Genomic DNA, 288358 nt, shown 5'->3' on the forward strand with positions numbered 1-288358 from the left:
CAGCTTTTTGCATGCTGTCTGCTCTTTGTGTCCATTCGCTGTACGTTCTTCTGGGTCCGTATTTATTTATTTTTATTTCCCCTCCCCACCTTGTGGCTTGCTTGCTGTCTACTCTCTGTGTCCCTTTGCTGCGGACTCTTCTGTGTTCTCGCTTGTCTCCCTTCTTTTTGTTGGGTCACCTTGCTGAGTCGGCTCTCGGCGGCGTCTGCGGGCCAGGCGGCGCTCTGCAGCATGCGGGCGAGCCTGCCTTCACAAGGAGGCCCTGGGACGCGAACCCAGGGCCTCCCATATGTCAGATGGGAGCACAACTGATTGAGCCACAGCCGCTTCCCGGAACTGGATTTTAATGAGATACTCTTGAGGAGCAGGGCCTCTACCGAGTCACTATTGTGTCCATCAGGGCTCTGAGCTGCAGGCAATAGATGCTGACTCTGGCTCATTAAGCAGAAAAAAGTTTATTAAAAGACTAATAGGGCTAAACACATAAAGCCTCCTTTCTCTCCAGTTGTTTGTACATCTAAGTCTCCCTTCCGTCAATCTCAGACTGTGAGGGGTCCAAGCATTTGTGTTTTCTAACTCCCACTTTGGGGAGGTCCACTCCTAATGTCAGAAGTTTCCCCAGGCATAGTCAGAAATTTCCCCAAACAGAAATTTCATGTATTTGGGCCATCCTGAAAACACAATAAGTATGCATGGCAGTGGCTCCAAAATACAATGATGATGATTGGTTAGGATTGTGTTCAACTCATGTAACAGAAACCCAACTAGAGTAGCCTAATCAAAAGAGGTGTTTATTCTGCTCACATTGCGAAGAGTCCAGGGATGGGAAGTCCAGGGTTGGTGAAGCTACTCAAGGAACAACTCTCCTTCCTCCTTCCAGCTCCACCATTCTTAGAATGGGATTGTCAACCTCATGCTTTCAAAAAGGCTGCTCAACCTCTACACATTGTGTTGGCATTCCAGGCAGGAAGAAGGGGGAAGAACAAAGGATAAAAGGCCCATGTTGGTTGAGTCTTATTTCAATCATGTTAACAATAGCTTTCCCAAAAGTCCCATCCAATGAACTTCCATTTATACTTTTTTGGCAAGAATGGGATTACAAGGTGCATTCATTTCCTTCAGCTGTCGTAACAAAATGCTACAAATCGAGTGGCTTAAAGCAACAGAAATGTATATCCTCCCCGTTCTAGAGGTGAGGAGTCCAAAATCGAGGTGTCAGCAGATCCGTGTGCCCTCCGGAGGTTCTGGGGAAGAACCCCTCCTCGCCTCTTCTGGCTTCCACTGGCGGCCGGCCGTCTTTGGCATTCTTTGGCTTGTGGTGGCCCCACAGCAGTTGTGCCTCTGTCCTCATGGGGCCTTCTCCCCTGGGTGTGTCCACGTGTCCTCTCCTCTCCTTACAAGGACACCGGTCACATTGGACTTAGGGGCCACCCCTGTCCAATACAACCTCATCTTAACCAATGACATTTGCAAAGACCCTATTTCCAAATCCAGTTCCATCCTGAATTTGGGGAGGATTCTGTTTAATCCAGTATACATGGGAACATAAAGAGAAGGGCATTTTAACACGAGGCCACCCCAAATGAAATGAGAATTTCATTACTACAGAAAAAGCAGAATACTGATATTGGTCGGGCTGGCCTGGAAGTGTTTGCCACAGCAGCTCAGACATTGTTACAGCTCAAAACTCCTTCACAGCTTCGCACTGTCCACACCAGCCCTATCCAGTAGAAACATAATACAAACCATCAATGCGAACTACAGGTTACTTTCCAAAATTCTGGTAGCTGCATTTTTTAAAAAGCAAAAAACAAACAGGGGAAGTCAATTGTAATATTTTATTTAATGCAATATATCTGAGATTGTATCCTTTCGACATGTAATCAATGTTAAAAAATATTAATGAGATACTTGAATTTTTTATCATACTAAGTCTTCATAATCCAGGGTGTATTATGTTACACTTACAACCCATCTTAATTCAGACGAGATCTGTTCAAACACTCAAGAGTCACACGTGACTGGAAGCTTCCAGTTTGGAGAGTGACAGCCTGTACATTAGGAAACAGGCTCTTAGGTGGGCCTTTAAGGCTGTACAGGGATATCGGACTGTCACATGATGGGGATGCACTAGCCATGCTTGGTGGGCATAGGCAGGGACCCTAAGGGTCTTGTAAGACCCTTGACAGTCACACAATGCCCAGGACAGTCCCCAAGATGAAGAGTTGTCCTGCCCCAATGCCAAGGGGTCCCATTGAGAAGAACCACCGCTTTAATATGCGCCAAGTGCTTAGAACAGGGCCTTGCTCATACGGTACACTCAAAGCAAATTTACTGTGATCATTATTATTAGGCAATGAAGCCCAGACTTTCTCTCCTGGCATATAAAACCCTCCATAAGCCGATCGCAGCCTCCTATTACCAAGAAACCACATGCACGTTTACATGTATGCACACATGTGTATATACACATATATGTAATCTGTATATGAGGGTAGTTGCTATCTCTACTATGTATATAATGCATGTGTGTGGGTATAAAATGTTCCAGATTCTCCATAGATCTTAGTTCATAGGTTCTCAAATCTACCTTGAGAATAGGAGAGTAAGTAGTATTTGTCCATTTGCACAGATGAGAAAACTATGGCCAGAAAACAAGGCAGCTTAAGGTCACAGAGCTAGGGAGGGCAGAGCCCTGACTTCCTGTCTTCAATCCACTTCCCTGGCGATTGTTCATAAATCCGGAGCCACAGCAATACCAAGGCTCCAGGACCATGGCTGCAGCCAGGCCACCGGCCGTTCCCAAGGGCTGGCCAAGCTATTCCCTGGGTGACCCCAGAAGAGCCACTCTCCCTGCCCGGAGCCTGAGGCTCACCACACAGTCTCACGCCTGTCCTAGAAATGCGCTGGGAGCAGGCGACAAAGAGAAACATCCCAGCGCAATTGCAGCCTCAACAATGACAACTGATGATGCACAATAGCAGGATCTGGCCTGTAATCAGCTTCAAGCTATACTTAGCTATTTAAGCGGCCATTCTGCTCGCGGCAGAGTGTGCGGGAGAGGCACACAGCTCTCAACTTCAGCTCCTTGCTCATCATTGCAGCGCACCATGCGGAAAAAGGACCCCTTTGTGACAGCACCGCAAATTACAGCCCAGGCAATCTGGAGTCTCAGCTAGAGCGGATTCTTCTCTCTCCTAAAAGAAAAATCTGTTTTAAGCTTAATTATAGTCTGTCATTACCCGCAATCTTGTAATGATCCAAAGTCCCTGGCAAAATGATAATAATAATAAAAAAGAGAGAGAGAGGGGGAATCAATTCAAATATGAATTGAAAAGACACAGACAAATGCAGGGAAGGGACGTGCCGGTGGCATTCTTCAGAAACAATTGTGAAGTGAGGATCAAAGCTTTAGAATGGTAAATAGTTATTCTGGCTGGATTGTCAATCTACCAGGCTCAATGGTTCAGTGTTAACTTTACCTACTTTCTGAATCTCACTTTAATCTTATTGCTCTGAAACTCACCTTGTAAAATGTAGGAGCAGCTCCCAAGATAAACTGATGCCCAAAATCGAATGACCTAGATTTAATAAGACAATGCTTCTCAGTTCCCAAGAGGGTTCATGGAACAGACTAAAAGTGCTCATTTATTGCTTTTGGCATGTTAGCAAGAAGATGCTGAGGTTTATCAGGAGACACCTTTTAAATCATTTTCTTTGTCGGTTTCCGTGGATAGGAGTGCAGTTCTTTTTCAGGTACAGCCGACCCCTGGGAGCTCCCTCTTGTGGTCATATCAGGAATGGAGATTTTTCTCTTTTCTCACGGCCCTACTCCCCAAAAGCAAAACTGAGGAGTTGATTGATCCAAGCTGGGGTATTTGATGTTAGAGAGGTAGGTCTCAGGGCAGTCTCAGAAGTCACGCTAGATCATCCTGGAGCCCAAGTGTCCTCCTGAATCCACGTGGCTTCCTAAAATATGAATGCCAGGAGAAATGTCTTCCTTTCTCTTCCTCTTTTTTTTTTTTTTTTGGTACCGGGACCGGGGATTGAACCCATATGTGGGAAGTTGGCGCTCAACCACTGAGCTACATCCACTCCCTTAACTTCCTTTTTAGTTGTTTCCCATGTGTTGCTTTATGAGAATTCCTGAGTCATCAAAGAAACCCTTTAAACCTTTTTTTTGCTTCCGCAGTGAGATTCTCAGAATGAATTCAGTTTTCTGGAATAAACACCGATGGATTAGGAGAGGCATTTGATTCAGAACATGGAGCTGAATGTGTTTAGAAGAGTTGAATGGACTCTCCAGTCAGGTCCCGGGAAGGGGCCCTGGCTTACAAAGAGGACTTGGTCGCCAGCCTATGTGGCTCCTCTTTTTCTTACCGTGAGCTCAGATTTCAGGAAGGAAATGATGGCTTGACTTACCCATCAAGTCTTGTTTCCTGATTTTAAACCACAGGGAGTCCTCCTAGTTTTCAGAACAAGGTTTGGAAAAAAATATGTTCGGAATCGTTATGTTGTAAATTACAGAAAACTTTATTCCAAATGATTTAAGCAGTATATGGGATTTATAAACTCAGGTAAATGAGAACTCTTGTAGGCTTCAGGTAAAGCTTGATCCAGCAGATCAAAAACTATCACCAAGGACTCCACTTCTCTCCCTCTCCCCTGTCTGCCTTCTAAAATGTAGTAGACACTGTTTATGTCCTGCCCGTTACCAGAGCATTAACATCCCAGGATTGACGCTCAACTACTGAGGAATAAAAGTTCGTGAATAATTATCCCAGCTTATGAGGTGTGTTCTACACCATTTCTCGAAGTGTCCCTGAGGAAACGAGCCCCCTTTGCCCACAGTGGTCTAATTCGCCCACCCTTTATTGGCTTCCATCCTTTCCCTGTCTCAATTCCCTATTCTCACTCTGCCTCCTGGAATTCCCTCCAGGGAAACTGTTAGCACCCAAATCCTTGTCCCAAGGTCCCTTTGGGGGAGAACCCAGGCCAAGCACAAAGTGCTCTGCTTTATTGCACAGCAGACCACAGCTGTCACTGTCAAGAAATCCTTACGACATGCCCAGGTCAGAGACGCCAGGGGCCCTCCCTTCTGGATGTGGGGCATTTCCTGGAGACAACCCAGCTGATAAAAGTAGATCGGGGGGAAGCAGCTGTGGCTCAATTGATTGGGCTCCCGTCTACCATATGGGAGGCGCTGGGTTCGCGTCCCAGGACCTCCTTGTGAAGGCAGGCTCGCCCGCGCCGTGCGGAGAGCTGGAGCAGCAAGCTGACACAACAAAAGGGAGACAAGCGGACACAGAAGAACATGCAGCGAACGGACACAGAGAGCAGACAGCAAAAACAAGCCGCGAGGGAGGGGGGAATAAATAAATAAATAATAAATCTTAAAAAAAAAAAGTAGATCAGAGTCTGTGGCTAAATTGTCAGCATTTTGATTCAGTGAACAGCACACAGGGTGCTGAGGCGGGCAGTGAATGGGGGAGGCGTGATGGGGAAAGGGAAGACAGGCTGTTTCATTCACAGGGAAAATGAGAAACAATGACCAACGGAGTCGGGGGCCACATGCAGTCTTGCCTTTCTTTCTGCTCGCTGTGAGGTTTTCCTGATTTTCCTCTCCGCTGTGGACTTCACTGAATTCCCACACCAATAGCAGACCGCCTGCCACATTTACACTAGTGCTGCCCGGTAGAAACATTGCGTGAAGCACAAATGCAAACCACACAATTTTAAAACTTCTAGAATCTACACCAAAAAAGAAATGGATGAAATTCATTTTAATAATATATCTTATTTAACCCAATATATCCCAAATACCATCCTTTCAATAGGTAATCAATGTAAAAATTACGAATGTGATAGTGACATTTTTTACATTAACGTTTGAAATCCATCACGTCGCAATTTGGACTGGCCACGTTCTAAGTGCTCACTAGCTGCATGTGGCTAAGGTTTGCAATGTTGGGCAGCACAGATAGAGAACATAACTTGTGTTTTAGTTTGCTAAGCTGCTCAAGCAGATACCATAAAACGGGGTGTCTTTTAAAAGTGGAAATCTATTAGCTTACAAGCTCCCAGTTTCAAGGCTGAGAAAAATGTCAAAATCGAGCCATCGTCAGGTGATGCTTTCTCACCTAAAGGAGTGGCTCCCAGCGATCCTGGACTCCTCTGTCACATGGTAAAGCAGATGGCGGTGCTTACTGGGCTCTCCCTTTTCTTTGGGGTTTCGTTGCCTCCAGCTTCTGGCTCCCCCAGCCATCTCTCTCTCTCTCTCTCTCTCTCTCTCTCTCTCTCTCTCACTCTCTCTCTCTCCCCCATTCCATTTATAAAGGAGTCCAGCAAGAGGATTAAGACACACCCTGAAGGAGGTGGATCAAATCTTAACTGAGGTTAAGATCCTACTTACAATGGACCGATACACCCAGGAATGGGTTAACTTTAAGGACATACTTTTCTAGGATCCACACAGGTTCAAACCATCACATCTTGTTACTATGTTGGCATTGGGATTTGGGGTGCCAGAATTCTTTCACATGCACATTACCATTTGGTCATCCTACCTAGGAAACCAAGCCATGTACTATAATCATTAGAATGTTGATAATACCTTGGGTATCATGAGGGGGAATTAAGCTCATTCCCCCTTACCCCCACCTTGGGACAGAAGGGCTGGGACTTCAGCTGTGTGCCTTCTACCACACCACACATATTTGTCTGGCTTCATAACCTTTTTTTTTTTTTTTAATCCTCCTCAATACCAAGTAGTTGCTAAATAGGTTTGTTGATAAAGATTGTATTAAGGGGTTGTTTGGCCACAAATGACAGATACTTACTCTAAACTGGCTTAAACAAGGAAGAGAGAGAGAGAGAGGGAGACAGAGAGAAATTATTAGTTTATGAAATGAATGTATTGGTTTCAGGAATGGCTGGATCAAGCTGTAAAATGGATGTCATTTTGATACTTGGCTCTTCTCTTGTCGTTTCTTAGTAAGGTTTTTATGTAGGATCTCCCTACAAGATGGCACAGGTCAGCGTCCTGCCAGCTTGATATCCTTTTAGGGGATCAAGAAAACCTCTTTCTCAATAATTTCAGCAAAAGTCCTGGGGAGGTCTTTCATTAGTCTGATTTGTGCTCATGCCCATCCCCGAACCCGTAACTGTACATCAGGACTTATTAGTATGTCTGCCTCAGGAGCCATGAGAGCATGACAGCATGTAGGGGTTCCCCAAAGATCACAGGGAATAAGGGGTCAGCAGAAGCCACATGGCTATTGCCATGTCTCTCTTTGGAGCTAAGGAATGAGGAACGAGTTTTTCTGGCCAGGTCCCTCATTTGACTCACACCTAGAAAGGAGTAACTGGGATGTGCACAGTCTGTGCTCTGGGATGGTCCAGGGAAACGCCTCTAGTAGAGATAATTTGTTTGCTAATCTCCCCCTGGCTCCAGGGCTGCTGTGCATTCCCCAGAACACGTGATGACACTTCTGGTGACATCCTGTGGACCGGACACTTCCAGCTCAGGCCAGACGATGGCACAGTTTGGGGAACTTTGTGATACCTGCCCCGACCCACTCATTTCCCCCTGCCCCTGCCCTTTCTTAGATTCACAAGTCCACCCTCCCCTCACCCCACGCAGGCTCAGGTCCAGGGCTAAACTGGACCTAAGGAAGAAGCTAACCACTGCCTGCCCCACCCGGGAGCCTGCAAGGTGCTTCCCACATTGCCTTCCCCGGCAAATGGCCTGGGGGTGACTATAAGGGGCCCGGATGTATTCACCTGGTTCCCTTTGACAACAAGGTCATCTAAAACAGAATTCAACTGATTTAGGACAAAAGGTAATTTATTGGCTCAAATAACTGAAAAAATCCAAGACAGGCACAGCTGAACATATGAGTCTCAAAAGATTGTCCCCAGATCTCCTCCCCGCTCCTCCTGGTGCTCTTCCCTTCCGTTCTTTTTTTCCGTTTCCTTCTCCTCCTTCTCTCCTTCCACCCCTTTTCCCTTATCCCTCTTTCCCTCTCTCTCTCCATTTCCTGGCCTGCTCGCCTCCGAGTTGCCTGTCGGTGAGCCGAGCCCAGATCATGAAGGCCGAGGTGAGCAGAGCAAGCAACTTGATTCTTTTTTTTTTTTAAATGCAAGGGAAAGCTACCAGAGATTTCTAAGCCGGGGAGCGAGCTCATCAGAGTCGCATTTATAAGGCCTCCCTACTGAGTGCTTGAGGTCTCGGCTTTGAAGCCCCTCGCGGGTCTCAGCTGAGCAAACGGAAGTGGAGAGCCCAAGAAACTCGGAAGCACCTTGTGCCGGTTTTGAGGGAGACCCCAGACGCAGAGCCCCTCAGAATAAGGGGGCCCCGACTCCCACAGTGTTGGACCCTCTGAGGCTATGCAGTTGAATACGGGATGATGTGATCCATTCGTATATTCTCTCAACAGACAAAAATTGAGCACCTATTGTGTACAGGCCTTGGCGTGAGGGGTGTAGAGATGACTGTGAGAGACGAAACTTGAAGTCTGCTGAGGAGGGAAAAGGAGAATCACACGGGCTGAGTGCTTCCTAAGCGCTGGGGAATTATTTCATGAAATCCTCAGGACAGGTCAGCCAGGAAGACTCAGAAAGTTCCAGGTACTTGCTCTGGGTGCCACAGCAGAGCTGGGAAGTCACGTCCGGTCTGCTCCCTCTCTAAAGTGGTTATTCTCCTCTCTAGACGCACAGATTTGCCATTTGAAAAGACTGCATCTCCTGGAAGAGTTGATGGCGCTTCGCTGTGAGCGCTCCCTCCGTGGAATGCCAGGGATTTTCATCCCTGTGCGCTCTGGGTTGCGTGGGTGTACGCCCCGTGAAGGGGGCGCCATGGAGCGGATGACGTCCCCAGGCTCTGCCAGGCCGGTGAGGCTCACACCACAGATGGCTTCTGTGCAGGAAGAGGAACCGGCACCGGCAGGTCACCTTCGGGAGCAAACTGTCAAAAGTCGTTGTGCCTGAGGCCGACCTAGTTTGACAGTGGGCGGCACACAGCCTCTCTCCTTCTCTGGATTTGTTCCAGGCATTTGTTTATTTGCAAACCACTCTGTCTGCGGCTAAAAATACTCCTCCAAAGCACTGGCGCAACTGACCGTGACTTTCCTGAAACAGCCCAGTGCACAACCACTGAAAGGCTCCCCCTCGGGCCTCCCGGGCTCAGCCACCACAAGGCAGACCGTGTAAATCCATTCCTTAAAGCAGGCTGCCCCAGTCGCTGCTCTAACCTACGAAGGAATCCCTCCCTGGGGTACTTGCTGATTAAGGAGAGCTTCTCAGTCTGGCTTGTTGTAGCGTATTACATCGACCTCTTCAGTTGCAACACAGAAAACTCAATTCAAACCAGGTTAATCATGCATGCACACACACACGAAGAGATGTTTTGTCTTAATAAATATAAATTCCAGGGGTAGTTTCAGGTACAGCAGGATCCGGGTGTTCAATGGATCACCAGAAGCTGATCTTGTTCTCCTCAACTTTCAGTTCTGATTTCCTTTGGGTCGACTTCCCTTTCCAATAGGTTTCCCCCTCACAGTGTCAAGATGGCTGCCAGTAGCCTCAGGCTTCCATACTCACAGATCTGAGTTCACCAGAAGAGAGCTGCTTTTCCTTGAAGTTTTTTTTGTGTGTGCAGGTTTATTGATGAATAATTGACATACAATAAACTGTGTGTATTTAAAGTGTGCAATTCGATATATTTTGATATACTATACACCCATGAAACTATCCTCACAATCAAGATGGTGAACATATCCATCACTCCCAAAGGTTTCCTTGTGTTCCTTGTCATCCTCCTCTCTTCCCCCCACTTGCCACCCATCCCCAAGTAACTACTCTGCTTTCTGTCTCTATAGACTAGGTTATCATTTCTAGAGTTTCATATAAATGATTTTATATAAATACAGTATGTACTCTTTTGCAGGAGGGATTGGGGTCTAAATGACTTTGCATTTAATTTGGTCTTGTTTTTCTAATTCTTAAGGTAGAAACTGAGATCATATATTTGAGACCTTTCTCATTATCTGTTATAGGTGCCCAGTGCTATAGTTTTTTCCTAAGTACTGTTCTAAGGGTGTCTCACAAATTCTGATATGTTGTGTTTTCATTTTCATTCAGTCCAAAATACTTTCTTTCTAATATACTTTTTAATTTCTTCATTGACCGATCAGTTATTTAGAAGTATATTTTAATTTCAAATAGTCAAAAATTTCCCAGAGATATTTCTGTTACTGATTTCAAATTTCATTCCACTGTGGTCAGATTGCACAAATTGTATGACTTGAACCTTTTCTTAGTATTTGTTGGCATTACAAATACACATGTAACTTATCACATTCTACTGATAAAGATGTTTAACCACTTCAAGTGAAGTATAGAAACCTTGCTTCCTTTTAGGTCCCTTTATCCTCTCCACTTTAAAAATAAAATTATCTTAAGTATTTTCTCTACATATGTTGTGTACTACATATGAGGTGATAATTTTTGCTTCAACTACCCAGTATGATTTAAGAAACTAATTAGAAATAGTAAACTCTACTATATTTACCCCCTATTTTTATCCATTCCAATATTCTTTTCTTTCTAAAGTGCCAACTTTTCTTCTATCATCTTTTCTGTTTAGAGTACTTCCTTTAGCCATTCTTTAGGAATAGATTTGCTAACAATAAATTCCTTTGTCTGATAATGTCTTAATTTCCCCTTCATCCCTTAAGAATATTTTTACCAAATATAGAATTTATAGTACTTGAAAAACTTGCTGCTTCCTTCTGGTGTCTGTGACTTCAGATGAGATATCTGCTCTAATTTGAATTGATGTTACCCTATTAGTAATATGTCTTTTCTCTCTGGCTGCTTTCAAGATTTTTTCTTAGTTTTCAGAAGCTTATTTATGAAGTGTTTTGGTATGGATTTCTTTAGGTTTATCTTTTTTGGGGTTTGCTCAGCTTCTTGAATATGTAGGTTTGTCTATTTTGCCAAATTTGGAGTTTACAGCCATTATTTCTTTGAATATTTTCAGTCCCACCCTCTCTCTCTTCTCCTTCTGGGACTTTGATGATATGAATGTTAGCCCTTTTGTTATTGTCCCACAGACCTCTGAAGCTCTATTCATTTATATTCAGTCTATTTTCTCTTGATTGTTCAGATTAGGTATATACTGTTGATCTGACCTCAAGTTTATGGATTCTATTCTCTGCCATCTCCACTCTCCTATTGAACTCATCCAGCAAGCTTTTTATTTAGGTCATTGTATATTTCAGTTCTATAATTTCCAACATTCCTTTTAAAAATAACATTTCTTTGCTGAAATTTTCTATTTTTCCACTTTGAGTTTTTTGGGTTTTTTTTTTGTGTGTGTGTGTGTGTTTTTAGTGATTTTTGAAGCATTTTCAGGAGGGCTACTTTAAAATCCCTGTCAAATAATTCCCACATTGCATTCATCTCTGTGTTGTCATCTGTTGGTTTCTTTTCTTATTCACATTGTGATTTTTTTGTTTCTTGGTGTAGCAGTTTAATATTATTGATGAATTCCAAAAAGAAATATTGGATTATGTTTGTAAACTGGTCTTTCACTCTGGGCATATTAGATTGTATTGGCTTGTGCCAGTAGAGCATTGAGTCCCTGCCCCTTGGTGGGTGGGGACTCACTGATAAAAGACATGGCAAAGGATAGAGTTGGAAGATTTTTAATGTTGAGTTTTGATGTTGGAGTTTGATGCTGAAGTCTTAAACTGGAGCCCTGGGAAGTAAGCACACAGGAAAGAGAAGCAAGAGAAGCAAGCTGGGAAGAGAGGAGCCCTGACAGACATTGGCAACCATCTTTCTCCAACATGCGAAAAAAGACTTTGGTGAGGAAAGTAACTTATGCTTTATGGCCTGGTATCTGTAAGCTCCTACCCCAAGTGAATACCCTTTATAAAAGTCAACAGATTTCTGGTATTTTGCATTAGTACCCCTTTCACTGACTAATACACTTGGTTTGAGTGTTTTTTAAAAAATAGTACTGGACATTTTGAATATTATATTATGGGACTCTGGATCCTACTTAATCTTCTTTTAGTAGGCTGTGCTCCTATTGAGCACAATGACTGATCCTGCTGACACCAACTACCCTGCAGTCTCTGAGTGGGAGGGTAAACTCACCTCCTTGTTGGACCACCACTGACACCAGAATGGGAAGGGGAATATGGATGCCAACTAGCCCTATCTCCCACCATCTCATTTTTCCATGTTGATCCCAGGTGGGAGTGGAGGCTCAGCTTCCTATTGGGCCCTATTGACACTGGAAGAAGGGGTGTGAAGCCTTGTGATGACTAATTCCACCTCAAGCTGCCTCATTAAGTCTCACTCCTGGGTAGGGGTGGAGGCTTAGCTCAACCACTGGACCCTGCTGCCACTACCTTGTTCAGGGGATCAGACAACCATCTGCTTCCACCAGCTAGGGAATGGAAGGTCAACTGCCCACTCTGGTCTGCTGACGTTATCCTGGCAGAGTAATCAGGCCCCTGTTACCTACTTCCACCAAGCAAGGGATAGAATATTAGCCAATGCTTGGTTCTGTTGCCACCATCTGGCAGAAGAATTGGAATGAATTTCTTGCTTTCATGGGATGGGGTAGAAGAGCAACTCCTTCCTCAGCCTGCTGAAACCACAAATGTGCACTCGTGTGTGTGTGTGTGTGTGTGTGTGTGTGTGTATGTGTATGGTTTTTCCAGTGTTGCTTGCATTAAGTAAGGAATATGTTACCAAAAAGGTTGTCTGGTATTAGGCGACCCTTTCCCAATCTTTTGAATATGAAAACAAGATTTCTTGGACCTTGTCTTATCTTGTCTTTTGGTGGTTCTGGGTTAGAAGTTTCTGGAGTACCCTGTCCAGAATATATGGAAAGCAATAAGGAAACCCAGGGAACTCACCACCATGTCAATCCTCAAGTTCTGGGCTCCCTCTTCTTCTTTCCACCTTTCAATCTTCCTATTGACTTAAATAAAATTGATCGGGACTTCTTTTTATGGTAAAGAATATGGTCTATCTTGACATATGTTCTATACTCCCTTGAAAAGAAGGCATATTCTGTTATTTTTTGTGGAATGTTCTATATGGGCTGACCAACATCTCAATTTTTCCATGATTTTCCTGGTTTTAGCATGGAAAGTCTCACATCCTGAGAAACCTCTTACTCCTGTGCAAACTGGGACAGTTGTTTCCCTAATTCTATAAATGTCAATAAGGCCAAATAGGTTGGCACTTTTCTTCAAGTCTACCATATCCTTGCTGATTTTCTGTCTACTTGTTCCATTAATTATTGAAGCAGGAATATTGAAATCTCCAACTATAATTGTGAATCATCTGTTTCTCCTTACAGTTCTATTAATTTTTGTTTTATGTATTTTGAAGCTCTTTATAGGGTCATAAATATTTAGAATTATGTCTCCTTTATTAATTAACCTTTTTATCATTATGAATTGACTTTCTTTATCCCTAGTAATATTCCTTATGCTAAAATATACTCTATCTGATATTAATTTAACCAATCCAGCTTTCTTTTGATCAGTATTAGCATGATATACTTTTACTTCACTTTAAATTTATGTGTCTTTATATTTAAAGTGAATTTATTATAAGAAGAATATTTATCTTGCTTTTTAATCTAATCTATCTATGCTTTTAATTGTGGTATTTAGCATATTTGCATTTAATGTAATTATTGGTATGCTGTTAGTTTTCTGCCTTCTTTTTAACTGATTATTTTTTATTATTCCACTTTAATCTTCTTTCTTGCCTTATTATCTATAACTTTATGTTTGATATATACAGATTCCTCTAGGGGTTATAGTATGCATCTTTAACTTACATAGCCTAACTTCAAGTGGTGTTATACAACTTTAGGTATAGTAAAAATTATTACAGTAGTATACTTCCATTTCTTCCCTCCTGCCTACATGCTATTGTTACATATCTATGTAACATATTATAACCCACAAACTATATTGTTTTAATATTGTTTAAATAATGATCTATTAGAGAGATGTAAATAATAAGAAAATCATATACATTTGACCATTTCTGGTGCTCTTCCTTTGTGTAGAACCATATTTCGACTGGTAGGATTTTCCTTTCACCCAAAGTACTTCTTTTAACATTTCTTGTATTGTGCATCTGATAGTGATGACTTCTTACAGCTTTTGAGTGCCTGAAAACATGTCCATTTCACTTTTGTTTTTGAAAGATATTTTCACTCAGTATATAATTCTAGTTTTTTATTTTATCAGTACTTTAAAGATGTTGTTCCACTGTCTTTTCACTCGCATTTTTATGACAAGAAATCTGTTGTCATCTTCACACTTGCTTCAGTGTGGATAACATGTTTTTTTCTCTAGCTGCTTTTAGGATGTTCTCTCTAATGCCATTTTTATCATTCTCATTACATGTCTTGATGTAGTTTTCTTTATGTTTCTTGTGCTTAGGGTTCATTGGGCTCTTTAGATCTGTGGGTTTATAGTTTTCCTCATTTTTGGAAAATTTGGACCATTCCTTATTCAAATAGATTTTCCATCATTCCTCCTCCTCTCCTTTGTGACCTCCAACTAGTCTGGCAACCAAACAAAGATAGTCAAACATTGTAAGCAGTAAGATAACACAATCCATAATGAAGAGAATAATTAATCAAGGGAAATCAACCCAGAACTGACAGAGACGTTAGAATTAGCAGACAACAGTTGTTCCCCACTTCACTGATGTTCTTTTCATGTCTTTAAATTCTTTCTTTTTCTGTGTGTTTCATTTTGGTAGTGTCTAGTGCTATGTCTTCAAGTTTACTATGTTTTTTGTACTGCAACATCTTATCTGTTACTAATCCCATTCAGTTTATTTTTTTATTTGCAGAAATTGTAGGTTTAGTGTCTAGAAGTTAGATTTGAGTCATTTTTATATCTCCCAACATATGAAGTGCAGCTATAATAACTGCTTTACTGTCCTTCTCTGTTTTCAGATCTAGATGGCATGATACGTGGTTGAAACAGTAAGTCCCAAGGTCATGCGCCTATTACTTTTCTTGTGAAGTGGATCCTTGATCTAGAGAAATGTAATACAGGATCCTGATGTTAGTAACCAGACACTTTGTGAGCATTTTGATAGTGGTGCTAGCTGAGATAATGTAGGCAAGGAAAGCAAACCTATATCCAGATTACATGTCAATCCTGGTCAGTATGAAACATTGCTCTTTCCAAGTTGAGAAGCTTCTGACAATCAGTTTCCCTCAAAGGAGCTGGTTGGACGCCTAATCAACAGAGAACTAATCATTGATCACTGTTGATGACAAATAAGGTATTCAGCAGCATTAGTATCTAGATCAATTTTGGTGAGAGAATTCTGATGCTCTTGGGTCCATGAGGTGCTTCTATATTTGCCTCTATGGTTACTCCACTCAAGAACCCATTGCACAAAACTGAGATGACCAAGGACAGACTTTTGTTAATACCTTTTGGCTGAGTTATACTGCCCACTTCATTGTTTAATATCTCTTATTCAGTCAATGCTTTCTGGTGAGCACATCTCCTTTTCAAAGTACTTTATGTCCACCCACAAGCCTCTCCCTTACACTTTCTTATTTTCACTCTTTCAATCTTGCTTTTCCCAATCATCTAAGCTAGAATTTGGCTAACTTTTTCTGCAATGGGCAAGATAGCAAATATTTTAGGCTTTGTAGGCCATACAGTCTTTATTGCAACCACTGAACTCTGCCATCATAGTGGGAACACAACCATAAACAAATAAGTAAATGAATGGGTGTGGCTGTGTTCCAATAAAACTTGATTTACAAAAACAAGCATCGGCTGGATTTGGCCCACAGGACATAGTTTGTCAACACATAATGTAAGTCATTTACCATTTTCTATGAGTATTCCTTTGACTCAAGCTCTTCTCTTTCCACACAAGAAGGATGACCAGATGCATTGCCCAAAGTTCTGCCCAATGGAAAGATTCTCTCACCACTGTCTTTCAGGATCCCCCAAGCAGGCCTATACTATGGCAGTGGTCCATTTTAGGCCTGCATCCAGACATCAAGCTGATATATCAGTGGACTGAGCTTGAGTTTTCCTCCTCTTTCAGATAGTAATAGGGAACCCCATATGAGGCTGTAGATGCAGTCCTCTGAGGTAGAGGAGTCAGTGAAACATTGGTGGGTGAAATGGGTGAAGTGGGTGAAGTTTAATTGTGCCCTCTGGTCCTTGTGTCTGATCATAGCAAAACCATGTCTCTCTTGCAATGGATTGTCCTGGACTTTGATGGTCGTATTACATTGTGGGCTTGATAGCTCTTGACTTAAGACAGGCAGTTTCAGCCACAAAGTCACTTGATATTCTGGGTCCAGTGTTCAGTTTTTACTGGAGCCCAGTTACATATGAGGAGCTGCATTTTGAATGACATACAATTCTCTACTTTAGATTTCATGGTCTTATTCCAGGACTCTAGAGTTTTGTGCTATAACTGTACTAGTCATAGGCTGGCCAGAGGTTCCATACAGTATCTTTCTCTCCCATAGACAGCTCTGGTACCATGGAATTTCTCAGTCACAAGCTCAAACAGCCGGGCTGCTTATCTTATCCTGTCTCTACTATAGAACCATTTCATACTCTGGTTCCCACTCCAAGTTGATGTCCTCCAGGTCACCTGATAAAATGCATTTGTACCAGTTTTCTCAAGTGTGGAATATGCTACCTCCCATACCCAAAGAGACCTACCAAACTCTGTGCCCCATCTTAGTGGTTGGAAGTCCCAGGTATGATAACTTTTTTTTTTTTTAACCTTTGTATGGAATGTCTTGGCATGCCTCAGACTACTGAATCTCTATAAATTTTTTCAATGTGGCAAGCCCCTGTTCTTTGTAGAGTTGATATCCCATCCTCTAGAGTACATGTGTCTTACTGTGGCATCTATAATACTTCTTGCTCACTAGGTCCAAATCTAGATCAATGCATCATTCTTTAGGATGACCAAATAGTTCAAGTGTCTTCAGATTATATTACATCAGAAACAGGATAGCTTTAGGGCAAATTTTTACAGATTACAACTGTGACTATGTACTATTATTCACCTCATGCAAATGAAAACTGCTTCTGATTCTCCTTTTCAATGGATATGATAAGGGAAAAAAAAACCCTCATTTTATCATATTAAGAGCCTCATATCATGTCCTTAAGGTTGTGTTAATTTGCTCTAGTAGAGATACCAAATAGAGCACTTTATCTAAAATTAGGGCTATTACTTGGTTAAGTTTATGGCAGTGGTAGTCCATTGTCATCCACCATGCTCTATCTGATTATACACACACACACACACACAAAATACACATACATAAAATATGTATATTTTTAATATCTTGGTGGAGATGAGAGGGATGCTTTTGCTTATTAACTCTGCACATCAAGAAATACTGAGGGCTCTGTAGGAAGCGGACTTGGCCCAGTGGTTAGGGTGTCCGCCTACCACATGGGAGGTCCGTGGTTCAAACCCCGCGCCTCCTTGACCCGTGTGGAGCTGGCCCATGTGCAGTGCTGATGCGCACAAGGAGTGCCGTGCCATGCAGAGTGTCCCCCGCGTAGGAGAGCCCCAAGTTCCCCCACGCACAAGGAGTGCACCCCGTAAGGAGAGTCTCCCAACGTGAAAGAAAGTGCAGCCTGCCTAAGAATGGTGCCACCCACACAGAGCATTGACGCAGCAAAATGACGCAACAAAAAGAAACACAGATTCCCGTGCTGCTGACAACAACAGAAGTGGACAAAGAAGAAGATGCAGCAAATAGACACAGAGAACAGACAACCGGGGTGGGCGGGGTGGGTGGGGTGGGGGTGAAGGGCAGAGAAATAAATAAATAAATAAATACATCTTTAAAAAAAAAAAAAGAAATACGGAGGGCTCTGTCAATTGCTAAGTATATCCATCCACATTATACATCTGGAAGCCAGAGACCAATGGGTACTTTTATGGACCTTGTAGACTCACTATGAAATAGACCTGTCTCTACTTTATTCTACTCTATTCTGCTATACTTTACACACAGAGGGCTATGATGTTGCTTTCTGACTCTGGGTAGCAATGTCAATTTAGACCTTATATCCAATAGTCATGGAAAGATCTGGGTCTTTCCCTTTTCCCAGTGTATGGTTATCAGAATGAATGGCCATAGATCCCTGTGAGGAAGGTGACACATGCTCTGGTGTTGCAGAAGTTATCTTTATGAGGGTTTGGCTTCACCTCCAGTCAGTGGAGTCTGGGTCTGAGAATTAGTTCAGGTCTGGAAAATGGGCAAAGAATCATGACTTTCTTTTAAGGAAGCTGACCTCAGTCTTCTGCTCATTCATCCTGATCACCTTTTTTTTTTTTTTTTGCATATATTAAGTAGCACCCTTGTTGGCTACCAATCTCTTGTGCCTTTAAAACCACCATGCTCTATGAACCAGAAGGTTGTGGTGAAGGCAAGAAGTCCTTGGGGTAAAGTGTATGTGGGGTGTGTGCTGGGGAGCACCGAGGTAACAAATCATTAAAATAATTTACATTAATAGCTTGGATTTGCCTTGGTCTGATTCATTTCTCCCAGGATGGCAAAGTAGTAAATTTAGAACTTCAGGCTGGAGAAGAAAGTCAGAAGGCTATCAGCCTTTGGACAAAAGAGGACTGTCTTAGAAGTCACTTTGAAAGTCTTTACATATGTTAATCGAGGGTCACCAAGGGGGTGAGTTGAGACCATCATGCCTGGGGCAAATTCAGAGAAATCCTTGTTATGAGGTCAGATGAGATTAACTAGGTTTTTTGTCATCTCACAAAATCCACTGAAGCTTTGGTTTTCTACTTCAGCACAGGGAGAAATATTCGACATGATCCAATTAATTTGGCAGAAGATACATGAAATCCTTGAGGTTTACAGTTTTGCTTCTCAATATTCTAACAACTGTGTCCCTTTTTTTTTCTTCCTTCAAAACCACCTCTAGCCTCTAATCTAAGCTTCTTGCCATCTTCTTTGGTGAAGATTAAAGCAAAGATTGTTTCCTTGTGTGTGTGTGTGTGTGGTTGCTGTTTAACTGAAGTCCCTAGAAGAATTTTATCTTAATTTTTGAAAAGGCTACCTTCAAATGTAACCTAGGCATGGCACTCCTCTTCTTTTTCTTTTCACCAGGGAAATTTAGTTTTACTATCTCTTGTGCTTAGGTGTCATCTTGGGTATTGCTGAGCCATGGAAACTTCCAGGGCTGACAATAACCTGGGACAACTCCTTATTGTAATTCAGGCAGTGGGAGAGGAAGTTGAAGCATGGCGCATCCTTCAGCCTCAACTCCATTGTAGACCCCAAACCAGATGCTAGAGAAGCCGTTTTCATTCCATTTCCACTATCACCCACTTGGAAATCCTCCCCAGGTCAAATCACAGCATATGGCAATTGGAAGTGGAGGGAGGTTGTGTCATTGAGGAACTGAGCACTTTACTGGAGGGTCAGGTGGTTCTCCTAGAGCAGCACAGTGGTATCAGCCACAGTGATTATTGATAGTTGCTGCAACAGACAATTCTCAGCGTCTTAACACAGAGGAGCTCAGTTCTTGCTCATACATAGATCAACGCAGAGGTGCTTAGTCGGGGCGCTCTCTTCCAGGTGCTGATTTCTGTGCCCTAGGCCTTAGGGACCAGGAGATTTCCACTGAATCCAGCATCCAGCTAGCAGATTAGTGGAGACAGATGGAGGATTACAAGAGACGTTTGACGAGACAGGTCTAGAAATTGTGTACCTTGCTTCTGCCTGTATTTCATTGGAGACTCTAGGCTCACGCCCCCACTTAGATGCAAAGGTCCTGGGAGATGGTCTTTCCTATGTACCTAGCAGGGGAATGAAAGGGCTTGATAAACCAATAGAGCTGTCTCTGCCACAATATCATAGGAGAACGGGACTTAGGACTTTATCTGATATAAGCAATGCCTTGCATCACACCAGGGAAATAGAGCCTAACAGACTTGGCCTCTGGACAAGGGTGTCTGTGTGTATGAATTTCTTTCCCAACTTATCTCTCCTGTGACTCTATACTCCCTTTCTCTTTCTTCAAAAATCCACCTTTTCCAAGCTCCTCATCGTGTGCCCCATTCCTTTTTCAAAGGAAACACCACATCTCCTGGGCAAAATCCTGATGCCAATAGCCATGCTTAAGTACCAGACTTTTCAGTTGTCAAGAGGGAGGGAGAAAGCTCTGGTCCTGAGAATCAGAGAGGGCAAGAGGTCCCAGTCTCTGCTTATTGTATATTCTAGCAAGAGCAACAGCTCATTTCCTCTCCAATAACTTAAATAGCACATACACCTCTAAAATCAAGGGTCAATAGAGTCTAATCATAGTTGAGGAAAGCATATTCCTTCCTTCTGACTGCTTTCTGAACCAGGAATACAATATACATATCAATACATTCAGTTTGAATGGTGCTTAGATTTTCAGTGGCCTTAAAATCCCCTAGATTCTTTCTGATCCTCAAATTCTCCCCTAATAGATCCCCTACAAAAATATGTTGACGGTTCTAGCTTAGATATTTTAAGATCCTTCCAGGCTGGACTCCTATGTTTATAGAAGGTCTGTGGTACATAGATGACATATTTTGTAATGTAATATTCTACATACCTTAAAGGTCAACCATTACAATTACCGACAACTAACATAGGTGGAGGGACCAACTTCTACTCCAGGACTGCCATGGCCTTGCCCTAAACATCCAGTAAGCTCTAAATCAAGCACTCCTTACCTGGATGACTCTGGACAAGTGGCTTCACCTTTCCGGGTCTCAGTTTTGCTGAAGAAGTTGGGTTTTACGGCTCTAAACCACAATTCCATGAAATGATGCTAAATGCAATATCAGAGTATCTGACACATAGTAAGTACTCAATAAGTCTTCACTATATAAATGCATTTATATAGTCCCCATGCAGTTTCCTGGGTAAGCTGAATAGTGAACATTTGTAAACTCCTTCAGCAGGAAATTGTAAGTAAGACTCAATGAGTTGGGGCACATATAGACAGAGAAGACAGGAGATAGCACCTGATGTTCCATGTGTCAGATGTTAAGGCTTTTCCTTGAAAAGTGACATATCAAATCATTCCCATATTTTTCACTCTATGTTACTAGGATTTTCATCAGTTCCATAGTTAAGTATATTTGAGACATATGGGATAAAGGTAGACAGAATTCCACAATGCAGGACTACTCAGAATCTTTGGTATATTAATGTATAATATGAATCTTCAAGAGGAAGTCATGGTTGTGCAGTATCTCCTAAACATATTGTCTTAGTTTGGGTGTCTTGAAGACAGACCCTGAGGAAGGTGTTTATTTGCAAGATGGGCTCAGGAAGTACTAGGCAGGAATGAGGAAGTAAGAAAGGGAAGGGGACTAAAGCTATACACAATATGTTCATGATGGGTTACCAGTGTGGACAGTTGGGACTCAACCTTGTGGGGACCTTCAGAGAGACTGTGTAGAACACACTTCAGAAGGGTCCTTCTAGAAGACAAAGATGTTGGGTTATTTCTCCACCAATTTCCATCTCTCTTGGGTTGAAGATCACTCATGGGGGGGCATCTCTTTCAAATTTCAGGCCTGCCCTGTGCCAGGGATGAGGTGGGGACACATTTCTGCATCCAGAATCACAAGGATCACACTTTGGGAAATGCTGCCTTATTCTACTCTTTCCATTAGATTCAGGCCCTTTGCCTATCCTTCTGTAGACTCACAGATGGAGCCTTCATGCCTCAAAGTTATTCTTCTGTCGAGCCCCTTTTGCAGATCTCCAGTGACATGGCTGTCTCAAGACAGAACTTCTCGGGGAGTGGATGTGGCTCAAGCGCCTGCTTCCCACATGGGAGGTCCGGGGTTCAGTCCCAGGTTCCTCCTAAAACAACAAAAACTGGCAACAAGCAAACAAATGGGGGGAAAAAACCACACAAATAACAACTCAGGAGAGCCAATGTGCTCAGCAGTTGAAGGCCAGCTTCCCACATACGAGGTCCTGGGTTTAGTCCCCAGTCCTGGTACCTCAAAAAAACAAACAACGAAGCACACACGCAAAACAACTTCTCAAAGTCCAGCCTTTTTATGAAAAGAAAGTTATTAAACTTCGCCTATTTCTGAACCAAGGTGGCTCCGAACAGCACTACAGGTGAATGTAACCATATATGCCCCACGATGCTTTCAGGAGCGTGGCATTGGGAACCCCCAAAAACCAAACAGAGAAAAATCGTTTGGGTCATCAGGGATCTGCGCTTCTGCATCTGAAGTGATGAGAAAGAGGAGGGTCTGAGAAAGGAACGGTCTAACTGACTGAAGAGATAAAGCAAAGGGAGAATGGAGAAAGGAAAGGCTTGCCCTTCATGGTAGCTCCTTGTCCTCTAGGACAGGAGAGTCTACATCTGTATACAGCATTTGCCCTCTGCAGAGCTTCGTATGATGCATCCGCAGTGTGGGCTTTTGGGAAGGCTTAGATTATTAAGATGCAAATTAATAATAATAATTCCTGGCCTTTAAATTGCACCTCTTCCTGAAAGGCCTCAAAGAGCTTTACTATTTACTGTTCCTCACAAAACACTGCTTTCTCCACTAACACTGTGAGGTATAAACAGCCACAAAACAGATATAAAAAGAAAACATTTTACATACAGTCACTATCGCAGGTGCATTTCGGATGGGAAATGTATTTTAGTCGGATAAATTGTTATCAGCTAGGCTTTCCCTTCTTTTCTCTTTTTTTAAGCCACCATAAAAACCCAGAGTAAGTTACCATGAAAAGCTATAATAATGCTAATTTTGTTCCCATTTCCTGGCTTTTTCCACTAGACTTGAGGCTCTTTAATATGACTTTAAAATTTTTTTCCATTAATAATACCCTTTCTTTTGGGATCTGCTCTTTTGAAGTGGTTTTATTATTGCCCGCTATGACTGATTGCAGCATATTTGCTGTTTAAAATCAGCTCCTAATGCATGAAAGCATATTCCCAAGGGCCAGGCTGTCCACCCTGAAATTTAAAAGCATCCACAAATGAGTGGGGACGCGTCATTCAGAAGGGAAACATTTGGGGCAGCTTGCCCTGAATCCTCCCTGGGAACAGGTGGATCTGGGCCACGGGGGCGCATTTAAATGAAGAGGTGTGTGTTTGGTCTTGTGCCGGAGTCCTTCGACAGCAGAGGAAGAAGTGGTACCTGCACACGATCATCACCCACCAGGGGCAGCAGTTTCTCGCACACCCCTGCCCATGGATTCCTCGCCTCTCACCCGGCATGAGAACGGCCGCCTTTTCCCCAGAAGGGGTCATCTGCAGTACAGGGGGCAACTCCAAAGGCACACAGATGCTGAGCTGGGGGTGTCGAGGAAACTGAATCCTTGAATGATGGATTTGAGGAACATGGGGCCATCCAGCCTAAAAGTGAGAACGGTGTCAACTCTTGTGGCAATTTGACCAGGTCCTGCACATCAGAGGCTCTGAAGGACAGTTACGTGTGCCTAAAATTGGGAAACAGGTTTTCTTATTAAACACTGAGTGCTTGATGTAGAAAAGTCTGCTTACTGAATAAATGAATGAACAAGTAAATGAAATACAATGGAATGATTCACAGGAAGCCCCATGACAACCTGAAGAGGTTAGCACTCTTTTTATAGGTGGGAAAATTAAGGACTGGGGAGGGTAAGCCCTTGCCAAGAACACAGGGTGAAGAGCTAGATTCAAATCTCTGTTTTACTCCAGAGCCTGGGATTCTCCACTTTACTTTCCAACCTTGTGCTCATTCCCCCCAGGTACACTTCCACCTCCGAATCCACTGGGCCCCCAGTCAATGAAGATTGTGAAGGGACACAGTGGCATAAGGACCAGCATTGCCATAGCACACCTTCTGCGTCAGGCACTGTCCCAGGTGCTCTCCACACATTAATTACATCTTCAGCGCTCTTGTGCGGCTGGGCTAGAATCCGCCTTTTACAGATGAGGAGACCAAGGACAAATAATCACATCTCAGCAAGTGGGGAGACCTGGCTTTGGGCCCAGGTAGTCCAGCTGCAGCGCTCATGCTTACAGCCTTGTGCTGTCGGCTATGATGAAGGCCCCTTGCACGTGCCCTCTGCCCCTCTTAGGCTGATGGACATCAGGGATGCCCCTGCCTCTTCCCACCAGGATGGACAACCTCACCTCTGTCTTCCCCAGGTGGGGAGGAAGTGCTGCAGACGAATGACCAGAGGTCAAGATGGTACCTCTAGCCAGACATGCCTGGCAGAACCTGGCTCTTCAATGCTTGGCAACACGCATTTGCTCTGTCTCCCATCCTTCTGTTCACAACCATCCCTGCTGCCTCCTCTCTAAACCTGTAGGTCCCTAAACAACTACCCCCCAAGGCCCAGAGTCCTAGGAATCCACATGCTAATCCTTGACAGCATCCCTGCACTTTTCTTCTGTCTATTGCCCTCTTCCATCCTGTGGTCCTAAGTCCACAGTTGGTCATTCTTGTGGGGAGGTGGTGCCCCCTTCCACCTCAGGGTCTGACAGAGCCAGAGCCCCTTTCGTGGCCTCAGCACAGCAGGAGATGAGCCCTGTCTGCAGGGTCTCTCTTCTAGGGCGCTGCGCTTTAGTAGTTGGCTTGTGGAATGTTTGTGAGCTACTTGAGGCCAGGAATCATACCTTATTTATCCCCTAAGCCCAGGGCCCGGCACAGAGTCTGGCTCACTATGGGTGCCCTATTGATGTCAGTTGGATGAGTGAATGAATGACTGTAGGAGCTGGATATATTTTAATTACCTCGGATGAGGGAAGGCTCCCACCACTCTACAGGTGATGGTGGAAGGAAACAGCTGAAAAGTTTCTTTCACCACAAGAAAAGGCCCCCCTTAGACATGTGGAGGTGGGGTACATGTGGCCAGAGTGCCTGCCTGGCTGTCATCAGAGCCGCTCTTCTCTTACCTGCTGTTGGGATTGAATCTTGTCCCCACTGAAAACATGGTCAAATCTTAATTCGTGTTCCAGGGGATGTGAACCCATTTGTAAAGAGGACCTTCTGAGTTCTTCTTTTTAATTAAAGCATGGCCCAACAGTGACTGGAGGCCTTGCAAAGAGGAAATTCGAGCACAGTCCAAGAAAGTTAGAGGAGGACACCAAAGAGAGAGAGGCCATGCTGTTGCCAGGATGCTACAGACTCCGGGAGAAAGCAGGGCCCTCCCGACACCTTGGTTTTGGACTTCTAGCCTTCAAAACCATGAGGCAATAAATGCCTGTTGTATAAACCAACCCACTGGGTGGGATTCATCATGGCAGATCTGGTGAACTACGACACCTGTTTTACTGGGAAGTTTCTGAGTGTTTCTGAGGGCTCCAGCAGAAAACAGATGTCCCATTGCAATGGGGAAATTGAGGAGAATTTAAAGAAGAGGTTATTTATGGTGGTGTGGGCAGGATTAAAGGAGAACATCCGGGATGATGACATTCTCAGGACTAGCAATAGCCGCTGCTACCCAAATCTGAAGGAGCAGGATTGGGGGAAATTTCTTGGGGTGGGGGAGAGAGAAAGAAAGAGAAAGAGAGGTGTAGCTGAGGGAGAGGGAAACCAAGCAGGCAGGAATACACCACTGCCAGCCAGTGGCCTGGCAGGAAGAGAGCAGGATAATAAACACCCTTTTCTCTCTCTCCTCCCATCCTTCCATCTCCGGTTGGCACTTCCCGTTGGCTGAACCCGAGTGGCCAGTGAGCAAGGCAGTCTGATGACATACTTCTCAGCATCCCGGAGCACAGGGCAGGTGAGCATAGTGGGAGTGTGGATCTGGAGGGGCAAACAGGATATCCAGCACAGTAAGGTTCATTATTTGACAAACAGGTTCCTACAAGTGAAAAAAAAATTAAACATTCACTCTGTTCCAACCCCCTCATTTCACAAGTGAGGAAATTGAGGTCGAAAATAGGGAATTCAATTGTGCGCAACTGCAAACTTAGAACCCTAGGCATAGGTTGGCCAATCCCCAATTTGTCCTCAAGTATATCCTTCTAACTTTTTCTGGTGGGCGGACTTGAGAGTCATATGCTTTTCTAAGCATAGGTGTTTGCAATCACTTGCTGATTTTTCGTGAAAGGTCTCTTAAATCACCCACCACAACCCACTGCCCCACCACTCCGAGGCCCCTGAATTTACAGTTCCAGTTAAAGGCACGTCCATGCAGGGGGAGGGATCTAATGGTTCTCCCTGTGCCGTCAAGCCTCTAAATTGATTTGGCATCGAAGCCGCTGTTATATTTTATACTGAGTCTTCTGAATCAGTTCATTGAATTTTAGCTGTAGCTATATAAAATCCTCTCCAGTGAAATTATTTGGCCCTATTGCGGATGGCTTCGCCATGATCCATCAATGCCACTAACTATCAGCAATAAAAGGTTTTTTTCCCCCTTCTTCTCCTTTCATTGTAATGAATTTTCTAAACTCGGCTTGAACCTTGGAAGGCACTTGACTGGATTTTTAATTTTTAAAAGGTAGCATTTTGTGTTTTTACACAAAACCCGCAGGACGGGTGGTGGTGAATTTTGTGGGTCTCCTGTATTGTTGCTGGGGAGCCCCAGGCAAGCCTTCGTGGGAGGGAAGGCTGGGCTTAGGAAGAGCTGGCAGGAGTGCAGTTTCACTCAGACACCTGTGATTAAGAGCAGGTCAGGCGGGAGCTATGAAAACCAGGCTGGGATTATTTCAGTGGGTTAGTGAATTGATAAAGGAGAAGCAGTAGACATAATTTATCCAAGACTGCAAAAATACATATTATTGTCCTGCACCGGCACCCAATTTCCAAGTCAGGGAGGTAACGACTGAAGATGACTTGGGACAAGCATTACAAAGTGGCTTAGACAGAGGAAGTAGATGACATTACAAAGACGAAACAATTCTGGTTCAAAGAGGAAGAGCCGAGTGTACAGGAATACTTAGACACCACAAATAGCAGGGTATTAAAAACCAAAGTCTTAAACTCTGAGTGCATCTAAAATTAATATAAATGAGATTTTTGAGGCAAATCTGAAGGGCAATAATGAAGTTGGTATTAAGATTAACTTGTCCAATAGGATGGCAGAGAAGAAGCTCCATATTCACCAGTACTATGGTCTCCTCGGCCAGTTATTTAACACATGTGTTCCCTTCTCAAAGGAAAGCCCTATAGCTAATCAGCATTTTATCCTCTTACTTGGTATACATCAGATAAGCCTTTTAACCAGCAGACAGTCAGGCAAAATGATGAAATTTAGAGATCCCTCTGCCTTTGGGTCAATATTTGCATTACTTTTGCAATTAGGAAAAATTAAGATATTTTAATTGAAAAAAGGTTACGTATTTTGAATGATAGAAAGTTTGAAGTGAAAAATAAGTTCTTATTCCTCTTCAAGCATTGATCACTTCAAGGATACAAATGAAGATAGAAGGTACTCTCTATTACTTTTGGTTCTTTGGTTGCAAGCAACAGAAACTGACTAATTTAACAAAAAGGGATCTATTAGAGGATATTGGGGGCTAACAGACCTTCCAGGAGGCTGAACAGCCCAGTTTGAAGATGGACAGGATTAAAGTCTTATCTAGAGAGATATTCTCAATAGCCAAAGGAAAAATAAATAATATTCTCTTTTAATATTTCTGCACTTGGATTCCTCAGTAGCTCTTTTTCCTTCAAAAGCTCCTTTTCAATCAGGTACACATTCTCTGATCACCTCCTGCAATCTTTCCAGCTCTTTCCCTCTATCATTCTAGTTCCAACCAAAGCCTTCAGTACCACTCACCCTGCAAACACTTTGCTGTCAATTACCTACCTGTGTGTCTACCTCCATTCTTACCCAAGGTGCATCCCTGTAAGTATTCTCTTGTAGAAATTCTTTGGAGACATTTTAGTAGTCCAGATCACAAGCTCAGAGTCAGACCACCAAGTTCAAATCCTGACTCTCTCACTAGCTGTGTGCTTTTTCTTCATCCATAAAATGGCAAAAATAATAGTATCTATCTCATAGGGTTGTTATAAAGATTAAGTGGGTTAATATTTGTAAGAACCTTAGAATAGTGTCTGACACATAGAGGCCATCTTGTAAGTGTGTGTTAAATAAACTTTTTTAAAAAATATTTAAACATTTTTGGAGGAAAAAAAAGCATCTTCTTTTCTCCCTTTTGCAAACCTGAATAGACCCAAATTTCCACTTACTCTGCATATTCGCCTTTGCAGGTGTCCTGGTTTGTCTTTTGTGGACCCTAGAAAATTATGTTCTTAAGCTAACCATTCCTGTGCTTTAAGTGTAGATGGGGCCTGTTGATTAGATTCAGTTAAGGGACTTTAATTAGATACTTTTGATTAGATCGCTTTAGGGTCCTTTGATTGGACTGTGTCAGTGAGGTGTGACCCAGGTTGGGTCTCCATTCTTTCACTGGGAAAAGAGAACTGAAAGCAGAAACGCAGAGACAGGAGGTCACCATTTCGATCCTGCCATGTGAGAGAAAGGATTGCCTGCAGTTGCAGAAAGACAAAAAGGCCCTGAGAGGCTAGGCCCATGGAGAAGTTCAAAGGTAAAGAGATGAACTTGATTGTTCACAGCTGAGTCCAGGGAGAACGTGGCCTGGAGGAGAAGGCAGAGACACAGACCAAGTGTCACCATTTTGCATTGCCATGTGGCAGGAACCCAGGATCCCACCAGCAGTCAACCTTTGGTGAGAAGGCATCTCTGATGATGCCTTGATGTGGACATTGTCACAGCTTCAGAACTAAGCATTTTCCCTAATACATCCCCCATTACAAAAGGCAATCCATTTCTGGTATTTTTGCCTCAGCAGCCTTAGCAAACCAAAGCAGCAGGTTTCATGGCTAGAGAAGAAACATACACCCATGTTTTATTTTAAATTAAGAAATTTATGACCATATACCTCATGTGGCCCCAGAATCCTACCCTATTCTTTAATCAATAAATTCTTCCATTCTATTTTTAAGCATTCTCCTCTCTCCATAAATCTACAGTATCCCTTCACACTACTTGGCTGATGACCTTGTTTCTCTTTTCACTGAGAAACCAATATAGCTAGAGACGTTGACCAAGCCATTTGTATTGCATCTACCTACAGTTTTCCTGTTTAATGCAAACAATTCCTTTTGGGTCTAGTACCCATCCCCTCTCATCTCCTCAAATTCTTAGCCTCTGCAAGTATTTAATCCCTCCCCTATACATACATTCCCATCAATGTACAAACATGATATAATATTGTCCATCTTAAAAAAAAAAAAAGTAAAATTAGTCACACTCCTTTAGTTACTGACTCATTTCTCTCCTGCCCTTTTCAAACAAGAGTCTTTGAAAGAGTTGTTTACATTAGCTTCCTCTACTTTTGCCTCATTTCTTCTTTCCTTACTACTCCACTGAGATGGTCCTTGTCAAAGTTACCCAATGAGCAAATCTCAGTCCTCATCTTAACCAACATCAGCAACTTGGGTGAGCAGTGCATTTTTCTTGAAGCACTTTCTCTTTTGGCCTCCAAAACATCATTCTCGTTCTTATTTTTTCTCCTCTTTCACTAGCCACCTCTTTTCTCTCTCTTTTGCTGTCCTTCTTCCTCTTTCTGACCTCTAAAAAGTTAAGAGTCCCAAGTCCCATTCAATTTCATGGTTTTAAATATCAGCTATACATTGATGATTCCCAAAATATGTATCTTCAGTTCCTCCTCTCCCCTGAACTCTAGACTCCTATGTCTACTGTTTAACTAAAATCTGTATTTTGGATATCTAATAGTCATTTTGGTCTTAAAATAGCTAAAATGTAACTTTCTGTTTCCATCATTCTTCATCCCAAACCTATCCCTCTTATGTCTTTTCCATTTTAGCAAATGGTACCATGATTTACATACTTGCTCAAGTCAAAAACCTTGAAATTAGACTCTCACTTCTGCATCTACTGTATCAGCAAGTCCTCCTGACTCTAACTTCAAAAGACATCCAGAATCTGCAAAATGCTTGCACCTCCATTGCTACTACCCTAGCCAAACCACCAACATTTCTCCTTCTACCTATACTTCTTCTTCCCTCTAAATCATTCTCCACACAGTAGCCAGTGTGAGTCTTCTGATGGCTAAGCCATTTCATGTTACTGTTCTGTGAGAGCTTCTCATCACATTTGGAATGAAATATAAAGTCCTACCCATGATGCGCAGGAGCCCTGATGATCTGACCCCAGGATCTCTCTGTCTTCATCAACTTCCTATTCATCCCATTGCTCATTTTGCTGTATCCACATTGACCTTTCTATTCACTCTCAAATATACTACATGTATCCAGTCTCAAGGTCTTTGTCCTCAAGCTTATCTGTCTAAAATGCCCCCACCCCATCTTTGCCATGGCTCAATCCCTCACTTGATTCAAATCTCTGTTAAATGTCTTTTCCTCATGCAATCATATCTATTCAAAGCCTATCTCTTCCACCCACCGTGCTCTGTGGTAGTTTCCCATGATGACTGCCATCAATTCCTCCCTCCCACCGGAAGGTGCAAGCTATTTCCTCATCCTAGAATCTGGCTGGTCTTTGACCTGCTTTGATAATAGAATGCAGCAGAAGTGGCACTGTGCCAGTTCTGGCCTAGCATTTAGGAGGCCTGGCAGCTTCCATGTTTGTTTCTCTGAGGAAACTTGCAGCCATGATGTAAAGAAGATCAAGCTAGGCTATGTGTGATACTGTGGAGAGGACGTGTGGAAGAGTACCATGGCACCAAACATGGAGAATTCTTGGGCCTATCAATCTGGTTCAAGCTGACTGATGCAACATGGAGAAAAACAAACAAACAAAAAACCAATCAACTGGCCCCTCCCCAAATCTCTGACCCAAGAATCTGAAAAAATAATAAGTCATCATTTTAAACCACTAAATTTTGGGATAGTTTATTACATAGCAAAAGATAGCTAAAATACTTTCTATCTCCTCACACATTTTTTTTCTTCAGAACAATGATCTCAATAAGAGATTACACAGTTATTAGCTTATGTGCCTACTGTTTATTATCTGCCTGTCCTTCTAGAATATAAACTCTGTGAGAACTTTGTCTTGTTCACCACCATATTCCTAGTGCTTGGAACAATGTCCAGCCTATTTTGGGACTCAATAAATATTTGTTGAATGAATTAATGAACCAAGAGCCCAACTGATACATGAGCCTACTCTTCTACAAACTTCATATCCATCTTCATGGCAATATCTTCCTTTAAATCTCAATATCCAATTACATTTGCCTTTTAAGCCAAAGACCTCTATCAGGTTACTGGGTAAACAAATCCAGAAAATGTGTTGGATCAAGAACTGCCATGCATTTTCAAATTTACTAGGGCATTATTACCAACCACGGTATAGCACAGAGAAATCCTTCGGGTAGGTTAATGACAAAGTACCACTTAGTCCCCTATTTTCTCAGGATAGACTTCTAGTGCCACCCAGCCCCTCCCATTTAAATACATATAAGTCCCTACTTTTAGGATAGAACATCCAAGCAGGGGCTGATAGTTCCTTATTAATTCCTGAGATCCCACTAATTTTTCCATCAGGGCAACATGAGAACAGCCTCCTCTGTGTTAGTCATAGAAGATCATTTTCTAGTATTTTTCCTCCCTGACTCACTGGCCCTCACCAGGCATAAGACATTGGACACTGCCACATTGGGGAATGCCTTTCTCTGAAATAGGTTTACTGTGATTTCCTTCATGCCTGGTTGGAGCACAGAGTCATAATTAGCAAAAGGCTCCTCTCCAAGATCATTGCTCCAGCGGTTCCAAATTGGTTCACACTCTCCCATTTCTCTCTAAATGAAGAGGACCTTTGCCTTTCTGGTTGTAGACATGTGAGATTGATCGCCGGGTCCCCGACATTTCTCTCTGACTAACCATTTCCCTGGCATTTTCAGGTATTCTGCTCTATACACTTCATTTTGGGAGCGACATTGCTGGGTTGTAATTTAATTTTTCCAAATTTAGCCGGTAGAAGGCTCAGGGCCAAAAGAAGGGGATTACGGCTTACTAGGAATCAACATTTAAGCAAAGGAACATCCTCTCTGGGGGTCTGGATTTGTTTACAGAGTTTGGGGACTCAAAAGAAGATGAAATAGATTCAGCAGCCACAAGTCCCTATTTCAATTTAACAGTCTTTTAAGCACAAAATCAAACACAATATAAACAAAGTAGCTCTAGTCTTTCCTGAGTGTCTTAACCTAACTTCTGCCACCTTTTGTCTTATCTCCTAGATGTCCCCAAAGACCCCATTTCATCTTCTGTGAGGGTAGGTGGCTTTTAAGGAGAAACATCTGCATCTCCTAAAATGCTTCCTGATACTACAGGAGCCATCTGGCAATGAAGAAACTAAAATTACTAAAACACCCGAGTTGTTGAAAATCCTGATTAGAAAAGTACTATTTGTGTGCACAATACCTTTCAGAAATCTATCAGGTGCCTAAAACTAGACTTGGTGTTATGGTTAGTAAAGAATGAATCAAGTTTAAATCATACTTTTTGGCTAATAAGGAAGTTAAAAAGACAGGCGACAATATAGTGTAGTAGCTCAGAGCCTGCACTGTGGAATTAAACTGTTAGAATCCTGGCTTTGCATAAGAATACTTTGCCTCAATTTCCTCATCTGTAAGTTGGAGACGATAAGAGTAGCTACCTAATAGGGTTATTATGAAGATTTAATGGGTTATTAAATATAAACTGAAGAGTGCTTGCCATAATAAGTGATTTCTTTTTTTTTTTTAAGATTTATTTATTTATTTGTTTGTTTGTTTATTTATTTATTTCTCTCCCCTCTCCCTCCCGCCCTGCCCCAGTTGTCTGTTCTCTGTGTCTATTTGCTAGGTCTTCTTCTTTGTTTGCTTCTGTTGTTGTCAGCAGCACAGGAATCTGTGTTTCTTTTTGTTGCGTCATCTTGTTGTGTCAGCTCTCCGTGTGTGCAGCGCCATTCTTGGGCAGGCTGCACTTTCTTTCGCGCTGGGCGGCTCTCCTTAGAGGGCACACTCCTTGTGCGTGGGGCTTCCCTACACGGGGGACACCCCTGCGTGGCACGGCACTCCTTGCGCGCATCAGTACCCCGCATGGACCAGCTCCACACGGGTCAAGGAGGCCCAGGGTTTGAACCGCAGACCTCCCATGTGGTAGACGGATGCCCTAACTACTGAGCCAAGTCTGCTTCCCCATAATAAGTGATTTCTATTTTTATATCTATAGAAATAATCACCATGAAATGTGTGAAATAACTATTACAAGGATGGAGAACATTAGAGCTGTTGGAATTCAGAAGCAGGAGACACTGTAGTTGGAGGGACCCAGGGAGGCTTCCTGGGAGAAGCATGAGTGGCAGAGAAAATGATGCTTAGTAAATACATTTGCTTCCTTCTACCTCCCTGCTCCTTTGCAGTTAGAATCATGTGTTTCTTCTAGCCAATGGGTTGTGGTGAAAGTGCTGTGCTATCCTTTATGTGATTCTTTGGTTTCTTCTCTCCTCCTATAATGAAAGAGAAGGCCACCCATCTCAGATGTCACAGCCATCAGTCTTGGTCCCTGCATGTCCATGTGGATCACAAAAACCCCTCCCAAACACACACATATGACCCTCACAATGGACGTGCAGCATGGGAAACAAAGAGACCTTGTGTAAAGCCACTGGAGTTTAGGCTTAATTTGTATCTGTAGTGCAACCTCATCTGTCCGACCAGGGCTAAATGTATATATTGCACATATATTTGATGGTGGTGGTAGAACGATCTAAGCAAAGGCAGGGAAGCAGGATGAAGTATAGAATATTGGACAAATATTTGATTGGAAAGAAAAACGGGGATCAGATAATGGAGGGTCTTAAATTCCAGACTGAAGAGTTTAGCCTTTATTGTGTAGGGCAACAGGGGCCCACTAAGTTTGTGTTTCCTGGAACAATTACACCAAGCACATAACGTAAGCAAGAGCTCTTTGAAAAATCAAGAGGTTTTCATAAAGTCCAATTGTTTTCGGGGTAACTGCTAGATCCAGAGGGTTCCTCCCTTCCCCAATGTAGCTCAGAAAATAAGAAGTGTGTTTTATAAGTTAATGCCAAGGGAAGTGGACTTTTATGACCTCCAAGATGGAAATCCATCATGATTCCTCACCCATCTCCACAGACTAGAGTACCAGGAACATTCTCTTCTAAGCTTGCTGTCGAGACTGGAACAACGTCGCAGCATGACAGTTCCAGGAAGAACAACCAAAAACTTTTCACACTCCCCTTCTTCGAGTGGGGACATTTGCTGAGCAAAAGCATTTCTGGAAATGGGAATGGTTTTAAATACCTCCACAATCAAACTTAAAACTTAAAAGGGGATATATTTGTGCCTAAAGTGGAAAAAAATCAGTTGTGTGAGAATATCAAGAATCATGATTTTTGCACTTTTCCCAGGAATGCTAAACCTACCTACTATATTAGTTAAGGTAACCCTAACTGCTGTAATAAGTAACCCCCAAACTGAGTAATGGCTAAAACATGGTAGGCATTTATTTATTTCTCATGTGAAATCCCTAAATGGTGTTTCAGATTAGTAGGTGGCTTCCCTTCAAGTGATGATTTAAGGATCCAGGCTCTCCCCTTCTTGTGGCTTTGTCATCTTCCATGTGTGCCTTCCAAGGTCACTGTGTTTATCTATATCACAGTGTCAGAAAGAGGAGGAGAATAGAGGTTCATGAATGGAGTTTAATGGGCCAGGCCTGAAAGTGGTAAGCTTCTCTTCTGATCATATTCTATTGGCAGCAACTCAATTATATGTTCTCCTCCAAAATGCTAATCAGGCAGGTAAATGCCATGTAGCTGCACATCTAGGAAAGTGAGGAAGTATGTTTAGAGAACAAAATTATTAGACTCTGCCACACTTATTAAACAGACTCCAGAAGTTTACTAATTTGTTCTTTCAATACATATTTATTGAGCACCTACTCTGTTCAAAGCATAAATTTGGTGGCTGGAGGGTAGGGGAGGCAAAGAAGAATGAGTCAGAGTCTATTCTCAAGAAGTTTGTAATTCAGTAGGGGTAAAAAAACTATATATATGAGGCAGAAAATGGCAAGGGTCCCAAGAATGGATCAGATAAGATTGTTTGGAATTTCAGAGGAGGAGACAGATGGAGAATTCTGTGAGGGGAGAGGGGTGTTCCAGGCAAAACATGAGCAGAGGCATGGAGGAAAAAAAAATCAAGGAGACTTTATGGCAGAAAGTCAGAGGTCCAATTGAATGAGAAAGAAGGGTGTAAGAAGAGAAGGCAGTTTAGTTGGAGAAGTTTGTTGGGATCTAAAGCCCTTAAACTCTCACTAATCACATATGATGTGCATTTCTGAGGGAGGCTATTCAATCACCTATCTCCACGGTTTCTATTTTTTCCCATCTATTTTTCATTAAGCAGGTACCCTGCTCTCTTTCCACTTCAAATAATTATAAAGATGATTATGGAAATTATAATGGTGATGGTGCTAATGATTAGGAGGCAGAAGAGATTTTGTAAAATTTCCTAGTCTACCCAGAAATCTTTCTGTCTTACTTTGAAAAGAATACCTGAAACCATCATTCATGAGCAGCCATGGGTTGATTTCTGCTCTCTGGAAACCCACATGAGAAAAAGTGCAGTATTTGTCCTTCAATGCCTGGCTCGCTTCACTCAACATAAGGTACTCAAGATTCATCTATGTTATCTCATGTGCTAGTTCTGTATTCCTTCTGACAGCTGAGTAGTATTCCGTTGTATGTATATACCACATTTTGTTTATCCATTCATCTGTTGATGGCATTTGGGTTGATTCCAACTTTGGGCAATAGTGAATAATGCCGCTATGAGCATTGGCTGTGCATATAAATACTACATGACCTCTCTGATATGAATTAAGCAAATCAAGCTATCTCAGAGAGCTAGAGACTTGATGATAGGCTTACAGGAAATTGGGGGGGGGGGAAGGTTGTGAGCTGATGCCTACATGGGTGACATCTATGATAAAGTGGAGGTAAGTAGCTGTGCAGTGAAGGGATAAGACGGGGGCATAAGGACACTATTGGGTGGGGCCTTTGTAGGCTTGAGGGGGTATAGGGTTGGGAGAATGGGTCAGATGGTCCATGGAATTGGGGGTAGGGTTTGGGGGGAGCAGGTAAATATGGTAGATTGTCAGGTATGCCGTTGAAAGTATAATGTTGAGAAAACACTTTAGAAAATATAATAAAGAAAGGTTACTTGTTTAAGGTGTTTGACAGGGTCATTGGGCACAGGATGCACCTGGGGCAGGCTTCTAGGAGTGTGTGAGTGAGTGCTCATCTTGTCATAGTGTGTTATATCCTTGGGTAGAGACCCATACAATGAGCGGGAAGGTGTTGTACCCCCATCCTGGGGAAGCCTGATGTTCTCAAACAGAGGAGAGGGTGTCTCTCTAAAGCATGGGTGACTCCCAATTGGGGAGGACAGTCTAGTGTGTCAAGCTCTCAGCATTGTTGCAAGTATCTATGAATCTGGTTCGTAGTGTGAACCAAGGAGTGAAGCTTGGCTGTCACTGTGGGCACTGAGGGGAGGAGGAGAGAGGAATAGAAGAGATGGAAGAGGGGGTAATTAGGGGGCAATGGAACTGTTCTACAAGATTGTGCGACAATGGACATAGGCCATGTTAAATTCCACCAAAAATTTACAAAAGTGTATTGTCTAAAATGTAAACTGTAAAACATAATGTAACTAAAAATTTAGAAAAGTATTCAGTCTAAAATATAAACCATAATGTAAACCATAATGGAACCATGGCTAGTAGCTATGTTTCAATATCTGTACATCAGCTAAAGCAAATATAATAGAAACAGGTAAAAAGATTGCTGGGGAAGGGGGAAAAGGGTTTGATGTTGGGTATATGGGAGTCCCCTATTTTGTATATGTGACTTGATTGTGATCTAAAACTTTTTTGAAGACAAATTAAAAATAAAAAAAAAAAGGATGTAGACACTAAGGAAGGTATGGTAGAGATTGCCTTGCAACTGTACATGCAGGGCAATACCTATTACAGTGATGAAAGGCAAAATGTCAAAAACAAAGATTTATGATGTTTTCATTTTTTACTATCCCAATTTATTGTTTACTTTATTATAGTTTTTCTAAATTAGTATGTATTCTATTTCTATCTTTAAACCTATCATTACTATTTCATTTTCCTACTAATAGAATTTGGCAATATATTAAGCTTTATTTTTGAGAAGTTTTGGATCACAGAGGGGTTCAACTATAGCAGGAGAGGAGCACTGGTGTGGGTGTCATTGATGGGGGACACATGGTTGGAAGGAAGTTCTCCAGGGCATGTATATAGGGTATGTAAAAATGTTCAGATATTTGTTGGGTATTGTCATAGTAGGTAGAGTTACACACGAGAACTGAGGGAGTGCTGAGTTCCCATCCAGGGGAGCTCTGTCACATTCCCCAAGGGAACGGCAACAAATCCCCCAATACAAGGGCAAAGACCAGTGAAGAAGAATGGTCCATTGATGGGCCCTTGATACTGATGACTATGCTTATGAGCCTGTGTGCTTGAAATTTCAACTAGGCCTAGAGCTGCAGGGTGCCTACGGGTTACCTCCTGAGAGCCTCCATGTTGCTCAAATGTGGCCACTCTCTAAGCCAAACTCAGCATGTAAATGCACTACCTTCCCCCCAGCATGGGACATGACTCCTGGGGATGAGCCTGCCAGGGGCCAAGGAATTACTACCAATCATCAGCTGGTGCTGCAACTAGAAAGAGACCTTGAATAAAAGGGGGAAATAGTAAAGACAAATGAGTTTATATGGCTCAGAGACTTCAAAATGAGTCAGGAGGTCATCAGAAGGGTTGCACTTACACATTTCTCAGCAGGATCCCTGAGACAGCCAAAGTAGAAACAATACCAGGTACTGGTGTTCCTGAGGGCTATGGAGACACATCAGTCCTACAGTCATGGCAAATGACTCTGGAGTTCAGTACCTTGCCAGTGGGCCCTACTTTGAAATTTGTGCTCCTGAAGTGTGATGGAGTTGGACTCAGATGGGACCTTTTTACACATGCCTCTTCTGTTACTTTTACTGAACCTGTGGTTGGTCCTGAGGTTGGTGTATGCTCAGGAGACTTGAATCTCTGGATTGTCCATGTGCCAGCTGGGCCCTGAGCCTCAACAGAGTTGTAACACTTAGTCTCTGGTTCATTGGACTTACCCAGGACAGCTAACAGGGAAATGAAGATGGTCAATCACCACACCAGGGAGCCAAGAGTGCCTACAGCTGCAAGCAGGAGAATTGCATCCATCAGCCATGTGGAATCTAAGCCCCCTCTTGATTTAGAGGTAGAGTGGACATCACCATCCCAGGGTCCACAGGGTAGAGGAATAAAATATGAATTAGAGTGGACTTACTGGTATTCTACTATAGAACTATTGTGACTCTAGCAACGGAAGAAATTGATCATTGATGTGGAGACAGTGGCCATGGTAGTTGCTGAGGGCAGGGAGAGGGAAGAAGAGATGTGATGTGGGGGCATTTTTGAGACTTGGAGTTGTCCTGAATGCTATTGCAGGGACAGATGCAGGACATTATATATCCTGCCATAACCCACTGAATGGACTGGGGGAGAGTGTAAACTATAATGTAAACTGTAATGCATGCGGTATAGCAGTGCTACAAAATGTATTCACCAAATGCAATGAATGTGTCACAATGATGAAAGAGGTTGTTGATGTGGAGAGAGGGGGTAGGATGGGGTATGGAGTATATGGGGACCTCTTATATTTTTTAATTATCTTTAAAAAAAGATAATTAAAATTTTCTTAAAAAAAGAATGAAAAAAAAAGTGCAGCACATCATGGACTGCTTTTGAGACTCTGCAGAGCAGTGTTGCTTGACCATCAGTTAAGAGAACACAAATGTCACAAAGCAATACATTTAGGTTAGCTCTAAATAGGACCAAAAATCTTCACCTCATCATAGAACTGAAAACCAGAGACTGGTTTCATCACTCCCTGCCTTTCAAAAAAGGACCAATGGATAAGAGCTAGAGAATCACGTTAATAAGTGTACTGACTTTTCATTTAAATCAGGCAAACAGGTCAACTAAATGCATGACACTGTAGCAAACTGGCAGATGAAGTTGTACAATCATACAGGATCATTTAAGCTGAGAATTTATGTCATCTAAAATGAAATGTCTGTTGCCCAAGGCTGTTACCAGGAGTACAACCTTGATCTTGTTGTTCTTTGCCTTCCTTACTGATATGGATTGAATTTTGTCCCCTAAAAGATGTTCAAGGTCCATGAATGTGACAGTATTTGGAAATCGGACCTTTGATGTGTTATTGGTTAAGATGAGGCCAAACTGGGTTAGGATGGTTTCTAGTCCAATATGACTGGTGTCCTTACATGGAGAGGAAATTTAGACACAGTTGGGGTGGGGTTGGGGCATGAGACGGAGGCAGAGATGGAGCTATGCCACGAGCCAAGGAACATCATGGATGGTCTGCAAGCCACTACCAGAACCTTCCATACTTCAAATTGTAAATACAATTTGCTCCATCTTATAGATCAGGAGAATGAGACTCAGGAGTCAAATAATATGCTGAAGTTCATCTAGAGTTTAAGTGTTCTACAAGTCACAACTTGTTTATCTCTGCCAAATCAGGCTGGGAAAAGTAGGAGCTAAAGATGTAAGCAGGGATAACACCTAAATACCCCAAGGCATCCACAATTCCATAAATTGGAAATACCTAAAATTGGGTATGGAAAATAATGGGGGAAAGCCTAATCTTCCATCAACCAACCTGTATGGATTTATCAGACCCATATCACTCTGACTCCAGAGTTCTAAATATTTAAGAACCAACAGTTAACCTGGTCATTGGCATAAAATGATATATGAATGCTTGCCATGTAATTCCTGAAGCTCCAGAGAAAATGCAATCAAGTCTTCTACTGTATCACAACCGAAATGGCATTGACTACAAATGCTTAATGTTAGATAAGGAACCTACAGACTCAGGTTGTGGTAGGCTGCAGAGTCTTCTCCTGCCCCCAAAAGGTCCACATCCTAATATCTAGAACCTAAGACTATTACTTTGTATGGCAAAAACTTTCCAGATGCTATTAAGTTAAGGATCTTGAGATGGGGAGATATCCTAGAGTATCCCAGTGGACCTAAATCCAATCACTAGCATCCTTATAAGAGGGAGGCAGAGGACAATTACAGACAGAAAAGAAAGAATGTGATGTCATGATGGAAGCAACGAGAGATTTGAACATGTTACACTGCTGGTTTTAAAGATGGAGGAAGGTACCATTCAAGGGATGCCAGGAAAGCAGCTCTAGAAGCCAGAAAAGGCAAGTTTCTCCCCCAAGAAACTTTAGAGGTAATAAGGCCTTGCTGACATCTTGACTTTAGCCTGGAGAAAATGACTTTTGACTTCTCAAATGGCAAGAGAATAAATGTGTGTTGTGTTAAGCCACCAAGTTTGTGGTAATTTTTATAGCAGCAGTGGGAAGCTAATACAAAGGTCAAAGGATTCTAGTCACCCAAGAAACTACCTTTTATTCATTCACTTAATAAATAATTATTGAGATGTCATGTGCCACATGTTTCTAAGCACTGAAGATACAGCAGCGGACAAATAGACAAAAATATCTGCCCTCATGGGGCATACTCTAGTGGAGGAGGCAGACATTATACAAAATAAATAAGAATGATGTTAAATGTTAGAAAGTAATAATTCTATGGAGAAAAACGAAGTGGTGAAGAGAAATACAGAGGACCGGCGGTTTTGAAATAGGTGGTCACAGAAGGCTTCATGGAGATAGTGGAGATTGAGCCAAGATTTGAAGAAGTTGAAGGAGCCACTGAGATGACTATCTGAGTATAGAACATTTAAGGCAGAGGGAGCAAATAATAACCAAGGCCTGAGCCTGGCCAGTGTGGTTGGAGCAGTGAAAGCAAGAATAAGAATAGGAACAGCTGAGGCGAGAGATCTTGATCACCCAGGAATGGTCTGGTTTTCATACTGGCAGTGTTAAGTGGTCAACAAGGTCATTAGGGAAGCGAGAGAAATAAATTACGCTGTGTCCTTCATTTCCACACACCATTCCCTCCGTTGGAATTCATAAGCATCTTTCAAAACCAGCTTGTGCACCTACAGTGGTTTGAAGCTATACATACCCCAGAAAAACATGTTCTGAAATCTAGTCCATTCCTGTAGATGTGGACCCACTGTACGTAGGCCCTTTTGACGAAGCTACTTCAGTTAAGGTATGAGCCACCTCAATCAGGATGGGACATAATCTTATTACTGGATGAAATTCAGGCACACAGAGAAGCAAGAAGCTGAAACAGAATGCACAAGAGAAGGAAGAGACCAAGAGGCATCTCCATGCACCTTGCCATGTGAAAAAGAGCCAAGGATCACTAGCAGCCAGCCAGTGATGCCACAGGTTTTGTGAGAATATATTAACTATGTAAGCACCCTGATAGTCTCATAATATCTTTTAAATATATTTACAAGGAGAGAACAACCATTTGGAAAAGAAAGTGCCTTTATTTTTAAAAATTTTATTTATTTCTCCCCTCCTCCCTTGCTGTTTGCACTCTCTGCTTTCTGTGTCCATTCGCTGTGTGTTCTGTGTCTGCTTGTATCCTCTTTAGGCAGCAATGGGAACAGATCCTGAGAACTTCCAAAGTGGGAGAGAGGTGCTCAATTGCTTGTACCACCTCAGCTCCCTGGTCTGCTGCGTCTCGTATTGTCTCTCCTCCGTTTCTCTTTTTGTTGTGTCATCTTGCTGCATCAGCCCTCCACGTGGGCCAGTGCTCCATGTGGGCCAGCTCTCCACTTGGGCCAGCTCACTGCACAGGCCAGCTTGCCTTCACCAGGAGGCCCTGGACATTGAACCTGGCCCTCCCTTATGGTAGACGGGAGCCCAATCGCTTCAGCCACATCCATGTCCCACCATCCTTTCCTTAAAAAAAAAAAATTAACTTTTGAACTGATACAATCATAAATAGAACTTAAATATTTCCTACAAAATGAATTGAAAACTTAAATGTCTATGGTGGCTAGACAGGTCACATAATGAGTAAGGTGGACCAGGATATGCCCACTTCTGTCTGTCTTTAGACACATAGCATTCTCATCTACACTTTGCTTTCAATTATCAATGGATATACTGACCTGAAGAAACAGTTCGCTTTTGTGAGAAAACCAACAGGAGCAGCCTAAAGAAAAATGGCAATTCATGATGCCTTGATTTGGATGTTTGCCTGGCCTCAAAACTGTGAGCCATTTAAATTCTTGTTTAATTTGAATCATTGCATGGTATTTGCTTGGGAAACCTAGAAACTAAAACAGACTTTGGTACCAGGAGAGTGGGGTGCTGCCATTGTAAATACCAAACATAAATAAATAAATAAAAGGAAAAAAGGGAAAATAGTTTTGGAACTTGGTAATGGATAAAAGTTGGAAGAATTGTGAGATACTTGCAAGAAAAACCCTAGATTGCTTTGAAGAGACTGTTGGTAGAAATATGGAGCTAAAGGTATCTCCAATGAGCCCCTAGATGGAAATGATGAGTGTGTTGTTAGAAACTGGGGGAAAGGTGCTCCTTGCTTTAAAGTGGCAGACATCTTGGCAAAATCGAGTCCTGATGTCAGATGGAAGACAGAACTTGAAAGCGATGAATTTGGCTATTTAGCGGAGGAGTTTTCCAAGCTGAGGTCTGGATTAAAGAAACTTCCCAGGCCAAGACAGTGTGCGTGGAGAGGATGAATCTGCCCTAGTGCTTGGAGAGGGTGGAGCCTTCACCCCAGTATTTGGGGAGAGCATAACCACTAGGCAAGTGCTGCTGTTTCATCAGGCCTGGAGGACAAAACATCACTCTATAGATGACTCTCAGACCTTGAGATCTATTGGAGTATGCTTGGCTGGGTTATGCTATTGTTTGGTACCTGTGACCCATTCTCCTTTCAATTTCTCCCTTCTGGAATGCAAATATTTATCCTATGCTTGTCCCTGCAGTGTATATTTGAAATAGATAACCTGTTCTCTAAGTTTCACAGATCCACAAAAGGAGGGGCATTGTGTCCCAGGACAGACCACAACCAAAACCGATTTTGATGAGACTTTGAACTAAGTATTATTTCTGAAATGACTTAAGGCTTTTGGGATATTGTGATGGAATGAAAGTATTTTGCACATAGAAAGAACATGTCTTTGGGGGTCCAGAGGGTGGAGTGTGGTGGTTTGAAGCTGGATATAGCTCAGAAAATCATGTTCTTAAATTTAATCCTTCCTGTAGGTGTGAACCCATTGTAAGCAGGACCTTTTGAAGAGGCTACTTCAGTTGTGGTGCAACCATCTCAATCAGGATGGGTCTTAAACCCTGTTTCTAGAGTCCTTTACAAGTGGAATGAAATTCAGACACACAGGGAAAAAACCACAGGAAGCAAGAAGCTGAAATGGAAAGAAGGAAGAGACCATGAGACACCTCCATGTGCCTTCTCATGTGACAGAGAAACCAAGGGTCATTGGCAGCCAGTCCTAGAATGCCACAGTGTTCAGGCAGAAAGCATTGGCTTGATGATGCCTTAATTTGGACAATTTCCTGGTCTCAAAATTGTGAGCCAATAAATTCCCACTTTTTAACCCCATCCATTTCATGGTATTTACTCAAGCAGCCTCAGAATCTAAAACAGCCCTCTTCCAATTCTCCCCTCCTCTTATCTTCCCCTCCACGAGCTCCTCCTTCCTGGGTTCCTGCTCCATCCACACAGTACTGATCTTGACCTCTTTTATGCCACCAGGATCTTGTGCAAATATCTCTAGAAAAGTATCTAGTGTGTTGCTTTGTACACACTTAGCACTCCAGGATGTTTCCCTTCCTTGTCTCTTAAAATTCTTAACACAACTTTAGGAATTTTCACTGCAAATCAAACAGGAATTGAGTTTTAGGGAAGACCTAGTTTATGTACAAAGACATAAAGATGTAATAGAATCCTTTCAAAGAACTCTCTTGCTAACACTAAATCGTAGGGAACAATGCATTGCCTGACATTTTCAGATTCCCAGACCAGAGATAGAATATGATAGAAGGGAGAACAGGGGTGAGCAATTTTATAAGGGTTCTTTGGTCCCATCCTTCTTGCAGACTATAGCTTTGTTCATGGTGCAAAAGGAAGGAGTCCCTTAGAGTAGAATAGATTACATGGATGTGCGTGGGTGTGGATGCTCTAACTTTTTTCTAAGCTCAACGTTAGAACATATACCTCTCATTCAAGGGATCTAAAGAAATTTAAAGGACTCCAGAGTGATACATAAAAGTGTGTGTATGACTGTGAGAGTGTGCATATGTGTGACTGTGTGTGTGTATGTGTGTGTGCTTACAAGGGAGAGAGAGAGAAAAAGAGGAAGAGAGAGAGCACTTGAATGCATGTATGTTGGAATGGGAGGATGGATCAAGTTAGCATAAGGAAGCTTAATAGGCATTTGACTGCTTGGCCAAATATAGAAGCTGTTTCTAGAGAATGACATCATTATATGGGAAGGGGGTTGTTTGTAAGTGGAACACTTCAGTCTAGCGGAAGGTTTCAGCACCTGCTTTAATCAACCATACAACTACTTTTATGAAGATTTACACTTATAGAAGTTTGAGTAGTTTTCTCAAGTTCCTTTCCTTTGCTTATAGTTTGGAATTTTTCCATGTTTTTGGACGCAAATAAATGCAGCTGTTTGCTCCGCAAGAGCTGTGGAAAACATATTTATGCTGCATTTGTAATATAAAGAATGTTCAATTGAGATGGAATTTGGCTCCTTGCCTTATGTTTCAACTTTTCTCTTTAATAGCATAAGGTCCTTCATTCATACAAATGATGCTATTGAATCATCAGCATGGTATAGAGAAAGAATAGGAGTCTGGGCATGAAAACACCTGAGCTTCTGTTTTGCTTTGTCAGTAATGACCTTCTTAGATGTGGCAGATTGTATTTTTTTAAGATGGCTTCAAAAATATCTCCCATCTCACAACTCCTTTACAATGTGACCTTGACACTTTCCCTTTGAGAGGAGGAGTCTATGTCCACTCCTCTCAAATCCAAAGGGGGCTGCAACTTGCTCATAACCATTGGAATGCTGTGGAAGTGGCCATGCGTGACTTCTGGAGCTCGGTTATAAGAGACAATGCAGCTTCTGCCTTGTTCACTGGAACGCTCCCACTTTGAACCCTGCTGCCATGTTAGAAGTTCAACCACCTTGAGGCCACCATGCTGTGAGGAAGCTAAGCCACACGGCATGGCCTCGTGTAGGCATTCCAGTCAGCAGCCCTAGCCTTCAAGTTTTTTCAGCCCAAATGTCCACTTGAAGAAGCCCTCAGATAACCTAAACTCCCAATCACGGAGTTACTCTCAATCTTCAAGGATTTCCAGCTGTCCGGGACCAGGGAAAAGAAGTTATTCCCACTATGACCTTTCTGAATGCCTGACCACAGAACCTATGAAAAGAAAATGGTCATTATTTTATGCTACTAAGTTTAGCAGGAATAGAAATTTTTAGTGGATGGACTATGGTAACAAAAAACTAAAACATGTGGCATTAGTTGTGGGACCCAGTGGCATGTAGTGGAAGCTCTTGCGGGGGCTGTTAGGACAAGCTGGAAGATCCCCAAGGAGGGTATTGATGGGGGATTTAAGAAAACTGAGGTACAGATTATCAGAAGCCAAGGAAAAGGAGATCCTTTTAAGGTAAGTGGAAGAAAGTTCAACAAGACTAATTCCTGTGATAAAGTATAGAATAGAAAACATGCCTATTAAACTTGATGTAGCTAAGGAGACTTCCAGGCCAAGTACTGAAGGATGCTGCCTGACTTCTTCTAGTTGGTGATAAGGTGATTGAGGAGGTAGATAAACTAAAAAGCAAAATATTCAGTTTCAAGCATAACTTGGAGAATATGTAAAAGTCACAGAAGTCTTTCAACCAGGTAAAGGTTGCCAAATTAAAAAGTAGTTTCTGGACCAAGATCAAATTCAGGACGGGGCTGTAAGATCCTTTGTTTAGCCCTCAGAAAGATCTAAAATATAGCATCATAGATATCTTCAGGCAGATAAAGGATCTTCTGTGGACCTTTAGGGTGTACATTACAGATTCTCTTCATTAAACTAGAAAGCTTCTATGAATCGTAAAGGTATTGTCCCATAATAGCTGCACTGAGTGCCCAGGAAAAGAAGGTTCTGACTCAAAGAGATTTGTGAGCATGTTTTTTGTCTAAGAGAGGGGGTTATAAATTGATACATAGTAAAAACAAAAACTTTAAAAGGAATTATCTTAGCTTTGACTTCAAGGAAAAGAGAGAATATAAAATGCAAGAGGCTTTTTGGAACTGACGAACTTACTCAGTTGCAACACAGGCTATTTCTTATGGAAAAGAAAGGATAATTCTGAGAACAGAACCAAGAACCACCAAGAAAAACTCCCAGACGGTATGACTGAATCCTAATCAAGGAACCGGCAAGATATGCCCATATTTCAGTATTGTCATGGACCAATGATCACTCATGGTCTTCTGTTTTCCCTTTTAGAACAGGTGCATCTATAGTAGTTATGCTTGCCTTTCCTACCAGTGAATGCTGTTTGTATATGGGACATATAACTCATCTCTTTAAGGCACAGGTTACAGATCAAGAGGAATGTATTTAAAAGAGTTGGACTAAAAAACCTGCACCTAAGAAACCACATCCACACTTGGACAATGAGATCCTGACTTCAAACTGATGCAGGAATAGGATGAGACTCTGGTGTTTTAGGAGAGAGGGGATTGCATTTTGTATATGGGGCAGGTACTGTGACCAGAGGGTGGACTGACTGTGGCAGATTGTATTTTCCAAAGATAACTGCAGCAAATTCTCTTATCTTCCTGGCTCCTCTATAATGTAAACTTGACACTCTTCCCATCAAGAGTGAACAAGTTTTTCACACACTTGTCACCAATAAGATGTGGTAGAAATGATGCTGAAAGACTTCTGAGGCTAGATCATAAAAAGCAATATAGTTTCTACCTCCCTAGCTAGAATAGTCATGTTTCCAATCCAAAGGCACTATGTCAGAAATTCGCTAATCTGTGGCTGCCATGCTGTGAGGAAGGAAATCTTCAGAGAGGCCACGTGTAGTCCTCTCTGTAGTTAACAGTCCTAGTCTTTGAATCCTCCCAGACAAGGTGTGATAGAACAAGCCTTCTTATAATTCCAGCTTCCAGCCACTGAATCACCCCCCCTCCCCCTTTAAATCTTTCCTGTTGACAATCCATGCATCATGGAATAGAGCAAGCATTCTCTACTGTACTTTCCTGGAATTCCTGAACATAGAATCTGTGAACATAATAAAATGTTTTATGTCACTGAGTTTGGGATGGTCTGTTATGCAGCAATTGTCATTGCAGCCCTGTACCTCATTTTGTTTTCACATTTGTAAGATAGTTCATTCTAAGTGACTGTCAAGGTCCCTTTGAAAATCGGATGCTGTCACATTACAGCTTACAAGTCATTGGATCAGACTGCTGGCTGCTCCTCCCCACTCCAAAGGTGTTTTCTGTTTTCTGGGTACATGACCATCAGGCAGAGAGTACATTTCCCAGTCTCCTTTGCAGTCGGGTGTGGTCATATGACTAATATCTCACTAATGGAACATGAGTGCAAGTGACATATAGCACGTCCCTCTCACTTCCCAAAAGAAAATTGTTTACCCTTGTAGCAGTTTGGTATTATTGATGAATTCCAAAAAGAAATATTGGATTATGTTTGTAATCTGATCTGTACCTGGGCAAGATTGAGTTATGATTAGGGCATTGAGTCCCTACCCACCAAGGGGTGGGGACTCACAGATAAAAGGCATGGCAAAGAATAAAGTTGAGGGTTGTCTGATGTTGGAGTTTGTTTTTTTTTAAAGATTATTTTTTTATTTATTTCTCTCCCCTTCCCCACTGCTCCCCCAATTGTCTGCTCTCTGTGTCCATTCACTGTGTGTTCTTCTGTGTCCGCTTGTATTCTTGTCAGCAGCACCTGGAATCTGCATCTTGTTTTGTTTCATCGTCTTGCTGCGTTAGCTCTCCATGTGTGTGGTGCCATTCCTGGGCACGCTGCACTTTTTGCACGCTGGGCAGCTCTCCTTACAGGGCACACTCCTTGTGTGGGGGGCTCCTCTATGCAAAGACACCCTTGCGTGGCATGGCGCTCCTTGCACGCATCAGCACTGTGCGTGGGCCAGCTCATCACACAGGGCAGGAGGCCCTGGGTTTGAACCTTGGACCTTCCATGTGGTAGGCGCATGCCCTATCCATTGGGCCAAATCTGCTTCCCTAATGTTGGAGTTTTGATGTTGGAGTTTGATGCTAAAGACTTAAGCTGGAGCCCTGGGAAGTCAGCACACAGAGGAAAGAGAAGCCAGCACTAGGAAGGAAGCAACCTTGAAGCCAGAGAAAAGCAAGCCTCAGGAACATAGGAACCCAGGAAGCCTGAACCCTTGCAGATGTTGGCATCCATCTTGCTCCAAATAGACTTTGATGAGGGAAGTAACTTATGCTTCATGACCTGGTGTCTGTAAGCTCCTACCCCAAATAAATACCCTTTATAAAAACCAACCAATTCTAGTATTTTGTATCAGCATCCCTTTGGCTGACTAATACAACCCTGGACTTCTTTGCCTTTCTATGAGCTGAAACATACTAAGCTTCAAATGTGCATTTGAGGTGAAGAAGGGACCATAATATGTAAGGACCCTAGGACTCTGAATAACAAGATGCCCTGCCCATGTGTTACGTGAGGTAGAAATTAAATTCTTTCTTATTCAAGCCATTGTGTACTTGAGGCTTTTTGGTAAACCACAGTTTACATTTAATCCTAACTAATATACTCTTGAAAGACTTCCAATGCACATGTGATAAATTTCAACTTCCTTAAAATGGCAAAGGCTCTGCTCCTCTCTCCAGCCCTGTCTCCTGTCTATTTCCTATTTTATGTGTTCTGGTTACACTATCCTTCATTATATTTTCTGAATGAATAAAGACCACTTTCCTTTTGTCTCAGCCTCAGTGACACTCCATATCAGCCCATCCTCCTGCTTAGCTAACTCTCACAAATCCTTTAGGTCCTGCTTTAAATGACACTTAGAGTCCTTATTATATGCTCTCATAGCAAGCCTGCCTGTATTTTTCCTGCACAGCACTTATCACCCTGGTAATTAAATAGTTATTTGCATAATTGTTTGATGGCTGCTTCCTCACTATAGTGTGAACATCCTGAGGTCAAGGTCCACATCCTCCTTGTTTCCTGCTCTGCTCCCAGTGCCTAAACAGTACCTGGCACACAGTAGGCTCTCGAAAAGTACTTGTTGAATGTTACTGAATGAACGTGTAAGATCGTTGGCTAAGGTTTTCAGTTTACACTTGTGGCCATTGAATTAAGTAGAATATTAACCTGCCCATTTGAGTATCAAGCGGTGACCTTGGCTTCCTGGTTATTTTGCTCATGAGTCAGCTGAGCTCACCCCACCAGGCTGTGGCCCTTCTGAGTTTGTTTCCTTTAGGCTATCTTGAGTGTCATCAGGGACACTTCTGATAATAGAATCTCTCTCTTTAAAAAATTGGTTTATGGATGAAAAAGTCCAAAGGATGTGGGATGCTGAGCTTAGCAGAATCTGTATGTAAATTGGTATTTTGCTGGTGATCAATCTTGTGCTAAAAATGGAAAATCAATAAAAAAAGAAAATCTAAGGGGAAAAATAAGTTGTAGACATTTTTGGTCCAATGAGTTTCCAAGTCCGAGGACACTGCATCTGAGACCAAGGTTACTGTCGTTTCCAGAGGAGTGTGCAGGAAACTGGACTATCACATACTCAGAATATAGCAGAAGCTACCAGTGATAAAAAAAGTTCTGAAGGCAATGCCTTCCTATCTCACTCACTGGTGAAGCCCTTTGTTGGATCTACTTCCAACTAAAAGGGGAGTTATCATATGTGAATAGTAGTTTCAGGCTCTCTAAAACTGCAGTCCATTGAACTGCTGATGAGATAAGAGCTGAACTCATATTGGCCAGTGATTGTAGAAACCGCAACAAACTTAAGGACATTGAAGAAGGAAGAAATAGAATAAAAATGAATCAAAACTGCCCACATCACAGCCTTCAACTGGATACCAAAATGGGTAGGCACAAGAGAAAGATATGATTGCATTGGGAAGGACAAATGTTGCTGAGTCAGCGCCAATTTAAAGCCACTTCTGACTGAAGCAAGGGTAAAGGGACACTTGCGGATGACCGAGCATTCTTGGAGGAGAAAGTGGAGGTATGCAATGTGAAATGTATCCAGATAATTTATCCAGATAAATTCCCAACTAACTTTGCTAAACAGAGATGAAATGAAGTTTCACAGAAGGAAAAGAACACAGCGCATTAGTGGGGTTCATGGATTTTGGAGACAGGTAGACTTGAGTTTAGTTTTGTATCCACCCCTTACTTAAATAACTTTGGTAAAGTCATTTAAAATGATCTAAAAACCTCATCTTCCTTTTCTTCTAGTGGGGATAATCAAGAGTGATTAAAAATATTCCACAGGCATATTGTCTATGGCAGAAGCTGCAGTCCCAGCTATGGCCACAAGAGGGAGACACCAGGAGCACAAATTCTTAGAGACCCATTCCAGTCTTGGAAAGCTAGAGGACACAGAGCATTTACCTGAGGGAGGGTCTATTTACCGCTTTAGGAATTGGCCAATTCTGGCCAGCAACACATGGGGATAGGAGCTATGGTCAGGTCAGAGGGTCATACCCTGGCAGTGCTCATCTGGGTCGTCTTTGGTCTTGGGCATTTGATGGGGGAGAGGTATGAGGATAAGGGATTAATTCAAATGATACAGGGCAGCTGGTATTAACTGTATGAAGTATTTTAATATTTCAACATCCAGAAGGACCAACCTGGCATTTACTTGCTGATTACTTGCTGGGATAATTTTGTGATGATGAAATGAGGTAACACATGCTGAGTGCTTAGCCAAGTACCTGGCACACGGTAAGTGCTCAATAAATGGTTTTAGATTATTATTGAGAATAATGGTATTTGAGTTCAACAAACAATTATTAAGCACCTACTTTGGGCCAGGAGCTGCACTCGACGCTGGGGATACAGAAATGAATATGCCACAACCCGTGCCCTCAGGGAGTTTATTTTTAGCAGAGTTAAAAACTTTTCTTTTCCTTCCCAGCCTTTCAGAATGAAAGGAAATGGAGGGTCTTCCAGAGTTTTGGTCTTTGTTGTTGGGGGGAGCTGGTTCTGCCTTCCTTTCCCTACTGGATGTGCTTAAGACATTTCTCATTCGAGCACTGCTTTAGGGACTCTCTTAGGTCATGGTTTGGCTTAAGTGATCCTTAACCAGAATGCTGCTCCTCATGAACATCTGCTGCCACGTCATCTACCACCATGTGAGAGAGCAAGGGTGTGGGAAACAGAACTCTAGGCTCCAGCCACAGCTCTGTCTGTAAGAAGTTCTGTGACCTCCAGCAGACGGCTTTATCACTCTGGGATTGGGTTTCTTCTTTTGTACAATAAGGGGTTGACATCTCCAAGAGGTCTCCCACTCCTAATGGGCTCTGGAACCATAATCTTTCTTGCCTGATATTTCTACCTTCACCATCATTTTGTAAGAGGGTCCCACACAAACGTAAACTTCTCCTTTAATTTCATAGCAACACAGACCTGAAAATCATCTAGTCCAATCTGCTCACTGTAGAGATGAGGACTCTAAGATACAGGGAGGCTAAGGGGCCTCTGTGTCCACATTCATTGCTCCAAATCCACTGCTCCCTTTCAGAGGTTTCATCCACTCACTACTTCCTTCACCTTGGCAAGGGGTCCTTATTTCCTCTTTTTCAAATGTTCTGGGACATGGTGAGTAAACTTGCCTACCACATGTTTTCCTTGTCTTTGTAGTCTTTGATCTTGCCCTCTTAGCCTTCCTTATGGACCTAATTTTCATGGTTTGTTCTCAATTACTGAAGAGGTTGGCTGTGTGTCACATCTTGCTGGAGAACCTACTTCTGGAACCTGTCTCCAGCTTTCTGCAGTGTTGAGCTACTTGGAAACACGGATACTAGACTTAAAGAGCCTTGAGGGCAGGGGACACAGTCTTAACTTGGTGTCACCGCACTGCCTAGCTCAGCGCATAGAAGCTCAGTAAATGCTTGTTAAGTAAATAAATGTCCCTGTATGTTAAAGGAGACGCTCTGGCTCATGGGAACAAATGGGCTTAATAAAAGGCAACCACTGTGTCTTACATGGACATATATGTTTAGTATGCGGGCAAACAAGGGGCATATGCCCTCTTTCCCCAAAGGTAAGCTACTGGCTGCCATAGCAGGGAATATGTAAAAGCTTGCAAATATCCTCATTGACAGTCTCTATTTAGGAATCTTGCTCACCTGCTGTTCATTTGCAGAACAAAGAGAAACTTGCCCCTTGGTGACCAAAGGAGATAACAGTATTAGAATAGGTGCCACCTGGGAATTACTATTTCTGCCCCACGGATGGAATACAAGTGGCCAGATCGCTCCCACCTTTTGAAAAAGTTGTCCAAATATGCCCAGCAACTGTGACTCTGGGCTGCAGACCAACTTCTCTATGTCTGCCCCAAGACCAAGTAAAGTTGAACCACAGCAACTTGGGGCTCCACAGCTGTTTGGACTTTGAAAGCCCAAGGTGGGATCCAGTCACGAAGATTGTCGTGAACAGGAATGAAGGTACAGCAAAAACTCTTCGGCTGGGCTTTGTAGCCTGCTGTCCTGAATCTCCTGTCTCGGTGAAATCTAAGGAAAAGAGTATGGCCTGGTCCAGAGATGGGCCTCCCAAACTGTGAAAGGGTTTTCTGTGCTGTCAAGGTCACAGCCATGCCGGAAAGGCTCTGCTAAGGACCGGGAGAGGCACATCATTAGATAAATGCCATGACCTGGTATGAGGGGAAAGATGAAAAGCAACATCCAGGGCGCTGGAGGACAGCCTAATGGACAATAAATATTTTACCAGCTCTGGCCATTTGTATGGAATGTCACCTTCTCACCCTCTCCATCAAATGGTTGGCTTTGTTTGTTCCCCTCCCTCCCCAGGCCCCATTATTCTTCCATAGCGTGGAAGGAAAAAACAGCATTACTGTCACTTTATTAACGGATTCTGCGCACACAGTAGGTCCTAAATAATGTTAATTGTCTTCTTTTTTCCCCCCTTTCTATTGAAATAAGTCTGCGCATCTCTGCTGGATAAAAATTGCCCCCCCCCCCCCCCCCCCCCCGCCAAGAGAGAAATTAGACAGGAGGCCAAGGTAGGTGATCCTATCTGAGACGTTCATCAAACTTTTCTATTTTAAAAATAAGCCTTCTAGAGCGACAGGGTCAGTCCCTCTCCTGGCCTGCAGGAGAGGCCGGTGGCCCGGAAGTCAGGCGTTTCTATTTTCAGCTCCCCCAGCCCAGAGAGCCTAACCTCTGCCTCCCCGAAGGCCACGCAGCCAACCCGCCGGCAGCACGGGGCCTGCAGCTCCTCTGCATTTCCATTTCCATAAATTTACATCAAATTTGTGCTGAATCATATCCCCCCCACGCAGAAGAAATGAAATACATTATCAATAAGTACAATAAATTTGAATAATCGGAAAGCCTGTGACTTTCCCACGTCTCTTTTTCTAATTAACTCTTTCCACGGGCCCCATCTCGCTCCGCTTCCACCACCCAAGCTCCCGCTGGATTTCTGCGCACCCACCCGCCCTGCCCAACGTTGGTCCGCTCTTCTCCCGCGGTTCTTCCGCCACCCCACACCACCCCCCCCCCATCAGGTGCTCCAGGCCCTGCCTCTCCCCCTGTGCCTCTTTTCCTTCCACTCCAACTCCAGCTCGCTTCGCCGCGCATTCTCCTCTCCTCCTGACACCTCCGGCCCCCGTTATCAGCCCAAGGCCTTGCCCCCTCTTGCTCCCGCCCGCCCCCCACCTCCACCCACCCCGTGCCTCCCCGCAATGCCAATCACGCGCCGGCCACACCCGGAGCGGCCTGCGCCCGCTCGGGCTGGCAATGGCGCGGCCCTGGCCTGCGCGGCCGTCCTCAGCCCCGCTCAGGCACTTGGAGCGCCGCGGCGGCGGGTCAGCGGGGAGTGGAACTTCCCTCTGCCCCCCTGCTGCCCGGGCTGATTGGCAGCCGGCGGGGCTAGAGGGGAGCCGCGCGGTGCTGATTGTTTGCTGCTGGGCGGGGTGGGCCGCGGAGCTCAGGGGCCTGGGAGACGCAGGGTGCTCTGTGTCCCGGATCCGGCCAGGATCCCGCGTGGGCCTGTGTGCTGGCTGGCTGCGGAAAATGATGGAGGTGGTCCTCCCTGGGACTAAGAGGGAGGCTTATCTTGCACAAAATTGCGGCCCAGGGACCTCAGGCCTGGCTGCAGTGCACTCTGGGACCTGTAGTCCCCTGAGCCCAAGCACCAAGGAAGCCGTTTAGCAGCCAGGCCCAGGGGGCTCCTGACTGACTTGTCAAAATAGCCCTGTGTTGACGCGTCCAAGAATCGTGGGCCTTGGCGAGCATAAAGCTGATTTAAAAGAAAAAAAAACAAACAACCATGATAAACCATGGCCATCGTGGACCATTTCCTTCCCGGCCGCATCTGTCTGAGGTTCTTAATTCAGGTAGGAGAAAAGCGACTGAGGGAAGGAGTGGCCGTGATTATTGCTCCACCTGCGAAGCAGAGAAAATCTTGCCTGAAGATTTGCTTGCCTTTCATGAGAACTCTGACGTTTTCGCGTGGGCAGCCAGAATTTGGACTGTCTGGAGAGGGTGTAGCCAAAGCTTTAAGGCTTTCCTATGTGTCTGGGACCACTGGGATGTGGCTAAAGTCATCTTGCAAGTCAGGAGAGAAGCCATAAGAGAGAATTCAATTTCTAACAGAAAGTTCAAGTTGTCCTTTCTTTCCCAACATCTCGGGAGATTTTTTTTTTCTTTCCCTCCAATCTGGTACCTGAATTCAATTTCTTAGATTAAGCTGTTTTGCAGTTTCCATGTCTAAAACCCTCTCAAACTTTTAGAAGTGACAAGCACCACTCAAAGCATCCGAGCACTTTCTTCGAACATCCCATGTGCATATAAATAAATAAATAAAACAGGCCCTGGGGCTGTGAATACGTATGGAAAAATTGGACCCCTAGGGATGATTTTTCAGACAGCTAAGAGGAAGTAAAATGAGAGGCTAAAGCTAACATTCCAATACTGACTGCCAGGGTGGCAAATTTAAGACAAGGGCACCTAGTTTTAAATTAGGCCTGTGCAAATGGATATTGGATGGAATGTTAATGTACTGTTTTTATCAGAGGTAAAGATAGTGGGTGAGCATTTTAATTTTTCCTTTGAAAAAAAGTTAACCACAACATAATTAGCTTTGTTTTTTTCAGCCTGGGTTGCTGTTGATGAGGTATCTAGAGGCCTTCTGGTATAGGAGCCTAAAAGCTTAAACTGCATTTAATTATTATTATTACTCAATGTCAGGCTACACAAATGAAAAGAGATAAAAAAGAATCGCTTGCAGCAACATTGCCGTGGTTTGTGATTTCATCATATCTCACAAGCTAAGCAGGTTCAGGCTGGGACTTGGGGCATGAAACCTCTAAGGCAAACCCAGACAACCAGAGATGCCGTTTCAAGTGAGCTGGAAGTTTCTCTCCTTTCTGGGGAGGGTAGAGGCTTGCCACTCTTTGATTTTCCTCCCCAGTTTTATTTTTCAGGGTTTTAGTAACTGGCTGAATTGCTTCAGGACATGAAAGCAAATAAGGGAAATGGAGTCACACAGACAGTTGTCCTAAAGAGATATGGTCTCTAATATGAAGATTTTCTTTCGCTTCCAGCAGCTGCCTGAAATATCTAAGTGTGGGCTCCAAAAAGGCAGTAGTACTGCAAGCCTCAGCTAAACGCCGGGCCTTGGAAAGGGCGGACTGCTTTCCCACCTGAATGCCAGCTGAAAGCAAGGTACAGACCAGGGGGCAGTGGAGGGCAGATGGACCAAGTTTTGCCCACCCTTCCTACAATCTATTTCATTGATGGGTCAGAGTGAAGCCAGATGGTTTGCCAGAGGGCCATATATTGGCAGACGGTACCTTGCTTTTGAGGCGTGAGACATCAGGCTGCTAGGAACAAGTGCTTGGCGCTGAGTTAACCCTGGATGTCCAGCTCTGAGATGACCTTCTTTCCACCTCCTTGGATTAAAAAAAGAATGAATTAGATCACCTGGCTTAATCAGAAGACCAGGAGCCTGCCTTTGCTGCTTTCTAGTCCCTTCTTTCTTGTTGCCTAGAGAATTCGTTTGCCAGTCCTTGTTGGTAAGCTCCTCCATGGCAGAGACCATGGTCTGCAATGTTCTTGAACTTTCCAGGATGGGTACACTATTTCATACAACAGGCACGAGATAAATGTGCTGGCCGATAGACTGATTCCCTCTCACAGCCCCTGGCCTGCCAGAGACTATTGAAGAATCTTCTTGAAATGAGGACCTAACAGGCTGTTTCTTTTTTTTCTTCCTCCCCCTCCTGGCTGCTTTTTGCTTGCTGTCTGCTCTCCGTGTCCATTTGCTGTGCGTTTTTCTGTGTCTGTATTTATTTATTCCCCCCCTTGCGGCTTGCTTGCCGTCTGCTCTGTCTCCATTTGCTGCGCGCTCTTCTGTGTTTTTTGCTTGTCTCCCTTTTTGTTGAATCACCTTGCTGAGCTGGCTGTCCACGGTGCTTGCGGGCCGGGGGCACTCCGCCATGCCTGGGCTGGGGGCTCTCCGTGGCGTGCGGGCAAGCCTGCCTTCACAAGGAGGCCTGGGACTCGAACCCAGGGCCTCGCATATCGTAGACGGGAACCCAAATGATGAAGCCACAGCCGCTTCCCAGTCTGTTTCTTTTTTAAGGGTTGCCAGGGAGGATATAGGCTACCTGAGCCTTTCACTAACAGTATACCATCTATATCAATTAACTTGTTGATACATAGCAAACCACCGCAAAGGGCAGTGGCTTAAAACAAGAGCGTTTATCTTAGCCCGTCATTCTGTGGGTCAGCAATTGAGGCAGGTGCTCAGCTGGGTAGTTCCTCTGTGGAGCTCACTCATGCATCTGTGGTCAGCTGGCGGTTGATGGCTTCGCTCACAGGCGGGTGGTGGGTGGCTGTGGGGATGTGGGACCTCTATCATTCAGCAAGTGAAACTGGGCTTGATCCTCTGGCGGTGAGCAGCAAGCAAAGATAGGCCCCAGCTTATGCGTGCTTCCCCATCCTCTTTTTGCAACACATTTGCAAACATTGCATTGGCCAGAGCAAGCCACGTGGCTGAGCCCAAAGTCGAAGTTACAGGCTAAGGCTGGAGTGTGGATGTGGACCTGGCAGGTGGAATTATCACTGATGTTTGCCATCAGTCTCCCAAGCCAAAAACAAAAAAAGGCTGAGAGCTTGTTTGGAGGTGCTAGCAGGGGAGTACAACTATTTGTATACCCTTGACTGAAGAACGGTCGTCCTCTGGCAGGCAAGGTCGTCCTCTTCAACCCAGGGCCCAGCTTCAGGAGGGATGCACATGGTAGTTGCTGAGGGCAGGGAGAGGGAAGAAGGGATGTGATGTGGGGGCATTTTGGGGACTTGGGAGTTGTCCTAAATGATATTGTAGGGGCAGATGCTGGACATTATATATCCTGCCATAACCCACTGAATGGACTGGGGAAGAGTGTGAACTACAATGTAAACTATAATCCATGTGGTGCAGCAGTGCTCCAAAATGTATTCACTAAAAGCAAGGAATGTGCCACACTGATGAAAGAAGTGGTTGATGTGGGAGGAGTGGGGTGGGGTGAGGGGTATATGGGAACCTCTTATATTTTTTAATGTAACATTATTTGTGACCTATGAATCTTTAAAAAAAAAAAGACAATTAAAAAATAATTTAAAAATGCAAAAAAAAAAAAAAGAAAAGGCTGAGAAGTGAGTTCAGTACTTCCAACTCCCAGGTATCCGTGAGGCTGGAGATGGCCTCTTGGATCCAGAAGTCCTAAGGTGAGTCTCCAATTTCTCCACTTTTCAGGCCTCAGTTTTCTCATCGGATAAGTGGAGATTAAATCCATCTCAGAATGTTGTTGCCAGGATCAACAAGGGGCTAAAAATAATATATGTTGGCTGAGATGCTTCCTTGACATGAACAAGTGTTTGCAACTTCTCATCCTACCTGGCTCCCCTCCCCCAGCAGGTGGGAAAGGCTTACTACTGGTGGTGGTGCACGAGAGGAGTTTAGACGGCACCAGAACACCACTCCACATTCCCTCTGATCATCCTTCAGTCCTTCCTCTTAGGAGAAAGTCTTGCTTTGATGCCAGTGTGTCTGGACACTTGCTAAGCATGAGGGTCAGAGCGTTTGGCCCTGTTTAGAATTCAGTAGTGTTAATATTCACATTTTTTAAAAAATTAAAGATGACAACGGATGCTTTAAAAGATGAACTATAAGTAAAAAGTCGCTCTATGAACAATGTCAAGTATATGGTAATATATTCACTTGGCACTGTATGGAACGCTCATTAGTGAAAAAAGCCCAACTCCCTGCCCTGGTGCAGCTTCCATTCTAGCGGTGGGGGGTCGTGACAGAGGTCAGGGAATGGCTGGATCGGGGGACTCGCCCGGGGTCCTCTGAGCCTGGTTGGGGGGGAAGGTCCCGGCCGCCCTCCCGGACCAGGCCCGGCGCGGCGCCGGGGGCGGAGGCCAGGGGTCCGGGGCCGCGCCGGGCGGCCGCTGCGGACGCGGGGCTGGACGCGGGGCTGGGGGCGGGCCCGGTGCGGCCGGGGTTGCGGCCGGGCTGTGGCGGCGGCCCCGGGCGGCCCGGCCCCTCCTCCCCTTCCTGCCGGGGCTGACGTGGAGTTACCAGCGCGGGCGGCCGCAGGAGGCGCCGGGCCCTCTCGGGGCCGCGCGGGGCCGGGGTGGCAGCGGCGGCGGCGCGGCGGGAGGAGGAGGAGGAGGAGGAGGAGGGCGTCCATGCAGCCGGCCCGCGCTTGGAGGAGGAGGCCATGAACGGCGACCGGACCGAGAGCGACTGGCAGGGGCTGGTGAGCGAGGTGAGGCCGAGGCGCCGGCCGGGCGGCAGGGGCCAGCCCAAGCGACCGCCACACCCGAGCGCGCGCCTCCTGCGCCCCCCGCGCGGCCGTGCGGGGAAGGGGCGCACGGGGGACACACACCGCGCGGCCGCGGCGCGCTTCCGCGGTGCAGCCCAGCAGGTGCGCGGTTCCTCCCGCACTTTCGGATCTACCCGGGCGCCACTTTCTTCCACGCCATCTGGTGCCATCCTTTGGGGAGGGGCCTCCCCTCCGGGCAGGATGTGGCCTTGGATTGGAGGGAGAAGCCGGGGGATCCGGGAGACGGCGCCGTGCCCCACCTGCCTTCCTGGTCACCACTGTTTTGGAGCCAAGCGATTGGACGCCTGGTGCTGAACAAAGGTGGTGCCGTGGAGGAAAATCCGGGCCCTCGGGTAACTCCGCGCCAGGTGCATTTACCTGCACCTGTGGTTTGGGTGGGAGAGTTCGCAGGCCGCCTAGGCTCTTCGTTCATACTTTTTCAGTTCGATCAACACATGCTTCCCGCCCGCCTGGTGCGGGTAAGGTGGCGGGCCACTTATGGAAGCAGTGAATCCCAGGTGCAGAGCTGATTGGGCTTGTGGAAGCGGAGAAAACCATGTCCCCCCAACTGTTTTTTTCATAAACACACCCCGGGGGTTTGCCTTCAGACTCCTATACCTCTCCTTCCGTTCACCCTAAGCGTTGGTTGTTTTGGGAGCGGGTGCCGGGCCTCTCCAGGTCAGACCCGTGTGCTCGTGTCTCCTTCTCATCAGTAAATACGTGCCTTGCCTTCCCACGCTTAGTGCCGACCGTTGCCTGTGTTAACTGGCCGTGCTGACCTTCTCCGTGAGATTCTCCCTTGCCTCCCGCCCTTCCTTACCTGGAACCATCCACCACGGTCTTGCGCAAGGCCAGCTTGGGGCTGCTTTTCCTTAACTCCTGTGAAGGCAACGTGGGGTGTCTTGGTTGGTTCTTTCCCTTCCCTTTTCCGGCGTTAGAAGGAAAACTCTGGCCTGTCTTTCTCGATCGTTGTTTTCCAAACTCCAGGTCAGTCTGAGAATATCTGGTCTGTGCAAGGCCTTGCGTTTCTGAAGAATTGCGTGTTAGAGCTGCTGTCCTGGTTTGGTTTGCTTAGCTTTGGTCTAGAAGCTGAAATCCCTCTTAACTGTACAGTATTATGAGAAATTGTACTGCAGCCTCTCCCTGCCTCCTCTCAACCTCAGGCTTTATGTCAAGGGACAGGTCTCCTGTGGGAACTTGACTCTGGGCCCATCAAGGCTCATCCTCAGTTGTCAAGGAGGCAGGAGGTGGTTCTTTCTACACCTAGCGATCCAGGCTGGGTCCTGAAAAGGCACTGGGTACGTATTGAATGCCTACTGGGAGACAGAACTCTTGCTAGGAGCTTGTGATGCAGTGGCTATCGAAGTAGACAACCCCTCCCCTCAAAGAAGCCCCGGAGCTTCAGCATAGTTTGGGAGGAGAGTCACTCAGTAAATAGTAAGAGAGCGCTAAAGATGGGATGTAATCAGGTGCTAAATTACATGAGCTGTTGCTCACGTTGGGCTTGTGCTTGCCTCCATCTTGGACCGAGCTCACTGCACTAACGTCGGCCTCTCCACGAGACTGTATATTGACTCTCTATCCCCAGCACTGAATCTCGTACGCAGTGGGTGCTCCGTAAAAGCTTGTTGGACGAATGAATGGATCCTGCCTACTCCAGCTGAGTTTCTTTATGGTAGTGCCTTCTTGCCTTCCACAACATTCAGAAAACAGGATGGAGGAATAGAGTAGGGATTAGAGTAGACTTACTGGTACTCCGCTATGGAACTATTGTGATTAGTAATGGAAGAAGTTGTGACATTGATGCGGAGAAAGTGGCCACGGTAGCTGCTGAGGGTAGAGAGAGGGAAGAAGAGATAGGATGTGGGGGCATTTTCAGGACTTGGAGTTGTCCTGCGTGGTACTGCAGGGACATGCTAGAAATTGTATGTCCTGCCATGGCCCACTGGGTAGACTGGGGGAGAGTGTAAACTACAATGTAAACCCCTATCCATGTGGTGCAGCAGGGTCCAGAATGTAATCACCAAATGTAATGAATGTGCCACAATGATGAAAGAGGTTGTTGATGTAGGAGAAGTGGGGTGAGGGGGGTGTGGGGTATATGGGGACCTCTTATATTTTTTGAATGTAACATTTAAAAAATAGAGGGAAAAAGAATGCCTAGAATGTGGAAGCACACAGCTAGGAAATATGGGAGTGAGAAAATGAATCCAGCTTGCTTCCCACGTTCATAACAACCAGTGGCTGTTTCCTGAGCATTCCCTCTGTGTTCAGCGTTTTCCGTAGCCTCACTTCTCACAATGGCATAAGGAGGAATGATCTCGTATTTTTACACGTAAGGAAACCGTGGCTCAGACAGGCTAAGGACTGCTCAGGGCCTCACAGCTGGTAAGTGCAGAGGCAGGATTTGAACCCTGGTCTGTCTGACTCCAGAGCTCACCTGGGATGACCAGGCCACCCTTTGTATTTTAACCATCAGTTCATCTGTCTGTATCTTCCACTAGACGGCAGGTTGCCCCAGGGAGCAGAGGTCTCTTATTCATCTTTGAATCCCCAGTGACCAGGCCAGTGTTTCTCGGGTGGTGACCTACAGATCATCTCCACTAGAATCTCACTGGGAGCCTGCGAAAAATGCAAACTCCTGGGCTGCTCCTTAACCTGCTGAATGAAAGGGGCTGGGGATGTAGCTCCCAGATCTGCTTTTCCACAAGCCAGTCTCCCCAGGTAGAGCCTCTGCCCACTTACGTTTGGCCGGCAGGGGTTCCGTGGAAATGGCATGGAGAAATCGACTGGTACCCAGACAAGTTGGATTCTGGGGAGAGTGTGGTCCATGGCTGGTGGTACTACAAAGTGATTTGGGAACCCAGTATTTAGGGAAGGAGTGACGGGACATCAGACCTGGGCCAAAGGGGCTTTTCAGGAGGCTTCCATCTGTTTTCTCAAAAGCCCCATTTCCACCTCCCTACTTGGAACCTCACTCCATTGCACTTCCTGCCCAGAGCCCTGTGCTCTCTTTCAATCAGTTTGCTTCCTTGTCTTGCCTCTAGGAAGCAATCTTCATTTAAAATGAGCCTACAGAGATCAGTTTTATTTTCCTATTTTTAGTGCAACAAGCTGCAATCACAGCCTTCTCGCAGGCCCTGAAGTCAACACGGCCATGCCTGTGAAGGGAGCACGGCCTGTGCTTGGTTTGGGAAATTAAATGTCTGGGGAGGGGCAGGTGTTACTCTTCTCACCACCTCAGGTGAGCTTTCAAAATCAGGGGGAAATCTTGAAATGGGGCCGGGCAGACAATCAAGAGCTTTTTATATCCAAGAGAAAATACCTGGTCACCCCTCAGCCTACCTCCCGTAGGATAAACTATGCCTGATTCCATTTCACTATTTGAATTTTGATTAATTAATTAGATAGCAATCAAGCTAGTATTCACTGAGCAGGTTGTGTGCAGTGGCCATGAGATGGAGAGAAGACAAGCTGGGGCTTCAACCCAAAGTAGGGTCACACCCTACTGGAGAGTCCAGCCCTGTGCTTACAGTTAAGAGCTTTGAGCCTTGATTGCTGACTCAGACCCTGAATATATTAAGAAACCTGGGGATGAGTCCTGGTTCTACTTCTTTCTTGGTACAAATGATAAGAAACCCAACATACTTAAGCTTAGAGGGAATTTATTGGCTGGCATCCCTAGTAATTCCAAGATGGGGCTGGCTTTGGGCACAGCTGGATTCAGCGTTCAGATGGATGGTTTCTCTCCATCTTCGGGTCTGTTGCCTGCCTGGCTTCATTCTCAGTCTCCCATCTGCTCAGGTTCAAGCCCAGAGCGGAAGGCAGAGACACTTGCCCAGCAGACCCCATAAAAGTCCCAGGAGTCACTCCACTTGAACCCACTTTGATCACTCACCTGCCCGGAAGAAATTGCTCAGGAGTGCCGTGATCTGGGTGCTTTAGGCCTGGAATTGGGCACAAGCCCTGCCCAGGCCACCTGGACTGAAAGTGGTAATCCCCCCAATAAAGTTTGGTGGCCATTTGCCAGAGGGAGAGGAATGGATGCTGAGGGCGTCCCTGCACATGCAACCTCTGTCATCTTTAAAGACAGGTGCCATAATTTTGAGGATTGAATGAAATAATGCTTGTAAGTGCATAGCCCTCTGCCTGGCAAATAGTAAATGTTTAGCAAACCCTAGTGCAGCGAGAATGAACCGGGAGTCTCATCAGGTGTGCCAGAAATGAAACCTTTCTGTTTTGCCATAACCCCCTAATTTTGATTATGAGCCCCTATTGGGAGGGTGGCAGAGCAGGAGTATGGTTGGAGACATGCTTCTCCCGGTCTTTGGCCTTGTGTTCCTTTCCCGGGGACCAGTGGCTGGGGTGTTGGGGTGGGGTGCATGCTATTTTCATTTAGCCACTCTCTCCTCATTTCAGTTATCTGGTCACTGCTGTCACTTGTGTGCCTCCCTCATTACCCCCTTCTGGCCATCTGTTCCATATCCATGCTACTTTCTGGTTACAGAAGAACATTGTCCTGCCCTTTCACTGTTCTGGGCAGAGGGGCTTTGCCCAAAGTGGGTACAAGGCCGCATTCTGCTGTGCCTGCATCACTCTAAGGCTGTAGGAAACTTTGGGACGTTATTGTGCACTTGTCTCCTTAGATGCACCACACTAGCAGATGAGGTTCAGAGAATTTCAGATTTCTTTTTTTTTCTTTTTTAATTTCCTAAGAAAGAAGGGTATGTTTGTTAGTATAAAGTCTAGGCCATTGTAATGAAGATATTCCAAAACATAGTGGTTTAAGTAAGATAGACGGCAATGGGGCATGAGGGAACTTTATGGAGTGATGAACATATACTGTGTCTTGATTTTCATGATGGTTACACAAAAAGGGTGAATTATCTCTATGGAAATTACACCTTTATAAATGTGATTTTTAAAAAAACAGAAATAGAAATGGATATTCAAGACAGCCTTTGCTACAGAGAGCTTTGCCCCTTTGCTTTCAAATTCCTTAACTTAATAGGTTTCCATCAGAATTAACCAGGCCCTCCCACTTAGCTCTGCCTACCCCCACTTACCCTTGCTCCAGTCTGTCCATGTCAGGCTGATTGGCCAAGCTCAGTTCCTTCTTAGAAACTCACTGGTATCCAAGCCCTCTTCCACTGCACTCGGATTCTGCCCTTTCCTCAACCTTGGAGATCTTGTCTAGTCTTTAGAGGGTTGGTGGGGGAAGGAGCACTGGAGAGACTCTCCTATGCCCTGATCCCCTTAAAGACCAGACTTTCCAAGCTCAAAAGGCATCATTTTGCTAACAGTGTTCTCTTCTGTTTTTCCTTCCCTGGCTTCTTCACAGGGGGAGGGGCCCGTGGGAGAAATAGGGTAGGCATTACTGAAAATGGAGGTGAGTAGATGGGGCATCAATTAATATTTCAAAATGTTATCCTTTCCCATTAACTGTTTTATGAAATGAGACTGCAGTGTGCAGTGGTGAACAGTGAGTGTTAGATGGGCATGAGTGGCAGTTGGTGAGACTTGGAGGAGTGGGAAAAAGCTTCCTGGAAGAAGTGGGACTTGAGTTGGGTCCCTCCCACTGAAGCTGACACAGGAGACCTTGGCAGGAGGAAGGTGTGAGCAGTAAGGAAACTCTCCAGGCAAGGGTGGAAATTAGTGGTCGGGGTATAGCGGAAATTGAGGGTGGATAGCCAGGGTAGAGATAGCAAAGGACTTCAAAAGGCGACAGAAGGACGTGCCTTCACGGCACCTGGTAATAGAGAGGCACCAAATGCTTTTTCAGCTGGAGTAAAATTTGATGAAAGTATATGCGCTGAATTTATTTCCACCAAGCTCAACAATCAATGAACCTCTATTGTTCACAGCCAGGATAGAAAGACAAATTCAATACTAGGGAAAGACAAGTTAGGATGAGCTGTTAGGATCTAGCCTTTTCTGCCACCATTAACGTCGCAGTTACTCCCATTGTACTTAGATCATACACTTTCCACATGGTTTCCTTAACTAACTTTAGGTTTATCTACTGGACAGGTACCTTGAACTCCTTGAGAATAGGGGTTGTGTCTTATTAATTTGTAATCTTGATACTTAGCGCTGTACCTTACCCTTGTGGGTACTCAGTAAATGCAGAATATATGACTGTTTGGATGTTTGAATGAATGAATGAAGTGATAAGGGGATATATCAGTGGGAATAAAGAAAAGGAGATGCACAAGAAAAGCATTCTAAAGGAAGTCCCCCACAGGACTTCACAGCCATCTGGATTGGGAAGATGGAATAGAATGAACCCAAGATGGCCCCTTGATAGGTGGTTATGACAGGAAGTTGAGGGGTGAGCAAGTCTGGTGAGAAAAGTACAAGTTCCATTTAGAACTCCGCATTGTTCAGAGTTTTCTGGGAGTACTTGAACTCTTGCAAGGCAAGTTTAGTGCTTACTGGGAATATTTTTGATGAGCAGCTATCTTCAGAGGGGCAGGCTAATTTCAGAGTAAGTTTATTAAAATTAGTGTGTGGGGGAAAGTGAGCACAACTGCTATTTTTAACTAATAGGATTCGTGTTCTCTACTGTACAGGGAAATTCGCATATGTGCTTCTAAAATTGACAGTTTCTACTCTTATGTTTAAAAAAATTAATTTAGTGACTTTCACATTGAGTAAAATACATTGGCTGAATATTAGAAGAGGACTTTGGCTACTCCCTGAATGAAAATGACCAGCGTGAATGGCATTTTTTTCTCCCGCTGCCTAGTTGGCCACCACCAAAATCAAACTGGGGCTTTGGGAACCTCATAGCAGAGAATTTTGCTTAGTTGAGAGTCTCTATCCCTCTGGCCTATTAGACAAGATGGCGCCAGTGGCAAGGAGATACCTGGTCTCTACAGAGCATGGACCTTTGGTGGATTTTTATTTTGAAATCCTCCCATTTTCATTTCACCTCGTCTAGTCTATTCTAAGTTTCCATGAGTTTACTCTATTGCTACGAACAATCTAATTCACTCAGGAAATCATACCTTTTTCAAGTCAGTCTACCCTGTCTACAACTATCCCATTAAGCCACTAAAAACAAACACTTTTAACAAGTTCCCATTACTTAAGAAACCTTCAATGGCTACCCATTACCTGGCATTCAAAGCCCTCTTCAAGCTGGCCTTGATCTGTCTCTTTAACCTTAATTATCATTGCTTCCCTCATATATATCCAACTGGTCTGTTATGCATTCTGGCCTCCATCTTCTGCTCACACTCTGATTTCATCTGGTGGGCCCTCCATTTATTCCGAGGACAAAGACTTTACCAGTCCTTCAAGTTGGAGTAGAAAGCCACATCCCTTAAAAAATCATCCCAGACCACCCGAGCTTGAGTTGTCTCTGTTTGGCATAGCTTAGGTTCGGTATGGCTCACTTAGCACTTACATGCTGCTTGAGAAAGGGAGGGGCTTTCTCTGTGTGTGGATCTTGACTTCTACATGGGTTAGTGAGTACCATGGGTAGGACTCTTCTAGGGCAGGAGGCAAGGATTCTGGAGTGATGAGACTTCATGCATGGCTCCAGAGGATCAGGCCTGGCAGAGGGCATTGATAGAGCATTTCAGAACATACTGAGTTCTGGACCACTTGGAGGGCCTTGGCTTTGGTTTTGCATCCTCACTTATGGAAAGAGACTCATGGACGTACCTGTCCACTTATAGCTTTACTCATGGCAGACACAAAAGTGGAGGCTAGTGATGTCATGGTTATCCATCGATGGACATTAGGGTGGATCCTACCAGGTTGGCTGGTTGGTATGAAGAAGGGTGAAGGACAGTCGAGGTATGTTTCAAAGTGACAGGGTACATAGCAGGGGAGAAGATCAGCATTCAGTGTACCAGAGGCATCTTGAGCGCCTATTGTATGCAAGACCTTATGCACGAGACAGTGTCCTTCAAGGAGTTTACAGTCTAGTGGTGACAGAGAATGGGGATAAGGCAACTGCATGGTGATGTGCATTGTGATAAAAACTCTGCAGACCAAGGAGCAGTTCATTTGGATTGGGGGATTCAGGAAGGTTCTGGATGGAGATGGTAGCTGGGCCAAGATGGTTGGGCAGGATTTTAGCAAGTAGATATGTAAAGGAAGGGTGTTCTAGGCAGAGATGGAATGGAGACAGCAAAGATGCAGAGGTGGCAAAATGTAGGACTTGTTTGGGAAATCTCAGATTGCCTGGTGTCTGTTGACACATAGTAGAACATCGGTTGCGGTTTGTCAGTGCAGATCTCGAATGCCCTATTAGCTGTATAGAGAGTACTAGGGTTCCGTTCTAGACATGTGACATGCAGCATGACTGTACCCTCTGAGCAGGGGAGGAAAAGTTGTCTAGATGTGTCAGGAAGGTAAACGTTCTGCTGGGAATATATGGAAAGGGCTGGATGGGGATGAGGAGCCTACCTGTGCCTGTGCCTCTGCCCCCTTTCACTTCATCCCACTCGATTCTGCTTTCTAGCCTTTCTTTGCTGCTAAAAATGCTCTTGCCAAGGCCACCCCCAAGAGCATCCTCTACTTGCCAAACCAGTGGTCTTTCCTCAGGCCTTGATCTACTTGATATCTGGTTGTGCAGCCTCCAATATCCCGCTCTTCCCTCCCTACATGTTCATCTTCTGAATCGTCCCCCCCATGTGGCTGCTGGACATGTTCCCCAGTCACTTCACACAAAGTGTCCTGAACCGAACTCATTCTCTCTCTGCCTCTGCTCTTCCCACTTCCCATCCCTCTTTTCTTCCCATCTCAGTCAATGGCATCATTATGGAGTCTTCCTGATCCTTCTTCCCAGCATTCCTCCTCCTCCCAGTCTAATTGTTCTTTGAGATCAATAGATTCTACTCATATAAATCCTTAAATAAAGGCTCTACATCACCATTACGACTACCCCACCAGGGACTAGGATCTTATCCATTCTCCCCAGAATATATACAACATCCTCTAGGTTTGACTTCCCTTCATACTGCTCATAGAGGTATGCCGAGCACTGAAATGATCTTTCCTCTCCTTTGCTGGAGCAGTTTGATATGGTTATGAATTCCAAAAATAGATATTGGATTATATTTGTAATCTGCTCTCTACCTGGGTGTGACTGAGTTATGATTAGGGCTTAATTGGGCCACATCATGAGGGTGTTGAGTCCCTGTCACTCGCAGATAAAAGGCATGGCAAAAGACAGAGTGGGAGGGTTTTTGATGTTGGAGTTTTTTTTTTTTTTTTTAAAGATTTATTTATTTATTTAATTTCCCCCCCTCCCCTGGTTGTCTGTTCTTGGTGTCTGTTTGCTGCGTCTTGTTTCTTTGTCTGCTTCTGTTGTCAGCGGCTCGGGAAGTGTGGGCGGTGCCATTCCTGGGCAGGCTGCTTCTTTCTTTTCACGCTGGGCGGCTTTCCTCACGGGCGCACTCCTTGCACGTGGGGCTCCCCCACGCGGGGGACACCCTTGCGTGGCAGGGCACTCCTTGCGCGCATCAGCACTGCACATGGCCAGCTCCACACGGGTCAAGGAGGCCCGGGGTTTGAACCACGGACCTCCCATATGGTAGACGGATGCCCTAACCACTGGGCCAAAGTCCGTTTCCCAATGTTGGAGTTTTGATACTGGAGTTTGATGCTAAAACTTTAAGCTGGAGCCCCAGGAAGTAAGCACACAGAGGAAAGAGAAGCAAGACCCAGAAAGAGAGGAACCCTGAACCCAGAGAGAAGCAAGACCCTGGAAGGGAGGAACCCAGGAAGCCTGAACCCTCGCAGACATTGGCTCCAACATGTGAAAATAGACTTTGGTGAGGGAAGTAACTTATGCTTTATGGCCTGGTATCTGTAAACTCCTACCCCAAATAAATACCCTTTGTAAAAACCAACAAATTTCTGGTATTTTGCCTCAGCACCCCTTTGGCTGACTAATATAGAATTGATCTTTCCTCTCCTTTGCTTAAAGCTCTCTGATGGCTTTCCAGGGCCTGTAGAGTGATGTCCAGCTCTACCAGTTGGCCTGTAAGGGCCTTGCTCCCTCCTGATTTCCAGGAACCTGCTTGTTCCCCTTATGGCCACCATTTCCAATAGAAACCCTGGCTGTTACCAGATCCCTCTACACTCTGAGGCGTCTCTAAGGCTTTGCCCATGTCCATAGGTTGTCCACTCATACTTTAAAACCCAGCTCAAATATCATGCTCCCCTCTTAGGTTTCCTATTTGTTTTGGGCCTCAAGAGTTTGGAAAAGAGGTAGTGTGGGAGACTGTTGGCAGGGTAAGATGACAGGGTGATGGGGTTCCTGAAGATGGGGGACCCTCAGAGAGGTGAATGGTCAGTAATGTCTAGCATAATGCCCAGTACATGATAGATACTTAGATACTTGGGAGGAAGGAAGGGAGGGGGGGAGGAAGGGAGAAAAAAAGAGAAAGAAGGAAAGACAGTTTACCTGGCCATTTCCACCATTCTCCTTGAAGCTGGCCTTGTTCGCCTGCTGGCGTGGCCCCCTTCCAACCTTTCCCCAGATTGACGGTGGCTCTGGAGCTGGGAGTGAGAGCCACATGGTCCCAGCATGTGCCTAGGTCCTGGCTAACTTCCTGGCTCAGGCTACAGTGGGTTACATAAGTTATCAAGCTCTGCCACTGGGTAGCTTGGGCAAATCTCCTGGCCTCTTCAAGACCTTGTTTGCACTGGACTTTATACAATGAGGATAATAATACCTGCTTTGTGTTTCTCGGTTAAGATGAAGATAAAATGAGATGATATATGTGAAAGTGTGTTTGAAAGTCCTCAATGCACTGTGGATAATTGTAAAGGCTCAGGAGGTGTTCATATCTGTGCCTGGGCTTTGGGAAAACCCCTCTGCAGGACTTCAAAGATGCTTCTGCGGAGGGAGGTGATGTGTCAGCTACCAGCTGTCAACATGACCGCCATTGAACATTCATATTGATGGGGCGCAGATTGATGTACCTGCTTGCTCTGCCATCTGCACACCTCATGATCAAGGCAATATCGGAGGCGGCTCCCTTTCTCCAGCCAGTTCCAATTTGCTTTTTAATTTGCTCCACGCTGGTGAGTGCTGCCAGGGTCAATCTGTAACCTTTTCTTCTTTCCAGCAGTCTCCAGCTTTGCCAGCCCTCCCATCGTGTTTGCAGGCTACTCAATCAATATCCAGACTACTTCCATTTCCACGGTCTCTTCTGAGCACCCCTTATTGTTAACCTGCCGACTTTGAACCCTTCTTACTGTCGCCCAGTCTGGTCTCTAACCTGAATTGTTCTGCTCTTCCTTGTTCTTACATCACTCTGGTCTCCAGAGCCATCTACTGACTACCTGACTTTTTTTATTGCTTGAGGTTTCCAATAAGCCCTCACTCTTACTGAATTCAGCACTTAGTTTCTTGAAGCAAGTGCTGTATATTTTCCTAACAGGAAACTCCTTCCAGGATTCTTTTAGGCACCTCTACCTAAGCCTTCCCACCTCCTGTGTCCCTTCCAACTTTCCACGTCCATCCAGTACTGCTTGATGAAGTACCTGGAAGCAAATCTCTGTTCCTGACCCTTCCTTGCTCAGAGACCTCCATGGCTTCCCTTGTGTCTTACTTTGGCCCAAACTCCGTTGTCACAGAAGACCTTTCTTACTTTCATCTGAACCAAACTTGCCTTATTTTGCATTTCTCCCTTTCATGAGTCCTTTGCTCTGGGCAAGTTGAACCACTCCTGCTCCTGTCTTATAGAGAATGGGTGGTGAAAAGGCGATTGCCCGATGATGTGCACGTGATAAGAACTCTGCAGAGTATCCAAGCCATCCATGCACAGGGTCTTTGCTCAGGCTGTGCCCTTTGCCCAGAAATCTTGTGCCCCTACCTCTCTTTCTTTCTCTTTCCAGGTTTAGTCATGACCACTTTTCCCCCAATCAAAGCTTTTTCCCTCTGCAACCCCAGAGCAGCTGGACGTACCTCTGACAACGCATCTCCCTTGCTGCCTAATGTTAAATTGAAACATATGGAACATTCTACGCATGCTTGGAGTTTTTTCACAGCAGGAGTGGGCCGATCCATCTCTCAATTTCCCACCATGCCCAGTAGGAAGTCCTGCATGTAGTAAGTAGTGAACAAATCTGAAAAAGATGACAGACATCATACTTGAATCGAAGAACTGCTGAATTAAAACAAGGTCATCCTCATATCCATTTTTATCTCACAAGCCTTCCAACTTTCAAAATATAGATTGTGATCCTTTAAAGGTAGAGTCTTAGTTTGCCAAAGGGCTGCCAATATGAAGTACCAGAAATGGGTTGGCTTTTATGATGGGAATTTTATATGGGGTACAGTTTCAAGGCTGTGAAATGTCTAAATCGAGGCAGCATCAGAGACACTTTCTCACCAAAGTCAGCTTCTATGGATTCTGGCATCCTGCCATGTGGCGGTCAGGCAAGATGGCGGGTCTGCTGGCCTCTCTCTCCACTTTCTTCTTGAATTCAGCTGTGGCTGGTCAGTCATCTCTCCCTCAGCCTTGCTCCTTGAGGTCAGCTGTGGATGAACCTGGAGTCCTTTCTCTTTCACATGGCCTGATCAAATATACCAACTTCCTTTCTCTGTGTGTGCCTCTGTGCCACCGTTTATATCAGACTGAGCAAAAGAGTGGAGTCCCAAGCTGGCCCATGCCTCACTGACGCAGTCCAATCAGAGGCCCTGAAGTGATCTTAATAAGTAATCTAATCAAAGGCCCCTCAACCGCATTTAATGCATTCAAAGGGTTCCACACTCACAGGAATGGATTAGTTCAAGAACAATATCTTTTTCTGGGATTCACAAAATTTCACTGTCACAGGTAGTAAGTCAGATCACCTTTAAGTAAGCTGAGGGACTTAGGAACTTAAAATAAAAGCCAATTCCTTCTTTTCCTTCCTTCCTCCCAAACTGGTATTTTATTGTATCAGATATATTGCTTGAAAAAGTCAGGTAGAAGTTGCAGCTGGGCAACCATTTGGTTCTAAAAAGCTACTTTCTATTGCGGGATCTGACCTGTATTATTATGTGTCTGAACATGCACTGGGTTTTTGCTCTTCTCCTGACTAGAATTTAAACTTGCTCCAAAGGTTATTTGCCCTCCATAGTTGACTCCTATGGGGGAAAAATTGTACAATATCTTTGGTCCCTATGAAAATCTTCTCATCATGAGAAATCATAATAAAAATAATTCCTTACATTTGTCTTCCTTCAGCTGATATTTAAGAGTATTTACTCTATCCCAGGCAGTCTGCTAGAAGTTGGGATCCAACAGAACATTGTCTCTTAGGAGTTCATAGAGCATTTCCCTCCACCTTCCCTTCCCTAGTCCTCATACCACCTATTGGTGGTTATCTCCGCATTGCAGAGAAGAAGAATCAAATTCAGGTCACTTGGCAAGAAGTGAGCATGTAGAGCTAGGTCTTTTAACTTCAAGGGAGATGGTTTCCCACTGGACCACAGGGGCATGCTTGGATTGTTGGTTTGGGCCTTCTGCACACCCACTTCCAAACAACAGAGGCAATGCTCATGTACTGGAAGATTCCTTTCTTTTCCTTTTCTGCTTCTTGCTCACCTTGGTTCAAACCCAGGAACTTGAGCTACAAAAAAGCCTTTTGGGAAATGGATTCCAGATTCCTGTCCAGACTTCAGGGTAGTTAGAAATTGAGCAAGGAGGTGGCAGGAGACCTGAGCGTGTGACCCTATCTTGAAGGGATGGTCAGGTACCCCATTTGCAGTTGTTAAAGGCTGAAGGTGGGGTGTGGCAGGTGACCCACCTGTTCAGGCAGAGGCTCCAGGCAAGTGAGAGAAACTAAGAAGGGCTGGTATTCCTGTCCCCACTGCACCCCATCCTGCTGCACCCCATCACCCTAATTTTGTTTAGGCAGCTGCCAGCCTGTCCTTAATGGCCTGAGTCTGTGCATGGAGAAATGTTTGAGAAGAATCATGAGTGCAGAGGCTGTTATCTGTAGAGGATACTGCCTTGGGTAGTAAGGGATTTTAACCTTAAGTATTTGAGTAAGACACATTCACTGCCTCTGCCTGCCCCCTTCAAATTTAGAAAATACAGGTAAGTTTAATAGAAAAAAGTCATCTATTCCCCAGAGCTGACTGCTGTTAGCATTTTAGTATGCAATGTTCCAGATATCTCTGATGCCTTTATTTGTGGAAAAGCATTTTATATTGTGTCCTGGTTCACTTTTTATTTGTTTTGGCTAATATACATATGGTGAATGCACACATGTAAAGTGTAACCCTCGAGGCCACCCAACCCAAGATATGGAGCATTCCCAGGCCCCCAGACATGTCCGTGTGCTCTTTCCCAGGTAACACTCCTCCCCGCAGAAGTACCCACCATTGTTACAACTTCTGTCACTGTATCCTGTGTCTATAACTTGTTCTCTTTCTTACTTAATAAGTGGTGAACAGCTTCCATGTCGCTAACTCATCACCCTTGTCATCATCATCAACATTGCTCAGAATAGCAGCATAGGATTCTATGGTACTGAAAAACCTCACGTTTGTTGGACTTTGAGCCTATATCTTAGAGATATTTATGATATTGTTCCCTGTGATCAGAAAACTCAGATGTCGAACTTCAGGATTCTATAAGTGACCTTGAGTTTTTCCTGTGGCTTCTTTTTTTGATTTGAAAAAATTAATTTTTATTAATATTAGAGAAGTTGTAGGTTTAAGAGAAAAAGCATGCAGAAAATACTGAGTTCTAATATAATCCCCCTGCAAACACGCATTTTCCCTATTATTAACACTTTGCATTAAGGTGGTACCTTTGTTACAATTGCTGAAAAAATATTATTATAATGATATTACTAACAATAGTATATAGTTAAACATGGACTATAAAATTAAAAAAAATTATTCTAGTAATATATATATATACAATCTAAAATTTCCCTTTTTATCCATATGCAGATACATAATAAAGTGGTATTAATTATATTCACAATGTTGTGCCATCACCACCATCCATTACCAAAACTTTTCCGTCACCCCAAACAGAAACTCTGTACAAGAATTAACTCCACATCCCCTACCCCACCCTGGCCCCTGGTAAACTGTGTTCTAGTTTCTGACTCTATGAATTTGCTTATTCTCATTATTTCCTATCAGTGATATCATGCAATATTTGTCCTTTTATGTCTGGCGTATTTTACTCGACATAGTGTCTTATTGTTGCATATCCACATTTTGTGTATATCCACATTTTGTTTATTCATCTGTTGATGGAAATTTAGATAAGTTTTGGCAATTGTGAACAATGCTGCTGTGAATATCAGTTTGCAAATATCTGTCCCAGTCCCTGCTTTCAGTTCTGGATATAAATCTAGTAGTGGGATTGTCAGATAATTTGGTAATTTTATATTTAGCTACTTGAGGTACTGCCAAACTGGCTTCCACAGTGGCTGTGCCATTTTACATTTCCAGGAGCAATGAATGAGTGTTCCTATTTCTCTACATCCTCTTCAATACTTGTAATTTTCTGGATTTTTTTTTTTCCAGTAGTGGCCATTCTACTGGGTGTAAAGTGGTATCACATTGTGGCTTTGATTTACCTTTCCCTAATGGCTAATGATGTTGAGCATTTTTTCATGATTAACATGATCATGATCATTGTATATCTTTTTTGAAGAAATGTCTATTTAATTTGCCCTTTTTTAAATTGGGTTATTTGTCTTTAGTTGTTGAGTTGTAAGATTTCTATATATATTCTGGATATTAAATCCTTATTGGATAGGCAGTTTCCAAATATTTTCTCCCATTCTGTAGTTTTCTCTTTACTTTCATGATGAAGCCCTTTGAAATGCAAAAGTTTTTAATTATGAAGTCCCATTTATATATTATTTCCTTTGTTACTCATTCTTTTGTTATAAAGTATAAGAAGCCCCATTGCTTAATACAAGGTCCTAAAGATGGTTCTCCATGTTTTCTTTTAGGAGTTTTATAATCTGGTTCTTATAATTTAGGTCTTTGATCCACTTTAAGTTAATTTTTATATATGTGTGAGGTAGGAGTCCACCTTTGGACATTTGGACATTTGCATTTAGACATCCAGTTTTCCCAGCACCATCTGTTGGAGAGACTACTCTTTCCCCATTGAATGGATGTGGTATACTTGTCAAAAATCAATTGGTAGTAGATGTGAGGATTTATTTTTGAACCCTTAATTTGATTTCATTGATCTATATGTTGTTCCTTGTGCCAGTACCATGTTGTTTTGATTGGTGTAGCTTTGTAGTGTATTTTTAAATCCTGAAGTGTGAATCCTCTAACATGTTTCTTTTTTTTTCCAAGATGGTTTCAGTTATTTAGGGACTCTTACCCTTTCAAATAAATGCAGCTTTTTCATTTCTGCAAAGAGGCTGTTGGAATTTTGATTTGGATTGCATTGAATCTGTAAATCTCTGTGGATAGGCTTGACATCTTAATAATATTTTGTCTTCCAATCAAGAACATGAAATGTCCTTGCATTTCTTTTGTTTTTCTTTGATTACTTTTAGCAATATTTTGTAGTTTTCCCTTTACATGTCCTTTACATCCTTGGTTAAATTTTTTCCTAGATATTTGACTCTCTCAGGTGCTATTGTAAATGGAAATTTTTTTCTTGATTTCCTTTTCAGATTGCTCTTTACTAGTATATGGAAACATGGCTGATTTTTGTACCATTTTGTTGAATTTATTTATAAGCTCTAGTAGCTTTGCTTCGGATTTTTCAGGATTTTCTGCATATGGGATCATGTCATCTACAAATAGAGAGAGCGTTACTTCTTCCTTTTGAATTTGTGTGACTTTTTTTCTTGAAGTTGCATGTACCACAAAACAACGTATTCTTAAATGTAATCCATTCCTGTGGGTGTACACCCATTGTAAGTAGGACCTTTTGATGAGGTTACTTCGGTTAAGGTGTGACCCACCTTATTCAGGCTGGGTCTTAATTCTATTACTGGAATCTTTTTTTTTTTTTTTAATATATTTTTATTACAGAAGTTGTGAAATTACAAAACAGTCATGCACATGTGTGGAATTTTCATACACCACCACTTCACCAACACACCACACAGTTGTGGACCATTTGTTACAGGTTATAAGATAATATCATCAGACCACCTCTAAATGTGATCCACAGCATACATTTGGCATATTTTTTCCATACCCACCTGTTATTAACACAGTACATTTTTGGCAGTGATGCAAGAATATTATAGTATTGCTATTAACTATAGTCCATAGGTTATGTTAATTATATTTTTCCCATGCTTGTCCACCTGGAGTCTTTTATAAGCAGAAAGAAATTCAGCCAGTGTGAGAGAAAGCCTTAGAAGGAATAGCCAGGAACCAAACATCATGGGAATCAGGAAGAGAAGGGAATGACCAGGAGACACCAAGTGCCTTGCCATGTGACAAACTAGGACCAAGGATCACTGGCAGCCAGTGCCAAAATGATGTAGTCTTCAGAAAGAAAGCATCCCCTTGATGGTGCCTTGATTTGCACGTTCTCTTGGCCTCAAAATCATGAATAAATAAATCCCCATTGTTTAAATGGAACCATTGCATGCTATTTGCTTGAGCAGCCCAAGATACCAAAACACTGATTCAGTTTCTCTACTTGTTATTGTTCTGTTGAGATCTTTTATTTCTTCTTGAGTCAGTGTAGATAGTGTGTGTTTCTAGGAATTTGTCTGAGTTATCTAATTTGTTGGCATGCAGTTGTTCATAGTATCTTTTCATCATCCTTTTTGTTTCAGGCAGATCAGAAACAATGCTCCTCTTTTCATTTCTGATTGTAGTTATTTGAATCCTTTCTCATTTTTTCTTGCGTCAATCTAGCTGAGGATTTGTCAAGTTTATTGATCTTTCCAAAGAATGAATTTTGGTTTTCTTTATTTTCTCTTTAAAAAAAAAATTGCTACATCATTTATCTTCATTCTGTTGTCTTCCTTCTGCTCATTTTGGGTTTAGTTTCCTGCTCTTTTTCTACATCTTCCAGTAGGGAGGTTTAGTTTCAGATATGAGATCTTTCTTCATTTTAATATTATCATTGTACAGTTATAAATTTTCCTCTCAGCACTGCCCTTGCTGCATCCCATAAGTTTTGTTGTGCTGTGTTTTTGTTTGCATTTGATTTGCTGATTTCCCTTGTTATTTTTTCTTTGACCCATTGTTTTTTAAATTTTGTATTGTTTAATATCTGCATATTTGTGAATTTTCCATTTCTCCCTTTATTATTGGTTTCTAGCTTCATTCCATTGTGGTTTGAGAAGATATATTGTATACTTTCAATATTTTTAAATTTATTGAGACTTGTTTTATGGTCTAACATATGGTTATCCTTGAGAATAACCCATGTCACTAGAGAAAAAGGTGTATTCTCTGCTTTTGGGAGAAGTGTTCTATATATGTCTGATAAGTATAGTTATTTTTATAGTCTTGTTCAAATCTTCTTTTTCCTTGTTGGTCTTCTGTCTAGATGTCCTATCTATTTTTGAAAATTGTGTTATTAAAACCTTCTACTGTTAAAGTAGAACTGTCTGTTTCTTCCTTCATATCTGTCAATATTTGCTTCATTTATTTTGGGGCTTTTAGGTGCATATATATTTACAATGATGTCTTCTTGTTGAATTAACCTCTTTATTAATGTTTAGTCATCTCCATTGTCACTTATAACAGTTTTTTAATTAAAGCCTATTTTTTTCTAACAGTGAACCCCACTATCTTTGGTTTGCTATTTTTTGGTCTATCTTTTCACTTTCAATCTACTTGTGTTTTTGAATTTAAGGTGAGTCTTATAAATAGCATATATTTAAGATGTGCTTTTTAAACCATTCTGCCAATCTCTGCCTTTTGACTGGAGAGTTTAATCCATTTATATTTAAAGTAACTACTAATAATACAGATCTTTCATCTGCAATTTGGTCTTTGTACATCTTATACCTTTTTTGCTCTTCAATTCTTCTCTTAATACCTTTTCATATTTATTTGATTTTTTGTAGTGTACCATCTTGATTCCCTTTTCATTTCCTTCTGTATATATATTTTAGATATTTTCTTTGTGTTTCCCATGAGCTTAAATTTAATGTCACTTATATGTAACAATCACTTTTGATTTGCTATCAATTAACATACACAAACACAGTGCCTATAATCCTCCATTTCCCTACATTTTTGTTGTAGTTGTTACAAATGATATGTTTAAACACTGTGTATATCCAACACTATAGATTTATCATTATTTTTTATGTATTTGTACTTTAGAATCTGTAAAAAGCAAAAAGTAGAATTACACACCAAAAATACAATAAAATAATTCTGACTTTTATAATTACCCATATGGTTACCTTTACTAGAGGCCTTTACTTTTCAAAAATTTACTGAAGTTTATCACTCATACATAAACATACATAAATAATAAGTGTATAGTTAGTTGTGAACTTACAAAACAAACATATAACTTCATACAGGACTCTCATTCCTCACCCTACCACCAATACCTTGCCTTGTTTAAACATTTTTAACTAATGATTAAAGAGTCTTGTCAAAATATTTCTACTAAACAAAATATTTTCCCCCAACCCACCCTATTATTATTATCTTTATATCATATTTATATATGAACATACATATACATTAAGTATATAGTAAAAGTTGTGAACTTACAAAGCAAACATGCATAACATCATATAGGGGTCCCATACATGAACCCTCCACCAACACCTTGCATTGTTGTGAGTTGCTCGTTATAAGTTATGAAAGAATATTGTCAAAATCTTACTAGTAACTATAGTCCTTATCTTACATTTGGTGTATTTTCCCCCAGCCCACTCTATTATTATTTTAAAATATATTTTTATGAAAGAAGTTATAAACTTATAAAACAATCATGCACATGTACAGAATTCCCAAACAACACCCCTCTATCAACACACCACACTGTGGTGGAACATTTGTTACAGATAACTTAGCATCATTGGATTGTTATCATGTCCATAGTGTACATTTGGCACACATTTTCCTTACTCTTCCCATTATCAACACAGTACATCTTTGGCATAGATGCAAGAATATTATATTATTATTGCTAACCACAGTCCACTTGTATTTTTCCCATGCTTCTCCATGTTTCCACCACCCTGCAGTAGTGATGCACATTTGCTCTAGCTAACAGAGGATATTCTTGCATCTGTACACATACCATCAGCCAGTATTCTCATCCACCTCTTGATTTACCATGCTTTTCAGTTCCTAGATTATTTTCTAGCATTCTATCAATTGGCATTTACATATCTAGACTACTATTTTCAGCCACATACACATTTATAGACTAGCTGTTGCTCACTGTGTGTTACCAGCCACTCTATACATTTCCATACTTTTACAGAAAAGCAAATTAAAACTTCTACATACATTAAACATCAGTAGTCTATCTCAGTCCTTCACTTATCTCCTTTAAGATTCTACCACCTACCACCAGGTCTTGAAGATATTTTCCTACAATTTCTTCTAGAAGCTTTAAGGTTCTTGCTTTCATTTTTAGGCTTTTGATCCATTTTGAGTTAATTTTTGGATAGGGTGTGAGATGGGGGGTCCTCTTTCCTTCTTTTGGGTATAGATATCCAGTTCTCTTAGCACCATTTGTTGAATGGACTCTTCTGCCCGAACTGTGTGGTTTGACAGGCTAGTCCAGAATCACTTGACCATACATGTGAGAGTCTGTTTCTGAACCATCACAGTCTATGTGTCTGTCTTTATGCCAGTACCATGCTTTTTTTCTTTTCTTTTTTTTTTTTTTTTTACCACTATATCTAGGTAACGTGATTTAAAGTCTGGAGATGAGATTTTGCTTTTCCTTTTTAAATGTTTCTGGCTATTCAGGACCCCTTACCTTCCAAATAAATTTGATAATCGTGTTTTCAATTTTTAAAAAATGCTGGTGGAATTTTTATCGGAATTGCATTGAATCTGTATATCAATTTGAGTAGAATTGACATCTTAATGATATTTAGTCTTCTAATCCATGAGCATGGAATGTTCTTCCAGTTATTTAGGGTTTTTTTGATTTATTTTGTCGTTGAATTAAAGTTTTCTGAATACAGATGCTTTACATCATTGGATAAGTTTATTCCTATTTGAGTTTTATCTGTCATGTTTTATTTTCACCACTCTTTTGACATTTTTCATTACTTTTATTGATATAATCTTCATTTCTAGACTCTCTTCCAGGCCACTCTCTCCTGTCTTTTATTTTTAGGCTCTAGCACACCCTTTAGTATTTCCTGAAAATCTAGTGTCTTGGTTAGAAATTCTCTCAGTTTCTGTTTATCTGTGAATATTCTAACTTGCCCTCTTTTTTGAAAGACAGTCTTGCCAGATATAAGATTCTTGGCTGGAAGTATTTCTCTTCTAGTATCTTAAATATACCATACCACGGTCTTCTTGCCTCCATGGTTTCTGTTGAGTAATCAGCACTTTATCTTATTGGGTCTCCCTTATATGATATGCATTGCTTTTCTCTTGCTGTTCTCAGAATTCTCTCTTTGTCTTTGGCATTTGCCATTCTGATTAGTTTGTGTCTTGGAGTTAGTCTATTTGGATTTTTTCAAATGGGAGTATGTTGTACTTCTTGGACATGGATATTTATGTCCTTTAGTAGGGTTGGGGAATTTTCTACCATTATTTCTTCAAATATTCCTTCTGCCCCTTTTCCCTTCTTCTCTTCTTCTGGGACACCCATGACATGTATGCTTGCACATCTTTTGCTGTCATTTAGTTCAGTTTTTTCCTTTCTTTTCTTCATCTCTTCTTCTGTGTGTTCACTTTCAGAGGCCATTTCTTCAAGCTCACCAATCCTTTCTTCTGCTTCCTCAAATCTGCTATTATATGATTCCAATGTTTTAAAATTTAATTTCTTGTACCTTTCATTCCCATAAGATCTGCAGTTTTTCTATGTATGCTTTCAAATTCTTCTTTGTGCTCATCTGATGTCTTCTTAATATCCTTAATCTCTTTAGCCATCTCATTGAATTTATTAAGGAGATTTGTTTGAACATCTATGATTAGTTGTCTCAATTCCTTTATGTCATCTGGAGGCTTATCTTGTTCCTTTAACTGGGCTATATCTTCTTGTTTCTTGGTGTGGATAGTAATTTTTGGTTGGTGTCTTTGCATCTGGCTTACTAGAGTATTTATTCTGGGTGCAGTTTTTCTCTTTAGTTTAGGGCTTCCTGCCCTTTCTCCCTTGCTGGTTGTGTAGTAGGAGCCAAGCATGTAGTTGGTGCTATAAGCTGTGGAGGCTCAAGCTGCCCTCATTGCCCCAGGGACTGATGAAGCTTCTCCCAACTTTCTCCTTTGCCAGGGGTAGGGACAGAGTCACAGCTGTGTGGAATAATCCAAGTTGTGCAGGCTTAGACTGTAGTTGCTCAGAGAGACTGATGAAGCTTCATGCGCCTTTCTCGTCTGTTTGGGGCAGGGATGGAGCTGCAGGTGTGGGCAGCAATCTATGAAGAGCAGGTCCAAGATGACTGCAACTGCCCTGTTAGGCTTCCGATTATTCAGTCTGTGCCAGCCAAATGTACCTGCAGTTACCTGGATAGACTGGTGCAGGGTCCTCTAGCCTCCTCCCTGCCAGAGGGGGGGCTGAAACCTAGGCTAGAGCTGCCGGCTAATCTGGGTGAAAGAAACTGCTTCCTACCAGCACTGTGATTTTTGGTCAGCCTGACTTCCCCTCAGGCTGGGGTGGAGTCAAAATGGCAGCCACTGGCCTCTTTCTGACATGGACAGGTTCAAACTTTACCTGTTCTTAGGGTTATACTTTAGCCAGCTGAATTTAGTAATCAGTAGCTGAAATTGGTGGCCAGAAGTCTCTTCCTCCCCTGTTTTTGGGAAATGGAGCCTCAAATTCCAGCTACAGAGTAGTTCCTGGGGTGGCTTGTGCTGCACAGTAGGATACTTACTGACCTCCCTGGCTTTGCCAGTAATTTCCCGAGAGGCTGGTGCAGATCCCCCCAGCTTCCTCCCTGCCGGAGGTGGGGCTAGGGCTTAGGCTAGAGCTGCAATCTGACCTGGATGGAAAAAAGCTGTTCCCTACCAGTGCTGTGATTATCAATCCACCCTGCTTCCCCTTGTGCCAGGTGTGGAGTTAAGATGGTGGCCACCAGCCTCTTTCTGACTTGGGCAGATTCAAACTTTAGCTGTTCTTAGGATTATACTTTAGCCCGCCACATTTACTCATCAGTAACAGAAGATGTTGCCCTATTGTCCCTTCCTCCCCATTTTTGAGAAGTGGAGCTTGCAATTCCAGGTGCAGAACAGCTCCTAAGGCAGCTGGTGCCTCCAGTGGAGGATGGGCACTGGCCTCTGTGCTTTACTTATGAGTCTTCTCTGCAGATGGGATGTCTCCTTCCATTCCTTCAAGGATGTAGCAGGATGCTTTTCTGGTTTCCTGGAGCCCCCTTACAGGTGCTTCAGCTAGCTGCAGATAGCTCTTGGTATTTACTAACTGCACTGTAGCAGGAGCTGACTCTAGGAGCTCCTTACTCCATCTTGTTCTAGAGGCCTTTATTTTTTAATGCTTCTTCAGTCCACTGGCTAGTGCCCTTTCCTTCAGTCAGAAGAAATCTCTTTAGCAGTGCTAGTGGGGTAGGTCTAGTGGTGACAACTCCCTCAGTTTTTGTTTATCTGATAATGCTCTAATCTCTCCCTCCTTTTTTTTTATTCTCCCCCCCCCCCGTCACGCTTGCAGCTTTTTGTGTGCTGTCTGCTCTCTGTATCCATTCACTGTATGTTCTTCTGTGTCTGTATTTATTTATTTCCCCTCCTCCCTTGCGGCTTGCTTGCTGTCTGCTCTCTGTGTCCATTTGCTGCAGACTCCTCTGTGTTCTCACTTGTCTCCCTTCTTTTTGTTGAGTCACCTTGCTGAGTTGACTCTCTGTGAATGTCTTTGGGCTGGGTGGTGCTCTGCAGTGTGCAGGGAAGCCTGCCTTCACAAGGAGACCCTGGGACGTGAACTGAGGGCTTCCCATATGGTAGATGGGAGCTCATCTGATTGAGCCACAGCTGCTTCCCTCTCCCTCCTCTTTAAAGGACACTCTCACTGGAAATAAAATTCTTGGTTGGCAGTTGTTTTCTTTAAACACTTTAAATATTTTTCTCCACCTTCTTGCCTCCATGATTTCTGAGGAGAAATTGGCATTTAGTCTTATTGAGGCTTGCTTATACATAACACATTGCTTCTCTTGTGGCTTTCAGAACATTCTCCTTATCCTTGGCAGTCAGTATTTTTACTGTTATGTATCTGGACATGGTTCTCTTTGAGTTTTTCCTATGTGTTTCACTGAACTTCTTAAATGTGTATATTCATGTCTTTTGTTAAACTTGGGAAGTTTTCTGCGGTTACTTCTTTGAGTATTCCTTCTGTCCCTTTCTCTCTCCTCCTCTTCTGGTGGTGTCGTAATGTGTATATTGGTATACTTGATGGTATCCCACAGGACTCTGAGGCTCTATTCATTTTTAAATATTCTTTTTCTTTGTGCTCCTCAGCCTGAATTATTTTAATTGCCTTGTCTTTTACTGATTCTTTCTCCTGCCAGCTCCAATGTATTCTTGAAACTCTCTAGGGAATTTTTCATTCCACCTATCTTGGTCTTCAGTGCCAGTATTTGTTTGATTCCCCTAAAATTTTTTTCTCTTTTTTTATTGAGATTCTCATATTGTTAATTCATCGTTTTCCCTATATCTTAAATTCTTTCTGTCTTTACCTTTATCTCCTTGAGAATCTCTGAAGATCATTTTTTAGTCTTTTTCCAGTATGTCCAAAGTCTAGTCGCCTAGACTAGACTTTGTTGATGGTTTCTGAATTTTTATCTTGTTCCTTTGGATGAACCACTATATCCTGTTTCTTTGTTTGTCTTGAAATCTTTTGTTGCAAGATTACTGCATATTTTACTATTTCAATGTGCTATCTCTGGGATTTGATCCCTAAACTCTCTGTTCCTTAAGTTTGTATCAGCTGGTGATAGGACAGATTTACTTGAGTGCCAGGAACTAACAAACCAACACACACCAATCACCTTTTACAGTCTTAGCAAATTGGCTTTGCATTGACTTAGGCACATCTTTAGAGTTTAACCCTCCTATCAAGAAGATCAACCCAATGTCAAAATGAAGGGCACAGTCCTGTCTTTTCTGAGCCCTGTCTTGTCCTGGGCTTGTGTTTGCTCATGGCCTTAGGAGTTCCCCTCTTTGCGGAAATTGGAATACCTTCTTTACTCTTTATAAAATAGATGTTACCCACATCTTAAGGCTAGTAATTCTTTGCCCCAGGCCACTTTGCTTAATTGTTTTTTACACTGCTTTAGCTGTCAACGACTTCTGCCTGCAGGGCAAGGTCTGGAACCGCTAACTGAGTCAGGTCTGAATTTCCTGGTTCATTCTTTCAGGCTGGTCCCTAACAGATTAACAGTGACACATAGGCACCCCGGTATGCACATATGGGTGATTTTTCTTTTCTTGGTTAAATAGATAAAGTGTTGTTTATATGCATTAGACCAAGCAAACCCCTTAGGTTTTTAACAGTTTTCAAAATTAAATCACAGGACAGCTGAACAACAAATGGGGAGGTTCTGATGAGGCATTATTTTGACATTTTGGTCTCAGAAGGTGTTTCCCCAGTATCCAATGTCTTCAAAAACTGGAGAAGGACAGCAGCTTCTTGTATCCTACTGAATTCAATACAGAATACCTGTACTTCTATAAACAAGTCCTGCACATTAATTATTTTGTTACAGATTAGGGAGTGGAGAAGAACACACATGAGACTCACCAAATGATTCTGCATATATTTATCCTTAATTTATTCACAAGTAGAGATACAATTTGATCTCCATTTTACATGGAGGAAGGACCAGCAAGAGTGCCATAAGCATCTCCTGTCATTTTTAAAGGGGTGTTTTCTTGATTCATTACTTGCCCAGGGTAGTAGTTAGGCTATTTTGTCGACTTGGCCAGGTAATTGTGCCCAGTTGTTTGGTCAAGCAAGCCCTGGACTAATTGTAATACAAGGACATTTATGGACTTTAGTCACCAGTGAGTTTACTGCATAGATGGCTGATTACATCTACATCAATCAGGGAGATTGCCATCAGCAATGAGACTTTATCCAATCAGTTGAATGCCTTAAAAGGGGAAGTGATTTCAGCATTCAGACAGAATTTCCCAGCTCTTCTTGGGACAGCCAGCATCTCCCGGAAACTCATCAAGGACCTTCACTGGACTTTCATCGGAGCCCCTGGTTGCAGCCTGCCTGCGAACCTGGACTTGTGCATCCCCACAGTCAAGTGAGAGACTCTTATAAAATCACATACTATTGACAGATAATCTCCTATTGATTCTGTTTCCCTAGAGAACCCTGACTAATATACCCAATTACTGCAACCCATTTACTATTTTCAGGCATTTTGAGGGAGATGGCACTGTCAGGTTTGCTAGCTGTTTGAAGAATCTGTGCACCATCTTGATCGAGCACACCCTTCTGTGGTTTCTTAAAAGCTTGTTTGTGGCTTGCTTAGTTTGTGTGAATGCATATGTATTATGCTGAACATTGTAATAACCACTCCCGTCTGTATGTTTTAAAGGTGTCTCACATCCTAGCATGTGGCATAAATGTGTTTACAGAAGAATAAATTCAAGGGTGCTAGTTCATCCCATTCCTCTAATTTTTTTTTTTAAGATTTATTTTTAATTTATTTCTCTCCCCTTCCCCGCTTGCCCCCCCCCCAGTTGTCTGCTCTTTGTGTCTATTTGCTCTGTGTTCTTCTGTGTCCATGGCACCCGGAATCTGTGTCTCATTTTCTTGCATCAGCTCTCCATGTGTGCGGTGCCATTCCTGGGCAGGCTGCACTTTTTTTGCACTGGGCGGCTCTCCTTATGGGATGCACTCCTTGCACGTGGGGCTCCCCTATGTGGGGGACAACCCTGCGTGGCAAGGCACTCCTTGCATGCATCAGCACTTCGCAATGGCCAGCTCATCACATGGGTCAGGAGGCCCTGGGTTTGAACCCTGGACCTCCCATGTAGTAGGCAGACGACCTATCCATTGGGCCGAATCTGCTTCCCTCAACTTCTTTTTAAAAACTTATTTTTAAAAAAATGGGGGGAACTTCATTGGACAATTTAAACACTTGGTTTTAGAGAGCAGTTCTTTTAAGATGACATTGGGGAGCAAGAAAAATAAAATAGCTCTTTTGATTACTGGAGTTATTTTTGAAGATACTGACTAGGGGGAGAAAAACTCAACACATCTCCCAGAAACACTCGCCTCCCCAGTTGTGCCCAGTTATGCCTTGATTATACAGGCATTAACCCTGCACATTTAGGAACCTTCCCCTTTTTCATCCTCTCCTGCTTTAGCTTTTGATTGTTTTACTCCCACTATTCCCATGACTGCTACTCTGATTGCTACTACTACTCTTATTATCATCATTATTAGTAATGGAATAAAGCTATGCTTATATTAAATTTGCATTTATTGAGCACTTGCTGCATGTCAGCCATAACCTGAAGTCTGTTTCATATATTACTGACTTCAGGCACATATTTGAGGGAAAGAGGGAACATTTGATGGGGCAGTTTTTATGTGCCAAGCACTATGTGCTGGGTGCTTTATATATGGAATTTCATGTATTCCCCTTGATAGCTTGGGGAAGCAGCCAGAGTTACTGTTATTTTACAGCTGGGCAATACAGCTAAGAGATATTAAATACATGAAGGAATATGCTAGGAATGCAAGAGTTGGCACTTGAACCCATTTTTTTCTGATTCTAAAGCCTGTGTTTTTTTCTGCTCTCCCATTTAACTTCACCGAATGAATGAATGAATGAATGAACGAACGAACGAACGAAAGAAAGAAAAGAAAGGAAAGAGCAAACAAAATGAAGCCTGATACATTGTTGTACTCAGTTTTATGAAGTATATATTTTGAAGTTTGGAACCAGAGGGAAATTTTCCTTCATTTAAAATTATATATAGGACTTACATATTTTTGTGTCTTGGATGTTCATTATCAGCTGTCAATGGCAACATAGTGTTCTATTTTGAGCTCCATGATGAATCCTGCAATATAGGCTCTCAGATTTTTTCAATATCAGTTGTTATGGCACATTGATGTATCGCTTAGGATTAGTTTAAATGTAATACCAAAAATATAGTGATTTAAATAAGATGGCATGCTATTTCTCTCTCATATAGAGTAAATCTGGAGGTACTCAGGTTAGAGCTGGTATGCTGGCTCACCGTTTATCAGGGACCCTGGTGCCTTCTATTTCTCTGGTGCACCATTCCAAGAGTGAGGCTTTCTACTTTGTGGACCAATATGTTGCAGGAAGGAGAAAGACATGTAGCGCGTGCCCTGCCCTTTAAGGAAACTGCTTAGAAGCCCCGTGTAACACTTCTGCTTCCATCTGATTGGCTAGTCCTTTGTATGTAATAGAGGATCCCAGCAGTGCCGACCTCATAGGGCCTCACTGTGAGGATTTAATGAGCTCACCTCTGCAGGGCCCTCAGAACCTGCCCCGCACACAGTAAGTGGGAGAGGAATGCCTGCCACCCTTATTCTGGCTGATGCTTCCGTGACTGCGTCTGGGCGCTGGGCTTATCAGGCTTGGTAAGTCTTTTCCAAAGTTTTGTTTTACTTACTTTGTCTTTGAACTCTCCCACTCACTGCAGAGAGTGGCAAGTCCTGATGATGTTGTTGAAAATGATGATTATGGGGAAGTGGATGTGGCTCAAGTGACTGGGTTCCATATGGGAGGACCCAGGTTCAGTCTCTGGGGACTCCTGGTAAAACAACAACAACAAAAATGTGCCCATGAGGCGAGCCAGTGCTTGTGTGGTGAGCTGAGTGCCTGTGTGGCAAGCCGAGTGCCTGCACAAGTGAATCACGCAGCAAGATGATGACACAACAGAAGAGAGACGAAGGGGAGAGTCAAGGCGAAGTGCAACAGAAACTGAGGTGGTGCAAGTGACAGGGAACCTCTCTCTCCATCAGCGCTCCCCAGGATTGAGTCCCTGTGAATCCTAGAGGAGAAAAATGAGAGGAGAAGACAAAAGGAGAAAAATATATAGAAGATCACACAGTGAATGGACACAGACAGCAAAATGATGATTTTGGAGGATAATGATTAAGATAACCTCTCGGTAGATGCCAGCAATGGCCAGGTACTGGGCTAAATACCACGTTTTCATTACCTCATGTAATCCTCCTACAAACCCTGAGAAGTAGGTCCTGTCAAGGACCCCATTTTACAGTGAAGGGTCTTAGGCTCAGCAAGAGATGGATTAACTTGCTTCAGATCATTTGGCTAAAATTGGTGGGGCAGGGATTGGTATCAAGGTGAGTCTGAAATGGGTGGGGCAGGGATTGGTATCAAGGTGAGTCGGACCCCATGTCCAGGGTCTTACTGGTGATACCCACTGCCCTCCCTGTCCTTTTTGGTCTCTCTGCCTCTGAAATTTCATCACCTTTTGGAGTGATCAGCCTGGTCGTATATTTTGCCGTCTGTTTCGATGCTGCTATCTTGGTGATCCTGATTAGCGTTGAATTTTCTGAACTGGAAGGGAAATGTCTGAACTTGACATTCCCTGCATTAGTGATGCCTACATGCAGGTCTCTAAAAGAATTTTTTTATTCAAAATGTCAGAATGGCTGCATATATAGAAGAGTAAGCTAGAACTACCCATTTTATTGTCACTTAAATGCTTTCCTGATCAATGGTGATGACGGAGGTCATGGTGGTGGTGGTGGACGTACTGACCATCCAAGAAAGTAAGTTTGGCTTGCGGTCCATTGGTGTTTTGTAGCCCACGAGGATTTTTCCATCTTCCCTGAAAAGCATAATTAATTCAGGTCACCCTTGGGAGCCTTTTGCAAACATAATCACGCACTCGCACAGCTATTAGTCAGAGAAACAGAGCTGGACAGAGTCCTTGCCTTAAGGACTCGTTGCAATTTAGTTTGTTCTCTGAAAACTCTGGGGATTTGAATCACCAGGATCGCACCCTCACCTGTGTTCCTGAATGAATCTCCACGAAACTTTTTGCTGTGGGGCTGAGTTCTGACAGTTTGAGGAACTCACTCATCAGTAATGCCTGGAGTTGATGGAGAGGAAATAAGAAGAGGGAAGATAAAGTACTGAAGCAAATTAACGGTGCTCAGAAAAATAGGAGCAAAGCGGGGAGAGAGGAAGAAAACAGTTCCAGCCCCAGGCTTTGGCTGGGGAGACCTTCATCTCAGAGGCAGAAATGCAAGGCCCAAGTGGCCCTTTAGCAGTGACTACGCGGTTCTCATCCAGAGAATGATCACGATTGGTTGTGATCTTGGCAGATGGCGGTGAGGGCCCTGTTTACTTGGATAATTAAAACAGTTTTGGATTTGCATGGCTGATTTCAAGATCTCTAGTCTGCAGATGGCTGCCTTTGGGGGCAGACTGGGAGGGAACACCTCCTTGCTTGAGAGTGTCTGCACCTGACTCAAGTGTTGGAGAGGTGGAAGCTGGGGAGTACTGCCATAAACGCTCCATCTCAAGTCAAATCTCCGTCTTGAGCACCCTGGCTTTCTTATGAGACCATGCATCCCAGCAGGGAAATAATATTTTTCGGAAAGGCAAGATCCACTGGCAAACGTAGGCATGGAGATTGTTTTATTTTTTTGAATTGGGGGCAGGCACAGTTCTTTTGATTACTGTGATAATGAATAGGATTGGAGTCTTTAGAATCTAAGAGTACTTTCTATTTACCTGTCTTATAATAATAGAACCCTTTCTGCTCTCCTTTGAGGAAGAGGGGTTACTGAGGCAGAAAAGATGTGGAACAGTCCTGGGTTCAGTTCCCACCTTTGCCACTTAAAAGCAGCAGTTCTTCACATCTTGGAGCCTCGGTTTCCTCATCTGTTAAAAGGGAGTAGTGACATCTACCCTTGGGGGCTGTGATGAAGTCTTAATGACATGTGTATGTGAAATGCTGAGTCATTTGGGAGCTTGGGAACCCAGTAGGCTCTGAAATGATGCGTTCTTTTCATATCATCGTTTATAGAAGAGGAAACCGAAGTGCGGAGCAGAAAAGTGGCTTCTCACAGTCTCAGTGGTAGGTGACGGCAGCGAAGCCCACATCCTTTCACGCTACATCCCTGGTACCATGTTGCTTCTATTAATGATGCCTTCGCTTCTGTATCTCCTGAACTCCCTTTTGTTAGAGGACAGTCCAGCAATCGATTCTGGTTTTAAAAATGCAGGACTCTGAATACCTCATCCATAAAATGAAAACGCTACCACATGGGGCTTGGAGGCAGGTTGGGAAGTTAGGAGCCGATAGGGGGTGCTGTGGTTCATCAGTAGCGGGGGTTTTTAGGACATCTTTTTGGGACAAGGGGAAGATGAGCCGTAGCAGTTTTACAGCTCTTGAAGTCAGTCTGATCAAAATGGTGTACAGGCTTTGGTGGCTTGTTGCTTCCAGCCCAGCAGAAAAGCCCTCTGCAGGCGGATGGCATTGTTACCATAGAATGAAGGGACCAGGTCATCTGTCATTTCGTTTTGCACCGGACTGTTCTGCATCATCATACGTAAGTGCAGTGCGGGAGGTTGGTGACGGGCTGCCCCAGGCCCCTGGCCACCAGGATGGAAGAGGGAGACCCTCAAGGGCATGGGTTATGTCAGTGCCCCATCTTGAACCCATGATCTCTGAAACAGAACAGAACTGCACAGCTCACCATCAAGATCTCGGCCTCTGGCAAGGTCAGCTCCGCCTAGCACTGGAGAGACAGCGGATTCACCCTAGATAAGCCGTGGTTTTAAAAAGGAAATGCTGTCTTCAGCAAATGAGGGCCCCGACCCCACAGATGTTGGACTAGAAGGAAAGCTATCCTCTCTCTTCCTCATCTTTATAGGCCTGCAAAGAACAGGGTGGGAGAATGTAGAGACTGAGAGGATGGGGGAAGGAGGAGAGGAGAAGTAACAGGAGTAAAAGGATTGAAATAGATATTGAGCCGAACCTTCGTTATTCAAAACTTTAGTTAACCAAGACTGTCAGTGAATTTCACATACCCCCCAGCTACTGTAGTTCACATTATAAACTCTTCCAATTACCTGAAATCTCACTTAACTTAAATTTCATCACATCCCCTGGGGCATTCAAATAATCAAAGTTTGCCTGTCTAAAGTAATACCGGAGAGGGGGATACGCGAGGGTGAGTCTGAGAAAGATGGTTCATAAAAAAAAAGTCATCTTAGAGAATGGCATTAGAATCATTAAGCCACCAACTTGAAATTGCCGAAATGTTATCTAAAACTTACAGAAGCGAGCCGAGATTTTAAAAGGCGCTGTGGAAAATGCTAAGGAGGTTGTACAGTTGGAGAATGGGGTGTGGATGGGGACAGTTGGCACCGAAGCCGTGTAGGGAGCTGACGTTGTGTGGCTGGGAGTGCTGCAGCTGAGAGGATTTCATTGAAATGAACATCAATGTGTGGGTAGCTCCACAGAGTGTTTTATTCTGTTGGATGCCCAAAAATTAGGGCCTGGAGAGGTTAAGTATATGCGTATATCCAATTGACAGTCTCGTATGCCTGTCTAGAGTTGGCAAGTCTGGTGGACCTCTAAGCATGAAGGTGCTAAATAGTATATGTCCATGAAATGGTTGGCAAGTGCTCATTTTTAAAAACTTTTTATTGCAGTGATAAATCTACAGCTCAAAATTTCCCATTTTAACCACTTTCAAAGGTAATTCAGTAGTACTAATGACATTCATAATATTGTGCTACCATTACCAGTATCTCTCATCTCAACTTTTTCATTCCTTCAAGCAGAAACTCTGTACCCTTTAAGCAATAGCTCTTTTCCCACTGCATTCCCCTGGCCCTTGGTAATCTATAAACTATCTTTCTCTATGAAGTTTGCTTTTTCTAGATACTTCATATAAGTGAGGTCATACAATATTTGTACTTTTATGTCTGGCTTATTTCACTCAACATGACATTGTCAAGGTTCATTCATGTTGCAGCATTTATCAGAACTTCATTCCTTTTCACAGCTGAGTAATATTCCACTGAGTGTTTTGTTTATCCATTAACCTGTTGATGGACACTTGTGTTGCTTTCCTCTTTTGGCTTTTGTGACTAATGCTGCTGTAAATATTGATATACAAATATCTGTTTGAGTCCCTGCTTTCAGTCCTTTGGGGTGTATACCAAGAAGTGGAATTGTCAGGTCATATGATATTCTATTTCCAACTTTCTAAGAAACTGGAAAAATTGATTTCCTTAGGCTGCACCATTGTACAGTGCTGCCAGAGACACGTAAGGGTCCCTGTATCGCCACATCTTCACTAACACTTCACTTCTCTCTTCTCTCTCCTGTCTCCCCTTTTTCTTTTCAATAGTAGCCATCCTAGTTGGGTGTGAGATGGTATCTCATTGTGCCCGTGATTTGCATTTCCCTGGTGACCACCCTTTTCATGTGCTTATTAGCTATGTGTGTATCTTCTTTGGAGGAATGCCTACTCAAGTCCTTTGTCCATTCTTAAATTGTATTGTTTGTCTTTTTGCTGTTGAATTTTAGCTCTTCAGTATTCTGGATCTTAAACTCATCACATATACAGGAGGTGCTATTTTATGAAGATAGGAATGAGGCTAAAACACTGAATGCCATTTTGATATTTCTACAGGAGTTACCTTAAGCCCTTTTCATACACTTCGAGTTTATGTAGCTGGATATGTATTTTGTCTAAATGTGATGCTAAAAATGGGATTTGGAGATTCAGTCGTAATAATAGATTGACGGCTTTCGCACTGGCAAAAAATTATTTAGCTTAGTCAGAACTGAAGTTCATTTATTTCTCTTTTTTTTTTGAGTGCTTAGTGTAGGCCAGGAGCTATGTTCAGCTCTGGAGAGGCAAAGATGAATAAGAGGCCTCGTTCTGTGGGGGAGGAGGACAGGTGGGCAGGTGACTGCTGTTCTGGTCAAGATGTACCCAGAATGCTGTTGGCCACGGAGGAGTGAGCCCTTCTCTGCCTGGGGGTGGGGGGTATGGAGTGGCAGAACCTTCACAGACGGACTTGTTAACTAGGTCCAGGACAGGACAAGAAAAGAGACTGGCAGGGAACGGTGAGCGTGGGTTAGTTGTAGGTAGTTTAACAAGATCATAGAGGGCAGGAAAAGGAGCTGCTGAAGATCAAGTCAGAGAGGTGGGTTGTGGCCAGACATTGAAGGGCTCTTGTTTGCCAATCTCGTTAACATCAGAGGTTTTTTTAAGGAAGAGTGGTAGGACCTGGTTTATGTTTTTTAAAGGAACTGATGCCTGGACTAGACAGGCAAGGAGACAAGAGGAGATTGTCGTGATGGTCCTTTCAAGAGATCATAAGGGCAGAGCAGAGCAGAAGTCTGGGAACAGAGGCGATGGATTATTTGAGGCTGGGAAGGGATATTGATTGTTAAATGCTATTTACCAGAAACTGCTTTTTGGATAGGGAAAGGAGGGTATTACTAGAGGGGGGTGGAGGGTAGTTTGGAAGGGAAGGGCAGTAACTGAGTAGAAAATACAAAGTGACTGGGCAGAAAGTACCCCTAAAGAAAAGAATGAGTCTACAGTGGAAAAGTTTCTAGATTGTTCCTGAACCTGAACCCTTCAGCCATGTGTGTTTATCAAAATGCTAAAATGACTTTCTGACTTAGCAGGGCATGTGCTTGCTAATGAGAGCTAGCCTGATCCCATCAGTAAAGATCCCCAAGGTCCATGAGTCATTGTTTGACTTGAGAGGGTCACTGGACGGAGAGGTAGCCCCGGCTCCCAGGCTCCCAGCTGCCTTCATCTCTGTGGCTGTTATCTGGTTGTAAAGCCATCCAAATAGTAATGTAGTATGTCAAATAGTCATTTAATTATTATGATCTTCCTTGTAGCAATTATGATTTGCTTTAGTGCAGATAACAGTAAATGGGTAGATAAAAGCTACTCGGTGGTGAAAACTGCAGGTTTGGGTCCTTAAGACGATGAGTACCAGTCTACCTTCCTTGTGTTTGCGTGTGGATGTGAGTTAGCATTGACAACTGAGTTATGTGCTGAGTTATTTTTGAGAGGATAATAAAAATATTTCCTCATATCTAGTGTACATGCCAGAATGGGGCACATTTTACCAAGTTCCTTCATTCATGTTTTCATGTTTCACTGATTACCTTGGTGTATTTTTTTTTTTTTTCTTTTTAGGTGTCAGGGCCAGGGGTTCAACTTGGGATCTTGTAGTGGGAAGCTGGTGGTCAGTGACTGGGCCACATTGACTCGCCTGTGTTGGTTTTTTCCTATTTTGCTTGTTGTTTGTTTTTGTTATTAGGAGGCACTGGGAATGGAACCTGGGACCTTCCAAGTGGGAAGCAGGTGCTCAACCACTTGAGCCACATCTGCTCCCCTGCATGACTGCTCTTGATGGATTCCCTTACCCATTCTTTTTTGGCTAGAAATGAAAGAAGAGTTAAGAGTCGGAAGCGAAATGGACCCACGTTCCATAGGAAATCAGGTCAAATTTGGTGAGCACAATCCTGGTCACTGAGGCCAGTGATTTCCACACAATTAGGAGTAATATTGTGTAGACAAGAGGGATTCAGGGTTGTGCCAATATTCTGAGAAGGCATTAGGTATATTAAAGTATTTCAAGTCTTCCTTCTTCTCCCGAAAATTAAAATTTAAAAAAGTTTTAGTCCACATTTTCAAGTGTGGATTGGCTCCCTGAGTTGTTTTTTTCATTTGTTTCCTTGTTGTTTTTGTTTGTTTTGTTTTGTTTTTAGGAGGCACCGGGGACCGAACCCTGGACCTCCTATGTGTGAAGCAGGTGCTCAACTGCTTGAGCCACATCCACTCCCTTGTATTTTTTTTCCCTTTCGCCGATTAGTGTTCCTAACTACGTCATTGAGAATGTTCCGTTAGCCACTGCTGCACTGTATATATGTTTCTATGAATGATTAATAGAGGCTTAGAATTTGATTAAAATAAGAAGGATTGTTGTTAAATAACCACCATTTCCTTTTGAACCTTCATTCACGAGCCTCAAGAAGGGAAACCTTAGCAAAGTTGAAAACTAAACTCAATGGAACGGCTCTCGCCTGATAAGTTAGTATGGTAGAGTAGTTGTTATTTTCTTACTTCCCAGCCTTCATTTCTTTCCCTCAACAGCACCCCAATTTGGGGGGTGTATTAGTCAGCCAAAGGGGTGCTGATGTAAAGTGTGAGAAATCTGGTGGCTTTTATAGAGGGTATTTATTTGGGGTAAAAGCTTACAAATACAAGGCCTAAAGAGTCCAACTCAAGGCTGATTTCTCACCAAAGTCAGTTGCCATGTGTGGAAGCAAGATGGTCATTGATGTCTGCTGGTCTTTCCTCTGTAGGCTATCAGGCAAATGGCTCCTCTCTTCCTGGGGCTTTTGCTATTTGAGACTTCTCCTTTCTGTCACATGACAAAGTCCTCTCCTCTGGCATCTATGGAGCTCTCTCGCTCTCTTCTTGTGTGTCTTCAGAGTGTCTATTTATATAGCCAAAGTGGGTGGAGACTCAACCTGAGCTAGCCTTTCTGATGTAGCCCAATTGGAAGCCCTAAATTGATTTTATCAAGCAGACTTAATCAGAGGCCCCACACTGAATGCATACCATCAAAAGCATCACACCCAGAATAACAGACCTGTTTACAAACATAATCCTTATCTCTTTGGGACTCATAAGTAATCTCAAACTGCCACGGGGGGGGGGGGGGGGGGGGGGGTATTATCATTGGTACAGTTTCCACAGCAAAGGGCAATTCATGATCTGCTTTAGGCCAATTGAACAAAGAGACTAGAACCTGAGGAAGTTCAGCCTGGCCCCTCCTTTCCCACGTGAGACCTTGCTGGCTCTGCCTCCAGCCTCCAGAGTTGCCTTGCTGTCCCCTGCTTCTATGTCTAGTTTTCTGTCCTCCTGCCAGTTCTGTGAGGGCCAATATCCTCCCAATAAATCCCTCTGTTAAAGTGCCAGTTACTGTTGCTTACAATCAAAGAACCCTAAATGAGAATATGTAGGCAACAGTTTGGTTCTGCTGCTTATTACTTTTGCGATGGAGAGCAAATTGACCTCTTTGAGCTTAGGTGTCCTCATCTCAAAAATGGGGCTAATCTTATATAGCCTATTTCATACGGCAGGCTGTATGTGGATTAAATATGATGTCTAACGGTAGAGTGCTTGGCACAGTGTCTGCAAAGTAATGTTCACTTTGACAGTGGCTGCTGCTGTTACTGTTTTAATGGAATAAAACTTTCCCTTTTCCCCTTTTCCCTAATTATTATAGCGAATGCCATTATTGTTATTCCTAACAGTGCCTGACACATAGTAGACAGTCAGTAAATGCTGGTTTCTTTTGTCCTTTCCCTCTCCTGAAAACAAACCCAAATCCTCCTTTCCTGAGATGAGAGTGAATATCACTGGTCCCTACTCTGCACGTGAACTTGACAATCAGAATTATGCCTTGATTGCTGAATGAGAACTGGGGTATAAGGAGAAAAAAGTGTGTGTCCCTGGACCCCTTCTCAGTAACTAAAAAAGATGTTTTCCTCTGATTTCTCCCACTTGGCTCAGCCCTTTAGAGTGTGTTTGTGCAGCCACATAATCCACATGCCCACTTATGTGGTTCTGATATACCAGCTGCCGTGGCTGAGGCGAAGACCACATGTGCATCTGGTTGCCTGGGTAGCACCTTATCGAACAACATTGCATTAGACAAGGTGATGACAGTCACATTAAGAAACTGCAAAGCCAATGTATCTCTTGTAGGCCTGGCAGATCAGATCAGGCCACATGTTCCAAAGGGGTGTCTGCAAAGTGGGTCCCGAACCACAACCATCCTCCCCTTCCCCTGTGAGCTTGTTGACAAATTCTACCCAAGCTTGTTTAGTCCAATATAATTGACACCACCCAGTGTCAGGGTGAAATTTTTTTCCTAAGAGGATTCTTATATCACTGCCCTATACAGGGACTCTTGAGCTCTTGAAGAGCTCTAAGAAAGAAAGAAGAAAAAAATCTGAACTCCTCAGCACCATTTCAAAGCCCTTTCTGACCTGGCCACCATCTACTTTCCAGCATTTTCTCACACAGCTTTTATTGCCACCCTTACCTGCGGCCAACCCAAGGTGTCCCTGACTGTGCCAACAGTTTCTTCTGGCATCTCTCCTTAGTGCTTTGCTATGGCTGTTTCTTCTACCTGGAGTATAATTTTCTTAGACATCTGTACCTTTTACAACTTCTTCTGTCCCTCTTTCAGTTTGCTAAATGCTGCCAATGCAATATACAGAAATGGGTTGGTTTTACAATAGGGATTTATTAGGTGAAAAACTTATAGTTCTGAGGCTGTGGAAGTGTCCAATTCAAGGAATCATCAAGTGATGCTGTCACACCAAGTTGCAGCTATGGGCAATCAGGCATGTAGCAGTTTGATATGGTTATGAATTCCAAAAATAGATATTGGATTATGTTTGTAATCTGGTCTCTACCTGGGAGTGATTGAGTTATGATTAGGGCTTTGACTGGGCCACATCATTAGGACGTTGAGTCCCCGCCCCTTGGTGGGTGGGGACTCACAGATAAAAGGCGTGGCAAAAGACAGAGTTGAGGGTTTCTAATGTTGGAGTTTGATGCTGAAGTCTTAAGCTGGAGCCCCAGGAAGTAGGCACACAGAGGAAAGAGAAGCAAGCCCCAGGAAGAGCGGACCTGAGCCAGGAGAACACAGAGGAATAGAGACAGCTCCTTGGAAATAGCAGAAACCCCAGGGAGAGAAACAGAGCTGTTCACCTGATAGTCTACAGCTGAGCTTGTGGAGAGAGGCAAAGTCTAGAGAGGCTCATAGTCTACAACTGACCTTGTGGAGAAAACAGAGAAGCTGAGCCCAGAGGAACCCAGGAAGCCTGAACCCTCACAGACATTGGCAGCCATCTTGCTCTAACATGTGAAAATACTTTGGTGAGGGAAGTAACCTATGCCTTATGGCCTGGTATCTGTAGGCTCCTACCCCAAATAAATACCCTTCATAAAAACTAACCAATGTCTGGTATTTTGCATCAGCACTGCTCTGACTGACTAATACAAGGCACACAGTGGCATCATCTAAAGATGCTTTCTCTCTGACCTTAGCTCTGGATGATCAGGCAAGTGTTGGCTCATCTCTCCTGGCTTCTCATTGTCTCAGTGGGTTTTTTCCTGTGTTTGTGGTTTTATTCCTCCCTTTATAAAGGACTCAGTAAGGGGACTAAGACCTACCCTGGGCTATGCCCTAGTGGACAGTCTACTTAAATGGCCCTTAACTGATCTAATCAAAGGTTCACAATAGGTCATATTTAATAAATAATTTTGGGGGTCCACATAAAAGACCACTATAGTCCCCAAATAATATGAATCCCTCTACCTGTTCTTTGGGAACGATTTCAAATTTCCCGTATTCTACTAAATCTTCGAGTACCTTCTTGCTAAGGTGTGATCACTCTTTCTCTCCTCATGATAAAAATAGTAGTAACGATAATGAATACGTATGCAGTATTTACTGTTTTAAATGTTCTCTACATACTTTTAAAATTCTCACATCAACCCTACGAGGTGTACCATAATTGTCCCTGTTTAACAGATTGGGAAACTGAGTCACAGGGACTAGGTAATTGACAGAAAGCTAGTGAGTGGCAAGACCAAGATTCAAACTCAGGCATACTGGCTCTTGCTGCCATGCTCATAACCATACTCCAAACTGCTTTTCTCTGTGTTCTAGGAACTTTGCTTGTTTCTTATTTTCTAGCTTTTGACACACTGTAGTTAGCAACTATTAGTGAAATGATAGTTAGGCTAGTTATCTATTATTATCCTCTATTATTAGTATTAGTGTTATTAGTGAAATGCCAGGGGCCATTCTAAGTTTAAAGACTTTTGTCGTTTTTGTCTCTAGCGATGAATAGGCATGCTAATGTGGTAGAGTGGAGAGGGAGCTAAACTTGAAGTGAGACTGATCCTCGGTTCAGGTGCTAGCTCAGGGTCCTACTAGCCGGCCTTGGATAAGTCACTTCACCTTTCTGAGCCTCAGTTTCTTCATCTGTAGAAAATGAAGGACCTGGCTTTGATGATTCCTGAGGTCTCCTTTAGCTCTAACACTGTGACTTGGGAAGTCAAATGGGGATAATGCCACATTGTGTCACAAGGTGTGATGAAGCAGTGAGGAGATCATGTAAGAAGTTTTTTCATTCACTCTCTTGGACCAGCTATATCCCAGGCATTGTTCCCTGTGCTGGGGTTGGAGAATGATCAAAGGAAAGTCCTTGCTACGGTAGAGGGGCAGGTGCTTAAAATAGAGCTTTAAATAACTATATAATTCCAGGTCAAGTAGTGATAAGTGCTACAAAGTGAAGTAAGACAGGATAAGGGGATTGGGATTCAGGGTGGTGGCAGACAGGGACAAGCTTCCTGAGAGGGAGAAATTAGAGTAGGAGTTTGGATAAAGCCAGGGAACAAGCCAGGAAATAAGCCACACAATCCAAGCAAGCGAAGGGCAGAGCAAAGGCCCTGAGGTGGGAATAGGCTTGATGTGGTCAAGGACGAGCAGGCAGGCCTGTGAGGGTGGAGAAGAGTGAGCAAGGGGGAGAGGAAGGACTTTGGATTTTGTTTTAAGTGTTACAAGAAGCCATGGAGGTTTTGAGCCAGTGCTCGTCATAATCTGTTTTCATCTTTAAAAGCATCATTCTCATTACTATGTGGAAAATAGATTGTAGGCAGCAAGAGACAGAGTCCAAGGAAGAGTTGGTACTGGCTTGAATAAGAGTGATAGTGGTGATGGTGGGTGACAAGTATTTGCATTCAAAGTCTTGTAAAGCGGTGTCTGTTGATGGTTGGGAGAGGAAGGAAGAGATACGGTGTGGGGGTATTTTCAGCATTTGGAGTTGCCCTGGGTGGTGCTGCAGGGATGGATGCTGGACGTTGTGTGTACTGTCGTGGCCCACTGGGTGGACTAGGGGAGAGTGTGGACTACAATGTGGACCACTGTCCATGTGCTGCAGTGGTTCTCCAGAATGTATTTGCTGGGTGCAGTGGATGTGCCACAATAATGGAAGAGTTGGTTGATGTGGGAGGGGTGGCATAGGTGGGGTGGGGGGTATATGGGGACCTCATATTTTTTTAATGTAACATTTAAAAGAAAATAAAGAAGAAGAAAAAAATCACCAATAATCTAACCACCTCCTCCCCCCCCAAAAAAAGTCTTGTGAAGGTAAATCCCGTGGGATTTGCTGATGGATTAAATGAATGCCAGGAGAAGAGGCAAGGATGATGCCCTGGTTGTGGCTGATACATGGCTTGTGCCAGCCATTTACTGAGAAGTTAGGGGTGGCACAGGTTTGGGGGGATATCAAGTGTTCTCTCGAAGATGCCCATCAGACCATCAGGAGGTGTTGAGTACATCGTTGGATATTGGAGCAAGAAGTTCAGGTCCGAGTCTGAGCTGGTGACATCAATTTGGGTGGAGTCGGCATAGAGATGGCATTGAAAGCCCCTGGACCGAATGAGATCATGGGGGTGGGGGGAGGTATGTGCCTAGTGAAGAGGAGAGGGTCAGGCCCAACTCCTATGTGTACAAATACTATTTGAACAATAAAGCATCATGTGCCACAATTCAGCTGGTGAAGACACTGGTGTGATAAACTGCCTGTCAGCTGACACTTGCTGTCTTAGTTTGCCTCTGCTGCTGTAGTAAGTACTACAGACTAGTTAGCTTAGCAACAGAAACTTTTTGTCTCAGTTCTGGAGGATGGAAGACCAAAATCAAGGTGTCGGCAAGGCCATGGCTCTTCTTAAAGGGGAGACTCAGTTCCATGCCTCTCCCCTGGCTTCTGCTGGGTGGCCGGCTAGGCCTGGTGTTCCTTGGCTGGGGGCAGCATCCCTTAGGCTCTACCTCCACCACTTGGCTGACTCTTTCTCTCTGTCTTTCTGTGTCCAAACTTCCCCTTCTTAGAAGGACACCGGTCATATGGAGTTAGGACCCACCCCTAACCATTTTGGCCTCATCTTAACTAATGAAATCCTCCAAGATCCTCCTTCCAAGGTCACGTTCACAGGACTGGAGCTTAGGACTTGAACATGCCATTTCAATCCAGAGCAGTTGGTTTGCCAGAATTCTTGGTTCCTTGGCATTGGCTGGTCACTGAGCAGTCTATGGGAGGCTTCTTGCACCGGGAGGGTTGGCAATTTCCTGAGGAGTAGGATTTAAAAGGTCCCAGGAGGGCCGCTTGCCTTCCAAACGGGGCCTCAAAATACCATGAATTAAAATGTGTTCCTTTGCGTTCCAAAATTATCTCTAGGAGCAGCTTGTTAAAAATACAATTTTACCCGAGAGCTAACACCTTGAACTGTTAATAATTTATTAGGTGCCAACATCGAATAGTGAAAAGAGACTGGCATTTGGTAGCTATAAGTCTGGATTGAGCAGACAGTTTTTAGTTCTGTGACCCTAGGGAAGTCACTTACCTTCTCTGGACCTCAGTGGTTTGTCCATAAAATGGGAAAAATAATTCTCATCTCACTTGTCCTATAGTATTAACTATCAAATGAGCGCATGTCTGTCAAAGTGTTTTGTTAGCTTCAAAGTGGTATAAAAACAATCCCTTTTAGTAAAAAAAAAGTTTACAAAGCCTTTCAGCATTTCATTCCAAGCTCACAGTAACCTCAGTGAGGTGTACAGAGCAGTTATTAATTGGAGTTGTGCCTCGATCCCAGAGAAGTAGATAATCATTTCCATTGCATAATGGCCTTTATTCTGGTGCCTTTTACACCTACTCATCTCTCAAAACTCATCTCAAGCATCATCCCCTCTGTGAAGCTTTCCCTCCCTGCCCAACACCCACCCCCAGCCTCACCCTTGCCTCTTTTGAAGCCTTTCAGTAAATATTTGTTGAATGAACGAATAAATATGCAGGGTGTCATTATAGAATAGTATTTTTCAAACCTTTTGAATGGCAGTCCACGACCAAGGTGTGAAAATATGTATGTGTGTATGTTCATATACATGTATAAAAAGAAAAGTTTCGTGAGACAATACTTATTACTCTTTCTGCATGGCATGCACTTAGATATTTTCTATTTTACTGTTTTGTTTTAAAAGAAAATGAAGCTTGCAATTCAATTAATTTCTTGATGCAGAAGAATGTATCATGACCCACACTTTGGAAAATACTGTTACAGAATATGCTGGCAGTCAGAAAACGTTTTCTTTGCAACTGGGCAGCTTACTTATCGGTGAGCTTTGTCTCAGCTACAGCATTTGGTTCTAAAGATAAAGCAATAAGGAGGACCTGGGAAGGGGCACATAAAGATTATGTTGGCTTGAGGGCTTATTACATTTAACATTCTTTTAGTTTTTCTTATGCTGCATGGAGGAAGTAGAAATTTGGTAAATGATTAGTTCACCAGACAGTTACTTTTTGAGAAAGGTTTGATTTTAGTTACACGTGTCAGCAAGACTATATAGATAAGAATTTGCAAGGTTGACTTTGAAACAAAATTCAGGTTCAGCGTCTAAAATCTTGGGACCTAGATATGTTTTGGAGTTCAGGAGCTTTGGGGATTTGAAAGGAAACATGATAACAACACCATATGTTATGTATTATTCTCAGCAGAGTATCGGGCAGAATCTCGTAATCAAACACATTGCTTTTTCTTCAACAAATGTATGAGTATTTCACATTAAGAGGGATAAAGACCATAAAAAACCTCACATCATCTTGGACCTCGTGGAAGTGAAAACATTTTCAGTTTTCAAAATCTGGGGGGTTCATATAAACCCGTAAGGTATAGTGGAAAGAATTTTTTTAAAAAATTACGTATCATGTTTTTCCTTTCCAAAATCAGGAGCATTGATCTGTTTAGGAGAATAATGCCTGGCTCAGTGCCTGGCACATAGAAAGCACCCAGAAAATATTTGTTGAGTGAATGATTGGAGATATACTACATCTTACAGAAGACTCGTGTTGTCATCAAAAACTCTAGGGCTATTTTATTTTTGACAAAATAGCCCTAGAGTTCTTTTCTGAGATCCTTTGGTTTTATCTCATTTCTTCTAAGTAGCTAGAAAGCTTATTGTTTCCTCTTGGCTCTCTCACAAGGAGCAGAAGGGAGGAATACTTGTGGATACTTTAATATTTTCCTTTTTCCTTCAAGTCTTGAAACTCAAGAAAGAAGAGGTTGGCCCACTAGTTTTAGAGGGAGGTGGGTGAAGGAATAAAGGTTTTGACCCTTTTGTTCTCGGTCCGGAAGAGTAGCCAAATTCAAAACTCCCTTTGTGTGTGCTAGGAACACTCAGCAGCTGTAGGAGCTAGCTCCGTGAATCTTTTTCACAGTATGTTTAGGTTGTCAGGAATTGGGGTTCCCCAGGCTTGGCTCCACAAAAGTCTGGATTCACATTCTGCCTCTGCCAATCCTAAACTCTTTCAATTAAGCCTCATGTCTTCATAATACAAAGTACATGATAATAGCACAGTTACCGCATTAAGTTGTTAGGAGCATTGAAAGTGAAATTGTACATTTAAAGCATTTATCACAAAACTTGTGTTTTTTCTGTGTGTGAATAATAATAATAGCAACAATAATATTAATCCTCTTCATCATTGCGGAGACTTGGCAAACGCACAGACCAGTGGCAAGTATAATCTCTACCAGACTCCACCCTCACAGTTTATATGGGCTAAGTTATGCTTCAGTAACAAACAGCCTTTAAATCTAAGTAGCTGAACATCAAAAATGTTTATTTCCAGATCACACACATTTTCTGTAGAGCCACATGACTCCCCAGGGCAGTTATCCTCTGTGCTGGCTCTGTCCTCCTTTCTTATGGCACCTCCATAGTAACACATGCTTCCACAATTGTTGCAGCAGCAGAAGAGAAAACCTAGGATTCATACCTTTGACTCTTAGGTGCTTCCACCATGGAAGCGTCCCATGTCCCCTCTTATTTTGTTGGATAAAGCAAGTGACATGGCGCTGCCTTACTCCAAAGCAGTGGGGAAGAACAGTCCCACCCTGTGCCTGGAAGGAAAGTAGAACTAGAAATACTGGAGGAAGGCACTACTGTCTATCACATAAACATTTACCCTTTCTGCCATCTGTTAGAAATTGCTGTTGCAAACACAGCTTCAGCCCTACATCCTTTCCAACTAGGCTCTAGAACTGCTGCAGCATGGATGATCTGGAAGTCATTGAGCTGGCTCAGTCCTAGACAAGGCAGGGGAGCCAGTTCTGGGTGCTTGAAGTGGACTGGTGTCTCTCACCCCCAGTGTTTTCCCCTGCACTCTCCACACCCTCCCCCCAATGACATCAGATGGGGGTGTTAAACTCATGAATTCTTCAAGTTGAAGGGCACCCTGGTGTTGCTGGATTTCCTCTAGGTTCTTGGCTATGTTACGTAAAAACATCTGAGAACATGCTGGTTTAGTTAGGCCAGTAGTTTATTAAGGAAATGAGAGACTAGAAATGGGTGAAAATAAATGATTATGGGTCCTAGGTATGCTTGTGGTCCAGGCAGAAAGAGGAAAAGGGTTGATTTAGTCTCTGTACTTGCTTTTTAAACCATTAATTATTCCTCATACTTGCTAATGATTGGGGGAGGGATCCCAGTTGTTTGTTGTTTTGATTGATTATGCCACCCATCAATTCCCCCGGGGAACCCAATGATAACATCCCTTGAGACTATCTGGGGCTTTTCCTTGATACCAGATGATCAAGGAAACTTCTCACAGGTTTTTCTAGCAGCTTTCTGGTGGGGGGATGTCCTTTCTCTCCGAAGATTTCCAGGTGGGATTCCATGGCCATATATTTCATGGCCATGGTTTTCTGCCAGGTTCCAGATTCATATCCCCATTCCCTAAACTAGTTTGCTTCAACTCCCCCCTCAGAAGGTTTATACCCTTATTCTTAAGGGGATGCTGAAGGACGAAGTAATTACTTCCTGCTGGTTAGGGGCAGTAGGCCTTACCTGACAAGGTGTAAAACCCTCTTGCTACTCTATCACAGTTAGGGGAAGATGAAACTGGCACTGTGGGTGGAGCTGGATGAAACCCCTGTGTGGCTAACAAGGTATTGATTCTGGAAGAAATAAATTGCCTTAGAATCTTGAAGATATATGGTCCCACTAAAAGGATCACAAGTGTAGGAAAGGCCAGGTACCTCTAAAGGTTGCACCCTTCTGAAGTTGGTCGGTTTTATTTTGCAGGTTTTGAATGCTGTTTAGGACTATTTCAGAGTGATTTACATAAAGACAGCATTCCTCTTTAAGGAACAGACATGTTCCTCCCTGTGCTGTCATTAGCATGTTAAGTGCCCTGCAATTTTGCAGCACCAAAGCTGCCAGAAAGTCCGTTGCATCTTAGAGCTTCTAAGGCATGGCTAATTTATTCTATGCTGTTGGTTAACTCTCGGGAGAGATTGTAATAGATAATGGGGTTTGGTGTAAATTGCCAATCCCAGGCTTCCGTGGTGGTGGTTATGCCTAAAACAGCTAAGGGGGATAAGAAGAGGCATTGCCCTTTTAGTTATTGTACAGGAAGAAACTACAGGAATTGAAAGCATAAGATTTCTTAAGGGGTGTCTGGCTTGCCCTCCCCCTAGCAACAGCTGGCTTTGGCACAGATACTACGTAGCTTTGTCTCTTGAGGTATTTCAGGCTGTCCAATGACTGGCACTGTACGTCCCATCAGGTGCTGATGGTGAGCTGGCACTTCTTGGCAGCTGGCTTCACGCCGGGTAAGTGCACCCAGCTGACAATCCCTTTCACTTTCACAGCTGTGAGAGTGATCAGAACCACAGAATAAAGTCCTTTTTGTTTCGGCTGTAATTGAGAGTGAGGCCTGATCTCCTGCCAGGTTTTGATGGAACCTGGTTTCCAGGTCCTGGTTGAGGAAAGGTTGGCCATAGACCGTCTTGAAAGGGCTAAGCTGAAGTGGATCCTAGCCACCTCATTTGCTGTTTCCCTTCTGGTGGAAAGATGCTTAGCCCTGGCAGGATGGCATGTAGGTCTGCAAGTCCTCCCATGGCATGAGTGGGACAGGTTCTGGAATAAGGGCTAGGAGGGAGACCTGGGTTAAGCACGTCTTTTACCTGGTGTGGGGTGAAGACTGTGAGAGGTTGCCCCCAAGTTAATTTGGTGGCTTGCTCATCTAAAAGGGCTGTTGTCCACTTTGCTCTCAGGCAAGGTGGCCATTCTTGTGCTTTGTTATCCAGAGGTTGGGAGAAATAAGCTACTGGCCAAGATAGAACTTTTAAACCATGGACCAGAGACCTTTGACATCTTCCTCCTTGAGGGCATACTGCTTTATATGATGGTAGGGCTGGTTGGTATTATAAGCAGTGGAAACTGGAGGAACCCTTCCCGATATCCCGGTTTCCCCAATAATCAGTATTTAGTACTGTTGATTTCCTGGGGAATAGACACTGAATTCCTTATCCAGAAGCATAGCCTTACAGAGTTCCACATTCTTGCTTGAGGCTGGACTATAGGCACCTTAGAGGTTTTATTCATCCTTACCGGTTGGATGCATGACCCCAGAGTACGAAGTAAATCCTATCTCAGTAAGGAGGTGGGGCATTCAGGGACAATTAAAAATTGATGGCTTATGATTAGGTCTCCTATTTGGCAGAGGAGAGGCTCATTAAAGGATGTAGTTTTAGATTTACTGTCAATACCCACTACCAACAGATTTTGGGGGGAGGGAGGTTTGGAGTGACAGGTCAGAACTGAATAGGTGGCTCCTGTATCATTTAAAAACCAATCTGGCAGTGGACTTGGCCCAGTGGTTAGGTCGTCAGTCTACCACATGGGAGGTCTGTGGTTCAAACCCCAGGCCTCCTTGACCTGTGTGGAGCTGGCCCACGTGCAGTGCTGATGCATGCAAGTAGTGCCATGCCACGCAGGGGTGTCCCCCCATGTAGGGGAGCCCCATGCGCAAGGAGTGTGCCCCGTAAGGAGAGCCGCCCAGCGCGAAAGTGCAGCCTGCCCAGGAATGGTGCCGCACACACGGAGAGCTGACACAAGATGATGCAACAAAAAGAAACACAGATTCCCATGCTGCTGACAACAACAGAAGTGGACAAAGAAGACGCAGCAAATAGACACAGAGAACAGACAACCGGGGTGGGGGGGAAGGGGAGAGAAATAAATAAATAAATCTTGAAAACAAACAAACAAACCAATCTCTTTACCTGCCACGTCAAAGGTCACCTGGGGCTTCTCTTGTTGGAACTATGGAGTCATCCAAGGGCCACTTTTTGCCCTGAGCCCTCTCAGTCCTTCCTGGTGGCTGTTGCCATAAGGGCCCTGGGCTGTGCTGTGCCCTCCCTTTGGGATTTGGTGCAATTCTAAGACCAGTGGTCCGTTTTCCCGCATCGGGGGCAGGAACCAGGGGGCTCCCTATGAGGTTGCAGTGGTTTGGGGCAGTCTTCCTTCCAGTGGCCAAGCTCTCCACAGTTGAAGCAGGATCTTGATGCTTTGGAACCTGAGCTGGGGTGACCCTGAGGTGGCAGGCCGCCACCTATGGCGACTGCGGCAAGGAGAGCCTTTTTCCTGTCTCTCCTTACTTTCTACTCCTTGATGGCCTCATCACAGTTGTTGAAGACAGAAAAAGCTGCTTCTAAAGGAGAAAATTGCTGTTTTTTATATTGAGCTAAATCTGCCAGGGAGAAAGGAACATAGATTCTAATTGCTTCCGCGCCTTTATTCGCTGCTTCCTTTGTTGGGTAGTGGCCTTTCTTGGGTCCCTTGGTAGGGTGGGAAGGTGCTCTGCTCCTAGAGACTCCCACTGAAGTAGCAACGGGCATCTGAAGTGGGGGTGCTTTCACCTCCCGAGCATAACACAACCTGCAAAACCATTTAAACGCGTGTCCTGATATAGCGCCTTAAAGTGTTAGACAGATGGATTCTCTGACTGCTTCCTTTCCCTTTTACACAGGAGGTCTGACTGCAAAATAGGGTCATAATTTAGAGTGCTGTGAACAGGCCATTTTTGCCCATTTTCAAGGCTCTACTGCAGTTTGCAGATGATGATCAGTTTCTCCTCCTTCAGCCCTTTGGTGGGCAGAGTCCACTCCAGTGGTGAGTCTGCTGGTATCCTAGAGGCCGTGCCCATTATCCTAAGAGAAAAGAAACACTTTTATGAACCAAGCAACTAAAACAATATTAGCCAAGCAACCAACACAATTTTAACCACGCAACTAAAACAATTTCATTAGTCCGCTGACATGACATCCCAAGTCCAATGAAAACTGTACCCTTTAAACCACAGTGCTCAAGGCACTCAAGTCTCGGGAGACCTTTGGAGTTCTGCTCTCCGAACCAAAGTGCTTGAGGCACTCAAGTCTTGGGGACATTTGGAGTTACTGCTCTGATTCCCGCCATCCCCAGAATCACAGAGCCCTTGCCGCTGGGCGTTTCCAGGGCTGAACTAGGTCTTGGGAGAAGCCTGAACCCGAAATTCAGACCCAAGCACCAGGCTGAATTCGTGGGAGATGTTGGGAGCAGTGGTAACCCAACTGAAACCCCCAGAACAGGCGAGTTTTCTTGGGAAAAGGGCTGGCTTTCCCCCTTGCCCCCATTCTTACAGAGGTCTTAAGAAGCAGCCTTACTTTACTGCCGCACCTAGGAGTTTCCCAGCTAAACCAGACATTAAGGGCCCATCAAGAGATCGGAGATCAATTGTTCCAGCTCGCAGGCCTCAGGACCCTGAAGCAATAACCTCCCTCTGTGGGTGGGACCAAAACTTGACTAGCAAATGCGTTTTCAGTTTCCGAAACATTCTAAAGTGTTTTACAAACTCAGATGAGAAATTCAGTAGGAGGAAGATTAAATGTGAAGTTGAGGTGAATTACGAATGCAAGTCCTGGTCCGTGACCCCCTGGAAAAGGGAACACGGGCTGCCCGATGGCACCCACGTCAGCCCCCGCCTGCTGCCACTTTCCCACCCTGTCTCAGAGCAGGGAGCCCAGTGTGGTCGGTAGGAAGGTGGGCCCAGGTATGGACTTCTGGGGGTGGGGGTGGCATGTGCAAGCCTCTGAAGCTTTCTGCCATCACTGCCGCTAGGGGGAAGGGTGGTGGGAGAAGGCAGGGGCAGCCAGCGCTGGGACCTGGGGCTAGCTGCTAAAAAAGCCAAGCTCGGCATAGGCATGCCACATCCAGGCTGAAAAAATGTAGCTCTGCTGTGCCCGAAGCTCCGCCCAGGACCCTCTATATCCCGCACTGTGCCTCCCCCCACCCCAACTCCTGACCAGCGTCAGGTACAACAAGCCTGGGTACGCAGGGCAGACTCAGAGGGGTCCCATGCCTCATCCCCCACTCTTGGCTCGGGATTATGTCTGTGGGGACCCATAGGGGAACCCATTTAAAATGAATCACCGGAAGAAGGCATTAAACTCGCTGTAATCCATAGTTGGACCCTTCACCAGTCTTCACAGGGATTGAGGAAGATTACCTGCTTCTCCTGGCTGGCTCACTCGTATGTGTTGCTGGATTTCCTCTAGGTTCTTAGCTCTTGCATAAAAACATTTGAGAACATGCTGGTGTAGTTAGGCCAGTAGTTTATTAAGGAAATCAGGAAGAGAGTAGGAATGGGAGCAAATAACAGATTATGGGTCCCAAGTGTACTTGCGGGTTGGCCCGGCAGAGGGAGGATAAAGGGCTGATTTAAATTCTGCGTTTGCTTTTTAAACCATTAATTATTCCTCCCACTTGCTAATGTTTGGGGAAGGGGTCCCAGTTTGCTGTTTTGATTGATTACCCCTCCCAGCAATTTCCTGGGGTATGGGGACTCAGTGATAAAGCCCCTTGAAACTATCTGGGGCCTTTCCTTAATCCCAGATGGTCAAGAAAAATTGTGACAGGTTCTTCCAGCAGCTTTCTGGGGGTGTGTGTGTCTTTCTCAGAGGATTTCCAGGTGGAATTCCATGGTCACATGTCTCATGGCCGTGGTTTTCTGCCAGGTCCCAGATTCATCTTCTCATTTTCTCAGCTAGCATGCTTTTCTGGGAACCCTCCTCATTTTCCTGGGGAGGAAACTGAGGCCCAGGGAGTATTAGTTTTGTGCCTCATGTTTTGTGGCTTTCCCAAAATCATAACCATTCATGGTTAGCCCATTGCTAGCCCTATGTCTGGATGGAGACTTTCGGACTGATTACTGGCTTTCTACTGCCTCCCTCCTCCATCACCTACGCTAATGTATTTGCCTTTGGGAGCCTAAATGCCCCAAGCAAAGTTCCATTCTCTTTTTGGTCTCTTCGAAGGCTGCAGCCCCCAGCATTTCAGTTGATTAAGCTTTGCTGGTTGTTCAGCACTGCTAAGGAGGCTCTTCAGGACTTTTTTTTTTTCCTTCCAGTTTTTTATTTCCAGTTGGAGCCATAGAAGATATGGGGCATTTAAAAAAGCTACACTATCACCATTTTTTAAAAAGATTTATTTTATTTATTTCTCTCTCTGTGTCCATTCACTGTGTGTTCTTCTGCATCCGCTTGCATTATCAGGTGGCACTGGGAAACTGCGTCTCTTTTTATTGTGTCATCTTGCTGTGTCAGCTCTCTGTGTGCGGTGCCATTCCTGGGTGGGCTGCGCTTTTTGCATGTGAGATGGCTCTCCTTGTGGGGCGCACTCCTTGCATTTGGGGCATCCCTCCACAGGGGTGCCCCTGTGTGGCACAGCATTCCTTTCGTGCGACAGCATTGTGCGTGGGCCAGCTCATCACTGGTTTGCTTGGGGTTCCATGTCGTTGCTTCAAAGACCATGCTGCCAGGCTGGGATGGGGCTCCCGGGAAGGTCTAACGTGACTTTCCCGCCCTACCTTCAATCAGAGTAGCTCTACTGTGAGCCATTTTATAAATGAGGCTTTGGACTAAGTCTTGCTCAAAAGAAAGAGCGTTCCACTGACAAAAAAAAAAAAAAGAATAAAATTTTTGAAAATCACTGCTCTAGACTGGAGTAGGCAGAAGAAAGCGCAATCCAGCTGTGACCTTCTAAAGGCCACCCTTTCCTTGGTGTGACTTCATTTTCCACACAATGCATTTGCTCTTACCCTTTGATGGAGCTGAACAATGTCCTGTTCTCCGGGCGTCCTTCAGGGGAAGCAAACTGCAGAGATTCTGCTCCTGCAAAGGTCACCGGGTCTAAGCACCTTAGACATGGAGGAAAGGGAGGCTGGACCTGCCCTCCACAGTTTCCACTGGGCCCCTGTCTGGGGAGGGAAACGGCTCCTTTCCTGGGTCCTAACAGGTTGCATTCATGGTCAGGAAACGTCGTCTTGCCCCTTTGTCAGGGCCTGGTTAGTGGTGGCCTTTACCTGTTCCCCTCCCGTAGACGAGGTGTTACATCTAATCTTGCCTATTTCAGTTTACAATAACTCCACACAATTGGGCTTTTCCTTTCCCAAGTCAGAAGATACCGAGTATCTTTGGGCCTGCAGGTTTGAGTCTGATAAATTAAGCGGACAAAGGTTGCCGGTCTTTGTGCCCCTGATACTAACGGCACTGGCAGCCGAGGCAGCTGATTACGGAAAAGAACGCAAAGAGCAACGGCAGAGCCATTAAATTGTGCGTAAATGGTATTTTTCCCTGTGAAATCTCAATACCTCCCTTAGGACATTGCAGCTTAGGTTTTTGAGCCGCTCTTCTCTGATATTTACTCATTGGGGATTTTACTCTTGAGAAATCACTGTGGCGACAGAACCCTCTTGCCTCCGTGAAGACGATGTCAGCGTCTCAAAATCCAGGACGTTTTAAGGCAGGATTCCAACCTCATTACTGCCAGGAATAAAATTCACCCAAGGTGGAAGTGTCCTCTCTTAGAACGCAAATCTGTCTCAGATGGCTTTTCTTTCCCCTTTGTTTTTGAAGCTAGGCAATTACTTTTTTAGAAAAAAAATGTGAGAATGTACAAAACTCCTTTTTTCCCCCCTTTCATTTATTTGAAATTGAACTTAACAAAGTCAGTTCTGAGCAAGCACTATATATGAGTAATGTTTTTTTGTCCATAATGGTATTGGGAGTGCTGATTCTCTCTCTGCTTTGTGTGAGCGTTTGTAATGACAAAGTACTCTTGTCACGGTGTATAATGAAACTATAAATTGTTTTCATGAATGCTCTGAATTTGGTCTTTTACGGGGCAAATTCAAAAGGTATTTAGTGCCACGTTTCACATATGTGAATAACATCACACCATGTGATATATCCAGTAAGAGTAAAGTCGAGAGTCCCCAACCAGGCTTATGCTGGTTTGGGTGGTGAGTGATCATCAGGTGAGGGTGGTTTAGGGATGGGGAGTCGGGAAGAGGAAGGATGAAGGAATCCCAAAACTCTGAGGCCCAAGTTCCAGCCAGATGCATCTGGTTATTTGTGGAGGGTTGAAAGTGTGGCTAAAATACCTTATAAAATTTGTCGGAAGGTGAGATACAGGAGCTGCAACTGGATTAACAGAAGTTGTATATATCATGGCAGAGTTGGTGAACAAATTCTCAAGTGAGAGAATGAGTTACATGGGTAGGTGCAATCTAGTTTAGTTATTTATAGTTCCATTAAATTATGTTAATGCTATTTTAAAATTTTGTTCCTGATTATAAAAGCATATGGGTTTATTCTAGAAAATTTGGAAAACACAAAAAGCACAAAGAAGAAAATAAACAACAACACATGCAACCAATAACAGTGATATTTTTACAAAAACCTGTTTTATATATATTATTTTGTAAAATTTTGCACATTTTATCTGGATATATAAATCTTTTTTAAATGAAATGAGGTCTGGCTATATATTATTTATGAATATATGTATGTATATATGTATGAGTGTGTGTATAGGTATATATTCTAATATTCTGCTTATTTACTTGTATTAAATTATTTAACCTGTCCCAGTTTGTCAAAATGCATGAATGCCCCAGGTTTTGACTTTGTCATGTGGGTGGTGTGTGCCAAACACTGTAGCAGCCTTTATGTACATTATGTCACTCACTGACAAATGTCTCTGGGTATGTAATCTCTACAAAAGTCTACAAAGAATGAATCCAGTGGAAGCCTGTTAACGTTTTTGACCAGTCACTTGAATTTGCTTTGCAGTACCTTGTGTGTAAAAGGAAGCTGGAGAGTAAAAAGGAAGCACTGCTGATCCTTTCCAAGGAGCTAGACACGTGCCAGCAGGAAAGAGACCAGTACAAACTCATGGCCAATCAGCTCCGAGAGCGCCACCAGTCCCTAAAGAAGAAATACCGAGAGCTGATCGTATGTATTACTTAACAGTGATTTTTCTTTTTCCCTCATTCAGATGTAAAGAGGGTATTTTAAAATGCTGTCTCTCAAAAAAAAAAAAAAAAAGATTACGGTTCGTATAGCTCAGAAGTAGAAAAATTAAGTTGTGAAAGTCACGACCCCCATTTCTTCCGTAACCCAGTCCCGCTGGCTTCTCACTGCTTTCTCTGCATATATGAACATACACACGGTTCCATGTGCTTGTACATGGCTACTTATTTTTTGGTTTATTTATATAGAGAGTATGTTTTAAAAGGATTCGTATTATTATGGTAGCCATTAGCCACATGTAGCTACTTAGATTCAATTTAAAATTAATTAAAATGAAGTAAAATTAATGCAGTATTCAGTTCCTCAGTCTTACTTGTCACATTTCATGGGCTGCTAGCCATAGGTGGTTGGTGGCCACTATCCTGAACAACAGACACATGTGACATTTCCATGTTTGCAGAGTTCTCTTGGGCAGCGTTATAGAAGCTCTTTTCACTCAGTGCTTTAAGTTGAATATCTTTCCAGGACAGACATGCAGATCTAATTCATTCTTTTACACAGCTGTGTAGTAATCCATGGTATGGCTATTTCCATAATTTTTTAAACCTTTCCCATAGCATTGGGCATTTAGATTTTTCTCTAGGTTTTCATATAAGATTTTTAAGGATGCACGTTATACTGAAATGAAGACTACCAACTGTATAGTTCTATTTTGCACCCTTGCTTCTCTTTTTTCTCATTGATGCAATCTTTTTTTTAAGTCCTGGCAGGAGTGCCAATATTTAACCTTCTGTGCTGAGATCATTTGAACTCTCTGGGAACAGTATTAGATTCTTCATTTTAAAATGTTACCTTTTATATGAACAGCATCAGATGAAAGATTACTCATTTAGTGAGCCTTTACTCATTCACCTGAGATATTTGTGTGCTCACATAGCAGGAAAGCAAGAGGAATTAAATGCTTTTAAGACAAAATGTCTACTAGGACTGGAAACTCTTGGTTAATTTTCTTTCATTTTGTGGCAAAACCTAAGTTGGCCCACTCTTGCCCCCCAATTCTCCTGCCCACAAAGAAAATTCAAGCATGTGTGTGTGTGTGTGTGTATATGTTTGTGCATGCGTGTCAATGTGTGTGTCAGGGTGAATAATAGTCCCACTTTGCTCATGGCCAAGGAAATTCAGGGCACAGGACATTTAGTGCTAAAACCAGGAAAATCCTGACTCAACTGGGAGCATTGGTTGCCTATGTGTGTTTGTGTGTCTCTTTGTCTGTCCATCACTATTCTTTTGGATCTAACTATTTCAGTTTAGGCTCTGCTCAGAAATAATTTTGATAAATCCAGTTTTGTTCCAGTTCACATAATTTTAGAACATATAGAGGTTTGGTCCTAATTAGAACTGGTTCCCTAGAGGTTTTCCCAAATAACTCTGGTTTAGTTTATAAATTTTTAAAGTATTTGTGCTTGGCTCAGCAGATTACTGGTTGCATGGTGGCAGAAGGTGGGGGAGGCCTAAAATTAGGTTCATAGTTTGGTTCATTTCCTTGACTCTAAGAAAATCTCTTTTTTGAGACAGTAAAATGTAATATTTGCTTCTTTGTAGGATGGTGATCCATCACTTCCCCCTGAAAAGAGGAAACAGGTAAGAGTTATGCCTAATCTTTGATTGTGCTCAGATTGCCACTATCAATGCCTCAAACATTGGGAGGATAGGGAGCTTCAAAATGGACAGAGAAGAGCTTTTTGATTTCTCAGCATCCTTTGCATTTCTGGGCAGGCATTGGGGGTGGTAGAGTGACACTGATTACAAAGAGGTTTCAGGAATCTGATGAAAGAAACTCGGTCAAGTCCAACAGGGTGGAAAAGGGTGCACATGTTGATTGCATTCCACTCTCTTGTTGGGAATCCTGGAAAATCTGAGAATTCAGGGATTGTGGCTCTAGCATTTTCGCTCATTATTTGGGTAGGTAGGTAAATGTCACTATTCCGACATTTAGGTTCTGCTGCTTCAGACTTTCAAAAGCTATTTTACCATCAAAACTCATCAACCCTCTGTCTTAGTTTGCCAGGGCTGCTATAACAAAGTATCACACGCTAGTTGGCTTAACCAACAGGAGTTTATTGTCTTACAGTTTTGGAGCCTAGAAATCCAAAATCAAGGTATCGACCGGGTCGTGCTTTCCCTGAAGTCTGTAGCATTCTGGTGATGGCTAGTTAGCAATCCATAACTCAGTCTCGGCCTTGGTCATCTTTTTCTCCATCTGTCTCCTTCCCTGCATCTGATTTCCTCTGCTGATAAAACCTCCAGTTATATTGGATATATAGAACCCTGATTCAGTCTGGCTCTCATGTCTTAAAGGATCCCATTTACAAATGAGTTCACACCCCAAGCACTAGTGTTAAGACTTGAACCTGTCTTTGTGGGGGATAGGATTCGATTGATATCACCTTCCTTTTGACTATTTTTTTCTCTCCTTGATGATAGCCAGCACCATTTATTGAATAATACATCCCCCCACTCCCGCCACTGATTTTAGAGGGTCAAATTCTTATCTACACATGGATCTGTTTCAGGAATTTTGTTCTGTTCCCTTGAGCTTCCTGTGTAGTCCTGTGGCTGTACCACATGATTGCAATGACTTTTGCTGTGTAGTGCTTTTAATAGCACTTGGTTCTAGTCTTTGGCCCTTAACCTTTCTTTGGCAGATTTTTAAAATTTGTTATTCTAGAAAAATTATTAGAAACATTTTATCAAATCCTCCTCTGATCCCACTGAAAAAAAACTCCTATTGCTATTTTTTATTACAATTTTGTTAAATTTATATGTTAATTTGGGGGCAGTTGGTATTTTTATAACATTACTTCCAGGAATACTGTAAGTTAAATTTCTTTTAATCCAGGTACCAAAAAAGAAAAAAACACATTTCTAAGAGTATCTGTCTTAGAACTTTCCTTAACTTTACAACTGTTCTACACTGTTATGCCCCCAAATTTTAGCTTTTTGGGGGGCTTGAAGGGAACCGGGATTATGATGGTGCTACTGCTGTGTGTTCTGTTATGGGAGAACCTCTGCACCTGAGCACCTGGTGGATGCAAATGAGGACACAGGAATTGTGTGGTCTTTTCACAGCTGTAAAGGTGAAACCAGCATCCTGTTTCTGTCCATTGATGATCTATACCTGGCACCACATAAGCTACTTGACTTTAACACCTTCAGATTTCTGAGGCTAGTGAACAATGTGCCCAAACACCAACAGCAGAACCAAAACCCAAAACAATGACGACAAAACTTTCACTCTTAAATAGCAACTCAGTCCTACATTTACCCAGACAGTGCTGGTCCCTTAATAATTTATTTTATGTCACTGTGGATTGCTCTGAAATTAAACTATGCCATAAAACTAATTGGTGTTTTTTTTTAACAACAAAATTACATAGGAAATTATCATTAATGTTTTAACATTGGGTTCCTTAATCTTGAATTGCTAGGTGTTTTGTTTTTGTTGTTTTGGTGACTATAAGCAGTTATCTTTCCTGCGATTTCAAAACGTGTTAGTATTCATGAAGGAGTTTTACAGTTTTAAGTGAATTCACGTTCCGTGACTTTATAATAAAAAATTTACATTGACTGAGGAGAATCTGATGAATTCTAGTAAGCCTGCGCTGATGCATTCTTATGGTTCTAAAAATACAAGTTCAATGTCCTAAACATTGGCTTTGTAGCTTTTAATAGGGCATTTAGTTTCCGTCCTGTAAGGATTTAGTATGGTGGTTGTGAGCCTGAGCTCTGCAGCCTTCATGCCTCGGTTGAAATCACTGACTGGCTGCATGTGCTAGGATGCACTGGAGGGCAAGTGACAGAAATTCTAAACTGCTTAAAGGGTAAAGGAATTGAATACAGGCAAACTTCAGAGATATTGTGGGTTCGGTCCAGGCCACTGCAATAAAGTAAATCACATGAATTTCTTGGTTTTCCATGCCATGTAAAAGTTATGTTTATACTGTACTGTAGTCTGTTAAGTGTGCTGTAGCTTTTTGTCTAAAAATAATGTATATACCTTAATTTAAAAATAACCATATTGCTAAAAAAATGTTAACCATCATCTGAACTTGCAGTGAGTCATAATCTTTTTGCTGGTGGAGGGTCTTGCCTTGTTGGTGGCTGACTGATCCGGGTGGTGGTTGCTGAAGGTTGGGGTGGTTGTAGCAGTTTCTTAAAATAAGACAACAATGAAATCTGCCGCATTACTTGACTCTTCCTTTCAAAGGACATTTCTCTGTAGTATGCAATCATGTTTGAAAGCATTTTATCCACAATAGAATGTCTTTCAGAATGATAGTCTATCCTCTCAAACCCTGCCACTGCTTTATCAACTAAGTTGATATAATACTATTCTAAATCCTTTGTTGTTATTTCGACAATGTTCACAGCATCTTCACCGGTAGTAGATTCCATCTGAAGAAAGCCCTTTCTTTGCTCATCCATAAGAAGCAATTCCTCATCCATTCACATTTTATCATGAGATTGAAGAACTCAGTCACATCTCCAGGCTCCACTTCTAATTCTAGTTATCTTACTATTTCTATAGAGAAATAGTAAGAGAACTGTAGTTTTTTCCTCCGCTGAAGTCTTGAACTCCTCAAAGATATGCACAAGGGTTGGAATTATCTTTTTTTAAACTGTTAATATTTTGACCACTTCCCATGAATCACAAATGTTCTTAATGGCATCTAGAATGATGAATCCTTTCCAGAAGGTTTACAATTTACTTTGCCCAGATCCACCAGAGGAATCAGTAGCAGTGGCAGCCTTATGAAATGTATTTCTTCAATAATAAGACTTGATAGTCAACATGACTCCTTTGATCCATGGGCTACAGAATGGATGTTGCGTTAGCTCTTTGGTAACCAGGTGCATTGTCCATAAGTAGTAATATTCTGAAAGGAATCTTTTTTTCCTGATCAGTAGACCTCAACATTGGGCTTAAATATCCAATAAACCATGTTGTAAACAGAAGTGTTGTTATACTTGCTTTATTGTTACATTTATAGAGCCCAGGAAGAGGTGATTTAGAATAATTTTTAAGGGACCTAGGATTTTTGGAATCGTAAATGAGAGTTGGCTTCAACTTAAAGTCACCAGCTGCGTTAGCCCCTGACAAGAGAGTCAGTCTAATTTTGAAGCTTTGAAGCCTGGCATTGACTTCTCCTCCGAGCTCGGAAAGTTCTAGATGACATCTTCTTCCAGTGGAAGGCTGTTTTGTCTACATTGAATATATTCCATGCAGATTTTGAGATGTACCTATTTTAAAAAACTCTTCATTGCTTATCTAGATTTAAATTTAACTGAGCATCCTATATTTTATCTGGAAATTCTACTATGTGCCAATTTTAATGTCAGCTTCCTCTCAATTTTAGCATCGGCTTCCTGCCAAGGCTGGTTCCCCTGTGTATGCAGGATAGCTGCCAGGGCCATCAAGACTATCTGCTGCTTTGTTCATGTTTGATAGGACAGAGGCAGGCACCCTAGCGATGGAGTAAGTCCTTCCCTCCAGTCTGATTGGACCAGTGTAGAGTGTGTTCCCAGGCCTGTTCTAATCGCATTCCCCAGGGGAGTGTGAAAGAGCTATAGGGGTGTCAGCCATGGTCCACCAAGCTCATTGTGTGGCGTAGGCAGGTTTCTTGGAATATCTGTGCCTCAGCTTTCTCATGCATGAAATGGGGATAAACATGGTGCTCACTTCATGGTGTGGCTGTGGAGAATGAACGAGCTTATTGAATAGCACCCTCAGCACAGTATCCACAAAGGTTCATCATCCTCTCCTTCTCCTCGTTGTTGCTTTTTGGAACAATTTGTTGTTAGCACCTTGATTCTGCCCATCACAGTTCTTGACTGTGGAGGACCCACCGCCCTCGTGAGAACTTTTGGGTTACACCTGGCAGCTTGAAGGAGCTTGAACAGAGAGGAGGCTCCTGGCTCGTGGAATTTCAGAAGGGTTGGCTGGGCATCACCAAGGGAGGCAGAGGTAGAGCGGGCCAACGAGCGGTGGCAGAGGAGATCCCCAACTAGGACTCTGCTCTGGTCTTGTTACCGGATTTTATCTAGGTTCTTGGCTATGCTGCAGAATGAATTTCAAGAGCACCCCGGGAGGGTGTTCTTTAGGTCAGTAATTTATTCAGGTAGAGAGGGAAGAGAAATGGGAGAAAACAACAGCAGGGGTCCCAGGTAGAGAGGAAGGGGATGAAAATGAATAAAGAGGGCTGATTTACAGACTACAATTCCCCATGGTAGATTATAAATCCCCAGGTTTACTTGCGTGGCCACATGGCAGAGGAAAAATGGTGAGAGTGGTACACAGAGGGCAGGGAGCAGGTCCAGAGGCAGGAGAGCAGGGCGAGAACAAGCTCAAGCCTTGTGGTTTGCTTTTAAACTTAATTATTCCACCCCTTTGCTAATGGCAGGGGAGGGCTTCTAGCTGTTTGCTGTTTTGATTGGTTACCCCACCCGTCAATCCCTTAGTGAGGACTCAATGATAAAGTCCCTAAGGAACATCTGGGGCTTTTCTTTGCATCCAGAAGAAGTCTTTGTTCTAGATAGCAGGGTCCAGGGGGTGGGGGTTTCTGATGTCCACATGGACTCTCTGCCAGGTTCCAGATACATCTATTAAGTCCCTCTCTTACTAGCCTGCTTCAGTCTCAGCGCTCTCTGAGCCCGTCGTCATCTCTTTCCCGGGACCCGCCTCCTCCACACGGTGGGACACACGGCTGCTGACTGCACCAGGACCACAGGCCCCACGGCTGTGGCTGCTAGGAAAAGGCTGCTCCTGAGCCTCAGGGGAGAGCCTGGGGTCCATTGCACGGTCAGTCGGTCTTGGCCATCTGATCGATACAAGGCAGCTGAGTTCCGTTCACCATGTGAAGTGGCATGGGGGGTGTCCCAGGAAGAGGAAGGGCTGCTGGGTGGACTTTGCCTTAACCATCTGTTCTACGTGGCTTCTTAAACAGTCTTGGGATAACTAATCCTACCGGCAGCCAGCGGGATTGAGTACTGGGTGTCAGGTGCTGGGTTGCACTGGGGATGATCTCATTTCATTCTCACACCACCAGGAGAGGGAGATCCTGTGGTTATTATTGTCACCATCTTACAAATGGGGAAATTGAGGCATACGGTAGTTAAGGAAAGTGCCTGAGGGAAATAATGTAATGACTAATTAATTGGTGATGGAACCCAAATTTGAGCCCCAGCCAACTCAGCGTTGGTGCTCGCAGCCACTGTGACTCGATTAGTACTTATTGAATCCCCGATGAGTGCCTGGCACTAACCAACACAGTGGGGAAGCAGGGGTGAAAAAAAACAGATAAAAATCCCTGAGCTTATGGAACTTGCATGGCATCTAGGGTGATTGTACATTCACTCTTTCCCAGGGCAGTCTCTGTTTATACCATGTGTCCTGCCATAATTTTTGTTAGTGCCCCCTTCACTCTTCAAGGTATCTTGGTTTGGATAATAAAGAATATGGTCACCCTAATTCTAGTATGAATGCTCTGATCAGACAATAAATAAAATATTTAAAATATGCACTATTAGGGGGTATAGAAGAACCCTTCTACACTTTCTGTACACGTTTTTTGGTAAACCTAAAATTACTCTGAAAATAGTCTTAAAAATTAAATATGTGTGTAGTATGTTAAATGGTCATCAGCACTGTGAAAAGTAAAATACAGCACAACGTGAGGGAGCGAATTCTGTCTTCATAATGAATGAAACATGCCTTTATAAATTTTGAAGGAAAATAGCTCCAGTATTTGTAGAAAAGAAGACTCTTACTTCTTGAAAATATTTGTAGCCTTAGTCTGTCTGTCTGTCTCTATTTACTTTTTAAGCATGTGATTTTATTTTAGGTAGAGGGTATTAAAATGTCCTCTTCACTAGCTCAGTGTTGGGGAGAGAACATACAGTATTAGATTGTACAGTGCTGGCTACAATGAGACTGTCCATTTAGCCAGAAGCAGACAGTGTTGGCATATACGTGCAAATATGGGAAGGGGGAAGCACAATTATTTTCTAAATATTTTCATCAGCAGGAATTGGGTAGGAATATCCACTCTGACCTAGTGTCTGTTACTCCAAAGGTGAAACTGAATGAAGTATTTACCCCTTCAGTTGCAAAGCAAAGGCACCTTGTGTAAGTGGAAGGCAGTGGAACAATAGCCAGCTGCCAAGGTAACAGATGTGACAAGGAGGTCACAGATCTACATGTTAGAAAAAGAGGTGCCGCTGCTCTAAGCACCTTGCTGCTCATCAGACTTGAAGCTGCGGCTTCTGTTTTTTCACTCAGAAAGGGAAATTTCCATGATCTCTCCTTATTGGGCTCCTCCCCTGTTCATTTCTTGACTCAGAGGGAGAGATTTCTATGATCACTCTGTTGGACTTTGCCTTGTGTCAGTTCCCTTTCTCTGGGCCAGTGGTTTCTAAACTCTTGTAAATCACAGACACCTTGGAGAAGGCAATGAAAGCCGTGGACCTTTTCCACACAGAAATGGTGCTTATAATTTCATAGATTCACATACCCTGGTAGCCCACCCATGGATCCTTGGGGTTCCATGGGCTGCATTTCTGAGCTGCCACTTGAAATGTATTGAGGGTTCTTTTCGAATATAGGGAGAAAACAATTGCACATCCTTAGCTTTTCTGTGGCACTGCATTTAAGTATGCATGGAATCTCCTAACAATCTTCCTCACGTGGCAGGCATGACTTTCATTAAGTTGTCAGGCAGGATTGTGGTTGGCAGTAGATGGTAAGAGCTTGGATTCTGGATCCAGTTGCATGCATTGTAATCTTAACTGTTCTACTTGCTGGCTGGGTTGTCTTGAGCAAGCTGTGTAACCTTTCTGAGACTCAGTTTCTTCGCCACATTGGGTGTCAGATTAGGAAGTATTCATCAAGTTCCTGGGAGGAATTGGTGTGACAGTGCTTGTGGGCTCTTTGCCTGGTATTGGTGAGTGCTGAAGAAATGCTGGTTAGTTTTGTTTTTTTTTAAAGATTTATTTATTTATTTCTCTCCCCTTCCCCCGCCCCCACCCCGGTTGTCTGTTCTCCGTGTCTATTTGCTGTGTCTTCTTTGTCTGCTTCTGTTGTTGTCAGAGGCATGGGAATCTGTGTTTCCTTTTTGTTGCGTCATCTTGTTGTGTCAGCTCTCCGTGTGTGCAGCACCATTCCTGGGCAGGCTGCACTTTCTTTCGTGCTGGGTGTCTCTCCTTATGGGGCGCACTCCTTACATGTGGGGCTCCCCTATGTGGGGGACACCCCTGCGTGGCACGGCACTCCTTGCGCACATCAGCTCTGCGCATGGGCCAGCTCCACACGGGTCAAGGAGGCCCAGGGTTTGAACCGAGGACCTCCCATGTGATAGACGGACGCCCTAACCACTGGCTAGTTTTTACTTCACTTCTGCCACGTCTGAGGTCACGCAGCTGGCTAATAGAGCAGGGCTAGAATCCAGATCGGCTGGCTGGTAGTTCAGTATTATCCTTGGACTGTCTGAGTGGAGAGCAACCGCAGCCAACGGTCAGTCCAGCCTGCTCTGGAAGCCCAGAGATCAAGTGCCTTGTTTGGAGCACTCTGCCTAGGAGTTGCAGAGAGCTGGAAACTGAACTTGATATTTCCACCTTGTAATCCAGTGTTCTTTCCTGTTGCAGCTGATATCTGGCCATAATTCTTTCCCTGCTCTTTTTTCCTTCTCCTCCAAGGACAGACAGGAACTTTTATGTTTGTGGTTCTAGAAATATAGCTGTCGACTAGGCTTTCCTTTGGTACTTAGAAATCCTTTTAAAACAACTCAATTTTCAATGGCAAATCATCCGCTAAAGAAGCTGTGAAGAAGTCGTGACAATAGTAACTACATTAACCGTTTCTCATGGGAGATGGAAATGAAAGTTCTTCTTGATACTCCAGGCAGAACTGTACACAGCACACCCCTTTGCACACTGCAGTGAGAGGTCATCCAAAGATCTCCAACAACCCTGTCAATATTTTTCTTTTGCTAAACAAGCAGTTCCTCCAACAGGAGACCGAGGGGAATTTAAATTATCTTGGGTTAATCTTTTGATAAGATGGGATTCTTTGGGGTCTCGGCTGCTCATTTCCCATGCAAGCTCTTCCTTGAATAAAAAAATCAAGCATATCTTTAAGAGCTTCTCCTTTTCCTGTTTTGATTTAAAGCAGACCACGGGAGATATTCATCCTAGTCCAGGAGGGAATTTTTTCTTTCTTGCCTCTAAAATGTGAGGGCTTATTTAGACAGTGACATGCGCGAAGACTGCAACATCAGAGGAATGAGAGCCTCAGTGGCCCTTTGTGGGATGTGCAGGGGAGCCTTTGGCTTCGGAAGAAAAGTTCTTTTTGGTCTGTCTTGGTCCCTCCCTTGTGACTGCAAATTAGAGCAACTTTTGTATATGTGTCTTGGTTTGATGTCCAAAACCTAAAACTTCCTTCAAAGATCTTTGAGTGCTTTGAGATGTTTCTTTCATAATACTTTGAACGGTATTACTTTGTTACACCAGGGAAACTGGGAAGAAATCCAGGGTCCAGCCAGTCGGAGCCCACACAAATCCTAACGGCAGCTTCATGCCGAGGACCCGTGCACCTTCCCTTTGAAATCTTACAGCAATTTTTTGCGAGGAAGTGGGGGCCTCTCCCAGTTTATAGATGGAGAAATTCGGCCTGGCCGAGTCTAAAGAACTTGGAAGCTATTAGCAGAGCCCCTCAGCGGCAAATGTGGAATCGTAATGGCCGAGATTCTTTATTAAGATCATAATAGGCAAACATATTTAAATAGCAGCCACCCTAACCTATTAAGAGTATTTGCCTGGGGGGGGGGGGGGATCTGGAAATGCTTTCATTCGCAAGTGTGTGTTTTGAGATTACCAGGTGGGAGTAGGCTGCGGATGGCTCCTTGCACAGCCAAAAAATATGTATAAAGTAAGCTCTTGGGTGGTGGTTTTTTGTAAATAAGGGAAGCTGTTGCTGTAGCAGAGGTCATCACTTTAGCAGTTGCTATGAATAGGGGGCCCTTGCTAAGCAAAGCAAGTTTCACTCTGTTACTATCAACACAGGAGTTACCATCAGACCAAAGCAGCCGAGTAGAAACTGCAATTAAATTTGCTATCAATCACACCTCTCAAGTATACTTGATGTTTCATCAAACTTTTTTTTTCTTCACATATTCTTGCTTAATCTAGTACTTTTCCTTATTGAAGGTATAGTCTTAAGGGGCTCAGACTATCAATATTTTAATACCATGTAGTTAAGCAGCATTTCCTAAGTCTGGCTAATTTTCTCTTTCCTCTTCTTGAGGAAGTAACTGTCCCTCGCTCTATTTTTTCCCCTCTCAGATTTGAGTTCCATTTCTGGTTTATATGTATGCATTTTGGAAGGTATGTGAGAGGGCTTTCTGGTACTTAGTTTTACATTACTTTTATTATGGATAACTTTTCCATAGTTCGGTTACTGAAATGATGCATGTCTAGTAAATTGCAAAAATTCTGGAATTTACAATGTCACACCTTCTCTCTCCTGCTCACTTGTCTGAATTATTTAAAGAGTTGGTGAAAGTACATGGTCTGTCCTTCTCACTCCAGTTCCTAATGTCTGGGAAGGTTCGTCTTAAACTTTTTCTTAGTCACTTCCTATGTTCTGTTTTTATCCCTCTTTCCACTTCTTAGATCATCTGAAAGATTTAGGGCTCGTTCTTACAACTAATGTCCTGAAAGCTCTTTCTTGCAAACCAGTGTTGATTGCTTGATAATTGAAAACTGGAGTCCTTAACAGGGATTGTTATTGCCTAGTAGGAGATATAATTTACTTTTTAAAGACTCTATCAGTTCTTGTAAGGTTAAAAAAAAATCGTTGCATCTGTAATGCAAATTGTTTGAAATATTTTGAGGCATGTATAGGGGACTTGAAACATCCTGACAGAGACAAAGAGCTGGAGTTCACTTGGAAACTGGTGGTGAGTCAAAGGTGGAAGGACAGAGTCTCCACCCATGTGACTATGGCGCAGTAGCCTCCGTGCTAACTTCTGCAAAGGGTGGGGAAGAGGTTGGGGTGAGACAAGCACTGCTGTCCCAACTCCCTGGTCCCTGCCTTCACCACGGCTGTCCCGATTTGTAGCCATCATCCGTTGGGCGGAGAGAATTTCCAGGAGCATCGCAGTTGCCACATCGTTTGCTGGCCTTGGTAAACCGCTTCTGTTTGGGGCTTGGAATGGGGGTTGAGTTGTTCCTTGGCAAAGGAAGGCATGTCTGAATGGAGAACTGTAATAGTCTCTTGGCCTCGATCTCCAGGCTATGCTGTCATCCAGTCCCTCTTCCCTCCTTTCCACACCCCTATTTTAATAGATAAACTCCTAGCTGGAAAGAGGGACTCTCTTCCACTCTTTTCAGCATTCCGCTGTTTATTTCCAGAGCTAAAATGTCAACCGTTAATGTCGGCCCTGGCTAGATCTGAATATTTAAGAGGTTTCTTTTGTTAAATCTTTTCATATTTTGCTATTTATGCTACCCCCTGCCCCAAAGATTCAGAGGAAATAATCTTTGGGTTTTGTCTTCTTTCCCTGTGAAATCCTTTCCAGTGTTAGATGGTGCCACTTTTTCCCTGACATTTCCTTTACACAGGACTGCTGTTCGAGACGATGGTCACAGAGTCCTTTTCAATAACACCGAGACAAACGCTCTGCAAAGCTGATAAATTATAAGCAGGCGCGCGTTGGCTTGATGGATTGTTATAGTGAATGTGTGTGAGTCATGGGTGTTATTTTTGGTCAAAAGAATTGTGTGAACTTTCCTCCTCTATTTTGAGGGCTTTGAAATGTGCTACTTATTTTTATTTTATTTTATTTTAATATTTTTGCTCTTTCAGGTGTATGCCAAGGAGTTAGGCACCGTATCAGAAGAGTCATTTTCTAGTTTTCAAAGTTATTATTCTAGAGTTGAGGAGGTGGAAGGACTGAATAGAAAAGAATTGTGTATTGACAAGTAATCCAGTCTGTGAAATGTAAAAAGACGATTTCAGCGACCGGCTTTAAAGCAGTGGCCTCTCTCCCACCCCTACCCTGTCCCTGGGGGTCCGTTTTAAAGCTGGGGTGGATTTACTGTAAAAAGTTTTACTCCTTGGAGGCAATATGATTTTATTTGACCATTGTTTTGTGGCTAATGTAGCAATGGCTGGCTTTCTTTGGGGAGATTTCTTTTCAGCCTGGCTACAGAGTAATAATGTTTGATCTCAGACTGCTGGGTCTCAGAATCGCAGTTTCCAAAGGAGCCTTGCCCTCCTCTGCCTCTGGATCATTGGGAAGTGTCACTAAGCTCAGTGTTATTCAAAGTGCCACCCAAGAACCCATGCCAGGGTCTGCAACAAGAAAAGCCCAGTAATCAAGAGTAAGTGTTCAGAACCTTTGTCACAATTTGACAGCACCATTTTATGCCTTTTGAATCAAATAATAAATACCTACGGTTTTACCTTCCTGCCTTTTAAAATTCATTTTGCTAGTAATTCAATTTTATTGTAGTCTACCAAATTATCCATCTGTGAAGGATGAGGAGCGGCTGACCTCTCACCACTGAAAGATGGAGGTGGACTGGTTTGGCTACTGCCGTTACGCTGGTCAGTGAACGGTTGGTCAATCAATGTCAAGGTCCTCACACGGACTTGAAGTGCTCCAGCCGTTACTGATTCAAAAGGACAAAGTTAGGAAAGTGGAGGTGTTTGTTTTTGGTTTTTGTTGTGCTTACAGATTTCTTCCTGAGCATCTCTTCCAATATCGAGGAGCAAGCTCCTGTAAAGGTGAATTCTGCAGTGACTCCTGCAGATGGGGATGCTGAGATTTGCCTGAGCATGTGCAGGTGGCAGAGGGGTCTGGGAAGGCAGCTTTTAGCCAGGCAAGGCAAGCACAGGGCTGCACCACCTTCCCTTCCTCTGGGCCAACCGCTCCGGCCTGGTGGGCTGTCCCTCCATCTGTTAGAGAGGGATTAAGCTGCCACGGGAGGGGAGCAATGAGCTAATGTCTGAGAAATGTTCTAGAGTTCCGACTCATGATACCTGTGCTAAAGGGGCAGGGAGGGGCAGAGCAGGAAAAAGAAAATCAAGAATTGAATCATCTCCTAATTTCACTGCAGCTGGGCCAACTTGTTCTCGTGGCTTTCCACTGCTCCCAGGGAAGTTTTGAGATGTAGGCAAGAGATCTCTCTTTCCTACCCTGGAAAACTTTCCCCCAGATATCCACAAGGCTTACTCTCTCATTTTCTCAGGTCTTCGATCAAATGTAACCTCAGCGAGGCCTTCTGTGACCATTTTCCCTGGCATGCTCCATCCCCTTTGCCTGCTTCATTTTTCTCCATGGTACTTACCTAACATGCTGAGTCATCATTTATTTTATTGTCTGTTCCCTCCCCACCCCTACCCCCACTATAATATAAGTCTTAACTGGGCAGGGTTTTTTTGTTTATTGTTCACTGCTGTATCTCCAGACTCTAAAACAGTGCCTGGCCCATGGTAGGTGCTCAGTCAATAACTATCTGTTGTATAAGTGAATGAATGAGTAAAGAGTAGTAAAGGGCCAGGATCCCAGAGGAGCCACTTGTATGTCATGGATGTTTGCAAGGAGGCATTTCACCATATTGACACAACTCTGCCCATTGAGTCACTGGAAAGGCAGTGACTTTGCAGGAAAGGGGCACAGTCCAGAGAGGTAACCAGCACCTACCATCTTGTCAAGCACTGTGGTAAGCATGCTGATCAATATTTAAGTATCAAACCACCATTTGAAGTATTTACTGTAGCCCCACTGATAAGTGGCACAACTGGGATCCAGCTTAGTCTGATTCCACTGAAGGAAATTCCAAAAGCAGTCAACTCATCACCATTTCACTTGCGTTTCTTTGCTTCTCTGACTACAGAATGGAAATTAATTATCCTTATCCATCAACAAACTTTTATCTGATGAGATCAGAAACCTGGGAAAATTGGTATCTATTATAACACATGAGGTTTGCAAATATGGGGCTGAAAATTAGAGTTACTGAGTAATTTTCACAAATAAATGAGTATAAGTCAGGGCCTGATTAAATTCAGCCAGTGGGTTTGAGTGCTTCTTCTGTGCAAGACCCCATGCCAGTGTCGGTACTTGTTTTCAGTATTCTAGATCTCTCCCTCAACTGAGACATAACTTCCAGACTCAGCTCATTGTCTTTCATTTGAAAAATATTTGTGGAGCATCTACTAAGTACTTGAGATAGGTCAGTAGATCAAGTTCCTTGCCCTTCATAGACCTTATATTTGTGTGGGGGTGAGGATGGGGGTGGAGTGGAGATTAGTTTGCTAGAAACTGCTGGGAGCAGTATACCAAAAATAGGTTGCCTTTTATAATGGGTACTTATTAGGTTAAAAGCTTATAGTTCTGAGGCCATGAAAGTGTCCAAATCAAGACATCATCAAGAGATGCTGTCTCACCAAATTGCAGCTGTGAGCAATCAGACACATGGCTGTCTCATCTAAAGCAGGGGTTCTTAACAAGGGGTCAATGAGCTTGAAATGAAATTTTAAAAAAACACGTTATTCTTGTGGGGACGTGTTGGTGTGGGTGCGATGTATTTATTAACGAATACGCAGTATAGTTTGGACATAGTAAGGGGTCTGTGGTTTTTTCACCTGACTGGCAAAGGGGTCCGTGGAACAAAAAAGGTTAAGAACCCCTGCTCTAAAGATACTTTCACTCTGAGCTCAGCTGTGGGTGATCAGGTACATGGCAGGTTATAGTAGTGGCTCTGCCAGTCTCTGCCTTCTCCAGGCTTGCTTTCTCCCTGAGCTCAGCCATGGGCGAGTAGGCATTTGATTCATCTCTCCCCTCTCCTCTAGGCCTTGTCTCTTTCAGCCTCTTTCCATGTCTCTGTGCTTCGCTGATTTTAGCTTCCAACCTCTAGGACCTCTTCCTCAGCCTCTCTGGGTTTCTCTGTCTCTGCAGCTTTTTTCTGTGTCTGAGCCTTTTATTCTTCCCTTTTCCCAGGAAAAGGATTAAGACATACCCCAGGTCATTCCCTACTGAAGTGATCTAATCAAAAGGAAGGTCCCTTAAGTGAATATAATCAAAAGGTCCCACCTGCAATAGATTTACCTGCACAGGAATGGATTAGCTCTAAGGACATGGTCTTCTGGAGTCCACCCAACTTCAAACTGCCCTAGGAGGAGACAGGAAATTAACAATAAACCATGAAGTAAATTATATAATATATTAAAAGATGGCAAATGCTAAGGAAGAAAGCAAAGGTAGAGTATGGAAAGGGGTTGGGAATTTGGGGTGGGGTAGGTGGGTTGCAGTATTAAATAGTGTTCCAGATGGACCCTGGTGAGAAGGTGACCCTTGAGCAAAGACCTGAAGGAGGAGAGGGGGTGAGCCAAGAGGCTTTCTGGAGGGAGAACATTTTGGGCAGAGACAACATTGCCAAGGTGTTGGGATGGGATCATACCTGTCACATACTGGGAATGGCAAGGAGGTGAGCACTGAGGGCAGAGGGCTGAGGACAGGAAAAGCAGAGGAGTGGAGCTGAGGTCCTAGAGGAGCAGGAAGCCAGGGCATGCAGGGTATGGCCAAACTTTGTAGGAACTTTGGCTTTTACCCTGAATGAAGTGGGGAGCCACCGCAAGGTTTTGAGCAGAGGCATGGGGTGATCTAATTTGCTTTTTTACAAGATCTCGCTAGCTACTCTGTGGAAGTTGGATTGTAGTGGAGTGAGAGTAGGAGCAACAAGACCAGTTAGCATGCTAAGAAAGTAATCCAGGTGTACTCATGAAGGTGACTTGAGCCAGGTGTGAGTGTGGCGTTGGTGCATGCTGGGACTCCAACAGGATATCCCAATGGGTAGGATATGGGAGATGAGGAAAGTGATGACTTATGGATGATTCCAAGGTTTAGTTTTGTACCTTTTAAGTATCTAACAGAACTGAGTATCACCCAGAAATAGTAGGAGGTTTTGGAAATGTAGTCATTACTCTTGGGCTAGTCCCTTACCATATCTGGATTTGGTTTTCTTTGGCTGTACAATGAAGGGAATCCACAAGGTAATCTCTGAAATTCCTTGTGTGACTATTTCTGAGTGATTTCTTCCCGGGAGCTTTGTCCTCATTACTTGCTTGTGTCTTTTCCTCCTTCCTTTATTTTTTCACCATGAGTTTTTAAAACATGTGCTGGTACACAGACACAGTTGGGAGCAGCCTAAATGGATGCGGAGGAAGTAGAAAACAAAATTTCTGCCTTTAAGTAGCTTGCAGGCTTCTTGCTAATGTAATATGAGAACATGATAAATAATCTGAGAGTTAAAGCAAGTTTCAGTTAGCAAAATATAAATGGTACCGTAGAAGAAGGAGCTGTGAGGAGCAGGGTTAAGTTAAAGGTTTGGTTGGCTGGAAAGCATGTGGCTATTGGGGAAGAGCTGGGAATTCCAGGGTCAGGGAACTGGAGAAGCAGACCTCAAGCCATGGGAGGAATGTCAACGGTGCCAGCTTGCTGGGGGGGAAGGGGCAATGAGGCTGTGAGGCGATGCTGGGTGGAGAGGGGGAGACTTACAGAGGACCGTGCACGTGGGCCAGAAGGGTCTGGGCGTGAGCTGGGGCAAGCCTTAAGGAAGGGACAGTGTCATGAAGATGGATCCACAAGGATTTTCCTGACTGTTTGGTACTTTGTGCACAAGCGCGGGGAAATGAGGAGGTAGGAAAGCCAGCTCAGGAGCCTGTCACTTCTACATCCCGAATTCTGACCAGTACCTTCTCTGCTGGCCTCCTGGAATTGTGATCCACATCCTGGCTCTGAGGTAGCAAAAAACAGCTCATAAAGCAAGCTATATTTGGGAAGAAAAACAAACTAAAATGAGAATAAGGAACTTTCCCAGTATTGTTGGTCCAAATTTTAGAATCGAACTCTGTCCACTTTCAAGATTTTTAGTAATGAGCTCTTAAAAAAAAAAAAGTCAAATACAATGAACTCCGTTACTTGTCTGAGTGCCCTCTGTGAGTCATTCCAAAAACAAAAGAACATTCCTACATGGAGGTTCATGGCCAACTTCATTTTCCTCTTTGCAGTGTGTAGCATTGTTTGCACACTTGCGATTCATATATGCGTTTGCTCGAATGGATTTTGTGTGCCTCCCCTAGGCTTGGACACTGAAGCCCAGCATTTATCCACTCCTCCATTTCTGATTATTTTTTATGTATCAATATTTTCAGGCCAATCTTGCACAACTATTGAGAGAGTCTCAGGACAGAAATAAACACCTGGGAGAAGAAATTAAAGAACTTCAGCAAAGGCTTGGAGAGGTCCAGGGCGACAATAAGGTAACTGTGAATATTTAAAGGGAAAAGCTCTGCTGTGTAATTGTGTGCCAGAAGTTTAAGCTTAACACATCAGAAAAACGTGGTGCAGCATTTGCTGAAAAATTCGTCGATTTTTAGATTTGCAATGTTAATGCACAGTTTCGCGTTTCTTTTCTTTATTGCATTCCCTTTGTGTGTGTGTACACGTGTGTGTTTCTGGATTGCTCTAAAATATATTGTCATAACCCATTGTAAAAGTTTCATTGTGTTCAGCTTGGTGGTGAATAACATTGTGGTTGAGGGCAAAATAAAACCCAAATGCTATACTTTCCTCCTTCTATACAAATAATGGATTTGTGGCTCAGATGATTTGGAATTATTCACATTCGGTTTTGAATTTTAAGTAGTCAGCCTACTAATTATGTTCACATAACCAATTTATTTTATTGCTAAATTTGGCAATTTGTATGGAACATTGCTCAAAATCCACTGCTTGGTATTAATCAAACTCCCCTGTTGGCAACGTTAATTATAAAATATGAACTCATAATCTCCAAACTAAATGTGTGCACTCTCACTCTGAGCTGAAGCTATGAACAAAAGTACAATTGAGAAAGGGAGGAACAGCTCCTGAAGTTTAATTCTATAGCCCCAAATAATTTCCTTTTCTGCCAAGAGATACTCATTTTCGACTCCTTGCCCCAGGCAGCTTTTAAAACAGAGATGGCCTTGGTGTTTGACTCAAGAAAACCCTGTGTGGTGGGGGGTGGGTCTTTCCAGAGTAATGTCTTCTAGATGTTACCAAATTCCTTAACAAATGATGGTGAGCTCCACTGTTGCTGGGAGGTGGTTGGTTATTGGAAGGCACCATTTTGAAAGATGCTCACTCATGTTTAAAAAATGCACAGAAGTGTCTGGGCATCCCGAGAAGAACTCTGTAACAAAAGGCCAGAACGGGCTCTTTTGTTACTGGCCCTTAACAGGCCCCACTAGAGAGCATGTGTTTAGCTGGGAAACCTTCCTTATGTGCCCTCTTCTCTCTTTACTTCCTCTGCCCCCTTCCCTTTTTTTTTTAACCTCTTGAATTCAACATAAATTTGAAAAATTGGGCTTTGCTATTCCCGGTCATGAAATAGGGGATAGGAGAGACAGCCCAGGAAAGGTTCTAATTAACACCGGACAAGTTAATCAGGCCTCTGGTGTGGTTTTATGCATCATTAAGAGGATTTAGGCCTGGCTAACCTAGGTGTTTGGTCAATAATTAAAGGCCAGAGTTTCTTAGTCCCTTCCCCAAGTGACTAGCAGCAGGGGAAGATTTTCTAGGGAATAAAATGAAATGTGTGCAGCAGTAAACCCACAAAATATTGCAGATATTTTGCAGATGTGATTTTTGGAATCACTGATGTTTTTTCCCCTTATTTTATGTCTTTTTTTTTCTTCCCCCTGGACTAGCCCATCCCCACCCACCTATCCCACCCCACTTCCCTAAATATGCTTCTGCCTCACCTTTTGACCACTTTTAATTTTTTTGCCTTTTTGGCTGGTATGCAACAGGCATGAGGTATTTTAGGAATTTACGTTTGCAATTGGTATTTCAAGGAAAGAAAAAGGGGAGAGTGTGTGTGTGTGTGTGTGAACACTGCATAGGTTGGGGCTCCTTTTGCATTGTCACAGTCTGAACTTCATGATTTGCTTGCGCTATGGGTCTTTATTCCAGGAGCTGGACACATTTATCAAACTTTGTTTTCTCACCCAAGGTTTAGAATTGAGTGATTTATATTCATGGTCTGTGAAGCCATTTGCCTGCCAAAAGGTACAAGGAGGATGTTATAATGTTCACCCGGCCAGTATCGCAGGATCCGCCTTCTCTCCCTCGAACAGACTAAGCGCAATGAGCCCCAGAGATTCCATCTACTCTCATTTGCATCTACAGTTATAGGGCTGGTTTATTTTCAGCCCTCTGTGAGTCACGGTCATCCCTCCACCCCCACCCTAATCCTCAGCATTAAGGCCAGATTACTCATTCGATAATGACACCAGGCACCTTTAGAAACTCAGAGGCCCCTGTGAAAATGTGACTGTGACTGTGCGGGAGGGAATGGGTTAACCCTTTGTCTCTTTGATGTTTCGTGTCACTGGCACTTACTGCTCCATCCCTTTCATTGCCCTCCAAAACCAGTCCCACCTCCTTGCCATGACGTGTCAGGCCCTATGTGATCTGGCCCCAAAGAGTTTCTCCATCTGCCTCTCTTGCTGCTAGTCCCCTCCTTTTCCAGTCCTCCAGTGCTAATTTCAGCTTGCTGTGCTGTCCTGCCTCGTGTCCCAGGGCCTTTGCATGTGCTAGCTCCTTTGTCTAGGACACTCCTTCCCTTTACCTCACCCGCTTATCTTTCACGTTGTAGGTCAAAATGTTAATTTATTCAGAAGCCTTCTTCAGCTCTTAGAGAAAGGTACTAAAATTTGCACACCCACCATGCCCTGCTCTTCCTCTTCATGGTAATCGCACTTGTGTGATGTTACCGAGCCCCCACCCTGTTACCACGGAAGCTCTGTGGGTGAAGAATCCCTCTGGTGGACTGCTGTATCCCTAGGAATTAACGTTGTTAGTTCCTCGTACCTAGGCATGATTTCATGCAGCTCTGGTGAAGGAATGGAATGGAATAGCGAATGACTGAATGAATAAACTGAATGAGTGAGAGCGAAAGAGTTCAAGGAAGAGGAAGAGAAAAAGAAAAAAAGAAAAAGCGCCTGAGAAAACCAGCAGACTGCCTGCCATACTGGTAGCAGCCGTCTTGATGGGGTGGAAGTGGCTGAGGAATTAGGAGAAAGATGCTAGAAAGGCAGACTGTCCTATGAGGAAAAAGAACACCCGAGGCGTCGGCCCGTGGAAGAGCCCGTCAGGAGAGAGCAGAGCGTCCAGTGCCGGGCCTTGGCCGACACGGTGTACCGGTGCTGCTCCTTGGCTGGTTCGGGCCCGTTCAAGTCAAGCATACTTAGTAACTATAGTTGTCGGATAAACTCCTAACTCCGATTCCAAACAGAAGGTCTGATGGCATCATGTTATGAGTGATTGTTAAAATGAATGACTTTCATCTCCAAGTTGCCATTTTAACGGACGACGCTGGTCCGTATTTTGGGAAGCCCAGATTCTAGATGTTAAGTCCGTTTAAGAAACAAGACGGTAGGAAATGACTTGCCTTGGATATTTTAGGGTAGACTCATTTTTCCATTTGTTCAGCTAGAGCCTTGTAACCCTACGTGTCATAAAGCATTTCCCAACAGCCTCCTGAAAGATTTGTTGCCACCCTGACTCCCCAGCAGTTCGGCACCCTTTCTGGGGCTGGGGCTGGGGTTCTGGGGACAGGGTGAGGGCCGGGTGTTGGGGAGCTGCTGTGACCAGTCACCACCTGCCACCTCTCTGTCCTGTTCCCAGGAATTTTTCGGGGCTCCCAGATGGACACAAGTCCAAACCGAAGGAGAGGTGTGGCCAAGGGAGCCTCCTGGGCCCCTCCCCTTCCTTGACAGCTCCAGCTCCTAAAGGTTAATGAGCAAATGGAAGGCTCAGGAAGGGAGGCCTCACCCCCTCCACAGACCAGCCCAGGGAAAGCTTTCGGGGCTCCCCCGGCACTGTCGGTGTGTCTGTCTGTCTGAGAGGATGGAAAGGCCCCAAGGATGTCTGAAAAGGAACCCCTCCTGCCCCAGAGCTCTGCCCGCTGCCTCTTCTCAGCACTTAGGAAAGAGCAAATCCAGGGACGGGGCCAGGAAGAAGGGGGTCTGATTTGGGTTGTGCCATGCCCCTGGAAAGCTCCATTGCAATCCTTACCCTTGGCCATGAGAACGTGACCTTGTTTGGAAAGAGGGTCTTAGAAGAGGTGATTAGTTACGTTGAGGCCAGGCTGGATTAAGGGGCCCTAAGCCAATGTGCCTGGTGTCCTTATGAGAAGAGGAACGCCAAGGTGGCCGGCAAGCATCAGGAGTTAGGAGAGGCAAGGAAGGACTCCTCCCTTGAGGTTTCAGAAGGCGTGTCACCCTGCAGACGCCTTGGTTTTGGACGTCAAGCCTCCGGAACCATGCAGGAATAAATTTCTGTTGTTGGAAGCCACCAAGTGGGTGGTGATTTCGTTACAGTAGCCCTAGGATTCCAGGACCGTGTCACTGCAGAAGAGGCAGTCACCCAAACTAGCCAAGGACATTTGCATCACAGACACCCAGGGATGAGGTCGTGAACCAGCTCTCCAGAAGAGGAAGCCCTGATTGCAGCGTTTTGCTACTTTTCGTGGTGTAAATACTGCTGCAAAGACAGACTTCAGGCTACCAAAGCAAAGCCACTGAACATGGAGTTGGGAAGAGCTGGCCTGAGTCCACCACTGCAAAGCACTTTGGTGTAGCACAGAGCAAGAAGTCAACCTCTGGAAATTGTTAGGTTGAAATGCCAGCTATCTGTGTGGCCTTGGACAAGTTGGTTTTCTCCCTAAACCTCCATTTCCTCATCTGGAAATCAGCAATAATAATGCTCCCCGTAGAGTTGTCTGGTTTCATCCTTATTCCTCAACACAGGACTGGGCTGTCTTAGTTTTCTAGGAGCTGCCTTGACAAAGCACCAACAAAGAATCCTGCTTTTTCTCTTCCCTGCCCAGTGGCCCCACGCATTCCTTGGCTTGTAGCAGCATAATCCCCGCTTAGGCTCCTGTTGTCACATGGATGTGTGACATTGTTAGGAGCAGGTGGCTGCCTGGACTTCCTTGTTTCTGAATGCCTCACAATGCATCGTTGGCTCTCTGCCCTGAAGAGCCACACTCTTTAACATGAAGAGACAAGAAAACCAGCCACTAGGCAGCTCAAGGGGAACACGAGTTGCTCTTCCTGGGGTACCTTATCGGGTGCTTATTCCACAAGGGGCACACATCTCTTCTTTTCCTGTATTGGACTAAAAGCCCACCCAGCTCCAGCCTGAGCTCATCTTAACCAATTCCATCTGTAGTAATCCTTTCCCTAATAAGGTCACAGTCTGAGATCCTGGGGGTTAGGACTTCAACTTATCTTTTTGTAGGGCACAATTAGTCCATATCAGGGGCCTACTATGTGCTAGTTAACGTTCCAGGGGCTGAGGATACATCAGGGAATAAGAACGACAAGGTATCCACTCTCACAGAGCGAAAAGTTGGAGAGACAAGTGGTAAGAAAATAAAATACATAAGTTAGATCATCAGATGGTGGTAGTGTTGGGAAGAAATTGAAACAGAACAAGGAGACTTAATGATTATATGTGTGCACATGTACTCTTACATGTTGGCAAAGGGGAGAGCATGGCACCTCATGCCCAGTAACTCTTCAATAAAGGGCGAGTGTTACCGTTACCTTCTGCACAACATGGGCTCACAATGGCTTTGAATCCACTTGTGCAAGAATTCCACCAGGACTCTCCAGGTCTTCCTACCTGTTGACTGACGTTTTCCAGTCAACTGGGTATATGCCCCCACATAGAGATGAAGTTTGGGGTGAGAGGCCTGGAATCTGACACGTAGATCCCAAGACCTCTGCACTCTCATCACTGCTCCAGACCTCAGCCACACCAAGCAGAGTTGCTTCGGTGCCAAGTGCCTGGAAGCATCTTTGCATTTTGCGTGCCCCTTGTGGAATAAACACTCAGTAGGGTACACCAGGAAGAGCAAGTCACGTTCCCCTTGAGCTACCTAGCATTTGGTTTTCTTATCTCTTCGTGTTAAAGAGTGTGGCTCTTCAGGGCAGAGGACCAACGATGCATTGTGAGGCATTCAGAAGCAAGGAAGTCCAGGCAGCCACCTGCTCCTACCAGAGTCACACATCCACATTTCCTGGGCCCCACTGGCAAATTTAAATTTAGCTGTTGTGATAGCCCATAAACACAGGGTTTTGCCCTTAATAGTGAGCTCTATGTTACACCAGCTGACGGTCTTTAAGTACCCGTGCTTTATCTGGTGCTGGCACCGTAAAACCGTAGAGCCCCTCTGCGAACATACCTCTATTGACGTGGGACTTTTGGATGGACTCTGCAAGCAAACCAATTAAGTAACAGTCACAAGCCAATAAAGACAGGCCAATGAGCATGCGGGTGACTAATTAAAGTATACTTTGTTGAAGAGGGTGCTCAGCTGTGGATGTTGATAATCGTCCAGGATGGGGAAGCAGAGAGCGCTTCGTAAATCATTCCACTTTGTGCTTCCGAGGGAGCAGAGAGACACCCTAGCCTGTCGGAAACCCAAATGCTGGGGACACGCTAATGAAAAGCTCTCACCTTGGGGCCTTACAGAAATTAGTTACAAAGGATGAAAATGAGTGATCAGGGGCCCTCCGCCCGCCTCAGCCCCCATCATAGCTTGTTCTTACCGGGCTCTTGGTTGTGAACTATATACAGGCAATGCTCAGCTAGTTCAGCAAAGCAGCCAGACTAGTTCAGCATTCCTGGATGTTTTATCGTCAAATGAATTAGATGCTTTTGGTCTTCAGAGCCCACATTTGAGCCTGTCCTGGCTGATAATGAGTTCGGAACCTGGGTCAACTGTGCGACCAAAACAGGACATTCATCCCATAAAACTTGCCTCCTAATTATGTTTCTTAGTGCACCCTGGTTGTTCTAAAAGACAAATCTGCTCAAGACTTATTTTACAGTAAATCCAGATTACACGAAAGTTTTAAAAGAACTTGGTGAAATGCTCTAATGATTGTGCCTCTCGGAGCAACGTGAGCTGAAATGTGTGAGGGTCATTCAGGAGCTTCCTGGCTGTGTGACCTTCAGCCATTTCCTTGACTTCTCTGGGCCTCAGTTCTCATCTGTACAGTGGTGAGAACAGTAGCCCTTGCCTCATGGGGGGTTCAGTTTGATACGTTTCAACACATCGTTTCTGAAGACTGATTGTATGGTTTGGGGATAGCACAGAAAATTAATCCAGCGATGAATCCCCGCTCTCATGGGGCTCCCATTCTAGTGGGGGCAGATGGCCAGTAAGCAAATTAATGAATAAATATATCATATTTCACAGATTCTGAGATCTACAGTTTTTTGCATTTTAGCCGGTCATTATGATCGGCACTTTTTATTTTTTCTTTGACGTGTGTAACGGTGGGTCTTAAGGGGTGTCTGAGATTTGATAGAATACAATATAATACGTCAGAGGGTGATAAATGCCAAGTAAAAAAACCAAGCAGGCTAAGGAGCTAGAGAGTGCAGTAGCTGGGGGTACTATTTCTAAGGGGTGGTTGGGAAAGGACTTGCTGCTCGCCTGTCCTTTGCACACTGACCTGAAGCTAGCGTGGGCCCCAGCTGTTCAGATATGTGGGGGAGGAGGCTCCTAGGCAGGGAGAGGGCAAGTGCAAAGGCCCTGAGGTAAGAGCGAGCTTGGGGAGGGGGGGTGTTAGAACAGCAGGGGGCCAGTGCAGCTCTTGTGAGGACTAAGCATGAAAAGTTCTATCAGTCTCTTAACCCAGATCACACTCTGTAAAGGGGTGCCTCTGCGTGATGGTGGTGATGGTGGTTGTCGTGGAGAGACAGTGTGGCCAGCCAGGGCTCAACTCCCGGCTGTGCTGTTTACAAGGTTGGTGACTTTACCTCTCCATGCAGGTCGCTGTGCCTCGGTTTCTCATCTGAAAACGGGGAGAATAGTGGGACCTCAAAGGGTGCCTGACCTTCAGTGGGCCAGTATGTATTAGCACCAGGACAGTGCTTGGCACAATTGAAGTTGACAAGTATTTGCCCTAAATGGTAAATGACAGAATCCTTCGGTTTAGGGGGCAGTGTAGCCTGGAGAACTGAGCACAGGCCCACGCTCGGGGACCCCTGGCTACGCCGTCCTCTGTCAGCCTCTCTGGGCCCAGGGAGCTCATCTGTAAGGAGATGACATCATCTGTATCCCAGAGTATGGGGGGCATTGAGTGAGGGGGCTTCCCATATTAGAGAAACATCCCAGGACCGTCTGTGACTAGCCAGACCCTGCTCTGGGTGCTGGAGTATTGTGACACCTGTGACCAGCAAGGACCCTGCTGTCCTGGAGTTCCTGGCAGGCAGGGGACAAGCAGCTGAAGGAGATAATTTCCAGCAGGTACTCTGAAGACAGTGAGGCAGGGCGGTGTGAGAGGGAATGACCTGGGGAGTGAATGACCTGAGCGGACCTCTCAAAGGAGGTGACGCCGGATCGAAGACCTGAATGGAACAAAAGAAGTGGGCTCCACACAGACCTGTGAGCAGGGTATTACTGGATTGGGCCCAGCAAGTGCAAAGGCCCTGAGGTAGGACAGAGCTTGGCATGTTTGAGGCGTTGAAAGGAAGCAGAGAGAGTGAGGAAGAGGGTGGTAAGAGCTGGGGTCAGGAGGTGGGCGGGGAGCGGGTCGTGTTGTGCCTCATCGACCCTCGTAAGGACCTCGGCGTTTATTCCAGAGCGGTGGACGGCCACCTCCGTGCCCAGAGCAAAGCTTCCAGCACAGGGCTTGCCTGCCACGTTCTGTGCTCGTTATGTAAGTGTGTACAGTGGTCACCGGAGCCTTGGGGGTAAGATAATGAAAAGGACTGTTGCTTATTAAGTGACACATTCTTTTGTTGAAAACTGGAACTGGACTGTCGTACAGATCTAGGGATTTGAACTCCAGCCTACACAGTGGAGTCACCCACCTGGAGGCCCCTTTTAAGCTCTTTTGTCAAGGGGATTTTTGAAAATCAGGGGAGGGGCAGTTGGAGAGGATGCATGGAAAACCCACAATAAACATAAAGCCAGGCCAGGCCTGGTCTCCTAAGCTGCCCAACACAGCACTGCTCCAGAGGAATGTTTAATTAACGCCTTTAGGTGCTGCCCTCTCATCAGGTGTGCTCTTTGCCGCAGCACCTGAGGACCAGGTGAGGAAGGGCTGGTGTCCACTTCCTGTTGACTTCCTCTTCCCAGTAGCCCTGTTAGATAGACAACTCCCACGTGGGAGCTGTGCCCATACCCCTGTCACCAGGGAGTGCACTTTGAAGGCTCTGCGGCGAGGGACATGAGCAGTGATCGTGGCATTGTGTCTTCACCGCAGCCTGCAGCCGCCTCTGCCTCCTGCACAGTACCAGAGGTTGTCATTCACATACGTGGCTGTCCCATCTACAGGAGAGCTTTTATCCCCATCCTTTTTTGACCCACTAAGTCTCGTGGTGGCCCAGTGAAGAGAGATGGCTAGGGCACGCAGCTAGGGTTAGCAGCAGCAGGATTTGAACCCAGATCCTGCCCAATGCATCATCGTTTCTCCCACCCTGCTCGCGGCCACGTCTCGCTGTCCAGTGGTGGAAGTAGATTCGGGCAAATGAAAACAAGATGAGGCAGGGAATGTCGAGGGCTGTGATAGATCAGGTCTCAGAAGAGAGAAGGGGGAAGCAGGTTGTCATGCCCCGGAAGGCATGGGGTCGACTTAGCCGGCACAGGTGGGGGCAGGGCACCCGAAGGCCGTTTCGCCACATCATTTCGCGGCCGCTTCCCCCGGCCACATCCCAGCTGCAGCTGCAGCTCATCTGCAAGCTGACGACTCTCACACCCGTAATTCATTCATAAACCTTTATTTCTATTTAAATCAGCAAATGAATGCATCGAGTGGAGGCGCCTCGCAGGTCCGCTTGGTGGGTTGGCACGGGCAGGCTGGCCGCGGCGTTTGGACAGCCTGTCTCAGGGAATCAGGTGCCCCAAGCCGTTGCTTTCTAAGCCATTTTCCAAGGTGGAAAAATCAACATCGTTTGCCTGCATTATGCAGAGGAGGTGGACCTGGGAGCGCTGTTTCCACCAGCCTAGAAAAAAGATCAGGCTTCCGTTGCGGGCTTACGGGCGGGGAGACTCACTGAGGAGGGGGAGGATGCTGACCGTCAGGATAGCGGCTAACCTTTATTTAGCACTTTTTAGGTTCCAGGTGAGGATCCTAGAGAAATCCCATCTTCTCTTACCCAGGGTTAGGTTCTAAAGTCAGCATGTAAGGGACAAGGATTCCTGTTCACCTTTTAAATTGTCTCTAAAGTCAGGCACATGGTTGTACGTCTACTTCTAAACAGCACAATTTTGTATAATTGTGATCAGTATGATTTTACATAAATGTATCAGCAATCACTTTCCCACTTCGCCCTCAGTCTGGGACCCTGAGTGCAGGGGTTGGTAGAATCACCCAAGTCTTTGAATTATTTCTCTCTCATCCTCTTTCTTGGCCTTCCTTGCTGTTCTCCCCTCCCCTCCCCTTTTTGCCAAAAACATATTCTTGAATTCCCCTAAGTTAAATGTTCATTTAATGACACTCTATTTTCTTTCAATTCATGCTTACAGCCACCCTCTGCGGAAGCTGTATTATTATTCTTGTATTTTTATAAAGGAGGCCACTGAGGCTCAGAGAAATTCAGGTACTTGCCTGATGTCACACCCTTTTTCACAGGAGCTCCAGAGCCTGCAGCTGTCAGCAGGGAAGGCAGGAGAGCTCCCGCCCTGCCGTGATGACTTCCTTGGGCCTTTCTGGCTGCTTGCGCTTGAGTGTCAGACCCAACTAATGATCCAGCTATTACCTCCCAACTTGGGTGTCGCTTTTAAAAATACGTGTTTCAAGCAGCCCGGCCTTGAGATTGCACAGCCAATATTGTATGCACATTAAACACCAAATGATTGTTAACATATTTATTGAAGCTTAACAGGCATCCAGTCTATAAAAGATGGCTCTCTCTCTGGCTGTCAGACCTCAATAAACATGTTTAATAATTAAATGGCATTAAGCAAACATAATTGTGGGATTCTAAATTAAGTGTGCAGTGAAGCGTATTGCGAATAGAAAACCACAGTGATGTTTTATTACTTAAAGTTCAGGCTGTCAGGCTGGCTTTTCACTTTTCAAGAGAAGTGCCCTGCTTCCAGAGATGCCTCCCAGGATTCCCGTTGCCCTCATGCCAAGCAGGCTCAGGCCTCCTCCTTCCTGGAGAAAGGTTTCTTATTGGTCTTGCTCTTTGTATCTCTGCATATCTGCTTGCTGTTCTGAAGTCCTGAACCAAGAATTGTGTAACGCGAAGGATGTTTTTCACACATCAGCTTTCAACCAAAAAATTAACCATTTCTGCCTAAACCCCATTTCCTCCAGATAATCGGATTCCGTTAAGCATGGCCGTCTCTATAGCTCAGTGCCATACATCCCCTGCCAGGTCTTTGAACAGCTGTCTCGCCTGCCTGGAACACTGGCCACCCAAACTCACTGGTGCTTTAGCTCCTACTAGGTACACAGTACATATGGGTTGAATGCTGTAGCAGTTTGATATAATTGGTGAATTCCAAAAAGAAATATTGGATTATGCTTGTAATCTGATCTGTACCTGGGCATGACTGAGTTATGATTAGGGCGTTGCATCCTCACCCCTTGGTGGGTGGGGACTCAGAGATAAAAGGCATGGCAAGGAACAGAGGTTGGGATTTCTGATATTAGAGTTTGATGCTGAAGACCCAGGAAGTCAGCACCCAGAGGAAAAAGAAGCCAGCCCCAGGAAGGAAGGAACCCTGAACCCGGGGAAAAGCAAGCCCCAGGAACGTAGGAACCCAGGAAGCCTGAACCCTCGCAGACGTTGGCAGCCATCTTGCTCCAACATGCAGAAATAGACTTTGGTGAGGGAAGTAACTTATTATGCTTTATGGCCTGGTATCTGTAGGCTCCTACCCCAAATAAATACCCTTTATAAAAACCAACCAGTTTCTGGTATATTGCATCAGCACCCCTTTGGCTGACTAATACAAACGTAATGGCGTATTTTTCAAGTAAGTTCACAAAATAAATGCCATTTGAAAATGCTCTCATTTTTTTAAAAAAAATTTCATTGCTGCTATTAACTATTTACTGTTACAATTTAATTAATATTCTACCTTGGTTTAAATTCATTTTCTCTCTCTTACCTGCCCCCTATATCCTTCAGAGACTTTAAAAGTAAAGTCACTTTCTTTACGGACAACTAATATCTTAAGATTTGTTCACAGGCAAGAAAGTGCATCCTCCACATAGCCCTAAGCTGTGTGTGTGTGGCCGTGGAAAAGTGGAAAACTCTCTCCAGGACCTCACTGCATACAAAGGCCACCGTGTGTATCCAACAGGGCCGTGTGGAGATCCGGCTAAAAATGCCCTAGGCAGAAGCATCAAGGGATAGTGCTGTAACTTTACAAAGTCACTCTTTACTGGTGACCTGCTTGGCACTGTGATGGGCAAGCCAGGGAATGCCTGGGGCCCTCAGATCATCCTCAGAGCTCTCAGATGTTTCCCATTGCAGCCCTGCCTGGCCCCAGGTGGGGCTTGGCTGGGAGTCTGGGGAAATGAGTTCTGCAGGGATCCTTTGGAAAATGACATATTGGAAGACTGGAATTTTATTCCTAGGGAATAAAAACATCGAAATAAAAGTATATTATGAGAGTCATGCAGGCTTATTTTAAAATTAGAAAACACAGAATAGATATTCTCACCTCCACCTAAACATACACCTCTTAACATTCTGGTGTATTTGGCAATTTTTGTTTCTTCTGAACATGAGTTCTTAGGTATAGTTTTAATGACACTGCATATAAAGTTGATTAGTATTCTGCCTTTTTCCCATTGAACGTGGCAGTTTAAGCATGTTCAAAGTATTATATAGTTCATACCATACTCGTTTCAAATGGCTGTAAACTAGAATAGTGGTGGACATTCTAAAGTAAGTAAACTGTAGTTTGCTAAACATTCCACTATTTTGGACATTGTTTTTAGTTTGTTTTTTATTGTTACTATAAAAGTCCAATTTACTTCCCCCCCAACCCCCCCTCCCCAAAATTAATCTATGCCTGGGATTATTCATAGCCCAGATTGTCAGAAGTATAGTTACTGGATCATTGAGCAGTAAGATTTTTAAGGCATTTGACAACATAACCTAATTATTAAGTGGGTTATATTCCTTTACATTCCCACAAAAATGCAGGGGAGTCCCCTTCCCAGCAACATGTTCACAGTTTTGGTCTTTGCTAAGTTTCAAAAGTCCCAGAGTTGGTTTTTGCCCCTGACTCTGGCAATGTTACATAGGACACGCACCTTCAGATGCCCGGGTGTGTGTTCCCACTCGCCTTCTACCCAAGGTGTGGGTGTGTGTGCATGTGTGCACGAGATAATATATTTCAGTAGATAAATTTTATTCTCGATGTTGGCAGGAAATTTCTTTTCCCTGTGCCTCTCCCAATGTTTCTTGAGACAATCTTCCTAACGTTACTGCCTCGTGACCATATATATATGCATCTTTTCATTTTAACTCTGTTTTCTTTTCCTGCTCATGGAACGTGCAGCTCTTGAGGATGACAATCGCCAAGCAGCGGCTGGGAGACGAGGATATCGGCGTGCGGCACTTTGCAGCCCATGAGCGTGAAGACCTGGTTCAGCAGCTGGAGACGGCTAAGGAACAGGTCGGTCCTGATGGCTTTCGGAAGTGAGAAATGGGCCGACAGGGCCGGGCACCACACACAGGAAAAGGAGTAGCATGCGCTCCCTGTATCCCTGGGAGGGCCAGTGCCTGGCACACACGTCAGCAGGAAAGAGGACACAGGCCGGGTGTTTTTCCTTCCTTGGCCCTCTGCGAGGGGCTGAAGCAGATCTCATGTTCTGGCTTCCAGCGGCTCTGTCCCTAAGACTTTGGATGCCGTTGCTCCAAACACACAGCAAGAAATTGGCCCCCCGACCTAGGATAGACAGGAAGAGGATAAAATATGACCAGCGGGCCTTAATTGGCAAGTTTCCACTGCAACACTGAGCGACACTTGTTAGACAAAATCCCAGCAGGCACAGAGCCCTACCCAGGAAACAGCTATGAGAGTCGTCTTAGGAATGGGTTTTGAAGAACAAAACAAGATTTCCTGGTGGAGAGTAGATTTGAAAAAGTAGGCATTTGCGAGACACTGGCTGCTGCTCCCAGGCTGGACTTGGCTCCAGGTGCCTCCGGCTTTTGGGCACACTGCAGGCAGGCAGGGTTCAGCAGCGTTTCTCCTTGCTGCTGCGCAGCCCCTCTCTCATATAGAGTAAGTATCTGGCAGGAATCGGTCAGCCTCGGTTTTAGCTTTGATCGTCTTCCAGAGGGTGGCACTCTACGGTTTAGAGCCGGCCGGTGGTATTAATAAGCTCTCTAAAAGTCAGTCAGCCAAGCGGCAGGCCATAAAGCTGATGAGTGGGGAATGTCGTGAGTAAAGGATGCTGCCTCTGGTTTCAGATTGAGTCTTTGGAGCATGACCTGCAGGCCTCTGTGGATGAGCTTCAGGATGTGAAGGAAGAACGGTCCTCCTACCAGGACAAAGTGGAAAGGCTGAACCAGGAGCTAAACCACATCCTGGGCGGGAACGAGGACCGCATCATCGACGTGGATGCCCTGTGCATGGAGAACAGGCGAGTGGCCCGGTGCGGGCCTGCGCTCGGGTGCTGGGCTGGCCCTCCACTGGCCTGCAGGCTGGTAGTTACTTGCAGCCCTGTTTACACTAAAGAAAATTGCCTTAGAGTGAAAGGAAAATCACAACCCCCTAACAATGATCATGTGTTAGTTGTAAAAAGAAGAAAAGAAGCACCACAGACCCCTTTCTTCCCCCCTCTCCCTCCCCAACGTTGGGTGAGAACTGTAAGGACCCAATGAAAGCTGCTTGTTATTGCTACCAAGGAGAGGGGAAAAAAATAAGAAAAATAAATTGAGAAATTCCCTTTGCTATTTCATTTCCCCGAGGCAAATTTCAGTATGTGTATGTGTCTGACTTAATGTTATGTCTAGTGTCCCCTCTTCCTGCTTTACTTCCCAGTGGAATCATCTTAATGAGAATTATATGAAAACTGTGTTGCTATCCCTTTGGGGATCTCTGCAGAGGGCTCTTTTAAAGCAGGGTTTCTGTGATTTGGGCATGTTTGACCTTGATCACATCCATTTGAGGAGAGGCCACAAAGAGACACTTTTTCTCTTCCTCCTTTCGGTGGTGAAAAGGCGAGGCATCATATTGAAAAGATGGCTCTTTTGGCATGTGGTTGTCTTCTGTCCCCTTACGCTTGAGTATGTAGTTTTTATTTTGCCCAGAACACTTTTTAGTTGTATATATTCTCTTCTAGGTACCTTCAAGAGAGATTAAAGCAACTTCACGAAGAGGTCAACCTCCTGAAATCTAATATCGCCAAATACAAGGTAGCAAAATCGTGACAGTGATGATGATTCACTATTGTGCATTTAAATGCCATACTATTTTAATTCTCTTTTATGTGCCAAGCATATTTTAGTGCTTGCCTACACTCCCAGAGAGAGTCCATTGAGAGCTTTAACTGAAGTAACCAGTGAAAATTAAACGCAAAGCAACAAACAAAACCCAAACAGCTTTTGCAAGAATTCCTTGGGCGGCTATGATCTGGAGAACACGCGAAGGCCATCAGAATGTGGAATTATCCACTCGACACCCCCGGTCCATGTGAAATGGGGTTTTTTATCTAGTTTTCTATTAAATGTTCTGTCATCAGATGCTATTTTTCTCATAATCATAAGGAAAGGTTTCCGAGTAATGAAGAAAACAAAGATCGGGAAATCACAATCTAAACGATAATGTTCACGTCACACTGAAAGGACAGAATGTTTAAATTCTCCCCACTGTTATTTAGTCTAATTCTAGCACCATTAGTTTGATAATATCTATTTCTGCAGATGCTGGTTGTAAGTGTTATAATTAGAAAAATCTCCTGGGTTCCTCTGCTTTGAAAATAGATTGATTTCTCTTCCTGAGGGCGAAGTTTTGCAGCAGTCTCGATGCTTGGGAGAGCCCTTTCATTTTCCTGGCTTTTGGCGCCAGCTTTTTTCCCCTCAGAAGTCTTTATGCCGTTCTCCTTTCCATTCTTTGGGGGCCATGTTTTAGTTTTCACCAATCCCGTGTGTGTATGTATGTATGTGTGTGTGTGTGTATGCATATATATACACATAGCTAAAGAATAATGCAGCTTTAAAGTTGTATAATTAATACCTTTTTTTTATTTTTTAGAAATGTGGTATGCATTCATTTAACAGCATTTATTCAGTTCTACTGTATGCCAACTCCTGGTTATATACTACCTGTCAATTTCCTTGTAAGAGTCTGTTCTAGGAATGGCATGTAACGGTCATGTATACTTTTTACTCTTGTGTCCTAGGCAGACATAACAAATTGATCATGCTCTTTCCAGCCACAGCATCCTTCCAGATACTACGTGTCATCTGTTGACATTGGCACATGAGAGTAAACCTATTCTCCATCTCACATTTTTTTAGTTTCCTAGGTTGCTCAGGCAAATACCATGAAATGGTTTGACTTCAACAGTGGGAACTTATTCACTCATGGTTTTGAGGCTAGGAAAATGTCCCAATCAAATCAACAAGAGGATGCTTTCTTCCCAAAGACTCTGCCTGTGATCCTTGGCTCCTTTGTCACATGGCCAGGCACATGGCAGCATCTCCTGGTCTCTCCCTTCTCTTCTGGGTTGTTTCAGCTTCTTGCTCCCGTGCTTTCTCTTTCTCATGTCTGAATTCGTTCTCTTTACAAAGGACTCCAGTAATAGGATTATGACATCCTAATCAGAGTGGGCTGGAGGTTAATGGAAGTAACCTTATCAAAAGGTCCTACTTACAATGGGTTCACACCCACAGGAACAGATTAACTTTAAGAACATGCTTTTCTGGGGGCATATACAGTTACCATCACAACACATCGATTGGGAAAGGGTTTCCATAATTAGTGACTTCGTGTTAGACCTAGTACCGGCTCCAGATTTGCTTTAATTTGACAAATATGCATTGCGAGGGTTTCATTCTGCTGGCCACCCACTTGTTTTTTGTTTTTTTGTTTTTTTAATTCTTTACTGAGCTTATAGAGTCAACCATAAAGTTTTGGCAGAGTGTCAGGATTCTAAATGTTGGACCAACATTTGGAGTTTGTGCTGGATGGCAGGATGCAGCTACGATCTCTAGGTCTTTTTTTCATTCTTGAGTTTTCTGAAAGAGGTTTTTTCCTTCCTTCTCCCAATGCTGCCTCAGAATGCTCTCGAGAGACGGAAAAACGCAAAGGGCCAGGGGAGATCCAGCAGCAGTGCTCTGACTGGCGTCCTGTCTGCAAAGCAAGGTAGGATTTTATTCCAGGAGGGCCCACTCAAGAGCATAGACGGCCGGAGCTGTGAGTGCCCACAGATGCCATCTCGTCCAGCCCACCCATTTTATGCATCAAGAACTGAGGCCATCCTTAGAGTAGTAGTTCTCAGGGTTCAGCCTGCCTCGGCATTGCCCAGGGGGCTTGTTAAAACACAAGAGGCTGGACCCTACCTTCAGTAGTCTGGAGTGGGACCTGAGAATATGTATTTCTAAAAAAGCCCCCAGGTGATGGGTGATGCTGGCTAGGGACCCTACTTTGAGAACCACTGCAGCAGAGGTTTTTCTAATGACTAGATCCCATTTGGGTGTACTCCCCTACCGTGTGCTCCCCTTTCAAGAATGGTTTCCCTTTTCTGGTCACCAGGTCAGCATCTCCAAGGATGCGTTTCACCTTGCGGGGTGTCTTCTTTTCCTGGCCTCTAAAATCAGAAAAGTCCCCATCGCTGCCAAAATCATTTTATCATGGAACATGTTCCTTTCTTGAAGAAACTTTTATTGATTGCAATTTTGTTCCTTCTTGTCAATTCTGATGAAAAATAATGATCTTCTAGGAACAGTCCAAGGGAATAAATAGTGGAGAGGTTGCTTCTGACACCTAATATTCGGGAATTCAGTTCTAAACCTAAGCCTCAAGTTGAACATTCTCAGCTGGCCCACTTTTTGATTGTTGGCAGTGCAGATCAACAACAATCATGTGGTAGTTGCAATTGGAGCTAAAATGGCTTAAAAAAAGAGAAAAAAAGTGCTGCCTCAAGCCTACGTAGGAACCCAGGTACTTTTCCAAGCACCTTCTTTTTTCTATTCAACTGAAAAAGGACACCTGAGAATTGTTTAAACAAAACAACAACACTTTATAAAGATGTGAAGTAGCCCATCTAACTTTAGCTCTGAAGACCATATTTGGCATACCATATTTGAATGGGGAGGACCATCTACTCTCAAACTTTAGTAAGTTCTAAAGGTTCTAATGGTTCTAGAAAACCATTTGGCAACAAATTATAAAACACTTTTAAAAGGATCCCCGTTGAACCAGCAAGATCTAATTATAGACATGCCCAAACATTGTGCCACCAGAAAGTTCTTCATGTGTTGGTTATTAATTTTTTAAAAATCAGAAACAACACACATGGCCAGCAGTAATTAGATAAATAATTGTATATCTTATACATAGACTACAGAGCACCCATTAAATTATGTTTTAGGAGATTTTAATGATGAAGAATATTGTTAAGTGAAGAAAAAGCTTTTTCCCATTTTTGAAGGAAAAAAATATATGTGTATCTATGTGTCTACTTGTAGGTATAAAGGAAATGGTGTTCAAAGATATGTAGTGAGAGATTTATACTGCTTATTTTTTCCTGTCTGGTATGAGTACAAGTGATGGTTATCTTTTTGTATTATGTCTTTGTTTGCCCTTTCTGAAATACATGCATTACCTTTGTAATGGGGGCAGGATGGAGTATATATATTTTTCAAAAAACTCAAGCCAGTCTTGAAGAAAAGACATTGGGAATCAGAAAGAAGAGTCTGAATGACCCTGCATTAGCCTCTAGGAGAAGAGTAGAAGTGAAAGGGACTGATGGCTTCTGAGAATGAGTTAAGTGATTTCCAGCCCAGCCAAACTTAAATGGAGAAGCAAAGTTTTAGCAGCATCACATATGAAAGAGTTGTAAGAGTTTTAGTAGATGGTATTCTCATATTTTTTCATCAGTGGTATTTTGTTTCCAAAGAAGCTAATGGAATTTGACATTTACATGAACAGATGAATGATAAAGGGAATGAAGGAGAGCATAGTCCTGCTTCATATGCAAAACTAGTCAGAGCACACCTGGAATAGTCCTTTAAATATTTGTAAGTGGTATGGAAACAAATCAGAAATAATATATTTTTTTAAGTTATCCCCTTCAAAACTGAGGGAAACATAAAGAAGACTTTTCTGTCAGAGCCATTGACAGATGCCTGGAGATTTGTAAACAGACCCTTGACTGAGGCAGGGCGAGCCGAGAGAGGCGATGTGTTACTTCACATGGGTCAGAATTCTGCAATTTCCCTGAACGGTGTGTTTGGCTGCAGTTTTGAACTTAGCCATGGATGTGATTTGGTAGTTTGTGCAATAACAAGCATCTGGGAACACCTGGCCTTTGTGTAAATTCCCAACAAGTAGACAATTGCCGTCTGCTACGTAAAGTTTTGCTGTATTCTTGCACCTTTTATATGATGACGTACTTAATATTTTTCTTCACGTTGATTTTAAAGTGATTCATTTTACTTAGCCTCGTCCTTAGTACTAACTATAAAGTCACTGCTTTGCTGTGCCATTCATATTCATTCTAAAGTATGTACAAATAAATAAATATACTCTCCTAAATCACCTTGCCACCTCCACAGGAGTAACACACCATGAGAAACTCGTGGAGTGCAAGCAGCTCAGTGATTTTCATTTGCATGGCTGTGTGGCCCTCAACAAATGTTTTCAACCCCTCTGTGCCCTAGTTTCCTGACCCCAAAAAATGGGAATAAATAATACTCCCCCAGGCTTTTTAATTTTAATTCTCGAAGGAGTTAATATGAAAGTATAAAATGTTGCCCAAATGCACACGATTAATATCCTTTTAAAACACTGTTGCTAAGTCCATAAGGACTTCCCCTTTTCCGTTTAACCCTCACCCTGATTCGAGTTTACTATTGACACTAGAGGTAGACTCTCTGTGTAATAAGGCAGCTTTTAGAACCTGGGAACATATCATTCTTCAGGAAGAATTGAAATCCGTTTGCATTCCAGCATTCCAGAAGAATTGAACACTGAGTTGTACATTTTATATTCTACCCAGTTCAGGATTTGTTATCTGAGGATCATGGATGCAGTCTCCCGGCCACTCCACAGTCCATTTCTGATCTGAAATCTCTGGCAACAGCCCTATTGGAGACGATCCATGAGAAAAACATGGTCATCCAACACCAGAGACAAACCAACAAGTAGGTGGCTGGACCCTTGGGTTGGAGGTGGGTGGGGGAGAAGTGGGGTGAGGACTCCAGAAAGGAATTACAACCAGATGGAAATACAGACCCCAAGGGAAGGAGTTGAGGGCCCATTAATTCTGAAAGGAAGTGAGTAAACTAGAGCAGTGCCTCTGCCCTGTGACAGCAACTTGGCTACCAGCTGGAGTCAAGCTAGGAAGTAATATCGGTCATCATTTACGAACGCTAACTCTGAACCACACCCCGTGTAATGCATATCGCTTAGGGGATCTCAATGGCATGGTTGCCAGGGTTACTCAGTCTACCTCTCCTCTGGGACCTCTGGGGAGGGACTTCCTTGGTGCCATTTTAACATCAGGGAATAACTTGAGGGGCTCTGAATTATAGGAAACACCCAGGCATGGGCTTCTACCAACAGCTGGGCCTGTGATGGAATCTCATTCTTCCTAAAAACCATAGAAGATGGTGAAAAGGAACAAAAGTAAAATAGATGGTCTTTTTTGGTTGTTGTTGTTTTTTTTTAAGATTTATTTTTTATTTATTTCTCTCCTCTCCCCCCTCCTCCCAGTTGTCTGCTCTCTGTGTCCATTCGCTGTGTGTTCTTCTGTGACCCCTTCTATCATTATCAGTGGCACCAGGAATCTGTGTTTCTTTTTTTTGCGTCATCTTGTTGTGTCAGCTCTCCGTGTGTGTGGCACCACTCCTGGGCAGGCTGCACTTTCTTTCGCGCTGGGTGGCTCTCCTTACGGGGCGCACTCCTTGCGCGTGGGGCTCCCCTACGCGGAGAACACCCCTGCGTGGCACAGCACTCCTTGTGCGCATCAGCGTTGCACATGGGCCAGCTCCACACGGGTCAAGGAAGCCCGGGGTTTGAACCGTGGACCTCTCATGTGGTAGGTGGACGCCCTATCCATTGCCCTATCCAAGTCCACTTCCCTTTTGGTTTTTTTTTTTAATAAGCGCTTGTTGTGCTATGACAAATCAAGCAAGTTAAAACAGAATTGAAAGTGTTCAGAGAATGGTGAATAAAGTCAAGGCAACAAACCTGACAGATGGGGCTGGCTTCACAGACCTGTAACCCATGCGTAATTGTTCAGAAAGGCCCCGCACTTGGCCTGAGGGTCTCCTGTCACCATTTTGAAATTCTTAATTTTTTTTAACAAGGGGCCCTGCATTTTCACTTTGCACCGGGCCCTGCAAATTACATAGATGGTCCTGCTTACCCTACATCCACCTCGAGCCAAAAATGAAAGTGTGGGTGGACTGAGCAGGGGCTGAGAAACCAGGCTTGAAGCAAGTAGGGGTGGGGCCTGAGTATCAGGGGCCTTGAAGAGGTGGGGGTCAGGGGAGAGACGCAACTGAGAAATGATTGAAAGTATTGTAAAAACAAAACAGAAAAAAGAGAAGACGGGAGTGAAGGGAAGATCGGCACAAGAAATGAAGATATATATAAAAGAAAGTGGAGAGCAGTGAGGGGAGACCGCACAATCTCAAAGGGATGACAAGGGTAATTTATTGACAGAGGAAGTTTTAAAAATTCTTTAAAAATGAAATCTTAGCCAAAGAATGAAAGTCAGATGCTGAAATGCAGATACTTCTTAGAGGAGGAAGGAGTTACCTGAATCCCCTCAGAATGGGTATATTAGAGCTGATGCAAAATACCAGAAATTGGTTGGTTTTCTTAAAAGGTATTTATTTGGGGTAGAAGCTTACAGTTACAGGGCCATTTAGCATAAGTTACTTCCCTCACCAAAGTTTGTCACTTTGTGTTGGAGCAAGATGGCTGCTGACGTCTGCTGGGGTTCAGGCTTCCTGGGTTCCTCTCTTCCCAGGGCTCAGTTGTCTCTGGGCACAGCTGTTCTACTTTCCCTACAAGGACAGCTGTAGAGTATCAGGTGAATGGCTCGTCTGTCTAGGTGGGGCCTCTGCCATGTCTAATGAAGCCTTTTTTCTGCTTCTCTGTGTCCTCACTTCCTGGGCCCCAGCATCCAAACTCCAACTAGGGAAATGGATGTGGCTCAAGTGATAAGGCCTCTGCCTACCATATGGGAGGACCTGGGTTTGATCTCTGGGGACTCCTGGTGAAACTGAAGAAGAGAAAGTGTGCCTGTGCACTGTGCCAGCGTGGCAAGCCGCATGCCCACATGAGTGCCCACGTGGTAAGCAAGTGCCCATGTGGTAAGCGAGTGCCCATGTGGCAAGCAAGGTGCCCATGCAGTGAGCCGAGTGCCCGCACAGCAAGCCAAGGGCCCACATGGTGAGCCAGTGCCCATGCTAGTGAGTCACACAGCAAGATGATAATGCAACAAAAGAGAGACGAAGGGAAGAATCAAGGTGAAGTGCAGCAGAGACCAGGAACTGAGGTGCTGCAATTGATAGGGAACCTCCCTCCACATCAGAGGTCCCCAGGATTGAATCCTGGGGAATCCAAGAGAAGAAAGATGAGAAAAGACAAAAAGAGAAATAGATACAGAAGATCATACAGCAAATGGACACAGACAGCAAAAACAGCAGTGCAGGGGGAGGGGGAAAGAAAACCCTCCAACTAACTCCTCTGCTCTGCTGTGTAGTTTAATCTGTGAGTCCCCACCTCTTGGTGTGTCCTACTGAAGTGGCCCAATCAAAGCCCTAATCATTATCTAATTAAGTGAATGTGAAACCTCTGAATCCAATCCCAGGCCCTCCCACCCCCACCTGCCAGATGAGTTTCTTCAGTTCCAGTTCTGATCACGTCACATGCCTCCACTGGAAAGCTGGGCCGAGTTCCTGCTGCCTGCCCACTCAGTATCCACAAGGCTGGCAGTTGAACCCTCACCTCTGCAGAGAGCTCCAGCATCCTCTGACCTTGATTTCCTTATACCCTTCTAGCCATACCCCACTACAAACACACTGATTCCTCAAGTTCCACTTGCTCTTTTCCTCTATCAAGAGAGACAGTCATTTTCATTTTGCCAGTTTTGTTTCTGTTTTAATGTACTTTTTCCAGTTGAATTATTATTTACTAACTTTTGAACTATCCCATAGGTTCAAATGTTAAAAGGTTAAACAGCAAAAGTCCGTGGAAGAAACTATCATTCTTTGTTTCTTATGAATCCTTCCAAAGGATGCATGTATGAGCAAATTCACAATGCACTTATCCATACACACATATACTCATTTATATTTATATAGATACAGACAGGCCACTACCCCCCTCTTTGTAAACCCATGGCATCTAGTATTTAGCCAAAAAATGGTAGTGTTTTTTCCCACTGTTGAGAGCCTTACTTTTTAACACCCTGTATAACAACTGATCTTGGAGATTGTTTCATGTTAGTACATAAAGTATGTAATACGTCATTTTTAATACTTATAAGTCTTTAATTTTATACTTTAAAAAAGTTTTTTATTTGGGGACAGTAAATGGGGTGAGGGCTAAGAATAAATGTCAACTTGGTCTCCTTGCTGTTCCTCCCTTGATATAGCTTTCGTAAGTGAAATAATAAAACAGCTCTGTTTTAGTGGGAGCCTCATAAATGTAGAGTAAAGGTATTCTCTATAAGCATGTGCTCCCCCTGCTGGTTCTCAGCTGCCTGGCAGTTACTCCCCTGCTTCCTGCCCCTGGAGAGAAGGTCCAATGGGAGCCATCTTGAAGAAGTGATGAATAAACCGAGCACTTTACATTTTGAGGGAATACTCAATAAATAGGTATTTTCCTTGAGGAACTTCTTGCCAAAGAGCTGCATAAATCTGGCTGTCCCTAAAGAAAGCATGAGGTGCGTTTACCTTACAATCTGGAGAATAACTGGTGGCAAAGCAGTAGCAGAAGAAAACTTGTACTGAATACCACATATAGCCCCCAGTTTCCAGCCAGCCCATAACCTTGTCTGGGAAGGAAGGGTATTGACCTTTCTACATCCTTTCTGCTGTGCCTAATACTATTCTAGGCTCTGCCCCTTCCCTGGCCAATGGTGAAATGAGCTTGGAAGTTCAAGATCTTGGGTAGCAGCCCCAGGATATCATGGATGGGAGCAGAGATTCAAAAGAAGGCCACAGGTGGGGTTGGGGGTATCACCAGTCGGCATATAGCCACAGCCCCTGCTTCCTTATTAAGACCAGGATCTCCCCAAGGATCTTCTAGTATTTCTCTCTGTGTGATCCAGAGAGCAAGGACAGAGGCCAGGGGCGCAGTTCCTGCGTTCTCTTTGCAGATCCCCTAATGCCACCCTCAGCAATGCTGCTATTGCCAGAAACTACTGCTGGAAAGTCTGTCTAGAAGCCTGGCATCTTGGGGATTTTCCTAGACTACGAGATGGACAGATACTGAACTCTCCCCTTTCTTGAAACAAACCACAACAAAATAAAACTATTTTAAAATCCCCCCCATCCTACAATGACACTAAAACTCTCCCCAACCTACAACAACAACAAAACTCTCTCTCAAGTGTGTTTATGCCTTAGGCCCTAGCTCTCTCCTCCTATTCCTGTGAAACTAGATGCAGAACATTATATATCCTGCCATAACCCACTGAACAGACTGGGGGAGAGTGTAAACTACAATGTAAACCGTAATCCATGCGGGGCAGCAGTGCTGCAAAATGTATTCACCAAATGCAATGAATGTGCCACAATGATGAAAGAGGTTGTCGATGTGGGAGGAGTGGGGAGGGGGTGGGGAGTGGGGTATGTGGGAATCTCCTATATTTTTTAATGTGATGTTTTGTGTGATCTATGTATCTTTAAAAAAAAAAAGACAATTTAAAAAAATTTGCTAAAAAAAGAAAAGAGTCATCTGTAGTCACTGCCTCAACTTGCTCCTAGTTGTCTTTTGTTTTCCACCCTGTCCCTTGTATCTGGATGTCACCACTTCTGCCATCCTGAAACATCTCAGGCTCTCAGAAGTCCTGGTCCTTTTGGCGACCTCTTTTCAGCTTGCATCCTGTGAGCCCGTTCTCTAGAACAAGACAATCCTGCCTGCCCCTTCCCCTGGAACTCTTCCGCCTTGCCTCCCAAGACCAGACATGGCCCTGGCACTCCTCTTCCCTCTCCGTCTGTTCCTTCTCTAGGCCTTTGTTTCCTTCTCACGAGGCTTTCTAGTCCCTCGTTGTTCTGACTTCTCCCCCTGTTGGTGAGTGGATCCTTTCCCCCAGTCTGAACTCTCTGCTCTCCCAGGTCTTTGCTTTTGGCCGTGTTTCTGGCCTGTCCGTAAGGATATCCCACAGGCATCTCAAACTCCTCATCGACCTCCTCATTATTACCCCAACCCATGGGCTTCCCTGCATCCCCAGGCTTGGATTGGGCCACCATCGTCACCTCCTGAATGATAACCTCCTACCAGGTCTTTCTACTTTTACTTACACTCCTTCGACTCCATTCTCAACTCCACATCAGGAGTACCTTCCTAAACTGCCGATTGCGTTGTGTCGCTCTCCTGCGTAAACCCTTCAGTGTCTCCACATAGCCGACGTGACGAAAGTCTGGCCGTGACCCTGAGCAAGTGAGTTGACCTCACCTACAAAAGAAGGAGGATAACTGCCTCATTGCTTGTGGCAAGAGACTAAGTGAGATAATGTGTGTGCAATAGTCAGTGCAATACCCAGCAGAGAACAAGTGCCTAAGAAATAACAGGTTTTATTAAAGCCTTCCACTGGCTGTGTGTGCACATGTGTCTCCCACCAGATTTTTATCCCTCGGATCTGTGTCTTCATTGTCCCTTACAACATGTAGCATGGTGCTTTACACAGAGTTGGTTCTCATTAATTGTCTGTTGACTTGGTCAAGCAGAATTGAACTGATCCTGTTCCTACTTCTATTCCCTCCGTCTGTGGGCACTGCCAGCAATCAAGACTCAACTAGACCCTCTTCTCTGCAGGAGTTCAAAGCACCTTGTGGCTTCAACTCATTTTGTCCCTCAAAGCATCTTGGGTTATATTTTGCAAATCAACTGTGGCTGCATCCATATTTTAACATGTACGTTGTTTTAGTGAGTTGTTGCTGCAGGTATGAGAAAGACTGAAGAGGCTCGTTTTAAAGCAGCATTACGGATACTGGTTAAGAGTACATACATTGGAGGCAAACTGAGGCCTAGGTTCAAATCCAGACTCAACACTGGCTGAGTCCTGCATACTGTTTTGGTCAAGTTTATTAACTTCTGTGCTTCCTTTTCCTGATGGAGAATTAGAGCAGGGTGGTGAGAGAACTGGAGTTTGGGAAAAGACAGAGCTGTGTGTCCTTCAGCAAGTTGCTTAATCTCTCCGTTCCTTGTTAACCACATGTGTAAAAGGAGGGTAGTAATACAACTTACACCACAGGACTTTGTCAGGTCTGAGGAAATCTAAGTTAGATAGGTGTACAGCATGGTGTCTCATTTGTACCAAGGACACAGGAAAAGGTGAGAGGCTGAGTGTGTTCATGGTAGGGTGGTATTTTTGTCGTCGTCATTGTTATAACTGCTACAGCGACTACTCCTGGGTTCATTTTACTACCGCCAGCCTGCATGAGATGCTGGGGAGTCAGTCTAGAGAAGAAAGCAGTCACCCCTCACTTACTTACATGGGCACCCCAAGAATGGATTGCAGGGCAGACCAGCAAATTCACCTCAGCCCGTTTCTGGGCGGTAAGGCTGTGGCTTCCTGGGACAACCAGAAAGACAAGCAGTGCTGCCTTGCCACACCTTCAAAGGACACCCTGATGGCGAGTTAAGCGTTATCTTTTGTTTCCAAGAGCCGGCCACATACAGATGCGCTGATCCTGTGAAGAAACAGGCATCAACTTGACGGTGGCTGTGATTACATCTCCAACCTCTCAGCGGGTGAAAGGGAGCTGGGATCAGAAGGTCTGAGCAAGACCCTGAAAGGGAGCGGAGGAAGAATGGTGTTTATCGAGGGGTCCGAAGGCAGAGCAGACCCAACAAATGGAGCGGAAATGGAAAATAATTGATAGAGACCAGGCAGAATTGAAGACTTAAGGAAAAGAAGAAAAGCAAAGCTCTGAGTACCTAGATGAAGAAAACCACATCAGTAACGTCAAAAGAGTTTTCCGTGAACTCGAAGGGAATATTAATTAAGATGCTGTAAGTCAATTCGGGTAAAATGAGGATGAATCCCAAGCCATATTTATGTGCAGATACATCCATATTCATGTCTCTGTGTGTACGTGGGAGCGTGCAGCTATCTCTGGAACATAAGGAGAGGTAGGGAGGAGAACAATTCTGATGTTCTGATTTCTCCGCTGAAAGAAATTGAAACTTTGCTATTAAGGTGATTTCCGCCTCATTTTAGCACAGCAGTGCCAGGAAAATCCCCAAAATAAAATAAAGACTGATTTTCTCAATTTCCAGGCCAGTGGAAAGTGACTGAACTTTAGGTGACTATCAGATTTTTTCAACTAGAGTAAGGGAGGGAAAATAGATGCCCATATCTATGTCTGATTACTCAGGCACATAGACAAATTTGGCTTCCCAGATGATCTTTTTTAAGTACACGTTCCAGAGTTTATAGATTCTGGTGGGTATTACCCTTCAAAATGGTCGCCTTGGAAAGCAATTCTCATGATTCTGCAATTATTGAAAGCACTTTTGAAATGCCTATATTTTTATTCTTTCCATAATTACAAGTCACGAAAAAAGAAAAGCATTTATTTAATCAACTATATTTATTGAACACCTCCTATGTACCAGGCATTGTGATATGGAGATCAATAAGACATAGCTCAGGCCTAGATGTGGGCCAGAACTAGTTATTTTATTGACACAAAGCAGCATTAATTTGTTTCTAAACTCAGAACCACCCTCAAAGAATCAAGGTGTCCTACAACTAAGAGGAGTCAGAATAAATTGCCATCTTAAACAATGAGTAATTCCCAAATAGAAATTCTATAAGATGTTGGGCAATGATAGAATGATTGTTTAGGCTCCCAACATTTCAGTATTTACTTTATATGTTTATATATACCTTCAATAGAGTATATATGTTACATGCACACACACACAAGCATTCTGTTTTTAGCATCTACCTAAATCTCACTCTATTTCCTCCCTCTTAAGGCATTACTGAGTTTCTCAGGTAGCCTCCTCACAATCCTAAGAGCTGACAAGATGCTCATTAATCTGTCTGTTGCCTTTTTCTCCCCTTTGCCAGAATCCTAGGGAATCGGGTGGCTGAGCTGGAGAAAAAATTAAGAACTCTGGAAGTTTCTGGTTTGTGGAGTCTTCCAGGTAAGAAGAACTTTATGAAAACTGTTTTCCTTTTTTTTTTTTTTTAAGGAAACTCACATAATTTTCAAAGAAAGTCTTCCCTTTTTAATATCTTTTATGGGAAGTCAGTCATTACTGAGAAATCTGCACATGCTTTGAACATAGAAACCATCACTCAAAAGGGGAACTTGGAGAAAGACGATAAATATTCAAGTTTGCATCTGTAGAACTATTGACTTTTATTAACTTAAATTCTGAAATTGTCCTTTGATGTATCTGTTTGTTTTTTGTAATTTTTGTGAGTGTAGTGCATTTTTTTACCTGTGCCTTATGAAGATTTGTTCAATTAATCATCAGTCCTAAATACGAATATAAGACCCAACGATTTTTCTAACCAAACTCCCAACTTCACAAAATCTACCCCTGCTTCTCTCTGCTTTCCCCGTCCCAGTTTTACATAGTTGGAAAATCTTCCAGTGGAGAATTTTTCACAGTTGAATGCGGCGTGAGGAAACTCTGGTGTTTTGCTTTAATTAGCTATATTTATCCCATTTGTCTTGGTAAAACACCCCCTTCATGAGACGATCTTCAGCTAGTCACCTTTGTCTTTATACTCTTCAGAAACTTATATTTATCATTTTCCACCACCTCCCTTTTCCCTGGAAGCAACATTGTACATATATTTTTAGTTACCTAACCTTTCTTCGCAAACCAGTCTCCTCTACCCTTGAATCATATCAGTTGCTTCCCTGTAATGGATGATAAATGAAAATTGCCATGGGGAGGGGGACAGCAACAACAAGTTTTCTTAATGTAAATCCGAATAGCCACCTTAGGCTCCCTGGAAGTATGTTTCATAAATTGGAATTTTCAGCAGAGATGCCTTGAACTTGATGTCAAAAGACCTAACAGAACTAATTAGTGGCAAGTGCCATCCTGGGGATTTGAATGATCCATTTTTGTACAAGAACCTTTTGATGTGGTTAAAACCTTATCTTTTCTGAAGGCCTTTCTTTTATTGCATTGAATTTTAACAGAGCCAGGCAAACGTATCGTTCATTTGTGCAGTAGACTGTCATTTCTGTGCATGTACTGGAGTTTTATTTTTATTTTTTTTTCAAAATGACTTCGTGAAATTTCACAATGTTTTATTTCTACAGCCTATATAAAAAGTTGGAAGTTGAATAAGCCTAAGAATGCTGTGAATTTTCTAACTCTGGTGTTGTTTGAGCTGGGTTAGACATCAGATGGCTATTATGCAATAACAATTATCTCTTTCCTTTTTTTTTTTTTCTCCTGCTGCTGGAAGGCCTGAGTTACAATGTTTCAGTGGGATTTGGGAGTATGTTCTATTTGAAATATCTGTCTTTGTGGCTAATTTCAGCAGCACATCCCTGCATGTAAATAAATGGAAATGCATTATCTGTGTATCCTTGAACTTTTCTGATTAGAATAGTCAATGGAAAAAGAATTCAGTTAGTAGAAAGCAAATATTAAATGGTAAAATTAGCTTTGAGGGAGCTGGCTAAATGAAGTTTATGCCATGGTTTTGTTTGTCCTAATGTTTGGCTTCTACATAGATACAAAGTGGGAGGACAGGAGAGCATGGCAATTCCCCAGATCTAATATAGTTTATGTAATGGCAATAGCATCGCTCTCATGCAGTGATGGAGGATGTTACAATAAAGCATCGCCTTGTGATCATTTTCAAACTATAATGAAAGGGGGAAAGGACTCTTCCAGCGTAAATCAGATAAGTTTCGTGTGTCTCCATTTAACTACTGACTAGCGGAACAAGAGGCTCTGCATACTTTTTTTCTTCTTTCTTGCCCCACATAAGACCAAATAATAGTGTTTTGTCCCAGTGGTCTCAGAGGACTGCTAACTTTCTCTTATTTACCAGCATCTTGGATAGATCAGCGCCCCCTCCAATAAATCGGTCCATCAATGTGTTTATAACTTTTTGAGCATCAACTTTATGAACTTACTACTGTACCAAGCATTCTAGGCATGCATGTCACTCCCTCCCCTCCCCAGGAAAGTACCATTCAATTATGGAAGCAAGATGAATATATATGAAGCTGCAAGAGGAAAGAATCATGGTACACGATTCAGTGCTAAATGAGTGAGTAGCACATTAGTGTGTGAGGAAATAACATGAAAGTCATCAAACACTAGACCTGGAAGGACAACTGAAAGCCTAACGGAACTGCAAATACTGGACATATATTGCACAACACCCATTCCCATGCCAGTGGTGGACTTTGCTGATCAAGCCCAAAGCTCTTCCTTGCCCATCTTAGCTGTGGCTTTCAGACGACTCTTTGACATTAACTGTTCTGAGTCAACTTCTTGGTCACAGCTGACATGTGAGAGAAAACATTTCCCCTTTCCTGTTTAGTCTTATCACCTTATTTTAAGATAAGGGGACAGAGGCCCAGACAGTTAGATGATTAAGGCACAAAGGCTGGTATTAGAATCCAGGTCTTCAGATTTTCATTTCAATTCTCTTCCATCTCTACTGGGTAACTACACCTTAGAGAAGAGAGGAATGGGGTGGATTAGACCAGCTGGGGGCTAGTTCATGAAGCTAGTTGAATTGAAGAAGAGGGATTCAGAAGCCAGAACAATCTTCTGAGAATCTGAGGGGCAATGGTGAAGGAGCCTACTCCTCTTTAAGGCAGGATTACTGTTGGACTTTACGGATGCTCTGATTTTCCTTTGACTTTCCTCATCTGCCTTCCGCACTTTCTTAGTCAACAGTATGGTGCTTTCAAAATTGTTTGCCCGAGTCGGGGAAAATACATGTTCCTGCTGGGAAGCAGACTGAAGTTGAACAAGTTTGACCAGCGTCACAGCCTGCAGGTGGCTGTTGTGAGGAGGCCAGAGGGTGGGCTGGCTGGACAATGCCCCTTAAGGAAAGCCCCTCCACCCTCCTGTCAGCCTCCTCAGAGCCTTTCCTTCTCTCAGCTCTTGGCCAGCCTCTGCAGGGAGAATGGTACTTGGGTGACTGAGAGGGGAGGTCTCCTGAATGAGGTCAGGGTCTGCAAAGAAAGACTGAAGGTCTGAAAAGAAAGATCTTGCCAAGATATACTTTGGCAAGAGCAGATCCTGGCTCCTTGGGCTTCTCTCCTTAGTTCTCTGTCCATTAAAGGCACCAGACTGAGGAGAAAAATGCGTGTTTTGAAAGTACTCGGTACATTTTGGAGAAGGCAGTGTGGGACTTTGTGCAGTAAGGAATCAGAAGGGCTTCCAAAATTCAAGTGGTAGATGACCAGAGGGGTTTTGTTTGGCCTTCTCTATTAGTTGTACTTTGGCTCTGGTTTGTGCATCACCCTCTCCTCCACTCACCACCCTCTGTTCCCTCTAAGAGCTGAGATGAAGCTGTGAGACAGCAAACCACCAGATCAGAGCCCAGCTTACTCAGCAGTGATGGAATCGGGGCTTGGTTAGATACAGTGAATAGAACTAAGAGCCTTCTAAGGGAGGTCTTCGAATCCTTCAAATATTTTGCAAGAATGATCAAATCTTGGCAATTTTCCTTAATACCAAGAAAGGATCCTTCATGATAGAAGCTTAGAGAGGTGTTTATCTTCTCTCCAGCCCCTGCCTTAATAGGGGATGGGGTGAATGGTGATTCCTGTTTCTCTCCTCTACATGTTCGTTGGTCAGATTTTTTGACGAAGCTATTGTAGACTGGACGATGATTGTGTGGTTAGATGGGGCCGAGGAGATTTCTGCCCGAGGACTTCCTTATGACCAGAAAGGCTGAGGACCTCCCTATCTTGTTTCACGCAGCTACGGTCAGCTCCCAACTCAGATCATAATTCTGTTTCTTTGGCCACCAAGGCAGAGGATATTTGGCAGGCTTGTTGGAACACAGAGGGGCAGTGTGCCTCTCCCTGTGCCCCTGAAGACTAGAAAGTTGCCTGCCCATCTGCTGGAGAAAGAAGGAAGAAGAACTGAGTCCTATCTTTGTCTTGAAAACCGTAACCTTTGCCCTGGTGAAGAGAAAACAAAAGAAATCCACCTTGAGGCATCTGCCATTGAATCATAGTGACCAAAGCCTTGTTGCCCATTAATTAATTCATCCAAGTGTCTCTCGATTGTGTCCTTGCTCCTCGAAAGGAGACCTGATTACAGTGACTGCATTCTGAGAGCTTGTTCACAACACCCCATACCATAGGTCAACGGTTCCCTTTGGGAAACCTCCCCAGAGAGCGGTCCTGAAGATTGCCGATATTTTTCCCACAGGAAACAGCAATAGCTGGGCTGGTGCAGAACAGCAGGGTCAGCTCTCTGTCAGGTTCCCACTTTTCTAAGATGACCCTCAGATAGCAGAGAAATCGGGGAGCTATGCCTGTTACTACACCCCTGTCCACCAGAGACAGCAGCAGGCACTCATGCTCACCAAGATGTCAGGGATCTCAAGAAAATGTACTTATTCCGACGTTCATCAGATATTTATTGAGTACCTACTACAAGCCAACTCCTTTACTGTGGTCTTGGAAATCAAAGGTAATAGCATAGCCTAATGAGAAGACAGTAACATAGACATATAGGGTCTCAGAAGTTCAATGATTGAGTTACATCTGAAATTCAACTGGTTCTCCAAAGGAGTAACCATCTTCACATAAATATCACCCTGTGCTTTGCTGAAACGCAAACACAGAACTTTAGACCCTCTGATTTGACTCCCAGAGACACTGAGCAAAACTTGGCTTCATACAGCTTTAGAGAGCATCTTGCTCAAAGTCAGACATTTAAGACCAGAACACAGGAGGGGCCCATGGTACCCTGAGGTTTTCAAGCTCCCAGCGTTTCCTGGTACCAGTGGCATGGTGGTTCCCACCAAGAGAATCCCCTGAGATCCCATGAACCAACGTTTGTGCACAGATCCTGCTTGTTGAGTTTTTCTGATCATTTGAGGCCGTTTTGTTTCCTCAACAAAGCCATCCTTCCCTTCATGTCCTTGTATCTTTTGTCTGTGTGTCATGGTGCCCATCAAATGCATGTTTCAAAGCCATGCTTCCTTGCTCCTCACCTCCATAATTTGCCATGGTGTCCAAAGTAGAATTGTGATGGTTTTCCTTTTCTCCTTATGTTTGCTTCATACTTTCTGTTGCCCACCTAAGGAGTTCTTTCTGGCAGGGAGAAGGGGTGGGCAGGTATGGGACTGTGTTCTAAGTGAAAGTTTATTTGTGATAATTTGGGGCACCTGATACTGCCTGTCTTATGACAGAGTTGTTACTCGGTTTAAATTACCAAGTTGAATTAAATCAGATATAGTGACCACAGCAGTGCTACACTGTAAAGTAATAATTCCAATCTGTGACATGTATTGAACGTTGACTGAATTTCTAAGCACCTTACATGAGTCAGTCCAGTGCCTCCTCACAACCACCCTATTGTGTGGATGCTGTTATACTTTCCCTCATTTTACAAATGAGAAATCTGAATCCCAGAGAGATAAGTGACTTGCCTGCAGTCACCCAAGTAGCAGCTGGTGGGGTCCAGACCCCAAACACTGTAGTGTGGTTCCAAAGCCTACACTCCTAAGCACTCTGCAGTATCATTATTGTCTCACCCAGCATGACAGGGTGCCCTTTAAGGGTGGCTTTTGTGGCAGCCATGTCTTGACCACACTCTTAAGAATGAGTCATTCATCATTGACAGCTGGCCCTGGCCCCTCACTGCTCTGTCCTCACGTTATTAGAAGGGCTTGCTGGCCATTCCCCTTCTACAGCTTTACCTACAAATGAAGAAGGTACATTGTTCATCCAAAGAGCCAGTTAAATGTGTGGGAGTAAATGTAACCACAAGTCCACTTATGAAATGTCATGTCCATTTTCCTTTTTTCCTTGACAGGAGGCAAGGACACCATACTGTTCAGTGACCCCACTCTTCCCACCATACAAAGGTCAAGATCCCCACTGCTGAAATTCATTGAGCAACCCACTGAGAACAAAGTGAATCCCAGGGATGGTAAGTACACCCAGATTTCTCCTCCTTTCCTGGCCTGTGCCTGGCATGTAGGATGGGCTCAAGAGACATCCATTGCTTTTCCTTCCTGCAGCTTCTGAGATACCACTGGTGCATTCCTCCCATTACCTCTTTGTTTGATGGTTCTAGGCGAAGCATGCAAGTCCATGCACCCTTGGTATGTGGCATAGAGGTTACAAGTAAGGGCTCTGGAAATGAGTAACTTGGGTTCATATCTTGGCCCCACGTCATGTTGGCTGTGAGAACTTGGGCCAGTGATAGAATCTTTGGTTTCTGTACCTATAACTGGGAAATGATGGTGCCAACCTAAGTGACATCTTGGCACATTGCTTGGCACATGGTAAGTACTCTGAATCAATTGGATGAAGAAAGAAACCACCTCTTTTATTAGGCATGCAGTTTCTAGACCAAGGTGTTTTGAAGAGTCTCAAAACCCACTTAGGGCTATGTATAGCAGGGGAAACAGAGATTGAGATGTGAAGAATTTTCTTGTTTACTTGTTTGTCTGTTTTTTGTTTATTATTATTGTTGAAATAATGAAAATGCTCTAATAATGATTGAAGTGATGAATGCACAATTATGTGATTATACCAAATACCATTGATTGTACACTTTGGATGAATTGTATGCTTTATTAATATGTACCAATGAAATTGATTTGTTTAAAAAAAAAAAAAAAGACCCACTTAGGGTGCCAAATGAGCCAACAGGTGTGAAAGCCAGGTCATTTCCCATGTGGCAGTTTTGTTTCCTCCAAAAAGCCATCCTTCATATTTTTCTAAGTTTTAGTTGTCTTCTTCATCCACCCCCAGTATGGTTACCAGATTCCAAGATGGCTCCCAATGATCCCCACCTCCTGGTAGTCATACCCTTGTATAGTTCTTTCCCATTATTTCAGTGTTGGTCTGTGTGACTAATAGATTATGGCAGAAGTGACAGTATGTGACTTCCAAGGCTAGGTCATAAAGACATTATGGCTTCTGTCTTGCTTTCTCACTCTGGAATCATTCACTCTGGAGGAAACAGGTTGCCATGCCATGAGGATGGTCAAGCAGTACAATGGGCTGTTCCTGTGCTGTGGAACTGAAGCCTCTCCCTATCTGCCATACAAGTCAACCATCTTGAAAGCAAACCCTTCAACCCCAATCAAGCCTTCAGAAGAGAATTTTAATGGCAGTCTCATAAGAGATCCTGTGCCAGAACCATCCAGCTAGGCCACTCCCTGATTCCTCAGTATTTTTTTTTAATTAGAGAAGTTATGGGTTTACAGAAAATTCATACATAAAATACAGGGTTCCCATATAACACCCTGTAATTAACATCTTGCATTGGTGTGATACATTTGTTACAATAATGAAAGCACATTTCTACAATTGTACTATTAACTATGGTACATAGTTTAAGTGTTCACTGTTTGTGTTATGCAGTTATGTGGACTAAACAAAAATTTTTTTATTCTGGTAATGTATATATACATCCTGACATTTCTCCTTTAACCATATTCAATTTAATTACATTAAATTTAATTACATAATTTAATTACATTCACAATGTTGTGCTACCATCACTACCACCATCCCTTACCAAAACTTTTTCATTATCACAGATAGACACTGTGTACATTTTAAGCCTTAACTCTCTCTTCCCTATCCTCATCCTAGCCCTGGTAACCAATATTCTAGATTCTGGTTCTATGAATTTGCTTATTCTAATTCTTTCACATCAGATAAATATTTGTCCTTTGTGCCTGGCTTATTTCACTCAACATGTCTTCAGGGTTCATCCATGTTGTCAAATGTTTCAGAACTTCATTCCTTTTTACAGCTGAATAATACTCTTTTGTGTGCATATACCACAAATTGTTTATTCATCAGTTGATGGGCACTTGGGTTGCTTCCATCTTTTGGCAAGTGTGAATGGTACTGCTGTGAACATAACAGTGCAAATATCTGTTTGAGTTGCTGCTTTCAGTTCTTTGGGGTATATATCTAGTAGTGGGATTGCCAGGTCATATGGTAATTCTGTACTTCACTTTTTGAGGAACTACAAACTCTCTTCCGCAGTGGCTGCACTATTTTATATTATCACCAGCAAAGAATGAGTGTTCCTATTTCTCCACATCCTTTCCAACACTTTTGATTTTCCTTTTTTAAATAGTAGCCATTCCAGTAGGTATGAAATGGCATCTCATTTCGGTTTCAATTTGCATTTCCCTAATGGCTAATGATGTTGAACAACTTTTCGTGTGCTTTTTTGGCCATTTGTATACCTTCTTTGGAGAAATGTATATTCAAGTCTTTTGCTCTTTTTTGAATTGGGTTGTTTGTCTTTTTGTTGTTGAGTTGAAGGATTTCTTTATATATTCTAGACATTAAACTCTTTTTGGATATGTGGTTTTTAAGTATTTTCTTCTGTTGTGTAGGTTATAATTTTACTTTCATGATAAAGTCCTTTGATACACAAAGGTTTTTTTTGTTTTGTTTTGTTTTGTTTTGCCTTTTATGAGATACCATTTACCTATTTTTTCTCTGGGTGTAAAGTTTGAGAAACTCTTGCCTAATACAAGTCCTGAAGATACTTACCTACTTTTTCTCCCACTTTTTTAGTTACAGCTCTTAACTTTAGGTCTTTGATTCATTTTGAGGTCATTTTTGTATATGATATGAGGTAGGGGTCTTCCTTCATTCTGTTGCATATGAATATCTAGGTTTCCCAGCACCATTTGTTGAAAGTCTATTCTTTCTCAATTGAGTGGTCTTTGCCCCCTTGTTAAAAATGTGCATTAATGTAAGTATTGATTTCTTTTTTTAGATTTTTTAAAAAAATTTCTCTCCCCTTTCCCCCTCCTCCCAGGTGTCTGCTCTCTGTGTCCATTCACTGTGTGTTCTTCTGTGACCGCTTCCATCCTCATCAGCAGAACCAGGAATCTGAGTTTCTTTTTGGTGTGTCATCTTGTTGTGTCAGCTCTCCGTGTGTGCGGCACTGTTCTTGGGCAGGCTGCGCTTTCTTTCGCGCTGGGCAGCTCTCCTTACAGGGCACACTCCTTGTGCGTGGGGCTCCCCTACATGGGGGACAATCCCTGCATGGCAGGGCACTCCTTGCACGCATCAGCACTGCACATGGGCCAGTTCCACATGGGACAGGGAGGCCCGGGGTTTGAACCATGGATCTCCCATGTGGTAGGCAGACACCCTATCCATTGCACCAAGTCCGCTTCCCATAAGTATTGATTTTTGAATCCTCAGTTTGATTCCATTGGTCTATGTGCCTGTCCTTGTGTCAGTGCAATGCTGCTTTGATTACTGTGGTTTTGTAATAAGTTTTAAGATCTGGAAGTGTGAGACCTCCAACTTTGTTCTTCCTTTTTAAGATGGCTTTGGCTATTAAGGGCTCCTTAACCTACCAAATAAATTTGGTGATTGTCCTTTACATTTCTGCAAAGAAGGTTGTTGGGATTTTTATTGAGATTGTGTTGAGTCTGTATATCACTTTGCGTAGAATTGACATCTTAATAATATTTAGTCTTCCATCATGAAAACAGAATGTCCTTCCATTTATTTAGGTTTTTCTTGATTTCTTTTAGCAAAGTTTTGTAGTTTTCTGTATATTATTCCTTTACATCCTTGGTTAGATTTATCCCTAGATATTTGATTCTTTTAGTTGCTATGGTAAATGATTTTTTTTCTTGATTTCTTCTTCCAATTGTTCATTACTAGTGTATCAAAACACTACTGATATTTTGGTGTTGATATTATATCCCGCCACTTAGCAGAATTCATGAATTAGCTAGGAAATTTATTGTGGATTTTTCAGGATATTCTGTATATAGGATCATGTCATCTGCAAATAGGGAAAGTTTTACTTCTTCCCTATTTGGATGCCTTTTATTTCTTTTTGTGCCTAATTGCTCTGGCTGAAATTTCCAACACAATATTGAATGAAAGTGGTAACAGTGGGCATCCTTTTCTAATCCCTGATGTTAGAGGGAAAGCTTTCAGTCTTTCAGCATTAATAGCTGTGGGCTTTTCATGTATGCCCTTTATCGTATTAAGGAAGTTTCCTTATATTCCTAGTGTTCTAAATGTTTTTATCAGGAAGGGGTACTTGATTTTGTCCAATGATCATCTCAATTGTTGCTTCAGTTGAGATGATCATGTGGTTTGTTTCCTTCATTCTGTTAATGTGTATTACATTAATTGATTTTCTTATGTTGAACCGACTTCACGTATTAGGAATAAACCCTTCTTCATCATGGTATATAATTCTTTTAATGTGCTGTTGGATTTGGCTTGCTAGTATTTTGTTGAGGATTTTTGCACCTCTTTTGTATTAGTTAGCCACAGGGGTGCTGATGCAAAGTACCAGAAATCTGTTGGTTTTTATAAAGGTTATTTATTTGTGGTAAAAGCTTTGACTTACAAGGCCCTAAAGAGTCCAACTCAAGGTACCATGCGAGATATTTTTCCACCAAAAGTCTGTTGCCACATTTTGACACAAGATGGTGGGCAATGTCTGTAAGAGTTCATTCTTCCTCTTCCCTCTTAAGGCTCTCGGAATCCAGCTTCCCATCTCAACTGTAGGCTGGCATAGAACTCATCTCTCTTCCCAGGGCTCATTTCTTTCCTGGGGTCAGCTGTTCTGGTCTCTTTACAAGGCCAGCTGTAAACTATCAGGTGAATGATTCTCTCTTCCTGGGTCTGCAGGATCCTCTTCTGTGTCTTGGAGCTTCCTTCCTCTCTTTTCATGTATTTGCTTTTGAGTTCTTGATTGAGAGTCAATTTATATAGTCCACCAAGAGGGTGGCAACTCTACTCTGCATGCCCTAATGATGTGATTGAATCAAAGCCCTAATCTTGATTTAATAAAGTAAAAGTAAAACCTCTAAATCTAACATAATCAAAGGAGTATCACACCCAGAAGAACAGACCAGTTTATAAACATAATCAATATCTCTTTTTAGAACTCATAAATAGTATCAAATTGCCACGTATGTTCATAATAGATACTGGTCTATAATTTTATTGTGATATCTTTATCTGACTTTGGTATGAAGGTGATGTTGGCATCGTAGGATTAATTAGGGAACGCTCCTTCAAGTTTTTGGAAGAGTTTGAGCAGGGTTGATGTTAATTTCTCATGGAATGTTTGGTACAATCCCCCTGTGAAAACATCTGGTCCTAGACTTTTCTCAGTTGGGAGGTGGTGGTTTTTTTCTTAAGAGTCAATCTTTTTAGTAGCTATTGGTTATTGAGATTTTCTACTTTTTCTTGAGTCAGTGAAGATAGTTTGTGTGTTTCTAGGAATTTGTCCTTTTCATCTAGGTTATCTAATTTCTTAGCATAGAGTTGTTCATCGTATCCTCTTATAGTCCTTTTTACTTCAGAGGGTTCCGTAGTAATTCCCTCTTGTCATTTATGATTTTAGTTTGTGTTCTCTCTCTCTCTTTTCTTCATCAGTCTAAAGGTTTGTCAATTTTATTGATCTTCTTAAGGAACAAACTCTTGGTTTTGTTGATTCTCTTAATTTGTTTTATTCTCTGTTTCATTTATAGACACTCTAATCTTTATTTCCTTCCTTCTGCTCACTTTGGGTTTAGATTGCACTTCTTTTTTCAGTTCTTACAGTTTTGAGGTTAGGTCTCAGATTTTAAATCTTTCTCTTTTTTTAATGTAAGCATTTAGAACAATAAATTTCCTTCTCAGGACTGCCTTTGCTCGATCCCATAAGTTTTATTATGTTGTATTTTCATTTTCGTTCACCTCATGGTATTTCCTAACTTCCCCTGTGACTTTCTCTTTTATCTATTGGTTGTTAAGGGTATGTTGTTTAATTTCTGCTTGTTTGTGAATTTTCCATTTCTCCTTCTGTTGTTTTGTTTTGTTTTGTTCATTTGTTTGTTTTAAGGTACTGGGTCTGGGGATTAAACCTGGGACATTGCATGTGGGAAGCCAGTGCTCAACCACAGAGTCACATCTGTTCCCCTGAGTTTTTTTTTTTTTTTTCATTTGTTTGCTTGTGTTTTTTTTTTGTTTTTTTTTTTTTTGGAGGCAAGTGCAACCAAACCCTGCACCTCCCGTTTGGGAAGCAGGCACTCAACTGCTTGAGCCACATCCACTCCCAACCTTTGTTGATTTCTAGCTGCATTCCATTATGGTTAGAGAAGATACATTGTATGATGATAGTATTTTTGTATTTAGTCAGACTGGTTTTGTGCCTTAATATATGGTCTGTCTTAGAGAATGACCCATGTGCACTCAAGAAGAATGTGTATTCTATTGTTATTAGGTGAAGTGTTCTATATATATTTGTTAAGTTAATTGGTTTAGAGTATTGTTAAAGTCTTGTATTTCCTTATTGATCTTCTGTCTCGATATTATTGTAGTGGTGTATTAAAGTATCCTAGTGTTAATGTAGAACCATCCATTTCTCCCTTCAAACCTGTCAATATTTGCTTCTTATATTTTGGGGCACTGCTGTTAGGTGCGTATATATTTATAATTGTTATTTTTTTCATGTTGAATTGATCCTTTTGTCAGGATATAATGACCATTTTGTCCTTCATAACAGTTTTTGACTTAAAGTCTATTTTATCTGATATTAGTATAGCTACCCCAGCTCTCTTTTGGTTATTAATTGCATGGTATATTTTTTCCTATCTCTTGATTTTCAACCTACTTATGTATGTGAAATTAATGTGAGTCTTTTCTAAACAGCATGTAGTTGGGTCATGCTTTTTTATCTATTCTTCCAATATCTGCCTTTTGACTGGATAGTTTAATCCATTTAGATTTAAAGTCACTACTGATCCTGCAGGACTTTCTTTTGCCATTCTGCTATCAAGTCTTTAAAGGTCTACCTTTTTTTTCCCTTAATGCTTCCATTAATGCCTACTTACATATTTATTTGATTTTTTGTACTGTACCATATTGAGTCTGTACTTATTTCTATATGATATATTTTTCATATGTTTTCCTTGTGGTTACCATGGGATTAAAATTTAACATCGTAAATATGAAACAATCATATTTGATTTTATACCAACTTAATTTCTATAGCATACACATACACCGTTCCTATACCCTTTGTCTCACCACCTTTATTTGTACTTGTTACTAATTATATCTTTGTGCATCGTATGTCTAAAACCATATATTTATCATTACATTTTGTCATTTGCACCTGTAATGGAGACAGAAAAGCACTGGATTCCTCTGGGTTCCTGGCTATAATGCACGAAAGAATTTATGAACCTGCCAGTTTACTTAGGCCTGTAAAAAGAATGTATTTGAGAAATGGGGGAAAGAACAGAGTTTGCTGAGAAATGGGAGAGAAAGACAGAAATCTCTAGGCACAGAGAGTGGGCTCTGCCTCCTCTGATTACTTTTAAACTGTTGATTATTCCCCCTTTGCTGATGATAAGGGGATGGGCCCCAGAGGTTATTGGTTACCCCACTTATAGTGGGGGCCAATGGTGAGGCCTTTTGGAATATCCGGGGCCAAGGAGAGGTCCTGGAAAGAGAAACTTGGACCTCAAGGTTAAACTCAAGGTCGAGTGAGGTCTTGCAGCCATGTTGTCTGCTGGCCATGCGGTCTGCTGGCCATGTTGTCTGTCAACCATGTTGTGGGTCATCTTCTCCTCCTGTACTAACCTGCCTCTGTAGGACATAAGAAACGGCAATACATACCAAAAATTTACAATACAATAGTACTGGTATTTATATTTACCCAAACGGTTACCCTTACCGGAGGTCTTTATTTCTTTTTGCTACTTTGAAGCACTGCGTAGTGTTTTCAGTCTGAAGAACTGCCTTTAGCATTGCTTTTAGTGCCAGTCTGGTAGTGATGAACTCCCTCAGCTTTTGTTTATCTGGGAATGTCTTAGTCCATCCCTCATTTTTTAAAGAAAGTCTCACCAGATATAAAATTCTTGGTTGGCAATTGTTTTCTTTCAGCTCTCTAAATATCTCAAACCACTGCCTTCTAGCTTCCATGGTTTCTGATGAGAAATTGGCAATTAATCTGATTGTATGTAACACATTGCTTTTCTCTTGCCGCTTTCAGAACTCATTCCTGGATCTTTGCATTCAATAGATTGATCAGTATGTGACAGGGCATATTTTTCAAGTTTATCCTGTTTGGCTTTCTCTGGTCTTCTTGGATGTGTAAATTCATGACTTTTGCTAAGTTTGGGAAGTTTTCTCTCATCATTTCTTAGGATATTCCTTCTGCCCCTTTCTTTCTTCTCCTTCTGGGACTCACATAATGCATATATTGGTGTGCTTGATGGTGTCCCAGAGGTGTCTGAGTCTATTTTTGCTTTAAATATTTCTCTTTTCTTTCTGCTCTTCTGCTTGACTCATTTCAATTGTCTTATCTTTGAGATTGCTGATTCTCCTACTGTTGAAACTCTTCTGGGAATTTTTCATTTCAGTTATTAGGGTCTTCAGTGCCGGGAGTTCTGTTTGGTTCCTTTTAAAAATTTATTTTTATTGAGATTCTCATATTGTTCGTTCTTTGTTTTCCTGATATCCTTTGGTTCTTTGTATTTTCCTTTGTCTTCTTGAGCTTATTGAAAAATCTTTTTTTTTTTTTTTAACTCTTTGACCAGTATTTCCACTATCTTGTCTTCTTCTTTGATGTATTCTGGATTTTTCTCATGTTCCTTTGAATGGGCCATCATTTTCTGTTTCTTTGTTTGTCTTGTACTTTTGTTGCCTACTATAGATTTTAATATTTAAACATTTTAACTCGGATTTATTTCTGTAGATGTCTGTTTCTTGGGTATGTAAGCAGCTGGTGATATGATAGAGCTTTTCTTGAGTGTCAGGAGCTAACAAAACCAAGCAAACCTAAGCAAAAAAACACCTTTCACTGTCTTTGCAAATTAGTTTTGCATTGACTGGTGCTTTCCATTAGAGTTCAGCCCTACTTTCAGGAAGGTCAACTCAAGGCAAATGCAAAGCGCCGGGTCCTCTGTTTTCTGGGCCCGTGTCTTTTCCTGGGCTTGTGAGTGCTGGCAGCCTTAGGAGATTCTTCATTTACAGGAGTTTGAATAGCCCCTCCACTTCCCAAGAAACAGACTTTCCCCCTCACTTGGGTGTTACACTGCAGGTCTTCAAGTAAGGGAGCCTTTGTCCTAGGCCATTGGCCTCAGTTGTTTCTTTTTTTTTTTTTTCCAAATATACACTTTCTCCTTATTTTCTTTTCATTGTATTTTTTTGAAGATACATAGATCACAAAAAATGTTACATTAAAAAATATAAGAGGTTGCCATACACCCCACACCCCATCCCCTGCACTCCTCCAACATCAGCAACGTCTTTCATCATTGTGCCACATTCATTGCATTTGGTGAATACATTTTGGAACACTGCTGCACCACATGGCTAATAGGTTACATTGTAGTTTACACTCTCCTCCAGTCCATTCAGTGGGTTATGGCAGGATATATAATGTCCAGCATCTGACCCTGCAATATCATTTAGGACAAGTACAAGTCCCAGAAATGTCCTAACATCACATCTCTTCTTCTCTCTCCCTGCCCTCAGCAACTACCATGGCCATGTTCTCCACATCAATGCTACAGTTTCTTCCATTACTAGTCTCAGTAGTTCTATAGTAGAATACCAGTAAATTCACTCTAATCCATATTTTATTCCTCCATCCTGAGGGCCCTGGGATGGTGATGTCCACTCCATCTCTATATCACTCTAATCCGTATTTTATTCCTCCATCCTGAGGGCCCTGGGATGGTGATGTCCACTCCATCTCTATATCAAGAGGGGGCTTAGATCCCACATGGTTGATGAATGTAATTCTCCTGCTTGGAGTTATAGGCACTCTCGGTTCCCTGGTGTGGTGGTTGACCTTCTTTACTTCCCTGTTAGCTGACTGGGTAAGTCCAATAAACCAGAGAGTAGAAGTTGCATCTCTGCTGAGACTCAGAGCCCAGCTGGCACATGGCCAGTCCAGAGATTCAAGTCTCCTGAGTATACACCAACCCCAGCACCAACCATAGGTTCAATAAAAGTGACAGAAGAGGCATGTGTAGAAAGGTCACATCTGAGTCCAACTCTGTCACACTCAGGAGCACAAATTTCAAAGTAGGGCCACTGGCAAGGCACTGAACTCCAGAGCCATCTGCCATGACCATGGAACCTGTGTGTCTCCATAGCCCTCAGGAGCACCAGTACCTGGGATTGTATCTACTTTGGCTGTCTCTGGGATGCTGCTGAGGCATGTGTAAGCACGACCCCTCTGATGATCTCCTGACTCTTTTTTGAAGACTCTTAGCCATATAAATTCATTTGTCTTTACCATTTCCCCCTTTTATTCAAGGTCTTTATCTAGTTGCATCACAAGTTAATGACTGGTAGTAATCCCTCAGCACCAGGGAGGCTCATCCCCTGTAGTCATGTCCCTTGCTGGAGGGAAAGTAATGCATTTACATGCTGAGTTTGGCTTAGAGAGTGGCCACATTTGAGCAACATAAAGGTTCTCAGGAGGTAACTCCTAGGCACCCTGCAGCTCTAGGCCTAGTTCAGATTTCAGGCACACAGGCTCATAAGTGTAGTCATCAGTATCAAGGGCTCTTCATTGGGCCATCCTCCTTCACTGGTCTTTGCCCTCATGCTTGGGGGGTTGTTGCTGTTCCATTGGCGAATGTGACAGAGTTCCCCTGGGTAGGAACTCAGCGCTCCCTCAGTTGTCATTTGTAACTCCAATTTCTATGAAAATACCCAACAAATACCTGAACATTTTGTTTCTTAAACTGCTTTTGTTGTTTCAATCTGCTTTTGCCTGGACTGGAAATACTGGGAGTGGGAGCACACAGTAGATCCATTTTCCCCAAGGCAGTCTTTCCCAGCTGCAATAAGGCCAAGGACCCACAAAAGGAAATGCTGTCTGACTCCATACTGTCCTGGGGAAGTGACGAGGGAAGGGCCAGAAAGGATACCAGGAGGTTCTTCCATAGCTCTCCAAAAGCTGAACTTTCTTAACTCAGCCCCTGCCCAGCAAACGCAGCCCTTCACAGTCCTCCAAGCTCTAGGAGCTACTGTCTTTAAGTCTCCTCCGTGGCCTTTCTCTCAGGCTGCTTAGAACAATGGCTACCCTCAGAGCCAGGCCCCCAGATTTCCAGAAATAGCTAATCAAAAGCAATGAAAAGCCTGTGCCCATCCCACATGTTGTGGAAGTGGATTTTTATGTCCCTTTCTAGCACCAGCATACTATGCCAGGGGCCATTTCTCACTACTGCTTGCCACAAGAAGAGGGGATGGGCACCAGTGACCACCTCACTCAGAGAGCAAAATTCTGGTATTTACTGTAATTTACCAGCCTCTTCCTCCCGTTCTTCCCTGGATGCTGCTGTGTTCTATTGCTGTATTAGTCAGTCAAAGAGGTACTGATGCAAAGTTCCAGAAATCTGTTGGCTTTTATAAAGGGTATTTATTTGGGGCAAAAGCTTACAGTTACAAGGCCCTAAAGAATCCAACTCAAGGTTACTTTCTTGCCAAGCTCTGTTGCTGCATGTTGAAGCAGATGGTGGGTGACATCTGCACAGATTCAGCCTTCCTCTTTCCTCTTAAGGCTCCGTGGCCCCAGCTTCTTCCATTCTCACCTGTAGGCTGGCATAAGGCTCTTCTCTCTTCCCATAGTTCACTTCTTTCCAGGCTCAGCTGCTCTGTTCTCTTCACAAAGTGAGCTGTAAACTAATAGGCTCATCTCTCTTCCTGGGGCCACAGGATCCCCTATGTCTCTTCTCTGTGTATCTACTACTTCTGGGTGAGTGTCCACCCACCAAGGGGGGAGGGATTCAATGCCCTACTAATATGGCAAAATCAAAACCCTAATCTTAATTTAATCAAGTAAACATAACCTTTGAATTTAATATAATCAAAGGGTATCATGCCCAGAGGAACAGACCAGTTTACAAACATAATCTTTCTTTTTAGAATCCATAAATAATCTCTAACTGCCACAAATGGACTGCGAGTTTTAAAATCGTTGATTCAGACAGTTCCTGCCTATTTAATAATCATTATGGTGGAGGGACTGATTCCTGGAGCTCCCTTCTCTGCCATTTGCCCACAATTCCTCCTGAGTCCTAAATTTTAAGCTGCTAAATTTTTAAGTAATTTCTTAAAATTACCTAATTTTAGACCTTCCGTAATCTGTGGGGACAAACCCACCCCTTTCAGACCTATGGGGTGTTGACCTCACTCTCCCCAACCCTTGGGGAATGTGCTCCACCCTCTCAGTATCCTGGGGCAGCAAAACTTTCCCTGAACAGTGGGCTGGAGCACCCACCCTCTTTAACTGCCAGGGCAAACACCCTCTCTGTACACATGGGTGGGGTTCCTCTCTTAGCCCAAGGAGAGATGTCTTAATTCCAGATCTCAGCTTCCATGGTTTTCCTCTTAAAACTACTTTCCCTGCGAGTTCCTTTTAGTCCAGGCTGACAGTGATTTTGTTCATACAGCTCTTTCAAAAACCTTGTTGGTTTAGCATGCAGGAAGCAGGGGTCCAAGTCATCAGAAAGTAAAACTTTGCACAAGTCTCTCCTGGATGAATGCATTTTCTATTCTGACTTACCAGGTCCAAGTTTGGTTAATTCCTCAAATGGGGCACTATCATCTGGGGGCTTGATTTCCAGAGGCCTGGGATTTCCAGAATCAGTTTCTGTTTTCTTTGTATCCAACAATTCTGTTATTAGCCTATCTCTTTCCTCTACCATTTTGCTATAAGCTGCAAGAAGAAGTCAGGCTGCATTTTCCGCATTTAGTTTAGAAATCTTGGATAAATGTCCAAGTTCATAATTTTCAATTTCTGCCTTCCATAAGCATCAGGAGTCATCTTGCTATGTTCTCTGTGACTTTAAAACATGGATTGCCTTTCCTCCAGTTTCCAAAAATAGTCTCATCATTTACTTCTAAGGCCTCATAAAAAGTCTCTTCAAAGCAATCTAGGCCTTTTCTATCAAGCATCCCACAATGCCTCTAAAAAATAACCCTTACACATTTATAAAACCAGCATTTTGGTCATTGCAAAAGCACCTCCCCACTTCTTGGTACCAAATTCTCTCTTTCCAGGGCCGCAGGATTCTGTATGTATCTTTTCTGTGTATCCACTACTTCTGTGTAAGTGTCCACCCACCAAGAGGGCAGGGATTCAATGCTGTACGGATGTGGCCAAATCAAAACCCTAATCTTAATTTAATCAAATAAATATAACCTCTGAATGTAATACAATCAAAGGATATCACACCCAGAGGAACAGACCAGTTTACAAACATAAAGTCTCGTTTTAGAATCCATAAATAATCTCAAACTGCCGCAACTAGAGTTTCAAAACAGTTGATTCAGACAGTTCCTGCCTTTTTAATAGTCATTCTGGTGGAGGGACAGATTCCTGGAGCTCCCTTCTCTGCCATCTTCCCACAATTCCTCCTAAGTCCTGTCTTAAGCTGCTTAATTTTTACGTAATTTCTTATGCAGCAATATGTAACTAATATACCCAGCATGTATGTATCAAAGTTCTTTCCTTGAGCATCTACATTTCTCCTACATCTTCTCTGGCTCAATCATGCTTTCAACCCTCACCTTTATGCAAATACTCTCAAAATCGTTTCCCCCCCTGGACCCCATCTGCAGAGTTACCACATTTACAATTCCCAGAGCCTGCTAGACTTAATTAACCATCTGGATATTCTGTGGACATTTCAAGTATCATAGCACCAATCCTGCCTGCTCCCTCCTTTTTGTCACCTTCTCATCTACCCGGGCTTGAAATCTTAGAGTCATTGATCACTTTCAGCTTTCCCTCTCTATCCACATCTGATCTGTAGCCAGACTTTTTTCAGAGCTTCTCTCACCTCCACTCTCACCACCTCTGGCTTAGTTCACGCCCTATTCACCTCCTCAGTACCACTTGCCTTCTGGTTTCCTGCCTCCCCAACTGCCTGTGCCTCATTCCATCTTCATCCTACTGCTGGAGGATGAAGCTTCTGGAACAGTGTGACTCCCAATTGTCTCCACTTAAAATCTCAACTCCATAGTCTGGCCTAGCCTACCTTTCTAGCCTTATGATTATTTGACACAAAAATCTGTGCTTTTTTGTCAAACTTGGCTAAGCAGCTATATCAGTTAGCTCTTCCTGCGTAACAGACCACCCCAAAGCTGAGAAGTTACAGCAACAACTTTGAATTATTTATCACAAATATTTGGGTCAAACAGGCAGTTCTACTAAGCTGGGCTCAACAAGGCTCACAAATGCATCTGTATCACTATGTCTCGAGGCCTCTTCACATCACTCATTATAGTTCATGGAGTGGTAAGAATAGGAGCCAGCATGTGTCTGGGATTTCCAAAGAAAGGTTCCCCAAGCACACGAAGGGAAAAGTCCTAGGGAAAGCCCCTGACTTTAGTGGGTTCCCCACTGGCCAGAAAGCAAGGCTGGGTCTTACCAGCCGCAAGCTTGTGGCTATTTACAGGGCTGTCCGATAGTGCACCATGGCCCACCATGCAATTGGAACGTGGCTTGGCTGGTGATCATCCCATGCCAACAGCAGGTGTCCACATGGAGATCTGAATCCTCTCTGCACCAGCCCTGGGTCTCCTCCAGGGCTGATTGGGGCTCAGGTTGGGCCTGGGTCTGCTAAACCTGATCGGAGCATGAGCCGGCTTGATTTTCACAAGGGCGGCATAAGTAATGATCTGATTCGAAATGATAGCTTCCAGAGTTCCATCATTAGCTCCCATTGTTCCAGCCCCTGTCCTCCTCCTTCACCAGCTCAGGGTGAGAACAAGGAAGCATTTATGTAGCGGCTGTCAGTGTCTGGGATGGCCTCATCACCATTGCATCTCCAATTAATTCCAACTGAAAGCAGCTCAGACTCAGTAGGACAAAGCCCATCAGAAACCAGTTAACAAAGGACCTTCGGGCCAAAGCAGGGGAAAGCACATTTTTAGGGGACTGGCCAGCTTTTCTACAAAAATCTACTGTTTCTTCATCTTTCAGAGAAAATCCTTTTTGCCTTCCACACGATTTGCACCGTATTGTATTTATATCAGCCAGTTGCTTCATTATTCATATTAATATGTGTATTGTTGTTAATAATAACTATTAATGAGACTGATTCTGTTTGTTAAAAACAACCCAGAATAACTGCTACTTTTTGTACTAATATTTTCCTCCCGTTGGCTAGTTCAGAAGCATTCCCTTCATGGAAATGCCAGTGTGTCCATTCTCAAAGGAAAAGTAAAAACCCACAGCCTGCGTGAACTTACCATTTTAGAATCACAGTGAAAGGAAGATTTTTCCCAGAGCAAATATCCATATGTCCTAGTTATAGCACGATTGTCGCATTTTCAGCAACTTGTCTCCGGGTAAGGACTTGAGTATACTTTTATTATCTCTTGGCTAAACAAAAGGAGGTTGGTAAATCCTGCTGTTCAACCCACAATCCGAGAGCAGAGACTGGGCCCTGTATTTCTTTGGTTCTGGGACTTTGCCTCAGGAGCCAAGCCTCTCTCAGAAAAAGTTAAATCCTTGACAGGGCCAAGCAATAGAATCAGAGTCTGTATTCATGTGGCCATGTTGACCTAAAATGATGGCAGTCGTTTTCCCACCCCCACCCCACCTTCCCTGGTAATCTCAGATGTTTGCCATTTAAAAAAAGATTCATACATTTGGATATGAGTGGAACGTTATCTAAAGAAATAGCACAAGGCAAAGTTCCAGCGACAAAAGGCCCCAGTGTAATTTAGACTACTCTCTCTTAGATGTAAATTAAGGCACAGAAGATTAACCTGACCCACAGTAAAAACACACCTCAAACGGTTTAGGGGTTAGGTTGTTATGGGTAAGGTTAATTAATTTTTCCAGGGCACTGGAATATACTATTAAGTGTCCTGGAAGAAGTAATTTCATAAGAATAATTTCCAGAAGGAGTTTATTCATCTCACGTTAGTGAAGAATTCAGCTGCCGAAAGTGCCATGATTTATTCCTTTTGAATAAAATTCCCCACACTATGCAGGAAACTTGCTCATATCACTGTTGCCCGTGACCCCTGTAGAGCCACTGTAAAATTTTTCATTTGGTAATATTAAAATTATGCGACTGCTTCCCCTGAGCTACCTTAGATGTAGCTAAATATTGGTGCAAGTTAAAAATCGCTGTCTTTTTTCTTTGCCATTTAAAAAACTTTTAGAGTAGGAACACAAATACAACCTGAAATGAATACCATAAATTCTAGGCTTTCTTTCATATATTAATATGTGGCAATTAAATGTATATGTTAATTTATTCATTTATCCATGTATTCATGTATATGTTTGTATTTTTGAACATTTAATATGTCCCCACTAAAGAACCCCTACCATAGAATATTGGCAAGGATAAAAAAATATCAGCAATGAGGTACCATTTCACACCCACTAGAATGTCTATACTCAAAAAAATGAAAATAACTAATATTGGTGGGATGTGGAGAAATTAGAACCCTCATTCTTTGCTAGTGGCACTGTAAAATGGTATGGCTTCTGTGGAAAACAGTTTGCAGTTTCTCGAGAAGTTAAACATAGAATTGCCATATGACCCAGCAAATCTGCTTCTAGTATATACCCCCAAAGAAGTGAAAACAGCTATTCGAACAATTAATGTATGCCCATGTTCATAGCAGCACTATTCACAATAGCCAAATGGTGAAACTAGCCCAAATGTCTGTCAGAGAATGATTGGATAAACAAATTGTGGTCTAAACATACAATAGACTATTTGTCAGCCATAAAAAGGAATAAAGAGGGAGCAGATGTGGCTCAAACAGTTGGGTGCCTGCTTCCCACATGGGAGGTCCGGGGTTCAATTTCCGGTGCCTTCTGAAAACAACAACAACAAAAAAACAATAAGCAAATAAATGAAAAAATCAACTCAGGGTTGCCAATGTGGCTCAGTGGTTGAGTGCCGGCTTCCCACACACGAGGTCCTGGGTTCAATCCCTGGCTCTGGTACCTCAAAAAAGAAAAAAAAAGGAATGAAGCATGAAGGGCTGATACATCCTACAATGTGAATGTAGCAACGTTTGAAAACATTTTGCCAACTAGAAGAATGGAGACATAGAGGGTCACATGTTGACATATTGTATGATCTTATCTATAGGGAATATCCAGAACATGTAAATCCATGGACACTAAATAGACTGGTGGTGGCCACAGGCTGTGGGGAGAGGTCGAGGGCAGGAGGAGAGCAGCTGCTTCATGGGGGTGGGGTTTCCTTTTAAGCGGATGAAAATGTTTTGGAACTAGACAAAGGTGGTGTTTCCAGACCATTGTGAATGTGCTAAATGCCACTGAATCATCCACTTTAAAAGGGTTCCTTGTATGTTATGTGAATCTCACCTCAATAAAAAATAATGTATAAGTAAACACAGCAAAAAAAAATCATCAAGCAAGATTTTATGTTTAAGGTGATTATAAGCATATATATAAACACGGCTCAAAGGTTAAAAAAAAGCAAAAGCACTAAGTTGCCTAGGCGATCCAGACACAGTGGGAACTCAGACACTGGGGGGATTTAATCTGATTTAATTTGCTTCTGGGGTAGATTTAATCAGTTAGGCTTCCTGGAGGAGATGAGGTAGAGCTCATCTGGCTGTGGAGGAACCTATTGTCTAAGCAAAGGCCCTGGGGGTAGGGGTTGGAGACCATAAGGGGTTCAGTGTGGCTGGAATGTAGGGACACAGAAGAATGGGGGTGTTAGGTAGGAAGGTAGATGACTGTTAACTCATAGACGGCCTCAAATTCCAGTTTACAAGCTTGGGCTTTGCTCCTGAGGCAGTGGGAGCCTCTGAAGGCTTGATGGCCAGGGAAAGTCATGATCAGATGGGGGCTCTGGGCCCACGGCACATCTCAAACTATAACGTGCACCCAGATCTCCTGAGATCATACTAAAATGCAGATCCTTACCCAGTGGGTCTGGGCTCAGGCCTGACATTCAGCATGTCCAACAAGCTCCCGGTGATGCCACTGCTACCAGCCCAGGGCCACCCTCTGAGCAGCAAAGCTTTAGGGAAGAGTCCTTTCCTAATAGGCTGGATTCCAAGAGGAGATTAGACCAAAGAAACTTACAAGGAACTCAGTTCCTTATCAGGGCTTGCTTTATTCACTCATTTATGCATTCATGTATTTTGCTGTAACTGCAAGGGATGATCTCACTTCCAGGTACAATTCTTAAGTTAATGATTGAATGTTTTTTTTTCCCTTTCAAAGTGTACAATCTGGAACTATTGTGATTAGTAATGGGAGAAAATGTAGCATTAATGTGGAGAAAGTAGCCATGGTAGCTGCTGAGGGTAGGGAGAGGGAAGAAGAGATGTGATGTGTGGGCATTTTCAGGACTTGGAGATATCCTGGGTGGTACTGCAGGGACAGCTGCTGGACATCGTAGGTCCTGCCATGGCCCACTGGGTGGACTGGGGGAGAGTGTAAACTACAATGTAAACCATTATCCATGTGGTGCAATAGTGCTCCAAAATGTATTCACCAAATGCAATGAATGTGCCACGATGATGAAAGAGGTTGTTGATGTCGGAGGAGTGGGGTGAGGGCTAGATGGGGACCTCATAGTTTTTTAATGTAACATTCAAAAAAATAGATAAGAAATAAAAAAATAACAAAAAATTGTACAATCAGTGGTATTTGGTATAATCACATAGTTGTGAATTCATCACTTCCACAATTGAATTCTTAAGAGAATATGAACCGTGAGGTAGATTTGATCAAAAGTCTATCCCTGGGATTTGCCTGCGGTCATTAAAAAGGCCAAAGAGAAAAGAAAACTGCTTCCTTTGAATGTGGAAAGCAAATGTATATGAGAGAACTAGTGGGACAGGGTGTGGGAACAGCACAATGGAGACCCACAGTCCAGGGTGTTGCCCAGTCCACTGTGATTCCAGGGTGTTGATGAGCTGAGAACAACCGCTGTGTCTTTCTTCATTTTGCTTCATCATGGTAGTTTCATTTCAGTCTTATGATGATATCGCATCCCTAAGTTTTTACCAGAGTTCTGCCATTTTTACATTTCATAAAATTTTTAAACACTTGATTAGCTATATAAAGGCACAAAATCACACATTAGTATTAATAGTAATACCTTTATGCACTGCATTAAAACTAAAACATATAATATTCCTCCACAGTGCAGAAATTCTAAGCTGAAATTTAACTCAAACTTTTAAAATTACATCTACTTTTTAAGTTCTTTCTACTTAGATTTATGTGTTTCTTAATATAGCATCTTATTAGAGGATATAAATAAATCCTCAGAAATACATAATGTTCTTATAAACAGTCATCACATACCTGTCACCTGCCAGGGACTGGGTGTATGAAATATCAGGAGTGCTTTTCATTTGCTTTCTGAATGCTCACCTGTTCATGGGGTAAGGTGATGGCATGTAAGTCACATCCAGCAGAACCTTGGGGAAGTGTGCCTAAGCGATTGATAGAGAGAGAGCAGAGCAATGCAGGCTGTGATGGGTGAGGGTCTGCCCTGGGACAGGAGTGGGCAGATGCAAGAAAAATTCTTGTGGGATTAGTCAGTATCTGGCAATTGACAGGTGGAGAAGAGAATGCAGTAATTCAGGTTCAAGGTCTTAAACCCACGTGGCCATGCAGCAGAACTGAAATGAGGGGAGGACTGTTCAGGATAAATTATCTTTAAAAATGTGCCATCAGCTCATCTAGGTGGGGGACCTGGTGGGCAGCTGGAAACATGGATCTGTAGCTCTGGGAGGGAGGGATGAGAGCCGTAGATAAAGATTTGGGAGCAGTATACTCAGGGGCAGGAGCTGAGACCAGGAGATGGCCCCAAGCGAGAGTAGAGGAAAAGAAGAGAAAAAGATGGCAGATCATTGGGGGAGGACCAGAAGGAGATCTTAGGGCCAGAAAGGAAACTAGGAAGGCATTTGAAATTGATATAATGGCCCCCAAAGATATCAGGTCTGGAACCTGTTACCTGAAAATGTTACCTTATATGGCAAGACAGGACTTTGCAGATATGATTAAAGTTAGGATCTTGAGATGGGGAGATTTTCCTGTGGGCCCTGAAAGCAATCACACGTATCCTTTTAAGAAGGAGGCAGAGGGAGATTTACAGACAGAGAAGAGGAGAAAACAATGTACCACGGAGGCAGAGGTTGGAGTGATGTGGCTACAAGCCAAGGGTTTCTGGTACCCACCAGGAACTGGAAGAGGCAAGGAATGGAATCTCCCCAAGAGCTTCCAAGGGAGCCTCACCCACCGACACCTTGGTTTCAGCCCAGTGAGACCCATTTTGGACTTCCGACCTCCAGAACAAAGAGAGCAAAAGTGTTGTTTTTAGCCACTAAGTTTGTGGTAGTTGGTTGCAGCAGCCATAGGAAACTAATGCAGAGTGCTCACAGAGCCAGATTGGAGGAGAAACAGAATACAGTGTTGTTCTAGAAGCCAAGAGAGGCAGCGTAAGAGGGGCAAGTGGCCAGTGGAGTCATATGCTACAGAGGAGCCGGGGAGGGGGCTGAGGAAAGAACAGTGGGTCTCATGACTCAGAGGTCACCAATGGGAAGGACGCATGGCAGGTTGAAGGGCACAGGGTTGGGAATGGAAGCAGAGGATGTAGGCTCATCGGCCCGCAAGCTAGTGAAGGAAGGAAAGACAAGATGATAATGGGTGAGAAAGTCTTGGAAAGTGCATATCTTATTAAACTAGTCATGCAAGCACATGCTGAAAACTTAAAACATAGAAAAGTGTAAAAGATAAGCTTTCCTCCTCCCTTGCTTCTGCTACTGACCTTCAGTTGAGTGCATATACCACTAGGAAGACTTTTACGACTCAGCAAATATATCTAAATGAATAATCCCCTGTCGATGGGCATTTAAACTCTTTCCAAGTTTTTGCTGCTAAAAACAACAGTGAGCTTCTAGGTACCCATGCCTTGACATGCTTGGGCCAGTAGGTAGATTCCTAATAATGGAATTACTGGGTCAAAAGGTAAATGTATTTAAGATTGGAATAGGTATTGCCATTTCCTATACAAGGGTTGTACTAAGTTTTATTCTCTTTTTTAATCAATCTACAGTTGTGCTTGTGTTCCCACATCCTCATCCGCACTAAACCAATACTAAGTTTTATCAACCCTGATGTTTGCCAATCTGATATAGATGAAAAACTGCATCTCATTATTTAGATTTTTTGGGGAGGGCAGGGAGGAAACAGGGATTGAACCCAGGTAGATTTCCTATGAGTGATGTTATGAATCTTCTAATACACAGTCCATTTGTATTTCTTTTTCTGTGAATTGCCTGTTTTCATTCAACACTTAAGAAATATTATCTGTTGAAAATTGTGGTCCATGCATGTGAACACATAAATTCTACACGCAGTAAATTGGGTGTATCTCATGAACATAATGTTGGGCTGATAAAGATCTGGACAGTAAGATTCTTTATATATAAAGTTCAAAACCAGGCAAAACTCAGCTTTGGCGTTTGAAGTCAGGATAGTGGTTACCCCTGGCCAGGGCGAAAGTGACTACAAGGGGCAGTTCTTTGTTGGGGGGCCGGTAGTGTCTTGTTTCTTGTCCTGGTTGCAAGTTACAAATGTGTATTCACTTTGTGACAATTCATTGAACTATATACTTATTATTTGTGCACTTTTCTATGCTATACTTTCATTAAATAAAAAGAAAAAAAAAGGAACTCTTAAAAAATATTCTTCAGTGCTTTCAGCAGGCCAGGCACTGGTCCAAGCATTGTGAACAAGTCAGATGAGGCTCCTGCTCTCACAGACCTACAGTCTAGAATAAGATGAGGACCTGTCCTTGCTTGGTACAGTCTCTAACACGGAAAGGCACTGGCTGTTATGATGATTTTACAAACGGAGAAACTGAGTGGTGCAGGCAAGGACCTAAAGGTAGCATAGCGTGGCTGGGAGGACACGTGTGCTTGAGGGAACCATGGAACTGAGCTTGCAGGTGAAGCTGGAGCACATAAGGACCTGAGGAAGGACCTAAATGAAATACACTGCCATTTATCCTGAAAATGAGGAGGCTCCAGCGAAAGGACTTAAGCAGCAAAGTGAATAGAACATGAACGTCTTCCTTTTTAACTCCTAGGGTGCTCCTTTGATACCCCAACTTCCAGCTTTTAGCCTTAAAACACACCTGCAGGGAGCTGATGTGTCTCAAGCGGTTGAGCACCTGCTTCCCACATGGGCGGTCCCAGTTCGGTGCCTGGGGCCTTCTAAGATCAAATAAATAAACAAGCAAAACAAACGAGGAAATCAACTCAGGGGAGCTAACATGGCTCAGTGGTTGAGCACCAGCTTCCCACATATGAGGTCCTGGGCTCATTCCCCAGCCCCCGTACCATTAAAAACAAAAAGGCACCTGCAGGTATCTGATGGTAAGCCCGGTGACTAGGGGGTTCAACTGGGGTTCCGTTCATGGTGTACTTGGAAGTGCTCCCAGGGCCCTTCTCACTCTGTCTGGGCTGAAATCAGCCCTGAGGGCGGCTCTTCTGTTCATCTCCTTGCCATTTGACCGAAGGCCTAAAGAAACACTGGCTTCCTGGGAAACTCAGAGCCTGGTTGAATGCGCATACCCAGGTACTGAGAACTGGTATAACCGACCTGCTTCCCAATTATGCAGAACAACTGTTAGGTCTTCAGGGCACATCCGAGACCACTACCCCTCATTTTGTATGAGAAACGGGCATACTGATGGCGAGGCAAGTGAGCACAAAAATGGGGGCTAGTGGCTGGCCCTCCGGGCCTGGGCTCCCCCCTCCAACTGCAGCTCTAGAATTTCTGTATCTATTAAGGGCAACAATATAGTGGGGGAGGGAGGACTTGAGGCTGCTTTTAGTACAGCAAACATCAAGTGCCTGCATCGGAGAATGGGGTGCCGTTGGAGAGTACGGGGGAGGGCACTCAATCCCTCCCCAAAGGCCCCCGCTGCTCCCCACCCTGGAGTGCCTGAGCCGCTTTTCCTTGCTAAAGAGCGCCAGGTCTTCCCTCAGCTGCAGAACTGACAAAACCTTTGTCCTCCATTTAAATATTTAATGGGCACAGGAGCCACCTTTCGAGAGTGAGGCTGGAGATAAGCAGGCGCCTGAAAAAGATGAATTATGAACAGAGCCCACATGCTGCCTGCCCCTCCCGACACGGCGCTGTCATCGGCAGAGGGTGGCGGGCTCTTCTCGCCTGTGTCCCCTGCCCTCCCCCTGCTCCAGTGCCCTCCCCGACCAGGCCCCCCCCCCCCAGCAAAGGGCGTGCCTCTCTCCGAGGCCCTGGGATGAGCAGGCTGCAGGGAGGTGGGGAGGAGAGGGGGACTGGGCTGATTGCTGCCAGCGGTTTGATGCTGTCCTCCTGTTTGCAGGGGAGGTCCCGAAGCCAGAGCAGGATGAAAGCGGTGCGGTGGCCGAGGCGTTGACAGCACTGGAGGATGCCGGGAGACCCGCTGTCAACTCCCCAGCAAATCAGAGCCGCGGGAATCCGTGCGAGCACTTTCATCCTTCATTACCCCAGTTCCTTTCCGAGGAAGCAGAAGTAAACAGGCTCGGGAGGGAAATAATTAAAGTGACAACAGAACAGGCGGCTGCGGAACTGGAAGGGGCCAAAAGAGAGGGTCCCAGGGACGGTCAGGGCCACGAGATGGGGCCGTCCCCACTGGGCCCGGCCTGCAGGGGAAAATGCCCCAACCCTTGCCCAGACCCCTCTGAGTCCACTCAGCCAGCAACCGAAGAGTCCACGCTGGAGGACAGCAAGAAGGGCCCGGAGGCCGAAGGCACGAGCAGTGCAGTGCAGACATGAAGGGGCCAGGGATTCGACACGATGACGCACGGAAGGCACCGGGGACGGGGAAGAATTAAAAATCAGGACAGGACTCGCCTTCTCCTAGAACACCTCCCTGCCTGCAAGTGAGAAAACACTCCGATCCCGTAGCCAACTGTGAACCTTCCAGCGACGCGGGGATGGTCTGATTTATTAAACCCGGGTCGTCAAGCTTCTCGGTGTCATCCCTTTCTGCCGAAGACACACCGCTGCAAGCACGGCTAGGCACGGGAACGGTGCCCGCCATATGGCTGGGTTTTGGCATCCGTCTTTCTGTCGGTGTTTGTGTCGTTAGAGTTAGGATGTTTTTCTATTAGTGTTTAATGCTGTCAATCACAATGATGGGAAGAGCTGTAATCGGCTAGGGTTTGGAATCAGGGCCCCTGTTTGTATTGGCAGGTCGAGAGAAAGGTGTACTTGAGCCTGATGGATCCAGAGGCCCCACGGCTACACTTCATCGTGCCACAGCCCCGTGGGACCTCCCTGCGTGGCTGATCCTGAACTCCCGCTCCAGCGCTGTCTGTCACACTCCAGATGGCGGGTGGAGAGGGGTGCTTGAGCAGGCTTAGAAGGCCGGGCTTCTGGCTGGAAACCCACAGCCCCCGCTGAGGCCTGTTTGCTGACTGTGAGAGTGGGGTATTCCGACAGGTAATTCTGGAGGATTAATTGATCTGGAGCGGACCCCCAGTGGTATTCAGATTTTTTTTTTTCCTGAGATGAGAGGCAGAGCCTGGAAATGCTGGTTCTCCTTTCCACCCGTGCCGCATTTAGGATTTTATGGCCGTTTGGGTCTGGGAAAGATAACAGCTGCTTAGGGAAACCCAGCTTCCCACACTCCCTGAAGCACGTGCCCTTCATCGTTCAACAAAACGTTACAGCTGCCTCCTCTGTGCCAGGTACGGGGCTTTTAAAGACAGAGCGGGTGGCCTCCGAGGGAAGAGAAGCAGGAGGAAAGAATTCATTTCAGCCCCATAAGTGGACCAGGGGAGCCAAGTGCAAGGTCCAGGGGTGGGAAAGTAGGGAATGGGCAATGCTACTTGGCTATTTCTTTTGGGATAAAAATGGGCATTTCTAGGTGGCATTTGGTGTTGCAGAAAATGGAAGGATCATCAAAGGTAGCCCTTGGTTTGTGCTGAGCTCAGCTCATCACCCCAGGAAGGCCTGACACAAGATCTCAAAGCCCAGAATTTTCTTCAAGAATCAGAATCGCTCCTTTGATACCCCTTCCTGCATGAAAAAGAGAGGCTCGCAGGTGGCTGGGGTAGAGAGTTCTTCCTAAAAGCAGGATGCTTATGGCAGGCTTGTGGTCCTAGGTATGAAACCTGCACACAGGGTCCAGCCCCCTCCCATGCTCCGCCGCCACATTTCATCTGGCATCACTCAGCCGGCAGGGTTGGCTTCCCATCAGGTTTTATGCGCTCTCACTCTGAAGTGGGCAAAGTGCAGAGAAGAAGAGTCCTGTCCTTGGCCAGATGCATACCTGGGGAGCCTCCACCTGCTTCCTTCCCATTCACCAGAGGTCACCCCCATCCCTGCCCCAGCAAAACGGAGCATGCCAGAGCCAGTTCACTGTTGCCCCTGGTTAAACGGGCAGGCCACAAGCCCCTGCCCGCCTGCTCAGCGCGCCATTCACCCCTCCCCACTCTGCCCTGCACAGGCCCACCCCCACAGCTTCCCCTCCAAGGAGACCGCGGCTGCAGCCGCAGAGCTTACACAGACCAGAAATCATTTTCCTGCTGGACTAGGGCCTTAACTGTCTGCAAATGTTCAGCACCGCTGCGTAAGACACCAGAGCCACCAAAGGAAAACAGCCAAATTTAATAAAATAATAAAAAGAAAAATCTCTCCCAGCCGAAGCCCTGGTTTTGACACCCAGTCTGCCAGATGTACGTCTTCAGGCCCCCTCATCCCTTCTGGAAAGCAAGGCTTATCGTAAACTCCAACACACATTCCATCACAGGAAGACTGCTGAGAGTCCTGGAGAGTCTGGGGTATGAGGGGTGGGAGGTCGGAGAGGGCTGGTAACCAGAAGTCTGGGGGTGCGGTGTGCCTGGGAGGGTCTTTTGCCATTAGATGGAATTGGGGCCAACGAGTCGATCCTGTACATGTGTAACCATGACAACACCCAGGATACAGCTGTGACACTGCCCTGCCTCTGCAATCCTGACCCTACATGACTTTACTGTTCCAAGGGCATTAAAAAGGGTTTCAACAATTACCTGGGACTCTTTTGTCTTTTTAAGAGTCATTGAGAACGTTTGCAGCCTTCTCTCCCTTATTGTACCATGTAACCGTGCATCAATCTGGATACAGCCACAAGTCACACTTAAACAATAATTAAATGAATTATACTGCATAAGAAGAACTTCAGAGATCAGGCAGTTCCATAACTGGTTAATTCAGGAATACCATCAAAGACTTGGATTTCCATCGTCTTGCTCTGCCCGCCTCCATGTCCACTATTCCTTCATGACAGCAAGATGGCTGCAGCAGCACCAGGCATCACGCTGTGTCCAAAGGCAGAAGGAAATTTCTCACCATGTGTGTGTTTTAAGAGCCAAGTTGCTCAGTTCTTGTCACATTTCATTGGTCAAAATCGTCACATGCCGGTACCTAAATCAGTCCCTGAAGAGGAAGATGGAATTACCTTGATGGGTTTAGGTACAGCAAGATTCACCCTTTGGATTGGGGAAGCGTCCTTCCCCAGGACACGCAGCCTCTAAAAGGGTAACTGCCAAAACAAAATCCCGGCTTGGGGAATGGAGGGCAGTTGGGAATAGATTTGAGTAGGCCACCAGTGGCATCATCTCTGAACCCCACGTCTGTTTTTGTTTTGTTTCTTAACAAGTCAGAATACTTTTACTGATGAATTGGATTTGGGAGGAGTGGCTGTTGGTTAAGAAAAGTGCCCTCTCATCTCCCCTCCATGACTTCTTTACAATCTGTCTTATTTTGTAGTTGGAATTTCCTGTGCGTGGTTTGCCTATTCAAGTGTGTTTGTCCTTCCATTATTTTTCCAGCTCAGTTGCCAGCAGAATGCAGAGCCGTCTGGATAAATGAAACAGAGCTGACAGGTCTCTTAATGAAAGCTTGTTTGCACACACTGCAATTCTTGTGATCGCTTTGTACCTGAGAGCTTTTAGGTGTGGATTTTTACATATGAGTGTTTGTCGTTCTTTTCATTAAGGCCCGTGAAAATGAATTGGCTTATGTAAACCAGGCATTTCTCATCCTCGACTCCTCGTTCCCTGCCTCCTCTGCCCACCTTCCTTTCCCTCTCCCCCTTTCTTCTACGCCTCACACAGCTATTCCGCAAAGCCTCTCTAGCTAGAAGGCTCCTGATGGCATTTAGCTCCGTCCCTGCTGGAATCGCCTCCCGGTTGGCAACTTTAACTAAGCTGAATTAGTTTTCCCATCATCCCCCTCTTCTGCTCCCTCACTCACAAACACACCCAGCACCAGGAGGGATACAGAGTTGTAAAAGAAAAAAGCTCTGGTGTCAGGCATTCAGGTGTTGGTGTGAATTTTTCAGTGTGTTGTCCCTACTGGGATATTTGCACCCCAATTCGCCGGGTGGCATGAAAAGTTTGATCTCCCCTTTAGGAATTTCAAAGACCAGCTGACTTGACCATTGAGATTATCTCTCCTATTTCTTTTATAATTATAGCATGTCTTTGCCCTTTTTGGTTTCCTGCTCCTCCAAAAAAAAAGGGGCTCTCTCCTAGTACTGTTGTTTTCCTGCAGCTCTATGGATGGCTTACTCTCCTACTGCTCTTTGAAAAAAAGTCATTAATTCAGTACCTTCTCCTTCCAATTTTATTCTGGAAGCTACTTTAGAACACTCCTCTCCTCCATAATATTGAAAGTACCTTCAGATGACTCCAGTTAGGATGCCAAAAAGCCAAAGGGTTCCCCCAACTCACTATTTTAATATATTCCTTTTTTCAGATACCTTTCTGAATAGAGAAGAATTTGAAAGATCAGAGACATGCAGTTGGGAGTTCAGTGGTGAATCTAATTAGACATGAGAAGCAGAAAAAATAAGAAGGAACTGTCTTTCGATGTTATGATTGCTCACCAAAAAATAACAAAATAAAGTTGATACAGTATGAAGGCAATTTAAAATGATAGCTAAAGATATACTGCCTTACATTCCATATCACTTCTTACTAAATGAGATTTTTTTTTTTTTTGATGCATAGGGAAAGTCTGCATCATCCTGAAAAGTTTGACTTTCTGGAGACTATGTGAGCTCAGGAATATATTTTGGGATCTTAGCCAAGACCAGTGATAGCCTATTAAATTTAAAACAATTGGCTTTTCTTTTTAACAAGCTGCTATTTTGTAGTTTTATTTAAAGAAAGAAGTAACTTCTATTTATTTGCAGACCTTGCCTTAAAGGAGTCTATGATCATCATGTTTCATAACTATCTTTTTTGTTACCTGAAATAAAAACGTGGTAATTTTCCTGATACAGATGATTAATTGTCTTTATTATTTGCGTCATGTTCCTTCTCCACCCTTGCTGAGGCCAAGCATTGCTTCTAGCATATTATAGCAACTTATCAGCTGCAATCTGTCACCTAAAATTATTTGATCATATGGTAATCATGAAAAATATGGAGAATGTAAAGATTTTATGCATTCAGTCAAAAATTTCAGATCTAAAATCAGTAGGTTTATTTCCTGCAGTCTTTCAAGTTGACCAAAGTGCTGGCTGATTTGCTCTATTTTCTTACATTTTTGGTATTTCTGTATATGGGCACTGAAAAGCCCCAGTCAGAAAAAAAATCACTGCAATTCTGAGAAAAAGCTTATCCTAAACATCTAAAGATAGCATTTCTAATTATTGTCTACATTGTGTTTAAACTGTGCAAACTTGAGCATTATTCTCACTTTACCAGCTGTGTCTAGGTAGAGTCATTACATCAAACGCTTCTAATTTTACAAAAAGAAATCAAAACAAGTGTGTGTTTAAGTCCCAGTGACAAATGCAAACCCTGTGAGTCAAATAGGCAAACTGATTAGCAAGCTGGCTGGGAAGTCAAAACAGCAAATATAACGGGGTTAACAAAATAGATCTGTAGCATGAGAGGATTAAAAATAGTCTCCAAGGGCCAAGTGGGGTCCCATGGGCGGGTTAGTGGCACACAGAAGATTGTGTGCCAAGATCCAGATGCCTACCCTTTCCGGCCCATAATCTTTCTGTCACCTTAGGTTCCCTCTGCCCAAGTAATCAGAGTCTTAGAGCTGGGATTGCAGAGTGTATCTCATTCAGCCTCCCAATGGATGTAGAAATCCTTCTTGTAAACCTCCTTTACTTGAATCCTTCTAGTTGCATGACACTCACTACCCTACAGGGCAGCCCAGTGCACTGTTAATAGGTGGCTATTCTTCTGACCTTAGCCATTGTTACTCATAAGAGCTAACATGTATTAGATTTTATTATGTATGCATGCTATGATATGCACTTTTCATCAATGGCATTTGATTTACTCCTCAAAACAATGCAATGAGTTGGTTTTATTTTGTAGATGAGGAAACTTGGGCTCAGAAAGGTTAAGTTACTTACTCAGGTGACACAGCTGGTAAATAGCAGAACTGGGGTGCAGATGAACCTGTCTACCTGAGCCTGAGCTCTCACCATGGTGCTGTATGCATTCCTTTGCCCATACAGTGAGCCATAATTTGCCATCCCATTCTTTTCTCTCTTCATTTGTTGGCCCTTTGAAACTCCATAAACCATTTTATCAATCCCATTCCCATTAACTGACAGGACAGGAAAGGGGGTGAGGTTTGGTTGGTTCAGGGAATAAGGAAGCTGATGTGGGTCTTCTGGGGGGTCTCTGAAGCCTGCCTGGGGGCCAAGGGCAGTGAAAAGAGATTAAGAACAGAAGGATGGGAGCAGATGTGGCTTAAGCAGTTGAGCACCTGCTTCCCACATGGGAGGTCCTGGGTTCAGTCCTCAGTACCTCCTGGGAAAAAAAAAAGCCATGCAAACAAAAGAAAAAAAATCCAACTCAGGAGCTGATGTGTCTCAGTAGTTGAGCACCAGCCTCCCACATAAGAGGTGCTGGGTTCAATCTCTGGCTTTGATACCTTGAAAACAACCAGACAAGAGAAGGAAAGTGATGAGAGAGGAGTATCAGCTTACTCCTGAAAAATAAGCCCGAATTTACCCTCATCTGGGCAGCCGAGTAGAAGATGGGATGTTTGGTATTTTACTCCTCTGCATTGTGTGTTCCTTTGTAATTGCAGCCTCATGCTCACAACTTTTAATTGTGGGGATGGCAAACATGTCTCTTAGCGATCGGGATATTTAAGGACTCAGTTTGCTAATTCCTTTTCCATGCTGACCTGTACAGTTCAAGTTAATATTCCAAACCAGTAAGATCCAGTTGGTGGAGCAAAGTTACCACGCAGTAGCCCTTTTCTCCACTTGTCAGCTAAGTTCAAGGAAAGACTTTAAAATAACAAGTTAAGTCCTAGTTAGAGGTATAAATAACCACTGAGGACAGGTTTCTGGCAGAGGTTCAGTTTGACTCACTGCCTTATAAGTCTGGGAGAAGTGGGAGCTGCCTGCAAGAAACCTGGGCGGAGAGGCCACAGCTAGGAAGTGGATCTGCCCCAGCGGGGTAAGAAGTTATTACAAGTACCTGAATTCAGTAAAATGAAGGTGTCTACGGCAGACTGTTCTAGCCTAGGTATAGATTATCATTTTCAAAAGGGAATGCTGGACCCCCAGCGTTCCTTCATCATCATTAGCTGGTATTTGGTGTTCACTGCTTCCAATTGCCTTTCCACTGGTTGTGAAAATGCAGACACTTTCAGGTACCAACGCCGCCTCCCTGTAACTCACCCAGTCACACTGCCCCAATGGCCCTGTCGCAGCCATCTGGAAAATGGACCCAAGGCTGTACTTAGAGGCAAACATGAGACACCATTGGCACTCACCTCATTTCCTCCCAAGTCAGCGGCTCCAACACCAGAACCACACAAGAGGGTGGTTGTAAATACATTTCCTTCTCTGCCTTTGGATTCCTCAGCCCTTGGGTGTAGCCCAGAAAGTTGAATTTTTCCCCTCCCGAGTGATTCTGGCACTCTCCATCCCAGGAGCCCTTTTAAGGGCAGTATAGTCAGCGACTGAAAATTGTTACCAGCAGGGTGGGGAGACTGGTCCTTTCTGCAAGGGTTTGTGAAATGTTTTTGCAATCTCAAAAAAAAAAAAAAAAAAATGTAGAGGGTTGGGGGAAGAAGCCACAGATAAATAAAACAAGGAACAGTAACCAAGGTCCTGACTTGCTGGGTGTTTAATATGCAATACAAAAAAATGCAAAACATCCCCCAAAGCAGGGGCTCTCTGGAGATGTCCCGCAGGCAACAGCAGAAGGCACAGGACAGTGGTCCCAACTGAGGACTGCTCCGGAAGGGGACTGCCAGGAGAGAGCGGAACCTAGGAAACCCCATCAGGGGTCTCAGGGCACCTAGGAAGAACTTGACCGGGGGTAGAGAGGGGTCTCAAGAATTATGGGAGATCAGAGTGGAAAGGGACCCAGGAAGTCTGGGAGGCCCTCAAGGTCCCTGGAGTGGGGGTCTCGGCATGCATGGGAGAGACCTCAGGGTGGAGGGGATTTTAGGGGCTCATAGGGAGACCTCAGCCATGGTGGAGTGGGACCTCAGGATAGAGAAGCAGGGGAGTCTCAGGGCAGAGGGCATCGCAAGGCGCAGAGGGGATCTCAAGGCATGGAGAGGGCCTCAGAGCCCATGAGGGAGGTCTCAGGGACTCCGGCTCAGAAGGAGTTACTCAGGACGCAGAGAGGATTTGGGGGTGCATATGGGGGGCTCAGGTTGCAGGGGTACGCGGGGCACGGAGGGGGGGCGCTCAGGGCACGGAGAGGGTCTCCAGGCGCCTGCGGGGCGAGGCTGCACTCAGGCGGCCTTGCACTCGCTCTCGCGCCGCCGCTTCTTGCGCTCTTTGTGCGCCAGCTCCTGGCGCTCCCACGGCCCCGACCCGCACGCGCCCACCACGCAGCAGGCCAGCCGGCGGCCGGCGTTGCCGTTCTCCACGCTGGCCTGGTCGCCGCCGCGGCCCAGGTCGTCCTCGCCCGCGTGGACCACCACGGCGCGGCCCACGATGGAGTGCGGGCCCGCGAGCGAGGCGGCCAGGCCAGCGCGGTACTTCCAGACGCGGCCGGCGCGGACGGCGAAGTTGCCGAAGTCGCCCGGGTGCTGCGGGTGCGGCACGCCCAGCGGGTTGTAGTGCGGCCCGGTGGACTCGCAGCCCTGGCTCAGGTCCCCGAAGCGGTGCACGTGGACCGCGCGGCTGGAGCCGTTCGCCTCGGCTGGGAAGCCCTCCAGGTCGAAGAAGGCCTCGAGCTGCGCGCCCGGCGCCGGCTGCCGGAAGAGGACGAGGCCGGAGACCCGGGGCTGCGCGGCGTCCAGCGCGGCCGACGGCTGCACCTGGCAGGCGGCGTAGAGCGCTGAGTCCGCCCCGCCGTCCGCCGCCTGCCGCTGCAGCAGCTCCTGCCAGATCTCCCTCACCTTCGCGTGCATGTCGCGGATCTGCTCCTCCGTGCTGGAGCTGGGCTCCTCCGGGTCCCAGCCGGTGGAGGCGCAGGAAGCGCGGGCCACCAGGAGCAGGCAGGAACACAGCAGTGCCAGCATGGCCGGGCACCTACGGGCATCCCCGCGGGTGCAGGGATGGAGCGAGGGTCAGTCCCTAGAAGCATCGAATTTCAGGGTCCCCACTGTCATCAGGTCCAATCCCCTCTACCCCTCTAAGGAGGATCCTTGCCACGTTCCTTCCGCACTCATTTCGTCAAGGGCCTGCTATGTGCCAGGCACTGTTCAGTGCAGGGCCTGTGAAGATGGATGAACTCAGGCCCAGCTGCCAAGATACTCACAGGGTCTTTCTGAAACACAGATTTGATGGTGGCCCTCCCGCGATCCATGACTGCCTTTAGGATCGAGCTGGATCTGCTTGGCTGCCCCGGTGCCAGGGCACATGGCGATGCCCCCTTGGCCTTCAATCCCTGCCCCCTTTCCTGTCTCCCCCTCCTCTCTTCCCAGTCTCTGCATCCTAGTTACAGTCAAGACAAGACGTGCTGGTCTTGGCTATGCTGTGCTCTGGCTCTGAAATGCCCTCCCCCCTTCTCTGCCATGGCCGGTAGACTTGGAGTTTTTTTTTTTTTTAAGATAGACAGTTCTAGGCCTCTGTATCACCAGCACCTGGGCGGTAGGAGACATTTAACAGGTGATTGTTGAATGCAGATCTCAATGGGGGACGGGCTCATCATCAAATCATTCCATTGAGGATAGAGCCTCGTGCTGGGCCAGGTCAGAGGAGCTAGTGCCCATCTCCCCTGGGGACTCCACGAAGTCTTCCCAGAGGAGGTGATGTGTGAGCTGAGTCCCACTCGATGAGTAAGATATTTTCCAGCCGAGCCAGGTAGGTGGGCCAGATCTGGCAGGAGGCACATGATGTGTTTATAGGCCATGATAGGGCACAGTTCATTTGTGGGGTGGTGGGAAACTCAGTGTGGTTGGAACACAGCCTGGGCAATGAGGCAGGAGTAGGGGCTCAAGAGAGAACTTTGGGGAAGCGGATTTGGCCCAACGGATAGGGTGTCCACCTACCACACGGGAGGAAACCCAGGGCCTCCTGACCCGTGTGATGAGCTGGTCCGCAGTGCTGATGTGCGCGAGGAGTGCCGTGCCACGCAGGGGTGTCCCCTGCTTAGGGGAGCCCCACGTACAAGGAGTGTGCCCCATGAGGAGAGCAGCCCAGTGTGGAAAAAGTGCAGCCTGCCCAGGTATGGCAGGCAACACACAGAGAGCTGACGCAGCAAGACGATGCAACAAAAAGAGACACAGATTCCTGTGCCACTGACACAAGTGGACACAAAAAACACACAGCAAATGGTCACAGAGAGCAGACAATGGGAGGGGGGCATAAATAAGTAAGTAAGTAAATAAATGCATAAATAAAAGAGAGAGAACTGTGAGCCAGGGCCTGAAGCATTTGCTATTCTGAAGAGTGTGGATACTATAAACCAGAGGGCCAGCACTGACGGGAGCATGTAAGCAGGGAAGTGGATGGTGAGTTCTTAGTTTTTAGGCCTGGGAGTTTAGTTTGTTAAGGATGAGAGTGTTAAGCCGAAAGGATGTGGACTGGCTTTCAGAGATAAGGAGGGGGCATAAGGAAATGGCCTGGACCGAGATGGAGGCCACAGGCAGGGAGGCCGGTGAGGGGGCTGGTGCAGTACCCCGAGCCAGAAATGATGAGGGGCTGCCCCGAGGTGGGGCAGCACACGTCGAGGAGGGCATGGGTTTGGCAGGTGTCCTGGGCAGCGCTGGCAGGAGGAAGGAGATGGAGGAGTTGAGGATGAGTCAGATTCCTGGCAGGGGGAGCTGGGTGGCTGGATGGTGGTACCAGGCCCCGAGAAGGGGGAGAGAGGATGAGCTCGGCCTGCCGGGGGTGAGATGCTGGTGGGTGGCAGGTGGGGACGTTCGGCAGACCGTTGGAGATACCTGGACGAGGTGGTGTCGCCGGCAGGGCTCTCAGGGTTGGCTGCACGTTAGGTTATGGTTTTTGAAAATCAGGTGCCCAGGCTCCACCCCCAAGAGTCTCTGATTCCGTGGGCCGGATTTTTTTTTTTTTTTAATATTTCATCAAAGCTTCTGGGGCCCGACCAAGGATTTTAGAGTCAGACTCAGATTCAAAACCCAACTCTGTCTACTACTGTAAATAATGGGGAGGTTGCTGGCTCTCTCTTGGCTTCCTTACCTGCAGAGTAAGGCTAGTATTAACACTGAAAAGGTCGTGTTGGGAATTAAATGAGATATTATGGGCAAGCTGTTATCACATGTTTCCATTTTTCCACAGGGATCAACACTGCCTCCAAAAAACTGGCTGGAGGGTCAACTGCACTTTAAAGGGATTTCTCCAATCCCAAAGAAGGTGCCTTTTTAAAAACAAACCCCAGGATGGAGTATTTACTCTTTGTACAACCGTTACAGAAAGGCAATGATGATTAAAACAGTGGGTTCTGGAACTCACAACCCAGATCTGCAGCCTGACTGCCACTTACCCCTTAAGCTATCATTGATTTTCATTGCGGAGGAACAGAATCAGGGCTGGCATGGAGACTGGCTGGCACCACCTCCCCTCTAAGCCTCAGTTTCCTCATCTACACATAGGGATAACAGGACTTAACTTAGACGTTTGCTGTGTATGAGGTTTAAAAGAGAGAGAATTGCTAACATTTAGAGAAAATACATGCCAGGCACTTCACATATGTTAATTCATTTAAGCCTCACAAGAACTCTAGGTGGCAGGTGCCATCCTTATTCCTATCCTAAAATAGAGGAAACACCAACGGTAAGGGGCTGGGGCAAGATTTGAAGGTGTGTGGTCTGCTCCAGGCCCCTGGCTTTGGGCACACTGAGTGGCTCTCCCCCACGGGTCTTAGATGAGAGTCTGGCTCACAGAAAGTTCTTGGTAAATGGCAGCTCTTCACTGCCAGAGAGAAGCTGTGGCTAGAGATCAGAGATTTCAGGACGAGCATCAGCGAGTTGCTACTGAAGCGAAGGGAGAAGCTCCCAGGGAATGACTCCGAAGGAGTAGTGAAAGTGAGGTCAAGGGAACCACCTCTGGTGTGGCCGGGGCGTGGTGCTACTATGATAAAGTGCCGGGGGTGGGAGGACATCCCCGCCAAGCCCCCAGCCCGCCCCAACTCACTAGGCAGCCCTGCCGCTCAGGCGGGTGCTGCAGATGCAAAGCCCTTCCTGACTTGTGCAGAACAAACCATCGATCTGAGCGGCGAGGGAAGCTTTCTTTTTCCCTTACGACTGGGTTGTGACTAACATTTTCAGGAGACGCTGTCCCTTAAAACCAAAGCACAGGTCTTCCTTAAAGCCAGGTGAGCTCTGGCTCCTTGTTGTTTTCTAAACCTTGGACTCCTCCCTCCCTTGAAGCCGCTGCAGGACGCTCTTGCACAATCTCCCACTTAATTGGAGCTCTGCAGGGCCAAGTGTGGGTTTTTTTTTTTTTTTTGGGGGGGGGGGGGGAGGTTGCTCTGTGCCTGGGTCTGGAGGGGAGAGCAAGGCTATCAGAGGCGGGGGCGCCGAACCAAAGGAAGTCCCCAAGCCCAGGCTCGCTCTGCCCGCCTGTGAGGATGGCGAACGCCACGCTCCTGGAGCCCGCAGCGTTTCCTGATTCCTCTGCACCGTCCTAGAGCCCACGCTGTGACACCCAGCAGCTGGCCAGGCCCTCCCCTTTGAGCCTTCCCAAGGCAGGTGGCTTTTCAGAGCCCCTGCTTCTCCCCAGCAGTCCCCAGTCGCTAAGCCATGCGACACCCAGAAAAGCAGCAGCGTTCATCCCCCCTGGCTTCCTTTCTTTCCTATAACTCAAGTCCCCTGAGACCAGCCTTTGCAGGTGCAAAGGGAGAACAGTTTCCCTCTCCCCGTGGCCGGCCCCACCCCCGCCCCCCCCCCCCCTTCCCCCATCAGGACAGCCAGGCGCTGTCACTGAGCCTGTTCCTCCCTCAAGAAGATGAGCAAACAACTTTGCCAGGAGGAGGCCCGTCTCCCCACCCCGGTTAAAACTTCTAAGAAGCGTGCTCTGAGAAGAAGGAAATGAGCCTCAACTTGGCACCCACCTTTCCAACGCTTCCAAAAGAGCTTTCCCTCTGGAAAAATGGGGCGCAGCACCCCGCTGGCCACAGGAACCCAGGCTGCCTCCGGGAGGGAGGCTGGGCTGGGGGTGGGCGTGCAGGAAAGCCAGCCCCGGGGAGTGGTCAGCGGCCGGAGGGAGGGAGCCATTGGGCCGGTTTAGGGAGGGGAAGGCAAGGCCGAGGCCCCTTGTGGTTCAGTGACTTCTCCTCCTCCTCCCCTGTCCCCACCTCCCCTCTCGGCCCTCCCTTCCAGCCTCTGGCCCAGGCTTCCGAGACTTCCCAGGCTTGTGCAGACGTAACCGGTGACCTTCAGCATGCAGCAGGGGAATCAAGACTAGAAAGAAAACCGCCCGTTTCCAAGGTGTACAATGGTCTCTTGATGGCAAGCCTGGCCGCCTTCTGATTGCTTCAGCTACTGACTGATTTTTGCTGGGCGGTGCTGTTTAAGATGGAAACTAGTGCCTCACAAACGTGTGTGAGGTTTTCTCCAGAAGCGTGCTGGCACACCTATGAGAGGGGCGTTGGCAAACAGAGTCTTTAAATATTCATATCTCGAATAGAGAGGTTTGCCCCTCCTCACAATTAAAAGTTGTGAAAACGAGGCTGCAATTACATAGGAACACACGATGGAGAGGGGAGAGGTGGTGTGGGGCAGTGGTTCCCTGCTCAGGCTGCGGGGTCCCAACTTTGTCACCTTCTCTGTGCTCCTGGACCTCCTACGTCACCTCCCTGTGCCTCCCTTTCCCCATAGGTAAAATGGGGACGGAGCGCCCAGAACAGCTATGAATATCAAATTAGATGAACGCAAGGAAACTCTAACTCAGTGCCCAGCACAAAGCCGCACTGCCAAGTAAACTCGGATTGTTCCCCTTTACTAAATTAAAGTGACAGAGGAAGCCTGCTAGTTATTATTAAAGAATCAGAAGAATATTTTAAGAGGGTGTGTCGTCTGAGGGAACTGTGAGCCCCTCTCCCCCCGCCGAGGGTACTTCGCTCCTTTGCTGCCACGCTCTTTTCCCAATCACAGCAGCTCTTTCCAGAAATAGAAGCTTTTCTTTCCCAGAAAAGCTCACATCGGAAAAGGCAGCTTGCCTGCATGCCTGCCCATCCTTCAACAAATGCTCATTGGGTTCTCATACCAGGCCAGGTGCTGGGACCTGGGTACCCATGGCTGGAAGTACTGGGTTGAATAGTGCCCCCTCCCCACCAAAAAAACACAATCCTGTCCACCAGAACCTGTGAATGGGACCTTATCTGGAACTAGGAACTTTGCAGATGTAGTCAAGTAAAGACGAAGTAATGCTGGACCACGGTGTGCCTTTAATCCAAAATGACTGATGTTCTCATAAGAAGAGGCCACATGACAACAGAGTCAGAGGCTGGGGTGACACGACTACAAGCCAAGGAACACCAAGGATTGCTGGCAACTACCAGGAGCTAGGAAGAGACGAGGAAGGATTCTCTGAACCTGCAGGTTTCAGAGGGAACATGGCCCTGGGGGCACCTTGACTTTGGACTTCAGCCCCTAAAACTGTAAGCCATTAAATTTCAGTGGTTGTAAGCCAGAAGGTTTGTGATGCCTTGTGACAGCAGACCTGTGAACAGAAGACACTGGAGGAGTCCCTTCCTTTTGAGGGTTCCTACTCTGGGGACAAAGACAGGGCTGTTCACAGATACAGAGTAGAGAGGTGAATGCAGCTGGGGAGGGATAGAGAGGCTCAGCAGGAATCCCCAACACCAGTCCTGGCTGCAGGAGAGCTTGTTAAAAATCTGGGCTTCTGGGATCCTCCACAACGAATCCGTTGTCAGCAGCAAATTCCTAGAATCCATCTTTTTTAAAAGCTGGTTATTCTGGTGCCCAACCAGGTTTGGGAACCCCTGCTCCACTGAAGGAACTCAAACTAAAGATCTTTGCCCAAGGGCAGCCATTCCCGAAGATGAGATTGAGACTTGAAGGAACTGAGGAACTCCAGCTCTCGGCCACATCATCTGTCCTTCTGGTTGAGAACTCAAGCATCATCGACTTGGTCCTGGCAACTCTGCATTCTGTTGATGGGTACAGTTATCCTTTACTAAAGACTTAAAGACTTGAAGAATTTCAGGTGCCCTTTCCTCTTCCCAGTCCCTCGCTCAGTCAGAAACATTCTGGTTTCTTCTTGTGAATCCTTCAGCCCATTTAAAAATCTGTATTTTCATTCAGTTCTTGAAATAATAACAAGCAAGTTTGTAACTACTACATCAAATGGCTATTTCTTCAGTTCATAATAGTCAAGTGGCTATTTCTTCATCTAACCTAATTTCATTTCTTTTGAGGTCCAAGAAAACACTCCTCCACGCTGGTATTCTAGGATTGGCATTAAAGTCCATATTCACTTTTGTTTTTCTGGCATTCTAGTGGAAATTTGCTATTTTATTGCCTGCCCCGACCTTTGCATTGTCTGTTCACCTATGCTATGGTAGCAGCACCTCAATTTCCTTGTGGGAAACCACTTCACTTTCAGTCCATGCAGGTGGTATTTTTTCCCCAGCACTAGGCATTGTGGTAGGGGACAGTCCTAGCGTGGCCTGCTGCCTTTTCCTGGGACCCACAGATACATCCCACGCCCAGGACCAGGTGTGTCTGCCCGGCAGGATAAAACACAATCCCCTAATACATAAGGGGGCTGAGCTACATTCATTCCTCTTTTGCCCTAAGCATAGGTAAATATTTGCTGAAGACAGCTTGACTCTGGTGGGCACGTTTTGTGACATCCAGCTCACACCCTGGTGGAGAGGGAGCAGAGTTCCTCCACTGTGGCACTCAAGAACAAGAGTGGGGTGCTGCGCCTAGAACATCTCCCTGTTTCTGCCACTGGTTGAGACCTGCTGGCTCTGGGGAACCAGCTCCCCGTAGTTGAGCTGACCTTGCTGTTTCTTCTTGCTGGGTTCAATGATGAGGAAAAACATCATTGAACCCAGGGCTGTGTGAATCGTGCTTTTCTGGCACCCTGACACCTGTATTGGAATGGGCTGACATCTCTGTAGGTGTCACTCCTCCTGACTAACAGGCATTTGCTGGGATAGGGTTCCTTTGGTTCAGGATGGCACATGATCCATTCAGAGATGCAACGAGATGCAACCGCCATTTTGTTGGTACCATTGGAAGAGAGAGAGCCTATCTTTCCCATTAGACTTGAGTCTGGAAAAGGAGAAAGACAGGAGCTATCTGGTCACCTTGCCCTGCTAGGGGACAACCTAGTTGAGGATAAGACCAGTGTGGCAGGAAGTAGAACTGAAGTAGAATGGAATCTGGACCTGGTGTCAGTGTTTGAGTCCCTGGATCCAGCCGCATCTGAAGATATAACTATTTATTATTTGAACCTAAAATATCTCCTTTTGCTTAAATTGTTTGGGTATAGGTTTTCTGAATACTTTCGGCACACTTTCTCATATAGTACTTGCAGAGTGCTTTGTCGGGTGGCATCTTAGTTTGTCACAGGGCTGCCAACACGAAGTACCAGGATTGCATCAGCTTTCATAAAGGAGATTTATTTGGGGTAAAAGCATACAGTTCTGAGGTCATGAAATGTCCAAATCAAGGAGCTATCAGAGATGCTTTCTCAGCAAAGTCAGCTACTGGTGATCCTGGGGTCCTGCATGTGTGAGGGAAGGTGGCTCCTGGGCTTCAGCTGTGGATGACCAGGCATCCCGCAGGGCTTGTTTCCTCAGCCTTGAGCTGCTCTGTGGGCCCAGCCCCTCGGGAACCTCTTCCTATGCCTTGTGCTCTGCTGATTCCAGACTCCGGGACCTCTCTCAACCTCTTGGGAGTTCTGTTTTTCTACAGTCTTCTCTCTCACATGGCAGGATCAAAATGGCAACTTACTTTCTCTGTGTGTCTTTTTCTGTGTGTCTCCTTTTATATAAGGCCCAGCAAGAGGGAGGAAATGCAACCTGTGTCACCCCTCACTGATGTAGTCCAATCAAAACCCCTAATGCCATTTAATCAAGTGATATAATCAAAGTTCCCTGAACTGAAACTAATGCAATCAAAGGACCCTACACCCACAGGGATGGATTAGTCTAAGAACACAATCTTTTTTTTTTTTTTGTATTTAGCAAATTCAAAGTCTCACAGCTGGGCATTAATTTTCCCATCTTGTAAATAAGGAAATAAGATTTAAATAGAATAAATAATGGGACCAAAGTTACAGAGTTAGAAAACAGTAAAGTCAAGATTTAAACTGAAGATCTCTGACTCCTAAGCCTGGCTTCTTATTCATTTTACTTTACTATCTTGTAGCCTAAAGGAAAGGTGAAAAAGAAGTTCAAAACAGTTCATAGGTGAGCCCCCACCTAGTCATTTTCTCTCCAAACATCAGTGACTGCCTTATAATCAAGATTTTGAACCAGCTGGCCCTCTCCTTCATTCTCAGGTCTGTTAATGTACAAAAAAAAAAACAAAAACAGAAAATCAAGTGAGTGTTCTAGAGCAGCAGTGATAGAGAAGCACATGTTCCTTCTATTATGTAGAAGAGATCTCTACTGGAGAAATTTGTACCTCTTTTATTCAGGAATAAAGTTGTAAGTAACTCCCCATTCATTGTGTTTAAAAACCCATATAATTAAATTCAACCAGGAAACAGAGCAGTTGCCATGAGGAGAAAACTTTTGAGAAGAACAATTAGAGTTTCAGGTGACTGCTCCAAAAGGCCAGGTTCTGTGTGATGACAGTTTACCCAGCTATAGTAGTTCAAACACAACAGAGAAAAGTTCACATGTATCTTGCCTGCTGAGGTTCTCCCAAAAATTCCCTTGGGAGGGAAAATTAAGCCTAGGAAATGCCTAGTTCAGGCTTGGATCCTGTCATTTTGTCCAAACACACCTGAGTGGTAAAGGAAAACCTTGATCTTCATTGGCAAGGTGGGCAGGGAGAAAAGCAGCAGCATTCTTCTTTTTTTTTTTTAAAGATTTATTTTATTTATTTCTCTCCCCTTCTCCCCACCACCCCCTACCCCATTGTCTGCTCTCTTGGGTCCATTCACTGTGTGTTCTCCTGTGTCCACTTGCAGTCTTGGCAGCACTGGGAATCTATGCCTCTTTTTTGTTGCATCATCTTGCCTCATCAGTTCTTGGTGTGTGCGTTGCCATTCCTGGGCAGGCGGCACTTTTTTTGTGCAGGGTGGCTCTCCTTTCAGGGTGCACTCCTTGTGAATGGGGCTCCCCTACGTGAGGGACACCCCTGCGTGGCACGGCACTCCTTGCACGTGGCAGCATTGCGCATGGGCCAGATCACCACACGGGTCAGGAGGCCCCGGGTTCAAACCCTGGACCTCCTGTACGGTAGGCAGACACTCTGTCAGTTGAGCCACATTTGCTTCCCAGCATTCTTCTTCATAGCCATAAAATAATATCTAGCTTTTTTTAAGTGCCTCTTGTGTGCCAGTCACTGGGCTAAGCGACTTACATGCACCTTTTTGTTCAGATTAATAGTGTTGCTCCTCAGTGCAGAGGACATTGCATTCTGTGTTCATGCCCCTTTCTGCCAAGGTTTCTTTTCTCTGTGAACATGTCACCCTTCCCTTCAATGTGGGAGCAAAGTGTGCAAATAAGGTAATGAAAACGAGTCAGAACCAGAAACTTCCCAACTAGTTACACTTGCTGGCCATGTAAGGACAATGACCCATGGCAGGACTCAAAAGAATACTTTTTCTGACCTGAAGGTGGGTAACTGTGAAGTGGGTGTATGAGCTATTCCATCAAGAAAACACAGAAGTGAAATTCCTCCAAGCTAAATTCATTGTGGACTCTGCCTCCCTCCAGTACTACTTCCTGTTTCATGCCTGTGAGGGAAAATTCAGGTAATTTCTGTTTTGCCATATAAAAACAAGGTAGTGATATGAATACTTAAAAAGATATCCAATTTGGTGCCTTTGTGTCTCCAGGAAATAATTGCACAGTAACTCCACTTGGGAAAAAGAGAAGCATTTTCCAGCTATTTTCTAATTATATTTATTGAACAAACATTCGTTGAGCCATGAGAATTCCCTCTTCCTTGCTGCCTCCCTCTATAGAAGCTAGGAAGCCAGACACTTGCTTTCCCAGCCTTCCTTTCAGCTAAAGGTGGTCATGCGACCCAATTATCACCAATGAGACCCAATATGATGTGGCTTTGGGGAAAACATTTACTTTCTTTATAAAAAAGATAGAAATGGCTGCTGCTAGCCCTTCCCTCTTCCCCTTGCCTTGAACATGAGTATGATATCCAGAACTGTGGCAGTTGACTTGGGAGCATGAGTTGGCAAGAATGAAAACAAAAGCTCATCACACACAGGATGTGGACGGGAAAGATCAAAAGAAGCAACACTGGGAAGCAGACATGGCTCAACTGATAGAGTGTCCGTCTACCATATGGAGGGTCCAGGGTTCGATCCCCAGGACCTCCTGACCTGTGTAATAAGGGATGCAAGGAGTGCCAATCCATGCAGGGGTGCCCCCACATAGGGGTGCCCCACATGCAAGGTGTGTGCCCCGCAAGGAGAGCTGCCTTGCATGAAAAAAGCGCAGCCCTGCCCAGGAGTGGTGCCACACACAGGGAGAACTGGCACAGTAAGATAATGCAACAAAAAAGAGACGCAGATTCCCAGTGCTGACAGGTAAGGCAAGCGGACGCAGAACGCACAGTGAACGGACACAGAGAACTGACGACAGGGGAGGAAGGGAAGAGAAATAAATAAAATAAATCTAAAAAAAAAAAAGCAACACTATCACATCTCTACTTCTCTTGTAGAAGGAGAAAATGAACCTCAATATGTGCCATCGTTAGTTGGGGTTCTGTTACTTGTAGTCTGATTCATGCCTAATGCAGTTATGACTGACACAACTGTCAGGTGTCAGGCCCCATGCTGAGCACAAGGACTATGAAGGTGTAGAATCATGGTCTAATGTCAAGGGGCTCATTGTCTATTTGGAGAGACCCTTATATGAAAGGACCACAGAGTCTCTCCCTTTTTACTCTCCTATTTTATAGGTAAAGAAACTGAGACTCAAAGTAGCTAATGAACCTGTCCAGCAGCACAGCAGGTAGTTATGGACAGAGGAAGGACATTCAGGTGGATGCTCTTCCACTTTGCCAGTCTCAAGTTTCCATCTCTTCATCCATCCCCTGCTAACCTCCTCACTCACATGCCCTGCAATCTCACAATGAAGAAGAAGTACTCCTCCAAGCCAGAGACCTGGCTTGATCAAACCCCTTTCTTCCAAACTTCCAGAATGACCCAACAAACAGAAAGGATGGGTACAAAACCCTTAGGGAGCATATGCAAAATGCTCAGACATGTAGAGATAGAATCCAATGACAGAGGTGACATAGCATTCTCTTCTCTTAGGAGTATGGAAAATTGTTCCTGGAAGAAAATGTAGAGGAAAGAAAGGTCCTTTGACCCACCATCCATTTTAGAATAGTAAGTAGGAAGTCTAAATGCTGACAGGACTCAAAAAACCTCAGATTCAAGACCCAGAGAAGAGAACAGGAAAGCAGCCATGTGTCTTACTCAGAAAATGTGTCCAGTATTGTTCTGGCCATTCTTAAGTCTGAAATGGAGTGATCTCAAATGGAGTGCATCACAACCCCAGTCCTAGACTTTCAAGTCACCAGAGACAGTAGCATCTGAAAGACTGGAAGGTTCTATGTAATGGCCCTTGTGGTGTACTTTGAATTTCATTTCTTAGAATTCTGGAGCAATTTTAGAAAGCAATCTGGAAAGTGGATATGGTTCAAATGACTGGGCTCCCATCTACCATATGGGAGGCCCCAAGTTAGATTCCCAGGGCCTCTTGGTGAAGGCAAGCTGGCCCGTGCTGCAGAGAGCTGACAGCCCATTATGTGGAGACCTGGTGCAGCAAGATGACTCAACGAAGGGAGATGTAGAGGAGAGACAGTGAGAGATGCAGCAGACCAGGGAGCTGAGGTGGCTTAAGCAATTGAGTGCCTCTCTCCTACATTGGTGGTCCCAGGATTGGTCCCCAGTGCCTCCTAAAGAGAAGAGAAGAGAAGACAAGCAAACACAGAAGAATGCACAGCAAATGGACGCAGAGAGCAGAGAGTGAATGCAGGTGGTAAGGGGGTGGGAAGGGAATAAAGTAAAATAAATCTTTAAAAAAATTAAAGCAATCAACCTCCTCCTAATCCTGGACCATGGCCCAGTTGTGCAGGATTCCATCTTGACCTTCCTGGAGAGAAGAGAAGGAATAGGGTTGGGTCTCACAGCGTCATCTTCACAGTACGAGTTGCTGGTAGACCCAGCCTGGGACTAAGGCACAGGACTTTAGAATGTCTTTCCCAACTTCTGTTCATCTTAGCAGAAGATTTTCTCTCATCTTTCTCCCCCAAAACTGTTGCAATACAAGCATGCACTGAAGGTACTTCTCTTTCGCTAGCTTGTTTCCTTACAAGCCAACACAGGAGAGATAAGATCTAACTATTGGCTCAACTACTTTATCTCACTTGTGGTGACATGTCTTAATACATCAGAACATTCTTCTGGGTAGGCATTATTAACTGGAACAAAGTTATCTGTTAATTTGTGAGCATATATTCACTATATAAGCACTATAATAGACTTACAATCTCTTTTAAAATGCATTTACCAGGAGCAAACAACCATTTGTAAAACAAAATGCCTATGTATATGGGACATTTTGGGGACATTGGAATTGTTCTGCATGATATTGCAATGATGGATAAAGGCCATTATACATTTTGTCAAAACCCATAAAATGGTGTGGTGGAAAGTGTAAACCATAATGCAAACTATAGACCATGGTTAGCAGCAGTACGTCAATATTTGTTTATCACTTGTAGCACATGTACCACAGTAATGAAAGATATTAATAGGGCAAAATGTGACAAGGGAAGGGGAGAGGTATAAGGGAATCTCATATTTTCTATGTAACTTTTATGTAATCGAAAGTTTTTTTAAAATATAGAAAATAATGCCTATGTATAGGCTGAAACCATCCTCTCTTTTTAAAAAAATCTGGCTCTTAAAGTGATGTAATCTCAAATAGAAGTTAAATATTTTCTACAAAATGGTTTGAAAGCTCAAATGTCAATATTGGCTAGACAGGTCACATAATGAGGTGGGCCAGGATATGCCCTCTCCTATCTGTCTTTAAACCCATAGCCTTTTCATCTACATCTTCTCTTTTCACTATCAATGGATATATTGTCCTGAAGAAATATTTTTCTTCTATTAGGAAAATAACATGGCAAGACCAAAGAAAAATGGCAATTCAGCCCCAGTGCCTGGGAAATAATTGGGAAGAGTTAGTGTGGTGGTTTGGAGCTGTATGTACCCCAGAAAAATGTGTTCTTGAACTTAATCCAATCCTGTTGGTGTGAACCCATTGTAAGTAGGCCCTTTTGATGAGGTTACTTCAGTTAAGGTTTGGCCCACCTCAATTAAGATGGGCCTTAATCCGATTCCCTTATAAGCAGAATGAAATTCAGACAGAAAGAAAGAAGCCACTGGAAGCAAGATGCTGAAATTCAACAGAATTCAAAAGAGAAAGGAGAGACCAGGAGGGGCCTCCGTGTGCATTGATATGTGCCAGAGGAGCCAAGAATCAAGGATTACCAGCAGCCAGCCCCATAATGCCAGTCTTTGGGGAGAAAGCATTGTCTTGATGGTACCTTGCTTTAGCATCAAAAACCTGGCCTCAAAACCGTGAGCCATTAATTTCCCCTTGTTAAGTTAAACCATTATGTGGTATTTGCTTGAGAAGTCTAGGAACCTAAAACAGATTTTGATACCAGGAGAGTGGGGTACACCTATTGCAAATACCAAAAAAATGTGCAAACAGCTCTGCAATTGGGTAATGGACAGAGGCTGGAAGAATTGTGAGATGGTTGGCAGGAAAAGCCTAGAGTTTGCTTTGAAGAGACTGTTGGTAGGAAAATGAATGCTAAAGGTACTTCCAATGAGGCCTTAAATGGAAATGATGGAAGTATTTATGGAAACTGGAAGAAAGGTAATCCTTGTTTTTAAATGGCAGACAACTTGGTGAAATTGAATTCTGATGTTGGATGACAGGCAGAACTTGAAAGCAACTTGAACCTGGATATTTAGCTGAGGAGATTTTCAAGATGAATGTGGAAAGTGCAGCCTGATAGCTTATAGGGAAATGACAGAGGCAAGGAATAAGTTGAGAACTAAACTCCTGGGCACAAAGAAACCAGAAATTGATGGTTTGGAAAATTCTAAGCCTATCCAGATAGTGTGCTCTGAGACTAGGGACAGAAGCAGCTCTATCAGGGACTTCCCTGAGCTTCCAGAAAAAAAGTCCCCAGAGAAAAGAGTCCCATGTGCAGGTTTAACTGAACGTGGAAGCAGTCAGTCGTTTCAGGGGAAGTCAAGATTGGAAATGCTAGTATCCAGGAATGATCTATGAAAAGTCTTTTTGTCTGGTGGTTTGGTCCTCAGACAAACCACTGCACAGTATTTGCTTGAGCAACCTAGAAAACTAAAACAGTAGGGATGGTGGCAAACTGCAAAGTACAAGCCCCATGTAAAGGACACAGAAACTTCTCCATGTTGCCATATGGTAATGCAGGTCTATGATTGCCAGATTATTAAGTTTCAAGAGAAACTAGAAATTCAGATTTTTAATGTGATATCACTCATTTTATTTATGACAGTTCAATAGTCTTTTAAAAATTACATGGTCAGATAAAGCTGAATTTGGCCCAACAACAATAAGCTTGCCTCTTCTGTAGAACACTATTTCCCCCATGTCACCATCACAATTACTGAATGGAACATCAACCCAAGTTGGAAATGGTCTCTTAGGAAACTGGAACAACAGCAGCATCTGGCAATCTGATAATGAGGAAGTGGATAGAAAGCCTGCAAGAAAGCAATTATCATTATCATTGTCATCATCAGGCCTGCAGCTGAGTGAGGTTCTTTAGTGTGGGGGCCAAAAGCCCTATGTATCGAATCAAAAAAATAAGGTCAAATTATAGTTAGTACTTTCTGTTTAAGAAGAAAGAAAAATTCTACTATGGAGGGGATCATTAAAATGTGATTGGGAAATTTCTGGAGTATTCATTAATTCATCCACTTTGCCAAAATAAATGAAGTAGTTTGATCATTGTGACCAGCTATTGCAGATCTTCCAGAGAAATCGGTGTTTCTCATCTGGACTAGATAAAGTATCTAAACACAACATGCTAAAAAAACTTTCGAGGTACAAGTGCAGAGTGGCTTCCACTTTTCATCGTGATAGAGTAACTAGTATTAGACTCACCTTCCCTTCATAAACAAGTATAAATATTGGACATTGTATATGAAGCAAATGTTTAATGTATTGGAAAACAGGCAACACAGAACTGATTCTTGAGAGAAGGAAAACACTGAGACAATCCTCATGATTGCCTCAATTCTCTGCCTAGGAAAAATTTCTGTTTGAGCCCTAGCAGAACACAGCAGTGCCAATGAGTTGAGGAGGAAGATAACAGAGTTTAGGTTAGGTACAAGTGGCAGGAAACCATAGCAGAGAAGCTGCCCAGAGGAATGGCTCAGAAATTTACATGAGGGTTCCTTGTGAATCCTTGACCAAGGACTGGGCTGCACATGAACATGGCAAGTCTTATCAGAGGGTGGCTGCTATGGGATTGGACACAGAACAGAAATATTAGGGATTGAGCAGTGCTAATCCTAATACCAGAAAGGCCACCTCTATCAGTTAAGGACCACACCCTAGGGTAGATGTTACTATTGACATGCCCTTACAAAGCCTAAAAGCCAGCTTCACCAGAAGCAGGAAAGACAGGATTTGGAGCTTAAGTCCCATCATGATAGAGATTCTAAGGTAATACAATGAACCTTCATAGATCTTTCCTAACCAACTGTGAAACCAAGCTTACATAAGTCCAAGCTGATCAGATTTAATTATCCAATAGAACTAAAATCAACACTCTTCAAAGGAAAATAACAGAATCCAAAATCCTGCAACGTAACACCCACAATATACAATCAAAATCAGTAGAGTTTCAAAGGAACAGAAAATTGTGAGCCATAGTCAAGACAGAATAGTCAGTACAAGTTGGCCTGGATATGCTCAGATGTTTCAATTAGTGGAAAAAATGACTATTAAAATATGTTGAAAGACTTGGTGATGGGTCTCTTAATGAGGGAAGAGAAAAGGAATCTCACCATAGAAAGTGAAAATTATAAAGAATAACCGAATGGAAATTCTGCAACAGAGAAATACAATAGATTGCATGAAAAATTCACTGAAGGAATTTAACAGATGATTGGAAAGAGTTGAAAAAAAGAGTAAGTGAATTTAAAGGAAATTTTCCCATCTAAAATACAGAGAAATAAAAGATTAAAGAAAAGTGAACAGAGCCTTGGAAACTGTGGGACAATGTTAAATAGTCTAACAGCCATATAATTGGAGTCACAGGAGAAAATAGTGCCAATGAAAGAGAAAAAATATATAAGAGAAGAAATAATGCCCAAAATTTTCCTGAAATTTATTGAAAAGCATCAACTTACAGATCCAAGTAGATCATCAAATCCATATAGAGCAAATATAAACAAAATCACACTTAGGTGCATCATAGCTAAACTGCTGGAAACCACACATAAAAAGAAAAAATTGAAGGAAGCAGATGTGGCTTAAGTTATAGGGCATCTGCTTACCATATGGGAGGACCTGGGTTCTATCCCTGGGGGTTTCTGGTGAAAAAGAAGAAAAGAGAGCATGCCCACATGGCGAGCCAAGTGCACATGTGGTAAGCTGAGTGCCCATATGGCAAGCCAGTGCCTGCACAAGTGAGTCACACAGCAATATGATGATGCAACAAAAGAGAGACAAAGGGGAGAGTCAAGGTGAAGTTCAGTAGAAACTGGGACCTGAGGTTGCGCAGCTGACAAGGAACCTCTCTCCACATCAGAGGTCCTCAGGATCAAATCCTGGTGAATCCTAGAGGAGAAGAATTGAAAAAGAGAAGACAAAAAGAAATAGACACTGTAAATCACACAGTGAATGGACACAGAGAGCAAAAACAGCAGGGAGGGGAAGGGAGAAAGTAAATAAATAAATCTTTTAAAAAACAATGAAAGAAAAATTTGAAAGCATGAAGAAAAAAACACTACATAAAAAAAAGCAATAATACAAAATAATATCTGACTTTTTAATTTGAACCAATAGAGGTTCTCAGACAATAGAATAGTGTCTGAATGTACATGGAGTGAAAAAAATCACTGTCAAACTTGAATTCTATGTCCAGGAAAAAAAGCCTTTAAAAATGAGGGAAACTGAAGTCACTTTTTTTCACTCAGGGAGAATTTGTCTCCACCAGACCTAAACCACCCAAATGCTAAAGGGAGTTCTTCGGAAAAAAGGAAAATGATATCAGATGGAAGCAAGGATTACAAGAAGGAATGATTATCACCAGAATTGGTAAATACGTAGGAAAATATAAATACTGGCTTTTTCTTTTAATAATTCTCATTAACACCATTGATTTTAAGGTAAAAATAATTACATTGTAACACATGGTTTATAAAGAATTTAGGATATCATGTATGACAATAATCAACCAAAAATGTGGGGGTTGTAGGTAAATGGAATTTTACTATTGTACATATCATAGTTGGGAAGCAAAAAGAGGGAAGTAGAAAGTGGAAAGCATCCATTGTGAAGTGTGGTGTGTAAAGTGGTACAAAATTAAATCTAAAAGACTGTAAAATTAAGAGTACATATTGTTAGCCCTAGAACAACTACTAAAAATTATAAAAGAATTATAGGTAAAAAGTCAATAGAGAAAATAAAATACAAAAATAATATTTTAGTAACTCAAATGAAGGAAGGAAAGAAGTAAGAAAGGAAGACAAAAAATTAATCGACAAATGGCAAACTAATAGCAAGATGGTAGACCCTACCATTTCAATAATTATAGTAAATGTAAATTGACTAAACTCTCCAATTTTAAGGTAGAGATTCTCATATTGGGTGTTTTAAACATGAGACCCAAATATACACTGTCTGTGATGGTTTGAGACTTTTATGAACCCCATAAAATCATGTTCTTAAAGCTAATACACTCCTGTGGGAGTGGGACCTCTTGATTAGGCTACTTCAGTTAGACTACTTCAGTTAAAGGGCTTTTGATTATGTTACTTCAGTAAGGCATGGCCCAGGATGGGTCTTAATCCTCTTATTGGAGTACTTTATAAATGGGATGAATGCAGAGCAGTGAAGGAAGCAGGAAGTTGAAGACAAGGAAGCCTGGAAGACAAGGGAGAGCACAGAAGACACAGCCATGTGCCTGACATGGTACAGAGGCACTCAGGATCATGAGCAGCCAGACTTTGTGGGGCAAGCATTGCTTGATGATGCCTTGATTTGGACATTTTTCTCAGCCTCAGAACTGTAAACTTGCAAGTCAATAAATCCCCATTGTAAAAAGCCATCTCATTTCTGGCTTTTTTTTTTTTTTTTTTTTTTTGCAGCTTAGCAGAATAGAACACTATAAGAGATGCATGTCAAGTATAAAGGCATGTGTAAATTGGCAATAAGAGGATTGAAAAAATTTTACCATGGAAACAGTAATCATAAAAAGGTCATGTTTATTGTAAAGACAAAGTAGATGTCAAGACAAAGAACATTATTGTAGATAAAGGACATTTCACAAGGATAAAAGGAACAATTTATCAGAAAAACATTATAAACCTAAATGTTAATGCACCAATAATAGAACTTCAGAATACATGAAACAAAAACATTTATAATTAAGGAGAGAAATAAATAAATCCACAATAGTTGTAGATTTTTAACATACATTCTTATTAATTGATAGGGGAAAAACAGAAAAAGGAATTGGTTAGGATATAGATGATGGGAACAACATTACCAATCAAAATGGCTGAATTGATATTTATGCAACTACTGCAGAGTACACATGTTCCTTTTAAGAGCATGTGGAAAATTTACCAAGATAAACCAATGCTGGCCCATAAAGTAAGTTTCACTAAACTTCAAAAGGTTATCTGATTTGCAATGGAACTAAATTAGAAATCAATAATAATAATATCTAGAAAATCCCCTTATATATGCAAATTAAATAATGGACATTTAAATAACCTGTGTGTCAAAAATGAAAACCCAAGGGGAATTAGTGAATAAGTGAAACAGAATGAAAACTCAACATATCAAAATGTGTGTGATGCAGCCAAAACAATACATAGAGGAAAACATGTAACTTTAAATACCTATATTAGAGAGTGGGAAGATTTAAGCTTTAAGAAACTAGAGAAATAAGAGGAAATTAAACCATTGTTAAGTAGAAAGAAAGAATAGAGACTAATGAGATAGAAAGCAGATAAACAATAGAAAAAAAACCTTAAAAGCCAAAGGTTGATTCTTTGAAAAGATTAATAAAATCGATAAAGCTTTTGTATGACTAATTAAGAATAGAGAGAAATCCAAATTATCAACATAGGAAATGAAAGTAAGTATATCTTCAGATTTTATAGATATCAAAAGGGTAAGTAAATAATGTGAATAATTTCTGCTAATTTATTTGATAAAACAATGGCTGAATTCTTGGAAAGACAACATACTAAAACTAATGCAAGAAAAATAGTAAAATTGAATGACCCTGTGTGTATTTTTTAAAAATATTTTTATAATTAAAAAAAAACTTACAAAGAAATCTCCAGGTCTATATAGATTCAATGATGAATTCTATTAAGGATTTATCAACTTTTTAAGGAAGAAATAATACTTTAACACACCACTCACATCAATAGATAGAATAGCCATACAGAAGATAAATAAGAGTAGAGTTACACATGAAAACTGAGGGAGTGCTTAGTTCCCATCCAGGGGAGCTCTGTTGGATTCCCCCATGGAATGGCAACAATCCTCCAAGTGCAAGGGCAAAGACCAGTGAAGAAGGATGGTCCAAGGATGGGCCCTTAATACTGATGACTATGCTTATGAGCCTTTGTGCTTGAAATTTCAACTAGGCCTAGAGCTGCAAGATGCCTAAGAGTTATGTCCTGAGAGCCTCCATGTTGCTCAAATGTGGCCACTCTCTAAGCCAAACTCAGCATGTAAATGTGTTACCTTCCCCCAGCATGGGACATGATGCCTGGGGATGAGTCTCCCTGGCGCCAAGGGATTATTACCAATCATGAAGTGGTGATGCAACTAGAAGAAGACCTTGAATAAAAGGGGGAAATGGTAAAGAAAAATGAGTTTATATGGCTAAGAGACTTCAAAATAAGTCAGGAGGTCATCAGAAGGGTGATGCTTATGCACATCTCAGCAGGATCTCAGAGACAGTCAAAGTAGATACAACCCCAGGTAGTGGTGAGCCTGAGGGCTACAGAGACACACAAGTCCTACAGTCATGGCAGATGGCTCTGGAGTTCAGTACCTTGCCAATTGGCCCTACTTTGGACTTTGTGCTTCTGAGCGTGAAGGAGTTGGACTCAGATATGACCTCTCTACACATGCCTCTTCTGTCACTTTTACTGAAACCGTGGTTGGCACTGGGGTTAGTGTATGCTCAGGAGACTTGAATCTCTGGTCTGTTCATATGTCAGCTGGGCCCTGAGCCTCAGCAGAGTTGCAACACCTACTCTCTTGGTTCACTGGACTTACCCAGGTTAGCTGACAGGGAGGTGAGGAAGGTCAACCACCTTACCAGGGAATTGAGAGTGTCTACAACTGCAAGCAGGAGAATCACATCCATTAGCCATGTGGAATCTAAGCCCCCTCTTGATATAGAGATGGAGTGGATATCACCATCCCAGGGCCTGCAGGATGGGGGGGTAAAATATGGATTGGAGTGGATTTACCAGTATTCTACTATAGAACTATTGTGACTCCAGCAATGGAAGAAATTATATCATTGATGTGGAGACAGTGGCCACAGGAGTTGCTGAAGGCAGGGAGAGGGAAGAAGAGGTGTAATATGGGGACATTTTCAGGACTTGGAGTTGTCCTGAATGATATTCCAGGGACAGATGCAGCACATTATATATGCTATCATAACCCAATGAAAGGACTGGTGGAGAGTGTAAACTACAATGTAACCTATAATCCATGTGGTATAGCAATGCTCCAAAATGTATTCATCAAATGCAATGTATGTGCCATACTGATGAAAGAGGTTGTTGATATGGGATGAGTGGGGGCCGGGTTGAGGAGTGGGTTATATGGGAACCTTCTTATATTTTTTAATGTAACATTTTGTGTGATCTATATATCCTTAAAAAAAAGATAGGGAGGCTGGGGAAAAGGACATCAGAGTAAGAGCTCCCATATCATTGTTCCTACAAAAAAACGTCTGAGTGGGGACAAAATCCTGCCCATGTGAGCTGTTTTGGTAGCCCACAAAGCAGGAGGCTGCTAGACATTGATCCAGAGAGAGCATGATAAGAAGAGTAATAGCTCAAGGTAAAACCGTGGGTTTCTGCCCCTCCACCAGGGCAAGAAGCCACAGCTTTCCCAGAACCTCACACAGCTGGAGGAGAAAAACTCTGAGAGTTGGAGGGTTCTGGTGACAGGTGGAGAGGGGTCTTACAAATGCAGGTTCAATTGTCTGGACCCATTTTTGAGCTTTGAGGAGTATACCAGCTGACTTGAAGAGAAACCAGGAAGAGGGGAGAGGTGAATCTGCAGAGGCAGCCCTGTTTCCGGTGCAACACACCTAAGGGAAGGAGACAGTAGGAAGTGCTTGGTAGGATTCAAAGTGCATATTTAGGGTTCCCAGCATGGTGTGGGTGCTCTCTCTCAAAGAGATTGAGAGTCATTATTTTCCATGGTGATTTGGTTCACGAGGGTCCCATTTGAATTTCAGAGGGGAGCTCTCACATGGGCTTCCTGCTATCCTGGGAAAGAGAGAAGTGAGAAAGGGAGAAAGGGGGAAGGGCAGATTCCTAATCAGTTTTTTCAATTGCAAGGAGTCTATCCTGCCCCTGGAAGGGAACCTTTTTTGAGGAGTAGATTGATCCTGAAGGAGGGTTTGGGTCAGTGGAGGAGTTTCAGCCTTGAATGTGCAAGGTCTCTGGTTTAGCTCCCAACTCCTCTTAGAGTAGTGACCCACTGGGATATTAGCTGATACTTTGAGACAGGGAAAACATAGATAATATCCTTGTATTAGCTTCCCTTGGGTCTCTTAATTTCCCTAAATAAGAGCTTAAGAGGGAAGTCTGTTTTTTTATTGTTTGGTGGACTCCTTGCTTGAGGGCTTGTGTTTTGTTTTGTTTTGTTTTGTTTTGTTTTCTTGTTATCTTGCCTTTCCTTCCTCTTTATCCCCTTCCTTCCTTCCTTCCTTCCTTCCTTCCTTCCTTCCTTCCTTCCTTCCTTCCTTCCTTCCTTCCTTCCTTCCTTCCTTCCTTCTTTCCTTCCTTCCTTCCTTCCTTCCTTCCTTCCTTCCTTCTTGTTTAATGTTTGCTGTGCTTCCTCATCCTCAACCTCCTCTTTTCTGTGTGTACTGATTTTGGCTACCAATGCGATCTCTTTTTCTTCCTACACCTTTCTACATTCCACCTTCTGTTGTTGCTTCTTACATTCCCTCTCTTTGTTTAGCCCTCAATTTTTCTGGTTTTTTATTTCTAACATTTCTATTCTGTTTTCTATCTTTTATTAACTCTTTATCTTCTTGTCCATTCTTTTCTCTTTTCATCTCCCCTGATCTTGCTAGCCTTTTAATTCAAACTATATTCTTCTCCATATTCAGTTTTGCATTTCATTGGAGGTACTCCACTTTCTTATTCCTATAACTATTTTCCTATAACTGCTTACATGAGTTTAATATTTATTCTCTTAGGTCTTATACAGTTCTTCTGCTAACATTTACTACCACTGCTACTATTAATACTTTTTCTTTTCTTACCTCTTTTGCTTTCCCTGGCCCTAATCTTTTTCCTTCAAGATAACTTAGACAACAACAAGGTAATAGAATAAGAAGAACAAGGTGTCAAAGAGAAAAATGAACACAGACACAAAAACAGCACCTAAAAAAACCTGAGACTAGAAGGAGAAGCTAATCAATTGAACGAACCCACCAAGATAAAATGATGATCAGACAGCAACAAAAAAGTACAAATCAAACCAATAATCAGGAAGACATGGCCCAGTTCAATGAACAAATTAAATACCAGGAAAAGCACCAAAACATCGAACAACTAATCAAAGCTCTCCAATCAAATATTGTGGAAACCAACTTAATGAAGTGAAGGAAGAGATTAAGGATATTAAGAAAATATTGGAGAGCATACTGAGGAAATTGTAAACATACACAAAAAGATAACAGATATGATGGTGATGAATGGCACCGTTCAAAAAATAAAAAATACACTCTCAGCAAATAACAGCAGAATTGAAGAAGCAGAGGAAAGAATTAGTGATAGTACATCTGAAATCAAACAGATTGTAGAATTGATAGATAAAAGGATAGAAAAACTCCAGCAGGGACTTAGGGATTTGAATGACAAGACAAAACACACAAACGTACGCATTATAGGCATCCCAGAAGGAGAAGAGAAGGGAAAGGGGACAGAAGGTGTGTTGGAGGAAATAATGGCTGAAAACTTCCCAAATCTATTGAAGGAGGTGGAGGTACATGTCCAGGAAGTACAGTGCACCCCAAACAGTATAAATCCCAACAGGCCTACCCCAAGACATATACTTGCTCAATACCAAGAGAAAATACTGAAGGGAGCAACAGCAAAGAGAACCATCACATACAAGGGAAACTCAATAAGGTTAAGTGCTGATTTCTTATCCAGCAAAGCTGGCATTCAAAAGTGATGGAGAGTTCAAAATAGTCAGAGATAAACAGAAACTAAGAGACCATGCCAATAAGAAACCTGCCCTTTAAGATATACTAAAAGGAGTTCTGCAGGAGGAAAGAAAAAAACAGGAGAAACAGAGTTGGAGGAGAGTGTAAAAACAACCAAAAAGACAAAAAGAGAAATAAAAACAACTATGACATACACAAATCCAAAGAAAAGATGGCTAATGTAAGTAAGTCCTTGAGAGTAATAACACTGAATGTTAATGGATTAAACTCACCTGTCAAGAGACACAGATTGGCAGAATGAATAAGGAAATATGACCCATCTTTATGCTGATTCTACAAGAAATTCAACTTAGACCCAGGCATTCATGGAGGTTGAAAGTGAACAGCTAGAAAACAATCTCACAAGCAAACAATAACCAAAAGAGGGCAGGAGTAGCTATACTGATATTGGACAAATAGACTTTAAATGCAAAGCTATTATGAGAGACAAAGATGGAAACTACATATTAGTAAAAGGAGTAATCTTTCAAGAAGAAAGAATAATCACAAACATTTTGCACCTAATCAGGGCACCTCAAAATACATGAGGAAAACCATGGAAAAACTAAGTGGAGGAATAGATGCCTCTACAGTTATAGTGGGGGACTTTAATTCACCATTATCACCATTAGACAGAACATCTCAACAGAGAATCAATAAAGAAACAAAAATTTTGAATAATATATTAGAGGACCTGGACCTAATAGACATATACAGAACACTACACCAGTATATACATTCTTCTCAAGGGCTCATGGATCATTCTCCAAGATAGAGCACATGCTAGGCCACAGAGAAAGTCTCAATGAATTCAGAAAGATTGAAATCATACAAAATCATTCTCTGACCACAGTGGAATGAAGCTGGAAATCTGCAAGGGTCACAGACTTAGATTAGGCACCAATATATGGAAGTTAAGCAGCACACTCTTAGACAAACAGTGGGTCAAGAAGGAAATCTCAAAAGAAATCAATAACTACCTTGAAACTAATGAAAATGACAACACATATCAAAACTTATGGGATGCAGCAAAAGCTGTACTGAGAGAGAAATTGATAGCCATAAATCCATACATCAAAAAAGAAGAGCTAAAATCAAAGACCTAACTGCATATTTGGAGGAATTAGTTTAAAAAAATGACAAACTAACCCCAAAGGAAGAAGAAAGAAAGAAATAACCAAGATCAGAGCAGAATTAAATGAAATAGAAAATAAGAAAGCACTAGGAAAAATAAACAAAACAAAGAGCTTTTCTTTGAGAAGATCAATAAAATTGACAAACCCTTAGCTAGACTAACAAAGGAAAAAAGAGAGAAGATTCAAATACACAAAATAAATGAGAAATGGGACATCACCACTGACCCCACAAAATTAAAGACTAGCATAAGAAGATACTTTGAAAAATTATGTGCCAACAAGAAGGAAAATTTAGAGGAAATGGACAAATTCCTAGAAACACATAAGCAGCCTACATTAATGAAAGAAGAAATTGATGATCTCAACAAAGCAATCACAAGTAAAGAGACAGAAACAGTCATTAAAAACCTCCTGGGAAGTGGCTGTGGTTCAATCAGTTGGGCTCCTGTCTACCATATGAGAGGCCCTGGGTTCATGTTCCAGGGCCTCCTTGTGAAGGTAGGCTTGCCTGAATGCCTCGGAGCACCGCCTGGCCCACAGATGCCACAGAGCACTGCTTGGCCCATAAGTGCCACAGAAAGCTGACTCAGCAAGGTGATGCAACAATAAAGGGAGACAAGCAAAAACACAGAAGAGTGCACAGCAAATGGACACAGAAAGTAGATAGCAAGCAAGCCACAAGGGGGGAGGGGAAATAAAATAAAATAAAATAAAATAAAATACAGACACAGAAGAACACACAGTGAATGGACACAGAAGCAGACAGTATGCAAAAAGTCACAAGTAGGAGGGATAAAAAAAAACAAAAAAAAAACCCTCCTAACTAAGAAGAGCTCTGGGCCAGATGGAATGTTTGAATTCTACCAAACATTCTGGAAAGAACTAACACCAATCTTGCTTAAACTCTTCCAAAAAATCTAAATGGAAGGAACATTGTCTAACTCATTCTAGGATGCCAACATTACCCTCATACCAAAGCCAAACAAAGACAACACAAGAAAGGAAAATTACAGACCAATCTCTCTAATGAATCTAGAGGCTAAAATCCTCAACAAAATACTTGCTAATCATATCCAACAACACATCAAACACATTATACACCACGACCAAGTGGGTTTCATCCCTGGTATGCAAGGATGGCTCAACATAAGAAAATCAATCAATGTAATACACCATATAAACAGATCGAAAGAAAAAAATCACATAATCATATCTATAGGTTCAGAAAAAGCATTTGACAAAATACAGCACCCTTTCCTGATAAAAGCATTGCAAAAGATAGGAATAGAAGGAAACTTTCTGAATATAAACAAGGGTATATATGAAAAACCCACAGCTAACGTCATTTACAATGGCAAAATCCTAAAATCCTTCCCTCTAAGATCAGGAACGAGACAAGGATGCCCACTGTCACTGCTTCTATTTAAAAACATTGTGTTAGAAGTACTTGCTTGAGCACTGAGGCAAGAAACGATACAAAAGGCATCCAAATCGAAAAGGAAGAAGTCAAAATTTCACTATTTATAGACAACATGATCCTGTACATAGAAAGCCCTGAGAAATCTACAACAAAACTTCTCGAAGGAAGTGAACTTGGCTCAATGGATAGAGTATCTGCTTACCACATGGGAGGTCCAGGGTTCAAACCCAGGGCCTCCTGACCCATGTGATGAGCTGGCCCACGTGCAGTGCTTATGCACACAAGGAGTGCTGTGCCACACAGGGGTGTCCCCTGCATAGGGAAGCCCCACATGCAAGGAGTGCACCCCGTAAGGAGAGCTGCCCAGCACAAAAAAGTACAGCCTGCCCAGGAGTGACACTGCACACACAGAGCTGATGCAGCAAGATGACGCAACAAAAAGAGACACAGATTCCCAATGCCACTGACAAGAATACAAGCGGACAAAGAAGAACACAGAGTGAATGGACACAGAGAGCAGACAACTGGGGGGGGGGGTGTGGGAAGGGGAAAGAAATAATAAATAAAAATCTTTTTAAAAAAAAAGCTTCTAGAACTTATAAATGAGTTCAGTAAAGTTTCAGGTTACAAGATCAATGTGCAAAAATCAGTAGCACTTCTGTACACCAATAATGAGCAATCTGAGGAGGAAATCAAGAAAAAAATACTATTTACAATAATAAATTAAAAAATCAAATACCTGGGAATAAATTTAACATAAGATGTAAAAGACTTATACACAGAAAACTATACAACACTGTTAAAGGAAGTCTACGAAGACTTAAATAAATGGAATAATATTCCCTGTTCATAGATAGGAAGACTAAATGTCATTACGATGCTTATCCTACTGAAACTGATCTACAGATTTAATGCAATTTCAATAAAAATCAACACAGCATTTTTTACTGAACTAGAAAAACTAACTATGACATTTATTTGGAAGGGAAAGAGGCCCTGAGTAGTCAAAGACATAATGAAAAAGAAAAATGAAATTGGAGGAATCACACTACATGCTACAAAGCTGTAGTGGTCAAAATGGCATGGTATTGGCACAAGGATAGACACACTGACCAATGGAACTGAATTAGAGTTCAGATGTAGATCCTCGCATATATAGTCATCTGTTATTCAACAAGGCCACAAAGCCCACTCAACTGGGAGACAACGGCCTCTTCAACAAATGGTGCTTGGAGAACTGTATATCCATATACAAAAGAATGAGAGAAGATGACCTTCTCACACATCATACAAAAATCAACTCAAGATGGTCAAAGATTTAACTATAAGAACCAAGCCTATAAAGACCTTTGAAAACAATGTAGGAAAGCATTTATAGCACCTTGTAATAGGAAATGGCTTCATGAACTTCACACCCAAAGCATGAGCAGTGAAAGAAAAAATAGATAAATGGGACCTCCTCAAAATTAAAACCTTTTGTACCTCCAAGAAGTTTATCAAGAAAGTGAAAAGACAGCTTACCCAATGGGACAAAATATTTGGTAACCATATATCTGATAGGAGCCTAATATCCAACACATATAAAGAAATCCTAAATCTTGAAAATAAAGACAAACAACCCATTCAAGAAATGGGTAAGAGATTTGAACAGATGCTTCTCCAAAGAAGATGTACAAATGGCTAAAAATGAAAAGATGCTCAACATTACTAGCTATCAGGGAAATGTAAATCAAAACTACAATGAGATACCATCTTACACCCATTAGACTGATGGTTATTAAAAAACCAGAGGACTACAAGTGTTGGAGAGGATGCAGAAGAATGGGAACACACATCCACTGCTTGTGGAAATGTAGAAGGATCCAGCCATTCTGGAGGACAGTTTGGTGGTTCCTAAAAAAACTAGCTGTAGATTCGCCATATGACCCAGCAATTCCAATGCTGGCTATATAACCAGAAGAACTGAAAAAAAGGACAGGAATGGATATATGCACAGAACGTTCATAGCAGAATTATTCATTATTGCCAAAAGTTGGAATCAACCCAATTGCCCATCAACAGATGAATGGATAAACAAAATGTGGTATATACACACAATGGAATACAACTCAGCTGTAAGAAGGAATACAGTACTAATACACGGGATAACATGGATGAATCTTGAGGACCTTATGTTGAGTGAAGCAAGGCAAGCATTGAAAGACAAATGCTACATGACCTCTCTGATATGAATTAAGCAAATTAAGCTGTTTCAGAGAGCTAGAGACTGGACAATATGCTTACAGGAGATGGGGGAGGGGGGAGAGGAAGGTTGTGAGCTGATACCTGCACAGGTGAAACCTATGATAAAGTGGAGGTAAGTAGTTATGCAGTCAAGGAATAAGATGGGGGCATAGGGATACTATTTGGTGGGGCTTTGCAGGCTTGAGGGGGTCTAGGGTTGGGAGGATGGGTCAGATGGTCTATGAAATAGAGGTGAGGGTTTGGGGTCAGTGGGAGAACATGGGAGATTGTCAGGTATGTGGTTGAAACTATAATGTTGAGAAAACTCTTTAGAAAATATAATAAGGAAGGGTTAATTGTTTAAGATGCTTGAAGGGGGGCATCTGACACAGGGTTCATCTGGGTCAGGCTTCTAGGGAGTGTGTGAGTGCTCATCTTGTCATATTGTGTTGTATCAGTGGGTGGAGACATATACTATGAGTGGGAAAGTGTTGTACCCCCATCCTCTGATGGACTGATGTTCTCAAACAGAGGGGAGTGTGTCTCTCCAGAGCATGGGTGGCTCCTAATGGGGGAGGACAGACTAGAATGCCAAGCCCTCAGCATTGGTGTAAGTATCTATGAATCTTGTCCTTCAAGCAGTGAAGATTGATTGTCACTCTGGGCCCTGAGGGGAGGGGGAGAGAAGAATAGAACAGATAGAAGTGGGTGTAACTGGGGGGCAATGGAAATGTTCCACAAGATTGTGCAAAGATGGATATAAGCCATGTTAAATTTCAACAAAACTTCATTAAAGTGTATCATCTACAATGTAAACCATAACGTAACTAAAAATTTAGAAAAGTGTGCAGTCTAAAATATAAAACATAATGTAAGCCATAACGGAAGCAGGGTTGGTAGCTATGTTTCAATATCTGAACATCAGCAGTAGCAAATATAACATCCATATGTAAAAAGATAATTGCTAGGGAAGTGGGTTTGATGTTGGGTATATGGGAGTCCCCTATTTTGTATATGTGACTTTACTGTGATCTAAAACTTTTAGAAGACAAAATTTAAAAGAAACAAGGATGTAGACACTGAGGAAGGAATGGAGGAGATTACCTTGCCACTGTGTATGCATGGCAACACTTATTACTGTGATGAAAGGCAAAACGTAAAAAAAAAGTTTCATGAAATTTTTCATTTTTTAATACCCCAATGTATTTTTTACTTTATTTTAGTTTCTCTAAATTATGTTTTCTATTTCTAATATTTAAACCTGTCAATACTATTTCATTTTCTTACTAATTGAATTTGGCAATATATTAGGTTTCATTTTTTAAGAAGTTTTGGATCAAAGAGGGGTTCAGCTATGGCCGGGGAGTAGCAATGGTGTGGGGTGTCACTGATGGGGGATGCACGGGTAGGAAGGAATTCTCCAGGGTTGCATATAGGGTTTATAGATATATTCGGATGTTTATTGGGTATTGTCATAGTGGATAGAGTTACACATGACAACTGAGGGAGTGCTGAGTTCCCATCCTGGGAAGCTTTGTCACATTCCCCAATGGAACAGCAACAATTCCCCAAGTGCAAGGACAAAGACCAATGAAGAAGGATGATCAAAGGATGGGCCCTTGATATTGATGAGTAGGCTTATGAACCCATGTGCTTGAAATTTCAACTAGGTCTAGAGCTGCAAGATGCCTAAGAGTTACATCCTGAGAGCCTCCAGGTTGCTCAAACGTGGCCACTCTCTAAGCCAAACTCAGCATGTAAATGCATTACCTTCTCCCCAGCATGGAACATGACTCCCAGGGATGAGCCTCCCTGGCATGGAGGGATTACTACCAATCACCAGCTGGTGATGCAACTAGAAAAAGACCTTGAGTAAAAGGGGGAAATGGTAAAGACAATGAGTTCATATGGCTCAGAGACTTCAAAATGAGTCAGGAGGTCATCAGAGAGGTCGTGCTTATGCATGTCTCAGCAGCATCCGAAGACAGCCAAAGTAGACACAACCCCAGGTACTGGTGCTCCTGAGGGCTACGGAGACACACAGGTTTTACAGTCATGGCAGATGGCTCTGGAACCAAAGATATGTGCAAGACCAAATCACAGGTGAATTCTACCAAATATTTTGAGAAGAATTAATACCAATCCTATTTAACTCTTCCAAAAAACTGAGGAGGGAAAATAACCCAACACATTTTATTAAGCCAACATCATCCTATTACCAAAGCCAGATAAAGATACTATGAGAAAAGAAAATTACAGACCAATCTCTCCAATGAACATAGATGCAAAAATTCTCAATACTTGCAAATCGAATCCAACAGCATATAAAAACAACTATATATCATAATCAAGTGAGTTTTATTCCTTGTATGTAAGGGTGGTTCAACATAAAAGAATCAATTAATGTAGTACACCACATTAACAAATCGAAGGGAACAAATCACATGATCATCTTGATTGATGCAGCAAAGGCATTTGAAAAAATCTGGCATCTTTTCTTGATAAAAGCACTTCAAAAGATAGGTATAGACATAAAGTTCCTCAACATAATAAAGGGCATATATGAAAATTCCACAGCCTTGTAGGGTATCAGTGGTGGGGGATGTGTTGGGAGGGGTGCACCGGGGGCATGCCACTATGGAATATGTATATGTTCATATGGTCATGGGATATTATCTCAGTGAATGGAAACCCACAGAATAACCAATAGAACATTGAATTCCTATCCTGGGGAGTCCTACTACATTCTCTCATAGAGTGGCAAGGATCTCCAGAGTACATGGGCAGTGACTGGCAAAGAAGAACAGACCAATAGGCCAGGCTCCTGATATTGATGCTTGTACCTATGAATCTTGCTCTTGAGAAATTGAAATTTAGCCTAGTTATACATATTGCCTAGGAGTTACCTCCTGAAAGCCTTCTTGTTGCTTAAGTGTGTCCTCTCTCTAAGACAAATTCAGTCTATAAATTCACTACCTTACCCCCCAGTGTGGGACATGACTAGTAATGCTTTTGGAAAAAGACCTAGGCCAAAACAGGGAAATATTAAATACAAATGAGTTTTCATAGCTAAGAGATTTCAAGGTGAGTTAGGAGGTCTTTTCAGAGGTTACACTTATGCACATCTCAGCAGGATCTCACTGACTGCCACAGTGAACAGTGCCTCAAGCAGGAGTGCTTCTGAGGTTCTAGAAACAGCCAGACACTATAGACAGAGCAGACAACTCCAGGAAATTGGCACCCTGTCAGTGGGCCTTACCTTAGAATATATGCTAACCTATCTCCCCAGTGTATTAGAGTTAGCCTCATTTATAACTTTCTACATATGGTTCTTCTGCCACTTTTACTTGAATTAAAAATTAGCACTGTGCCCATTAAATATATGTACCAGAGATCTAAAACTTCTGGCTACATATATGCAGATTGTGCCCTGAATCTCAGCAGAGTTGCAGCTAACACCTCCTCTCCTGTTTACTGGACTCACCCAGTACAACTAACAAAAGGATGATGGACAAAACACATCCCAAAAAACAGAATATCTACAACTGTAAGCAAGCTAGTTCTACCCTTCTGCCCCATGGGATCTAAGTTCCCTCTTAATCAGAAGCAGACTGGGCATCACCATCCCCAAATCCTCAAGACTGAGGAACAAATAAACAATGAGGAGAGAATGCAACTATGGACTAAAGTAGACTTAATATTATTCTAGTAATGGAAGAACTTATAACATTGATATAAAGACAATGGTCACCAGTGGTTCTGAAAGAGGGAGAGGGAAGGATATGTAAAACATGGAACATTTTTCTTGGACATTGGAATTGTTCTGCATGATATTGCAGTGATGGATACAAGCTGTTAAAAACTTTGTAAAAACCTATAAAATTGTGCAGAGCAGAGTGTAAACCCTATTGTACACTATAGACCATGGTTAGTAGCAATGCTTCAATATGTGTTCATCAATTGTAACACTAATGGAAGATGATAATGGGGGAAGTGTGGAAGGAAGAGAGGGTAGAGTACATAGGAATCCCCCATTTTTTTCAATATAACATTTAGTAATCCTAAACTCCTTTAAGAATAAAGAAAAAAAAATCCCACAGCCACATAGTACTCAATGGGGAGAGAATGAAAACTTTCCCTCTAAGATCAAGACAAGGGTGCCCGTGTGCAGCTGGCCCACGCGTAGTGCTGATGTGCACAAGGAGTGCCCTGCCACGCAGGGGTGCCCCCTTCGTAGGGGAGCCCCACGCGCAAGGAGTGCGCCCTGTAAGGAGAGCCGCCCAGCGCGAAAGAAGGTGCAGCCTGCCCCAGGAATGGCACCACACACACGGACAGCTGACACAACAAGATGATGCAACAAAAAGAGACACAGATTCCCGTGCTGCTGACAACAACAAAAGCAGACAAAGAAGATGCAGCAAATAGACACAGAGAACAGACAACCAGGGTGGGAGGGAAGGGGAGAGAAATAAATAAATAAATAAATAATAAATCTTTAAAAAAAAAAGACAAGGGTGCCCACTATCTCCACTGTTGTTCAATATTATGCTAGAATTTCTAGCTAGAGCAATTAGGTGAGAAAGAGAAATAAAAGCCATCCAAATTGGAAGAGAAAGTAAAACTCTCACTATTTTCAGATGAATGATCCTATATTTAGAAAATCCCAAAATATCTATAACAAAACTACTTGAGCTAATAACTGAGTTCAGCAAAGTGGCAGGAGAAAAGATCAACATGCAAAAATGGTAGTGTTTCTATACACTGATAATGAGCTATCTGAGGAGAAAATCAAGAAAAATACTCCAACAACAGCAACAAAAGACTCAAATATCTAGGAATTAACTTAACCAAGAATGTACATGATCTGGATTCAGAAAACTACAAAAAACTGCTAAAAGAAATCAAAGAAGTCCTAAGCAAATGAAAGGACATTCTGTGTTCATGGATTGGAAGACTAAACATCATGACGATGTCAATTTTACCCAGACTGATTCATAGATTCAATGCCATATCAATCAAATGTCTAACAGCTTACTTTACAGAAATAGGAAAGTTATTTACCTAATTTATTTGGAAGGGAAAGAAGTCCCGAATAGCTAAAAAGAAAATCCTAAAAAAGAAGAGTGAAGTTGGAGGACTCACGCTTTCTGACTTTGAAGTGTATTTTAAAGCTACAGTGGTCAAAACAGCATGGTAGTGGCATACAGATATACACATTGATCAATGGAATTGAACTGAGAGTTCAGAAATAGACCCTCATCTCTATGGTAAACTGATTTTCGATAACCTACCAAGTCCACTTTTCTGGGACAGAGCTGTCTCTTCAATAAACGTATTGAGAGAATTGGATATCCATAACCAAAGAATGAAAGAGGACCCTTATTATATTAGAATTCTCTAGGGAAACAGAATCAACAAGAGATATCTGTCAATAGTATGCGATTCTATAAGAGTCTCTCAAACAGTTGTGGGGATGCACAAGTCCAGGTTCCACAGGCAGGCTGCAACCACTTCCCCTTTTAAGGCATTCAACTGATTGGGTTAAGCATCACTCTTGCTGATGGCAATCTCCCTGATAGATTAATTATAACCAGATATCTATGATTTACCACTGCAGTAAAGTCAATGGTGACTAAAGTCCATAAATGCCCTTGTATTACAGTTAGTCCAGTGCTTGCTTGACCAAACAACTGGGCATAATTACCTGACTGAATTGACACAATAGCCTAACCATCACACCTATCTCACTCCCTATAAAGAATCAACTCACAATGGATCAAAGATCTAAACATAAAAGCCAGGACCATAAAACTCCTAAAAGATAACAGAGAAACATCTACAAGACCTTGTAATAGCTTGGGGGGTGGGGGGAGGTGTCTTAAACCTTACACCCAAAGCAAAAGCAACAAAAGAAAAAATAGATAAATGGGACCTCCTCAAAATTAAACACTTCTGCACTTCAAATGGCTTTGTGAAAAGGGTAAAAAGACAGCCTACTCAATGGGAGAAAATATTTGGAAATCACTCATCCAACAAGGTTCTAATATTCATGATATATAAAGAGATCCTACAACTCAACAATAAAAAGACAAATGACCAATTTAAAAATTGGCAAAAGATCTGAATAGACATTTTTCTACAGAAATACAAATAGTGAAAAAACATGAAAAATGCTTAGCATCACTGTCTATTAGGAAAATGCAAATCAAAGCTACAATGAGATATCATTTCACAATAGAATGGCCACTATTAAAAAGAAGAAAAGTACAAGTGTTAGAGAGGATATGGAGAGATAACAATTGTTCGCTGCTGGTGGGAATATAGAATGGTACAGCCACTGTGGAAGCCTGTTTGCAGTTCCTAAGAAAGTTAGATATAGATCTACCATGTAACCTGGCAATACCATTAAGTATATATGCGGAAGAACTGAGAGCAGTGACACAAACAGACATCTGCACACCAATGCTCAAAGTGACATTATTCACAATTGCCAAAAGATGGAAACAACCCATCAACTGACAAATGGATAAACTGAGATTATGATGGAATATTACTCATCTGTAAGAAGAAATGAAGTCGTAAAGCATATGATATTGTGGATGAACCCAGAGGACATTATGTTGAGTGAAGCAAGTCACGCACAGAAGGACAAATATTGTATGACTTTGCTATTATTAACTAAATATATGAGCAAACTCATGGAGTTAATAGCTAGAATATAAGGCACCAGAGAAAAGAATGATGTTAGAGAATGGAAAACTAGGGTGTAATCTGTGCAGAACTGGTAAAAAGCTTTTTGTAAATGTTTGGAAAGGAAAAGAAATGGTGAAAGCTCATCATAGGATTTTTAATTAGTAATACTAACATGTGGAAATGATAGTGGCTTGGCTGTTTTGTTTTTTATTTTGGAAGTAATGAAAATGCTCTAACATTTATTGAAGTGATAAATGCACAACTCAGTGATTATATCAAATGCCATTGATTGTACACTTTAGGTAAATTCTATGGTTTATGAAAAATAACAACAAAAAAACAGGGTGGGTTTGGGGAAAAACACACCAAATGTAAGATATGGACTATTGTTAGTAGTAATACTTTGGTGATGCTCTTTCATAATTTGTTACAAATGTTTCACAACAATACATGGTATTGGTGGTGGGGTGACGTATGGGAGCCCTGTATGATGAAATGCATATCTGTTTTGTAAGTTCACAACTTTCACTATACAATTATTACACTTATTGCTAATGTATGTTCATGTATGAATGATATACTTCAATAAATTGTTTTTAACATAATAAAAAGACTATATAAAGAACCCTTACAAATCAATAATAAGAAAACAACCCAAGGTGGCAGACTTGGCCCAGTGGTTCGGGCATCCTTCTACCACATGGGTGTTCTGCAGTTCAAACCCCAGGCAGTTGACCCGTGTGGAGCTGGCCCATGTGCAGCGCTGATGCGCACAAGGAGTGCCCTGCCACGCAGGGGTGTCCCCCATGTAGGGAAGCCCCACACGCAAGGAGTGTGCCCGGTGAGGAGAGCCGCCCAGCACAAAAGAAAGGGCAGCCTGCCCAGGAATCGTGCCGCACACACGGAGAGCTGACACAACAAGATGACGCAACAAAAAGAAACATAGATTCCTGTGCTGCTGACAGCAACGGAAGCGGACAAAGAAGAACACACAGCAAATAGACACAGAGAACAGACAACTGGGGGGGGGGGGGGAAGGGGAGAGAAATAAATAAATTAATTAAATCTTTAAAAAAAAAAAAAGAAAAGAAAAGTAAACAACCCAGGAAACAGATGTGACTCCAGCGATTCGCCTTCCATCTACCGCATGGGAGGCCCTGAGTTCAATTCTCAGGGCCTCCTGGTGAAGGCAACCTGGCCCATGCCACAGAGAGCCAGCAGTCCACACCACAGAAAGCTGGCACAGCAAGATGATGCAACAAAGGGAGATGCAGAGGAGAGACAGTAAGAGATGCAGCCGACAAGGGAGATGAGGTGGCTCAGGAAGTTGAATGCCTCTCTCCTACACCAGAGGTCCTGGGATTGGTTCCCAGGGCCTCCTAAAGAGAAAGATGGGAAGACAAGCAGACACAGAAGAATGCACAGTGAATGAACACAGAGAGAAGACAGCCAGTGCAAACAACACGGGGGAGAGCAAAATAAATAAATAATATTTTTTAAAAAGGAAAGAACCCAATTAAAAAATGGGTTAAAGAATTGATCCAATGTTTCACAAAATGAGATATACAAATAACCAATAAGCATTTGCAAAGTTGCTCCACTTCATTGGTCATCAGGGAAATGCAAGTCAAAACCACAATCAAACACCACTCTAAATCCATTAGTTTGGTTAATAATAAAAAGATTGACAATGCCAAATGCTGGTTAGTATGCGGAGCAACTAGAATGCTCATACATTACTGTTGGGAGTGTAAAATGCACAACTACTTTGGAAAACTTCAGAAGTTTCTTACAGAGTTAAACATACACTTACCATCTGTATTAGTCACCCAAAGGGGTGCTGATGCAAAGTACTAGAACCTGTTGGCCTTTATAAAGGGTATTTATTTGGGGTAGAAGCTTACAGTCACAAGGTCATAAAGTATAAGTTACTTCCCTCACCATAGTCTGTTGCCCCCTGTTGGAACAAGATGGCTGCCAGTCTCTGTGAGGGTTCAGCCTTCCTCTTCCTCCTAAGGCTCCGCGGTCCCAGCTCCTTCCATTCTTAGCTGTAGGTTGTCATAAGGCTTGTCTCTTTCCCTGGGGCTTATTTCTTTCTGGGCTTTCTTAGCTGTTCAGTGCTCTGGTCTGTTTAGGCCAATGGATTGGCTCTCTCCCTGGGGCTCCAGTGTCCAAATCTCAAACTCTCTCCTCTGCCTTGTCATTTTCTCTGTGAGTCCCCACCCACAAAGGGGCAGGGACTTAACATCCTACTGATGTGGCCAAATCAAAACCTTAATCATAATTTAATCAAGTAAAAGTGAAACTTCTGAATTCAATTCAATCTAATATGTCCAAAGGAACAGACCAGTTTACAAACACAATCTAATATCTGTTTTTGGAATTCACAAACAATGCCAAACTGCCAAACTATCGACCCAAAAATTTCACCCCTAGGTGTTTGTTTAAGAGAAATGAAAACCCATAACCCAACCAAGACTTATATATGCATATGCATAAGAACTTCATTCATAGTAGCCCTACTGGAAACATCACATATGCCCATCAGCAGGTGAAAAGATTAATATATTTTGTTATTTTCCCACAACAGAACACTGCTCAGAAACAGGAAGTAATAAACCACTGGTATATACAATAATATGGATGAACCTCAGAAATAGTATCCTGAGTGAAAGAAGTCAGATACAAAATACGCCACACTGTATGCTTACATTCATAGGAAGTTCTCAAACAGGTAAACTAATCTATTTTGATAGCAATCAGAAAATTGGTTGCATGGGAAGGGGACAGAGGGGCAGGGGGGACGGTGTTAGAATTGGTTACAAAGGAGCATGAAACATCTCTCCCTTTCCCTCCCTCCTTTCTTCTCCAGCCTTATTTTCAAACTGCTCTACAACTTCCAATAGTTCCAACAAAAGTTCCCAATGACCTCTTGAGTTTCATAAAATCTACTTAGGTCATGCTCCCATATATGACTGATTGCTACGTCGATGAGGAGGGAACATAATACTGTTTTGTATGCCCCCCCCCCCACCCATCTTTAGCCAGGAGTAGGGTCAGTACTCAAGAACCATGTGAGGAGAGAGGGAAAGACATAGTTCCCCAAAGGAACTTGCTGGGGAGGGAATTCTAACAGTCCACCCTGTGTTTTGTCCTAGTTCTGTACATCTGCCAGGTGGCTTCTGGCACTCCCAATCTTTCTTCTCTATGTCTGCAACACCAAATAGCACATCACATGATCCTGTCACTCTGTCTTCACATCTATTTCCAGTGAGGGAACATTACTAAGAACATAAGCTTCACACTGAAAAAAAATAAAAAAAGTGAAAGAGAGATTGTTTCTAAAAAGAATCCATGACTTTTTCTTATTATTAAACAGCTTTTGGAATCTCTTCCCTTCCTTTTAAACAGTTTTGGGATTTACTTCTTCACCACCCTTTTGTGGTGACTGAGTTGGGAGGAAGAGATGGGAGGAGATGTTTGTTTTTTCAAGTATTCCGTTTTTGCAAGCAGGCTATTTGGTCACTTGGGACACTTTAATTACTTCCTGTTATGAGACTAGTCAAAAAGGATGAATGAATAAGACCATTCAGTTGAAAATCATAAATGCTAGCTGAATGGACATGAAACCAAGCCTCCCTTTTCTGAATGGCAGCCAGAAAAGGTTCAAACCAATCCTGGCATGAGGCTAGTATAAAAATTACCATCATTTCATACTTTGGGGCTTTCCACATTTTGCAAAGTGTTTATGTAACATGTCTGTAATGGACACTTGGCTTCCAATGACTGCCCATCCCTGCTTTTCCTTTCCATCAGTTACTCACCTCTACCACTCAGGATTCAGGGGCATGCCAAGGACAGTTCCTGATTATTCTAAGTCAATCAACACTTGGGTTCCCTAAAGAAGGCTGAGTAGAGAAATGGAATAATCTGGACCCTTGAGACCCAGATGGTCCTGCACCTGTGTATTTTTTTTTTTTTTTTTACCTCTGGACTTCCACCTCTGGGATTTGATTATATATGTTTGTGTAAGCCAGGGCTTTCTTTTACTTGCAGCCCAGACTAATACAAAGTACCACACCCTGCCAGGAATTGGCCTTTATCAGGCAATGCTCAATAAAGAATACTTTTTCCATTACCCACTCTGGGCAACAGAACCCAGACTGCAATTTTGACTTGGAGCAGCACAGGAGTGTCTGCCAGGAAGGTTTTTGGCTGCAAATAACAGAAAGTCTGACCCCAAAAAAGTGGCTTAAACAACTGGGCATTTGTCACCATCAACAAAAAGTCCAGAGCTGGGGTAGCAGCTCTATTACATCATCAGGGCCCAGGGCTCTCCCACCTTTCCTTCCTGTCATCATTAGAGTGTCGGCATCTGTCCCCATGTCTGTTGTTTCCTGGCTACAAATTGGCTTCTAACCTCCAGGTGTGGCATCCTCATTTCAGGTAGAGAAAAGAAATAGGGCAAGTAAGGCACCTGCTTTCCAAGCAACTTCGACGTATGCTTCCTGGCCAGAAGTAGGTCATGATGTGATCCCTACAAGCTGAGGATCTGCAGCTGCTCTTAGCCAAAGACATTGCTACCCTAACAAAACTGGATTTTCTTAGTAAGGAAGGGGAAACGCTTGTTAGGAGGCAGCCAGTGATTCCTGTCACACTGGTTCACGTGGTTATCTTTAGTTCTTTAAGGAACTAAGAGGGAAGTGGACTTGGCCCAATGGTTAGGGTGTCTGCCTACCACATGGGAGGTCCGCGGTTCAAACCCCGGGCCTCCTTGACCCGTGTGGAGCTGGCCCACGTGCAGTGCTGATGCGCGCAAGGAGTGCCCTGTACTCTCATTCTTCCAAGGCTGCTGAGCATGGGATTGTGCTGCTTAGCCCCATGTGGTAGGTAGTGTTCCTGTTTTCACACATGGGACAGACAAGAGTAAGTGAAATTAAGGGACACTATCGTATCTCTCTCCAAACTGAGACAAGAAAGTTTGGAGTCTCTTCTTCAAAAATCCAGTGAATATGCTCATTTTGCCAAAATATGGAAGGAGAACTTCCATGACCATATGGGAAAACTTAATGGATTATTTTTCCAAAGGTGCTAGTTGTGTCTTGGACATGCACAGAGGTGGCCAAGGAAACAATGGCTCAAGCAGGGGAGCTCCTGGGGGTTCTAGAGACAGCTAGACACTATAGGCAGGACAGACAATCCCAGTAAATCAACACACCGTCAGTGGTTCTTGCCTTGGAATATATGATAACCTCCTCCCCAACGTATCAGAGTTACAACAGACTTATTTAGAATTTTCCTACATATGCTTCTTCTGCCCCTTTTATTTGAAGCTATAATTAGCATTATACCATTAAATACACTTCGGAGAGACTAAAATCTTCTGGCTCTTCTATATCGGTTGAGCCCTGAATCTCAGCAGAGTTGCAGCCGACACCTCCTCTCCAGTTCATCAGACTCACCCAGGACAACTAACAAATGGATGATGGACAACGCCCATCCCCCAAAACAGAGAGCACCGACAACTGCCGGCAAGACAGCTTGATCCATCTGCCCCATGGGATCTAAACCCCATCTCAGTTGGAAACAGAGTGGGCATCACCATCCCCAAATCCTCAAGGCTGAGGAACAAACAAATGTAAAGGGGAATGCAACTATGGAGTAAAGTAGACTTGTTATTCTAGTAGTGGAAGATCTTATAACATTGCTATAAAAACAGTGGTCATCAGAAGTTCTGAGGGTAGGGAGAGGAAAGAATTGGTGTAACATGGGGCATTGGAATTGTTCTGCATGATATTGCAATGATGGATACAGGCCATTATTTTGTCAAAACCTATAAAATTGTGCAGTGCAAAGAGTAAACCATAAGGTAAACTATAGACCATGGTCAGTACTAATGCTTCAGTATGTGTTCAATTGTAACAAATATATCTCACTAAGGAAAGATGTTGTTAATAGGGGAAAGTGTGGGAGGGGAGGAGATGAGGTATACACGAATCCCCTATATTTTTGATGGAACATTTATGTAATCTAAAGCTTCTTTGAATATAAAGGGAAAAATAAAAAGAATAATGAATAAAAAAAGAATGGCTGAGCAGGGGCAACACAAAAGGGTAAGGGCACAGAGGAAGTGTTTTGGGTATTTATGGGTGGGCAGTATCCACCCCAAATTTAATGCCATTTATCATAGCTCCGGATTCTGTGGCTGGTCTCACTTTGGTTCTTTCCCATAGCTGCAGTCCACTGACAGCTGGGGTGGGTACAGGCTGCATATCTGGGCCTCAGGTGCACCTCTTCCTCCAGGGCCTCCATCCCTGTGGTCTCCATCCACAGCAGAGAAGCTCGGATTGCTCACCTGGTAGCTCAAGATACGGTGGAAGGTTCCAGGCCTTCTTAATTCTAGGACTCCGGAAACATCACTTTCCAAATTCTCTTGGTCAAAATTGTTACAGGCCGAGCGCAGATTTGGGGGTGGGGGGACAACGTAAGCCCCACCTCTTTAAGGAAAGAGCAGCATGCAGGCACAGATTGAGCAGAATTATTTGGGGCTGTCTTTGGCAACAAGCTGCCGCTGGAGGTTAGGTGAGAAAGAAAATACCCCCAAAGTGAGAGGGAATGTATAAATGCACGAGAAGGCCTTGAACGCTTGGAACGTCACAAGGAAGAGAAGAGAGAGCTCCGGACAAAACGTTTCTATTTCACAGCTTGACTTGTGGCCAGCACGAATGGCTCACAGATTTATTTAGGAGACATTCCTGACCCAGGGGATGGGGATTGTGAAATCAAGTTGTGTACAATTTCGGAGTCAGGCTTGAAGTCAAGAGAGACTTTCAATATTACACTCATTTCCACTCCATGATTCGGCGTGTATCTTTAAAAATCCCTTCCTCGGGATGAAGATAAGTCCTGCTTTCAAGCATTTGAAGAAACTGTAAAGAAATGGACTCATTCTGCTCTGGCCGAGGAAGACTTCATGACCACCTGCGACAGTGCCTGATTTAAACCAAATGTGTTGATTATTTTTAGTATAACTTAAGCCCCAGGAGAGTAATGAGGTGTTAACAGTGTGTGTTAATTATGTGATTATTGCTGTCTTCATTAAAGTTAAGATTCTCGATCCTATTTGCCACCTGAAATCCCAGCAGAGCCACATTCTTTCTGACCCTGGCATTGTTGAGTTCCCTGCAGTTTGCACCATTGCATAAACATATTTCATTTCCCCTATGGAGAATCAGATGAGCGTGGCTCACACACGCGGGAGAACTTGGCTATCCCCCTTTTCAGTCCTGATCCATTTTTTAATCTCTTTGTTTTTTGGATCTTACAGTAAGCTTATGGTACAAGAAACTAGCGACACCAGCTCATTTTTGATCATTTAGGACTGACTGTCCTTCACTCAACAGAAAACTGCCAGAGTAGCTGAAAACTAGGAAGAAGGGGGAGAACCAAAAAAAATCAGCTTTCGTTGCTTTTTCGCAAGCATTTTAATTAACCAGAGAATTGTGTTGCATACACTCCCTCTGATTATTTTAAACTTCTGCAATATACGCTATACCTCTGTCCCTAACAACAATACATTCCATCAGGAAAAACCTTTTCTCAGGAAGAGATAATCACCTATCCCAGACTCATTTGAGGCAGCAATCAACATCCCTTTCATGACTTTGTCTGCATTGCTGATGTTCTCGAGAAGCTTTTTTTGGCAGTGGTGTGAGGGGCCCTTATTGCAAGTCCAGGAGGTAATGGAGTTCAGGATTTCAACCGCGGATGTCTTAATGATGGTCTCATCAGGGCGGATGAAGTTGTAATGAAAATAGCAGGTGGATCTGACTGGCAAATAGCGCATTAGAAGTCTTCCCAGGGATTAGTGATGTCTAAAAATGGAATGGGTTGTCACCTGAGGTGGTGAGCTCCCCGTCAGAGTCAAGGATGTTCCTGGTCAGGTGGGGGTTACGTGCAATAATCTTTTGCTCTTCATGTTAGTTTCCAAGGACTGGTGGATCAAAGCACCGCAAACGGGCTAAAAACAACGGAAATTTATCGTTTCACAGTTCTGGAGCTAGACGCCCAAAATCGAGGTGTCCACAGGGCCGGGCTCACTCTGGGAGCTCTGCGGAAGAAGATTTCTTTGCCTCGTCTGGCTTCTGGTGGCCCCAGGAGTTCCTCGACTTGTGGCAGCGCAACTCCAATCTCTGCCTTCATCTTTACTGGGCTAACTTCACACGGTCTTCTCCCCATGTGTCTGCGTCTCAGGGTCCAAATGGCTCTCTTCTTATGAGAATACCAGTCATACTGCATCAGGGCTCATCCTAACCAATTACAGCTGCAATGACTCGATTTCCACGTTCACAGGTACCAGGGATTAGGACTTCAACATATCTTTGTGGGAGGACAAAATTCAACCCATAGTAAGTTTCTTACAACTTGCACTTAGGAGGTCTGTGCTTGTCCTGTGATCACATAGACCAGCAATCTTGGTTTTGGCGACTTGCAAGGTAAAAGGTTCTGCGATGGAGCATGATAGAGTGGAAAGTCAGGCAGTCCTGAGTTCAAATCCCTGCTCTGACACTTACTAGCACTTTGTGACTGAGCAGATTACTTAAACTCTCTGTGTCCCTGTAAAAGCAATGATTGAAATATACTGCTTCTAGAGTTAGTGTAAGACTTAGAAATAATGCATTTGAAATATGAGACCCAAGGAGAACACTCAAAAAATCACAGCTGTAGTTCCCTTAGAAGTCTAATTCTTTCACATTCTTATTCACTCTCCTCTTTAGATACACTCTTGGTTTATAAAAACAAAAGAAATTAAGGGTTTGTAAAGCTACATGAGGAAGGCCATGCCAGTAGCTGTACTGGTTGAAAGAAGCAGGCTGAGCAAATCTTTATAAGTTCCCAGGTAGAGTCTCTGGAGGAGGCAGAATTCTGCAGCCCTGTCCCCTTCCTGGGAAAGAGACTAGCACTGCAGAGCGCCAACAGTGTGCTGCGTATGTGCACATAGCACCTTAATTCTCTATTCCATCATCATAACAACCCTGGGAGGAAGAACTGATCATACCAAGGCTCAGAGAGATTACGCGCCTAATCTACGAGGAAAATTTGCCCATTTTCCCCATCTGCCTCACTCACTCTACCACCAAATTGCCCCCGCATTTTGCCTCACATTTCATTCCCATGACAGAGTAAATCCAGGTGCCCAATTGCCCTGTGGGAAAGATACTCTGACCTGATGTGATATGGTGAAGGAAGGTCAACCCATGAATTCTTTGGGAAAACTAGTGTTTGGAGAACGGCTAGCACCTTCGTTTACAGACACTCCGTTAATTGTGATCTGCCATTAACTCATACTTTACCCATTTATCTTGGACTTTCCCGAAGCGACACCTGTCTGTTAGACCTTCATTCCACACCCATCACCTCTTGTCCAACTCAGAAAATCTACCACACAAGACTGCCACATTTTACAACTCTATAGTTTCTCCCACTCACATTATATTATATGGGAATTATATACAATGATTCTACAACCTTTAAAGTTCTGCTCTTTTATATTTGTTAGTAGAGTTGGCACTCACGTGGTGCAAATTTTAAAGATACAGAAAGGTGTAGCAATGAACAGTCACCCTTGCACCCCATGTCCCAGGTACATATTCCTTCCCAGAGAAAATCAGGTTTTTGTGAATAGCCTTCCAGAGAATTTTAAATGCATATAATTTCCCCTATTTTTACACAGTTGCTAGCATACTAAGCATATCGTGTTGCATCTTGCTTAATTCACTAAACAATGGGTTTTAGACCTTGTTAGTCGTGTGCAAATAAATGGTTAATAACTGGCTTTCCTGGGTAGGTGAGTACCCTGATTTGTAGCATTTGCAGATTTCCGTGGTGTGACTCCTACCGTGGCTGGTTTCAAGCTACCAATGTGAGGTTGCTGCCTGAGACAATTCGAAGAGATGCTAATGATGTGTTCTCAAGAGCTGGCTTCAGCAGGCCACTAGATTATTTCACATCAGAGCTGCCTCATTCCTTTTTATGACTGCATAGCATGCCATTTTAGGATGTACTATGATTTCTTAACCAGTCCCTGTTGGTAGACACTGGTTTCCAGACTCTTACTTCCACAAACAAGGCTTTAATGGACACACTTGTGCATGCACATGTCACTTTGCTCGTGTATAATGCAGCAGTAGACATGATCCTAAGACTTTATAAAGATCAGTGGGGAAAAAATTCCTCAAAGGCAGTTTATTCCTTCATTGGGCAGTTACAGCCATTAGGAGGAATTCTATGCAAAGGAATGATATCTTTTTTGCCCCAGTTTTCTTCTGAGTAAAATGGATGCAAACTAACTAGCTACTTGCCAGCATCAAACAAATGTTCAAACTGAAGTAAAATTGAAAAGAATGTTTTACTTCTTAAAGATGGGTGTCTAGATGCAAAATAACATGGTTCATGCTTGATGACCAAAACAGCTTTCAAAAGTAGGCTGGTCTTCTGTCACTTTTACTGAACCTGTGATTGGTGCTAGGGATGGCATATACCCAGGGGACTTGAATCTCTGGACTGTCCATGTGCCAGCTGAGCCCTGAACCTCAGCAGAGTTGCAACCCCTACTCTCTGGTTCATTGGACTTACCCAGGTCAGCTAAGAGGGAAGTGAAGATGGTCATCCACCACACCAGGGAGCCAGAAGTGCCCACAACTGCAAGCAGGAGAATTGCATCCATCAGCCACGGGGAATCTAAGCCCCCTCTTGATCTAGAGGTGGAATGAACATCACCATCCCCGGGTCCATAGAATGGAGAAATAAAATATGGATTAGAGTGGACTTACTGATATTCTACTATAAAACTATTGTGACTAGTTATAGAAGAAATTGTATCATTAATGTGGAGAAAGTGGCCACAGTAGTTGCTGAGGGCAGGGAGAGGGAAGAAGAGATATGATGAGGGGGCATTTTTGGAACTTGGAGTTGTCCTAAATGATATTGCAGGGTCAGATGCTGGACATTATATATCCTGCCATAACTCACTGAATGTGCTGGGAGAGAGTGTGAACTACAAGATAAACTATTATCCACGTGCTGCAGCAGTGCTCCAAAATGTGTTCGCCGAGTGTGATGAGTGTGCCACAGTGATGGGGGGAGGTTGTTGGTGTGGAGGAGTGGTGGGGGGTGGGGGTAAATGGGAACCTCTTATAGTCTTTATAATGTAACCTTTTTTGTGATGCATGTATCTTCAAAAAAATACAATTTACAAAAATGATGGATATGGGGGGATGGGGAGTGGGTTATATGAGAACCTCGTTTTTTTTAATGTAACATTCTATGTGATCTATTAACTTTAATAAAAAATGTGTTAATTTTAAAAAAAGGTAGGTTGGTAGGAAAATAGCAATACATTCCTGGGACATTGTGACGCTGCTTTAGAATTTCATAAATGTAAGATATGAAGCAGAGGGATCCAATCAGCTGGTTAGGATATAGGATAGCTAAAGTTTTAGCCCAGTTCTTAGGTATATTTTTGACCAAGGAACTATAAGAATGGTTCTCAACCATGACTGTACTTCAGAACCATTTGGGAAGCTTTTAATATCTTGATGACCAGGCTGGGGGTGGGGACCCAGGCATCTGCATTTTTTCAGCTGCCTTGGTGATTCTGCTATTCAGCCAAAGTTGAAAAGAGAATATAAGGAGGAAATCAAGTTAGGCAAATAGGGAAAAACATTGAACAGTTGTCTGGGAATACTCAAAACCTTCCTCTTTAGGGAGTGATGACAGAAGTTCAGTGGTTGTTTGAAGTTATGTTTCTTTTGCTTTGTTATATAACACTTCTCTCTCAAGTTTCCCATCTGCTCCCCCAAGGGGCACCATTTACTTGTCACTTGTTAGCCTTATTCTTAGAGCCCACTGATTTTATTAAAATTAAGGATTCTGAAAAGAGAAAGTATTTTTGCTCCATCATCTCCAAATTGGAAGTTTTTATTAGAATATTATCAATTTTTTGTTAGCACGAGTGAGTGTTGTTAATTCTGCAAGGAAATTCACTAGAGTAGATATGAAAAGGTTGATCGTAAGCCATGAATACATTACTTTAAGAAAATCTGATTTCCTATGTTCTCTTGAAAAAGCCTTGGTATAAAAACCCAGGAATCTGAAAAACTGGTGGCGAGAGTTCTATTGCTCTCAACAGCCAGGACTCTAGGCTTTATGGGGGAAAAGTGATGAGCCTCCCAAACACCCTTCTCTCCTTTTTCAAAGGGCTTGAAAAGGGCTCATGCCACCAGCCTAGGATTTTCTTTGTTCTGGAAGTGATTAGATGTTTAATTTGGAATCAAGCTTTTCTAAGCTTCTCACCATCAGCTTACTTGAATGTCCCCAGGTGTTTGATCTCAGGTAACAGGTGCGGAATCGAAGGCCTTTGGCTAAACAGCAATCACAGGCCTGTGCTTCCAGCTGGCCTCACACCTCCTGCTCGCATTCAAGCTCCTGTCTCGGAGCGCAAAATGGAGATATTCAGCCCAGTACAAACACCCAGGCGGTGAGGACAAAGCCAGCGGGTGGTGGGGGCGGGGGCAGGACTCCTGCTGCGCCTCTCACAGCGGCCATATGTGAGGCTCTCATTCCCAGGGATCTTTGGTTCTGCCCGGAGCCTCTTTTAACCTGTAGGACCAGCTGGCTGGTAAAGCTGGGACCGCTGTGAATCAGCAGGAAACTGAGTCAGCCGCATTGATTTGGAGTAGGAGGGCGTGGGTTGATTTTGTGGCGACCCTGAATGGATTCTTGTGGTGATGGAAATATAGTTTCATTTTGCCGGCTACGAATCAACTAGCATTCATGCAGGCCCCGAAGCAGAGGAGCTGAAGTTAAAAATAAGTCAACCCTTTATTTTTAGGCAAGGCAGAGAACAGCCCTAAAATGGGAATTGGGGCATGTGGACCTGCCTCGTTCAGGAGAACCAAGGGTAAGGGGCAGGAGTGCGGGGACCTTTCCCACGTGACCCCCCAGCTTGGGCAGGACAGTGTGTCCGAAGTGCTGTGTGAGCACAGGAGGTGACCTGGACTGAAGCAGGGCTGCCCCTGGAGACCCAGGCCCTCAGTTTCCTACCTAAAACTGGTTGGGAAATAACACGCAGGTGCACACAGCTCTGCTCTGTAGGTGTGCTGTGTGTAGGCCGGTGTCACGTATCCAGCCACGTGAAAATGGGGCTATTCCCATGTGACATGGTAAGTAGACGTGGACCCCAGCCCCATTTGTACCCCATCCCTCCCTCTGAGACCTCGTGGTCTTTCCCACTACTTGGCAGCTAGAAGCTTAATTCCTGACACAGGGGAGAATTCAGAAAGCCTGATTCCCCCAGTTCTCTCAAAATCAAGATCCAGGATCAAAATCAAGAATTTGAAGAAATGGGTGTTGAGCTTCTATGGGTCTCAGTAGGAAGGTGTCGGTGGTTTGCTGGGAAACTTATGGACAACCCAGTGACCCCTTCTCTCCTTCATAAAAGGGCTTTGGTGATTTTCCATGTCACCAAGTGATGGTATTTCTATTCTTCCATACATGACTGGAAGCTGTAGAAGCAGGGCCAGCTGCAGCCGTTTGGACTGGTCCTTGTTCACCTGGTTGTGGTGAAATATAGTGGCCATTACCACTATCTGTAGACATATATGTTTTATCAGAGGAAGGCGTTGGGCTGGTAGCCCAAGTGACTATGGCCAATGGCCCTGCTCCCTGCTTAGCAGAATGTCCCCTCCTTGCCCTTGTCTCCCATCACAGCATTTCCCAGTATTTTCAGTCTTCCGGGTGCCTGCTCACATGTGCTCTGGCACAGGCCCATGGGCACTGGCACTTGAGCTTCTTCATGATGCCACCATACTGTCACCTCTGCCACCAACGGCCCCTGCTAGTGATCCCACTGCCGCTGCTGGTCTGACCCCAAAGAGAGCATGCTCTCCCTGGTCCACCTCCTCCCAATGTGGGCAGGCCCTTCTGCTTGGTTCCCACAGTAAACTGGAGACGAGGATCTAACATTTATTAAGACTTAGCACAGGTTTGGGAATAATGATAGGAAATTAAAATAAAAATAAAAGGTCATGGCTCTGATAGGCCCTGATCTATCTTAGTGTCCTTCCCAGGCCAGTTTCTGTGACTTTGCACTCCATTGGCTACTCTGGGGCAGGAAGCAAATTCCCTTAGCTGCTGCCAGAAGTGTTCCCCTGGTCTCCACGCCTGAGAGTCTGGGTCCAGCTGATTAGGTGGACCTTCCATTTCCACCCAGGTCTAGAGCCTGCTGGGAGACACCAACAGCTCAGTGAAGATGAAAGAGCATCAAGCTGGATCAGTTGCTCTTCAGTTTTCAAGCACTTGCAAAGGAGTCTAACAGGAGTCAACTAGGTAAGGCTAGATGATATTCGAGCCTTCTTACCTTGACAGTGCTCAATTATTATGCCCATTTTCTAAAAGAGAAGCTCAGCTAAGCTCACACAGCCCGTAAGTCTTCTAAGGTCTTGCACTTGGACAATCACTACAAAATCTGAGCCTTTGGCCGCACAAAAAGTACACAAAGCACTTTCCTTATGGGGGACCAGGGAGTTCTTAAAATCTTCAATTATCAACCTATTGCAAAGGCAAAAAAGGCATGCGGAGCTCATGGGTTAAGCAGGAAGCTGAGCGTGAAGAGCTTTGGTAGGATTCACATGAAACAGAAGCCAACGACGGGAGGTTTAGGGGAGGACACATCAGCAGAACGGTTTTAAATTGTTTCGGTCAACTGCTTCACTATCTTATCTGTGATGTCAGGAAAGGCAGCTTCCGCCACGGTCATAGCATTCCCAAGTTCTTCGGTTGCCATGTTCCTGCGAACATTATTCACATGCAGCTGATTAAGATTAGCAAACACAGGTGTGATTATCACAAACTGCTCCATGTTTTCACAAGACCTTGATCTGCCATATTCTGTAGATCAGGTTTCTTTCAACTGTGCTAAAACTCCATTTAGGGTGCCTAATTTTTCCTTGCTGATCTTTTGGCATCACATTTGTCATTACTATGTCCTTCTACTTTTTAATCTGGCAATCAGCTCAGTCAAGTAAAAAAAAAAAAAAGAAAAACTTCCTGGACTTTTTTTACAGTGAATTAGTGTTTCCAATGTAGGACAAAGTGAAGGCTCTTCGTCCAGGCACACACCATGAAATGGCTTAAGGATTTAGTAATGTGTCGAGCAAGAGTGGAAGGGCTGTTTTTTGGAATATGAAGCAGAATCCTCATTGGTTTCCTATCAGAGTTAGGTAGCCCTCCCTGGCAGGTTCAATGTAGCAATCCTTGATGACCAAATGCCAGCTCTTAAGTGGTAAGTAGATTACTAAGTAACTTGAGCAAGTGTCTTAATGTGTGTTCCCACAGAGGTATTTCTTTTAATTTATGTATCTGTTAGCTGAACAGCAAACTCAGCAAGATTAACATCTTGTTTTAAAAGGAAGTTGGAAGCTTTTAGGGATGAATTTCTTTTGTGATATAGTCCACAGCCTTCAAAATTTCCCTTAGGATGGTAAGATTCAGGTCTCATCAAAAACCGGCTCATAGAAGAGCCAGTGCTTTATCACCAAGCAGCCACTCCAGTTTTATTTATAATTTTGAGTCCTTTAAATATGATCCATAGTATTTTGTTATATAACAGCTGTCACAGTGACCCAAAAAAGTTATTTTTTGCTGAGTGTCTTTAATTACGTCTTTGGTTTCCTCGAGATCTATGATTTTAATAAACTACTTGCTAGGTATTTTCTAAAAACTTCTCCAAAGGAGCCTTTGCCATTGAGTTTAATTTTGTGAACAGTTCTTTGGGACCAGTCTGTGGCTTCCATTTACATTTTGCCACTGTCCCAGTATACCTCTTCTTTTCTGGTCCTACTTCAAGTCCTATTTTACGGCAACTTTGTACCATTGCCACTCATCTCTCCTCAGTTCTCATCCTTGCGGTAGCTCTTCCTTTTCTTAAATTTCAATGAAGTTGCTTTTCAACATTTCTCTGTTTGGGCAAAATTATAAATGTGTGCTTTTCAAAATGTTTTTCTTATTACTCTTGGAACGTAATCTTGTATGGTGGCATGTATGCACTGAGCTGAATGAACTCTCGGACCCCTGTACTGTTATCTGGGCCCTACTATGAGAGCCAAGGAAGGTTGACAAAGTTCTTTGAACATCAGAAATTAGGGGCACAATGGGTGTGGCATGGTGTCTATAACAATAAAGACATAGATGGCTTTTGACTTGGCATTGTTTGGGTGACTGAATGTAAACACATTCTGTTTGGTCAGATTTTTATCATTTTTTGGTTTTATACTTTGAATTCTTCTGTTTATTATTTTATGGGGCAAAATTATGTAGATTGCAATGGAATGTGTGACTATTTTTTGGAGCTACAGAGCCTGCAGCTATGAAGACAATACCCTTGGGCATCTTTGAAGACCTAAATGAGATAATCCTAGCAGTGTCAACTAGAAGCCTGTAGACCACTGCTCAGCCTGACTCCACCATGCCCAGGGCTGCTTCCATTTTTAACCAGTCATCTTCAAAATGCCCCGGCTCACCCCCAAACCCAGTTTAATGTCATTCTCATGAGTGTAAACTCTAAGAAAAATGGAGGAGCAGTTAAGGGGAAAAAAACACAGAAGCACTTAAAAATACGTTTTTTTCTTTGCTTCCTTCTGTTGAGGTCTGAATCATGTCCCCAGCAAAAGACATGTGCAAGTCCTAATCCCTGATTCTGTGGGTGTGGACTCATTTGTGAATAGGCTCTTTGAAGGTCCTATTTGAATGAGACTAAATTGAATCAGGGTGGGCCCTGATCCATATGATTGGAGTCCTTAAAAGCAAGGAAATGTGGATGTAGACAGTCAGGAAAAACCAGAGAAGGAGCTAGAAAGAGACAGATTGCCCTGGGACTGAGGTTTAACCAAAAGCTATCACCAGAATGCTACAGGCTTTGGAGAAAGCAGATCTTACCAACCCTTTGATTTGGACCTCTAGTCACCAAAACTATGAGACAATAAATTCCTATTGTTCAAGACAACCTATTGTAAGGTATTTGCCATAGCAGCCCTGGAAAACTAAGACACCTTCTTTCCTATTAAGAAATAGAGAACACACCCGTAATAACAAAATAGTTTTAATAATTTTTGCCTTTCCAATGTTTTCAATATGCCCATACATTGTTATAGCTCTTCTATCATAATCTACATGCCATTTCATATTCTGCTTTTTGCAGTTAACCTTAGATAAATCAACACATGTGGAATTTTAAACCATACCTGCAAATTCTTTGTTATTTCTTTCATTAAGTGTTGGTATTCACGTCCCCTCCCATTGAATCTGAGATATTAGTGATCTCCTTGTAACCAAAAGGATGAAACAAAAGCGATGCTGAGTTACTTTCAAAACTGGATCAGAAGATGCCTTGCAGTTTCTGTGTTTTGGGATGTTAGCTTTAGGGAAACTAGACCGTGTAAGAAGGTCTATTACCCTGAGACCTCTATGCTGGAGAGCCCATGTGTAGGCATTCTGATTGATAGCCCAGCTGAGCTCCCAGCTGACAACCAGAATCAACTTCCAAGTGTATGAGTGAGTCATCTTTGACATCCAGCCCAGTCAAGTCATCAGATGATTGCAGCCTCCACTGACATCTTTCTGCAACTTTACGAGTAACCTCAATTGAGAACTGCTCAGTTGAATACTTTTCAAATTTCTGATGCACAAAATTATAAGTAACATGAGGCCTAAGTTTTGAGGTAGTTTTTTACACCACAATGGTAATCAAAACAGAATTTTGGTAGCTTTAAATGTGATGTTGCCTTACAAAAACCTAAAACATATAAAACATGACGCATCAGCTTTGAGACTGGCCAGAGGGCAAGGACTGGAAGGCCTTGAGAGTATTATCTGAAGCCTTATGAGAGGGATATGTCATAGAGAGCTAAAAAGAAAGTGAGGAAAATGTTACAAGAAGCCAAAGGGAAAAATACCATTATATTACAGTGGTAGAAAATTTAGCAAAACTATCACCTGTAGTAATATGGAAAATAGAAAATGTTCTGAGTGACCTTGATGGCCTAGGTAAAACAATTTCCAGGCAGAGTGTTTAAGGTGTTACCTGGCTCTGTCTAGCTGTCTATAATAAAATGAGAGCAAAGAGATATAAACAGATAAACTACAAACAACCAACCAAAAACAACTATTAAGTATTCAAGTAGAAGTGAAGAAAATATAGAGTATATTTTTCAGCCAGGAAAGAGTTCTTCAAGTAAGAAAAGACCTCATGGAAAAGATCATATCCAGGGTTCTTTCAGGAAAATTCCATCACAGGGTAAAGATGCAGCCAAAGAGGTAAGAACTTTTTTTTTTTTTTTGAGAATTCAGAAAGATTTAAGGTGGACTCTTTCAGCTGAAAGGCTTCTAAGGATTGTAAGGTGATGCCTTGTAGACTAGCCCCCTTAAATAATAGAGCTTCTAGAATCTTAAGGGTGCTATCCTTCAGCACTGTTACAGGGAATTTAAGATAGAGAAGAATCTGTCTCAGAGGTTTATGATTGCAGTTTTTGTCCAATTAAAGTAACCCTGATAAATTCATAGAAAACCCACAATTTTTTTGAGAGAATTGTATTGAAAGAGGTAATGCATGAAAGAGACAGAGGGGCAGTACAAAATTGAAAGAAACCTATGGATCCCCAAACTTGTACAGGAAGGAAGCAGAATAAGAATGCTTCTCAGCTACTAACACAGCCAATTTATCATGGAAAGGAAAGATAAAGAAATAGGATCCCAGTGGAAGAGCCAAGAGCCATGAAGATGAATTCCTATAGAGGAGTATTACTTAAAATTACTATGCAATATGGGATACTCTGTTCCTCCTACCCTCTCCATTTTTGAATAGGAGTGTCTATTGTAATTATTCTACCTCTCCATTTCTTTAGTTCACAGTTCTTTAGATACTTTAGCAGCAATCTCATTAAATCTGGGCCTGTTTAGATGATGATGCCTAAACCCCATGCCTGAGCCTGGTGCTGTCATAAATGAGTCTTTTGAGAGGTCCTAATGGGGGGAGTATATTTTGCATGTGAGAGGAATATAAATAATTTATGGCCACAGGGAAGACTGTGGCAGTGTGAAAACATATCCATAATTCCTTTGGCACATCTTCCATTGATAACTTGGGTCTGTGTCCCTTTCCTTTGAATTTAGACTAATCTCAATGATTTGCTCATAACAAAAATAATGCAGTGGCTATAACAGAGCATAACTTTCGAAGCTAGACAGAAGAATCCTGTGTAGCTTCCACCTTATGCTCTTGGGACCTTTGCTCTGAGGGAAACCAGAGCCATGTAACGAGTTTGATTAACTTGAGAGTGCTTTGCGGGAGAGGCCACTTGTAGATGCTCTAGTCAACACCATAGCTAAGCTCCCAGCTAACAGGCAGCACCACCTGCCGATCATGTGAGTGATCCGTCTTGAATGTCCAGCCCTGTCAAGCCATTGAGGACTGCAGCCCTGGCCAAGATCTGAACACAATCCATGAGAGAGTCCAAGAAAGAACTTCTCACCCTTCTCAAATTCCTGATCCATAAAACTGTGTGCAAAATAAAATGGTTGGTTAAAGCTGCTATGTTGGGGGATAATTTTGTTATGCATCAGTAGTGACTGGAACATGTTGCTACATAGTCTTCTTAAATATCCTTTAAATTCCTAGAGCTGCTTCCACAAGTGCAGGTAATAAAAAGCAAGCACCTTATGGATTATTCAGCATTAAAAAAGAATGAAGTTCTGATTCATGCCACAACATGAATGAATCTTGAAGACATCAGGTTGAGTGAAAAAAGTCAGGCACAGGGACGTGGCTGTGGCTCAATCAGTTGGGCTCCCATCTACCATATGGGAAGCCCCGGGTTCATGTCCAGGGCCTCCTTGTGAAGGCAGGCTCGCCCACACACTGCGGAGTGCGGCCCGGCCCACAAGCACTGCAGGAGAGCCAACTCAGCAAGGTGATACAACAAAGAAAGGAAATAAGCAAGAACACAGAAGAATGTGCAGCAAATGGACACAGAGAGCAGACAGCAAGCAAGTCGCAAGTGGGGAGAGGAAATAAAATAAATAAATACAGACACAGAAAAATGCACAGCAAAAGGACACAGAGAGCAGGCAGCATGCAAAAAGCCACAAGAGGGGATAAAAAAAAAAGTGAGGCACAAAAGGAAAACTATTGTATGATCTCACTGATAAGAAATAACCAGAATCAGCAAACACGTAGAGTCACAATCTAGAGTATAGGTTCCCAGGAGCTGGGTTGGATGTAGGGAAAGGAGAGTTAATGCTTAAATTGTACAGAATTTATTTTTGGGTTGGTTGTAAAATTTTGGTAATAGATGGTGGTGATGATAGCACAACATTGTGAGTATAATTAACAACACTGAATTATATGTATGAATATGGTTTAAAAGGGGAATTTTAGGTCATATATAGTATATTTTACTAGAATAAAATTTAAAGAAAAAAACAAGACTTGTACCACAAGGAACCCTATTGTAAATTATGAACTATAGCTAATAGTGCAATTATTAAAATGTTCTTTCATAAACTATAACAAATGTCCCCCACTTATGCAAGGTGTTAATAATAGGGTATTATATAGGAACTCTGTATTTTATTTGTTTTATGATAATATTTCTATAAATCTACAACTTCTCTAAAAAATTTTAATAAAATCTTTTTAAAAAATATAAGCACCTTCCTCATTTTCCTTATTTTGGATCATTTCTTTAGAATAAATTACCAAAAGGAAGATTACCAGGTAAAAGAGTATGAACATTTTAATAACTTCTAATTCATTCTGCCAAATTATTTTCCTAAAGGATAGTAGTAATTTGCACTGGCACAAGCAACTTAGGGATTTAGCAGTTTTGTTGCAACTTCACCCGTGTTAGGTATTGTTATTTTTAAGTAGATTTTAAAAATCACAATTTCAAAAGCTGTCCTTAGGTATCTATTGTAAAGTCTCATTACCCTAATTGTAAAGAGAATCCATATGAGTTGCAGCTCAATTGCAGAGACTCAGTCTAAATTAAGCCATCTATTATCTGGCTAGTGTTTTTCTTTTTCTTTTCCAACCAAGTTCTTCTATTGTGTTCTCTACTTCTTTCTGGAAAGCTGAGCAAGGATAACATTAGAAGCCTGAGCTACACCTCATCCTCTGCATTACCATCATGTCTCTCAAAAATAGCACTGAATTATACTGACATTCTGGGCTGCCTGATACCAACAGTTACCTGGGATTGAGAGTTTGCTGTGAACCATATTTATTTATTTCATTCATCTTCTCAACCACCTTGCAAGGTAAATTTTATTCCCCTCTGCAGATGAAGATACTAGAGATCATAGAACTTATATAAATTATGAAGGTCATATAATCCATAAGTGATAGGGACAGAATTTGAACCCATGCTTTAGGCCACTATACTTCACTGTCTTATCCAGACTGTGTATCTATTTTATTGAGTGTCCCTTTTCCACTCATCTAGACTTCCTGGACAGTGGAAACTTCCCACAGCTCCCTTTGAATAGAGTGGACTTCCTCCAATCACTATTCTGGTCTATATTTTCAAACCACCCCAATTTGAAAACCATGTTCAGATTATGACTATTTCTACATCCTTATGTGACAACACTGTTAAGATGTTTCTTCATACACATTTCATTAGAAATTATTTAAAGGAAGTAAAAATAAATATCCTCATAAAAATATATGGACATCTTATCTGAGAAACCATTCATGCATCTGAGAAATTTTTGTAAGCCATATATATCTCATTTTTTAAGTAGGGAATGGGGAGTGCTTCTTAAATAAAACAGAAAGAGAGGGCAGGGCAAGATGGCGTCTGAGTGAGTGCACCTTATAATCTCTCCTGCAAAGAAGCAGCTGAGTAGGGTTGGAATCCTGCTGGACTGGGCTGTTTTGGGTGTTTGCAGGGCAGGAGGTGTCTGGATGTTGATTTAGTGGGATGGTGACAGAGAAGATTCTTGTAAAAGGTAGAATTTTGTGTCTCTTTCATGGAGATTGGGTCTCGCGCGAGACGCTTCCCCCTGGGGCTGGCGGCCCGGTGGTGGCGATTCCTGGAGGCCTTGCTGTGCTGGGGAGTTCCCAAGCCCTGAGCAGGCTATTCAGGGGCTTGCAGGGTGGGAGGTGTCTGGAAGTCGATTTGGTGAGACTGTGATGGAGGAGATTCTTGCGAGACTTGGAATTTTGGGTTTCTGACACAGAGGTCAGAGCTTCTGGCTGGAGCCTTCCCCCTAGGGCTGGCAGCCCATCTGCGGTGGTCCCTGAATTGTTGTAGTATAGCAGCACCCCCAGCAGCTGTTTCGGGGGCTTGCAGGGTGGGAGGTGTCCTGAAGTCGATTTGGTGAGACAGTGACAGAAGAGAATCTTGTGAGAGGTGGAATTTTGGGTTTCTGACACAGAGGTCAGAGTTTGCGGCGTGACCCCTTCCCCTAGGGCTGGCGCCCAGCTGTGGGGATCCCTGAAGGCTGTGTTGTGCTGCGGTACTCCCAGGCTCCCTGTTAACTGGATGCGTGGTTCCCAGGTCTGTGTCCCCTAAACCCTGGTGGCCCACACTCTGGAGACTCACACCTCTTGAGTCTGCAGTATCACAGACTTCCCATCCCTGAATCCACCACACTCTGAGGTCCATCTGAGGTCCTTGATTGTCCTAGCCCTCAGCGTTTCTGTTTTTGTTTTTGTTTTTACTTTTTCTCTTTTTTCTTTTTTTATTGTTTTGGTTGCTAATATTGCATTATCTCCTGGTCTTTTCTCCCATTGTATTCCCTGAGGTCCTTTTTTGTTTATTTAGGTTTTTTTTCTTCTTTTCTTTTTCTTGCTTGTTTCCCTCCCTTTTCTTTGCCCACCTCCCATTTTTTTCTTCTCTTTTTTTTCTTTTCTCTTTTTCTTCTTATTTTATTTTATTTATACAATAGGTGCTGCAGGGAGCACCTCACATTTGCTGTGTTTCTTCATCCTCCATTTCTTCATTTCTGTGTGAATTGATTTTGGCCACCTACTCTATCCCCTTTCCCCCACATCTTACTATCCTCCATCATCTACTGTTTCTCTTACATTCCACCTCCCTTTCTTTGGTCCCCAAATTGTCTAACTTTTAATTTCTAATACCTTTGTTCTGTTTTCTGTCTTTTATCCATTCTTGATATTATTGTCTTTCTTGTCTCTTTCCCTCTCTCATGAAAACACTGGCTTTTTAATTCATACTATATTCCTCCCCATATTCAGCTGACTATCTCATTATAGGTACTTTACTTACTGCTATAACTCTACACAACTTACATGAGTCTAATATCCATTCTCCCAGATCTCACAATGTTGCTCTGTTAACATTTATTACCAATACTACTTTATATGTTTTCTTTTCTTACACAATTTCCTTTCCCTGGCCCTAATATTTTCCTTCAAAGTGAACTTAGCCAGCAACAAGAAAATAGAGTAAGAACAAAGTGACAAAGAGAAGACATAACATTACACAAGAACAACAACTAATTAATCCCCAAGACTAGACAAAGAAGCTAAGGAACTGATTAAACCCGTTAAGATAAAATGATGACCAGACAGCAACAAAAAACTACAAACCAAACCAATAATCAGGAAAATGTGGCTGAATCCAATGAACAAACTAAAAACCAGGAAGGGGAGCAGAACTTTGGACAAGTATTAAAGATCTCAAAACATATATTAGAGACCAACTTAATGAAGTAAAGGAAGAGATTAACAATATGAAGAAAACACTTGGAGAGGAAATTGCAGACATACATAAAAAGATAACAGATATGATGGGAATGAAAACCACAGTTCAAGAAATCAAAAATACACTCTCAGCAAATAGCAGCAGATTAGAAGAGGCAGAGGAGAGAATTAGCAACGTGGAAGACAGTACATCTGAAATCAAACAGATAGTAGAATTGATCGATAAAAAGATAGAAAAAATCCATCTAGGACTTAAGGACCTGAATGACAATGCAAAACACACAAACATACATATTGTAAGCATCCCAGAAGGAGAAGAGAAGGGAAAGGGGACAGAAGGGGTGTTACAGGAAATAATGGCTGAAAACTTCCCAAATCTACTGAGAGAGACAGATATACATGCCCAGGAAGCACAACGCACCCCAAACATCATAAACCCAAAAAGGCCCACCCCAAGACATATACTTGTCAAATTATCCACTGCTCAAGACAAAGAGAAAATTCTAAAAGCAGCAAGAGAAAAGAAAACCATCACATACAAGGGACACTCCATAAGATTAAGTGCTGATTTCTCATCTGAAACCATGAAAGCAAGAAGACAGTGGTATGATATAGTCAAGGTACTAAAAGAAAAAAATTTCCAACCAAGAATACTCTGCCCAGCTAAGCTAGCATTCAAAAATGATGGAGAGTTTAAAATATTCATAGATAAACAGAAATTGAAAGAGTATGCCAACAAGAAACCTCCCCTTCAAGAAATACTAAAGGGAGTTCTGCAGGAAGAAAGGAAAACACAGGAGAGGCAGAGTTGGAGGAGAGTGTAAGAGCAACAAAAAAGACAAAAAGAGAAGGAAAAACAAACAAACAAAATATGACAAACACAAGTCCAATTGAAATATGGCTAACAAATAATTCCTTGAAAGTAATAACAGTGAATGTCAATGGATTCAACTCACCTATCAAAAGATTCAGACTGGGACACTGGATAAGGAAATATGACCCATCTATATGCTGTCTACAAGAAAAACATCTTAGACCCAGAGACTAATGGAGGCTGAAAGTGAATGGTTGGAAAACAATCTTACAAGCAAATAATAACCAAAAAAAAGGCAGGAGTAGCTATATTAATATCAGACAAAATAGACTTTAAATGTGAAACAATTGTGAGAGACAAAGAAGGATACTACATATTAGTGAAAGGGACAATCTCTCAAGAGAAAATGAACAATCATAAATATTTCTGCTCCTAACAAGGGCACCTCCAAATATGTGAGGCAAACACTGGAAAAACTAAGTGAAAGAATAGATGCCTCTACAATTATAGTGGGAGATTTTAATACACCACTATCAACTTTGGACAGAACATCTCAAAAGAGAATCACTAAAGAAGCAAAATATTTGAACAGTATATTAGAGGAGCTGGATCTACGAGACATATACAGATCATTACACCTGAGTACAGCAGGATATACATTTTTCTCAAGTGCACATGGATCATTCTCCAAAATAGACCATATGCTAGGCCACAAAGAAAGGCTCAATGAATTCAGAAAGATCCAAGTCATACAAAATAATTTCTCTGACCACAGTGGAGTGAAGCTGGAAATCTGCAAGGGCCAGAGGCCCAGATTTCACACCAAGATATGGAAATTAAACAGTACACTCTTAGAAAAACAGTGAGTCAAAGAGGAAATCTCAAAAGAAATTAATAACTACCTTGAAACTAATGATAATGATAACACAACATACCAAAACTTATGGGATGTAGCAAAAGCAGTATTGAGAGGAAAATTTATAGCCATAAATTCATACATCAAAAAAGAAGAAAGCAAAAATTGAAGAACTAACTGCACATTTCGAGGAATTAGTAAAAAAAAACCAGCAAAGTAACCCCACAGGAAGAAGAAAGAAAGAAACAATATAGATAAAAGCAGAACTAAATGAAATAGAAAATAAGAAAGCACTTGAAAAGATAAACAAGACCAAGAGCTGGTTCTTTGAGAAGATCAATAAAATTGACAAACCCTTAGTGAGACTAACAAAGAAAAAAAGAGAGAAGATGCAAATACACAAATAAGAAATGAGAAAGGAGATATCACCACCGACCCCACAGAAATAAAGACTATCATAAGAGGATACTTTGAAAAACTATATTCCAACAAAAATGACAATTCAGAGGAAATGGACAAATTCCTAGAAACACATAAGCAGCCTATATTGATGAAAGAAGAAATTGACAATCTCAACAAACCAATCACAAGTAAAGAGATAGAATCAGTCATTAAAAACCTCCCAACTAAGAAGAGCCCAGGGCCAGATGGCTCCACAGGTGAATTCTGCACAACATTCCAGAAAGAACTAACACCAATCCTGCTGAAACTCTTCCAAAAAATCGAAACAGAAGGAACATTACCAAACTCATTCCATGATGCCAACATTACCCTAGTACCAAAGCCAAATAAAGGCACCACAAGAAAGGAAAATTACAGACCAATTTCTCTAATGAACCTAGACGCAAAAATCCTCAACAAAATACTTGCTAACCGTATTCAACAACACATTAAACAAATTATACACCATGACCAAGTGAGATTCATTCTGGGTATGCAAGGATGGTTCAACATAAGAAAATCAATCAATGTAATACATCATATAAACAGATTGAAGGAAAAAAATCACATGATTATATCTATAGATGCAGAAAAAGCATTTGACAAAATACAGCACCCTTTCTTGATAAAAACACTCCAAAAGATTGGAATACAAGGAAATTTTTTGAACATGGTAAAGAGCATATATGAAAAACCCACAGCCAACATCATTTACAATGGTGAAATCCTAAAATCCTTCCCTCTAAGATCAGGAACAAGACAAAGATGCCCACTCTCTCCCCTTCTATTTAACATTGTCTTAGAAGTACTTGCTTGAGCACTGAGGCAAGAACCAGATATAAAAGGCATTCAAATTGGAAAGGAAGAAGTCAAAATTTCATTATTTGCAGATGACATGATCCTATACATAGAAAACCCTGAGAGTTCTACAACAAAGCTTCTAGAACTCATAAATGACTTCAGTAAAGTTGCAGGTTATAAGGTCAATATGCAAAAATCAGTAGCATTTCTGTACACCAATAATGAGCAAGCTCAGGAGGAAATCAAGAAACAAATACCATTTACAATAGTTAAAAAAAAACAAAACAAATACCTAGGAATAAATTTAACTAAAGATGTAAAAAACTTATACACAGAGAACGACACAAGATTGTTCAAGGAAATCAAAGAAGACCTAAACAAATGGAAGAATATTCCCTGTTCATGGATAGGAAGACTAAATATTATTAAGATGTCTATCCTACCAAAACTGATCTACACATTCAATGCAATCCCAATAAAAATCAACACAGCATTCTTTAATGAACTAGAAAAACTAACTATGAAATTTATTTGGAAAGGAAAGAGGCCCCGAATAGCCAAAGACATATTGAAAAAGAAAAATGAAATTGGAGGAATCACACTACCTGACTTCAAAACATACTACAAAGCTACAGTAGTGAAAACAGCATGGTATTGGCATAAGGAGAGACACACAGACCAATGGAACCAAACTGAGAGTTCTGATATAGATCCTCATATATATAGCCATATAATATTTGATAAAGCCACCAAACCCTCTCATCAGGGAGAGAATGGCCTATTCAACAAATGGTGCCTGGAGAACTGGATATCCATATGTAAAAGAATGAAAGAGGATTACCATCTCACACCTTATACAAAAAATCAACTCAAGATGGATCAAAGACCTAAATATAAGAGCCAAGACCATAAAGACTTTGGAAAGCAGTGTAGGGAAGCATATACAAGATCTTGTAATAGGAAATGGCTTCATGAACTTCACACAAAAAGCACGAGCAGCAAAAGAACAAATAGATAAATGGGACCTCCTCAAAATTAAAGCCTTCTGCACCTCAAAGGAGTTTGTCAAGAAAGTGAAAAGGGAGCCTACACAATGGGAGAAAATATTTGGTAATCATATGTTGGATAGGAGACTTATAACTTGCATATATAAAGAACTCCTATATCTTGAAAATAAAAAGATAAACAACCCATTTTAAAAATGGGAAAAAGATTTAAACAGACACTTCTCCAAAGAAGAAATACAAATGGCTAAAAAGCACATGAAAAAAGTGCTCCAAATCTCTAGCTATCAGGGAAATGCAAATCAAAACTACAATGAGATACCATCTTACTCCCATAAGATTGGCAACTATGAAAAAAACAGAAGAATACAAATGCTGGAGAGGATGTGGAGGAATGGGAACACTCATCCACTGCTGGTGGGAATGCAGAAGGATCCAACCATTCTGGAGGACAGTTTGGTGGTTTCTCAAAAAACTAACCATAGATTTGCCATATGACCCAGCAAATCCACTGCTGGGTATATACCCAGCAGAACTGAAAACAAGGACACAAACTGATATATGCACACCAATGTTCATAGCAGCATTGTTCACTATCGCCAAAAGTTGGAATCAACCCAAATGCCCATCAACAGATGAGTGGATCAATAAAATGTGGTATATACATACAATGGAATACTACTCGGCTTTAAGAACAAATACACTACAAACATACGTGATAACATGGATGAATCTTGAGAACCTTATGTTGAGTGAAGCAACCCAGGCATTGAAAGACAAATACTACATGACCTCAATGATATGAAATAAGTAAACCAAGCTGCCTCAGAGAGCTAGAGACTGGAAGATAGGCTTACAGGAAATCGGGGGGTAGAGGAAGGATGTGAGCTGACATCTACATGGGTGAAATTGATGATAAGCTGGAGGTAAGTATTTGTATAGGGATGGGATAAAATGGGGGCATAGGGTTACCTTTGGGTGGGGCTTTGTGGGCTTGAGGGGGGCTAGGGATGGGAGGATAGGTAATATTGCCCAAGAAATTGGGGGGAGGGTGGGGCAACATATGAACATAGGACATTGTCAGGTGTTCGTTGAAAGTATAATGCTGAGAAAACCTTTTCAAAAATATAATGAGAGTTACCTGTTTAAGATACTTAAAGGGGATAATCTGACACAGGACAGACTCCTAGGGAATATGTGAATGCTCATTTTGCCAGAATGGGTTATATCATTGGGTAGAGACCCATATAATGAGAGTGAAGGTATACCCACATCCTGGGGAGGACTGACGCCATCAAATAGAGGGAACTGTATCTCTCAAGAGAAATGGTGGCTCCCAGGGCATTAAGGCAGTTGAGCATGTCAAGCCCTCAACACTGTTGCAAGTATCTCTGAACATAGCTCTTCAAGAAATGAAGATTGACTGTCACTGTGGACCCTAAGGGGAGGGGGAAATAGGTATTGAATAGATGGAACCAATGTAACTGTGTGGGCAATAGAAGTGTTTCACAAGAGTATGCAAGGATGGATATAAGACATGTAAAATTACACCAAAAATATATAGGAACTGATAGGCTAAAATGTAAATCATAATGTAAAACATAAGATAACTAAAAATTTAGAAAATTGTATAGTCTAAAATATAAACCACAATGTAAACACAAATGTTACCTTGTTTGATAGCTATTGTCTCAATATCTGTACATCAGTCTCAGTAAATATGGTATGAATATGTTAAAAGATTATTGCTGTGAAAGGGAGAAGGTTTTATGTTGGATATGTGGGAGTACTGTATATTGTATATATGAATTACTGTGATCTAAAACTCTTGTGAAGATAAGCTTAATAATTAGAAAAAAGAAAAAAAATAGATAGGATGTAGAATTTTTCCAAATTAATATGTATTCTATATCTAACCTTTAAACTCATCGCTATATTCCGTTTTACTATTAAGGGAACCTGGCAATATATTGGGCTTCACTTTTCAGGAAGTTTTGGATCACAGAGAGGTTCAACAATGGTAGCGGAGGAATACTGGTGTGGGATGTTATTGACAGGGGACACATGGTTGGCAGGGAGTTCTACAGGGCATATATCCAGGGTACATAAAAATGTTTGGATATTTTCATAGTGGAAACAATTAAAAACAACAACTGAGGGAGTGCTGAGTTCCTAGCCTGGGGAACTTTATCACAGTCCCTAAAGGAACAGCAACAATCCCCAAGAGCAAAAGCAAAGGCCAGAAAAGAATGAAGGTCCAACAATGAGCCCCTGATACTAATGACTATGCTTGTGAGCCTGTGCACCTGAAATAAGAACAAGGCCTAGAGCAGCAGTGTGCCTAAGAGTTACCTCCTGAGAGCCTCTGTGTTGCTCAAATGTGGCCAGTCTCGAAGCCAAACTCAGCATGTAAATGTACTGCCTTCCCCACAGCATGGAACATGACTCCTGGGGATGAGCCTCCCTGGCACTTAGGGATTACTACCAAGTACCAGCTGATGATGTAACTAGAAAATTACCTTGAATAAAAGGTTCAACTCGGACCAGCAGAATATCTCTGTCTACATATAATAACAGAAGTTAAAAATGCTTTTTGACCTAAATCAAGGGGGAAATGGAAAGGACAAATGAGTTTATATGGCTATGAGTCTCAAAAAAAGAGCTGGGAGGTTATCAGAGGGGTTGCCCTTATGCACACCTGAGCAGAGTCCCAGAGACAGATAAAGTAGATACAACCCCAGGTATTGGTTCTTCTGAGGGCTACCAGAGACCCACAGGTTTTATGGTCATGGCAGATGGAGTTCTGTGCCATGTCAGTTGGCCCTTCTTTGGGGTTGGTGTTTCTGTGTGATGGAGCTGGACTCAGATGTGATCTCTTTTCACAAGCCTTTCCTGTTACTTTACCAGAATTGTAGTTGGTGCTGAGGTTTAATATATACCCAGGGGATCTGAATCTCTGGACTGACCATATGATAGCCAGGCCCTGAGCCTCAACAGACTTCAGCTCCTACATTCTGGTTTATTGGACTTACCCCACTCAGCTAACATGGAGTTGAAGAATGTCAACCACCACACACCATGGAGCCAAGAGTGCCTACAACTGAAAGCAGGAGGATTGCATCCAGCATCCATGTAGAATCTAAGCCCCCTCTTGACATAGATGTGGAATGGACACCACCAATCCAAGGTCCACAGGAAGGAGGAATACAGTAAGGATCAGAGTGGACTTACTGATATTCTATTCATGAACTATTGTGATTAGTAATCGAAAAAAATGTGGCATTGGTGTGGAGAAAGTGGCCATGGTGGCTGCTGGGTGTGGGGAATGGGAGGAAGAGATGAGATGTGGAGGCATTGTCAGGACTTGGAGTTGTTCTGGGTGGTGCTGCAGGGACAATTACCAGACATTGTAGGTCCTCCCATGGCCCACTGGATGGAGTGTGGGAGAGTGTGGGCTATGATATGGACCATTGACCATGAGGTGCAGCGATGCTCAGAGATGTATTCACCAAATGCAGTGAATGTCTCATGATGATGGGGGGAGTAGTGGGATGAGGGGGTGGGGGGTATATGGGGACCTCATATTTTTTAATGTAATATTTAAAAAATGAATAAAGACAAAAAAATAAAATAAAATAAAAACCGAGAAAAAAGAAATAAAACAGGAAGAAAAAAAGCCTTCTAAGTTATTCTACTTTTCACCAATCCTTTATATTTCTACTTCTCTTCAGGATAGGCTGTGATGTGAAAAATTGAAGCCAAGAGAAAAGAGGTTGGAGAGTGAGCTGTAAACATGACTTTGCTTCTCTGGAATGTGAACTCAGTGACACAAAGGATTTTTGCACATTCTGTGTATCCAGTACTTTTAACAGCACCCTGCACACAGTAGATGCTCATATTGGTTGAATGAATGAATAAGCTACCTAGCTTCTTATCTACCAGCCTTCTAGTCTCCACAACACATGGCAAACTTTCAGGCTCAGCACCTGCTTTAGAACTAATCCTAGGCCCGTGATTCTCAAAGCCTGGTCGCTGAACCAGTACCTGGAAACTTGTCAGAAATGCAAAATCCCAGGCCCCATACCAGACAAGTTCCCCAAGTGACTTAGATTAAAATTGGCAAATTACTGTCTGGGCCAGCAGTTCTCAAAGTGTGGTCTCTGGATCTGTGTCATCAGCATGACCTGGAACCTGCTAGAACACTTTCTGAACCATCAAGTCTGGGGTGTGATCCAGCAATCCATAAACTCCAGTGATTCTGATGGATGACAAAGTTTGAGAACCTCTTGTCAAGGCTCAGCCTTCCCAACTTTGCTCCTAGTTCCATGAGAACCTTAGATTTTGGTTGTAGTTACTGGGTTGTTTTCTCATTTCCAGTACCCAAGCTTTTGCTTGAACCCCACTAATAAGGGGAAACTCACTTCTTCCCAAGGTTTTATACTCCAAATATGGATAGCTCTGAATAATTCTTCTTATCAGTTTTGTATGGTATGACATATTGTATTCTAGCAGATCATAATAGTTCTTAATAAAGTATTAATGCACTTTACTCAAATATTTTATTGCAAACACAATGAATATTCTCACTCTTCTGACCTAGCCCTTAAAGAGTCCAGGCATGTAATTCTAAATATGAATTTCAGAAAATATCAGTCAATTGTGTCAGGGCTCTCCAGGGCCATGGTTCCAGCTATTCTCTGCACAAAGATGCTCAGCAGAAGGCATGTGACAAAGCTGATATCCAGCTCATGTCCACTCCTGTAGAGATCACCTACAGGGCTGCAGGCACCTAGTGGGATGCCTTTTTCTAATTCTCCCAAAGGTGTTGAATGAGATAGCTGTGGTCCTGAATTTTATCCCTGTGACTTATGGATGATCACTTAAAGGGCTATGCACAATATGATGCTACTGTCCGAGATCATGGCAGTACACAGCACAGCACATTTTCTGTGATGTGCCCATCCACCTTAATTAAAGCTGATTGATTCTTCTCCTCTGATCCTTTGAACTGGCAGTCATAGGGCTGTTTGTACTTCTCTTAATTCCCACTCTTTCCTCCAGGTTCACTGTTACTCTCTCACTTGTCAGTTGTTTGAACTCTAATTTAAGGCTTTATTAGCCTATCTTCTTCCCTTTAACAGAGTTCTTACACATGGTTCTGCAAATTCTTTGAAATACCTTAAATACCCTTAAGGAAATAAATGTTCAAAATATTCACAGATCTTTTACAAAATATACACAGATATTTTGAAAAAACAGAGTTTATACTCTGTTAATTTCAAAATAGGAACACATTTAACCATTACAGGTTATAAGATTCTAGGTTTAATTTTTAAAAGAGTAAATGAATAAAACCTTAGACATACATGCAATTTATATAGCCGCCACCAAACTGTTACCTATTGGTATCAGAATTTATCAATTAACAATTATGGTCGTTGTTTTAGTTTTTTTGGCTGCTCAAGCAAATACTATGCAATGAGTTGGCTTAAACAATGGGAATTAGCTCACAGTTTTGAAGCTAGGGGAAAGTCCAAATCAAGGTATCATCAAGGTGAAGCTTTCTTCTTGAAAACTGGCTTCTGAGGAATATATAATTAAAACGTGTCCATTTGTAGCTTGTGCTCTTTGATCCTAGATCTATCACTGGAGACAGAGAAAACAAATTTTATCTTCTTCCACATGTCAGCCCTGAAGATTTTTCAAAATAGCTATCAGGCCTCTCTCTCCACAATTTCCACCCCCTTATTTTCCAAATTCCCCCATTCCCTCCACTGTTACCACACAGGTGGTTAAAATCATTTTGCCATCTTGATTGTTCACTGAATATGTTCTTTATTAGTCGATAGCACAAAATGTGTGATACCTAAAATGAAGACACTAAGTGCTCTGGAAAGCATGAAACAGAGAAAGACCATCACCTCCTTTGTTTAAGATAGCATACCACTATTAATGCTGCTTAATATCACAGATTGCTTTCTTAGCAGTAGCCAGTATTGCTGGCCCACATCAAGCAAAACCCAAAATTATCATCATACATGATGTTGATAAGTGCGTCATTGCTACCCAACACTCCCTTGAAAGAGTTTTGGTAGAACTTCTTTCTACCATTACCATCTGGGACTTTTCCTCCAATTCTCTCTCCCTCTCCAGCAGACTATCAGCAGCCAAGTCTTACCAAGCCCATGAATCCAGGCTCAGTCCCAATCCTGTTCCACCTCAGCCAAAAACAGCTTTTGCAACTACTGCTGGCTGCTTATGCATCAGCAGACTTTAGAACTTGATTTTTAACAGAAGCAACAAAAAAACAAGTGCTATCTATGAGGAAATCTGGTGACAATGATTTGTTATTATTACCGCTATTCCCAGCCCAGATGGTTCTCCAGATGAAATGGATAAAAATTGGATCCTCTTTGTGGCTGGTGACAGGTGTGGACTTGGCCCCTCTAGTGGGATCTCATCAGGCACAGAGCACACCACCGGTACAGGAGCTTCCCACAGGCATCTGTGTCTCATAGCAATCCCAAAAACTGTCAAGTAAATAATTGGCCTCTTATCTGGAGTCTTTAGGAGATCCTCTTCTGCACATCCTTTGAAAAGCTGTATCAGTCAGGTTCTTTGTTTGCAAGCAACAGAAACAGGCACTGGCTAACTTGAGCAGAGAAGGTATTTATTGGATGGACATAGTGGTTCTTCCAGAACTGCTGAATGTCCAGAGAACCAGGCTTTATACATAGTGGGAACAAGGGGAAACCTAGGAATGTAGGTGTCAGGAGATATTTGGGAATCTTGTCAGGGTGCTGCTAGAATGAATTTGGTACAACCGTTTATTTTCTGGTTTTTCTTGTATCACTGCATGAAGTGATACAAAAAATTTGGGTCAATAGAGTTTGATGGTTCTGCTTGTGTCTTAGGTTTATCTCTTATTTAGAGAAGGGTGGAGCCTCTGGATGGCAGTCACAGGAAGGCAGCATATGATAGAGAGTAATGATTTTAAATTATACTGGAAGGATGGGGCTTCCAGAATGGCAGAGAGAAGAGCTTAAATACTTTTCCTGAAAAAACAACTATGAAACTGGACAAAATTGTCATGAACAACCACTTTGGGACACTGGAAATTGACGAAAGAGATACAAAAATTTGAGAAGCGTTTATTCAAGAAAACCTACTGAAACTTAGGTGAGAACATTGAGACTCTATGACGTTTTAGACTAGGGTGGATCCATCCTTTCCTTGATTCCACTAGCATAGTAGGTCTATCTATGCAAGCAGAGCAAGCTGTGAAAACCAGCAACTTTGCTGACAGAGGGGCTGACTTGATTTGGAAGTGAGAATGGAAAAATCTTTTGCCCTACATACCAGAGGAAACAGTAATGATTCCATTAGCAAACAAATGAGGAAGGCCAAACTCACAGCTTGCCTGGGGTTGTGATCAGGAAGCCTAGCCAGAGATTTGACAAGGAGATCCAGTAAATTAGACAACCATGGTGGGCCTTGATAACTCCAACATATCCTGAAGGTAGAAAAGGCTATGAGCATGCCCAAGGCTGAATGTATGTGCAGGGGAGATTGGAAGGCACTCTAGATATCTACATTTCTCTGGCTGAGTATGAGACCTTATGTATGTGCAAAGCTGACACATATAGTTTCAATAGAAAGTAAAAGGAAGGGCTTATTTGTAAATTGCTAGGACATTTAAATCTGTTCCCCTTTCCATACAGAGATCCATCAGCAAATGGTGGAATACTTACTGGCTCAAAGCATGCCAGAACTACCTTAGCTCAGTTGCTAAACTATAATGAACTGGTGGTGACCAATGGGAAACCAGACTTAGAAATAAAAGCAAGCACAAAAAGGAAACCTAGTAGAGAATCAGCAGCCACACATTGGAGTGGAAAGATATTTTACAGAAATGTTCAGGCCAGTCAACAAACAAACAAACAAACAAACAAATAGCAATAAGAGAGGAGCAGGTGTAACCCAGTGATTGAGTGCCTGTTTCCCATGTATGAGGTCCTGGGTTCATTCCCCAGTTCCTCCTAAAAAAATAAAAACTAAAAAAAACAACAAAAACAAAAAACAAACAGCAATAAGAACTCCTGGAGGGGGGGGAGGGTGTAGTGAGAATTCCAAGTTATTACAATATATTATCTAAAATGCCTAAATTTCAACAAAAAATTATGAGATATGCAAAGAAACAAAGATGTATCCCATACTGAGGGGAAAAAAAGTCAATTGAAATTATCTCTGAAAGGTCCTCTAAGAATTGAACTTAGCAACAAAAAAGTCCAAGCACCTAGTAAAATATGTTTTAAAAAACTGGAGGAAATTATACTTAAAGATATAAGGAAATGTATGAAGATAATGTCTCATCAAATAGGAAAATCAACATATAGGAAATTATATATATATGTACATATATATGGAAAATCTGGAGTTGAAAAGTAAAGTCACTGAAATGGAAATTTCACTGGAAGGGATCAAGAGCAGATTTGAAATCTCCTAAGAAAGAATCAGGAGCCTGAAGATAAATCAATAGAAATTACCCAATCTGAAAAAAAGAAAAAAAATAAAGAAAATTGAACAGAGCTTTAAAGAGTTGTAGGACACTATTAGCACCAACTAGGTGCCAACATAGATATAATAGAAATCCTAGAAGGAGAGAAGAGAAAGGGCAGGAAAAATATTTAAGGAAATAATGGAACAAAAATCCCCAAATTTGATGTTAAATATAAATCTACACATTCAAGAAACTTTATGAACTCTAAGCAGGATAAATTCAAAGAGATCTACACATAGACACATCACATATAACTTGTTGAAAGACAAAGATGAAGAGAGAAAGATGACTCATCACATATAGGGAGACAACAATCCAATTAACAGCTGATTACTTATCAGGAACAATGGAGGCAAAAGGACAGTGAGATGACATATTCAAAGTGCTGGGGGAGAAGATCAACTAAGAATTCTACATCTAGCAATGCCATCCTTAGGAAGTAAAGCCTAAATTTTAAAAATTCCTAGGTAAACAAAGACTGAAAGAGTTTGTTGCTAACAGAGGTACCTTACAAAAAATACTGAAGAAAGTCCTTCAAATAGAATGAAATAAAATTAGACTCAGTCTGGTCCACATTAAGAAATAGAGAGAACAGGAAAATGCAATTATGTAGATAAATATACAAGACCAGGTAAATAACTTTTTCCTTCTCTTACTGGTTTAAAAGACAATTCCATAAAATAATCACCATAAAAAAATGTTGCTAAGCTAATAAGATATAAAGATATAATATATATGAAAAGAATAGTACGAAGAAGGGGAGAGGAAATGGGCATATTGGAGCAAAGATTTTATATTTTACTGGAATTAAGTTAGTATTAATCTGAACTAGCTTTTGATAAGTTAGCATATATAGTAACCCCAGGCAAACACCAAGAAATAGCTAAAAAATAGTGAAAATAAACAAAGGAATTAAAATGGTAAAGTAGAAATTATTTAGTTAATACAAAAGGTGTATGTATATAAAGGAGAAACAGAAACAAAAAAAGATAAGAGACATACAGATAACAAGTACAAAATGGCCTATATAAATACTTACATTAAATGTAAATGGGTGGGAAACAGATATGGTTCAAGTGATAGGGCTTCTGCCTACCATATGGGAGGACCTGGGTTAGGTCCCTGCCGACTCCTGGTAAAAATGAAAAAGAGAAAGTGTGCTTGTGTGGTGAGCCAGTGCCTGCATGTCGAACCGAGTGCCCACACGGTGAGCTGAGTGCCCACATGAATGCCCATGTGGTCAGCTAAGTGCCCGCACAGTGAGCTGAGTGCCCAAGAGAGTGCCCATGTGGCGAGGCAGTGCCTCTGCAAGTGAGTCACACAGAAAGATGATGATGCGATGAAAGAGAGATAAAGGGGAGAGTCAAGGGGAAGTGCAGCAGAAACCAGGAACTGAGGTGGCCCAGGTGGCAGGGAACCTCTCTCCACAGCAGAGGTCCCCAGGAGTGAATCCTGGTGAATCCTAGAGAAGAAAAAAACAAGAAAAGAAGACAAAAGGAGGAATAGAGAAGATCACACAGCAAATGGATACAGACAGCAAAAATAGCAGGGCAGGGGGAGGGGGAGTGGGTGAGGGGAAAAAAGCTCCAGGGAGCTTGTTGACAATATAGACACCAGAATGGCTGAGGCACCTGCATGATTAACAAGCTCCATGTGGCTCTGTGGCACACCAGAGTTGGAGCTCACTGGACAAGGAAGTTTTCAGATGGGATAAAAAAAATAAATTAAAAAAAAATTGAAAATGGGTGAATCATTTCTATCAAAAGTCAGAGATTGTCAAATTTGATTTAAAATTAAAAAGATTCAACTATATATTTCCTAAAAAGAGACACTTAAGATTCAAAGACACAAATAAGTTGGAAGCAAAAGGATGGGAAATAATACATGATGCAAATAGTAACCAAAAGAGAGCTAAAGTGGCTAAAATAATGTCAGACAAAATATAATGAAAAACAAAAGTTGTTACTAGAGACAAAAAAGGACATTTTATAATGATAAAAGGGTCAATTCATCAAGAAAATGTAACAACTATAAATATGTATGTACGTACTTAACAAGAGAACTCCAAAATAAAAAGAAGAAAAAACTGACAATTTAAGAAGAAATAACAAATAATAGTTGGAGACGTCAATACCCCACTTGACAGAAGATCAACAAGGAAATATAATACTCAAACAACTACATACCAACTAGATGTAACAGACATCTGTAGAAAAGTCCACAATGTAAATCCTAAGTATAAGGGAGCTGGAGTAACTATATTAACATCAGACAAAATATATTTTAATACAAAAATATGACTACAGGCAAAGATGGATATTTTAAAATGATAAAAGAGTCAAATCATCAGGAAGATATGACAATTATAAACATATCTGCACCTAACAATAGAGCCCCACTTATACATGAAGCAAAAACAGACAGAATAGAAGGAAGAAATATATAATTCAAAAATGATAGTTGGAGACTTCAACACTTTGCACTCAATAATTGATAAAAACAATTAGAAATCATCAGAGGCATAGAATTGTGAACAATAGTATCAGCTAACTTGACTCAATATCTACAGAAGTCTCTACTCAACAACAGCAGAATGCAACTTTGCAAATGCATTAGTAACATTCTCCGGAATAGATCACCTGTTGGCCATAAGTATCAATAAATTAAAAACAAAACAAAACTGAAATTATGCAAAGTATATTCTCTGACCACAGAAATTAAATTAGAAATAAGCAAAATAAAGAAAATGAAGAAATCCACAATATTTGGAAATAAACACTCGATAAGTCAATAAGTCAAAGAAAAAAAGCACAAGGAAATTTAGAAATTTTTTTAAAATTAATTAAAATAAAAACACAACATATCAAAAATGTATGGCATGCACCTAAAGCAGTGCTTAGAGGAAAACTGATAGCTTTAAATGCTTATATGAGAAACTATAAAAGATCCAAATCAATAACTTAGGCTTCCACCTTAAGAAACCTTAAGAAACTAGAAAAATCAGAGCAAACAAACCCAAAGCAAGCAGAGAAAGAAAATAAAAAAGATTATTGTGTAAATCAAGGAAGTAAAAATTTTAAAAGTAATGCAAATAATTTATTGAAGTCACAATTTGGTTCTTTGTAAAGACTGACAAAGTAGACAAACCTTTGACTAGGCTGACCAAAAATAAAAAAGAGACAAGAAACAAGTTATCAAAGTCAAGAATGAAAGAGGAGATATCACTAGTGATCCTACAGAAATAAAAAAGATTATAAGGGAATAATATGAACAATATTATAGCAACAGATTAGACAACTTAAATGAAATGGAAAGACAAAGGATCAAAATTAGACCTATAACAACAACAAAAAAGGAAACTGAGTTACTTAAAATCTTCCCACAAAGAAAACTCCATACCCAGATGGCTTCATTGGTGACTGCTATGGAATATTTAAAGAATAAATAATAGTAATGGGTCAGAAACCTTTCCAGGAAATATAGAGAATAAGATAAACTTCCTAAATCATTCTGAGTCAAGTATTACCCTGATACCAAAGTCAGAAAAAGATATCACTTGTGGGAAAGAGTTAAGTTTAATTTTCACATAGGGGCAGCCCAAGCCAGCTCTGCTGTTCGAGCGGGTAGGGTAGTTAATTCTAGCGGTTTTGGTGCGCCAAGAATTTGAAAAGGGGCCTGGAAACAAGGGAGGGCCAATGGTGCGTGCTTCGGTGGGGCCAAAGCTAGAGGGCCAGTGGTGAGAAGTGGAGCAGAGCCAACAGTGAAAGCAGCGCCAAATTTGAAAAGCCAGCCAGGGGTGAAAGCAGGGCTGAGCCCTCTAGCCGGCAGGTGTATAGGGAACACGGAGCGGGGAATCAGAGTGGGAAACTGGTAAGTTAGTTAGCTCTCTCAGATAGGCTGTAACCCCTGAAGAACCCAATCAATGGGGAATAGGGGCGGGACCGCATGTTAGGTTTAGGTTATAAATATCACTGTTTCTTGTTGTTTGGCATAGGCCATTTTATCCAGGTCCAGGGCCCATTACTGCAACATTGTTGATAAAATTCTTTTCTCCTCCACAATCAGGTGAGCTTTTGTTTTGTTACAAGTGCAGCTTTCTTTCTAACACACTAGAAAAGAAAACTACAGAATATTCTTCATGAATAAAGATGAAAAAATCCTCAAAAAATATTAGCAAGATTGAGAAAGCAGCTGTAGTTCAAGTGGTTGGACACCTGCTTCCCATAAATGAGGTCCAGCGTTCCATCCCTGGTACCTCCTTAAAAAAAAAGGAAACAAAGAAAAAATATTAGCAAAATTAATCCAGAAGAATTTTTAAAAATAATTATACACCTTGAACAAATGGGATGTATTGCAATGTATTGTAATGCAATATTGGTTTAACATCTGAATATTAATTACTATAATGCACCCTATTAATAGAATAAAGGACAGCAGCCATATGATTATCTTAATAGATATGCAGGAAAGCATTTTTAAAAATCTGATATCCATTCAGTAAAAAAATTCTCAATAAACCAGGACTAGAAGGGGACTTTCTCAACCTTATAAAGAGAATCTATGAAAACTATAGCTAGTGTCAGACTTAATGGTGAAAGACTGAATGCTCTGCTCCCACAATTAGGAACAAGCAAGGATGTCCTCTCTTGCCACTTTCTATTCAACATTGTACTAGAAGTTCTGGCTAGTGAAATAAGGCAAAACATTTAAACAAACCATTTAGATTAGTAAGGAAGAAGTAAACTGGTCTTTATTTGCAGATTACATTATCCTTAATGTAGAAAATCCTAAAGAATTGTTTTTGTTTCCTGGTTGCTAAGATAAATACCATACAATGGCTTGGCTTAAGCAATGGGACTTTACTGGCTCATGGTTTTGAAATTAGGCGAAGTCCAGGATCGAGGTATCAGCGAAGTGATGCTTTCTCCCTGAAGACTGGCACACTGGGACTGGCCACTGGCAATTCTTGGTCCTTGGCTTTTCTGTCACATAGCAATGCACATGACAGCAACTTCTCCTTTCTCTTCCAGGTTCCACTGACTTCCAGTTTCTCCCCCTGGCTTTGTCTCTGTGTCTGGAATCCATTCTGCTTATAAAGGACTCCGGTAATAGGATAGAGACCTGTCCTGATACAGCTGGGCCATACCTTAACTGTAGTAACTTTATCAAAAGGTCCTATTTAAAATCCACAGGAACTGATTAAAGTTAAGAGTACATAGGTCCAAGTCGCTGCAAGAATCAACACTAATTTTTTAAAAAATTACTAGAATTGATAAATGAGTACAGCAAAGGCACTGGCTTCAAGATCATTATACAGAAGTCAATTTTATTTCTACATAGTAACTGACAGCCTAAAACAGTGAAAGTAAGAAAACAATTTCATTAACAATAGTATCAAAAAGGATAAAATATTTAGGAATAAACTTACCAAAAAAAGTGTAAGATTTGTACACTGAAAACTATGAAATATTGCTGAGTGAATTTAAAGATCTAAATACATGGTGAGACATTCCTGGATTGGGAGACCTGGTGTTGCTAAGATACCATTATTGTCATATTGGTCTATAGATTCAACAGAACCCCCATGAAGATTTCAGCACATCTTTTAAAACAGAAATTGACAAGCTGGTCTTAAAATGAATATGGAAAGGTAAAGGTCCCAGATTATCCAAAACAATATTGAAAAAGAAGGAAAATATGGGACAGTTTTCACTTCCCAGTGTGAAAAATTATTATAAAGCTACAGCAATTAAGACACTTTGTCACTGGCATAAGGATAGACATATACCAATTAAACAGAATTGAATCTAGAAATATACCTTAAATTTATGTTCAGCTGATTTTTGACAAAGATTCCAATGTACTTCAATGAGGGAATGAGGACAGTCTTGAACAAATGGTGTTCACAAAATGTATATCTAAAGAAGGATGAATTTAAACTCCTACCTCACATCATACCCAAATAATTCAAAATGGATAACACACTTAAGTTTAAGAGCTAAGAGTATATAGCTTCTAGAAAAAAATCTCATAGGAATATATCTTCATGACCTTGAGCTAGACGGAGTTCTTAGAGACAGCAAAAAACACATGATGCATAAAAGAAAAACGTGCTAAGTTGGACTTCATAAAAATTAACAGCTTTGTATTCTAAATGATACCAACAAGAAAATGAAGAAACAAGTGTCACAGATTTGGAGAAAATATTTGAAAATCATATCTCTGATGAAGAACTTGTATCAAGAATAACTATAGTAGACAAAGATGAGCAAGATATTTGAATGGACAAATCATCAAAAAAGATGCATGAAAAATTGATAAGCATATGAAAAGATGCCCAACATTATTAGTCATTAGGGAAATGCAAATTAAAACAGCAATGAGATATAACCTAACATGCACTAGAATGGCTATAATGAAAAGGCAGATAACACCAAATTTTGATGAGGATGTGTAGAAACTGGACCCTTCATATATTGTTGGTGTGAATGTAAAATGTTTACAGCAACTTTGGAAACAGTTGCTTAAAAAGTTAAACATAAACATATCATATGACCTAGCTATGCCACTCCCAGAAGTCTATCCAAGAGAAATGAGAACATTTATCAACAAAAAGACTGTATGCAAATACTCATACCAGTACTATTCATACCAGATAAATATTGGAAGCAATCCAAATGTTCATCAACTCATGAATGGACAAATAAAATGTGGCATATCTATATAACAAAATGCTACTCAACAGAAAGAAGGAATGAATTACTTCTATATGCTACAATGTGGATGAACCTTGAAAACATTATGATATGTGAAGTGAAGGACACCAGGCACAAAAGCAACATATTGTATGATTTCACTTAAATGAAATGTCCATAAAGGCAAATCTATAGAGGCAGAAAATAGATTACTATTTGTTTGAAATTGGAGGTATGAATGGGGATTGACTGCAAATAGGAATGAGAGGTCTTTCTGGGGTGACATAAATGCTATAAAAGTGGATTGTGGTGATGGTTGCACAACTCCATAAATTTACATAAAAATCACTGATTTGTGCATTTAAAATGGGTGAAATTTATGGTATGTAAATTATATCTAATTAAATTGTTTAAAAATTGGCATACTGATTCTGAACAGAAGAGGAATTAATTTTGGAGTCAAAAGCACCATAAATTCCCACAGTTCTTTTTCCTCAAACCTTTTCTGCCATCATTGTTGGGAGTAGAAGGTGTGTGTAGAGTCATGCTCGATTTCAGGGAGCAAAGGAGCTCATCATCTTCGCTGCTCACCATCATAATTTTCAAGTCTCTGCCTGGTGGGTACCTGACGTGATTGTACTGTCTGGGCACCTGTGGTTGAATAGAACCATGTGGCTAGTCTGGTCAATCACTTGTGAGTGGAGGTGGGTCATTTCCGGGCTGAGTTTTGAAATGCCGGTACAGAAACCTCTCTACGCCCAGGGAACCCAGCAATGTTCCATAAGCCTGCTACCCTGACAGCCAGGGTTGTGGGTCAACTATGATAATAAGAGTCCCTGGCCCACCTGTGATGACCAGTAATGTGAGAAAAATAAACCTTTGCCATTTTATGCCCCTGGCGATTGTTTGCCACAACAGCATAAGCTAGTCTATTTTGATTGATACAAGACAACCAAACTGGAACCCAGTAATTTTTTATCTGGTGTTTAGCAAAATCAATTGTCAGTAATGATTATACAGTACCATTTATTAATCAACTACTATGTACCATAGGCTATACAAGATACTTGACATAGTTCTAATTCTCAAAGTAGCACTTCCAAGTAGAAATTACTTTTGTTGTTTATGTGTGAGAAAACTGAGCCTCAGTGAGTTTCAGCAACCTGATTAAAGCCATATACACCTATAAATTGCTGGTACAAAACCCATTTACTCACGTACTCAGCAAATATTTGTTCTTGTATATTGCCTGCTGATCATATGCTGGACACCAGGGAGATGAGGGTGAGAAAGTCAATCATAGTTTCTCCGCTCCCAGAATTAGATGCTTCAGAGCTAACTAGTTGCCTCAGCCTTAGCCCTAGAGATCAATTCGGTTGTCTCAGGTAGAGCTCCTGGCAGTAGTTCCCAGCTGGTTCTGTTATGCATCCAGGACATGAAGCACTAGTTTGGAGTTCAGCAGACCCAGGCCTTTGGCTCCAAAGTCCCTCACATCCACTCTTACTGCACAGCCTCTAGCTTCTGTACAGCCTGGGCCAGGTTTGACATGGTCTCCTTTCCCTCCCACTGTCCTCACCACAGTCATCCTTGGTTTCCTTAGCCACCTTCCAGGGAGGTTCTGTGTTAGAACAGAATGTATGAGCCATAAAAAACTTCAGCAATAAAGAGTGGTGGTTTTCTAACATTTTTAAGCTCTTTTTTTTTTTTTCCTCTCTCCCTTTCCACAACCCCCCCCCCCCCAGTTGTCTGCTCTCTGTGTCCATTCGTGTGTGTTCTTCTGTGATTGCTTCTATCCGTATCAGCGGCACTGGGAATCTGTGTTTCTTTTTGTTGCGTCATCTTGCTGTGTCAGCTCTCCGTGTATGCGGCGCCATTCTTGGGCGGGCTGCACTTTCTTTCATGCTGGGCGGCTCTCCATATGGGGCGCACTGCTTGCACGTGGGGCTCCCCTACGTGGGGGACACCCCTACGCAGGGGACACTCCTGCATGCATGGCAGGACACTCCTTGCACACATCAGCACTGAGCAGGGCATTTCCTAGGGCATCCTGTTGGGAGCAGAACCTTTTCCTGCAAATGAGACCCCTGAATCTAAAAACAAGAGCTGGAGAGGAGTGCCACAGCCAGGAAACAGGGAGGTATTGAAGGTGAACCCTGTTATCTAATCCAAACAGGAATAAATATTTCCTGGGACATGGGAATCTAGAGCTTTCTAGATTGTTTCCACTTGTATCATTCCTACACCCTGTTCTTACCCTTCAAATGAGATCAACGATGCTGCCACTCCTCTTGAGGTAGAACTTTGAGTGGCAGGTGTGTTATGTCTCTGGGGGGAGGGCTATGGACATTTGTTGTCACGGAAAATAAGTCCATCCCCACATGCTGGGTGCTGTGAAGGAATGAAAACATCTGATCTCTTCCCTCAAGGAGCTTACAACCTATTCCCAAGAGAAATAAGAGGTATTAATTAACATTACTCCTATTTTTAGAATATTTGCTAAATGCCAGAAACCATGTCAAGGACCTAACATGTATTCTATCACTTTCGTCTCACAACAACCTAATGAGATGCATACTCTTTATTTCGCCTCTACAAATAAGCAGACAGCACCTCAAAAACATCATCAGACATGTTCAAGTTTAAATGAGGGGCAGAGCTGAAAGTCCCACTCAAGCTCTGTCTGACATTAACAACTGTGTTCTTGCCCCCAATAAATGGGGCAGATAGTATCTACTGGACTTTGAGAAAGAGAAAATTTTGTGGGTGGAGTAGGGATAAAAAGCAAAGATTTCCTGAAAGGAAGAGTACTTTAAGGACGCTCACCAGGAGTGACGACTAGGATTTATTATAAGATTTTACCCCCCCAGAGTTAGACAGTGAGACACAATAGGGGACAAGGGATCTCCCAAGGTCATTCCACAAGTCACTAGCCAAGCCTGGCATGTCACTCAAAGTTCCGAGTTCCCAGATCACTGAACTGAGCGGTTGAAGCAGTTATGGTGGCGCTACGTCAAAATCAGTTTGGAATAAAACACCTAAACCTGTGATAACTCCCCTTCTTTCCCTTTCCACGCTTTGTCCCCTGCCCCCACCACTAACAACCCTCTTATCCCTGCATCCCGAAACCATAAACTGTTCCAGAAAATGCCAGGACCTGAACACCATAATGGCCACCGGGGACTCGGTCAACTTCTTTGCCTCCTGGCTGTTCTAAACAAACAAAGGGCAGTGCACAAGTTATTAGTAAATACCAAGGCTTAGTTTATTGTATAAAACTTCAATCCAACAAATAAATGAGCCATCAAGTTTGAATTTATGTAGCATTCAAAACACATTAAAGCCATTTGACCATGACAAAGGCCTTTCCTGCTTTGAATGATGAAGCCAGCACTGCAAATACCCTTCGGATGAGACGTTAAGCGAGGTCCTTTCAGTTTATCTCTGGGGACTGTCAAGGTGGAAGGCAAAGGTTCTGGCAAGCTTTCTAAAGAATTCTCTGGGAAAATCCCATCCTGGCTAACATCTCCTTTCTCTGATGAAAGGGTTTTATAAGCCTATAACAGAACAATTGCAGCCACTCAGCTAGGGGTCAGCCTGCTGGCCACCACTGGGCCCTCATCTCCCTTGTGATCCCCTGGAGGGATATCAGAGAATTCATGGGGTCACATTAAGGAATGCTGACTGCTTATTCTGTGAGCTTCCGGGTGCTGTCGTGGCCGGTCCCTGAGCGGTTTCTCCATCTGCAAACTGGTTATATTAAGACTCACTTCAGGGAAACGGACTTTGGCCCAGTGGTTAGGGCGTCCGTCTACCACATGGGAGGTCCGCGGTTCAAACCCCGGGCCTCCTTGACCCGTGTGGAGCTGGCCAGGCGCAGTGCTGATGCGCGCAAGGAGTGCCGTGCCACGCAAGGGTGTCCCCCGCGTGGGGGAGCCCCACGCGCAAGGAGTGCGCCCGTGAGGAAAGCCGCCCAGCGTGAAAAGAAAGAGCAGCCTGCCCAGGAATGACGCCACCCACACTTCCTGTGCCGCTGACGACAACAGAAGCGGACAAAGAAACAAGACGCAGCAAACAGACACCAAGAACAGACAACCAGGGGAGGGGGGGAAATTAAATAAATAAATAAATCTTTAAAAAAAAAAAAAAAAAAAAAAAAGACTCACTTCAAAGTGGATTATGAGAACGAATGGGATAATACAGGAGAAAGCATTTTATAAACACAGCTCTGTTCATATTACAAATTACATGGAAAGACCATAGTTCGGTCCCATCTTATCATTCCATCTTAGTTTTTCTTTCTTTTGTTATAGGCAATGGAAATTTCTCATTTCTGTTGGTGTTTCTGCAAGCAGCCCTTGCAGCTGCTGTGAAGAATTGCAGGAGCTCAGGAATTGACTCATTGGAATTGAGCTCCACCTGGTCAAGGACTGAACCTCCACATAAACAGACAATTTTCAGGCAGGCCTCCCCTAGGGGTGCCAGGAGGCTAGGAGACATTGTACGTGTGTGGTGGTCTTCCCAAACCCACCACCCATCTTCACCCAAATGAAGATCAAACACACAGCCCTGCCAGGTTCCCTCTCCAAAACCAAATAAAAAGTAGGAGTTCAATGAATCTGTGTAGAAGGGCTTGAGGAGGCAATAGTCATTCAACAAACAGTGACTGGGCACCCACCATGTGGCAGCAGTGTGCTGGCCAATGAGTTACAACGATGAGAAAGACACAGACCCTGCTTTCAAAGGAAATTAGACATAAAGAGACACACCCAGTGAGTGTGCAGGCTAAACACTGTAACAGCTAGTTATGCCTTGAGTGGTCCCATTCCACCCTCTTTGCCTCAGTGCCTTTAGGGGTAGCACTGATTTGTATGTATGAGTTTCAGGCCATTTTTAGCACTTCTTTCTTCCACCTGCAGAGCCCTGAGTCATTATGTCTGTAATCTCAGCCTGGGCTGATGGATCTGGGTGAATGCACCATGAGGTACATCCCAAATGAAGTGCTTCAGTGGAAGGAACACTGGATACTACGAGAAAACTGAAAACAGCCAAGGACTCGAAGAGGACATTGCCGAAGAAGAACAAACCCAGACCTTGGTCTATAGATTTCTGAACTTTCTTAGAAGAGCTGGCAATAATTACCAATATATACTAAATTCTTAGGGTGTTATATTCTCAATCTCATTTCATCCTCACAATTCTGGGAAAACAGATATTAACATCCCCATTTAACAGCTCAGGAAATCAGGAAATGGAGGTCCAGAGGAAATGTCTTTTCCAAGATCCATAGCTAGTAGAGTCAGGATTCAAATTCAGGTCTGGCTGACTTCAAAGCTCAACTACGAATCATTCTCTATGTGCCCCCCATCCAAGTCCTTTAATTTCAGACTACTTTTGAAGGAGATGCTTTGAAAGTTAAAGTTTAAATGATAGGATAGTATAAAGCACCTAGAACTATACCTGGAACCCATTAGGTGTTGAATATATAACTACTTCTACTATTATCATACTATAATTATTATTGTTATGCCATGGGTGGGGGCTCAGAGAACAGAATCCAGCTCTAGTAAAAGGCACTGGGGGAAGCCAGGAAGATTATTAGGATAGCCAGGGCAGGTCCCTGGTTCTAAAGGAAAGACAGATTTGTGAGAGTTCCTGAGGCTACCTATGCCAAGGAAGGCAAACCTTTGTGTTAAGTAACAAGGTCCCTATAGTGTGCCCATCCATCCTTCCATCTATCCATCCATCCAAGAAAATCTTTCCAGGACACCTTTCTAGCACTGCCTATAAAGTGAAGAACAAAACAGATGCAACTCTGCTCCCACGAAGCTCATAGGTGAATAGGATGGACAAACAAGTAAATAAATGTCATTACAAATTGAAAAAAGTGCTATGATAGTGACATACAGCCGGGTATACAGGGAGGAAGGGAGCTATTTAAAATAGAGGACTGAGGAAGAATGGTCTGGAAGAGGTGACATTTAAAACAGAATTGAAAGAAGAGGAGCCAGCCTGGAGAAGGAGCAGGAGGGGCATGTTGAATTGAGACTGCCCTCCCAGAGCTGCCCAGCAGGCCACGTAACAGCAGATTTTGTCAGCAAAGCAGCTCAGCTTCAAGCCCTCCACCAATGCCAGATGACCTCCCTATATCATTTGTTCAGAAACTGGTCCTAAAAGTGACCCAGAGATCCCCTTCTGGAAAACTGGGACATCCAAAGCATGAACACCAGTAGAGGCTGATGAGCCGGCATCCAAATCCTCCCCAAACTCCAAATGGGAGGCATTGAGTGCGGACCGTGGGAATGGGTCGGGGAAACCAGCAAGGATGGACCACCCCATGACCTCTAGTAAGACTGTTTTCCAAAACCCTAAAAAGAGCACTATTGCTATTTACATTTCAGTGTAAATCAAGCCGACTTTCAACTAACAAGGCTGTGTAAACTTGTGCTTAATGTCAGGTTTATATTAATATTTGCATTAACAAGATTGATCGTTTACATAACAATGCATACGTAAAGTCTGGGCTAGGTTTGGGATTACACATATTTGCATAATGCTTACAGATTGATTGATTAGACAAACTGTGCATAAATCCAAGTAAACTGCCAGCTGTTTGTTTGTTTTTTCTATTGGGACTTGGTAGCCTATATCTTAATAAATGGGCTAAACTGGACCTAAGCCCTCTTATCACCTTCACAGAAGATTTAGTAGTTCTGAGAAGTAATTTTCACTGAGAGCGAGATGAAATCATTGGGGTTATTTTCCTCCTTAATCTCCAGCATAAAGTAGTAAGAGGGAAGACACCAGGCTTAAACTGTGCTCCATCAGAGATAAAACCAGGCTCCAGGCGGAAAATCCAGACCCGGGACCCCTACCTCAGCCTTTGGCAGAGAGGTTCTCAGAGGCGCTCAGGCGCTGCTGGGTCCTTCACGGGTCAGTTGAACCCCTGTGCCCACTGGCCCAGAGAAGTGAGGCGGGGCAACGCTGCTGCCGTGTGCACCTTGAACGCCTCCATCTGGCTAAAGAGTGCTCAGGTCCAAGCCGAGGGGAGCCCAGAAAAGGGCAGAAGTAAGAGAGATTTCAGGAGAGAAAGAAACAATGCAGATGAAAGTGATAACGACTGAATTCTTAAAAAAAAAAAAATGTTTTTGGTTATTTTTGGTTTTCCTCCAAGAATTCTGCTAATCACATCCTCAGTCCATGCGCTGCATGCACTGCTGCACCCACGCCCTGACTCCAATTCTTCCTTCTCCCATGCCCCAAAGGGGCGCCTGACAGATGTCTTTGGAGAAGCAAGTGCCCTATAAAGTCCTAGTCCTGTTTTCTGTGTATGTGTGTTTTTATTTATTTATTCCCCCACCCCGGGACCCTTGTCTGCTCTCTGTGTCTATTCTCTGTGCAGTCTTCTGGGTCTGCTTGTCTTCTCTTCAGGCAGCACTGGGAATCAATCCTGGGACCTTCTGGAGTGGGAGAGAGATGCTCAAACTCTTGTGCTACCTCAGCTCCCTGGTCTGCTGTGTCTCTTATTCTCTCTCCTCTGTGCCTTTTTTTGTTGTATCATCTTCTGCTTGGGCCAGCACTGCTGCACGGGCCAGCACTCTGCATGGGCCAGCTCTCCACTTGGGCCAGCTCGCCTTCACCAGGAGGCCCCAGGAATCGAACCCTGGAACTCTCATATGGTAGATGGGAGCCCAATCACTTGAGTCATATCCACTTCCCATGCGTATATGTGTTTTTAATGTACTAAATGGCATTGCGCTGACGATCTCTTGCTGTCCTTACTTTTGTGAGTTAAGCATATATCTGCTTGCAGCTCATGACCTCTTGGGGTTGAATATGCTCCATGCTCACCCACTAGTCTGTGTACTCCAAGTTTTCCTATCAAGTTGCCTCCAGTATTACCCACTACCGCTGACAATGCTGTGACCATTGTCCTTGTATGCATCTATTTAGGGAACAAGAAGCCAGAGTTCAAATAGGATAGCCATCCTATGGGGGGGGTGTGTCCTTAATCTCAGCAAATTCTGCTGGATTATTCTCAGAATGGTTATGATAGTTTATAGTCCATCAACAGAGAGTTCCTCACTTTCCAATATCTTTTCCATGGTAGTAACAGAATGGTGGAAAACAGAATGGTGTAAAGTTGTATCCATCTAGCTGTTTTAATTTCCTGTTGATTTGTTACAAGTGAAGTTGAGCATCTTACTATGTACTTGTTGTGGATTCAAGATTTTCCTTTCTGTGAATTGTCCATCTCCTTTACCCATTTTCTACTGGTTTTCCTGTCTTTCCTTGTTGCTTACAGAAGCTCCTTGTGTGTTCCAGATGCTAAGGCCTTGTTGGCTTTCTCCCAGTCTGTAACCTTTCTTACAGTCTGGGGACCTTTGTTGAACAAAGCTTCTTAATTTTGATGGAGACAAATCTTCAATTTTTTAATGTATTTTGGGGTCACTATTTTAGAAGTTCTTCCCCTACCCTTAAGAAAGCAAAGATAATGATGTCCACTTTGCTTCATATGAGGGGGTTTTAACCTGGAGGTCATTAACCTAGAATTCAAGGAGTCAGTGAACTTGAACGCAGAAAAAAATATTTTTTCACTAACCTGTAATAGACATTTAGCATTTCCCTCAATTATGAATGTTGCCAACAGACCACAGAATTATTTTGATTTAGTCACCAATATATTAAGTATATTTTCACTTACATTATATTTATTGCAGATATCACCACATTTCGTTTATGCACATCATTTCAAAACAGCCATAGCTATTAAATCTGCTGCTAGATCTTATCAGTTCATGCTTTAATAAAGAAGCACCTTTTACTCCACGATTTCTTTTAATGCCTACAGTTCAATATAATTGGTTTCCTTTTGTAGTCCTGTCTCTTTCATTTTATGCGTTTATAAACATTATCCCGAGAAGGAGTCCTTAGGTATCCTCAGACTGTGTTACAACACAAGTTTAGAGCTCTGCTTTATAATTTTGCCTTTAACATTACGGTATCGATCTCAAGTCCCTCCTTGTGTATGCTTTGATTCCTGTCTCACACTGCATGCCAACACCATATGCAGGTAATTCTCCCTTTCCCACTGATTTTTGGTGCACCTGTATTCTGATAAAGTTTCCATGCACCCCTAAATCGGTCTCTGAGTTTCCTATCTTTACCTAATCCAAGATGAGGACCACACTTGTTTTTATTACTATGATTTATAGTATGTCTAAATAGACACAAAAGTGAGTCTTTCTGCTTTGTCTTTTTTCTCAAATGCAACTTAGTTATTCAAGAATCTCTATTTTTCCATATAAACTTTAGAATAAGTTTGTCAAGTACATATCACATCCTTCCAGGCTGAAGTTTTAAAATACAGAGGGAAGCAGAAATCAGCAGAGACTAGGTATACCTGTGACGTTTACACACAGAGATTTGTTCCATATTTGGCTTTAAAAATTATATGTTAATTTCACCTTTTTAAATATAATGAATTAAAGAAAGACATTTAAAGATAATAATGAAAAGATGCCTGGCTTAGGACTATTGAGTTTTGAATTAGAAGGCCTGAGCACCCCACATCCTATTCCAGGATTCAGCAAACATTTTCCATAAAAGGCCAGATCGTAAATGTTTTAGGCTTTGCAAGTCCAGACTACTCAACTCTGCTCTTGCAGTGTAAAAGCAGTCATAGACAATAAGGAAACAAACGAGCATGACTGTGTTCCAATAAAACTTTATTTACAAAATCAGGTGGGCTGGATTTTATCCAAGAACCATTGTCTGCCAACCCATTTTACACCACTTGGAGTACCTGCCTCCCACAAACGTAAAGGTAGCAATGGCCTTTATTTTGAAACTTATCAAAGAATAGAAATGATCATTTTCGATAAAGGACCCAAATCTATGGGTCTGTTGTGCTCTTTGTTATCTCAGCATCAATTTTTAAAAATTAAAAAGAAGTTTTTAAAGATTTATTTTATTTATTCCCCGCCCCCCCAACACACACACATGCGCACACTCATTGTTTATGCTCTCTGTGTATTGCTCATCTTCTTTTAAGGAGGCACCGGGAACTGAACCTGGGACCTCCCATTTGGGAGAGAGGTGCCTAATCACTTGAGCCATATCTGTTCCCTGCTTGTTGTGTCTCTTGTTGTATCTCCTCATTGTGTTATCTCATTGCATCACCTTGTTGCATCAGCTCACCATGCCAGCCAGTCACATCAGCTCACTGTCTTGCTCATCTTCTTTAGGAGGCACCAGAAACTGAACCCAGGAGCTCCCAGGTGGTAGGTGGGTATCCAACTGCTTGAGCCACATCTACTTTCCAGCATCATTTATAACAGATGAACTATAAACAACTCAAATGGCCCATGGTAGGAAAATGCTTAGGAAAATTACGGTAAATGCAATTAATAGAATATTATACAGCCACTAGAAATGTTTATGAAAAAATTTTAATGACATATAGAAATAGTTATGATATACTACTAACTTGAAAATGATGATAAAGATAATGCATATAATATATAATCTGTTCTTTCAAATGCACATGGAAAAACCTAAAAGGAAAAATGCTGGGGACAGTTAGCTCTTAGTGCATGAAATTATGGATGATTTTTAGTTTCTTCTTTATACTTATGTGTGTTGTCTGTATTTTCCACAGTGGAGCTATATTACTTTTAAAATTAAAAATTATTTTTAAAGAAATTTTACAATATGGCACTCACAAAATAGTATGGACAAATTCCCTCAGTGTCAAGGAGAACTGACTATATTGACAACGGAAAAGCTTATTTAGTCACATCCCAATAATGCAGGATGTGTGACATTTCAAACCAAAGCCAAGTGTAACTATTACCTTTGTGCTGAAAAGGCAAGTATTAATAATGGGCAAATAGTTGAGTTTTTTTTTTTTAATTTGGGGGTCTCTTAACAGGCCATACATGATATGCTAAGAGGTTTCCCAAAATTATCCCAGTTCTTCTTTCCAATAGCCTTCTCACATATTACTACTATAGTCATTACCATTGTCACTACTACTCCCATTTTACAGATGAGGAAACTGAGGCTTAAACTGTTTAAGTGTTTTGTCCAAGCTCTGTATAGGTAGAGATGCAAGGAGGATGTAAATCCAGGGATATGTGATACTCACCCAATCGCTGGAGAAATGAAAAACTCTTTCCCAGTATTTAAAAAATAACTATCAGAAGTTTAGTGTTTGCATCAGTTAAGGTGCTAGTTTCAAATGGTTATTAACTATTCACTGAAGCAGTTCCCAACGGGAGCTGTATTTGCCAAAACTTGCTCTGGTTCTCTTTATATTCTGGTCTCTT

The 288358-nt window shown here is 43.0% G+C and overlaps 2 protein-coding genes and 1 long non-coding RNA gene across 4 annotated transcripts; 1 reads left to right on the forward strand and 2 right to left on the reverse strand.

Moving 5' to 3' along the window:
• Positions 1–41647: 41647 nt before the first annotated feature.
• Positions 41648–60107, reverse strand: LOC139439604 (uncharacterized). Its single transcript, XR_011649545.1, has 3 exons — positions 60054–60107; positions 56213–56311; positions 41648–42035 (listed from the first exon to the last, which is right to left on the reverse strand). It is a non-coding gene; the product is annotated as an uncharacterized lncRNA (long non-coding RNA).
• CCDC149 (coiled-coil domain containing 149) lies at positions 58980–194555 on the forward strand. 2 transcript variants are annotated; one of them, XM_058300274.1, is made up of 13 exons: positions 58980–59176; positions 113383–113544; positions 115165–115203; positions 131837–131944; positions 145222–145338; positions 146136–146308; positions 147011–147083; positions 148950–149034; positions 151892–152036; positions 160157–160233; positions 161522–161554; positions 166081–166197; positions 189629–194555. In XM_058300274.1, the coding sequence occupies exons 1-13, from the start codon at positions 59129–59131 to the stop codon at positions 190060–190062; spliced, it is 1611 nt and encodes a 536-aa protein (XP_058156257.1). In that variant the 5' UTR covers positions 58980–59128; the 3' UTR covers positions 190063–194555. The 2 variants fall into 2 exon arrangements, with proteins under 2 accessions (XP_058156257.1, XP_058156263.1); XM_058300280.1 differs by lacking the exon at positions 161522–161554 and having other exon boundaries at positions 59008–59176.
• A 2820-nt stretch (positions 194556–197375) lies between these two features.
• SOD3 (superoxide dismutase 3) lies at positions 197376–202858 on the reverse strand. Its single transcript, XM_012526473.4, has 2 exons — positions 202743–202858; positions 197376–198757 (listed from the first exon to the last, which is right to left on the reverse strand). The coding sequence occupies exon 2, from the start codon at positions 198745–198747 to the stop codon at positions 198013–198015; it is 735 nt and encodes a 244-aa protein (XP_012381927.2). The 5' UTR covers positions 198748–198757; positions 202743–202858; the 3' UTR covers positions 197376–198012.
• Positions 202859–288358: the final 85500 nt, after the last annotated feature.

The sequence above is a fragment of the Dasypus novemcinctus genome, chromosome 1 (assembly GCF_030445035.2).
Source record: "Dasypus novemcinctus isolate mDasNov1 chromosome 1, mDasNov1.1.hap2, whole genome shotgun sequence".
NCBI classification, from domain to species: Eukaryota; Metazoa; Chordata; class Mammalia; order Cingulata; family Dasypodidae; genus Dasypus; species Dasypus novemcinctus.

Bases quoted from the DNA above. Each gene is read 5' to 3' on its own strand.
- CCDC149 (XM_058300274.1), top strand. From the start codon at position 59,129: ATGAACGGCGACCGGACCGAGAGCGACTGGCAGGGGCTGGTGAGCGAG. The intron at 147,084-148,949 runs GTAGCAAAATCG...ATGCTGCCTCAG, and splicing joins CTAATATCGCCAAATACAAG to AATGCTCTCGAGAGACGGAA. The intron at 149,035-151,891 runs GTAGGATTTTAT...TATTCTACCCAG, and splicing joins CGTCCTGTCTGCAAAGCAAG to TTCAGGATTTGTTATCTGAG.
- SOD3 (XM_012526473.4), bottom strand. From the start codon at position 198,747: ATGCTGGCACTGCTGTGTTCCTGCCTGCTCCTGGTGGCCCGCGCTTCC.